Below are 288358 nucleotides of genomic sequence, written 5' to 3'. Positions count from 1 at the left end.
CACCATAGTACCCTCCAAGCTCGTCATCAAGCTCGAGACCCTGGGTCTCGACCCCGCCCTGTGCAACTGGGTACTGGACTTCCTGACGGGCCGCCCCCAGGTGGTGAGGGTAGGCAACAACATCTCCTCCCCGCTGATCCTCAACACTGGGGCCCCACAAGGGTGCGTTCTGAGCCCTCTCCTGTACTCCCTGTTCACCCACGACTGCGTGGCCATGCACGCCTCCAACTCAATCATCAAGTTTGCGGACGACACAACAGTGGTAGGCTTGATTACCAACAACGACGAGACGGCCTACAGGGAGGAGGTGAGGGCCCTCGGAGTGTGGTGTCAGGAAAATAACCTCACACTCAACGTCAACAAAACTAAGGAGATGATTGTGGACTTCAGGAAACAGCAGAGGGAACACCCCCATCCACATCGATGGAACAGTAGTGGAGAGGGTAGCAAGTTTTAAGTTCCTCGGCATACACATCACAGACAAACTGAATTGGTCCACTCACACAGACAGCATCGTGAGGAAGGCGCAGCAGCGCCTCTTCAACCTCAGGAGGCTGAAGAAATTCGGCTTGTCACCAAAAGCACTCACAAACTTCTACAGATGCACAATCGAGAGCATCCTGGCGGGCTGTATCACCGCCTGGTATGGCAACTGCACCGCCCTCAACCGTAAGGCTCTCCAGAGGGTAGTGAGGTCTGCACAACGCATCACCGGGGCAAACTACCTGCCCTCCAGGACACCTACACCACCCGATGCTACAGGAAGGCCATAAAGATCATCAAGGACATCAACCACCCGAGCCACTGCCTGTTCACCCCGCTGCCATCCAGAAGGCGAGGTCAGTACAGGTGCATCAAAGCTGGGACCGAGAGACTGAAAAACAGCTTCTATCTCAAGGCCATCAGACTGTTAAACAGCCACCACTAACATTGAGTGGCTACTGCCAACACACTGTCAATGACACTGACTCTACTCCAGCCACTTTAATCATGGGAATCGATGGGAAATGATGTAAATATATCACTAGCCACTTTAAACAATGCTACCTTATATAATGTTACTTACCCTACATTGTTCATCTCATATGCATACGTTGATACTGTACTCTATATCATCGACTGCATCCTTATGTAATACATGTATCACTAGCCACTTTAACTATGCCACTTGGTTTACATACTTATCTCATATGTATATACTGTACTCGATATCATCTACTGTATCTTGCCTATGCTGCTCTGTACCATCACTCATTCATATATCCTTATGTACATATTCTTTATCCCCTTACACTGTGTATGACAGTAGTTTTTTTTGGAATTGTTAGTTAGATTACTTGCTCGTTATTACTGCATTGTCGGAACTAGAAGCACAAGCATTTCGCTACACTCGCATTAACATCTGCTAACCATGTGTATGTGACAAATAAAATTTGATTTTGATTTTGATTTTGATTAGCAAGTAGGGATAAACCTTACTTATCACAATTATATAATCTGATTGGTCTGTAGAGTTCTTTTAATGACTAGTCAGATTCAAAATCTCAGAGACAATGATAAAATTTTATAAAACAAAGATTAATTATAAAAACATGGTGTCGTGACTTGACTTTAACATTCATCTGAAGACTGTTATTTATCTAATTACCTAACTATGTTACTCAATTCAATTAATAAATTAATCAACAACTAACTCTTTAGTATCTGGGGCACCACAAGAGCGGTTCTTTAATTAAACTATTAAAGGTCTTTACCTATCACATCTATAAACAGTCAACTTATTAATCATAACCTCATATCATGTCATCATTCTGAACAGTCGTTCATGCAAAAACTTGAGCCTTACTTATGATTCAGTATTACTCAAATTGTTTAATTATTTATTTACTAGCTAATTAAATGGGAACACAGGATAAACATACACACTTTGCATCGGTTATCAACTGGAAATCTAATATGCTGAAAACAGTCCCCTAGTGGAATGACAACAACATTAAGGCTTGTAAAAGAAGAGATGGAGAAAGGGACAGAGACAATTAACAATGGTACATTTAGAAACTACTCTCACTTACAGTAACCATATACGTTGCACACGAACCACTACCCTCTTTGAGCAAAAAAAATCATGAATGTATTTACATGAAATGCCTGGGTTCGCCGTTTATCTCTCTCGGAAGGGGGCTTGGGCATTTTCGTGGCACACTTGTAAGGCTCTGATTGTCCAAAATAGTTCCAACAAGTCTTATACTGTTGTCCTTCTTTATAGTTGTCCGGTATCTGGTGACTTGTCGTGTAGTCCTGAATAGAACTACAGAGTTTATTTCCCTTTCATTCGCTCTTGAAGATGCTTCTTTGGAGATAGGCTAGCTGTCCCGATCTGACCATAGTTCTTGTGTGTTTTCCTTGTTTTAGTGTTGGTCAGGACGTGAGCTGGGTGGGCATTCTATGTTGTGTGTCTAGTTTGTCTGTTTCTGTGTTTGGCCTGATATGGTTCTCAATCAGAGGCAGGTGTTAGTCATTGTCTCTGATTGGGAACCATATTTAGGTAGCCTGTTTTGTGTTGGGTTTTTGTGGGTGATTATTTCCGTGTCTGTGTTTGTTTCACCACACAGGACTGTTTTCGGTTTTCACATTTATTGTTTTGTATATTTGTAGTGTTTTCTCGGTATTCGTCTTTATTGAAGATGTTTAACCCTAACCACGCTGCGTTTTGGTCCGTCTCTCCTTCCCAGGAGGAAAGCCGTTACATTAGCCAGCCATATCGATGGTTTGAGCAGAGTAACAGAATGGTCTTACTTAAATTTGCTTTCGAAGATGCTATACTTAGGACAGCTAATATTTTTTTGTTATTTTTATTTAAATGTATTACTTATTTTTTACTTAACACTTATTTTTCTTAACTGGTTGGTTAAGGGCTTATAAACAATTCACTGTAAAGTCTAAACCTGTTTTATTCAGCGCATGTGACAAATAAAATTTGATTTGATTTTTAACCAGCCATACCAGTGATTGTCCGGGAGGTGAGTTTATCGTCTCTACCTTGTGTTGAGATTCAAAGTTCAAACCACTAACTGTGCAGCTGCAACTTCACGCTTTTCTGATCTGGTATGTTAATTTCTTAACTCATCATTTGATAAGGTTGTTTTTTATTTATTTTTAATTATTTTTATCAGGGGAGAGTGCGAACAGTTTGTTCGAAATGTGCAGTTCTGTCAGGCTGTCACGCCCTCTGACCTCACTCTGGGGCGTGACTTGTCATTGTGCAAAGTTTATGTAAAACATCCCTCTTTTTAACAAAAACAGTTTCATCATTTTTCATGTTACAATTACAACACATAGTATGGAAACTTTTTATGCGTAGTGGGTATACATTCCAAGTTACAGTATTTCCTTAGTGTTCTATAGATTGCCTCTGACCATTCCTCACGTTCTATGATAGAAATATTGTTCCAGGGTCTCCCAAGTGGTGCAACGGTCTAAGGCACTGCATCGCAGTGCTAGCTGTGTCACTACAGATCCTTGTTCAATTCCAGGCTGTGTCGCAGCCGGCCGCAACCGGGAGCGTCGCACAATTGGGTTGGGTGAGGGTTTGTTTGGCCGGGATGTCGTTATCCCGTCACGCTCTCTGTGGCGGGCCGGGCGCATGCATGCTGACACAGTCGACAGGTGTACGGTGTTTCCTCCCCTGAGTCTGTACGAGAGTTGCAGCGATGGGACAAGACTGTAACTACCAACTGGATACCACGAAATTGGGGAGAAATATATATATATATATATTTTTTTTTTATAGTAAAAAACAAATGTATAAAATTGTTCCGTTTTTCACTTTTGAACGTGCTAGAGTTTCAGCGGGAAAAGTCTATTGAAACAAAGGACACTCCTTTGGTGAATCTGGGAGAGGGAGACCTGAATCTTCTTCCATTGATTTACAACAGGACGTGAGTTGTTAATCCCCACTAGTTCTTTCCTCCCACCCCTCTGTGGGTGAGAGCGGGTCTGAATAAAGTTATTCATTGCAAACCTGATCTGATCTATTTGGATTCTTGTGGACAGTCATGACATTCCCTTTCTGGTGGGTTCAATCTTTGAAGGATTCTGCAAGTTGCAACCCATCACAAGAATGACCACGGTATGTCCTGGTTTGTGGATTATTCTGACAGTCCTCTTCTGATAGTTTAACCTGGTAGGATTTCTGCAAGCTGCAGATCCCCACAAGAATGGCCATGGGATGTCCTGTTTGTGGATTGTTGTTCCGTACCCGTCGTTCGGTTGTTCAGGCTGGTGGATTTAGACAGACGTTAATAGCGCATCACACTCACGCAATACATCATTACATTTCTTCCCCAATGAGCAGCATTGTTGCCCTAACTGATTGTATGGCAGTATATCTTCCTTAGTGTCAAAGAAAATGAAATAAAAATTAAGAATAAAAACAAACAAAAATATACACAAAATATATATGTCCACAATCTTGGCTAAGTGACTATCATGGCATTTTGTCTAATGTCATATCTAGGGCGATCCTACGTAGCAGTGTGTTGGTTAGGGCACTATCCTACATTGATAACTACATGATAAAGCTACAGCTGTAAGACACTAGCTTCAGACAGTCGACAGGGATGACCTATGGACCTCTGTGGAGAAACTGGTGACTATAGTAATTGATTTTGCACACATACAATTTGTCACATTTTCATATATTCACAGAATCCATATAGAACATTAGAGATTTTAGGTGCTCACATCCAACACTCCATGTGCGTTTTGTCCCATGATATTCTATGATGGGCAGTGATGGACGGAACCCCAAGACAAGGTTATATCAACACTTATTATCCAAATTTAAGACTAATACTTATTTCTACCCTCACACAATACCGCATCACATTCACAGAAACATATATAAGGAACACACAGGGGAATGAGACAAACGAGGAAAACCAGTTGGCACTGTTTTTAGATTTCAAACCCCTGTCTATATAAACAGGGAAACCCATAACATTGTCAAAATATTACCTAATTAGTTTTCCCAAAACAAAACACACACAGAGTCACACAGGGCATACCTGGCTAGCACATTTAAAGTAATTGGATTTCACCACTTCTGAGGGTCACATAGACAGTTTTCAGAATGAGGTCATTCTTCCAATAGGGCTTCACCAGATTCTGTGATTTACACAGAACCCACAGTCACCCTGACCCCTCGCCCCTACAGACCGCACAAATCCCCACTGATCAATTCAGTGTCAGAACGGCTCTAAGTCGCCAGCAACCGACCAGTGGCAGAGTATCTTTGAGTTTACAAATTCTCAGATTACTCTCCTCTGACTCGGCCCTGCTTACGTCTCTACGGTGTCGCCTCACACAGGACCACACTCAGAGCCTACATAACTGAGTCTTTTCTTAAAAACCCTACTTCGTGTGGTTCGCACACATCTTTCTTTTTTAAACTATGTGAGGGATGTGGTAACCAATCGGCCTTCTTCCTCTCAGATCTTTGGCGGGTCCATCTGATCTGTTCCTGAAGTGTGGTCTCCCTGAGATCACAAGTTTGAGGAATCCCTCGTGCACGATTTACCCAGGTCATCAGGAGAGGTCACCAAGTGAAGACTCACATTCCGTCCTCGTCACCAAATGTGGTGGTTCATTTCTGTATTATCAAATTAGGAAAGACAAAGTCAGAGTTATACTTAAACTGAATCTTTATTTGTGAGAGCTCTACAATTACAATGGCTGGTCGACAATCCAACCTCAGATGATTCGTTGAGAGCTCCGACACAAAGGATACAAAGATCTTTTATAGCAAAGATACACCCCCTTAGTCTACATGACAAACAATAGATGTGTGGAATGGGTCACAATGTGAGACTTGATAAATGAGAAAGGAGTATCACCCAGCCAGATAGCATTTGCTAGGAAGACTGTTAATATTGTACAGTTTGGCCCCTAAAACAAGGCTCTGATCTCGTCCCTGATTCTTCATAGTATAGAAACACCAACTCATTCTATGGCATAAATCAATTGTCAACTCCAGATACCCCTATCTCAAGTAAAACCCATGTCCTTGACCACACGCCTAGACGTGCTCACTGAGGGGAGTGATGGACATCTGTGGATTAGGCGAAGGAGGGGTTGAGGTCAGGAGGTCAGGTCAGTTCCCCTGAAGAAAGAAATAATGGTTTATTATTCTGTTACCCTCTTCCTGTGGAACCATAAGATGTAAGGATTGGAGAGAAGGAGGAGTAGCTAAAGTGGAGTATATATACAGTGCCGTGCGAAAGTATTCGGCCCCCTTGAACTTTGCGACCTTTTGTCACATTTCAGGCTTCAAACATAAAGATATAAAACTGTATTTTTTTGTGAAGAATCAACAACAAGTGGGAAACAATCATGAAGTGGAACGACATTTATTGGATATTTCAAACTTTTTTAACAAATCAAAAACTGAAAAATTGGGCGTGCAAAATTATTCAGCCCCCTTAAGTTAATACTTTGTAGCGCCACCTTTTGCTGCGATTACAGCTGTAAGTCGCTTGGGGTATGTCTCTATCAGTTTTGCACATCGAGAGACTGACATTTTTTCCCATTCCTCCTTGCAAAACAGCTCGAGCTCAGTGAGGTTGGATGGAGAGGAACAGTTGATGTTGAGATGTGTCTGTTACTTGAACTCTGTGAAGCATTTATTTGGTGTGCAAGCTGGTAACTCTAATGAACTTATCCTCTGCAGCAGAGGTAACTCTGGGTCTTCCATTCCTGTGGCGGTCCTCATGAGAGCCAGTTTCATCATAGCGCTTGATGGTTTTTTTTGCGACTGCACTTGAAGAAACTTTAAAAGTTCTTGACATTTTCCCGGTTGACCCATCAACTCACCACCGCTGCCCGCTACGCCACCTGGATATATCTACCCATTCACATTCACTTGTAAATAAATACTCACCTTCTTCCTACTCTCCTTGTCCTGGTCTGCTTCTGGGTTCGATTTTGAAAGAAAGTGACACATGAAGCTCGTTGAGAGAATGCCAATAGTGTGCAAAGCTGTAAAGGCAAAGGGTGGCTACTTTGAAGAATCTCAAATATAAAATATATTTTGATTTGTTTAACACTTTTTGGTTACTACATGATTCCATATGTATTATTTCAGATTTTTGATGTCGTCACTATTGTTCTACAATGAAACATTTTTAAAAATAAAGAATAACCCTTTTATTTATTTTTTTATTTGTATTTTACCTTTAACTAGGCAAGTCAGTTAAGAACAAATTCTTATTTACAATGATGGCCTACCAAAAGGCCTCCTGTGGGGACGGGGGTTTGGATTAAAAAAAAACAATAATAATACAGGACAAAACATACATCACGACAAGAGATACAACACAACACTACATGAAGAGAGACCTAAGACAACATCATAACATAGCATCAACACATGACAACACAGCATGGTAGCAACTCAACAGGACCACAACATGGTTGCAACACAACATGGCAGCAGCACAACACGGTAGCAGCATAAAATATGGTAGAAACATTATTGGGCACAGACAACAGCACAAAGGGCATGAAGGTAGAGACAACAATACATCACGCAAAGCAGCCACAACTGTCAGTAAGAGTGTCCATGATCGAATCTTTGAATGAAGATATTAAGATAAAACTGTCCAGTTTGACAGTTTGCTGCAGCTCGTTCCAGTCGCGAACTGAAAAGACGAGCGACCCAGGGATGTGTGTGCTTTGGGGACCTTTAACAGAATGTGACTGGCAGAACGGGTGTTGTATGTGGAGGATGAGGGCTGCAGTAAATATCTCAGATAGGGGGGAGTGAGGCCTAACAGGGTTTTATAAATAAGCATCAACCAGTGGGTCTTGCGACTGGTATACAGAGATGACCAGTTTACAGAGGAGTATAGAGTGCAGTGATGTGTCCTATAAGGAGCATTGGTGGCAATTTTGATGGCCGAATGATAAAGAACATCTAGTCGCTTGAGAGCACCCTTACCTGCTGATCTATAAATGATGTCTCCGTAATCTAGCATGGGTAGGATGGTCATCTGAATCAGGGTTAGTTTGGCAGCTGGGGTGAAAAACTAGCAATTACAATAGAGGAAACCAAATCTAGATTTAACTTTAGTCTGCAGCTTTGATATGTGCTGAGAGGACAGTGTACCGTCTATCTATACTCCCAAGTACTTGTATGAGGTGACTACCTCAAGCTCTAAACCCTCAGAGGTCGTAATCACACCTGTGGGGTGAGGGGGCATTCTTCTTACCAAAACACATGACCTTTGCTTTGGAGGTGTTCAGAACAAGGTTAAGGGCAGAGAAAGCTTGTTGGACACTAATAAGACTCTGCATATAAATGGATGAGAGCACTTCCTACTGCCTGAGCTATGTTGTTGATATAAATTGTGGGGCCTACGATTGAGTCTTGGGGTACTCCTTTCGTGACAGGAAGTGGCTGAGACAGCAGATGTTCTGACTTTATACACTGCACTCTTTGAGAGAGGTAGTTAGCAAACCAGGCCAAGGACCCCTCAGAGACACCAATACTCCTTACCCGACTCACAATAATGGAATGGTCTACCTTAACAAAAGCTTTGGCCAAGTCAATAAAAACAGCAGCACAACATTGCTTAGACTCAAGGGCAAGTCCCTTGAATGAGTACGTGTGTCCAAACTTTTAAATGGTACTATATGTCTAATATAAAAAACGTACTGCATTTAAGTTGATTGACCACTCTTTTTAAGGGCAGCAAAATGAGCAGGGTTGCACCTCTGGGTGTCTCTGTGGATTTCCTCCTGAGTAGAATGGAACCCCCTTTTACTGTGACACAACGTACATTCAATTATGTATTGTGCAATATGTGAAGAAAAGAAAACAATTGGATTTAAGCTGATTGGACAATCCATAATGGCCGCCAAACAAGGAGCTACGCTCCTCTGGGTGTAAACTGTGGATTTGGAAACTAGAAGTGGTCCTGTGACATAACATACAGCCAATGATGTAAGGTTCATTAAATGATACGAGTACACATACACAAAACATGTTGACCATGTAGGCTGAAAATAAATACATACACTACCGTTCAAAAGTTTGGGGTCATGTAGAAATGTCCTTGTTTTTTAAAGAAAAGCACATTTCCTGTCAATTAAAATAACATAAAATTAATCAGAAATACAGTGTAGACACTGTTAATGCCGTAAATTACTATTGTAGCTGGAAACGGCTGATGTTTAATGGAATATCTACATAGGCGTACAGAGGCCCATTATCAGCAACCATCACTCCTGTGTTCCAATGGCACATTGTGTTAGCTAATCCAAGTTTATAATTTTAAAAGGCTATAGTGAAGAGACAATTCCGGGATGCTGGCCTTCTAGGCAGAGTTGCAAAGAAAAAGTAATATCTCGTACTGACCAATAAAAATAAAAGATTAAGATGGGCAAAAGAACACAGACAGAGGAACTCTGCCTAGAAGGCCAGCATCCCGGAGTTGCCTCTTCACTGTTAATGTTGTTTTGCGGGTACTATTTAATGAAGCTGCCAGTTGAGGACTTGTGAGGCGTCTGTTTTTCAAACTAGACACTCTAATGTACTTGTCTTCTTGCTCAGTTGTGCACCGGGGCCTCTCACTCCTCTTTCTATTCTGGTTAGAGCCAGTTTGCGCTGTTCTGTGAAGGGAGTAGTACACAGCGGTGTACATGATCTACAGTTTCTTGGCAATTTCTCGCATGAAATATCCTTCATTTCTCAGAACAAGAATAGACTGATGAGTTTCAGAATAAATGCTTTTGTTTCTGGTCATTATGAGCCTGTAATCGAACCCACAAATGCTGATGCTCCAGATACTCAACTAGTCTAAAGAAGGCCAGTTTTATTGCTTCTTTAATCAGAACAAATCAAATCAAATCAAATGTATTTATATAGCCCTTCGTACATCAGCTGATATCTCAAAGTGCTGTACAGAAACCCAGACTAAAACCTCAAACAGCAAGCAATGCAAGTGTAGAAGCACGGTGGCTAGAAAAAACTCCCTAGAAAGGCCAAAACCTAGGAAGAAACCTAGAGAGGAACCAGGCTAAAGTAGAGCATTGCAGTAGTCTAACCTAGAAGTGACAACAGTTTTCAGCTGGGCACACATAATTGCAAAAGGGGTTTCTAATGATCAATAAGCCTTTTAAAACGATAAACTTGGATTAGCTAACACAACGTGCCATTGGAACACAGGAGTGATGGTTGTTGATAATGGGCCTCTGTACACCTATGTAGATATTCCATTAAAAATCAGCCGTTTCCAGCTACAATAGTCATTTACGACATTAACAATATCTACACTGTATTGCTGATCAATTTGATGTTATTTAAATTGACTTTTTTTTTGCCTTTCTTTCAAAAACAAGGACATTTCTACGTGACCCCACATTATTGAATGGTAGTGTTTATATATAATAATATCTTAACTAAATACTTTGAACGTATTTGTATTCTAAGTAATTTCGCCAAAATTATACATTTACAAAAATGTACAGGACAGGATTTATTCTAAAGCATCACAAAAATATGCAACCCGGAAGTAATTAGTTATTCTTGCCTGTTACACGTTGGTCTACGTAATTAAAATAATCTGTGCTACAATAGCAGCACGAAAATAGACACTTGTTGTCTTTTCTCGTTTTATCTCTGTTCGTTTTACTTTATTTTCCCTCGCCGTAATTAGTATTTAGTTGTTATCAATTTACTTTAGTGTTTGTAGTTCACATTTGAAATTGATTAGAACGACGTAATCACAGTGAGGGTTTACGTGGCTAGCTAGGCTAACAAGTGAGGCTAGCTAAACTAGAAACGCCAGGTGCCTTGTTTAGCAGGTTGAGATAGGTACTTAGTTTTGCTAAATTCAAATTAGCAAGTGAGTCAACTACATTTTGAACCGTCGTATTTTATGAAGACATGTAACGCCTGGTTATGGTTGACGTTTCTGGAAACAGCTAGCTAGTAGCTAGGTAGCCTGTCATACTTTTCATTCTGGCTGGGAATATTGAGCTATCCACCCAACCTTAGCTAACCATTCACCACCTGGCAAAAAATCACCATGGACTTCGAAAATGTCTTGTCGATCGCCTCCCAAAACCAGGGCCTCAGTAGTGTACCGGTGAGAATAAAGCTTTTGTTAAAATATTTCTAAAAAATACAACGGTATGTTTACAACCATTAGCTAACTAGTCTGGTCAATGTCTCCATAGCTTTTACTAACTCTGCTAAGTGACATCCACGTTGGCTGTCATTCGTCGAGATTGCTGGCCAGAATAGGTGCTAGCTACCCATTCGTTTGGAATGTTTTCTAGATTGTTAACCATGTTGGTAGTGCCTAGTGGTGGGCCCGGTCTTATAACTTTGGACTTAGCCTTATGACATAAGTTATGTTCCCTATACATACATCTTTTAAAACTTGGTGGTATGTATTCACATAGGTATCTAGTGACATATTTATGGACATAATAGCAGCTATTGTAGCCTTGTTTGAGAATATCATGTTTTCCCATGTATAGGCTGTGAAAAACAAAAAAAGCATTATTGCCTGCCTTGTGTATCCCAACTCGTTTTTTAAATGAGTAATTTCCCAAACGACTAGTAGGTTGCACAACTAACCATCCCATGTTAATCTATATTTATCAATCTTTTCATTTCACATTTCTTTGCAGAAGCGGTACAGTTTACAAACTGGACCACCCAAAAAGGACCCTAAAGTGAAAGGTGTCAACTCAGCAGCTGTGCAGGCTTTCCTAAAGAAACAAGAGATGGAGAGTAAAAAGAAAGGTTTGTTTTTAAATCAATGTATCTGTATTTAGTAAAGTAGTGTGAAATTATGTTGCTTGTTAATGCCGATGCATATAATATTCTAATGTTGGGTTAATTGAAATGTGTTGTAATGTTTCCACAGAGGCCATGAGTATGAAAAAGAAAGAGGGGCTTCTCGCCAAAAGGGTGGAGCTAAAGTCTGACCGCAAGGCTCGAGCGATGGCATCCCGAACCAAGGACAACTTCAGGGGCTACAACGGCATCCCTGTGGTGGAGGAACCCAAGAAGAGGAGATCAAAGGGGGAGAGGGGCGAAGAGCAGCAGAGGAGTGACACTTACGACGAAGATGATGAGGACACGTATGAATATGCGCAGACTGACTCTGAGCCCGAGTCAGAACCGGACCCGGAACCCCAGATACCCAGACAGGCTGTTCCCAACTCCAAGCCCTCAAAGAGACCCAGCGGACCATCTAAACCCGCCCCTCTACCCATGAACTTTGCCGAGCTGCTCAAACTGGCCCAGAAGAAGCAGTTTGAGCCAGTGGAGGTGAAAGCCAAGCCGAGCAAGAAGGGAGAGCCGGAGAGGCTGCGGACGGCCGATGAGATACGTGAGCTGGACCTGGAACGCAAGGCTAAGCGGCTTGATAAAGGTAGCAGAGACTCCAGACCCCAGGAGAGAGAACGAGATAGAGATGGGGACATAGATAGGAACAGAGATAGAAGAGACAAATCCCAGGCCAGCTCAAGCTCCTCAAGGAAAAGCACTTCTGACAGAGATGTAAGGAACGGGAAGCAGCCACACAAGAGCTTGTCGGAGAGGCCCGTCCCCAGTGGGTCGGGGAGGAAGCCAAAGCCCCTGCTGCCATCTTGCTCGTCGAGCGAAAGAAGCCACCATGGTTCTGCCAAGCCGTCTCAGGACAGAGACAGAGACCGAGATAGAGAAAGGTCCAAAGCAAAACCTTCTCAGAGCTCCTCTTCCAGCTTGTCAGGTGCCTTAAGCAGAAAAGCCCCCACCAAAGGAGCCTCCTCTCAGGTCTCAGCCAAAACCCCCACACCCAGGCCCACTTCAGCAGGCCACAAACCCACTGCCACAAGTGACCTTAACACCCCCAGGAAGGGAAACGCCTCACTAACTCCAGGGCGACCCGGCAGCTCCGGGATGAGACCCAGCACAGCTCTGAGTTCCGTCCAGGCTAGACCACAGGGTTTGGGCCAAAGCAGGCCACAGCAAGGGGGCTCTTTGGGGCAGGCTCGAGCCAGCCAGGGCAGCTCAGTGAGGGGAGGACCCACCGGAGGACCCTCCAGGCCCGGAAAGGGAGTACCGGCACGACCTGGTGGTAGCTCCACGGCAAGACCAGCGAGTAACGAACAGATGAGACCCACTGCAGTCGGTCCTCTCAGGCCAGGAGGGCCACCTCAGGCCAAGCCGGGTGGAGGTGGTGTCCAAGGTCGCCCTGGTGGCGGAGGGGTCAGACCTCCAGGGAACGCACCCAGTCGGCCTGGGGGTGGGGGACCCGTGCCCAGGCGGCCAGCCAGCAGTATGGGCTCCGGGCCTGGGAGACCCAAATGCACTTTGGTGGCCGAGACCATCTCATCCAAGACCTTTGGTGGAGGCAGGGGAGCGCCACCTAGTAGGCCAGGCATGCCACCTAGTAGGCCAGGCATGCCACCTAGTAGGCCAGGCATGCCACCTAGTAGGCCAGGCATGCCACCTAGTAGGCCAGGCATGCCACCTAGTAGGCCAGGCATGCATCCCAGCTCAATGATGAGACCTCAAGGTAAGGACCAGAAGGAGAAAATATTAGACTTGACATCAAGCTAATCTAAAATATTTATTAAAGGATGTCACTCCATGACAATACAGAATAAACAAGTACTAATATAAAACGCATTTGGGGGATAAAAACACGATAATAAATAATAATAATAAAGCTAGGGTCTTGGCGTGCAGTGCTGTGTGGAAGACATGAGCACTGCAAATCTGGGGAATAATGAAGAGACAAAAACAGGCAAATCCTTGCTGAGGACCTGATTCAGTGCAAACAGCCATAGGTGCTTCTACAAAGTATTGACTTAAGGGTGTGAATAATGTAAATGAGATTTCTGTATTTCATTTTTAATACACTTGCTAAAATTTCTAAAAACATGTTTTCACTTTGTCATTATGGGATATTGTGTGCAGATGGGTGAGAAAATATATTTAAACAATTTTAATTCAGGCAGTATCACAACAAAATGTGGAATAAGTCAACAGGTATGAAGACTTTCAGAAGGCACTGTATCGAAATATACTTCACTTGGGGCTGGTTTCCCGAACAGATCAAGCCTAGTCTTGGACTAAAAGGCACTTTCAATTGAGAATCTTCATTGAGCATGCTTTTTAGTCCAGGACTAGGCTTAATCTGTGTCTGGGAAACCAGCCCATTGGATGAGAAATACTTCAAGAATGATGTGCAACATACTATTCTATATGTAGTCAATTACAATGATCATCTAGAATGGTCAGTAGAGCTTGGATGATCAACTGAAAATGATCAACACTGACTAAACCGACCATTTATCGAGGCCATTTTACTGAAGTCGTAAAAAAAAGTAGCTTTTACTTGAATGTGAGGTTTTAGAAGGAAAGAGGACAACGTCTTCTAATATGGGCTGGGCTATTGCTAACAGGACAATTGATTACATTTTAAAATAGTAGGAGTAGTTTTAATGGTAATTTAAACTCTATGGTAATTTTCCATGAAAGATTGTGGGACTTAAGTGTTTTTTTGGTAGTAGAATAATTTGAAAAGGTTTTACTTAAGCGAAGCAGTTAAACATAGTCAGTAACATTTAGTAAAGTAATTGGTCTGATTACTTTGATAGACTACTATGTCAACCTTATTACTTTTGATGAATGGGCAGTTAGATCACACATTTCATCAGAAATAATCACTGACTACTACACTTTTATACACTCTCCTACTAGAATATGACAGTATATGAACTAATAATGGAGTACACAAGTGAAGTTGTAAATTAAAATGTTTTAAAGTATTTTATCACTATGGTTTGAACAATAGCAGGATGTTCTTGAAGTCCTCTCTGATCCTCCTCCAGCCCAGTGGGAAGAAAGACCCACTGGCAGGAGAGGGGCACCCCTTCCCTCGGAGCACCTCTGCCCCCAGGGGGACACAAGTCGAGTTGAATTTGAATCAACTTTAAGTTATAAACAAAGAAAATTGAAAGAATTTGCAGGAAATGTTCATGGCATGATTTTTGTCTGATTTATGTAGTTGGATAGGGATTATTCTTTGGACCTGTTAGGGTCTGACACACACACTTTTCTTTCCTATGTTCAAATACTATAATTGTGTGTGAGGGTACATGTAGTGGTATTCCGTAAGAAAAGGGGAGATTTTTCACACATTGGAATACAATAGACAAACAATCAAAACAATGCCTCAAACATTCATATCCTCAAACATTCATATTCGTAATGTGATTTTTGGATACTTGCCTTTAACCAATAGATTTGTGGACAAAATGGAGCTGCAAATGAGACAAAAGTACGTTTCTCATGCACAAAACATAAATATTTTAGCTACAGCAGGTTAATTAGCCTAAATGCTATTATTTAGCCCTCATTAGCCCTACCCTTTTGTCCTATAATCAACTACTTTAGATTTAGTGTTCATCAGTATCTTTTAGTATCTGTAATGATCCTAGTGTATTTAAAAAAAAATACAAATAAATCTATAAGCTAACTTGGCAAACCATGTCTATGATAGCTAGCTAGCTAACTTGCAAATAAACATTTTTCTACATGCGCAACACACACACACACACATCAATATTATGGTCCCTAAACATGTCCACATAACGTTTGTCCACATAACGTTTATCAACAAAGTCAGATGACTGTTTGTGGCTAAAAAGCAAACCACCCTCTGCTGGACAGATGTCCCTAACACATTTATACATTTTCTGTGGGGTGCATATGAAAACCTGGTAATTTGTGTGAACCACAGGAACTGATTTGTCATTGAAATAAAATTGTACAAAAAGGCTCTTCCTGACTTTCTCTGGTCAAACTGGAAGTTGTTTAAAAAAGCTGAGAGGAAAAGTTGTTGTTATTACTAAAACGGCTGTATTGTTTGATTGGCCGAAGATATTTATGTTCAGATCTGAGTGGCAGAGAAGTAGAGGAAGATTTCATGTTTTGTCTAAGTTGTTGGGAAAGTGGTCAAAATGACAGTAGGCTGCTTTGTAGTTTACATTTAATTGAGAAGCCTTTCCATCTTTACCATTAAAAGGTTATCAGCATCATCACTAAAGATGTCTGCACTTTGTGTTATATGTGGGCACCGCACACACACAGACAGGGTCTTGTGTGTGCCATTTCAGAAGGTTGCAGGAAAATATGAATCACTGATACATTTTGTTCATGTCTTATGATTAACATGGGCAAATTTAATACATTTTCTAAATAAAATATATTTAGGGGGGTTTACTAAGCTATATGAAATTGTTATAAAATGGTCATGCCAAGGATCATTTAGCTTTTTTGATTTTGAATTTTAACAGCACTTAAGGTATAATGAAAATGTGTATGTGTGTGTGTAATATATATGTGTGTGTATATATTTTTTTTAAGAAACATTGAATTTGACGTTACTGCTATTATCCCATAGAAACGCATTGAATAACAGATTCACAACATGGAATAACAGTCTCCAAAAAAGCTTTATAGTTTAAAAAGTATAAAATATATCAAAGTTGTATGATAGCACAGTATTCCAGGCCGGTCTACACGTTTGGAAGTTTGAATGCCTTTCTAGCTTAAACGGCATAAGAAGAGTAGCATTTCAAAGAATAACTATGTCAGAAGTATGAAAGATTTAGAGTGGGGACGTTTGCTGTCGCAAGTCCCACTAAAAAGTAACTGGTGCTTATACATTTTTAAAATGTATCGTTAAATTTACCAGTATGATAATTCAGTAAATGGATTTTGATATGTACTTTTGTACATATTGCCCAGCTCCAATAGACAGCCTCCCTTCCCCGTCCTAGACCTCTCTTACACGGGCACATTTTCCAGGGTGTGTTCACTAGGAAGTAAGCGGACCGAAACGGGAAGAGAGTACCTGGATTTGTCCAATAAACACTTGTTTTTGTTTTCCGTTGCAAAAGGTGTTGCTAGTGTGCAAAATGTTTTACCACTGTGTGCACTAATGAATACACCCCTGTTTTCCCCAGGCATGATTCGTTCACCAATCACCTCGGCCTACAAGAGGAAGTATGAGGACGAGGAGGACGAGGAGTATGACTCTGAGATGGAGGACTTCATCGACGATGAAGGGGAGGACCAAGACACAGTCTCCAAACACATCAAGGAAATCTTTGGCTACGACCGGACCAAGTAAGGCTCTCACACAGTCTGGTTGTACTAACCTTGTGGGGACACAATTGATTCCCATTAAAAATACTATTTTCCATAACCCTAACCCCAAAACCTTAACCTTTAACACCAGTTCTAACCCTAAACCACCTAGAAGCACACACACCCACACACTGTCAAGGTTTTCTCCAAATAACCCTAGAAATGTAATGGCTGTTTTTGAGGTTGTCTATAGTTATGTCCTCTTGTTTGAAATTCCCAGTTAACTGCATTTCACCAGTGTTTAAGCTTTTTGAAGTCACACAAAACCACTTGGTGTAGCTTGTGGTTTGTTCCATTCCACAAAATGTGTTTTGTGTGCTTTTCTGCCCTAGATACAAAGAGGAGAGTGACTATGCATTAAAATTCATGGAAAGCAGTTGGAGAGACCAGCAAAAAGAGGAGGCTAGGAGGTAAGCCATTGGTGAGGGGAGATGAGACCACTGGGGTGTTCTAGGACTGGTCCAAAAACAACCCCTAGTCCCTATCCCTTTGGTGTACCCATCAACCTATTGTTTAAATTGATTATGCCCTTTCAAATCTGCTAATATCCCAGGAGAAGGGGCTATGGGTTTGGATCCGGCACTGGAATGTTGTTCTCTTTATGACAATTGACAAACCCAAAGGGTTTGTGTCCACCTTACTTGAGTATATATTACACACAGTTTCGTCAGCCTGTGATTGTCAAACAAATAACTGTCGGTCTCACGGTAATTGACCGTTAATTAACATCAACACATTTAGCATCTCCTGGCTTCCACAAGCCATTTTAAAACGTTGAATAAATCCATGTAATATAGCCTACACCTTCACAATAAATCCATTATTTTAGACGGGTCTAAAGAAGCATGATATGAAGAAAATGTAGTCTATTTCAGAAGCAAAGCATAACATACTCTGAGTTGTCCTTATGTTAGGTCCTGATCTGGCTATGCCAAATGGCTGTGGGCTATACTAGTTCATTTAGCAGACAGGTTTTGCTTAGAATTCTGTGGCATTATTTGATATTGTTCTGTAGTATTAAGAATTCAATTGAACTAAGCTGAATAAAATAGAAAGGATATTTTCTCCAAACGATTTGAGGGAGTGCGCACATGCAGCTATTCTGTGTTGAGCGCCGGTTAACAAAGAAATAGGTACCCCGATATGCTTAATTTAGATATAAATTAATGTAACTTTCGTTATTTTACAAACATTGGGCTATATGTTTAGATTTTTCATACATTGTAAGGTTGCATGATGAGGCTCTAATGATGATTTGAAAAAAGTTGCTTGAAAGGCATGAGCTTTGCTTTTTTTTGCACAGGCTGTACACACTAGAGGTTGACCGATTTATGATTTTTCAACGCCGATACCGATTATTGGAGGACCAAAGAGCCGATACCGCTTCAATCGGCTGATTAAAATATATATATAAAAAAAAAAATTTTGTTGTAATAATGACAAGTACAACAATACTGAATGAACACTTATTTTAACTTAATATAATACATCAATAAAATCAATTTAGCCTCAAATAAATAATGAAACATGTTCAATTTGGTTTAAATAATGCAAAAACAAAGTGTTGGAGAAGAAAGTAAAAGTGCAATATGTGCCATGTAAGAAAGCTAACGCTTAAGTCCCTTGCTCAGAACATGAGAACATATGAAAGCTGGTGGTTCCTTTTAAATACCGATTTCCGATCGGCCATTCCGATTAATTGGTCGACCTCTAGTACACACTCCAATAGTCTCTCATTCATGTGGTAGTAGGCTATAGGCGCAAATGTTCTATTAGCGGAAAACACCATTATCAAAAGTGACCTCTTGTAATGCTTTTATTATAAATGTGCATTTTTATGGTGACATAGTCATCCGGGTTAGGGGATGGTTTGGCCGGGGTGGGTCGTCATTGTAAATAAGAATTTGTTCTTAACTGACTTGCCTAGTTAAATAATAAATGCACTTAATAGTGAATGGAGGATGCTTTTCCCCGTGTTTTATTTTCATGCCAGCCAGGTAGGCTACACACCTGTTGTAAATATAAGCAATGTGCTTAATTTGAGGAATAAAAATAGAAATAAATATACTTGGTCTAGCTGATGGGATCCTCCTCTTTATTAGTGGCCATCACTCTGTTATCTCCCGCAATTGCAAAGCATAGAAATGTTGCGCAACATGAGCTCATGAAGTGTTTATTAGATTTTCGAATGCATTTGCATTGATGCCAGAGTGATTAGAGGGACAATATAATGCTGAGTACCAGGCAGTTAGCAAGTTTGGTAGGCTACTAATGACCATCGTCAGCATCAGAGCTTGGAGAAGACTAATTACCATGACTAAACAGTCACATGGAATTTGACTGCCTTCATGACTCATGACCGCTGGTGTGGTGGTAAAGTGGTCACTACAACAGCCCGATTCCCATCCTCTAGATGGTACTGTTATGCTCCTGAAATTGCCGGTAATAGGTTACATCAATTTATATGACCATTTCTACTGATCTGCGTGCCCATTCTTTTCATATAGAATAAGCCAGTATGAGTCATAATGCCCATAAAACCTAGCGGTCAGACAAGGAAATGGTTCCATTCATTTTCCCCATAGGGAATTATAGAAACACTTAAAATAAGTGCCGTGTTTCGTTTAGGCGTGACGTTTTGATAACTGTGTCAATCTCTCAAGGACAAGGTGACTTTTATCAATATATTAGTCACCTTGTCCGAGAGAGATTTACATGGTAATCAAAACGTCACGCCAGGGTAAGCCTACACAAAACACAGCCCTTTATTTGAAGTTTTTCAAAAATTCCCTAGGGGAAAACTGAATGGTGGAAAAAACGATTGGAACCATTTCCTTGTTTGACTACTAGGTATTATGGCACCTCCACTGTGGGGCTCTATGCACATTTTCATGGAACTGTTTCATTTCAATTATAGTAATGTTTTTGCCATGTGGTTAATCTAAAATCTATCTAAATCTAAATGAAATTCATACAAATCTAAAAGTTAAAATGAATCATAAGCATTTACCTGTACCTGCGATAACATCTTCAAAATGTGTACACAACCAAAACAATTTTATTTAGATTTTAATGCAAGAGCGCCCGCCTCTGCACAATAGATATATTGTATAATACACCGTGAGCCATGAGAAGCTAAAGAACTTAGTGCAGAACACAGAGATATAGTGTATTCAGACCTCTTGACTTATTCCACATTTTGTTACGTTACAGCCTTATTCTAAAATATATATTTTTAAATTCCCCTCATCAATCTTCACACTATACCCCATAATGAGAAAGCAAAACAGGTTTTTAGACATTTTCGCAAATGTATTAAAATTTAAAACTGTAATATCACATTTACACAAGTATTCAGACCCTTTACTCGGTACTTTGTTGAAGCACCTTTGGCAGCGATCACAGCCTCAAGTCGTCTTGGGTATGACGCTACAAGCTCAGCACACCTGTATTTGGGGTTTCATTGTTCTCTGCAGATCCTCTCAAGATCTGTCAGGTTGATCGTCTCTGCACAGTTATTTTCAGGTCTCTCCAGAGATGTTCAATCAGGTTCAAGTCCAGGCTCTGGCTGAGCCACTTAAGGACATTGAGACTTGTCCCGAAGCCCTCAGTTGTCTTGGCTGTGTGCTTAGGGTCATTATCTTGTTGGAAGGGGAACCTTCACCTCAGTCTGAGGTTCTGAGTGCTCTGGAGCAGGTTTTCATCAAGGATTTCTCTGTACTTTGCCCTGTTTATCTTTCCCTGAACCCTGACTAGTATCCCAGTCCATGCCGCTGAAAAACATCACCACATCATGATGTAAATCTCAGAGTAGGCTCTTCTGTTCCTCTGAAATAAACTACATTTTCTTCATATCATGCTTGTTTAGACTGGTCTAAAATATATAATAGATTTATTGTGAAGGTATAGGCTATATTATATGGATTTCAGACTTTTTAAAATGTAGATGTTCCTAAGTCAGTGGCTTGTATGTAATGGAAGCCAGGAGATGCTAAATGTGTTTGTTAATTAAGTAATTTACTTTGAGACTGACAGTTACTTGCTTGACAATCGCTGACTGATGAAACGACGTGACTGCCACAGCCCTAATCTAGACAGGTGTGTGCCTTTCCAAATCATGTCCAATAATTGAATTTACCACAGGTGGACTCCAAGTTGTGGAAACATCTCAAGAATGATCAATGGAAACAGGATGCACCTGAGCTCAGTTTTGAGTCTCATAACAAAGGGTCTGAATACTTATGCAAATGTAATTTTTTTTTTCTTTTCTTTTTGATCAATTTTCCAAAACTTTTTTCGCTTTGTCATTGAGGTACTGTGTGTAGATTGAGGATTTTTTGGGTGTTTTATACATTTTAGAAAAAGGCTGTAACGTAACAAAATGTTAAAATGTCAAGGGGTCTGAATACTTTCCGAATGCGCTGTAGGCTTATATACCGATGCAAGTAACTTCCCTTGCTAACTAGGTACAAATATCCTACATAAAGCCTACAAACCAAAACATTACAAATATCTTCTTTTTTTTTAAATCATAGAAATGATGTTGCTTACGGATGGCAGTTCATGTTCTTTCAATCGCATCTCTCTACTCCGCTTATCTGAAACGAACTTGAAACGTATCAATGAAGCTCTTGTTAGTAGATGGGGCAAACCCGATTTTGGTGATTTCTGATATCATCAAAATAAAACAATCACAGCATTTTTTTGGACTCATTCAGCAGTTTTTAGCTGATTACAAAACTATTGGAAATTATTTTTGAAAGTCAAATTTTATATTCCTAAAACTTAAGTTGAAAAGCATGCTGTCACTGCTTCCAAAAGATATATTGATCAATAGCCCTATGCCAAAACACAGCTTTAACGTGTCCAAATCGATAACCAATATGCAGAAACAGTTTGATATATTGAAAACCTATGATCAAATGTGCAATTATAATATTACTTGTATTTTTTTAATCAAGCACCTTATAAACTGTCACAAGCACATAAATCCTGGTTGTTTTGACAAGTGTCAATGAATCACTTATATTGATTTAAATCTGGTTGTACACAACTAAAAAGACATGAAGTGGGAGATATGTTTTACCTCACTGGTTAGAGGAGAAGCTGCAGAAGACCGTTAGCTACATTTCATAGTATTGTATTTTGATACGGGGGTCGCCGAAAGAGAAACACAACACTGTTTTGTCAATTACTCATATCCTGTTGAAATCAATAGAACAAGAGGGGGAAAATCCATTTGCGCGTCCTGATAAAACTAGCACAGTTCAAAAACGACACAATCTGGGAATAATTTATATATCACTCGTAGAGGACAGCCAGCTACATTTTGAAGTGTTGCATTTTGATTGAAGTGGATCACCAACGCAGTAAGTTTAACAATACTTTTTTGTTAATCAGTCATCATTACATATTGAAATCAATAGAACTGGGACAAAACGTTTGGGTTGAATGCACTGTTTAAACATACATTATACGAAGGTCACACGGAAACGGAATAACCTATACATGGTTGATTAAATGAGAATTTGTAGAACGCTTCAATCTATATTTTGGAATGGCGGATGTTGATTTTGGAAGCTGCCATCATGGAAAGGGTTACAAACCACAACGAATCACAACCCACCATAGGATATCAACAGTGACAACGATTGGCTGCTATTTAAGTGATAGTTGACAGTCAAATATGTGTATTGGTGTGTGGCCAGAGACTTACAGAGAGACCGCCCCAAATGATTTGTGCCATTTGAGAAAATAAATTATAGCTGCGTTCTAACATGCTGACCAAACCGGACACGCGCGCCAACGCCTGCATGTTATTTTGTTCATCCACACCAGAAGCGATCAGGACATGCAGGTTGAAATATCAAAATAAACTCAAACCAATTATATTAATTTGGGGCCCGGTCAAAACATTAAACATTTGTCAATTTAGCTAGCTTTCTGTTGTTAGCTAATTTTTCCTGGTACATTAACATTGGGTTATTATTTCACCTGAAATGCACAAGGTCCTCTACTCCGACAATTAATACACAGATAAAACGGTAAACCGAATTTGTTTCTCGTCATCTCTCCTCCTTCCTTAAGGCTTTTTCTTCTTTGGACTTTATATGATGGTTAGCAACCACATTTTTCAGTGCATTACTACAACTGACTGGAGTGTGGACGTCAGTTCATCTTACAATCACCCACGTGGGTATACGATCCTAAAAACCAATTTAGAAGATAGCACGTGGGTATATGCTCCTAAAAACCAATGAGGAGATTTGAGAGGCAGGACTTGCAGAGCATTGAGCGACACAAATTGAACCAACTTTTATTTGAGCACCTGGCCACGCAGATGCTCGCTGTGACGCGTGAGCAGTGTGGTTGCAATTGTTGAATAACATACATTCATTTTGCAATGCAAGTGGTGTGGTCAGCATGTAAGTTCTGTGACCCCCAGCGTGTATGACAAAATCAAGAGTAGAAAACAAAAGATATTGATCTGTTTTATGTAATTAATCTTGTCATCATGTTGACTATAAACTTTTATACTAACATCATCAATCTGAGGTAAAAAAGGTTGTGTAATTCCAAGGGATGTAACTATTCACCGATAGGCATCGGTCCCCAGTTCAAATGTTTAAGATATGAGTAGTACCTCAAACCGATCTTAATTTGCAACATTCTATCACTATTCTGGGCCCTCAGAGTTTCCTGCCCCAGTGAGCTCCAGACACATAACCTTATTTGCGCAAGGGATAAAATACCCGATTACTTCTTATGACGTGTGTCCACTGGATCGGATCACGTCATTTTCCCTTTCACACCAAGGCTCAGTGGTTAACTCTTTCCAGCTCTCTCCCTTTCGTGTTCAAATACAGTGAGAAACTATTGTCATTTTCAGTAGATGTAAAAACACACTTTGTTTACTTGCTGTTTGAGGTGAAGAAAAAATTACTTTGAGAAGCTCCACAGTTTAGTGGTGGTGGGTTAAGACAATCAGAAATACTATCAGAAATCCATCCCCAAAGGACTTGCCTAGTTAAAGGTTAAATAAAATTTAAAAAAGACATCTCTACATTTGCCCAAAGGCCTGCTTCTATGCGTAATCAGGTGCTCACCCTCAACATTGACAGGAGCGGTCCAAACAAAACACAATGAATAAATTGACAAAACTCATAAATGGAATGAAATAAACCCAGACTTGTTTCTCACAAGTGTAGTATAGGTTGTGAGCTCTGCAAACAACATGTCCACTCTGACAATCGAAATGGTTACCAACTGCAATAATATATTAAATGCATTAACAGAAATTACCATAACCAAACAAAGAAATGGTGATTAATGGTAAATGTACTACTGGTAATGGGGAGTTGATAGACACTAACAATCAAAAGGCAAACAATTCAAAAAATAAAGTTATGAAACAATGAATTGGCGGGAGAGAGCGCATTCTGGAGAGAGAAACACCTTGTGCATTTTAGCCACACTCCCCTTGTTGCAACATTTAAAATTATACCCAATACAAGTTGTCTTCACGCATACTGTAGGCCTAAGGAATACTTCACAAATGGTGTCAGGTCCAAAGCAGTAGCCATTATGGAAAACCAATGTAACTTATTTTCTCATTCTCCATTTTATCAAATTGCTTGGCGTGCCAAGGCGAATCTGGCAGGCGTGCCTTACATTACCGATGGAGTTTGCCGCCTCTGCAGTGTATTAGTCCACTGAGACAGGCGGGAATCAGACAGGCTTCTCATGTGCCATAAAATAAACAATTTGCAACTGCTCCATTAAAAAAATCTGTTGACCATTCAATTAAATGGGGTCAGCCCTATTGTCATTACTACAGTCGTGGTAGAGGGTTCCATAGAGAAATGCCTGCAGGTGGAAGTGTTTGTCTATTGCAGGGGTGGCCAACCCAGGTCCTGGAGGGCTGCAAGTGTTTTTAGCCTGATTCAAATAATCCACTAACTGTAGTGTTCCTTTTAGATGTCCACACGTTTTATCAGGTATGTTACAGCTGGGCTGGTTCGAAACCAAAGCCTGCACACACTGCAGCCTTCCAGAACCAAAACTTGCCTCAGTCCATTGCTTTTTTGCCAGATCATGGATTCAACTCACTCACTCCTGTGTTCTGCCTCTCTGTGTGTGCGCTGTCTCTGCTCTCCTGTGCTATGCCCCCTGAGCCTCACCCTGTCCTGTTAGCCTGAAAATGGCCGTCTTCGAAGATCAGGAAGAGGAGAGACTAGAGGGGGAGGATCTCAAACAGAATATGGCCAAGAGGAAGAAAACAAATTGAAGCCTTAGAAACAAAATCCCTTGTTCCATCTTTGACTAGAAAACAAAGGGAAGCCCACTTAAGCTAGACAGTGGTTGTCTGCATGTGTTAACACATCTTCTCTGTTTTGTTTTTCTCTCCACTTCTCCCAGTTTACGCCTGGGTATCAAGGAGGATGAGGAAGAGTTGCGCTTGGAGGAGGAAGAGATGAAAAAGAAAATGTCAATGAATGCGAAACGGAAAAAAGTTTGAGGACACTAAGTTTAACACAAACACACTGCAGCCATTTCCTGGGGGGGGAATTTGCCCCTAGATGTCAGTTTAGCATTTTCCCCGCTAGTGGTAAGGATTGGGGAGGGGAAGATGACCCTAAATCTGCACCTAGGGAAAACTTCACCCTGGAGTGGAATGGGGTGGTCAGACCAGTAGCCACTTGCTTCTGTTACATTATTTATTTTTCCCGTTGGAAAGGGGTAGGGTTGCACTATCAAGTCTTTCAGTCTTTTCCTAGCTGAGCCGCAGAGAGACGATTTAATATAATACCGATCATGACCTATTTTTGAAACCCATAGAAAATGACAGAGCTATCATGTAAAGTGTGATTGCCTTGCCAAGTTGTGAGTGGCAATCATGTTGTATTTTTCCCCATACAGAACCAAAAACCCACTGGTCCATTTTTTAAATGTATTCTTCTTTAATGTAAAGGGGCAGTCAGCAGTTGAAACAATAAAGCAGTGTCCCCGCCTCTTGTTTCAGTAATGCTGTGGGATGGGGCTGGAGAAATGTAACCACTCTCAAATTCATAGGCTATGGATGCAAGGGCTGGCCATCCATGATATCAAAATTATAGTTTTAACCATGTTTTGATTCTATATAGTGTTTGTTTACATTTACTTTGTTTCCAAACATTGGAGTAAAACAAGCTTATATTTTGTGTTCTGTGTGGATATGACAGTTGAACTAAACTCATGAGGCATATTCCTCAAGAATCAGTGGGTACATATCATTAATTTATAAATCAGAAAATGTATGTAGCAACTGCAGATTGCCCCTTTAATGATGGAGAAAAAGAGACATTGCCAGAGACATTTCATGAAACATGTTGCTATTTTCTTGTTAAAAATATTTGACATAACTTGTTGGCTGATGGTTTTCATTTGCTTGTGTGGTGTGCCTTTGCTGTTTTTCCCCCAGTGTTATATTTTAATCCCTAGAACAATGTGATCCTATTTGTTAATTTATCAGCCTGACTCTGCTAATTTAAATAGAAATGTATCTATAATTTCTCGTCCTTTTATAGGACAAAATAGCATTCATTTCATACTGAAGCAAATAAAATCTCTCAATGTGGTGGAAAACACGATTGAAAGGAATAGTGAATATTGTATGAATGTTCACCAATTTGACAATGTTATAGGCAAAATGAGTGTTGTCCATGACCATGCAGATATTATTTATATTCAAACACGAGATATTTCTCATTCTGATGATATGAAGATGTAGGTGAGCTGCTCGGGATTATCACATCGATTACAAAAAAATATTGTCACTTTTGAACATATGCTTCCTCTAATAATAGGTTAACTGAAACGAAGGTATTCATCTTTAATTATTCACACAGACTGGTTGTAGATTTAAATTACAATGTTGAAAGCTTTGCTTCAGATTACTGTTTTGAAAAATTTAATTGAGGTGCTGAGATAAGAACTTCCCTTCGGCTTTCCGTACCTGGTAATGACGCCCTTTTTTACATTGCGGAAGTTTGTGTTTTGCTGTCAAGTGCTTTAAAGCTAGTTTGGGCTGCTTCAGATCACAGAACCTTATTCCTTCACTACACATTATTAATCAACAGATGGTAAACCATGGATCTCAGCCCGGAAGCAATACAGAAGATACTGTCAAGGGTTTGTGTCAAAGTTCTATCCTTCTTTCTATCTTAGTTCGTTTTGTGTGACTAGCTGGCTAGTGTTTGTTTAAATACCCCCTAACGTTACTCATACTATTGTCAATTTGATCAGCTAACCACCGGTTAAACCAGCTTTATTGCAGGCTGCTCAGGCCCCTAAAGGAAGTCTGAAGTAAATAGACCACAAGTGACGTTTCCATGAAATTCAGTTGTCTCCATTTCTTTGTCATTACTTAACATTGTTCTGTATCTAGCTAGCTAACTAGGCAACTAAATCGCATCATGTCATATTTTTTATTATTATATCAGTACAAGTTTCGTGATGTTGCTATTGAGGAGCTGCAGAAAGTTCACCGGATTCATCCCACGATGAAACCAGTAGCTGGCACATACAGTACGTTGGCTTCATCAGAATGATCACATAATGGCCCTGTGAAGAGTTTGATTGGACAGACTGTTCCTGTATCTGTCCATTTAAAAAAATCACCCGTTTCTTCTAAGCTTTCAGTGACGGCACCCAAAAAGATCTGCTGAAGTTGATTGGCAACATACCGGTGAAATATGAAGGTGAGTCTTATCTATCATGTTAAAGTTTATGGTTAAAGGCCTAATGAATGCCGTGGGTAAATCGTTAAACCCTAATGCAAAACATGTATCTAGCGTGAACTGAGTTTATTGAGTTTCTCCATCCACTACCCAGGTTCAACACTGTCACTGTTATTGTCAACCCAAGTATTGACTGATTGTAGCTGAACAATGCTCAATGCTTATCAAAGTTAGATGGCTTTACTGTTAATGTACAGTAAGTTCTGTATTCCATGCTGTATAATTCCCAGGCCGTTCATACAACCTGCCCATCCTGCTGTGGCTGATGGACTCCTTCCCCTTCACCCCCCCTATCTGCTTGCTGAGGCCTACCACCAACATGGTCATCAGGGAGGGGAAGCACGTGGATGCCAGAGGACGCATCTACCTCCCCAGCCTCCACAATTGGGACCATGTAAGAGGAGGCTCTACTACACAGATACATCTGTGAGAGTTGATCACTGTTGTTTCTCTTGACGGAAAGACAATCCATGCTGACCAAGGCCTGGGCCTGTATCCACCAAGCATCTCTGAAAAGATCATAGGAATTCTGTTTTAAAACTTGTTCTAAGACAAACTCCCAGCTCAGAGTAGGTTTTAGGATGATAAGACACTGCCCATACAAACTCTGAGCCAGGAGTAAAATCAACTCATAAAAGTTTCTCAGCTGGTAATCACAACAGTTTGAGGGACCGCAAGATAGTGATGACACTAATCGCGGTGAGGCATTGGCAGCTATGAATACCATAGCAGGTGTTGCTTCAGACAACCACGGTAAATTACTGTACATCAAATGTTGCAATAAAAATTTGATATAATTTTCGCGTGACTATCACGATCATATCGCCTACTCTTAATTATATAGTATGTTATGTGTTGGCATGCATAACCTTTAACCAATTCTGATGGATGTTAAAATAATTTTTACAATAATTGCCATTATTATCAACACACTCTTCACTCCCGTTTTAACAATTCTAAATCGCTTTACAACTGTAGGCATCAAGTCACTTGCCGATAACGTTGCATACAACGTTTGGAAGGTCTAATTTTCATCGAACACAATCTGTACTGAACCCAAATATAAATGCAACATATAAAATTTGTCCCATGTTTCATGAGCTAAAATAAAATATTGCAGAAATGTTCCGTATGCACAAAAAGCTTTTTTAGCTCAAATTTTGTGTGCAAATTTGTTTACATCCCTGTTAGTGAGCACCTGACAGGGGTGGCATATCAAGAAACTGATTAAACAGCATGATCATTACAAAGGTGCACCTTGTGCTGGTGACACTAAAAAGGCCACTCTAAAATGTGCAATTGTGTCGCACAACACAATGCCACAGATGTTAAGTTACGAGGAATGTCCAACAAAGCTGTTGCCAGAGAATTGAATGTTAATTTCTCTACCATAAGCTGCCTCTAATGCTGTTTTAGAGAATTTGGCAGTATGTCCAACCGGCCTCACAACCGCAGACCATGTGTAACCACGCCAGCCCTGGACCTCCACATCCGGCTTCTTCACCTGCAGGATTGTCTGAGACCAGCCAACCGGACAGCTGATGAAACTGAGGACTATTTTGGTCTGTAATAAAGCCCTTTTGTGAGGAAAAACTCATTCTCATTGGCTGGGCCTGGCGCCCAAATGGATGGTCATCGCTGCGCCCCTGCCCAGTCATGAAAAATCCATACATTAGGGCCTAATAAATTCCATTTCAATTGACTGATTTCCTTATATGAACAGAAACAGTAAACATTTTAATTGTTTCGTTTTTATATTTTTGTTCAGTATAAGTTAACATAAGCCCTAGATGCCTTCAATTGGCCAATTTAGACACATTTGTACAATGTGCTGTTGCGCTCCAAATGCCTTACTTTAAATAGCATGATGTAGGTATTTAGGCATATCATGTGCATATCATGTGAAATAGGCCTTGTGAAATCATTATCAAAAGCGCAAGAGATACTATTGCATGTACGGTGCATTCGGAAAGTATTCAGACCCCTTCACTTTTGTTACGTTAGCCTTATTCTAAAATTGATTAAATAGTTTCCCCCCCTCATCAATCTACACACAATAACCCATAACGACAAAGCAAAAACAGGTTAAAATGTTTGGCAAATTGATAACAAAATAAAAACACATTTACATATGTATTAAGACCCTTTACTCAGTACTTTGTTGAAGCACCTTTTGCAACGATTACAGCCTGGAGTCTTCTTGGGTATGACGCGACAAAGCTTGGCATACCTGTATTTGGGGAGTTTCACCGATTTTATTCACTGCAGATCCTCTCAAGCTCTGTAAGGTTGGATGGGGAGCGTCGCTGCACAGCTATTTTCAGGTCTCCAGAGATGTTGGACCGGGTTCAAGTCCGGCGCTGGCTGGGCCGCTCGAGGACATTCGGAGACTTGTCCCAAAGCCACTCCTGCGTTGTCTTGGCTGTCTCGTTCATCTTTCCCTCAGTCCTGGCTAGTCTCTCAGTCCTTGCCACTGAAAAATATCCCCACATCATGATGCTGGCACCACCATGCTTCACCGTAGGGATGGTATTGGCCAGGTGAGGAGAGGTGCCTGGTTTCCTCTAGACGTGACGCTTGGCATTCAGGACAAAAGTTCAATCTTGGTATCATCAGACTAGAGCATATTGTTTCTCATGGTCAGTCCTTTAGGTGCCTTTTGGCAAACTCCAAGCGGGCTGTCATGTGCCTTTTTACTGAGGAGTGGCTTCCGTTTGGCCCCTTTACCATTAAGGCCTGATTGTTGGAGTGCTGCAGAGATGGTTGTCCTTCTGGAAGGTTATCCCATCTCCACAGAGGAACTCTGGAGCTCTGTCAGCGTGACCATCGGGTTCTTGGACCAAGGCCCTTCTTTCCCGATTGCTCAGTTTGGCCGGGCGGAAAACACTAGGAAGAGTCTTGTTGGTTCAAAACTTCCATTTAAGAATGATGGAGGCCACTGTGTTCTTGGGGACCTCAAATGTTGCAGAAATGTTTTGGTACCCTTCCCCAGATCTGTGCCTCGACACAATCCTGTCTCGGAGCTCTACATTTCTCTGACATGCACTGTCAACTGTGGGGACCTTATATAGACAAGTGTGTGCCTTTCCAAATCATGTCCAATCAATTGAATTTACCACAGGTGGATTCCAATCAAGTTGTAGAAACATCTCAAGGATGATCAATGGAAACAGGATGCACCGGAGCTCAATTTCGAGTCTCATTCATAGCAAAGGGTCTGACTACTATATAAATAAGGTATTTCTGTTTTTTATTTGTAATACATTTGCAAAAATGTCTAAACCTGTTTTCACTTCATCATTCTGGGGTTTTGTGTGTAGATTAAGAAAAAAATAATTTAATCAATTTTAGAGTAAGGCTGTAATGTAACAAAATCCTTCTCTACCTTACTGGAGGATAATGTCAAAAGTCTCTGCCCTCTGGGCTTCTTCTCCAATGTGTTTTGAGAAAAGAGAAGATGTGAGGAATCAAGAAAAGATGTAGCATGTACAATACATATGGAAGTCACGTCGAGTGTGACTTTCATTTTTCAGCTCCACCTCAAATGTAGCAAATTTGTGCGAGTGTCATGTTATTCATTCTTTGATGAAGCATTTTTGACGGAGTAAATTCTCATGTCATTGACGCATCCTCGCTCTCCCATTGTTAAGCTGTGTGTCTTCCTCTTCAGCCCAAGTCGTCTGTAGTAGGTCTGCTGGCTGAGATGATCTCCCAGTTTGAGGAGGATCCTCCGCTGGGCACCAAGTCCACAGGAGACAACAGCGACCCCAATGTGCTGCTGGCCTTCGTTTCCAACCTGAAGATCAATGAAGGTGGGTATATAGACTAGATTTAATTGCCTGGTTTGCAGGACACAGATTAAATGGTTTAAGAGCAGTGGCGAATCCAGCATTTCCAAAAAGGGCTAATTCTTCACATATGGTTGGTTTGATGTTGGTATCTTAAGCCTAGTTTTTACGACACCTCATGAGCTGTCCTAACCAGTACCTGTTAAACTCTGAGTGGTTGTTTTTGGACCCGGTACCGGGAACTCAAATCTTACTGCTGGCAATGTCAAAAGAAAATTAAGCGTATTAAGCCACTTTACAAGGGGTGTAGAGCCTAACTGGCATAATTTTCACTCTTAATCTTTATAATAAAATCATTACATGCATAATCACATTTGCGGTCACTTTTGATGGTGTTTTCCCGCTAATGGAACATTCGCGTATATATCCTACTGCCTTGTACACTTATAATGTGAAGAAATAGCCAAATTGTTTATCAATTTTAAACTAAAAATTTTGCTCTGCAGCGGGGGGGGGTTTTATGCTCGTGGTTGTATTAATTTGGATCCTATCACATCCCACAACTGACCCAGACTATGTTTGGAATATTTATTTCTTGCACAGAATAGAATAGGTCAACTTTTGTACTATGGGGGATAGTAGATTGACATAGGCTAGTGCTTTTGCAGTTCATTAGGCCTACTCATCTTGTTGGCTGACAAAGTAAATGTTATTCGAATATCTTCAATAATCACATCGGAATTGGATAAGGATGTGTGCAGTTGGGTCCCTGATGTGTCTGTCTTTGCTTGTAGCCTGTGAGAAAGCCTTGATCACGTGATGGAGAGCCATGTGAGTGAGAGGTGCTTCGGAGCAAGCAGCACTCAGAGACAACACAGCACTTTGGGCACAATGGCCCCTGGCAGCAAAAGCATGGATTTTTTTTTAGAGTGCATTATGGCCACAAAGGGGATGCTACCGTGAAATTTGAGACTGATGAAGTGTATAGCCTGCGCAAAAAACAAAGCAGAACTCTCTTTTCAAATCATCATTAGTCGCATCATCAATGTATTAAAAATCAAAACATGTAGCCCAACGTTTGTAGAATAACTAAAGTTACATTTAACTCTTAAGTATCCCCTGTAACTATTCCCCAGGTCGTTGCTGCAAATGAGAATGTGTTCTCAGTCAACTTACCTGGTAAAATAACGGATAAAAATAAAAAAATATATAGGAGTACCTATTTCTTTGTTAACCGCTCGTCACCGCATGTGCACACTTTTTCAAATCGTTTGGAGAAAATATTCTTTCTATTTTATTCAGCTTTGTTCAATTGTATTCTTAATACTTTAAAATAATGCCATGCAATTCTTAGCTAATCTTGTCTGCTACATGAAAACTAGTGTAGCCCACAGCCAGATCAGGACCTAACATAAGGACAACTCAGAGTATGCTATTCTTTGCTTCTGAAATAGACTACATTTCTTCATACCATGCTTCTTTAGACCTGTCTAATATAAATAATGGATTTATTGTGAAGGTGTAGGCTATATTATATGGATTTATTAGACTTTTTAAAATGTAGGTGTTCCAAATGTCTGCATCAGTGGCTATGTTTGGAAGCCAGGAAATGCTAAATATGTTTGCTAATTAACAGTCAATTACAGTGAGACCAACAGTTATTTGCTTGACAATCACCTGCCGACAAATGTCGTGACCTCCACAGCCCTAGGCGTGGACTCTACAAGGTGTCGAAAGCATTCCAAAGGGATGCTGATCCATGTTGACTCAATTGTGTCCCACAGTTGTGTCAAGTTGGCTGGATGTCCTTTGGGTGGTGGAGCATTCTTGATTCACGCTTAACAATTTCCCATGTGTAAAACACAGCGCTAAAGCAGCTGAATGGTTGAGGGAGGTGAAAGCCGAAAGTCAGTTTTCATTGTTTAAAAAAAAAAGTTTTCTTTATGATGTTGAAATAAACATTCTCCCCATATCACACATTGTACGGAACTCATAATATAATATGTGCATTGTACAGTCAAGAAGTGAGAGCCTCATAACACATTTATTTGTATATATCCATTACACAAATTTTGGCAAATAAAAATGTCTTTGGTCACATTCGCGTGGGTTAAACAAAAACGTCCCTCATGATTGGTTCACAATAGAGCTTCCCATAATGCGGGGGATGGCTGCAGGATGAACTTTATAAAAAAATATTAACCCCTCCCCTCTTCGGGGACAAATATCTTTTAGTTTTTTTACAACTTTTTTTGTTACAAAAATTAACATTTTACAAACATGGTACTTTTATATAAAGCAGTCACATAACAATAATACATTAACAAACATAAGCTCTTTAATCCCGCCTCTCAGCCCATCCCACCGATCATCATAGACCACCCTCGTTTGGTTTCCATATGCCATATTTTTCAAATGTGATGTTTTATATACTTTTTAAAAACATTTCTAATTGTATAGTTTCCACAGATTGTGAGCTAAAGATGAAAACCTTATTGACTGACAATGGCTTTCCAAATTGCCCAACACTGCTATTTGTAAGGTTAATTTTAAGTGGTACTTTTATTTTATTTTTTTAAACCTTTCCTGAACCTGTGACCAGAATCAAGCTAGATAGGGGCAATACCAGAATAAATGATCTATTGATTCTGTCTCATCACAGCAAAATCTACAGAGCTGAGATGGTTGTAAGCCCTATATATAGCATTCTGTTGGTGGCAAGAATTGTATATAATAATTTAAATTGAACAACTAAGTGTTGAATCAAGTGTAGTTTTTTTGTACCCGTTCATAAACCATATGCCATGGAATTGGTACATTGCAAATCTCTTCCCATTTATTTTGCAACCTGTATGGCGCAGCCGTCAACATTTTTGTCCTCAAATGGAACTGGTATATTTTTCTATTTATGCCAGTTCCTGTCAGCCAATTTGTATCTTTAATATATGGCAGGCAAACAAGTTGCCTACCTTTTCCACTTGCCGCCTCCATTTTTGTGGTAGTGCTGCGATCAATTGGTTGTAAGTTTGAATTGAGCAGATATTCCCATATATTTTCGATAACTGCGTATGTGACATACAGTTGAAGTTGAAGTTTACATACACTTAGGTTGGAGTCATTAAAACTCATTTTTCAATCACTCCACACGTCTTGTTAAACTGTGGGTTAGGACATCTACTTTGTGCATGACATGTAATTTTTCCAACAATTGTTTACAGACAGATTATTTCACTGTATCACAATTCCAGTGGGTCAGAAGTTTACATACACTAAGTTGACTGTGCCTTTAAACAGCTTGGAAAATTCCAGAAAATGTCATGGCTTTAGAAGCTTCTGATAGGCTGATTGACATCATTTGAGTCAATTGGAGGTGTACCTGTGGATGTATTTCAAGGCCTACCTTCAAAGTCAGTGCCTCTTTGCTTGACATCATGGGAAAATCAAAAGAAATCAGCCAAGACCTCAGAAAAAAATTGTAGACCTCCACAAGTCATCCTTGGGAGCAATTTCCAAACACCCGAAGGTACCACATCTGTACAAACAATAGTATGCAAGTATAAACACCATGAGACCACGCAGCCGTCGTACCGCTCAGGAAGGAGATGCGTTCTCTATCCTAGAGATGAACGTACTTTGGTGCGAAAAGTGCAAATCAATCCCAGAACAACAGCAAAGGACCTTGTGAAGATGTTGGAGGAAACGGGTACAAAAGTATCTATATCCACAGTAAAACTACTCCTGTATCGATATAACCTGAAAGGCAGCACAGCAAGGAAGAAGCCACTGGTCCAAAACCGCCATAAAAAAGCCAGACAACGGTTTGCAACTGCACATAGTAACAAAAATCGTACTTTTTGGAGTATTGTCCTCTGGTCTGATGAAACAAATATAGAACTGTTTGGCCATAATGACCATTGTTATGTTTGGAGGAAAAGGGGGGAGGCTTGCAAGCCGAAGAACCCCATCCCAACCATGAAGCATGTGGGTGGCAGCATCATGTTGTGGGGGTGCTTTGCTGCAGGAGGGACTGGTGCACTTCACAAAATGGATGGCATCATGAGGAATGAAAATTGTGTGAATATCTCTAGACATCAAGTTAAAGCTTGGTCACAAATGGATCTTCCAAATGGACAATGACCCCCAAGCATACTTCCAAAGTTGTGGCAAAATGGCTTAAGGACAACAAAGTCAAGGTATTGGAGTGGCCATCACAAAGCCCTGACCTCAATCCCATAGAAAATTTGTGGGCAGAACTGAAAAAGCATGTGTGAGCAAGGAGGCCTACAAACCTGACTCAGTTACACCAGCTCTGTCAGGAGGAATGGGCCAACATTCACCCACGTTATTATGGAAGGCTACCCAAAACGTTTAACCCAAGTTAAACAATTAAAGGCAACGCAACCAAATACTAATTGAGTCTATGTAAACTTCTGACCCACTGGGAATGTGATGAAAGAAATAAAAGCTGAAATAAATCATTCTCTCTACTATTATTCAGACATTTCACATTATTAAAATAAAGTGGTGATCCTAACTGACCTAAAACAGGGAAATTCTACTAGGATTAAATGTCAGGAATTGTGAAAAACAGACTTTAAATGTATTTGGCTAAGGTGTATGTAAACTTCCGACTTCAACTGTAAACGCCTCCGTTTCAATTCATAGTATCATTAATAAATATAATACCATTTTTAAAAAACAACATTTTAATATTTGTTCTCTCTTTTCTGGAGGATAAAACTGAAATTGTAACCAGCTTTGTATGGCTTGTTTTAAGAAAGGGTGACACTTTAAACAAAATGCCATTTTCAATTTGTCTGAAATGTGAAGTTGTAATCCTTATAAAGGCCATTTTTTTAACAGAGGATATGCTGTTCTTAAACCCAAAATGGTTCTTCAGTAGATTATTACATATAACTTATGTATGAGTTTTTAGTGAGAGGATTTAAAGCTTTAATATTAAAAAATTGTTGCCCCCCCCCAAACTCATATTCATTATATAAATAGGCACATTTAATTTTGTCTGGCTTTGCATGATTTAAAAAACGAGTCATCTGGAGTAGGCAGTGCCATTAGTAAGTAAGTAAACTGATAGGACCAAAGAGTTAATCAATGTGATTTTTACTTAAATAGACAACTTTTTTTACCTCTCCATGGTTGCAGAATCTTATCTATTTTTGCTAACTTTCTATTGAAATTAATTGTGGTAAGTTCATTTATATATATTTTTTAGATGTTATACCAAGTATGTCTACTTCACCATCCGCCCATTTTATTGGTAAACACTATTTTTTTTACGGTAATAACACCAATTATTTTAGGATCGTATAGGCCTATTCCAATAGAGAACCTAGGCAGGTTTTTAATTATATAAATCTATTCATATTTATTAAGTTTTCTTAAGCTAATCATTCAGATTCACATCGGCGAAACAAGGGCCGCACTATTTAACAGCTTTTAAGTCATAATATACCCGACCTCTACAATTAGGCCATAACAAACAAAAAACAGCATTGGTATTTCTAATGTACAATCATCAAATTAAATAAAGAAAAAAATCATGAAGAAAAAAGGTCAGCCTTACCCATCTTCGCCTTCCCCTAAATCAAAACCTGATATTACGTCCATATAGTCCACAGTTCCATATTGCCTGAATAGAAAAATGTTAAGTTCATCATACCCATTCTGCATTACCATAAATCCAACCTTAGTTTATTTTTTAAAAAGTTGTTTGTGCAAAAAAATATAATTTTGTGAAAAACAAATGAATCCATATTTGCATATTTGTACTGTAATGCGGTGCAAATATGTATCGGGGACTACTTCAACAGGAAGTAGCTATCACTCACAACCACATTGTAATCTTCGAGTCCTTGAACATTTGGTTGTTTCCATATAAATAAATGTTCTGCTTCTCTGCTCGGAGCCTTTTGAAAGTGGGGTACAGGGCACGTCTTCGCTCCACTATTTCATGGGGAAATTGTTCATGAGTAGAGAATGGGGTGTTCTTCAAATCCCTACCATGTTGTAAAAAGGCAATTTTTATTTTTTAGTGGGTTGGCATAGTTCTGATCGGACAGGGCCTTCCCTCTGCTCTGCCATCGAAATGGTGAGCCCTTTGAAAATCAATTGTTCGTCCGTCATCTTGAGACTACGTTTCATGAACACCTTGATATTTTTTTCCTCCGTTGACTGAGTTTGTTTTCATCTTCCTTTTATTCCCATTATAACAATATTATTTTTCATACTTCTGCACTTTAGATCACGTAATTCCACTTTCATTGTTTTATCAAAACCGCAGCCTCTCTGTAGTGTCTTGTAGGGAGTCCACGGTAGTTTTCAATGTCTTATTTCCGCTCGTATTTCTTCCATTTAATTACTGTAATCCATTCCTGTTTTTAAGGCCTCAACCTCCCCCAGTAGCCCAGGCGATAGATCCAGTTTTTTTACCTGCTCGCTCATGCTCTATCTTCTGGAGACATAGTTATAAAAACGTCACCCTCCAATGTTGAATTTAGACGGCGGCTTCCCTTCAGTTTTGCTCGCAGAACTCGAGGACAGGTCTTCTCTTGTTCACTTCGACGTATCTGTTTCTTTTTCGAGCATATCAAAATGCTGATCAATAAATAGTTCCAGATTCTCTATATTATCTAAAATGTTTGTTTTGTAGTCGGCTAATCCTACATTTTTGCGATTGATTAATGGGACAAGCTGTGCCTACCATGTCATCACAGGATGAAGAACAACTGCAGTAACTTGCAGTGGACTGCAGTCAAAATGTCATGACCTTTTGATCACATGATTTTTGTAAAGTTCATGCAGTCGACATGTAGGTGCAAGTCTGACAATTTTTATCCCCAGAATGCAACACAGTTTGAAAGGCGACTTGACAAAACAATCCGCTCGAATAAGCCCATTGAGATTAGCACAATACAAGACTTTGTTCTCACACAGTTAGACAGAGTATCTGTGCATGTGCTCTTCACACAGCTACAATATAATAGCTAGGGGACCAAAACAGATTAAATGTTGCAAAGGTAAAAAGTTTTGATATAGGGATGGTGTCCTGGACACAGATTAAGCCTAGTCTTGGACTAAAAAGCATGCTCAACGGAGAATCTTGATTGAAAGACTACACGGCTGTGTCCGTAACACCAGCCCCTGAGGTTTAGCCTTGCGCTTCAACACTCCTGGTTGTTGCCGAAATTGACCCACTATTACTGTTTACTTTGTGCATATACACCATCTCCCCGAGTCTACCTTTTTAAACCTAACCTATGACCAGGCCAATCACCTTTTGCCTGCTGCCCACAGTGTCAAGAAGTGACATCCCAAAAAACACTAACTATACAGCAACTAAATGGCTCCTAACCTTCCACGCATTGGCAACTTTTAGTCCAACACCAAAACTAAAGCAAAATAATATAGACATGTTTTTATAAAACCTTTAACTAAATAAACTATTGTAAAGTGGATCTGAAAACTGAAACGAAACTGAATAAAATCTTTAAATAATTCAAATGAAAACTAATAAAAACACAACTATTTTAACGTTGCGTTGCACAAGGCCTGCGCTTTTAAAACGGCTTTCTATGGAAAATATATATTTGAAATAATTTTGGAACAGTAATTGGAGACATATTTTATTTCAAACCTAGACTTAAAAATATCTTATTCCCCAACATGGGGAAAATTAGTGGGACCCCTCCTGGAAAAAAACCCCCTACATTTCAGGGTTTTTTGGCATGCTCTGTAGTAGTCGCATTGTTTCTGAAAGGTAGTATACAATATTATGCGTAGTTTACAAAATGCCACCAGAGGGCGTCAGAGTTTAAGCGGTGTCTTTTATAATAAAAATGCTAGCGAGTCAGTGGTTCCTGTTACACATGCAATTGCTTTGGAGTTGTTTTGATATTTCCACACTACCGGTCAGAATTTTTAGAACACCTACTCATTTCAAGGGTTTTTCTTTTCTTTTGACTATTTTCTACAATGTAGAATAATAATGAAGACAAACTATGAAGTAACCAAAAAAGTGTTAAACTAATCAAAATATATTTTATATTTGAGATTCTTCAAAGTAGCCACCCTTTGTCTTGATGACAGCTTTGCACACTCTTGGTATTCTCTCAACCAGCTTCATGAGGTAGCCACCTGGAATGCATTTCAATTAACAGATGTGCCTTGTTAACTTCTTATGGCCAGGTGGGACAATAGCCATTGAAAATAGTGGTAGGCTGACTATTTTTTTTTGGGGGGGGTTGTCATCGGGGTTTTGCCTGCCATATCAGTTCTGTTATACTCACAGACATAATTGTAATAGTAAGTTTTAGAACCGTTAGAGTGATTTCTATCCAAAACTACCAATTATATGCATATCCTAGCTTCTGGGCCTGAGTAACAGGCAGTTTACTTTGGGCACGCTTTTCATTCGGACGTCGGTTGTTTTGTGACAAGGTAGGGGGGTATACAGAAGAAAATCCTATTTGGTAAAAGACCAAGTCCATATTATGGCAAGAACGTCTCAAATAAGCGAAGAGAAATGACAGCCAATCTGGATAATGTCAAGAACTTTGAAAGATTCTTGAAACGCTCCCTAAAACACTGTTGCGAGCGGGCCTGGCCCTGGTATCTTGGAAGGATATTGACCTCATCCTGTCAGTTGAGGATGCCCGTTTGTTCTTTTAAAGTACTTTCCTCACCATCTTAAATAAGCATGCCCCTTTCAAAAAATGTAGAACTGAGAACAGATATAGTCCTTGGTTCATTCCAGGCCTGACTGCCCTCAACCAGCACAAAAACAACCTGTGGCGTATTGCACTAGCATCGAATAGTCCCCGCGATATGCAACTTTTCAGGGAAGTCAGGATCCAATACACACAAGTCAGTTAGGAAAGCAAAGGCCAGCTTTTTCAAACAGAAATTTGCATCCTGTAGCTCTAACTCCAAAAAGCCTCCAACACTCTACTCAGCTAATTGGATGCAGTCTATCACAGTGCCATCCATTTTGTCACCCTATATACCACCCACCACTGCGACCTGATCGCTGCAGCTGTACATAGCCCATCTGTAAAGAGCCCACCCAACTAACTACCTCATCCCCATTTTGTTTTTGTTTACTTTTTTGCTCTTTTGCACACCAGTTTTTCTACTTGCACATCTTCATCTGCACATCTATCACTCCAGTGTTAATTTGCTAAATTGTAATTACTTCGTTACTATGGCCTATTTATTGCCTTACCTTCTTACTCCATTTGCACACACTGTATATAGATTTTTCTATTGTGTTATTGACTGTACTTTTGTTTATCCTATGTGTAACTCTGTTGTTTTTTGTCACGCTGCTTTACTTTATCTTGGCCAGGTCGCAGTTGTAAATGAGAACTTGTTCGCAACTGGCCTACCTGGTTAAATAAAGGTGAAATACATTTTTTAAGTGCAGTTGCAAAAACCATCAAGCGCTATGATGGAACTAGCTCTCATGAGGACTGCCACAGGAATGGAAGACCCTCTGCTGCAGAGGATAAGTTCATTAGAGTTACCAGGCTCAGAAATTGCAGCCCAAATAAATGCTTCACAGAGTTCAAGTAACAGACACATCTCAACATCAACTGTTCAGAGGAGACTGTGAATCAGACCTTCATGTTCAAATTGCTGCAAAGAAACCACTACTAAAGGACACCAATAATAATAAGAGACTTGCTTGTGCCAAGAAACACGAGCAATGGACATTAGACTGGTAGAAATGTGTCCTTTGGTCTGGAGTCCAACGATTTTGTCCAACGATTTTTGGTTCCAACCGCCGTGTCTTTGTGAGACGCGGTGTGGGAGAACGGTTGATCTCCGCATGTGTATTTCCAACCGTAAAGCATGGGTGAGAAGTTATGGTGTGGGGGTGCTTTGCTGGTGACACTGTCTGATTTATTTAGAATTCAAGGCACACTTAACCAGCATATCTACCACAGCATTCTGCAGCGAAATGCCATCCCATCTGGTTTGCGCTTAGTGGGACTATCATTTGTTTTTCAACAGGACAATTACCCAACACACCTCCAGGCTGTGAAGGGCTATTTTACCAAGAATGAGAGTGATGGAGTGCTGCGTCAGATGACCTGGCCTCCACAATCCCCCGACCTCAACCAAATTGAGATGGTTTGGGATGTCGGACCGCAGAGTGAAGGAAAAGCAGCCAACAAGTGCTCAACATATGTGGGAAGTCCTTCAAGACTGTTGGAAAAGCATTCCAGGTGAAGCTGGTTGAGAGAATGTTAAGAGTGTGCAAAGGGTGGCTACTTAGAAGAATCTAAAATATAAAAAAATATACATTATTATTATTATTTAACACTTTTTTGCTTACTACATGATTCCATGTGTGTTATTTCGTAGTTTTGATGTCTTCACTATTAGAACAATGTAGTACTAGTATTAGTACAATGTAGAAAATAGTAAAAATAAAGGTGTTCTAAAACTTTTGACCGGTATTTATGGGTTGATCATATACACTAATCTACCTACATGCAACAGTATCTCTTGTGCTTTTGACAATGATTTCACATGAGGCCTACTTCACATGATATGCCTAAATAATTATAACCACTAAGGTAATAAATAAACACATTTTTCTTTAGATTATTTAATTAACCGACATGTTATCCCTTTTGGAGCGCAATATCACGTAATAAAATGATCCCTTATTGGGTATGCCTATAAGAATTGGGCCATTTAAGGCATCTAGAGCTTCATGTTAGATTAAAATGATCGACCTTTCAAACGTTTTATGCAACATTATCGGGAAGTGACTTGATCGATTTGAGTTGTTAAAGTGACGAGTGTGTCTGCTATAACAGTTATATGATCAAAAATCCACATCCCAATTGGTTAAAAAAAGGTTTTGCATGACAACATTAGGCAGAAATTCAGACTTGTCAAAGTGATCATGTCGTGAAAATTCTATCAAACCTTTTGTCTAAAGCGTGTTGCCTCTTATTATTGTTATTATTATTATTATTATTATTATTATTCTCCATTTGCAACAATGTCAACGAGCAGCTTCACTATCTTTTGCTGTACCTCAAACTGTCATGATTACGAGCTGAGAAACTTTTTATGAATTGATTTTACTCTCTGTCTGAACAGTGTCTTAACCTCCTCTGAGCTGCGAGAAAAAACATTGTTGTTTTTTAACAGGATTCCTAGAACCTTTTTCTGAGAACCTTTGTGGATATGGGCCCTGGGTTTAAAACAACTTTCAATCGAGATTCTCCATTGAGCATGCTTTTCAGACCAGAATTAGGTTTAATCTGTCTGGGAAACCAGACTTTCTGGACATATACTGCCAGAATGCCACTTGCTGAATGGTTCATTGGGTTTAAAAAGGTAAGGCTATATTTGGGCCCAGAGGATAACACATGACTGCTTTATATTACAATTATTTCCAAAGTGTATTTCTTCATTCAATGAATCCTGTCACCTACAAATTAGCGTTTTGATATTCACCAGAAACCGACAACGCAAACTCCAGATTAAGCTGTGGCTGGGTCTGATAGTTTGCCATCAATAGCCAAGCCAGCTTTCTCTAGTGATGATGTGGTAAATTGCAGAATGTTTAGATTGAAATGTATAATTTAGAACATATCTGATTGTCTGTCATGTAGAACTAGGAAAAGTGTAATCTCTGTTTAGTAACTTTCTGTTTGCAGCATTCTGAAGCTAAACATTTCACCTGACGTTAACACCCCTGGCTCTAACTCTAACCATGTCGTCCTATCACAGGTGGAGGACAGCATCACGATCATTTAATCAACAAAGTCACAGTCATTGGGGGCGGAGACTTGGGAATGGCATCAGTGATGAGCATTTTGGCAAAAGTATGACTGCCTTTTTTGACACTCAAATGTTAAAACCGGGTCGTGTTCATTAGGACATGCAACAGGAAACCTTTTGTGACGAGAAATTGAAATTTGTGTTTCTTATTGGACAAGTCCATGTAGTACTTATCAGTCTGCACTTTGCCCTCCCTCCAAAAGATTGCACATTTTGTCACAAAGCAGAATCAAAGGCTGATTTTTGAAGTGAAATGTATTTAAACCTACTTGACAAACAATTATAGGTCGCCCTGTTTGTCTGTTTTCTTGCTTTTGGTGCCATATTAACACGACCCAGGTACATTGATGTGACAAGCCTTTCTTAATCACTATTGTGTCTAAAGGATGTGTTTTGAGTATTGATCACCATTTCTATCCCATGTATCTTTCATAACAGTGAAGAGTTCACATTATGTTCTCTCTCTCTCTTTGCTTTATAGGGTAAAGTGGATAGACTAGTCTTCATTGACGTAGCTGAGAGCTCCACCAAAGGTGGTAGCATGGATCTAGAGATTTTCAACTTACCGAAGGTGGAGGTATCTAAAGGTACATCTCCTATAAACTTATTAGACACTACTTTTACCCAGTAAAGCAGCAGTGAACTGTAAACTAAGCCTGACCTATTCATCTAAACCTCAGCCTATGTATATAGTCACTAGTTTGGACCACTGATTTACATCTAACGTTCCCTCCCAAAAAATTGGCACTGAGCAAATTTCAGGTCTTGTGAGCAGGAACTTAAATATTGCGAGCATTCTGTGCAACTTCCAGCACGCATTAATTGTGAACACAGGCTACACCTGCTTTAAATTAGTTTCACAGTGATCAATAGGCTATTGTTGTTATTTGAGCATAATGTAGTCCTATCAACAAAACCAATTGAGAAAATGCCATAACATTTCCACATGGATATAGGTGTTGACTTCTATGATTTCCCCTACAATAGCCAATGTGTGGTGTTCATTGTAGGCTTGATATAAACCATTTTAGGGCTGTTTTTAATTTTAAAGCTCAAATCACTTTATAAAAATAAGAAATGATTTATAACACAGTTTGTCAAATATGTGACTGAAAATTGTATTGTGTTAAAAAAAAAAAAAAAAAAAAAAAAGTGCTGCGTGCATATGTATTCACCCCCTTTGCTATAATTAAGATCTGGTGCAACCAATTACCTTCAGAAGTCACATAATTATTTAAATAAAGTCCACCTGTGTGCAATCTAAGTGTCACATGATCTGTCACATGATCTCAGTATGTATAAACCTGTTCGGAAAGGCCCCAGAGTCTACAACACCACTAAGCAATGGGCTCCATGAAGACCAAGGAGCTCTCCAAACAGGTCAGGAACAAAGTTGTTGACAGATCAGGATTGGGTTATAAAAATATCTGAAACATCCCACAGAGCACCATTAAATCCACTATTAAAAAATGGAAAGAATATGGCACCACGACAAATCTGCCAAGAGAGGCCTGCCCACCAAAACTCACGGACCAGGCAAGGAGGGAATTAATCAGAGAGGCAACAAAGAAACCAAAGATAACCCTGAAGGAGCTGCAAAGCTCCACAGCAGAGATTGGAGTATCTGTCCATAGGACCACTTTAAGCCGTACACTCCACAGAGCTTTACGGAAGAGTGGCCAGAAAAAAGCCATTGCTTAAAGAAAAAAATGCCAAAAGGCATGTGGGAGATTCCCCAAACATATGGAAGAAGGTACTCTGGTCAGATGAGACTAAAATGGAACTTTTTGGCCATCAAGGAAAATGCTATGTCTGGTGCAAACCCAACACCTCTCATCACCCTGTGAACACCATCATGGTGGTGGCAGCATCATGCTGTGGGGATGTTTTTCATCAGCAGGGGCTGGGAAACTGGTCAGAATTGAAGGAATGATGGATGGCACTTAAGTACAGAGAAATTATTGAGGGAAACCTGTTTCAGTCTTCCAGAGATTTGAGACTGGGACGGGGGTTCACCTTCCAGCAGGACAATGACCCTAAGCATACTGCTAAAGCAACATTCAAGTGGTTTAAGGAGAAACATGTAGATGTCTTGGAATGGCCTAGTCAAAGCCCAGATGTCAATCCAATTGAGAATCTATGGTATGACGTAAAGATATCTATACACCAACGGAACCCATCCAACTTGTAGGAGCTGGAGCAGTTTTGCCTTTGATAATGGGCAAAACTCCCAGTGGCTAGATGTGCCAAGCTTATAGAGACATACCCCAAGAGACTTGTAGCTGTAACTGCTGCAAAAGGTGGCTGCACAAAGTATTGACTTTGGCACTGAGCAAATTTCAGGTCTTGTGAGCGGGAACTTAAATATTGCGAGTATTCTGTGAATAGTTATGCACGCTCAGGTGTTCTGTTTTTTTATTGTCTTATTTCTGTTTTCTTTTTCTTATTTTGCATCTTTAAAATGGTAGGTTGTGTAAATCAAATGATAAAACCCCCCCAAAAAAATCTATTTTAATTCCAGGTTGTAAGGCAACAAAATAGGAAAAATGCCAAGGGGGGTGAATACTTTCACAAGCCACTGTATGTTGGAGCGTGCAGGTCCTTCTTCAAAAGGGATGTTTATTAAATGGATGACTATCAACGCTGGGGCTACCACTGTCCCAAAAAACGTGTGTTACAATGGGGCCTTAAGATACTCCACTTTTGTTGAAGAACCGTTTGTTTTTCAATGATAGACCTGTCGGCGTCTGCCGACTCCAGTGTGATCGTGGTGACGGCGAACGCGTGGAGCAACGAGCAGTCGTACGTGAGCGTGGTCCAGACCAACGTGGACATGTACCGGGGCATTATCCCAGGCCTGGTCCGCCTTAGCCCCAACGCTGTGCTGCTCATCGCCTCGCAGCCAGGTCCACACACACACACACACACACACACACACACACACACACACACACCTACCAGTCAAAAGCAGCAGAAGGCACTGAACTAGAAGTGTCATAGGAAATACAGAAAAATTGTGATCAAATCTCATATTGGCATTGGTGTATGATTTACTGTCCACAAAAAATATCTGTGAAAATTTCATAAACCCTCTGTTCTAATATCTCTGACAGTGGACATCATGGCCCATGTGGCGTGGAGACAGAGCGGCCTGCCACCATCCAGGGTGATCGGGGCGGGGTGTAACCTGGACTCTGAACGTCTCTGTCACGTCCTGGACATCAGTCTCAACACACACAAACAGGCCTGGGTCATAGGAGAACTCTCAGACAACAAGGGTAAGATGGAGACAGGTCTGAGGATTTCTTTCAGTAGTGGTGGCAAAGTTAACGTGGGGGGGGGGTGGCAAGGCATGGCCAGAAGGCATGGTTTCCGACCAAATGTTAGAGGCCCTACTCTTGGCCGCAGTGACAACAGTTTGCGTTTTTTAAAGCTAATTTGTCCACATTTTGCAAGGCTTATGCTGTATTCTTATGCTAGATTCTCCGTGACTGTCTAGTTTTATTTTGGTCATTGTTAGTGCTCAAAATGATCTTATAAAAATATAGATATTTAGCTACATTATCATTTCTACATACTTTGTGGTTTTAGTCATTTATAGCTGCATTGTCACTTTTTGGACAACCTGACCAAATTCAAACATTTTAGGTGTAGGTCTGTCACTCTCATTTAAAGCAAGTCTAAGAAACTGTAAATCTGTTCTATGTGCGCTATTTCTATGTTTCGTTTTTGCATCTTTTACTTTCGGTTTTGTACGCCAACTATAAACAACTGAAAATATATTTCAGTGGTTTAGATGGTAAAATGATTCTCTACACATTGCTTGAATTGTCACAAACTGAAATTAGGCGAACTATTGGAATTTTAGCTACCAGGAAATTGCTCCTCCATTTCTGCATATTACACTGAAAACATTTTACCACCCTGGATCTCCCCCAATTATATATTTTTTTGTAATCCTTTTTTTGGGATTGGTGGAAACTATTTAGAAGCAGTGGCCTACTGCCGCAAAATGAATATAGGGGAAACATTGCATACCAAACTACCAAGGCAGTATCTACTTGCAGTATCTGATGTTGTGGGTGAAGTGAATGTTTGTTATTACTCTCTGTGGAGCACAGGAGCCATTTAATGCAATATCTCTGGATATTAATGGGATTTCTTTAACACTCACAATTTGTTTTTGTGTTGCAGTCCCTGTGTTGAGTAACATTTTGATGGGGGCTAGCCACCAACATCCAGAGATCGCACCCAGATCCAAAGCTACCAAACCTCTGTTAGACAGGTAAGTAACAAAAACAACAACGAGGTCTTTATCCCTCAGAACACTGCCAAGAACTTTTCCCGGAGACTGGCGTGACTATGACCCAAAATGGCATCACACTGACTGAAGGTGTTCTGGATACATGTTGCCCGCAGGCACAGATCTAGGATCAGCTCACCCAATCTTAATATAAAAAAGAAGACTGAACAATGATATAGCGGACCTCATATCAGTGTCTAGGGCAGAGTGCAACTGTATTCTAATACTGCACATTGTTCCCCTATACAGTACATTTGTAAACTATTCAGACCCCTTGACTTTTTCCACATTTTGTTACGTTACAGCCTTATTATAAAATGGATGAAATATGTTTTTCCCCTCAATCTACACACACTACCCCATAATGACAAAGCAAAAACAGGTTTTTACATAAGTATTCAGACCCTTTGCTATGAGACTCAAAATTGAGCTCAGTTGCATCCTGTTTCCATTGATCATCCTTGAGATGTTTCTACAACTTGATTGGAGTCCACCTGTAGTAAATTAAATTGATTGGACATGATTTGGAAAGGCACACACCTGTCTATATAAGGTCCCATAGTTGACAGTGCATGTTAGAGCAAAAACCAAGCCACGAGGTTGAAGGAATTGTCCGTAGAGCTCCGAGACAGGATTGTGTCGAGGCAGACATCTGGGAAAGGGTACCAAAACAAGAACCCGATGGTAACTCTGATAGATCTCCAGTGTTCCTCTGTGGAGATGGGAGAACCTTCCAGAAGGACAACCATCTCTGCAGCACTCCACAAATCAGGACTGTATGGTAGTGGCCAGAAGGAAGCCACTCCTCAGTCAACGGCACATGACAGCCCGCTTGGAGTTTGGCAAAAGGCACCTAAAGGACTCAGACCAGGAGAAACAAGATTCTCTGGTCTGATGAAACCAAGATTTTAAAAAACGGGCATTAACTATCACTATCACCCAGTCATTACAAGATACAGGCGTTCTTCCTAACTCAGTTGCCAGAGAGGAACGAAACCGCTCAGGGATTTCACCATGAGTCCAATGGTGACTTTAAAACCGTTAGAGTTGAATGGCTGTGATTGGCGAAAACAACTGATGGATCAACAACATTGTAGTTACTCCACAATACTATCATAATTGATAGGGTGAAAAGAAGGAAGCCTGTACCGAATACAATTTTCCAAAACATGCACCCTGTTTGCAAAAAGGCACTAAAGTAATACTTCAAAAAAATTAGGTAACGCAATTCACTTTTTGTCCAGAATACAAAGTGGTATGTTTGAGTCAAATCCAAAAAACACACAAATCCAATAAAACACATTACTGAGTACCACTCCATATTTTCAAGCATAGTGGTGGATGCATCATGTTATGGGTATGCTTGTAATCGTTAAGGACTGGGCAGTTTCAGGATAAAAATAAACGTAATAGAGCTAAGGACAGGCAAAATCCTAGAGAAGAACCTGGTTCAGTCTCCTTTCCACCAGACGTTTTTTCGGGCGGTAGGCGAGTGGTTAGAGCATTGGACTAGTAACCGAAAGGTTGCAAGTTCAAATCCCCGAGCTGACAAGGTACACATCTGTCGTTCTGCCCCTGAACAGGCAGTTAACCCACTGTTCCTAGGCCGTCATTTAAAATAAGAATTTGACTTGCCTAGTTAAATAAAGGTACAATAAATAAACATTGGGAGATTAATTCACCTTTCAGCAGGACAATAACCTAAAACACAAGGCCATTGGAGTTGCTTAGCAAAAGTGTTGAATGTTCCTCAGTGGCAGAGTTAGTTTTGACTTATATTGGCTTAAATCTATGGCAAGACTTAAATGGCTGTTTTGCAATGATCAACAACCAATTTGAAAATAATGGGCAAATGTTGCACTATCCAGGTGTGGAAAGCTCTTAAAGACTTACAGCTGTAATCGCTACCAAAGGTGATTCTAACATGTATTGAATCGGGGGGTTGAATACGTATCTAATCGAGATCATTTAAATCATGAAAAATAAAACACTTATTTTAGAATTTCTCTTTCACTTTGACAGAGTATTTTGTGTAGATCGTTGAAAAGAAATGAAATCTATTTTAATCCCACTGTGTATCAACAAAGTGGAAAAAGTCAAGGGGTGTGAATACTTTCCTACTCTAACCGAATGGGCCAACATGGCGTTGACCAGTTTCCTGTTTTGTGCAGGGCATTTGAGATGCTGAAGGGCCGTGGCCAACGATCCTGGTCCGTGGGTCTGTCTATCGCTGACATCACCCACAGTATCCTGGTGGACCAGAGGAAGACTCACTCTGTCTCCACACTGGCACAGGTAACACAGCTGCACATGTAGCAGTATTGCTTCCGTCCCTCTCCCCGCTCCGAACCAGGGACCCTCTGCACATACAGACAACAGCCACCCTCGAAGCATCGTTATCCATCGCTTCCCAAATGCCGCGGCCCTTGCAGTGCAAGGGGAACAACTACTTCAAGGTCTCAGAGTGATTGACGTCACCGATTGAAACGCTATTAGCTCGCACCCCGCTAACTAGCTAGCCATTTCACATCAGTTACACACAGACTGACTGAAACGGGGAGGGACTACCTGCGCTTGTCCAATGAGAAAAGCTTATTTTTGCTTTCCATTGCAAAATGTATAAAAAGCGTTTTTTGTTGCATACAATCTAGATCCCTCGAGAAACCACACTTTACTATATACACCTCAGCTCAAGTAGATGTGTATATAGAGGGTTTTCTGACCAAAATGCACTGCTGTCATGTTTCTCATCTTGTGCTCTGTGCCGCATCCTGTACCTGTGTTAAGTTTTGTGTCCCTATCCGTTTTCCTGGGAAGATCTCAATTGCCTACTACTCCCATCCTTCTTGTCTTCTTCTCAAAACCCATTGGATATGAGAGCCAGAAGTTCGTCCTCGCTGACCTTATCCCCCAATTGGTTTTGAGAAGGAGGTAAAGAAAGAGAGCAAGAGGAGTATGCTATTGAGTTTCTTCCCGTGTGTGTTTCAGGGCTGGGGCGGTATCGGTGCGGAGGTGTTCCTTAGCCTACCCTGTGTCCTGGGGGTGTCGGGCTCAACCCGTCTAGCCGGTGTGTCCCTGGGACAGGAAGAGGACGCCAGACTGAGGGAGAGCGTCACGTCGCTCTGTGCCCTCCTCTCACAGCTCAGGATATGATGCCCTTGCCCCGGGCAGCACAACACAGCCAATCAATCTGACTGAGGCCATCAGCCGATCAGCGTTCTTCAGTCCTGGGCCCTGTTTCCTAAAAACATCTTAAGGTTAGGTTAATCTTAGAACAATAGGATCCTATGGTTCTAAGCCTTAAGATGCTTTTGGGAAACCAGGTCTTAGACCTGGGAGGCAGGTTTTTGCACCAGCCCTGTACCAATTCATCGGATTCAGCTAATCTACTAATTGTCAAGCTTTTGTTTAGTGGAATCTGTTGTTAGTGCTGGGTTGGAACCAAAGCCTGCACACACTGGCATAGATGACGAGAAAGGGTCAAGTTCAAGTGATGAAAGATTTAACTTTTTCGTAGTTTTCCAAAATAAAATGTAATCTGGTTGAATGGTGAAGGTAACTGTTCATTATTTATGAAGAAAATTGTATGCAAAGGAATCCGAAAGATGCCTTTATTATATATTTAACATCTTATTTACAGCACTCTAATTCTATATTTCTGTATGCCTATCATTCCTGGACTTTTTAGAGAAGGAAATAAAAATTAACATCTTAATTGACCAAATATTGACTTGTCATTACTATTACGTTGTTATGCATATTTGTACAGTGCTCTTCTTTGCACTCCACATCCCCTAACCACAGTAAAGGTGTGGCTTGTTGTTGAAATGTATGTGTTTTGGTAGAGGGATAAACCTGGGTCGTGTTCTTTAGGCACCAAACGGAACATGGAGGGACTACCTGGACTTGTCCAATAAGAAATGCTTGACTTTTCCGATGCAAAACCTTTTTTCGATTGTGTGCCATAATGAACATGACCTAAGCTTAATGGCCTTACTTTACTGTCTTATGCTGTTTTTCACTGTGTTAAATGGCTTTATAAAGTGCCTCCTGTTTACTATGCCTTGCTGAACTACTTTCCTTTAACTATGTGCTAAACGTTGAAACCTGGTGTTGTACATACACTAACTGCTGGAGATGAAATGCTATTAAATACTAAAGTAAAGATTTGTATGTTTATTAACCCTTTAACTGTCTCTTTTGGATGTAAAAAATATATATATTCACCTTAAATGTCATTAATAACAACTCATAAGAACTTCCTATCTTTTTTTTTTTTACTTGGTTTAATTTGGAAATTACAGGGATTTGAGAAGTCAATGCCACAACAGAATGACAATTTGCATAGCATTTTAGTAATCTAAAACATACTACAAATTACTTTAGGTCTACTTCAAATGGCTTTCATAGGTAGGTAAGCATTGTTAAATGAGGACTGATGTCAAATTTCAGCTAATTATGGTAATTGTATCAACATTGTGTTTTCAGGTAGTGTATAGTGCAATCTCCCCTAAAATAGTTTTCTTCAATTTCAAATGTTTTAGGTTCTTACATAATGTTTCTCACATTCAGACTACATTTAAGGGATAATCAACGAGGAGCTATGAGTTCTCTGAAAAATAATGAAATATGTGGAAGGAGTTACATTTTCCATAGAACGCATAAAGCCCGGAGATGATTATCCCTTTTATACCATGGCTATAACTTAACACATTTACCTCTAGAAATGTTCAACATCCACTGCATACATACATATAATGAACAAAACTAAATGCAACATGTAAAGTGTTCCCTTGTTTCATGAGATGAAATAAGATCCCAGAAACGTTCCACATGCACAAAAATATTATTTATCTTAAAATCTGTGCACAAATTTGTTTATATAATGCAAAGGAGCATTTCTCCTTTGCCAAGATAATTCATATACCTGACAGGTGTGGCATATAAAGAAGCTGATTACACAGCATGATCATTACACAGGTGCACCTTGTGCTGTAGACAGAAGGCTACTAAAATGTCCAGTTTTGTCACAACACAATGCCACAGATGTCTGACGTTTTGAGGGAGCGTGTAATTGGCATGCTGACTGCAGGAATGTACACCAGATCTGTTGCCTGAGAATGTAATGTTAATTTCTCTCATGTGCACGCTCTCTTTCTAAATCCCCATCTGATGTTGGGCCAATTGTGCGCTGCCCTATGAGACTCCCCAATCATGGCCGGATGTGATTCAGCCTGGATTCTAACCAGGCACTGTAGTGTCGCCTCTTGCACTGAGATGCAGTGCCTTAGACCGCTGAACCACTCAGGAACCCAAACGATGCAGCACTCCATCAATCTCCTTCTAGGTCAAATAGCCCTTACGCAGCTTGTAGGTGTTGGGTCATCGTCCTGTTGAAAAACAAATGATAGTCCCACTAATCGCAAACCAGATGGGATGGCGTATCGCTGCAGAATGCTGTGGTAGCCATGCTGGTTAAGCGTGCCTTGAATTCAAAATAAATCATTGACAACAGCAAAGCACAGCCACAACATCACACCTACTCCTCCATGCTTCAAGGTGGGAACCACACATGCGGAGATCATCCGTTCACCTACTAACTCTCACAAAGACACTGCGGTTGGAACCAAAAACCTCAAATTTGGACTCATCAGACCAAAGGACACATTTCCACTGGTCTAATGTCCATTGCTCATGGTTCTTGAACCAAGCAAGTCTCTTATTATTATTATTGGTGTCCTTTAGTAGTGGTTTCTTTGCAGCAATTCGACCATGAAGGCCTAATTCACAGTCTCTTCTGAACAGTTTATGTTGAGATGTGTCTGTTACTTTAACTCTGAAGCGTTTATTTGGGCTGCAATTTCTGAGGTTGGTAACGCTAATGAACTTCATCGTAGTTCTTGATGATTTTTGCACTTGAAGAACCTTAAATTCCTGAAATGTTGCATATTGTCTGTCCTTCGTGCCTTAAAGTAATGATGGACTGTACTTTCTCTTTGCTTATTTGAGCTGATCTTGCCCTAATATGGACTTGGCTTTTACCAAATAGGGCTATTTTCTGTATACCACCCCTACTCTGTCAGAACACAACTGATTGGCTCAAACGCATTAAGGAAATAAATTCCATAAATTAACTTTTAACAAGGCAGACCTGTTATTTGAAATGCATTCCAGGTGACTACCTCATGAAGCTGGTTGAGAGAAAGCCAAGAGTGTGCAAAGCTGTCATCAAGGCAACGGGTGGCTACTTTGAAGAATCTCAATTTGTTTAACACTTTTTTGGTTACTATAGGATTTCTTCACGTTATTTCATAGTTTTGTTGTCTTCACTATTATTTTACAATGTAGAAAATAGTACAAATAAATACCTTTCAATGACTTAATGATTTTATTTTTAATACATTTGCTAAAATTTCCCCAAAAACTTTTTGCCTTGTCATTGTGGGATATTGTGTTGTTGATTGCGGAGGGATTTTAATTTAATTTAATCCATTTTAGAAAAAGGCTGTTACGTAACAAAATATGGGAAAAATCAATGGGTCTGATGACTTTCCGAAGGCACTGTATTTGGCCAATGTACTACAGCTTAAGGCTGTTCTTATGTATAAAGCGGAGTGCCTGGATACAGCCCTTAGCTGTGCAGTGGGGTCTCCTCAGTGAATTTCATATATTTTTTTTTTTTTTTAAACCTTGAAAAAGTTATCCTTTTTAGATAAAACTATACTAAATATATTCACGTCACCAAATAATTGACTAAAACACTGTTTTGCAGTGAAGGTCTAGAGTAGCCTCAACAGCACTCTGTAGGGTAGCACCATGGTGTAGCTAGCAAATGGAGCTGGCTAGTTTAGTAACAAACACCTGGCTCAAACAGAGGGATACTATGTTAGTTAGCTGGCTATGACTATCCAACACAACACTGGAAGTCAAGATAAGCATTTATTGTGACTAATTTATTGCCACCAGGCCCACCGGGATAACTGCTTACTGACTGTACACTAACGTTACTGCATGATTGTAGCGGGTTTACCAACACATTAATTCTATTAGCTATGTTGACTAGGACGTTACTTTAGCTAATATGGGGACAACGATGTAGGCTGTGTAGCAGTTATATGGTTTGGCTTGGAAAGATTTTCTCGCCTGGTCACATAGCTGATGTGTTGTTCATTGAAGTCCACAAACGGAGGGAAAAGGTGAGAGGAGAGTGCAAAGAGGCGAGAAGGAATATAATGTGGCTGCTATGAAACTGAACTGTTTATGCATGTTCAGGGGTGTATTCATTCCACTGATTCTGTTGAAAAACATTTCTTAAAACGAAATAAGGATAAAAATACCTGAATTTGTCCAATTGAAACTCTCGTTTGCAACTGTTGGACTAATGATTACACCCTAGATAAGCTAGATGCAGGCAAGAGTGTGCAAAGCGGTATAGAATGTGTCACTGTCTTATCTCAAATGTTTCTCTTGACCTGTGTGCGCCTAGGTTGTAAACTTCCATTCATAGCAACCTCATGATGGGTATATGGAAAATATGAGTAACATGTAGTAGTCGAAATCTATCGATGTTACATTGAACTGGGTGAATGGAATATGAATGACAGTCATCCAACATGCTGTAATAGAAAAGGACATGCTCATGAAAAAAAAGTGTCCTCCCTCATGATGAATGGCACTGACCGCCACTGTAGCCGTGGTATATACCACAACCCCTCCGAGGTGCCTTATTGCCATTCTATACTTATCAACGTTAGAAGAGTAAAAATAAATATTTGTTCATACCCAATCAGCATTCTGGGATCGAACCACACATTTTATACATGAGAAATTAAAGTGCAGTTTTTATTACTATTATAGCCATTATTTGATGTGACTTTTAGACAGAATGGGAATGAAATGTGGTTTAACCCATTTATGTTGCATAATAGTGTCTCAACATTTCTAATCATATTTTTCCTCAAAATAAGTATTTTACAAAAGAAATGTGTATACCCTATACTTAGTCCACCATAATTTGTACTGACATACAGTGCAGGCTGTAGGTTCTATCACCAAGCCACCATAAATCAATTGCCAGCGCCAAGCCCCAAATGCCCAACTCAGTCCCACAGGCACAGATGAGAGAGTACTCAAAGCTAGCCGATGCATAAACAGTATTATAACATCATCTTGTAATTTTTCTACCATTATCTCCCATTTTGAGACTTGTCTCAACTTTAAAGCAAATATTTATTTTTTAAATACATTAATACAAATGTAGAAAAACACGAGGCATCAATTTCTAACTTAAGCATAAACAAACTTCCTTGTACTAGTATATTACCATTGCAAATGACCACACGTTGGTTCATTGTGTTTTCAACCTAAACATAAATTATCGGTACATTTTTCATCAGTACAAAACACAATCATGTTGACACCGAGCAAACTCCCATTGGTCACCATCTGTAGAAGAATATCTTAGAATACCTTGTTGGACAAACCCAGGTAGTGACTCCCGGTTTAAGTAAAATGTATTCAGTTTGGTGCCTAATGAACATGATCCAGGACAAGCATCATGATCCCATTATTTATAAGGGCATCGCCCTATGGACTCTATGTGCCATTAGCACAAACCTGCTATAATTCCTGAGTATTATCATTATCAAAATGTAAATTGGTAATGGATATAGGTCAAACAGATTAGGATCAAATCAAAATCAAATCAAATCAAATCTTATTTGTAAAATACACATGGTTAGCAGATGTTAATTCGAGTGTAGCGAAATGCTTGTGCTTCTAGTTCCGACAATGCAGTAATAACGAACAAGTAATCTAACTAACAATTCCAAAAAACTACTGTCTTATACACAGTGTAAGGGGATAAAGAATATGTACATAAGGATATATGAATGAGTGATGGTACAGAGCAGCATAGGCAAGATACAGTAGATGATATCGAGTACAGTATATACATATGAGATAAGTATGTAAACCAAGTGGCATAGTTAAAGTGGCTAGTGATACATGTATTACATAAGGATGCAGTCGATGATATAGAGTACAGTATCTACGTATGCATATGAGATGAATAATGTAGGGTAAGTAACATTATATAAGGTAGCATTGTTTAAAGTGGCTAGTGATATATTTACATCATTTCCCATCAATTCCCATTATTAATGTGGCTGGAGTTGAGTCAGTGTCATTGACAGTGTGTTGGCAGCAGCCACTCAATGTTAGTGGTGGCTGTTTAACAGTCTGATGGCCTTGAGATAGAAGCTGTTTTTCAGTCTCTCGGTCCCAGCTTTGATGCACCTGTACTGACCTCGCCTTCTGGATGACAGCGGGGTGAACAGGCAGTGGCTCGGGTGGTTGTTGTCCTTGATGATCTTTATGGCCTTCCTGTGACATCGGGTGGTGTAGGTGTCCTGGAGGGCAGGTAGTTTGCCCCCGGTGATGCTTTGTGCAGACCTCACTACCCTCTGGAGAGCCTTACGGTTGAGGGCGGTGCAGTTGCCATACCAGGCGGTGATACAGCCCACCAGGATGCTCTCGATTGTGCATCTGTAGAAGTTTGTGAGTGCTTTTGGTGACAAGCCGAATTTCTTCAGCCTCCTGAGGTTGAAGAGGCGCTGCTGCGCCTTCTTCACGATGCTGTCTGTGTGAGTGGACCAATTCAGTTTGTCTGTGATGTATATGCCGAGGAACTTAAAACTTGCTACCCTCTCCACTACTGTTCCATCGATGTGGATGGGGGGGTGTTCCCTCTGCTGTTTCCTGAAGTCCACAATCATCTCCTTAGTTTTGTTGACGTTGAGTGTGAGGTTATTTTCCTGACACCACACTCCGAGGGCCCTCACCTCCTCCCTGTAGGCCGTCTCGTCGTTGTTGGTAATCAAGCCTACCACTGTTGTGTCGTCCTCAAACTTGATGATTGAGTTGGAGGCGTGCGTGGCCACGCAGTCGTGGGTGAACAGGGAGTACAGGAGAGGGCTCAGAACGCACCCTTGTGGGGCCCCAGTGTTGAGGATTAGCGGGGAGGAGATGTTGTTGCCTACCCTCACCACCTGGGGGCGGCCCGTCAGGAAGTCCAGTACCCAGTTGCACAGGGCGGGGTCGAGACCCAGGGTCTCGAGCTTGATGACGAGCTTGGAGGGTACTATGGTGTTGAATGCCGAGCTGTAGTCGATGAACAGCATTCTCACATAGGTATTCCTCTTGTCCAGATGGGTTAGGGCAGTGTGGTTGAGATTGCATCGTCTGTGGACCTATTTGGGCCGTAAGCAAATTGGAGTGGGTCTAGGGTGTCAGGTAGGGTGGAGGTGATATGGTCCTTGACTAGTCTCTCAAAGCACTTCATGATGACGGATGTGAGTGCTACGGGGCGGTAGTCGTTTAGCTCAGTTACCTTAGCTTTCTTGGGAACAGGAACAATGGTGGCCCTCTTGAAGCACGTGGGAACAGCAGACTGGTATAGGGATTGATTGAATATGTCCGTAAACACACCGGCCAGCTGGTATGCGCATGCTCTGAGGGCGCGGCTGGGGATGTCGTCTGGGCCTGCAGCCTTGCGAGGGTTAACACGTTTAAATGTCTTACTCACATCAGCTGCAGTGAAGGAGAGACCGCATGTTTTCGTTGCAGGCCGTGTCAGTGGCACTGTATTGTCCTCAAAGCGGGCAAAAAAGTTATTTAGTCTGCCTGGGAGCAAGACATCCTGGTCCGTGACTGGGCTGGATTTCTTCCTGTAGTCCGTGATTGACTGTAGACCCTGCCACATGCCTCTTGTGTCTGAGCCGTTGAATTGAGATTCTACTTTGTCTCTGTACTGGCGCTTAGCTTGTTTGATAGCCTTGCGGAGGGAATAGCTGCACTGTTTGTATTCAGTCATGTTACCAGACACCTTGCCCTGATTAAAAGCAGTGGTTCGCGCTTTCAGTTTCACACGAATGCTGCCATCAATCCACGGTTTCTGGTTAGGGAATGTTTTAATCGTTGCTATGGGAACGACATCTTCAACGCACGTTCTAATGAACTCGCACACCGAATCAGCGTATTCGTCAATGTTGTTGTCTGACACAATACGAAACATCTCCCAGTCCACGTGATGGAAGCAGTCTTGGAGTGTGGAGTCAGCTTGGTCGGACCAGCGTTGGACAGACCTCAGCGTGGGAGCCTCTTGTTTTAGTTTCTGTCTGTAGGCAGGGATCAACAAAATGGAGTCGTGGTCAGCTTTTCCGAAAGGGGGGGCGGGGCCTTATATGCGTCGCGGAAGTTAGAGTAACAATGATCCAGGGTCTTTCCACCCCTGGTTGCGCAATCGATATGCTGATAAAATTTAGGGAGTCTTGTTTTCAGATTAGCCTTGTTAAAATCCCCAGCTACAATGAATGCAGCCTCCGGATAAATCGTTTCCAGTTTGCAGAGAGTTAAATAAAGTTCGTTCAGAGCCATCGATGTGTCTGCTTGGGGGATATATACGGCTGTGATTATAATCGAAGAGAATTCTCTTGGTAGATAATGCGGTCTACATTTGATTGTGAGGAATTCTAAATCAGGTGAACAGAAGGATTTGAGTTCCTGTATGTTTCTTTCATCACACCATGTCACGTTGGCCATAAGGCATACGCCCCCGCCCCTCTTCTTACCAGAAAGATGTTTGTTTCTGTCGGCGCGATGCGTGGAGAAACCCGCTGGCTGCACCGCTTCGGATAGCGTCTTTCCAGTGAGCCATGTTTCCGTGAAGCAAAGAACGTTACAGTCTCTGATGTCCCTCTGGAATGCTACCCTTGCTCGGATTTCATCAACCTTGTTGTCAAGAGACTGGACATTGGCAAGAAGAATGCTAGGGAGTGGTGCACGGTGTGCCCGGCTCCGGAGTCTGACCAGAAGACCGCTTCGTTTCCCTCTTTTTCTGAGTCGTTTTTTTGGGTCGCTGCATGTAATCCACTCCGTTGTCCTGGTTGTAAGGCAGAACACAGGATCCGCGTCGCGAAAAACATATTCTTGGTCGTACTGATGGTGAGTTGACGCTGATCTTATATTCAGTAGTTCTTCTCGACTGTATGTAATGAAACCTAAGATGACCTGGGGTACTAATGTAAGAAATAACACGTAAAAAAACAAAAAACTGCATAGTTTCCTAGGAACGCGAAGCGAGGCGGCCATCTCTGTCGGCGCCGGAAGTACATCAGATTCACTGTCAGGATCAAAGGGTTCCCCCCTCTCCGTTCAGCCGGGGCACGGTGAGAATAGTGTCAACATCTTTAGTACACAACTTCTTTACACATGTCATAATCAGCATAAAAATCAATTCAAAATACATTAATTGCTTCACTCATATAGTTATTAACATACTACTAACTTCCTCAAATCAGTCAGTTTACAAAAATCTTTGATTCCAAATTATAATTAAAACCCAATTAATTAAACAACCCAAATTTAGAATTACAATGCTTAGTGATTCACGTTAGTTCTATTACTCAAAAAAAAAAAAAAAACTCAACTTGGCACACGTCGATCCTGACAGAATGTACATTTATATTAATATAAAGTATATTAACCTTAATTCTAGTATTAACTTTTCTCATCAGGGTTATAATTACAGATCAATATCACAATGCATTCTTAGTCAAAATTACTATACATTTTGCAGTGTGTAGACCTCCACAATCAACCTGATAACCCAAATAAACAATTTTGGACAAGTCTAAATCAATTAGGGTCCCATTGACCAACCCCCTCTCCTTCACGACACTCACTGTCTTCTTCAGAAATCTTCACAGTTCAAAGTGGATGGCCCATGATAATGTCCAGATTTCAATGTCTCACCTGGGCCCCCACCACCTTTACCACCCATTATGTCTTGTCCATTTGCCAACCAGTATACCAGCAACATGAGAGAAGTTTGGAACGGATCTCTCTCCATGCTCCCTCCACGTGGACTCATGTAGCACTCCTGAGTGTAAAGGCATGACAGAAAAGACAGTTGATAGCTTAGACTGGATACTGTGTACAGGTTGCTGGCTCGGACTCAGGTAGAAGTGGTGAAGGACCATGATGAAACACCATTTTCACCATTACAGCCAGTAAGAGGGGGTTTGAGGTTCACACCATTCCTTGGTCAAATTGTCCCTCTCTCATGCATCTAGATACCATCTGTGTTCACCTTTGCCATAATCTCGAAAAAGAACAGATCAGAACAGTTTAGTTAAGAGCATTCCTGATTCAGGAAATCCAGACAAACTATTCACTTTAAGACAAATGATTAAATTTACCAATATTTTTAATATAAAGTTCTAAGACAAATGTCAAATTGCCTTACACTCCCCTATCACACTGTCGACCTCATCGCAGAGTCACAGCGTCAGGGAGTTAGAGGGCTAATCCTTAGGGAGAAATCCAGATAATCCAGCAAACCCAATCTGGTGAGATTTGTATCGAAACAAAACGGAAACAGAACAAACACCACAACAATACACTCCTTCATATCACATATCACTATTATATCCCAAAAACCTCAGTGGACTGGTAATTCCACCATTTTGACACGACACAACGTGATTAATGTTTAAAAAAACAACACTGCTAGTTAAATAAAAATAAAATGTCCCTTAATAACTACATAAGAAAATAATTGTATCACAAAATATATAGGTCATAGTAAAATAGACCAGAGACAGGTATGTCCTTCTTGTGGTCCGATATCACACATATAACTATTAATTATAATTAATTATAACTTCTCCGTAATTATGAGTTTACATATAAATCTTACCCAAATGTTTCTGGGCTCTCTAGTGAAGGTGATCAGGCCTCACCAGAAAGTCAGAACAGAGGTCAGAGGTCATTCAACCCCTTCAAGTGAGTGTTTCTCTCCTTGTCCTTTCCCTGTAACTCAGACTAATTATTTCAAAACATGTTAAACATTTCATACATTTTGTGTACCAGGTTTACATTGGGTTTTGTCAGTACATTCCTTATCAAAATAATTTACATGTGTTCAACCAAAACTCTGACAATAGAAACTTCAGAAAAATTCATTTGTGTGCCCTTTAAGGAGCAACCCGTGAAAAATCCACTAAAACCAAATAAGACACCCCACACAATATATCAAATACAGTAATAACGCTACTAACAAATATTCATAATGTATGGTAAAAACAAACAAAATTGGTCTTATCTAATTCGGGAGCTCCCTTTACGGCCGAATCCGGATACCTTTATACTTATAAAACTGCAGAATTTCACTAACTGCTCTATCAAGACCACAGTCTCGGGAACATTCCAAAGAGAGAGATAATGAGACTGTGTACATTCTTTTTAGCATTCACTATGTTACATCTTAAATCAGCAAACTAAACATGATGATGATAATTCCACTGTCCTCCATCCAATCATTAATCGTTTGTTTTAATCCACCCCAATGTTTATGTACTCTTATTTAGACACAGCAACATTTATCTCGCCACTGAGTAATGATTTACTCCCGTATAAGACTGGTCTCTCTTTTCCCCAAGATTTTCCATATCCACCTCACGACAATGCCCTTCATGGTCATGAACAAACATTTTTAAAAGGTAATTCTAGGTTTGGTAACCCCAACATTTTAAAAAGGTAATTTTAGGTTTGGTAACCCCAACATTTTAAAAAGGTAATTTTAGGTTTGGTAACCCCAACATTTTAAAAAGGTAATTTTAGGTTTGGTAACCCCAATTGCTTCTTTAAAACTAACAATTACTCACAATATTAACGCCAATGTAATTCCTCGTGACTCCTCCTCCCCTTTTCCATTCTAGAAATCTATTTCAGAATAAGATGGCATAAAATGTGTAAACCAATTTCATAATGAGACAAATTTCAATTTCTCACGGGATTACCCCCAAGGTTTTCTGAGTTTGCAAAGAGTATTTGGCCGTTCCAATTCTAACTTGTTACCTTTTAGACTACATTGTCTGATTCTCACAAGTATTATCCAACCCCAAAATCATCTCCACTTCCATCCATGTAAATTATCCGGGTATTGTTACTGATCCTATGTTTAAAGACTGGTAGTAATTGTATGGCTTTCGATGCTGCCCCTGTTACCTTGCTGAATGTAACACTTTTCCCTGTTGTAAATTTAACCTATTTCTCATTTAAAGGAATCAGCGATATTTGATCCCAGGCATCTATTAAAAAGTCCTATATAAACTGTCATATCTGTTAACCACTATCAATCGAACCAAGACCATACGCCGCTATGTGAGAGTTTCCGGCTGGTTCGTTTGTAAAAAATGCTAAACATTCCCTCTGAATGCAGCAGGTGCAGTAGGCTCCATTACCACTCTACACTCATTCTTCCAACGGCCCCACGTCTAAAACGGGATCTATCGCCCTATGCTTATATTTTTTCCCACTACGTTTCCCTCCTTATCATTGTCTTCATCACTGTTACCAATCATACGTTTTAGAAAACAAAAACATGATTATTCTCTCTTTATTAGAAGGCAATGTTTTCATTGTAGTCTACCCTAACAATGTTACTCTATATTATATTACCAACCTCTGTTGGATATTCACTTTCTGTTTCACACTTATTAAATGTCTATTTTAAGAATAACATGTAATGTTAATCTATCGCAATTGCTAATCAGCTGTTATTAGGAATGCATTAGATTTAGGTAACAGTCCGTAAAATTAGGCTACAGGTCATAAAACAAACGCTTGCAATTGTTGACAAGCATATATTCAGTTCATATTATTAATATTTAATTCAGTGATTGAAATTACGACACCATTCTCAGTGGCCTATTCTAGCAGGCTATTAGGCAGCACAAAAATGTATTACCTCGAAACCGCCTCGCTATTCACGTTGAATAAATTAGCCTTTCAATTTGAACTAAGCAAGCTGCTAAATCATTCAGTTTACATCTTAAAACAAACACTGGCTGCTGTATCTAGCTATGCAAACCATACAATCAGAAACCCAGATTTTAGTCAGTAACATAGACCCAATACTATTGAAATAACAAGGAAATAAGCTGTCATGACTCTCCTGTGAGGATCCAAAGGATTGGGTTGCGTGGGTCCACTCTACAATGCCCTCTACCGCAGAGGGTTGAAGTTGGTCGTTTTATGACGGTCGTAAATACCTTGTAGAAACTCTGCCTTCGGGCTCTGCAGGATTGAGGGGAAAGAACCCTCTTTGTTACAAGGAGATTCCTCCCACCAAAACGGTAACATCAAAAGGTTGAATAAGGAAACAATATTTCTGTAATCCACTGAAAGCACTGAAAGAAGAATGTCAGATCAGTTATTTTGGGGTATCATTAAGGATGGTATAACATAACTATCTCTGAATGTGTATATTTCCCAGTTATCAGATATACATCTACATGTTGTGGAATTTAAGATTAAATATGAAACTATTTTTGAGAAGATGAAATGTGATGTTACCCTTCTAAATGAGAATTGTTTTTCATATAAAAGTTTCAACCAGTCAGTTACCACACCCACGTGAGCACAGAATATTGCCGGAGTCATGGAACGCCCCTTTTGTCAGAGTTTATAAAAGGACTCGCTAACAAAATTTACATTAGCCCAGAGAACGTGAGGATGCAGTCCACACACTGAAATGGTTGCCATTTAAATGGAGACCAGTACATTGCCGGGTTGCTACGGGCGTGTAGAATGGTTCTAGCTGTACCCAAAATAATCGACTAGAGGTCGACCGATTATGATTTTTCAACGCTGATACCGATTATTGGAGGACCCCCCCCGATGGCCGATTTATTACATTTATTTGTAATAATGATAATTACAACAATACTGTATGAACACTTATTTTAACTTAATATAATACATCAATAAAATCAATTTAGCCTCAAATAAATAATGAAACATGTTCAATTTGGTTTAAATAATGCAAAAACAAAGTTTTGGATTAGAATGTAAAAGTGCAATATGTGACATGTAAGAAAGCTAAAGTTCCTTGCTCAGAACATATGAAAGATGGTGGTTCCTTTTAACATGAGTCTTCAATATTCCCAGGTAATACGTTTTAGGTTGTAGTTATTATAGGAAAAACAGGATTATCTCTCTCTATACAATTTGTATTTCATATATCTTTGACTATTGGATGTTCTTATAGGTACTTTAGTATTGCCAGTATAACAGTATAGCTTCCGTCACTCTCCTCGCTCCTACCTGGGCTCGAACCAGGAACACATCGACAACAGCCACCCTCGAAGCAGCATTACACATCGCTCCACAAAAGCCGTGGCCTTTGCAGAGCAAGGGGAACAACTACTCCAAGTCTCAGAGCGAGTGATGTTTGAAGCGCTATTAGCGCGCACCCTACTAACGAGCTAGCCATTTCACATCGGTTACACCAGCCTAATCTCGGGAGTTGATAGGCTTAAGTCATAAACAGAGCAATGCTTGAATCATTGCGAAGAGCTGCTGGCAAAATGCACGAAAGTGCTGTTTGAATTAATGCTTACGAGCCTGCTGGTGCTTACGAGCCTGCTGGTGCCTACCATCGCTCAGTCAGACTGCTCTATCCAATCATAACATAATAACACACAGAAATGCGAGCCTTAGGTCATTAATATGGTCAAATCCGGAAATGATCATCTCGAAAACAAAACGTTTATTCTTTCAGTGAAATACGGAACTGTTCCGTATTTTATCTAACGGGTGGCATCCATAAGTCTAAATATTCCTGTTATGTCACAATTACGTACAATTCTGGCAAATTAGTTCGCAACGAGCCAGGCGGCCCAAATGGTTGCATATACCCTGACTCTGCGTGCAATGAACGCAAGAGAAGTGACAATTTCACCTGGTTAATATTGCCTGCTAACCTGGATTTCTTTTAGCTAAATATGCAGGTTTAAAAATGTATACTTCTGGGTATCAATTTTAAGAAAGGCATTGATGTTTATGGTTAGGTACAGTCAGTCGTGCAACGATTGTGCTTTTTCGCAAATGCGCTTTTGTTAAATCATCCCTCGTTTGACGAAGTTGGCTGTCTTTGTTAGGATGAAATAGTCTTCACACAGTTCGCAACGAGCCAGGCAGCCCAAACTGCTGCATATACCCCGACTCTGTTGCAAGAGAAGTGACACATTTTTCCTAGTTAAAATAAATTCATGTTAGCAGGCAATATTAACTAAATAAGCAGGTTTAAAAATATATACTTGTGTATTGGTTTTAAGAAAGGCATAGATTTTTATGATTAGGTACACGGAGCAACGACAGTCCTTTTCCGCATATGCGCACCGCATCGATTATATGCAACGCAAGACACGCTAGATAAACTAGTAATATCATCAACCATGCGTAGTTAACTGGTGATTATGATTGATTGTTTTTTATAAGATAAGTTTAATGCTAGCTAGCAGCTTACCATGGCTTCTTACTGCATTCGCGTAACAGGCAGGCTCCTCGTGGAGTGCAATGTAAAGCAGGTGGTTAGAGTGTTGGACAGTAAGGTTGCAAGTTTGAATCCTTGAGCTGACAAGGTAAAAATGTGTTGTTCTGCCCAAAGGCGGTTAAACCCACCGTTCCTAGGCCTTCATTGAAAATAGGAATGTGTTCTTTACTGACTTGCCTAGTTAAATAAAGGTGTAAAAAAATATATATATATAATGTACTGCTTAAGCCAGTACATGTCCAGGCCCGTCTGAAGTTTGCTAGAGAGCATTTGGATGATCCAGAAGAAGATTGGGAGAATGTCATATGGTGGGGTTTTGATTGTGGAGGCCAGGTCATCTGATGCAGCACTCCATCACTCTCCTTCTTGGTAAAATATCCATTACACAGCCTGGAGGTGTAATTGTCCTGTTGAAAAACAAATGATAGCCCCACTAAGCGCAAACCAGATGGGATGGCGTATCGCTGCAGGATGCTGTGGTAGCCATGCTGGTTAAGTGTGCCTTGAATTCTAAATAAATTAGACAGTGTCACTGGGCAAAGCACCCCCACACCATCACACCACCTCCTCCATGCTTTACGGTGAGAAATGCAGAGATCATCAGTTCACCCACACCGTGTCTCACAAAAACATGGCGGTTGGAACCAAAAAGCTCCAACGATCTAATGTCCATTGCTCGTGTTTTTTGGCACAAGCAAGTCTCTTCTTCTCATTGGTGTCCTTTAGTAGTGGTTTCTTTGCAGCAATTCAACCATGAAGGCCTGATTCACACAGTCTTCTCTGAACAGTTGATGTTGGGATGTGTCTGTTACTTTAACTCTGTGAAGCGTTTATTTGGGCTGCTATTTCTGAGGCTGATAACACTAATGAGCTTAATCCTCTAGAGCAGAGGTAACTTTGGGTCTTCCACTCCCGTGGCGGTCCTCATGAGAGCCAGTTTCATCACAGCGCTTGGTTTTTGTGACTGCACTTGAAGAAACTTTCAAAGTTCTTGAAATGTTCCGTATTGACTGACCTTCGTGTCAGCAATGATGGACTGTTGTTTCTCTTTGCTTATTTGAGCTGTTCTTGCCATAATATGGTATTTTACCAAATAGGGCTATCTTCTGTATACCACCCCTTCCTTGTCACAACACAACTGGTGGGCTCAAACACCTAGGAAAATGAAAGAAATTCCACAAATTAATTTTTAAAAAGGCACACCTGTTAATTGAAATGCATTCCAGGTGACTACCCCATGAAGCTGGTTGAGAGAATACCAAGAGTGTGTAAAGCTGTCATCAAAGCAAAGGTTGGCTACTCTGAAGAATCTCAAATATAAATTATATTTAGATTAGTTTAACACTTTTTTGGTTACTACATGATTCCATATTTCATAGTTTTGATGTCTTCACTACTTTCTACAATGTAGAAAATAGTCAAAATAAAGAAAAACCCTTGAATGAGTAGGTGTTCTAAAACTTTTGACTGGTAGCGTATACGGGTAAGATAGTCTTGCTAGCTACATTTTCAGATATTACACGTTTCTAATTTTGACAGAAAGTGGTTACATTTCAAGCTAAATTGTACTGTTAGCTAGCAATAGTTGACTGGCCCCCTAGCTAACGTTGTGATGTGTGATCTTCCATGTTGTTTACCTAGCTAGGTTAATTGTTTACCTAGGTAGCTAGCTACATGTCTTAGGGTAAAGTGTACAACACCTGTTGAATATTGTTAGGGTTGCGTAAATTCGAATCTGGTATCAGAATAAATATAACAATGAGTCACCGATTTTATACTATGTATTTTTTATTAGCTAAGTAATAAATGGCAAATGCAACTTTCGTATATACGGGCTCACTGTAATACCACGCAGGGCAGAACAGAGAACTGACTTGTTCCTGACAAAGATATTATAATATACCCTGGTGACAGTAGTAGTTCCGGCTTCCGAGCCGGCCTGTCAGAGTAGAGACCTGGCGTAGTTTAAACTTGCTCAGCCTATTGCAGGCGCTCAGGCGGGTACCCGCCTCTTGGCGCTTCTGTTGATAGATGTAACTGTTGCTGTGAAGAACATCCATGCGCTCATGCTCCATACCGTTATCTCGCACCTGGCTCCTGTTATCTAACAAAAGACCGCTTGTTCTGCAACACCCCATGCTACTCTGTATTTTTCCATCATGAGAAAGGCCCATGGCCCTGAAGCTTTTAACAATGTTTCAAGTCAGCTATGTTGCATAACACATACATACATCCACACAAGCCAACAGCAGATAATATTAAATCATATATATGGTAATGGCTATAATGTAAAACACAGGATCCAACAATATGGCCGGTGTCAGTAAACATTGTTAAAAAATTTCAGCCAACTTGGTTAGGCTGTTTTCATGTTATCCAGAGATAAACAAATCATCGGCCAGCGCGCTCTGAACGCAAGGAGATAGGTGGGTGTGAACGATGCTGAATGGGTGTAGACATAAAGCTCGCACCGAAACACTAAAATGCTATTTTCTCAAAAGTAAGGTTACAAGTTTATCAACTTTCAAAGCAGAATTACTTTCCAATTGTTCCTCAACTGTAGTGTATGATATACCATTTTGTAGCAATGAGTGTCTACGTTTATATAATGTAAAAAACAGAAATTCAAATTTTGCTACATAAGACCGAATCCAGGTGGTAAGTCTCAAAATCGAATTAAACTTCGTCACATGCGCCGAAAACAACTGTAGACCTTACCGTGAAATGCTTACTTACAAGCCCTTAACCAACTGTGCAGTTCAAGGAGAGTTAAGAAAATATTTACCAAATAAACTAAAGTAAAAAATACGAAAAAGTAACACAATAACATAACGAGGCTATATACAGGGGGTACCGGTACCGAGTCAGTGTGCAGGGGCACAGGTTAGCGGTAATTTGTATATGTATAGTAGGTAGGGGTGAAGTGACTATGCATAGATAAAAAACGGTGAGTAGCAGCAGTGTACAAAACAAATGGAGGAGAGGGGGTGTCAATGTAATAGTCCAATGGCCATTTGATTAATTGTTCAGCACTCTTATAGCTTGGGGGGGTAGAAGCGGTTAAGGAGCCTTTTGGTCCTAGACTTGGCGCTCCAGTAGTGCTTGCCGTGCAGTAGCAGAGAGAACAGTCTATGACGGGTGACTGGAGTCTCTGACAATTTTATGGGCTTTCCTCTGACACAACCTATTATATAGATCCTCGATTGCAGGAAGCTTAGCCCCAGTGATGTACTGGGCCGTACGCACTACCCTCTGTAGCGCCTTACGGTTGCTCTCGATGATGCAGCTGTATAACTTTGAGGATCTGGGGACCCATGCCAAAATATTTTCAGTCTCCTGAGGGGGAAAAGGTTATGTCGTGCCCTCTTCACGACTGTCTTGATGCGTTTGGACCATGACAGATCGTTGGTGATGTGAACACCAAGGAACTTGAAACTCTCGACCCGCTCCACTACAGCCTGGTTGATGATAATGGGGGCCTGTTCCGTCCGCCTTTTCCTGCAGCCCGCTTTGTCTTACTCACATTGAGGGAGAGGTTGTTGTCCTGGCACCACTGCCAGTTCTCTGACCTCCTCCTCACTACTCTATTCTAACAAACAGAGCCCGTTGGACAAGCTACAACTACGAAAGACTGATTTCTGGTGGTCAAACCAGAGACTTCTGTCGAATTTCTCCCCAGACGGACCGGCGATTTCAACAGAGCCATACAAGCGTAAATATGTGTTGCATTTCTAAATCCGAAAGAGGTTGTTAGGGTGCTAAAAATCCATGTTTACAATATGCATATTTTCCACATTAATGTACAATAAGCCCACTCTGTCTTTCCCGGTCTTTATCTGTCCCCACCCCTTTCCATTGTCTACCAAGTCATCATATTGGGTTAGTCCACTCGGGACTTTTCATTGCATTGTGTAGTAATCAATGTGTAAGCTATCCTGATTGTGTGTTTCTGTAATTGTGTGTGATTATTTAGTTAGTTAGTAAATAAATATTTAAGCCAATTTGTATATCGCCGATTCATCAGTTATGATAAGGTTCGTGCAGATACCCAAGAGTTTTGCGACAATCAGAATGAGACAAGGTAAATAAGAATTAATGAATTCACTATGACTGATGTACGAGATATAAATATCTTTAGAGTTTAGTTGGGAGATAATAACTCGTTAAATAACTTTTCCCGTGGTGCCCTGGGTTACTACTTAATTGTTATATGATTAATTTCAATCGCATAATTGAACGTGGTATGAGATTATTTTATAAAATAACAGTCAAACACATTAATGATAGTCAAGACACGCCAACCCAATTATAATGGTTTGTATTCTTAACATCTGGCACATAATAACACAATTACCAGAAAATAGCTCTAAAGTTCAGCCAAGTGCTTCTTTGCAAAGATTTCACATGCGCAAAGGGGATTTAGCAGTCAGCAAGTTGAGTCAACATTCATTGTTTTGGAAACAGATCTGACGAGTTTAGTAAAAGCAGATTACCTTTTCTTGTGCGACATAATTCATATTTTTTTTATTTTTACGTTGTTACAGGTTACGCCTACATTCCGTGTTAATTGTCCCTAGCTTTATGGAAAAATTGTTTATTCGATAAATATAGCAATTCCTCTTTTTTTATGTTTTACCTGGATGGAGAAAATCTAAATGATCCATAAAGGGACCAACTCAGAACAAAAATGTCTCCCCTTACGTACGTCTACGTGTGGGTGTGCAAGTTTGTATATTATTATTTCATCAAATCTCCAGTAATCAATTATACACACATACAATTTCTCCTTTTTTCCGTTCGAAATCTTTGGTACTCACATCAACCACTGTGCGTTTCCAACGGCTCTCCATCGCCATACTCAAGCGGAACCCAAAATCCGGCTGGTCTTCAGGGACTCTCTAGCCTCCCAGAAAAGCCTATAGAAATCCCACTACCTTCTAAAATAGCATCCCGCGCACAATAACACTGTGATATTCTATGATAGGCAGTGATGGACAGAACCCCAAGATAAATATTGAAATGCATTATCCATATTTAAAATCAGCTTATTATACACATTTCTATATCTTATTATCCAAGCCTCAGATTAACAGTTCCACTCATATCACAATTCACACAGTTCCCAAAACACACTTAAATCAAATTAGTTGTTTTTTTACAATATTTTTACAGGAATAATAGGGTTTTTTTATAATTTCCATCTAAGGTCTAACCCTGAACCCACACTGGGAATAATTTTTGCTTTTAAAGTCTTAACAATTGTAACCTTAAAAACACAGGTTCTAGTTTCCATCCGGTCCATTCTCTAATACAGGTTTGAGAAGCTAACTTTAAATTAAAATGTTTCCATCAGGTTTTAACAAGATCTTCACACAGATTGGGATGTTAACGCTTGATTGCAGATCCCTCGGAACTCCATTTTCTCAACTCAAAAATGAATTGGTTTCCAAGAAATGTCAGTGTCACCCTATTTATCTGTCTCTGTTCAAAGCTATCCATTCTGCTGACGCTCCCACCCAGGCGGGGATCCGATCTGCTCCGTCTAGTGGAGTATGGCTATCCCAGCTGCATCAAATGCAACTCCTGTGCACGGTTAACCTTGATTTCCCCGGAAACAATCAGCAAAATTAAGATTATTATTCCCTCCTCGTCACCAAGTATTGTGGTGGAAATTATAACTAAGTGAGAGAGACTTATTTCTTCAAACAATCATCCTTTAATATCGATTAATTATTGTAATAGTGAAGCTGGTCGATCCCACACTCTAAAGTATGATGCCGAGAGCTCAACGAGCAGATTTGAACCACAGCATTTTACAACAAAGTACATCCTCTTGAATGTTCATGACAAACAGATGAATAGAATTATACAAAGGTACATTGCGCTATCAAGCAACATACAGCAAGATTTACATTGCGCCAGGTTTCGGTCTCTAGGTCATTTACTGCTTGTTTTACAGGGTTATCTTGTCAGTTTCGCACCCCTTAACACACAGATACTAGTCATTCAACAGAATGCAGGCTTTAGGTTCTATCACCAAGCCATCATAAATCAATTACTAGCGCCAAGCCTCAGAGGCCCAACTCAGTCCCACAGACACAGATGAGAGTACTCAAAGCTATTCGATGCATAAACAGTATTACAACAATCTTGTCATTTTTCTACCATACCTCCATCATTCTTAAATGGAAGAAGTTTGGAACCACCAAGATTCTTCCTAGAGTCTGAGCATCGGGGGAGAACGGCCTCGGTAGTCACTCTGACAACCCGATGGTCACTCTGACAGAACTCCAGTTCCTCTGTGGATATGGGAAAACCTTCCAGAAGGAAAACCATTCCTGCAGCACTCCACCGATCAGGCCTTTATGGTAGAGTGGCCAGATGGAAGCCACTCCTCAGTAAAAGGCACATGAAAGCCCACTTGGAGTTTGCCAAAAGGCACCTGAAGACTCTCAGATCATGAGAAAGAAGATTCTCTGGTCTGATGAAACCAAGATTGAACTCTTTGGCCTGAATGCCAAGTGTCACGTTTGGAGGAAACCTGGCACCATCCCTACGGTGAAGCAAGGTGGTAGCAACATCATGCTGTGGGGGGATGTTTTTCAGCGGCAGGGACTGGGAGACCAGTCAGGATCGAGGGAAAGATGAACGGAGCAAAGTACAGAGAGATCTTTGTCCATGAGTGACCCAGCTAGAGGACTTGAACCTGCTCGAACATCTCTGGAGAGACCTGAAAATAGCTGTGCAGTGATACTCTCCATCCAACCTGACAGACCTTGAGAGGATCTGCAGAGAAGAATGGGAGAAACTCCCCAAATACAGGTTTGACTAGCTTGTAGCGTCATACCAAAGAAGAATTGAGCAGTAATTGCTGCCAGAGGTCTGAACACTTTTGTAAATGCGTTTTATTTTTTAAAACATTTGCAAAAATGTAAAACCTGTTTTTGCTTTGTCATTATGGGGTATTGTGTGTAGATTGATGAGGGAAAAAACCCCAATTTAATCAATTTTAGAATAAGGCCGTAACATAACAAAAAGTGGAAAAAGTCAAGGGGTCTGAAAACTTTCCGAATGCACTGTATCAACTGCCTGGCTGAGTGCATTCTTACATTTTTTTTTAAATTTTTTTTTTTACAATTTATTTACATATTTCTATTCTTCAAGGTCTCTAACAAAAATGGTGCAATATTCATCCCTCACCAAATTCCTGTCTTTATCCAATATCTTTGGTACTAGATCATGCATTTTCTTACAGCCCTCAGTGGCAAACACTGAACTGCAAGCACTCAAAAGGATACAAATTGATGTGGGAGGGCTAAGAGAGTTGACCAATCAAGTTCAAGTTGAGATTTTTTTTCCATACCCAGTTCTAAATTCACTGTCAAAATATCCTCTACCAGCCTGTTGAGAATAGGGTTAAAGGGTTAATTGTGGATAAAATATACCATACTCCCCCGATTTTACTCTAACTGGTCTGTTCTGTGGGAGGAAAGAAAGAAAACGCAAACATTTTTCTTTTTTTATACAACATTTGTCAAAGTATGTTCTTGTTCACGAGGTTGGTCTGAGCTCAAGGCACTACCCAGATTAAGATATTGATAAGCTATACTTCGAAACTGGACACCAACAGATCCTTATGATGAAAAAGATCTGTGTTAGTTCAAACCAACCCCTGTGAACAAGCCGAATGACCTAGCTCTTTTCAGAACATTGTACAGGCCGGAGCCTTTCAAAAGAATGCACAGTAACCAAGGACAAAACACACTCCAAACAGACTGGAGAAAATACAAGTAGAAGTGCGAGCACAAAAACTTCAAACAGATATCCATAACACTCAAATAATTTAATAAAATCAGTAACAACAGATAAAATGTAGACTAGGACTGCGTCCCACATGGCATCCTAATTCCCTACATAATTTTGTCAAAAGTAGTAAACTATACAAAGAATAGGGTGCCATTTGGGACGGATCCCATATTTCCTTGTTATGTTATGGCTCAAACTTCCATTCCTCCAAGAATACCTCTCTTCTGAATGCTGGTTTCTTTTGTCAACCAATCAACACTGACCTCACTTCTAGACGGGCTGTGGCTCTTCAACTACGGTTGTGTCCTGATTCTCGACACTTCTCCTGAAGCACGCACTTGCACCCTTTCTCTTGGGTTTAAAAATTGTCGAAACACCCTCCAGCCAATATTTTTGTTCCATTGTTCCATTGTTCCATTGTTGATAGGGTCCCACAACAAATGCATGTCAACCCTGTTAAAGGTCCAATGCAGGGATTATTTAAATCTCAATATCATATTTCTGGGTAACAAATTAAGTAACTTACTGAGATAGTTTTTCAAAAATTAAAATGGTATAAAAGAAACAAAAATAGCTTCTTAGCAAAGTGTTAGGACTGTGTGGGAGTGATCTGATTTATGGAGGGGAAAACTGAAAACTGTTTTTGGCAGAAAGGTTTGGCTAAAACTCCACTCCACCAAAAACAGGCTGAAATTTCAGGCGGCCTTTTCAAACAGCATACACACTAAAAGGGCATTTTTAAAAAATGTAATTTTCCCAATTTCAGAGTATTATTCCAACCTCATAGTGTGGAAATGTATATAAGGAACACAGGTCAATCAAGTTGACTGCTCTGGGCCTTTAAGGTTTCTATTTCTCCAATAGGTGAAACCAGTCTTTCATAAATGGTATTGGGTAGGCTAAAGAATTATTGGATTCCCTAATAACACCATCTTGTGTTCCCATTTGTTTTTGTGTTAAATGGTTTGTTTATGAAGTAAACATGTTGCACATTCAGCAGGATACAACATCACACAATGTTCAGGTAGCAATATGTTATGTAGAGCAAATATGTCATGTAGAATAACTAATCACGTCAGCTGTATTCAAGACATTCCTATCTGCAACTTTCTGAACCGTTTGCCTACTGAACATGGCTCTGCTTCACCCACAACACTTCTGTCTTCTTTGTAAATATAGTACCAGTCAAAAGTTTGGACACACCTACTCATTCAAGGGTTTTGGGGCTCTGGGTTTTTGGTAACTCTGGGTCTTCCTTTCTGCCACAGGAAAGGAAGACCCAGAGTTACCTCTGCTGCAGAGGATACGTTCATTAGAGTTACCAGCCTCAGAAATTGCAGCCCAAATAAATGCTTCAGCGTTCTCTGAACAGTTTATGTTGAGATGTGTCTGTTTCTTGGAGACTGTATGAATCAGGGCTTCATGGTTGAATTGCTGCACAGGAAACACTACTAAAGGACACCAATAAGAAGAAGAGACTTGCTTGGGCCAAGAAACCCGAGCAATGGACATTAGACCGGTGGAAATCTGTCCTTTGGTCTGATGAGTCCAGATTTGAGATTTTTGGACTGCATGTGTGGTTCCCACCTTGCAGCATGAAGGAGTGTGGTGTGATGGTGACACAGATTTATTTAGAATTCAAGGCACTCTTAACCAGCATGGCTACCACAGCATTCTGCAGCGATACGCCATCCCATCTGGTTTGCGCTTAGTGGGACTATCATTTGATTTTCAACAGGACAATGACCCAAAACACACCTACACCTAAGGGCTATTTGACCAAGAAGGAGAGTGATGGAGTGCTGCATCAGATGACCTGGCCTCCACAATCACCCGACCTCAACCCAATTGAGATGGGTTGGGATGAGTTGGACCGCAGAGTGAAAGAAAAGCAGCCAACTAGTGCTAAGCATATGTGGGAAATCCTTCAAGACTGTTGGAAAAGCATTTCCCATGAAAGTGGGAAATATGCAAAGAGTATGCAAAGCTGTCATCAAGGCAAAGGGTGGCTACTCTTAAGAATCTAAATGATTTGTTTAACACTTTTTTTTGGTTATTAAATGATACCATGTGTTATTTCATAGATTTGATGTCTTCACTATTATTCTACAATGTAGAAAAAAGTACAAATAAAGAAAAACACTTGAAAGAGTTGGTGCGTCCTAACTTTTGACTGGTACTGTGCATAACCCTTCTCCATAAAATATGTACAGTACGTTATTGCTGTGATGTCACAGAAAGGTATCAAAACAAATTGGAATAATAGTAACACAATAAAATGCCTTCGAAAATGGAAACGACATCCACAAGATGAAACAAAGAAAACCAGCAAAATCCAAACCAACACAGTACTGCTTCTAACATAAAAGAAAAAGGACTCGACTATAAGTCCTTGATGCTCAATGAAACATGCGTCAGTATGTACAGTAGTGACTATTGCACCATGGCTCTATCAACGAGAGAGAGTTAAATAGTGAGAGCACCTAATTTGAAGGTCTGCTTAAACATTTTGCTTATACAAAATCTTTAAATAGATTGGTAACCAACAAATGGCGTGTAAATCATCATATGTAATTTCCCCACGTTCAGTATGTAACATACGTTTAAGTATAAACTGCCAACTATTCATCATTACAAAATCATGAATAACAGGCTATATAAATGTTATTTAAATAGTTTACAAATAATGTTTTTAAGCAGTGTATAAGCAAATTCAAATAAGTTCAATAACCATATGGTCTAACTATATTTGATTGAGTTCTGTGAGCCTGCTCAAATAAATTAAGTACTGGTATGGGATATAGGCCTTTGGTGCTTCACAATGACTGTATGCCAACTTGGAAAGCCTTTGAGTTAAGTTCTTGAACAGAAATTCCTGTTTTCATTGGATGTTAAACTGCTCAATGCTTAAGACACTGCTGTTACAGGAAAAATTAACTGAAAGAAACAGATTCCTACATGATGAAAAGACCAACTGGTCATATTGCCAGACACATGCACACACACCTTAAAACTACCTCCAAAATGTGAGGCAAGACTACGGTTTCAAATTTAGGTGAACATTTAGAAAACTACTTGTTGCCCTTCATAAAAAGGTGCAAACACCACAAAATATCTATACATAACTATGAAAAAAGTGATTTGCTCTCTCCAACAACAGCAACTGACCACACTAAGGGTTTTTCCCTCTCCCTCCTACAAAATGGCTTTGTATGTTAGATGAGCACAGTAGGTAATTGCAGCAGTCTCTTCAGTCCATTGTCTCGTTCCCACACAGCCACGTGTCTCAAATTCTTTACCTTTCAAACTCTTTCAAACTATAGAAACCCTAAAAGGTGACCGATTTGGGCAGCTGGTGGCTTCCAGCATGCATTCTATAAAAGTCTGGGTTGGATCGTACTGAGGTGACCTCTCCTGCCGACTGTCCAGATGAGGGCCCCGGAAGCAGCATCTAGGCCGTGAAGGCAGGCAGGGCAGGGAGGGGCCTGTGGGCCGTGGGCAGTTTTTGTAACTGGGAGGAGACCTGGTTCTGGTTTGAGCTTTGGCTCTGGTCGGCAGTGGTGGCTCTGTGTGTGTCCATTAGGCTGTGGAGCCCAGTGTGGTGGTTAGGAGGAGGGCTACACTGGAAAGGAGCCAGTCTATCGGCGAAGCAGGGCGGCGGCGGAGGGATGACGATGGAGTCTACCACCCAGCTCTCCTCCTGTCCTTCATAGTCCGGCTCCTGTGGAAGAGAGGGAAGGGCTGAGAAGGTGGTAGGAAGAGGAGAGGGGGAGGGAGAGGCAGAGATAAGGGTGGGAGAGGAGGTGTCGGGCAGGGAAAGGAGGAACACTGGAGGAGGCGGCGGTAGGGGATGGAAAAGAGAGGAGGATGAGAGGTCATCATCTAGCTCAGGTATGCGCGGCGGTGGTGGTAGGCCGAACATCCCCAGTGTTTCCTGAGGGCTGGTGCCTGGCAAGGGGCTCTGCGGCAGGGTAGTGGCCACCTCCAGCAGCCGGTCCATGAAGCAGTCCTCGCCGTCAGCCTCAGAGAGGTTGTCGTACTGGGAGGTGTTTGAGGGCCGGCGGTCTCCTGCCGTCTGGGGCACGCAGAGTGACACGGGGAACATAGTGGGCTTGAAGGTGATTCGGGGGGGCGGCTTGGCAAAGGCGAGGGAAAAAGAGGGCCGCGAGGACGGGGATTCCTCCAGGATGAGGTCCAGGGACGTGGGTGGAGGTGGACGCGGACTCTTAGGCTTCGGTAGGGGTTCTACCCCTAGTGAAAGAGCCGAGCAGGGGGGCACAGAGTCCGACTTCAGCCCTACCTTGGTCCCGTCTCGCAAGCATAGAGGTTCGGGGCCCAGGGGTGTGTGGGCGCTCTCTTCCATAGAGTAAAAGGGTGGAGGGGGTAGATCCGGGAACTCCAGTGTCTTGGACCCTGATCCAGACTGTGTGATGGAAACATCCCCAACAGGGGGCTCGTAGGGCGGAGGCCAGTAACCGGGCTCTTCCTGGGTCTCTGGACCTGCAGATCGGGCCTCCATCCCCACTCTACCACCCCTACCCTCAGACAGAGTCCTTTCTCCTCCTTTCTCCACCTCTGAGACATGGTCACTCGGACACTCCTCCACCCTATCCCTGACACCCCGCACCCCGGGAGTGGAACAAACCTTATGTGGCTTCGGCGGAGGCTTGGGTGGGGTGACTGGACACATTTTAGGCCCTTCTGGCATCAGAGCCTGATTGTGGACTACTACTGGTTCCTGAGAGGGCATGGGGCGCAGGGGGTCGTGGGCCCCAGGGATGCTGCTGGTGTCCTGGGTGTCCCCGGGACAGAAGGAGCGGTCAAGGGTGATGGTGTCCGGCCTGTGGGCCTCCATGTGGGGCTGGAGCGGGGGCTGGAGACTTGTCTTGGGCTGGTCCAGAGGGAGGGCTAGATCACGCTGGAAGGGCATCAGGAGAACAGGCCGCTCCTCACCGAGGGGCTTCTTAGGCAGCTCCTCTGACTTGGCTACAGTAGGGGAAGATAACATAGCAATTAAAAACAGAATAACTATTATAATATTAACACATGGTTGTAGTTCACTTGGCTTTTTATGTTTTAAACACTGACCATGTTCAAATACTTAGTGGCAATATGTAACTTTTTGGATGACCTGATCTGTTCTGTGTGCGCTATTTCAAGGTAACCCATTCTTAGCTTTTGTTTTTTGATCTTTTACTTTCGGTTCTGTACACCAGCTTCAAACAGCAGAAACAACAATATTTTTGGATATGAAAAATGTATTTCACAGTGGTTTTGATGGTACTATGACTCTCTACACACTATACTAGCTTATTTTAGAAAACTGATAGCAACCAGGAAATGGTGGAGCGATTTCTGCATAGTGCAACTAAGAAATGCATCCTTGAATATGTTGGATTGGTGAAAGTATAAAGGGTGGTAACCTTGTTCTCATCTATCCAATCACTTATAGATCTGTGCTTATCCCAAGGAAATGACAAAGAGGGGATGCATTTCTGAAGTAATTGAAAAGGGCCACTATCCCAGTGTGAAAGTTAGCTTTAGGCAATTGACTGACTGACAGATTAACTGACTGATTGACCAACCGACCACCTGTCTGTCTGGGGACTGATAGACTAGGCAGAAAGCCCCACCTGATGGTGGGAGGTCCAGCTTCATCTTACGGAGCTCGGCCATGGACGCCTGCAGCTGCTCCACCACCACGTCGTCGGGTAGGAAGAATGAGCTGGACAGGTGCTCCTGGAGGAACTCCCTCAGGTCCTCCAGAGGAAGCTTCAGCAAGCGCTCTGATTAAACAGACACAGGATGGACACAGGAGAGCGCAAATTAGGATTGTTTTTACTAATTAATATGCAGACCAAATCAATCGACATTCTGACTCAGATAACAATGGCAGCTACGTTGAGTGTGACACTGCCATGTTGATATGATCATTTCTGATAGAAAACCACTGAAAGAGTACAACTTTGTTGTCACTGATACACCTCTTCTGCTTGCCCGGAAGTCTTTCAGTATTTGATCTGAAACATTCAACTAGCTAATCAATCCCCTTACAGGTTAAATAATAAAATAGTAGCCAATCATAAATAATCAAACAACAGCAAACATCAAGTGACGTGTGATGAAACCAATCCGACAATCAGCTGAATTACTCAACAATCACACTACATCCAATGAAAAGACGGCATTCCTCTCTTCTCCACAGTAACCAGTGACCATCTGCATTATGTAAGCGAAGCAGCCAACCAACTGAGGCAACATGTGTACAGATGTCATTCACGTGGAAATACCCTATAGATGGCGCCGACAGACATGGCAGCTCTGGTTCTCGTTCCTGGTTCTAGTTGTGTGTTATTTCTTACATTAGCCCAGAAAGTTTGTGTTATTACATACAGCCCAAAATAACTTTTGGATATCAGAGCAGCGGCAACTCACAAGGAATACAACATTCCCAAATTGGATCCTTTGTTCGTACCCCCCAGGGCAACTGAACTTATCCCAGAGGCTGCTCCAAGACACCGCCGGTGGAGAAGAGGTATTTGGAGTGGACTTCTAGTCCGACTCAGGAGGCGTGCACACCATCCACCGCTTCAGAGTATATTACTTGCTAATGTCCAGTCTCTGGACAATAAAGTAGATGAGCTCAGGGCGAGGATCTCTTTCCATAGAGACATCAGGTACTGTAACATACTCTCGTTTGACGGAAACATGGCTCTCTCGGGATATACTGTCCGTGTCCACACAGCCAGCTGGGTTCTCAGGATATCGCACAGACAGGAATAAAGAACTCCCCGGGGAAGAAGGTGGGGGTGTATGCTTCATGATTAACTTCTCATCGTGTGATTGTAACAACGTACAGAAACTCAAGTCCTTTTGTTCACCTGACCTAGAATACCTCAAATGCCGACCATATTACCTCCCAAGAGAATTCTCTTCGGTTATAGTCACAGCCGTGCATATTCCCCCTCCAGCCGATACCACAACGGCCCTCAAGGAACTACACTGGACTTTGTGCAAACTGGAAACCACATATTCTGAGGCAGCATTTATTGTAGCTGGGGATTTTAACAAAGCAAATTTGAGGAAAACGCTACTGAAGCTCTAACAACACATTGACTGTAGTGCTCGCACTGCTAAATCACTCGACCACTGCTACTCCAACTTCCGGGATGCCTACAAGGCCTTACCCCGCCCTCCCTTCGGCAAATCAGATCATGACTCCATTTTGCTCATCCCTTCCTATAGGCAGAAACTAAAACAGGAAGTATCTGTGCGAAGGTTTATTCAACGCTGGTCTGACCAAACGAAACCATGCTTCAAGATTGTTTTGATCACATGGACTGGGATAAATTCCTGGGTAGCCTCAGAATAACATTGATGTATACACTGACACGGTGACTGAGTTCATCAGGAAGTGTATAGCGAATGTTGTTCCCACTGTAACTATTGAAACCTACCCAAACCGTGGACAGATGGCAGCTTCCTCGCAAAACTGAAAACGTGAACCACCGCATTTAACCATGGCAAGGTGACTGGGAATATGGTTGAATATAAAACTGTGTAGTTATTCCCTCCGTAAGGTAAACAGGCAAAACGTGAGTACAGACACAAAATGGAGTCGCAATTCAACGGCTCAGACACGAGACATACAGTGGGGCAAAAAAGTATTCAGTCAGCCACCAATTGTTCTCCCACTTAAAAAGATGAGAGAGGCCTACAATTTTCATCATAGGTACACTTCAACTATGACAGACAAAATTAGAAAACAAATCCAGAAAATCACATTGTAGGATTTTTAATGAATTTATTTGCAAATTTATGGTGGAAAATAAGTATTTGGTCAATAACAAAAGTTTATCTCAATACTTTGTTATATACCCTGTGTTGACAATGACAGAGGTCAAAGGTTTTCTGTAAGTCTTCACAAGGTTTTCACACACTGTTGCTGGTATTTTGGCCCATTCCTCCATGCAGATCTCCTCTAGAGCAGTGATGTTTTGGGGCTGTTGCTGGGCAACACAGACTTTCAACTCCCTCCAAAGATTTTCTATGGGGTTGAGATCTGGAGACTGGCTAGGCCACTCCAGGACCTTGAAATGCTTCTTACGAAGCCACTCCTTCGTTGCCCGGGTGGTGTGTTTGGGATCATTGTCATGCTGAAAGACCCAGCCACGTTTCATCTTCAATGCTCTTGCTGATAGGTTTTCACTCAAAATCACACGATACATGGCCCCATTCATTCTTTCCTTTACACGGATCAGTTGTCCTGGTCCCTTTGCAGACAAACAGCCCCAAAGCATGATGTTTCCACCCCCATGCTTCACAGTAGGTATGGTGTTCTTTGGATGCAACTCAGCATTCTTGAAACTCCCCAAATACAGATGTGCCAAGCTTGTAGCGTCATATTCAAGACTTCAGGCTGTAATCGCTGCCAAAAGTGCTTCAACAAAATACTGAGATAAGGGTCTGAATACTTATGTTAATGTGATATTCCTGCAAACATTTCTAAAAACCTGTTTTTGCTTTGTCATTATGGGGTATTGTGTGTCGATTGACGAGAGGAAAAAACAATTTAATCAATTTCAGAAAAAGGCTGTACGTAACAAAATGTGGCAAAAGTGAAGGGGTCTGAAAACTTTGAATGCACTCTAAGTCAAGGGGTATGAAAACTTTCTGAAGGCACTGTAGTATGAACACCTCAACACATGACATATGACAAAATGTAATATGACCTCCAGTGTGTCGATTCTATCCTTCCCTGATGATGTCATACTCACTCTTGTGTATTTTGAGGGTGGTGTAGGCCATGGCTGTGAGTATCCTCTCTCCCTCTAGGATGTAGATGTCCCACAAGCGCAGGGTCAGGGTGAACGGGGTCTGTCGCAGAGACACACGTCAGAGGAGACATTTTGAAACTCTTGTAAATAACCATTAAAATATGTTTGGATATAGTATTTCGGGTCATTGGACATCAGGTGGTTAAATTTACAATAGGGGGGTTCAAATGTATGACTCTCACCCTATCTATGAAGCACTGCAGGAACCATTTAGTGGTGTATATTCCATTGGACATCTGCTCTCTGTCCTACAGGCAATAGAAGAGTGAAACAGAGTAATTATTTTAGTATACTTACAGCCCTGGCTTTCCAGAGAAAAAGGATATCTAACACAGAATAAGTACCGCCTTTCTGAAAAGAGTTGAATTTAGTGACAAACGCTAGGGAAATGCGTTTCTCACCAGGTGTTTCTTTAGCTTGGGGAGGAGCTTGGACAGGATCTGCTCGTGGTGGGCCTGGTAGCGCTGCAGCTTGGGGAACCCAGGGATGAAGAATCCTACCACACACATACAGGTACAAAAAGAGAGAGGATGCATAGTTAGGAGCCATGTCAAGAATGTAAAACAAAAATGTAAACAAGGTCTATGACAGTAGTTCAGTAGCAACCTAACTAACTCCTCCTACATCCCTCGCTCTCCCTCTCCTCCCCTGCTCACCATGCATGGTGTGGTTGTTGTTTGTGAGGAGCTGGGACAAGGCCCAGAAGGCGTCCTCCTCGTTCAGGTACATGAGCAGGATGGCGGCGATCTGACTCATCCCCTGGCAGTAGCTCACCTCCTGGGGACAGGACAATAGATCTTTAAAAAATAGATCTTGGAAAGTGGATAGATCTTGGAAAGTGGAGGCGTCATAGAACGTCAAAAAGTTAAATTGCTATAGACACCTTGCTGTTTTTGAGACAGCGTTGTATTTGCTAACAAAGAGATTTGGTTAATTAAGGCCAGCACCACAGGCAGTAAAGATATTTGTGACTCGATTTAGGAAACTAGGCGCATGTCGCAAGCCATGACTTCACAGGAGAGCCGTTTGAATGGTAATTTTTATTTCCTACATTTTTAAAATCAAAAATGTATATTTTGGCCTTCTTGGACATTCCATGTGCCTTAATAACAAACTTGTATGCCACCTGTAAATATGAATAAAATGGTTAAATTACGAGTCGTGTTGGTTAAGCCACACAAAAAGTTAGCAACCTTCCCACTAGCCATGATTGGCTGAGATGAGTGGGCTGGACATGCCGAGAGAGGAGTTTGGATTGGTCGGCCATAGAAGCTCATCAGTCTGTGTTGGTAATCCTGTCGAACGTGGCTTTAAAAAAAATCTATTGTGTCGTGGAGCTGCATAAGTGTGGCTCTCGACTTTCTGGAGGATCAAGTTATGAAATCAGTGGAACTAGAGTATGATAGCTAAAGAGATGGAGAAAACACCTGTCTCTGGATTACATCTTCAAACTAAGGGAAACCGTGGCATAGTATTCCTGACTACGAGACGCGTCCATGCACAATGATGTATATAGGTAAGATAGCTAGCTACATTTTCAGATATTACACTTTTTCAAATTTTGACAGAAAGTGGTTTCATCTCAAGCTAAAGTGTACAGTTAGCTAGCTAGCTAACGTTAGCTGGCTGGCTCCCTAGCTGATGTTATTATTAGTTTCCCAGAGCCGTTTGCTGTTCTAGTTAGAGCCTAATGTTAGCTAGCTAACATTGAACATCAGTGGTTAGCTCCCAACACTGTGGCATTTTTGGCACAGTTCATTGTGGTTTAACTAGCTAACGTTAGCTGGCTGACGCTGTTTATTGTTTAACTGGCTAATGTTGGCTGGCTGACTTGTTAGATAACATTACATGACGTGTGTACAACACCCGTTGAATATGGCCGGTGTCAGTAAACATCTGCAAAAAAGCGTAATGAAATTGTTGCCTGCAGAGCTGGTTAGGCTCTTTTCATGTTATCCAGAGGTAAACAAATCATTGGCCAGAGCGGAAAGTGTGTGCTTCGATAGCAAAACGAGATGGTGGAGCTAAAGCTTAGCTTAGTGTGAACAATGCTGAATGGTTGTAGACAAAGAAGAGCTCTTCACTAGATAGCAAAACAATCACAGGCGATTTTCTCAAAAGTGAGTTTACAAGTTGATCAACTTTCAAAGCAGAATTACTTTCCCATTGTTCCTCAAATGCAGCGTATGATATACCATTTTGTAGCTTGAGCCTCTACTTTTAAATAATGTAAAAAACACCATTTCAAATTTTGCTACCTAAGACCGAATCCAGGTGTTGAGTCACATTTTTGCATAAAAAAAACACCCTTGATTTTTCCCACATTTTGTTACTTTACAGCCTTATTTTAAAATGTATGTTTTCCCCTCATCTACACACAATAGCCTACAATTGTATTAGCCTACTTTTGTATTTTGCAATTGTATTAGCCTATTCCAATATATCTGTCATTCAGTGACATTTATTCCCATAGTAATTCTTTATGGATCCATCCAGATGTGGTTAGAAAACAGCGCATGTGGTGGGCTATGCAAAGAGATTGGTGAAGTGACATGCCCTGCAAACACACATTAATACATTTAAAGTCCCTAAACTCGGCTGAGCAGTAGGGTTGATCCGAGCGTTCTGATCTAACAACAGTAGTCAAGCACCCAAACTAACTGGCTAACGTTGGCTAGCTACTTCCAGAAACAAATGAGAGAACCGCGTACTTTGACCAATTTACTCGCCATAGCTGGTTAGGCTGTTTTTAAGTTAGTTGGTGACTGCAACTGTGCTTCTGGCAATCATTTTATTCTGATTTTCTGCCAACGTTTACTGACACTGGACATATTCAACGGGTGTTTAGAGTTGGTAAATTTGTCAGTGAATCTGCACACTGGCACACAGACGAGAGTGCTCTAAAATCGGAGTAGATAGCCAGAGCAAATATATTTGAGCAAATAAATATACTGTCTATTGACAGTTGTCGCAGTGACATCAAACATTATTTAGAAATAGTTACTTGCATAGTGGAGTCTTTTGTTTAGACATGTAGCTAGCCAGCTAAACAATGAATCCCAACTCATATTATTACTACCCTGCATGAATATACAGGTAGCTAACTAACCAGCTTCAACATTAGCTAGCTAACATTAGGCTATAACTAGTAATGCAAATGGCTCTGAGATACAAATAATATTACTACACAGATCATACATGTAACGCTAGCTAGCTAACAGTACACTTTAGCTTGAAATGAAAACAACTTTAACAAAATTAGAAACTTGTAATATCTGAAAATGTAGCTAGCTAGCTTCTCCCTCTCTGTCACGGATGCCACAGTTGCCCTTAGTTTGAAGGTGTAATCCGGAGACAAGTGTTTTATACAACAACCTTCTGTGTGTTTTCTTTTCATATTTGCAATCAAATGCCGAAATGTACTCCATCTTCTTAGCTATCATAGTCTAATTCCACTGATTTCAAACCTCGGTCCTCCAGAAAGCGGAGAGCAACACTTATGCAGTTCTACTTCATAATATCTTTCAAAAGAGCTGCGTTACCTACACATACTGACCAGTTCATATTATAGACAGAAGCGTGCTACATGGCAGACCAATCCGAACTCATCTCTCAGCATGTCATGTCCACTCATTATACAGATGGCATACATGTTTGTTATTAAGGAACATGAAAGTTCACATATTCCAGAAGGCATTTCTGCCAAACATGATAAAATAAAGGTTTACGTTCAAATGGCGCTCCTGTGAAGTAGACGCGCGACATACACAGTTTCCTGAAACGATTCACATTTTTGTTACACTAAGTTTTTCATAAGAGAAACAACAGTTTTAGTAAGTAATAAGCTACAGTCCAGTTACAACTACTTTTTTTGTGGGTGTAGGAAGAGCAATTCTTACACTATTGTTCTAAATTCAATCACTCTTCTTCTTCATTCTCATCATTCAGTTCATTCAAATTCAATTGTAATACATTTTGTCCTAGTTTTGCATGTGCTCCAAAGGGATAACTTGAAATAACATTATATACAGTTGGTTAAGAAAATAATCTAAATAAAAATGTGATTATTTATTAGCCTATTGGATATCAGTATTTTAGGCACATGTGAATTAGGCCTCATGTAAATCAGTCAAAAGCTCAAGAGATACTGTTTGCATGACAACAGGTGCTGTTAGATTACAATATAATTTATCTGCCAGTTTGGAACAACATTTCCTTTATGAGTAGTGAGTGATCCTAGGGTGGCAACACACAAATTCTAAGTGATTTCAATGAGTCTTTCTCCATTCTGATTGTTTAAACTATTCAAAATTAAACTTCAACCATACAAATTTCATCATTTCCTGCACTCAAATGCAGTGATGGAAAAAGTACACAATTGTCAATTATTCAAGTAAAAGTCATCCAGTAAAATACTACATGAGTAAAAGTTTGCTGAAAGTATTTGGTTTTAAATATACTTAAGTATCAAAAGTAAATGTAATTGATAAAATGTACTTAAGCATCAAAAGTATAAATCATTTAATATTCCTCAAACCAGATCAAACCAGATGGCACCATTTTTTTTTACGGATACCCAGGGGCACACACCAACACTCAGACATAATTTACAAACAAAGCACGTGTTTAGTGAGTCCTCCAGATCAGAGGCAGTAGACGACCAGAGATGTTCTCTTGACAAGTGCGGGAATTTGACTATTTTCTTGTCCTGCTAAACATTCAAAATGTAACAAGTACTTTTAGGTGTCAGGGAAAAATGTATGGAGTAAAAAGTACAGTATTTTCTTTAGGAATGTAGTGAAGTAAAAGTTGTCAAATAAAAATAAAGTAAAGCACAGATGCCCCAAAAATATATACTTTACACCACTGCTCAATTGAGATAATTTCCATACTGCCACGTAGGACTGCACGATATGGGCAAATAATCTAGGACTTATTTTTAACCAAATGTTGCAATTGCGATTTGACTTGCGAATTAGAGCAAATAGAATGACTATTCTAATTCTATAGTTAGAATATAATAGTAGGCACTTTGAATACAGTGTTGTTTGACATGACAACAAATGAAAATGCTTGGGTGTCACGCCCTGGTCGAAGTATTTTGTGTTTATCTTCATGTATTGGGTCAGGCCAGGGTGTGGCATGGGTTTTTGTATGTGGTGTGTATATATTGGGATTGTAGCTAGTGGGGTGATCTAGCAAAGTCTATGGCTGTCTGGAGTGGTTCTCAATCAGAGGCAGGTGTTTATCGTTGTCTCTGATTGGGAACCATATTTAGGCAGCCATATTCTTTGAGTTTGTCGTGGGTGATTGTCCTTAGTGTCCTTGTTCCTGTCTTTGTTAGTTTTCACAAGTATAGACTGTTTCGGTTTTCGTTTCGTTCATTTACGTTCTTTGTTTTGTAGTGTTTGTATTTATTCGTGTTAACGTTCGTTCATTAAACATGGATCGCAATCTACACGCTGCATTTTGGTCCGACTCTCCTTCACACCTAGAAAACCCGTTGCAGAATCACCCACCACAAACGGACCAAGCAGCGTGTCAACAGGCAGGAGCAGCCCAAAGAGGAGATGCGCAATAAGGATTTCTGGACATGGGAGGAAATCCTCGACGGGAGAGGACCCTGGGCTAAACCAGGGGAGTGTAGCCGCCCAAAGGTGCAGCAGGTTAAGAGGCAACAGGAGCAGCCCAAAGAGGAAGACAGTATGGACTATACTTCTTGGGAGGAGATAGACAGGTGGGCGGTCGACCCAGGGAGAGTGCCGGTGCCCGCCTGGGATTCGATGGAGCAGTGCGCAGAAGGTTATCGGAGAATGGAGTTGGCGAAGCAAGCACGGCGGCGCGGACGGAAGCCCGAGAGTCAGCCCCAAAAATTTCTTGGGGGGGGGCTCACAGGGAGTATGGCTACGCCAGGTAGGAGACCTGCGCAAACTCCCTGTGCTTACCGGGGGGCTAGAGAGACCGGGCAGGCACCGTGTTATGCAGTGGTGCGCACGGTGTCCCCAGTGCGGGTGCATAGCCCGGTGCGGTATATTCCAGCTCCGCGTATCGGCCGGGCTAGAGTGGGCATCGAGCCAGGTAAGGTTGGGCAGGCTCGGTGCTCAAGAGCTCCAGTGCGCCTGCACGGTCCGGTATATCCAGTACCACCTCCACACCCCAGCCCTCCGGTAGCAGCCAGTCAGCGTGGAGCAGCCAGAGCTGTCGGTCTGCACGGAGCAGCCAGAGCTGTCGGTCTGCACGGAGCAGCCAGAGCTGTCGGTCTGCACGGAGCAGCCAGAGCTGTCGGTCTGCACGGAGCAGCCAGAGCTGTCGGTCTGCACGGAGCAGCCAGAGCTGTCGGTCTGCACGGAGCAGCCAGAGCTGTCGGTCTGCACGGAGCAGCCAGAGCTGTCGGTCTGCACAGAGCTGCCGGTCTGCAAGGAGCTGCCAGTCTGCAAGGAGCTGCCAGTCTGCACGGAGCCACCAGAGCTGTCAGTCAGCGTGGAGCAGCCAGAGCCGTCAGTCAGCGTGGAGCAGCCAGAGCCGCCAGTCAGCGTGGAGCAGCCAGAGCCGCCAGTCAGCGTGGAGCAGCCAGAGCCGCCAGTCAGCGTGGAGCAGCCAGAGCCGCCAGTCAGCGTGGAGCAGCCAGAGCCGCCAGTCAGCGTGGAGCAGCCAGAGCCGCCAGTCAGCGTGGAGCAGCCAGAGCCGCCAGTCAGCGTGGAGCAGCCAGAGCCGCCAGTCAGCGTGGAGCAGCCAGAGCCGCCAGTCAGCGTGGAGCAGCCAGAGCCGCCAGTCAGCGTGGAGCAGCCAGAGCCGCCAGTCAGCGTGGAGCAGCCAGATCTTTCAGTCTGCCAGGATCCGCCAGTCGGCCAGACTCTTCCAGGATCCGCCAGTCGGCCGGACTCTTCCAGATCCGCCAGTCGGCCGGGATCCTCCAGATCCGCCAGTCGGCCGGGATCCTCCAGATCCGCCAGTCGGCCGGGATCCTCCAGATCCGCCAGTCGGCCGGGATCCTCCAGATCCGCCAGTCGGCCGGGATCCTCCAGATCCGCCAGTCGGCCGGGATCCTCCAGATCCGCCAGTCGGCCGGGATCCTCCAGATCCGCCAGTCGGCCGGGATCCTCCAGATCCGCCGGGATCCTCCAGATCCGCCGGGATCCTCCAGATCCGCCGGGATCCTCCAGATCCGCCGGGATCCTCCAGATCCGCCGGGATCCTCCAGATCCGCCGGGATCCTCCAGATCCGCCAGTCGGCCGGGAGTCGGCCGGGATCCGCCAGTCGGCCGGGATCCGCCAGATCCGCCAGCCGGCCGGGGTCCGCCAGACTCTTCCAGATCCGCCAGACTCTTCCAGATCCGCCAGACTCTTCCAGATCCGCCGGGATCCGCCAGTCGGCCGGGATCCGCCAGTCGGCCGGGATCCGCCAGTCGGCCGGGATCCGCCAGTCGGCCGGGATCCTCCAGTCGGCCGGGATCCTCCAGTCGGCCGGGATCCGCCAGTCGGCCGGGATCCGCCAGTCGGCCTGTATCCGCCAGTCGGCCTGTATCCGCCAGTCGGCCGGGATCCTCCAGTCGGCCGGGATCCTCCAGTCGGCCGGGATCCTCCAGTCGGCCGGGATCCGCCAGTCGGCCGGGATCCGCCAGTCGGCCGGGATCCGCCAGTCGGCCGGGATCCGCCAGTCGGCCTGTATCCGCCAGTCGGCCGGGATCCGCCAGTCGGCCGGGATCCTCCAGTCGGCCGGGATCCTCCAGTCGGCCGGGATCCTCCAGTCGGCCGGGATCCTCCAGTCGGCCGGGATCCGCCAGTCGGCCGGGATCCGCCAGTCGGCCGGGATCCGCCAGTCGGCCGGGATCCGCCAGTCGGCCGACGGGATCCGCCAGTCGGCCGGGATCCGCCAGTCGGGGTGATCTAGCAAAGTCGATGGCTGTCTGGAGTTGTTCTCAATCAGAGGCAGGTGTTTATCGTTGTCTCTGATTGGGAACCATATTTAGGCAGCCATATTCTTTGAGTTTGTCGTGGGTGATTGTCCTTAGTGTCCTTGTTCCTGTCTTTGTTAGTTTTCACAAGTATAGGCTGTTTCGGTTTTCGTTTCGTTCATTTACGTTCTTTGTTTTGTAATGTTTGTATTTATTCGTGTTTACGTTCGTTCATTAAACATGGATCGCAATCTACACGCTGCATTTTGGTCCGACTCTCCTTCACACCTAGAAAACCCGTTGCAGAATCACCCACCACAAACGGACCAAGCAGCGTGTCAACAGGCAGGAGCAGCCCAAAGAGGAGATGCGCAATAAGGATTTCTGGACATGGGAGGAAATCCTCGACGGGAGAGGACCCTGGGCTAAACCAGGGGAGTGTAGCCGCCCAAAGGTGCAGCAGGTTAAGAGGCAACAGGAGCAGCCCAAAGAGGAAGACAGTATGGACTATACTTCTTGGGAGGAGATAGACAGGTGGGCGGTCGACCCAGGGAGAGTGCCGGTGCCCGCCTGGGATTCGATGGAGCAGTGCGCAGAAGGTTATCGGAGAATGGAGTTGGCGAAGCAAGCACGGCGGCGCGGACGGAAGCCCGAGAGTCAGCCCCAAAAATTTCTTGGGGGCTCACAGGGAGTATGGCTACGCCAGGTAGGAGACCTGCGCAAACTCCCTGTGCTTACCGGGGGGCTAGAGAGACCGGGCAGGCACCGTGTTATGCAGTGCTGCGCACGGTGTCCCCAGTGCGGGTGCATAGCCCTGTGCGGTATATTCCAGCTCCGCGTATCGGCCGGGCTAGAGTGGGCATCGAGCCAGGTAAGGTTGGGCAGGCTCGGTGATCAAGAGCTCCAGTGCGCCTGCACGGTCCGGTATATCCAGTACCACCTCCACACCCCAGCCCTCCGGTAGCAGCCAGTCAGCGTGGAGCAGCCAGAGCTGTCGGTCTGCACGGAGCAGCCAGAGCTGTCGGTCTGCACGGAGCAGCCAGAGCTGTCGGTCTGCACGGAGCAGCCAGAGCTGTCGGTCTGCACGGAGCAGCCAGAGCTGTCGGTCTGCACGGAGCAGCCAGAGCTGTCGGTCTGCACGGAGCAGCCAGAGCTGTCGGTCTGCACGGAGCAGCCAGAGCTGTCGGTCTGCACAGAGCTGCCGGTCTGCAAGGAGCTGCCAGTCTGCAAGGAGCTGCCAGTCTGCACGGAGCCACCAGAGCTGTCAGTCAGCGTGGAGCAGCCAGAGCCGCCAGTCAGCGTGGAGCAGCCAGAGCCGCCAGTCAGCGTGGAGCAGCCAGAGCCGCCAGTCAGCGTGGAGCAGCCAGAGCCGCCAGTCAGCGTGGAGCAGCCAGAGCCGCCAGTCAGCGTGGAGCAGCCAGAGCCGCCAGTCAGCGTGGAGCAGCCAGAGCCGCCAGTCAGCGTGGAGCAGCCAGAGCCGCCAGTCAGCGTGGAGCAGCCAGAGCCGCCAGTCAGCGTGGAGCAGCCAGAGCCGCCAGTCAGCGTGGAGCAGCCAGAGCCGCCAGTCAGCGTGGAGCAGCCAGAGCCGCCAGTCAGCGTGGAGCAGCCAGAGCCGCCAGTCAGCGTGGAGCAGCCAGATCTTTCAGTCTGCCAGGATCCGCCAGTCAGCCAGACTCTTCCAGGATCCGCCAGTCAGCCAGACTCTTCCAGATCCGCCAGTCGGCCAGACTCTTCCAGATCCGCCAGTCGGCCGGGATCCTCCAGATCCGCCAGTCGGCCGGGATCCTCCAGATCCGCCAGTCGGCCGGGATCCTCCAGATCCGCCAGTCGGCCGGGATCCTCCAGATCCGCCAGTCGGCCGGGATCCTCCAGATCCGCCAGTCGGCCGGGATCCTCCAGATCCGCCAGTCGGCCGGGATCCTCCAGATCCGCCAGTCGGCCGGGATCCTCCAGATCCGCCAGTCGGCCGGGATCCTCCAGATCCGCCAGTCGGCCGGGATCCTCCAGATCCGCCAGTCGGCCGGGATCCTCCAGATCCGCCAGTCGGCCGGGATCCTCCAGATCCGCCGGATCCTCCAGATCCGCCGGGATCCTCCAGATCCGCCGGGATCCTCCAGATCCGCCAGTCGGCCGGGAGTCGGCCGGGATCCGCCAGTCGGCCGGGATCCGCCAGTCGGCCGGGATCCGCCAGATCCGCCAGCCGGCCGGGGTCCGCCAGACTCTTCCAGATCCGCCAGACTCTTCCAGATCCGCCAGACTCTTCCAGATCCGCCGGGATCCGCCAGTCGGCCGGGATCCGCCAGTCGGCGGGATCCGCCAGTCGGCGGGATCCCAGTCGGCCGGGATCCTCCAGTCGGCCGGGATCCTCCAGTCGGCCGGGATCCGCCAGTCGGCCGGGATCCGCCAGTCGGCCGGCCTGATCCGCCAGTCGGCCTGTATCCGCCAGTCGGGGTATCTCGGGGTCCGCCAGGCCGGGATCCGCCAGTCGGCCGGGATCCTCCAGTCGGCCGGGATCCTCCAGTCGGCCGGGATCCTCCAGTCGGCCGGATCCTCCAGTCGGCCGGGATCCTCCAGTCGGCCGGGATCCTCCAGTCGGCCGGGATCCTCCAGTCGGCCGGGATCCTCCAGTCGGGGGGGATCCTCCAGTCGGTCGGGATTTTCCGCCAGTCTTCATGTATTGGGATCAGGCCAGTCGGTGTGGCATGGGATCCGCCAGTCGGCCGGTGTATATCCGCCAGTCGGCCGGGATCCGCCAGTCGGGGTGATCTAGCAAAGTCGATGGCTGTCTGGAGTTGTTCTCAATCAGAGGCAGGTGTTTATCGTTGTCTCTGATTGGGAACCATATTTAGGCAGCCATATTCTTTGAGTTTGTCGTGGGTGATTGTCCTTAGTGTCCTTGTTCCTGTCTTTGTTAGTTTTCACAAGTATAGGCTGTTTCGGTTTTCGTTTCGTTCATTTACGTTCTTTGTTTTGTAATGTTTGTATTTATTCGTGTTTACGTTCGTTCATTAAACATGGATCGCAATCTACACGCTGCATTTTGGTCCGACTCTCCTTCACCACATGAAAACCGTTACACTGGGAGGAATATTGTGACAGGGTAGGAACTAAAGTGTTCATAAGTGTTTCCTAGGGGACCCTATAAGCATGTTGAACGTTTTCGCTTAGCTACTTCATGTAGCTAACATTCTTGCTTCATGTAGCTAACATACATCAATAAGGGATCATAGATTTCACCTGGTCAGTATATAGTACGTCATGGAAAGAGCAGGTGTTGCTAATATTTTGTACATTCAATGTATTGGGTCTAAAAGAGGCATTTGATAGTCTACATTTAGTGTTTTCTTTAACTGCCATTTCCAGAAAGTCAGACACTTCTGACACGCCAACACATTTTCTTCAGCTTCAGAAGCTTCTGCATTCACCTAATTTTGTGTAGTTATCCTTAGATATACAGTGGGGGAAAAAGGTATTTAGTCAGCCACCAATTGTGCAAGTTCTCCCACTTAAAAAGATGAGGCCTGTAATTTTCATCATAGGTACACTTCAAATATGACAGACAAAATGAGAAAAAAAATCCAGAAAATCACATTGTAGGATTTTTAATAAATTTATTTGCAAATTATGGTGGAAAATAAGGCAATGAGCTCTGTCGGGTCTTTAAAAAAAATGGCAGGTGGGGAAACTAAACCGATTGCGTGATATTGAGAGATGTCGTGTGGGAAAATGGCTTTTTTCCACTCGATCCGTCCAACTGATCACCTTACCACCTCTAAAATGTAAATTAAACACTATAAAGAGTTTATATAATGTGTCATTACATTCCTATTTGAAGGTTTGTGTCGATTTTGAAATTGGGTTTTTAGGGCAGTGCTAAAGTGTTCTTCAGAAGTAAACAGCGGCTTTTGAGAGCCATGATCGCTTGCAGTGATGACGCAAAAAATGACTAGGTATCACCCCCCTTACCCTGTCCCTTACTTGTTTTTAAATGGTGAGAGAAGTGCTACACCTGGTGGAGAGACTGTAAGACAGAATTAGTTGCTTTATGCGAGCTGTACGTTACACCATGACACGTCACGATATAACGTACAGCGTCGGAGGGGTCCGTTTTTTCAACTTTTCTCCAATAGTATAGCGCCATTACCATGTCGATCAACGCTTGAATAGAAACGTAGTTCACACCCCAGATTTTGATGTCAACACAGTCGCTACAGTCCCATTAGTTTTTGCAGCCTCGTTTGAATGTCGCGGTTGCGCACAATTGTACGGAATGGGGTTAGCGTAAGTTAATGTGTTATAACTTGAGGAATGGTAAGGAGTCGTAACGTTATACCAGTTAATACTATAGCGAATTGGTTAGGTTACTAATGTTAGCTCATCTGATGATGTAACTTTAGCTAGCTACAGTTAGCTGTATGACTTTATTAGCCAGCTAATTCCACACCATAAACTCAATTATTTGATCAGTTAAGTTGGCTAATGTTGCTCAACATTTCTCTGGCTAGCTAATGGAGAAGTCGATCCAGCTCGCAAGATAACGTTACTTAACAATGCTAACACCACTTCCACCACACTTTTCCCCTTACCTCAAACTTTCCTAATGCCAGTTGTTTTTTGGTTACAGCTCATGAAGTATGCTTCACCACCTTCTCAGCCCCGTCTCCGTGGTCAGGCTTCTCACCTACAGTACCTCTTCGTTATCTTTCAGGGGACGCGCTGCTGTAAATAGCAAACTGCCTTCCTACTCTCTGCAGTCTTTCCAGAGCATGCACTGATGCTGTAACCAGCAAATTGGTTGTCTCTTCTCTCTTCAGCCGTGTGCTGCATTCTGCTGTTATGTGAACGATTGATTGAGTGTTGGATACAGCCAGTATTGCTCCAAATGCGCATCACTCGTATGCTTACAACCACTGTGATCCAAGCCCCCCCCCCAAACTCTGGATTCCAAACGGTGAATTTTGCTGAAAGGTGACTAGTTTGCATCCCCGATGTCTGTACCAATCAGAAAATAACCAAGTAACCATAATACTCCGATCCTCTCCATTCAGTTCTTTCTCTATCCGTGTGGACCACTGCCTGTCTCCATCCCAGGGAAATGTTGTGATTTGGCAGAAGCATGGCTAGCACCATTCTGCTCTTGTAAATATGGTTGTAAAGAAGTGAACGCTCCCTGATAAAGCCTTCTAAGATACAGTCACCTAAAGTTAAAACTACGGCGATCAATAGAGCATTCTAATAGGAAATACAGTACAAGTACTAAATGCTAAGATGCAATTCACATTATAAAACCAAGATTACAGAGAGAGAGAGACATTATTACAAGATATGTAGCATCGCCGCTATTTGCTAAGTCACTCAGACCTCAATTGCAAGGTAGCCAAGTGGCTTGGCTATTGGGTTGTGCGTGGTTTTGGACTAGGGATAATACTCTCACATTGACTTTGTACTGCATTCCCTATCCAGGCATCTGTTGAGCTTGGATGTGATGGATTCTGGGTTCTGATGCCTAAACTTGGATTAGTGTTAATTATCAGGTATTGTAGTGGTATGCTCTACAGCAGATATTCGCAAACAGGGGTACGCGCAATGCCGTCGAGGGTACGCCAAATAAAAATGTGATTCACTTAAAAATAGAATAATATATTTTTTACACTTTTCCCCCCCTTCACATTTTCAAACAGTCCATTTATATTTTCCAACGGGGCTATACACTTGGGTGAGTATTTTCTCTCACCTCTAGCCTCATTTCACTGCCCAAAATTTAATTAAACCATCTAGTGTTCAGCAAAATAACAACAATGTCAAATACAGGTAGCCTAGTCAAATAATGAACATCCAAATATTGACACGTTTTTTTATTTTATTGAGACGAGCTTAAAGTTTTCTTTACTGACCATAATTTTCACTTTTCTGACCGCTTGTATGATGGCGAGTTTCTCACACGACTGGCCTTTCTGGGTGATATTTCTTCTCACCTGAATGATCTGAATCTAGGATTATAGGGACTCTCCACAACTACATTCAATGTGCGGGACAACATTGAGGTTATGACTAAAAAGTTGGAACTCTTCTCTGTCAGCATTAACAAGGACAACACACAGGTCTTTCTGTCAGTGTATGATTTTTGTGTGTGCAAATGAACTCAAGCTTACAGACAATGTCAAATGTGACATAGTGAAGCACTTGAGTGAGTTGGGTGCACAATTACGCAGTTACTTTCCAGAAAAGGATGACACAAACAACTGTATTCATTATTCCTTTCATGCCCTGCCTCCAGTCCACTTAACGATATCTGAACATGAGAGCCTCATCGAAATTTCAACAAGCGGCTCTGTGAAAATTGAGTTTAATCAGAAGCCACTGCCAGATTTCTGGATTGGTCTGCACACTGAGTATCCTGCCTTGGCAAATCACTGTTAATATGCTGATGCCCTTTGCAACCACATATTTATGTGAGTGGATTCTCGGCCCTCACTAGCATGAAAACTAAATAAATACAGTCACAGACTGTGTGTGGAAAATGATTTAAGACAGACTTTCCAAATCAACCCAACATTGCAGAGCTCAGCTTCCCATGAGCTGGGTTGTGACAAAACTCACACTCATTCTTATGTTTAATAAAAATATATTGTATAGTGTGTGTGTGGCAGGCTTACAATGATGGCAAAAAACAACATTTGAGAGCGCACTGACCCTAGTGCTAGAGGGAGTACGCAGCTAGAGGTTGAACATTGCAAGGGGTACGGGACTATAAAAAGTTTGGGAACCACTGGTCTAGATGGTCTACACCAGAAAGTTAATGGTTATCTTTACGATGAATGTATATGGTGGAAGCAATTAACATTGGAATGTACTGAGTGAAGGAAAGATAAATCACATGCTGGCAGGCACTGATAAGGGTGAAGAGCTGTGGATTAGTGAGGAAGGGGGTTGAGGTCAGGTTAGATCACCTTAAGGGAGAAGGAACCGTTTGTGGCCCATATCTATTAACTTCCTGCATAGTAATATGTTTAGAGAGGAGGAGACGACTCCACCCAAATTGGGGTATATATACTACCACTACTGTGAATGTCTTTTGTCTTATGCAGCTTTATCTATTCAAAAGGTGAAAAAACTTGGTTTGAGCTTTATTAAGCTTCCTTGAGTTTTAATAGGTTCACTTAGAACCTAACAGTAGGCGCTGCGAGCATGGTTCACTACGATTTGCAGTCGAACTAGAGATTCTGAATCAGTGAAACAGGAGCCGGGACCAGAAACAAGGTAGGCACAGTTTCTACACCTGTTATCACTAATTCTGACATTTTTATTTATTTCACCTTTATTTAACCAGGTAGGCAAGTTGAGAACAAGTTCTCATTTACAATTGCGACCTGGCCAAGATAAAGCAAAGCAGTTCGACACGTACAACGACACAGAGTTACACATGGAGTAAAACAAACATACAGTCAATAATACAGTAGAAACAAGTCTATATACGATGTGAGCAAATTAGGTGAGATAACGGAGGTAAAGGCAAAAAAAAAGGCCATGGTGGCAAAGTAAATACAATACAGCAAGTAAAACACTGGAATGGTAGAATTGCAGTGGAAGAATGTGCAAAGTAGAAATAAAAATAATGGGGTGTAAAGGAGCAAAATAAATAAATAAATACAATAAATACAGTAGAGAAAGAGGTAGTTGTTTGGGCTAAATTATAGGTGGGCTATGTACAGGTGCAGTAATCTGTGAGCTGCTCTGACAGCTGGTGCTTAAAGCTAGTGAGGGAGATAAGTGTTTCCAGTTTCAGAGATTTTTGTAGTTCGTTCCAGTCATTGGCAGCAGAGAACTGGAAGGAGAGGCGGCCAAAGAAAGAATTGGTTTTGGGCGTGACCAGAGCGATATACCTGCTGGAGCACGTGCTACAGGTGGGTGATGCCATGGTGACCAGCGAGTTGAGATAAGGGGGGACTTTAACTAGCAGGGTCTTGTAGATGACATGGAGCCAGTGGGTTTGGCGACGAGTATGAAGCGAGGGCCAGCCAACGAGAGCGTACAGGTCGCAATGGTGGGTAGTATATGGGGCTTTGGTGACAAAACGGATGGCACTGTGATAGACTGCATCCAATTTGTTGAGTAGGGTATTGGAGGCTAGTTAGTAAATGACATCGCCGAAGTCAAGGATTGGTAGGATGGTCAGTTTTACAAGGGTATGTTTGGCAGCATGAGTGAAGGATGCTTTGTTGCGAAATAAGAAGCCAATTCTAGATTTAGCTTTGGATTGGAGATGTTTGATGTGGATCTGGAAGGAGAGTTTACAGCCTAACCAGACACCTAGGTATTTGTAGTTGTCCATGTATTCTAAGTCAGAGCTGTCCAGAGTAGTGATGTTGGACATCTTGGGGAGATGAGTCATAGGCTGAACCAATTATAGGATACTTTCTGGTGAGGCCTGATCAATCTCACTAGAAATGATTGAGACAGGATTTAATTATAATATGAATGAGAGACACCAATCTCTAGTCTATTTTACCATTACCTTATGCAATACCATTAACTACTCTAGTAGTTATCAAGAGTTGTAATTCTAAGTTAGTGAATTCAAATTTGTATATTTTTTAGTTAACATGCAGTGTTAATCACAATGTGAGTCATGTGTTCGAAGGGTAAATTACCAGTTCCCTGGGGCCCTGGCGTATATACACAAATGTATTTTGTTCAGTCTGCATATAAAAGGGAAATATATGTTAATAAGGGATGAGTTACTCGAAATGGATTGTGATATGTGTATCGCTTATTTAATTTTTGTTTTGATAAAAATTTCACCAGATTGGGGTCTCCTGGATTGTTGGGTTTTTCCTCGATGGGTTAGAGTTCTAACTCCCTGATCTTGTAACTCTTTGGAGAGGTCGCCAGTAAAATGGTGGGAAAAATGGACCAGACAGACTGCTGGTGGTGCCTCAGGTGAGAGACTTGTGTACGTGGGAAAAATTGATTAATTTATTTGGATATTGAAATAGGGACATTAAATGTGACAGGCAAGAGTTACATATTTGCCGTTATCTGAAGAACCAATGAAGACACGCTAGAAGGATAGGTGCCAGGAGGAGGAGGGGTGGTCAACTGTGCCCGTAACTGTTTGGGGTGACAGGTTTATTGAGGAAGGTCTACACACTACGAAATGTATTGCAATTCTGACTAAGAATGCATGGGACAAATGCGGGTTGTAATGAGCAGAGTTATTACCAGCAATAAAAGTTTCCATTTGTAAGTGTACATTCTAACCATGATAATTTCACGGTCGAATTGTACGAAGATAGAATCATACTACACCGGTTCCGATGCTCATCAGATGTGGCAGGGCTTGCAAACTATTACAGAGGGAAGCACAGCCGAGAGCTGCCCAGTGACACGAACCTACCAAACGAGCTACATAACTTCTATGCTCACTTCGATGTAAGTAATACTGAAACATGCATGAGAGCATCAGCTGTTCCCGGACGACTGTGTGATCACGCTCTCCGCAGCAGATGTGAGTAAGACCTTTAAGCCGATGACTCCAACAACGAGACAGCCTATAGGGAGGTCAGAGACCTGACCGTGTGGTGCAAGGATAACAACCTCTCCCTCAATGTGATCAAGACAAAGGAGATGATTGTGGACTACAGGAAAAGGAGGACCGAGAGCGTGCCCATTCTCATAGACGGGGCTGTATTGGAGCAGGTTGAGAGCTTCAAGTTCCTTGTCGTCCACATCACCAACAAACTAACATGGTTCAAGCACACCAAGACAGTCGTGAAGAGGGCACGACAAAACCTATTTTTCCTAAGGGGACTGAAAAGATTTGGCATGGGTCCTCAGATCCTCAAAAGGTTCTACAGCTGCACCACCGAGAGCATCCTGACGGGTTGCATCACTGCCTGGTATGGCAACTGCTCAGCCTCCGACCGCAAGGCACTACAGAGGGTAGTGTGTACGGCCCAGTACATCACTGGGGCCAAGCTTTCTGCCATCCAGGACCTCTATACCAGGCGGTGTCAGAAGGCCCTAAAAGTTGTCAAAGACTCTAGCCACCCTAGTCACACTGTTCTCTCTGCTACCACACAGCAAGCGGTCCCAGACCGCCAAGTCTAGGTCCAAGAGGCTTCTAAACAGCTTCTACTCCCCAAGCCATAAGACAGTGAGGACAATTTTGCTGTTTTGGCTCTTTACCCCATCCAGCACTTTGGAATTCAAATTATACAATTACTGTGTACATAGTCCCCCCATTTTAGGGAACCAAAAGTATTTGGACAAATTCACTTGTAGTCAAAAGTTCAGTATTTGGTTCCATATTTCTAGCACACAATGACTACATCAAGCTTGTGATTCTACAAACTTGTTAAGTGCATGAGGTAGTCACCTGGAATGCATTTCAATTAACAGGTGTGCCTTGTTAAAAACGTATTTGTGGAATTTCTTTCCTACTTAATGCGTTTGAGCTAATCAGTTGTGTTGTGACAAGGTAGCGGTGGTATACAGAAGATAGTAAAAGACCAAGTCCATATTACGGCAAGAACATCTCAAATAAGCAGAGATACAGTGCCTTGCGAAAGTATTCGCCCCCCTTGAACTTTGCGACCTTTTGCCACATTTCAGGCTTCAAACATAAAGATATAAAACTGTATTTTTTTGTGAAGAATCAACAACAAGTGGGACACAATCATGAAGTGGAACGACATTTATTGGATATTTCAAACTTTTTTAACAAATCAAAAACTGAAAAATTGGGCGTGCAAAATTATTCAGCCCCCTTAAGTTAATACTTTGTAGCGCCACCTTTTGCTGCGATTACAGCTGTAAGTCGCTTGGGGTATGTCTCTATCAGTTTTGCACATCGAGAGACTGACATTTTTTCCCATTCCTCCTTGCAAAACAGCTCGAGCTCAGTGAGGTTGGATGGAGAGCATTTGTGAACAGCAGTTTTCAGTTCTTTCCACAGATTCTCGATTGGATTCAGGTCTGGACTTTGACTTGGCCATTCTAACACCTGGATATGTTTATTTTTGAACCATTCCATTGTAGATTTTGCTTTATGTTTTGGATCATTGTCTTGTTGGAAGACAAATCTCCGTCCCAGTCTCAGGTCTTTTGCAGACTCCATCAGGTTCTCTTCCAGAACGGTCCTGTATTTGGTTCCATCCATCTTCCAATCAATTTTAACCATCTTCCCTGTCCCTGCTGAAGAAAAGCAGGCCCAAACCATGATGCTGCCACCACCATGTTTGACAGTGGGGATGGTGTGTTCAGGGTGATGAGCTGTGTTGCTTTTACGCCAAACATAACGTTTTGCATTGTTGCCAAAAAGTTCCATTTTGGTTTCATCTGACCAGAGCACCTCCTTCCACATGTTTGGTGTGTCTCCCAGGTGGCTTGTGGCAAACTTTAAACAACACTTTTTATGGATATCTTTAAGAAATGGCTTTCTTCTTGCCACTCTTCCATAAAGGCCAGATTTGTGCAATATACGACTGATTGTTGTCCTATGGACAGAGTCTCCCACCTCAGCTGTAGATCTCTGCAGTTCATCCAGAGTGATCATGGGCCTCTTGGCTGCATCTCTGATCAGTCTTCTCCTTGTATGAGCTGAAAGTTTAGAGGGACGGCCAGGTCTTGGTAGATTTGCAGTGGTCTGGTACTCCTTCCATTTCAATATTATCGCTTGCACAGTGCTCCTTGGGATGTTTAAAGCTTGGGAAATCTTTTTGTATCCAAATCCGGCTTTAAATCTCGGACCTGCCTGGTGTGTTCCTTGTTCTTCATGATGCTCTCTGCGCTTTTAACGGACCTCTGAGACTATCACAGTGCAGGTGCATTTATACGGAGACTTGATTACACACAGGTGGATTGTATTTATCATCATTAGTCATTTAGGTCAACATTGGATCATTCAGAGATCCTCACTGAACTTCTGGAGAGAGTTTGCTGCACTGAAAGTAAAAGGGCTGAATAATTTTGCACGCCCAATTTTTCCGTTTTTGATTTGTTAAAAAAGTTTGAAATATCCAATAAATGTCGTTCCACTTCATGATTGTGTCCCACTTGTTGTTGATTCTTCACAAAAAATACAGTTTTATATATTTATGTTTGAAGCCTGAAATGTCGCAAAGTTCAAGGGGGCCGAATACTTTCGCAAGGCACTGTAAATGACATTCCATCATTGTTTAAAAAAAAGCAGGTCAGTTCGCACGAAACATTAAGAACTTTTGAAGTTTCTTCAAGTGCAAAGATGAAACTGGCTCTCATGAGGACTGCCACAGGAATGGAAGACCCAGAGTTACCTCTGCTGATACCAGCCTCAGAAATGGCAGCCCAAATAAATGCTTCAGAGTTCAAGTAACAGACACATCAACATCAACTGTTCTGTGGAGACTGTGTTAATCAGACCGCCATGGTTGAATTGTTGCAAAGAAACCACGACTAAAGGACACCAATAAGAAAAAGAGACTTACTTGGGCCAAGAACCATGAGCAATGGACATTAGACCGGTGGAAATTGGTCCGAGTCCAAATTAGATTTTTTGTTCCAACCGCCGTGTCTTTATGAGATGCGGTGTGGGTGAACGGATGATCTCCGGATGTGTATTCCCCACCGCAAAGCATAGAGGAGGTGTTTTGGTGTGTGGGTGCTTTGCTGGTGACACTGTCTGTGATGCATTTATAATTCAAGGCAAACTTAACCAGCATGGCTACCACAGCATTCTGCCGCGATACACCATCCCATTTGGTTTGGGCTTACTGGGACTATCATTTGTTTTTCAACAGGACAATGACCCAACACACCTCCAGGCTGTGTAAGGGCTATTTTACCAATAAGGAGAGTGATGGATTATCTCAACCAAATTGAGATGGTTGGGGATGAGTCAGACCGCAGAGTGAAGGAAAAGCAGCCAGCATATGCGGAAACTCCTTCAAGACTGTTGGAAAAGCATTCCAGGTGAAGCTGGTTGAGAGAATGCCAAGATTGTGCAAAGCAGTCATCAAGGCAAAGAGTGGCTATTTGAAGAATCTCAAATATGAAATATATTTTTATTTGTTTAACACTTTTTTGGTAACTACATGTTTCCATGTGTTATTTTGTAGTTTTGATGTCTTCACTATTATTTTACAATGTAGAAAACAGTAAAAAATAAAGAAAAACCCTTGAATGAGTAGGTGCTCTAAAACTTTTGACCGGTAGTGTATATTATGATCAAATAGCCTCAGTGTTCACAGTAAACGTGTGCTGGAAATTGCACAGAATTTTCACAACATTCAAGTTTGCGCTCAGCCGGCCTGAAGTTTGTTCTGTTCCGAAAAAACAGAGGGAACATTGCTTGGGGGTATGATCTTTGTGCCTAACTTCCTCACTCATTGGTTACCCAATATGGATCGAATTACCCCAAAATGAAAGCTGACAGTCTGCACTTTAATCCAAAGCGCTGAAGATCAGAGCTAAAACAACAAAACATGGGTCACTGTCCAAATACTTTTGGACCTCACTATACAGTGCCTTCGGAAAGTATTCAGACACCTTGACTTTGTCCACATTTTGTTAAGTTACAGCATTATTCTAAAATGGATTAAATAAAAAAATCCTTGGCCAATCGACACACAATACCCCATATTGACAAAGCGAACACAGGTTTTTATTTTTTTATTTTACAAATGCATTAAATATAAAACACAAACACCTTATCTACGTAAGTATTCAGACCCTTTGCTATGAGAGACGAAATTGTGGGGTGTTACCACAAATGTTTCTACAACTTGATTGGAGTCCACCGTGGTAAATTCCATTGATTGGAAATCATTTGTAAAGGCATACACCAGGCTATATAAGATCCCACAGTTGACAGTGCATGTCAGAGCAAAAACCAAGACATGAGGTCAAATTAATTGTCCATAGAGCTCCGAGACAGGATTGTGTCGAGGCACAGATCTGGGGAAGGTACCAAAACATTTCTGCAACATTGAAGGTCTCTAAGAAAACAGTGACCTCCACCATCATTCTTAAAAGGAAGACCCTTCCTAGAGCTGTCCGCCCGGCCAAACTGAGCAATCGGGGAAGAAGGGCCTTGGCAAGGGAGGTGACCAAGAACCTGATGTTCACGCTGACAGAGCTCCAGAGTTCCTCTGTGGAGATGGGAGAACCTTCCAGAAGGACAACCATCTCTGCAGCACTCCACCAATCAGGCCTTTATGGTCAGACAGAAGCCACTCTTCATTAAAAGGCACGATAGCCCGCTTGTTGTTTTCCAAAGGGCACCTAAAACCCTCTCAGACCATGAGAAACAAGATTCTCTGGTCTGACCAAGCCAAGATTGAACTCTTTGGCCTGAATGCAAAGCATCATGTCTGGACGAAACCTGCTACCATCCCTACGGTGAAGCATGGTGGTTGCAACATCATGTTGTGCAGATGTTTTTCAGCGGCAGCGACTGGGAGAATAGTCAGGATCGAGGCAAAGATGAACAGAGCAAAATACAGAAAGATCCTTGACAAAATCCTGCTCCTCAGACTGGGGGGAACATTCACCTTCCAACAGGAACAGCAACCCTAAGCACACAGCAAAGACAACGCAGTAGTGGCTTCCCGACAAGTCTCTGTATGTCCTAGAGTGGCTCAGGCAGAGGCTGGACTTAAACCTGATCAAACATCTCTGGAAAGACCTGAAAATAGCTGTGCAGCAATGCTCCCCATCCAACCTGACAGAGCTTGAGAGGATCTGCAGAGAATGGGAGAAACAGGTATGCCAAGCTTGTACCGTCCTACCCAAGAAGACTCAAAGACTGTAATCGCTGCCAAATGTGCTGCAACAAACGGAGTAAAGGGTCTGAATACTTATGTAAATGTGATGTTTATTTTTTATTACTTTTCAAACATTTCTAAAAACCTGTTTTAGCTTTGTCATTATGGTGTATTTTGTGTAGATTGATGATAGATTGAAAAAAACAACAATTTAATCAATTTTAGAATAAGGCTGTAACATAACAAAATGTGGAAAAAGTCAAGGGGTTTGAATATTTTCCGTTGACACTGTATGAGTACACGCAGACATGACATAGGTACCACACACACTCACCGTATTGTATACGGAGTAGGCCGCTAGCACATGGAACAGGGCCTGCTGCCTGTGAAGAGAGAAAGAACACTTACTACCAGCTCATTGACACCTTTCTCACACAGTATCATTGCCAGTTGTCAGAATGGTAACATAACACTCAAAAAAGGATGAATGAAGGCTCAAGTACAATGGCAATTGTACTGTGTGTGAAATATGACGTTCTTTGGAACTAAGCTTGTCTTTAACTATAATAGAAATCATAACCAAAGCAACTGAAGTGGAGAGATGGCGTCTCTTATTCAAAACGTGCATTCTCTCAAGACCGACCACACCAGGAACGATTACTCATGCATAAACCATCTACCCCTCCCACCCACATCCTCTTCCCCCAAATGATCTCCATTAATGAGGATGCATCCCAAATGGCACCCTATTCCCCATTTATAGTACACTATATAGGGAAGAGGGTGCCATTTGGGAATAAGCTTTAGCCCCTCACAGGCAGATTTATAATGAAAACATCCATAAACTAAACTAGAGTGAAAAGACTTTGGCAGCGACCGCCAGTCTCTGAAACACAGGGATGTAGACGAACTGTGTACTGTACTTTGTATCCATGTGGATGTCAAGGACATCCCTCTCTTTTCCTCTAAGTACTAAACTCCTGCTGGTATCTACTACTGCCCTGACCCTATGCATCAAATCAATGATAAAGTGTTAAAGGTCAACTGCCCTTGAAAACGGCCCATGTGGCATTGATATGAGTCAGAAACATTTATTCTCGTGTCAAAATTGGGTAACTAGGATAATTTTGCTCATTAATTCCGTCTCATCCAAAACACAGTTTTGTAAGTTAGTTCGTCATGACTTACAGGAAGTTTGGTTTGGTTATGGCTTACTTACATGCCCACCTTTGCCAATGATACCCAATTGCCCAGAGACAAAAATCATTGTGATCCGCCCCCAGCTGCTATGTGGATATTTGTAGTCAAGTCTGTATAGGGGAGCAACACATGTTAAGTTCATGTTTTAAGTATCCCTATATTTCTGTTATTATGGTGCTATCAGTCTGTTATTAGTACACCTGCGCGGTAGTCTCCATGGAGATGGACCAGGCCTGAGTGTGATGTCAACTATGTACTGTGGAAATACGGTGAAGTAAACTATGTTAAACTGGAACCTAGTCGATGTGTCATTTTGAGGTATCATTGGCAGCAGAGGAGGGCTAATATCTACAATGAAGAGGTCATTTAATCTGGGCTGGGTTACTTATCTGGATGAGAAAAAGCTAGCACTTGCGGTGGTATTATCGCTGGAAGGAAGAGCGAGAGAGACAGCACTAGAAATATCCCTGGAGGATTTGAAGGATGACAGTATGGGAGCTTATCAGAGCACTGGATTCTGTGTTTCGTAAAGAAGAGAAAGACCATGCCTACGAGGCATATTCAAACTTTGACAGTGTTACTAGAGACATTTTGATTGCAATGACGGACTACATAATTGATTTCAAAATGAGGTACAATAGGATGCGCAAGTACAACATGGTTCTCAAGTTGCTAGATACTGCCTGTCTGGATGGTAGGGAGAAACAGTCGGCTTTGACTGCTTGTACTGTGCTGACTTTTTGCGTCAATGGAAGTCGGCACAAAAAAGTACTTTTGGTGAAAATACGTCTGTCGCACCCATAACAAATGGAATGCAAGTGAGTGACTCGGCATATTACAATGAGCAGCAGAGAAAAGGTGCCAACAAGTCACGTTCTCAGGACAACCAGATGAGGGCGGCATTGCCCTGCACAAATCCACTGGACAGGTATGGAAGGATATCAAAAAGTGCTATTTGTCAAAGCACTTACCATGTGTTAAAGACTGTCCTCATAAAAATTAACAAGTTAAACTAACAGAGGAAAATGTAAACACAGACATGGAGCAGCGTAACATTACACTTTTTTCAAACAAATCTGCATCTGATACTGAAGCCTTATGATCAGCTGTGATTGATAATGCATGTACATGCGTATTATATATGAACTAAATATGAAAGTACAAAATATGATTGACATACCAATCAACAGTCGTCAATTCTACCAAGAGAGTCAAGATACCAGAAAAAATTTGTCAGACTAAGTGTCACATTGAAACAGAGGTGGTCCCTGTAGATATCCCTTTACTATTAAGCAAAGCTTTCCTCAAGAAGCAGGGGCTGTACTAGACATAAAAAAATGTCAAGGCAGTGATGTTTAAACAACCATTTACCCTTGAACTTAATACCTCAGGCCACTATTGTGTAAACATTTTAGACAAAGACATTACACAGGGTCCATGTAAAAATGAGATTCTGATGGACACAGAGCACATGGAGATTCTGACAGTCGAAGAGAACATGACCACAGAGAAAAAAACACAAATTATTGTTAACAGTTTGGACATGCTACAGTTGACAGACGTCAGAAATTACTCAGCAGTTCTGGAAATAATGAGTATTTCCATTCTACGGCAGATAGTTAACCGTTGAGACATGCCAGAAATACAGCAAACCTAAGCCCAGACCAGCTGTTGGTTTACCACTGGCGTCCAAGTACAATGAAACTGTGGCTGTAGAGCTACATGAGTTGAGACGAAGTGTGTGGTACCTTCACATAATCGACCACTTCACACGCTTCAGCGCTGGAAGCATTGTGAATACAAAGAAACCCAGTGAAATCGTCAAGCACTTCATTCTTTCCTGGATAAGTGTGCATGGCCCGCCCCAGAAATTGTACAGTGACAATGGTGGGTTCTGATTTCTTGTCTCCTTTCATTGAGGGAGATAGGGTAATTTATAACGTTTACATTATGTCAGGAGACGTTACTGTTAGCAACCTGGGATCCAATGGGAGGAGGAAATACACCGTCTGGTACGAGTCAACATGACAGCTGTGAGTTGTGGAGGAGTGAGCACTTTGGAGCAGAGGTCAGGTCAGATGAAGTGAGGAAGAACAGGTATCACTAAGGTTCTGTCTAGCAACAAAGATGCACTGGCTGTTCAGATGTGTAAGAGAAAATGTTAAATATCAGTGCTTGTGTGAATATGTCTTTTGAATATGTCCTTTTGTCTTATGCAGCTGTATTGACCCAATGGGAGAATAAACTTGGTTTAAGCTTTACTAATCGTCCGGTTTACTAGGTTAATTAAGAACCTAACAGAGGAAAATTCTATAATAATGAAATAAGAGAAATGGCTGAGAAATTCAACAGCCCTAGATTGGCTTTGATGGCAAAAAACTCAATGCACAATGTACATGGCTACAGCCCATACCAACTAGTGTTCAAGCAGAACCCTAATACTGCTCTATTTCGGGTCAGTTTCAGTGTCCATATCATTGGATGTGACATCTGGTAGGTTTTGTCTGTTAATGTGTCCTTTTGTCATTTTCTGTAGGAGGCCATAGACATGAATTATCATCGCAATATTAGGTTAAAAGGTCTGCGAAACGTCGTGTACAATGTCAACCATTACTCAACCACATCATAGATTGACTAATTTACTTGTGGAAAGGCGCATACAGTGCAACATGAAATAGATGCATAACACACGATATCAAGTCACAAGGCCGACTTCAAATGCCAACATCCATACGCAGTGCGTGAGTTTCATGTTTGGGAAAGCTTTTCTTTTTCGAAATAAAACTGCACCTTTATAATAAAGGATTGCATGCATCTATCATCGCATTTGCAGACTAATGTAATATAGGATACTATGCCTAATATGATGAGTAGGCTAATAATATTACTCAATCACTGCAAGAGAAACACAGTTCTGAACAACGCATGTCTGAGCATGTAATGAGTAGGTCTAATCAGAGACGTTTCATCTCCATTCTTTGCACAGGAAAAATGTGGCATTTTATAAACACATTTCATGCAATTCTACCACACTTTATATGACTGGAGACATAAGCAATCAGTAAAAACAACCTTGTCTTTTAACCATCTAATCTAGGCCTACGAAAAGGGGAGACACAAATTGTACAATATGATGGCCAACAAGCCTGGAGGGAATTATTGTCCGCCAAAAACTTTCCAGTGGTACTGATCCAATGATAAAGACAGTGAATATCCACACACTCACAGGGGATATGGCCGATGCGCTCCGCTAGTGCCAATAAGATACTGTTCAATCAATTGGGATAACTATAGACAGATTAGTCATTTCTTTGTCTTCTATTTTCAGCGACAGACATTTGCTTTCTAAACTATGCTTTTCCTACGATTGTATTTTGAAAAATTACAATAGGCCTAGGCTTATTTACCTGCTTTTCACTGAGCGCTGCAACTCAACAGTCAGCTATTTGGTAGGCTATTTGCCACACACGCTGCCCAAATTGTGTGCTTAAAACAATCCACAGCTCATTTTTAAAAGAAGCCTCTGCGGCCAAATCATGCTCTCTGTTGTAATATTTTCAAAGATTTTAATGATTTCTGTATAGGCACGAGTAATTACAGTTGAAGTCGCAAGCTTACATACACTAAGGTTGGGGACATTAAAACTTGTTTTTCTCCTCCCGGGTGGCGCAGTGGTCTAGGGCACTGCATCACAGTGCTAGCTGTGCCACCAGAGACTCTGGGTTCGCGCCCAGGCTCTGTCGCAGCCGGCCGCGACCGGGAGATCCGTGGGGCGACGCACAATTGGCCTAGCGTCGTCCGGGTTAGGGAGTGTTTGGCCGGTAGGGATATCCTTGTCTCATCGCGCACCAGCGACTCATGTGGCGGGCCGGGCGCAGTGCGCACTAACCAAGGTAGCCAGGTGGACGGTGTTTCCTCTGACACATTGGTGCGGCTGGCTTCCGGGTTGCAGGCGCGCTGTGTTAAGAAGCAGTGTGGCTTGGTTGGGTTGTATTATGGAGAACGCGTAGATTTCGACCTTCGTCTCTCCCGAGCCCGTACGGGAGATGTAACGATGAGACAACATAGTAATTACTAACAACTGGATACCACGAAAGGGGGGTAAAATTTATTATAAAAATAATTATAAAAAAATATAGTTTTTCAACCACTCCACAAATTTCTTGTTAACAAACTATAGTTTTGGCAAGTCGGTTAGGACATCTACTTTGTGCATGACACAATTTTTACAACAATTGTTCACACAGATGAATTCACTGTATCACAATTCCAGTGGGTCAGAGGTTTACATACACTAAGTTGACTGTGCCTGTAAACAGCTTGGAAAATTCCAGAAAATGATGTCATGGCTTTAGAAGCTTCTGATAGGCTAATTAACATAATTTGAGTCAATTGGAGGTGTACCTGTGGATGTATTTCAAGGCCTACCTTCAAACTCAGCGCCTCTTTGCTTGACATCATGGAAAAATCAAAAGAAATCAGACAAAACCTCAGAAAAAAATTGTAGACCTCCATAGGTCTGGTTCATCCTTACGAGAAATTTCCAAACGCCTGAAGGTACCACATTCATCTGTACAAACAATTGAATGCAAGTATAAACACCATGGGACCATGCAGCCGTCATACCGCCCAAAAAGGAGACGCATTCTATCTCTTAGAGATGAACGTACTTTGGTGTAAAAAGTGCAACTCAATCCATGAACGACAGCAAGGACCTTGTGATGATGCTGGAGGAAACCTGTACAAAAGTATCTATATCCACAGTAAAAACGAGTCCTATATCGACGTAACCTGAAAGGCCGCTCAGCAAGGAAGGAGCCACTGGTCCAAAACCATCATATAAAAGCCAGACTACGATTTGCAACTGTACATGGGGACAAAGATAATGACCATCGTTATGTTTTGGAGGAAAAAGGGGAGGCTTGCAAGCCGAAGAACACCATCCCAACCGTGGAACATGGGGGTGGCAGCATCATGTTGTGGAGGTGCTTTGCTACAGGAGGGACTGGTGCACTTCACAAAATAGATGGCTTCATGAGGGAGGTAAATTATGTGGATATATTGAAGCAACATCTCAAGACGTCAGTCAGGAAGGTAAGGCTTGGTCGCAAATGGGTCTTCCAAATGGACAATGACCCCAAGCATACTTCCAAAGTTGTGGCAAAATGGCTTAAGGACAACAAAGTCAAGGTATTGGAGTGGCCATCACAAAGCCCTGACCTCAATTCCATAGAAAATCTGGTAGCAAAATTGAAAAAGTGTGTGTGCGCAAGGAGGCCTACAAACCTGACACCAGCTCTGTCAGAAGAAATAGGCCAAAATTCAGTCAACTTACTGTGGGAAGCTTGTGGAAGGCTACCCGAAACAATTGACCCAAGTTAAACAATTTAAGAGCAATGTTACCAAATACTAATTGAGTGAATGTAAACTTCTGACCCAGTGGGAATGTGATGAAAGAAATCAAAGCTGTAATAAATCACTCTACTATTATTCTGACATTTCACATTCTTAAAATAAAGTGGTGATCCTAACTGACCTAAGACAGGGAATTTAAATGTCAGGAATTGTGAAAAGCTGAGTTTAAATGTATTTGTCTAAGGTGTACGTAAACTTCCGACTTCAACTGTATATAGGTAATTTTAGCACATTTAATTCAATTAACTTTAGGGGAAGCTTATCTTCCCCTAGCTTATTGGAGACGCCGCCTATGCCGACATAAATCTGAAAGTAATCGGTGCAAAAAACAGCTGGCCGCGAGGCTCACAAGGCCGAGTTCAAATGCCAACTTCAAATTCAAAGCATCGGTGCACTGCCTAAATGGCAAAGTAATCTATCTGGCACTGTCTCTGCTCTATGCAGAGAGAAAGGTGTACAACCTGGCAGCTTCTCTCTGAGCGATGTTCTGCATGGTCCTCAATCCAGCCAACCAATTCATTAAACAGCCGTTACATTTGAATTGTGATTGGAATGATTTGTCTACTTTTTGTAGCCTACTTTTACATTTCTGGTCTTGAGCTAGGGTATGGCGACTGCCAGCAGCATCGTGGGAACCCCACTACCATATGGGGAGCTGTTAAAGAAGGCTGAGGCAGTGGCCAGACGCCATTCCTGCTTCAGAATAATGGAAAGCACTTGATAGTTGTCACATTTGACCTGGTCTGGTCAATTATCAAAATAGTATTGGTCCTGGAATTCATCGAACAACCATTTATAATGTAAATCAGTGCTGTGTATATATGAGTGTCTTGTGTGTTGTAAGGAAGTGCTCCCTTGCACTGTGCCAATGGACTACTCCTGGGCCTGAGTGAGTAATGCCAACAAATAAGTGCATGCTGGCATGCACCCCTTGTGACTTAGATTGGCTTTGTTCAAACGCAGACCTGCCAACTTTGACAAATTTCTATGATTACCCCTTCAGTGCGGCGAAGGCGACCCCGGTCACCACCACGGCGTGACACCCTACACTGCTCAAATTATAGGTAAATTAACCTAAAATTAACCAACCTTTTTAACCTAAAATAATGATGTTGGCCGCCTCAGTAGGAATGGTAGGCTATAGACTGTTATGGGTACTTGTAAAGGGCAGCTCTTCAGTAGCTAACTAGAAATATGTTGAAATGTAGAATCAGGGCTCTCCATAGGATTTTCTGACAAGGGGGTGCTTATGTAGGCCTAAGGTTGGGTATGGGGAAAGGTCCGGAGGTGGGCAACTTCCCACTCAAAAAGTTGGAATTTTTACATTAAAAAAAACAACCTGTAACTGCCTCAATGACCTATTACCTTGGTACAGGTAACAGGTAACACGTGTACAGTGGGGCAAAAAAGTATTTAGTCAGCCACCAATTGTGCAAGTTCTCCCACTTAAAAAGATGAGGCCTGTAATTTTCATCAGATACCACTTCAACTTTGACAGAAAGAATTAGAAAAAAAAAATCCAGAAAAACACACTAGGATTTTTAATGAATTTATTTGCAAATTTTGGTGGAAAATAAGTATTTGGTCTAACAAAAGTTTCTCAATACTTTGTTATATACCCGTTATATACGTTTTCTGTAAGTCTTCACAAGGTTTTGTTGCTGGTAATTTGGCCCATTCCTCCATGCAGATCTCCTCTAGAGCAGTGATGTTTTGGGGCTGTTGTTGGGCAACTCCCTCCAAAGATTTTCTATGGGGTTGAGATCTGGAGACTGGCTAGGCCACTCCAGGACCTTGAAATGCTTCTTACGAAGCCACTCCTTCATTGCCCAGGCGGTGTGTTTGGGATCATTGTCATGCTGAAAGACCCAGCCACGTTTCATCTTCAATGCCCTTGCTGATGGAAGGAGGTTTTCACTCAAAATCTCACGATACATGGCCCCATTCATTCTTTCCTTTACACGGATCAGTCGTCCTGGTCCCTTTGCAGAAAAACAGCCCCAAAGCATAATGTTTCCACCCCCATGCTTCACAGTAGGTATGGTGTTCTTTGGATGCAACTCAGCATTCTTTGTCCTCCAAACAAAACGAGATGAGTTTTTACCAAAAAGTTATATTTTGATTTCATCTGACCATATGACATTCTCCCAATCTTCTTCTGGATCATCCAAATGCTCTCTAGCAAACTTCAGACGGGCCTGAAGCAGGGGGACACGTCTGGCACTGCAGGATTTGAGTCCCTGGCGGCGTAGTGTGTTACTGATGGTAGGCTTTGTTACTTTGGTCCCAGCTCTCTGCAGGTCATTCACTAGGTCCTCCTGTGTGGTTCTGGGATTTTTGCTCACCGTTCTTGTGATCATTTTGACCGCACGGGGTGAGATCTTGTGTGGAGCAGCAGATCGAGGGAGATTATCAGTGGTCTTGTATGTCTTCCATTTCCTAATAATTGCTCCCACAGTTGATTTCTTCAAAGCAAGCTGCTTACCTATTGCATATTCAGTCTTCCCAGCCTGGTGCAGGTCTACAATTTTGTTTCTGGTGTCCTTTGACAGCTCTTTGGTCTTGGCCATAGTGGAGTTTGGAGTGTGACTGTTTGAGGTTGTGGACAGGTGTCTTTTATACTGATAACAAGTTCAAACAGGTGCCATTAATACAGGTAACGAGTGGAGGACAGAGGAGCTTCTTTAAGAAGAAGTTACAGGTCCTTGAGAGCCAGAAATTTTTCTTGTTTGTAGGTGACCAAATACTTATTTTCCACCATAATTTGTAAAAAAATTCATAAAAAAATCCTACAATGTGATTTTCTGGATTTTTTTTCTTATTTTGTCTGTCATAGTTGAAGTGTACCTATGATGAAAATGATAGGCCTCTCATCTTTTTAAGTGGGAAAACTTGCACAATTGGTGGCTGACTAAATACTTTTTTTGCCCCACTGTATGTAGCCAAGTTATTGTTACTCATTGAGTATTTATTCTTTTTTCTCTTTGCATTGTTGTGAAGGGCCCGTAAATAAGAATTTCAATGTCTACACCGGTTGTTGTTTCGCGAAGCATGTGACAAATAACATTTGATTTGATTTTGATTTGATATTTGGTGCTTCCCAGACCAGTGTTGAGGCAGGGATAGACTACCGTGTTTGTCTAATCTTGACCCTCTACTCTTCACTCAGTGATGTCCAGTCCCCATACACACTCATTGACTCGGTTAGTTCCCACACCGAGACACAATTGAGACTTTTGCGGGAAGCATACATTGATTTCACCTGCATAAAAACTCAAGCTACAAGGATATTAAGTTGGGGTTCAGTCTTCCCATGCCATACAAAATCTAACTACATCTTCTGTAACTTTCTATAGATTGTGATGCCACACTAAGAACCTGGACATATTCACTGGTTCTGAGGGAGGTGGCGTGGCCACCAACAGTGCCTGGGACATGTTCCAGCTTTACCGCTGCCTGGAGAACAGTCAGAGCGTGGTCAAGGCCCCATTCACAGACATCTGCTGCAACTTAATCAAAATATATTAAATATTTGAGATTCTTCAAAGTAGCCACCCTTTGCACACTCTTGGCATTCTCTCAACCAGCTTCATGAGGTAGTCACCTGGAATGCATTTCAATTAACAGGTGTGCCTTGTTAAAAGTGAATTTGTGGAATTTCTTTCCTTGATAATGCACTTGAGCCAATCAGCTGTGTTGTGACAAGGTAGGAGTGGTATACAGAAGATAGGCCTATTTGGTAAAAGCTAAGTCCATATTATGGCAAGAACAGTTCAAATAAGCAAAGAGAAATGACAGTCCATCATTCCTTTAAGACATGAAGGTCAGTCAACGTGGAACATTTCAAGAACTTTGAAAGTTTCTTCAAGTACATTCGCAAAAACCATCAAGCGCTATGACGAAACTGGCTCTCATGATGACTACCACAGGAAAGACCCAGAGGTACCTCTGCTACAGAGGATAAGTTCATTAGTTACCAGCCTCAAAAATTGCAGCCCAAATAAATGCTTCAGAGTTCAAGTAACAGACAAATCTCAACATCAACTGTTCAGAGGAGACTGTGTGAATCAGGCCTTCAAGGTCAAATTGCTGAAAAGAAAAGACTGCTATAGGACACCAATAATAAGAAGAGACTTGCCTGGGCCAAGAAACACACAAGCAATGGACATCATACCAGTGAAAATCTGTCCTTTGGTCTGATGAGTCCAAATTTGAGATGTGTCGTTCCAACCGGTGTGTCTTTGTGAGACGCAGAGTAGATGAACGGATGATCTCCGCATGTGTAGTTCCACCGTGAAGCACAGAGGTGGTGGTGTGATGGTGCTTGCTGGTAACACTGTCCGATTTATTTAGAACAAGGTACACTTAACCAGCATGGCTACCACAGCATTCTGCAGCGATATGCCATTCCACCTGGTTTGCACTGAGTGGGACTATCAATTGTTTTTCAATTGGACAATGACCCAAAACCTCCAGGCTGTGTAAGGGCTATTTGACCAAGAAGGAGAGTGATAGAGTGCTGCATCAGATGACCTGGCCTTCACAATCCCCCAACCTCAACCCAATTTAAATGTTTTTGGATGAGTTGGACCGCAGAGTGAAGGAAAAGCAGCCAACAAGTGCTCAGCATATGTGGGAACTCCTTCAAGATTGTTGGAAAAGCCTTCCAGGTGAAGCTGGTTGAGGGAATGCCAAGAGTGTGCAAAGCTGTCATCAGGGCAAAGGGAAGCTACTTTGAAGAAACTAAAATATATTTTTTATTTGTTTAACACTTTAATACAACATGATTCCATATGTGTTATTTCATAGTTTTGATGTCTTTATTATTCTACTATGTGGATTTTTATTTTTTAATAAAGAAAAACCCTTCTATGTGTAGAAGTGGGGATGGCAGAATGTGTACGTGCCTGGTATGAATGCAAGCCTGTGTGTGTGTTTATTTATTTTTTATTTTACCTTCATTTAACTAGGCAAGTCAGTTAAGAACAAATTCTTATTTTCAATGACGGCCTAGGAACAGTGTGTTAACTGCCTGTTGTTCAGGGGCAGAACGACAGATTTGTATCCTGTCAGCTCGGGGGTTTGAACTTGCAATCTTCCGGTTACTAGTCCAGCGCTCTAACCACTAGGCTACCCTGCCACCCCGGGGTAGCCTGTGTGTGTGCGCCCGCGTGGGTGTATTAGTGTAAGGTTTAATCTGTGTATGTGTGCAGGCATGTATTTTATGCCTGTGTGTGTGTGTGTGTGTGTTAGCACGTTTTTGTGCTTGTGTGCCTATGCCTGTGTTTGTGTGGTGTATTTGTGTGTGTTTTAGCACGTGTATGTGCCTGTGTTTTTCGTTTTACTATCCTTGTGGGGACCAGGGTGTGAGCATGCTCAATTTGACTGGAGTGAGGAGCGAGTTTCCCAAAGGCTGGTCCGGCCTTCTTGCACGCTCCAATTTTGCCCCAGTACCGCTCACTTCACAAGCTCAGGGCATGTCCGGACCAGCATGTATTTATTAGGCTAGTTGTGTGCTGCTATAGCCCCTTGCATTAGCTACTGTCATGGAGTTCACGCAATATTTTCATAAAGATAGCTAAGTGTGTCATTGTAGCAAAGTATTTATAAACCAAAAATCTGCTCTCTTAAAAGTTTAGTTCATTTTTGTTTCTCTTATCTATACAATAGGCTATCATTGATTTTGGCCCAATAGGCCTGACATATTACCACTTCAAATCAAATCAAATCAAATTTTATTTGTCACATACACATGGTTAGCAGATGTTAATGCGAGTGTAGCGAAATGCTTGTGCTTCTAGTTCCGACAATGCAGTAATAACGAGCAAGTAATCTAACTAACAATTCCAAAAAAAAAACTACTGTCTTATACACAGTGTAAGGGGATAAAGAATATGTACATAAGGATATATGAATGAGTGATGGTACAGAGCAGCATAGGCAAGATACAGTAGATGATATCGAGTACAGTATATACATATGAGATAAGTATGTAAACCAAGTGGCATAGTTAAAGTGGCTAGTGATACATGTATTACATAAGGATGCAGTCGATGATATAGAGTACAGTATCAACGTATGCATATGAGATGAACAATGTAGGGTAAGTAACATTATATAAGGTAGCATTGTTTAAAGTGGCTAGTGATATATTTACATCATTTCCCATCAATTCCCATGATTAAAGTGGCTGGAGTAGAGTCAGTGTCATTGACAGTGTGTTGGCAGTAGCCACTCAATGTTAGTGGTGGCTGTTTAACAGTCTGATGGCCTTGAGATAGAAGCTGTTTTTCAGTCTCTCGGTCCCAGCTTTGATGCACCTGTACTGACCTCGCCTTCTGGATGGCAGCGGGGTGAACAGGCAGTGGCTCGGGTGGTTGATGTCCTTGATGATCTTTATGGCCTTCCTGTAGCATCGGGTGGTGTAGGTGTCCTGGAGGGCAGGTAGTTTGCCCCGGTGATGCGTTGTGCAGACCTCACTACCCTCTGGAGAGCCTTACGGTTGAGGGCGGTGCAGTTGCCATACCAGGCGGTGATACAGCCCGCCAGGATGCTCTCGATTGTGCATCTGTAGAAGTTTGTGAGTGCTTTTGGTGACAAGCCGAATTTCTTCAGCCTCCTGAGGTTGAAGAGGCGCTGCTGCGCCTTCCTCACGATGCTGTCTGTGTGAGTGGACCAATTCAGTTTGTCTGTGATGTGTATGCCGAGGAACTTAAAACTTGCTACCCTCTCCACTACTGTTCCATCGATGTGGATGGGGGTGTTCCCTCTGCTGTTTCCTGAAGTCCACAATCATCTCCTTAGTTTTGTTGACGTTGAGTGTGAGGTTATTTTCCTGACACCACACTCCGAGGGCCCTCACCTCCTCCCTGTAGGCCGTCTCGTCGTTGTTGGTAATCAAGCCTACCACTGTTGTGTCGTCCGCAAACTTGATGATTGAGTTGGAGGCGTGCATGGCCACGCAGTCGTGGGTGAACAGGGAGTACAGGAGGGGGCTCAGAACGCACCCTTGTGGGGCCCCAGTGTTGAGGATCAGCGGGGAGGAGATGTTGTTGCCTACCCTCACCACCTGGGGGCGGCCCGTCAGGAAGTCCAGTACCCAGTTGCACAGGGCGGGGTCGAGACCCAGGGTCTCGAGCTTGATGACGAGCTTGGAGGGTACTATGGTGTTGAATGCCGAGCTGTAGGCGATGAACAGCATTCTCACATAGGTATTCCTCTTGTCCAGATGGGTTAGGGCAGTGTGCAGTGTGGTTGAGATTGCATCGTCTGTGGACCTATTTGGGCGGTAAGCAAATTGGAGTGGGTCAAGGGTGTCAGGTAGGGTGGAGGTGATATGGTCCTTGACTAGTCTCTCAAAGCACTTCATGATGACGGATGTGAGTGCTACGGGGCGGTAGTCGTTTAGCTCAGTTACCTTAGCTTTCTTGGGAACAGGAACAATGGTGGCCCTCTTGAAGCATGTGGGAACAGCAGACTGGTATAGGGATTGGTTGAATATGTCCGTAAACACACCGGCCAGCTGGTCTGCGCATGCTCTGAGGGCGCGGCTGGGGATGCCGTCTGGGCCTGCAGCCTTGCGAGGGTTAACACGTTTAAATGTCTTACTCACTTCGGCTGCAGTGAAGGAGAGACCGCATGATTCCGTTGCAGGCCGTGTCAGTGGCACTGTATTGTCCTCAAAGCGGGCAAAAAAGTTATTTAGTCTGCCTGGGAGCAAGACATCCTGGTCTGTGACTGGGCTGGGTTTCTTCCTGTAGTCCGTGATTGACTGTAGACCCTGCCACATACCTCTTGTGTCTGAGCCGTTGAATTGAGATTCTACTTTGTCTCTGTACTGGCGCTTAGCTTGTTTGATAGCCTTGCGGAGGAATAGCTGCACTGTTTGTATTCAGTCATGTTACCAGACACCTTGCCCTGATTAAAAGCAGTGGTTCGTGCCTTCAGTTTCACACGAATGCTGCCATCAATCCACGGTTTCTGGTTAGGGAATGTTTTAATCGTTGCTATGGGAACGACATCTTCAACGCACGTTCTAATGAACTCGCACACCGTATCAGCGTATTCGTCAATGTTGTTGTCTGACGCAATCTGAAACATCACTTTCAAGGAGCTTTCTGTTTTCAAAGGGTTATTTTGCCTAAAATCCTTTAGGCCTACCTATAGTACAAAAAAAAAAAAAAAAAACTCAGCATCCCTGCCCAGACTGACAAGAGTGATCCGAAGAGTGTTTAGCATCCCCAGTGGCTCTGCAGGCGAGGAGAGGGTATTCTCTGCTGCTGGCCTGCTCTCCAGGCACCATCACATGAGTCTGAAGCCACAGACTGGCCAAACTCGTGTTTCCAAAAGTGAATTAAAAAAAGGCACTGAGCCTAACAAGACAATTTTTGTTTCATTTTGATTGAAGTCACAGCCTATATACGCAATTTAGACTATAATGATTTAATACAACGATATGTTGTTTAAAGGCTAAGTGCTTAATATTTATGCCAGCCTAGTGTCGCACTCGCAAATGGTTCACAATTATTTTCTTTGTAGGCTATATATAGCCTTAAAGTAATGGAAATAATAAGCAAATAATATAGCCTAAATAATACATTTCCGTTCCTTCTTAGGCTACCTGTCTGGCTCCTGACCTATTTAGTGTTCATATGCTGTTTAATTTGACCTATAGCCTATTTGAAATGGTGAGTGCTTCTTACAGTCACCTTTTCATGTTATTTATTAAAATACTTTTCATTCAAATCATATGGTTTGGTTTCAATACTTCACAACCAAATGACAGGTCCAGGTAGTCACACAAATAGATGAGTGTTGATTAAATGGTGGTTTTAATGAATGGAGCGAATTTGGAGTCACATTTGTATTTTTCGGTGAATTTCTTAGCAGACCACTCACATACTCAAGTCCTCACAAGGATAGTGAAACAAGGGGGAATTTTTGCCAGTCTCCACAATGAAAAAGGCTATTTTAGGCTTACGCCTCGATCACACCGACAGCGTCATTGCATTTTGGTAGACCGAAATACATTAATTTCCCATGGAACTCTGCGTTTGCCTTGCAGCATTGCATTGCAGAGGCAGTTGCAGTGTGTCCTGTGTGGTGCACACGTTGGATTTATCGAACGTATGCGTCAAACTGAATGGGCAGACGGATTAACACAAATGGTAGCAGAAGGTGAATGTTGAACTTTTGTTGCACACATATCCAGATTCTATGTACAAATTTGTGAAATACGCCGTCGGTGTGATCGAGGCAATCGGGATTGGGTTTAGGGTTACAATTAGGGGCTTAAGGTTATGGTTTAGGGAAAATAGGATTTTGATTGGGACCAAACAATTGATTCCCAACAAGGAGAGTAAAACAAACATGTGAGTGCGTATGAGTATGCGCACGTGTGTGTCAAGGTTAGGTGTCTGAGTTCAGGCCTGTAAATCAAATCAAAATCAAATCAAATTTTATTTGTCACATACACATGGTTAGCAGATGTTAGTGCGAGTGTAGCGAAATGCTTGTGCTTCTAGTTCCGACAATGCAGTAATAACCAACAAGTAATCTAGCTAACAATTCCAAAACTACTACCTTATAGACACAAGTGTAAGGGGATAAAGAATATGTACATAAAGATATATGAATGAGTGATGGTACAGAGCGGCATAGGCAAGATACAGTAGATGGTATTGAGTGCAGTATATACATATGAGATGAGTATGTAAACAAAGTGGCATAGTTAAAGTGGCTAGTGATACATGTATTACATAAGGATGCAGTAGATGATATAGAGTACAGTATATACGTATACATATGAGATGAATAATGTAGGGTATGTAAACATTATATTAGGTAGCATTGTTTAAAGTGGCTAGTGATATGTTTTACATCATTTCCCATCAATTCCCATTATTAAAGTGGCTGGAGTTGAGTCAGTGTGTTGGCAGCAGCCACTCAATGTTAGTGGTGGCTGTTTAACAGTCTGATGGCCTTGAGATAGAAGCTGATTTTCAGTCTCTCGGTCCCAGCTTTGATGCACCTGTACTGACCTCGCCTTCTGGATGATAGCGGGGTGAACAGGCAGTGGCTCGGGTGGTTGTTGTCCTTGATGATCTTTATGGCCTTCCTGTGACATCGGGTGGTGTAGGTGTCCTGGAGGGCAGGTAGTTTGCCCCCGGTGATGCGTTGTGCAGACCTCACTACCCTCTGGAGAGCCTTACGGTTGTGGGCGGAGCAGTTGCCGTACCAGGCGGTGATACAGCCCGACAGGATGCTCTCGATTGTGCATCTGTAGAAGTTTGTGAGTGCTTTTGGTGACAAGCCGAATTTCTTCAGCCTCCTGAGGTTGAAGAGGCGCTGCTGCGCCTTCTTCACGATGCTGTCTGTGTGGGTGGACCAATTCAGTTTGTCTGTGATGTGTACGCCGAGGAACTTAAAACTTACTACCCTCTCCACTACTGTTCCATCGATGTGGATAGGGGGGTGTTCCCTCTGCTGTTTCCTGAAGTCCACAATCATCTCCTTAGTTTTGTTGACGTTGAGTGTGAGGTTATTTTCCTGACACCACACTCCGAGGGCCCTCACCTCCTCCCTGTAGGCCGTCTCGTCGTTGTTGGTAATCAAGCCTACCACTGTTGTGTCGTCCGCAAACTTGATGATTGAGTTGGAGGCGTGCGTGGCCACGCAGTCGTGGGTGAACAGGGAGTACAGGAGAGGGCTCAGAACACACCCTTGTGGTGCCCCAGTGTTGAGGATCAGCGGGGTGGAGATGTTGTTGCCAACCCTCACCACCTGGGGGCGGCCTGTCAGGAAGTCCAGTACCCAGTTGCACAGGGCGGGGTCGAGACCCAGGGTCTCGAGCTTGATGACGAGCTTGGGGGGCACTATGGTGTTAAATGCCGAGCTGTAGTCGATGAACAGCATTCTCACATAGGTATTCCTCTTGTCCAGATGGGCTAGGGCAGTGTGCAGTGTGGTTGAGATTGCATCATCTGTGGACCTATTTGGGCGGTAAGCAAATTGGAGTGGGTCTAGGGTGTCAGGTAGGGTGGAGGTGATATGGTCCTTGACTAGTCTCTCAAAGCACTTCATGATGACGGAAGTGAGTGCTACGGGGCGGTAGTCGTTTAGCTCAGTTACCTTAGCTTTCTTGGGAACAGGAACAATGGTGGCCCTCTTTAAGCATGTGGGAACAACAGACTGGGATAGGGAATGATTGAATATGTCCGTAAACACACCAGCCAGCTTACTGTAGGAGACTTAGCGAAGTCAGACATGGACACGAGAGGCAGGGGAACCAAAACAGTTGGGGTTTCAGAACCAAAACACAGGCCGGAGCCAGTGAGACAAAATATGAAAGCTAAGCAAACCTTGATCACTTACATAATGGTGTCAAAGGTTGGGGAAAAAGTTATGCAACAAGGCTCTAGGGATGGATCACTGGCTAGGGATGTTATTGCGATTGATCTGAATCTCAGAGATTCATTAAAGAATGTTTAATTGACTCTGCAGCAATACTTTGCCCCGACAAGAAAGAGACGTTTGAAAATGTTTCCCTGGCAAGATGAACAGTGACATGCCGTGTTGAGGACATCGCAGAGAATATGGAACAACAGTTGAAAGACAAGGTAAATGATTTCACCCATTTCTCCTTGGCCCTGGATGAGAGCAGTGATGCACGTGAGGAGCTTGCTTCAGTGCAGTCAATGAAGAGCACAACCACAGGGAAAGATTTATTGGAGGTTAATAAGTGTGTGGCAAAGCTGGGACTGAGTTTTGAAAAGTAATCCAGTGTGACCACTAATGGGTGCCCAAACTTGACGGAAAAAACATTGGCGTTTTGAAAAGGACACAAGATCAAGTAGCTGAGCTGAACCCAGATCAGAAAAGTATTTTCCTGCATTGCATTATTCATCAGGAGGTGCTCTGTCAATGTGTTCTGAAAATGAGCCATGTTGTGGATACAGTCACTAAAGTAGTAAACTTCATAAGAGCAAAATCTCTAAACTCACAGTTGGAAAAGACAGAGTCGGGTCATGCAGATCTCCCCTACCACACAAACATGAGATGGCTGAGTTTGGGGAAGGTACTTAAAAGGGTGTGGGACCTGAAGTCAGAGATTGCTGAGTTTTTGCAAATGAAACGAAAATATGTGGATTTCCCTCAACTGCAACATAAAGAATGATTGGCTGATTTTGCCTTCACCGTGGACATCATGGCCCACAGGAATACATTCCAAACTACAAGGGAAGGGCCTTTATGCACATCAGATGTACAGCATTGATGTACAGCTTTCAATTACTGCTCCTGACCCAACAAGTAGAAGCCAACCATCTCACCCACCTTGACACTACTAGTCTGTTCCCTATCAGATGACCAGTGGGATTATACATTGCTGCTGCGTGCTTTGAACGGTGAGTTTTCTCATCGTTTTGAGGATTTCAAAGTGTTGGAAAATGAAATGCTGTTGGTTTCCTCTCCTTTCACTATCAATGTGGATAACGTCCCACTGGGCATAGCGACATCAGAAACTATACCTGACTTCACTGCTCTAGTCAATGCCCATCAGAGACTTCACTTCTCACACTGATTGAGTATTTTAAACGTAATGTTGAGCTTTCTCTCTTTCTTGTGTTTTTGTGCATACCCGTTACCAAAAGTTCTGTCCGTGGTGCTGAATGCACAGTGTACTTTTCCCTCCATGTAGTTCATTGCATGTTTAATAATGAAAATACCTACCAAAAGGAGAACATGGATGTGGATTATTTCTGTGCATGTTAAAAAAGTAAAATAAGTAGAATACCTGGACGTGATTTACAGTAGATATATCTGTCAACAGTCATATATATTATGTATAATCCTGCAATTGCAATCACACTGCTCTAACCAATCTGGACAATAGGAATACCTATGTAAGAATGCTGTTCATCGACTACAGCGCAGCATTTAGCACCATAGTACCCTCCAAACTCGTCATCAAGCTCGAGACCCTGGGTCCAGACCCCGCCCTGTGCAACTGGGTCCTGGACTTCCTGACGGGCCACCCCCAGGTGATGAGGGTAGGAAATAGCATCTCCACCCCGCTGATCCTCAACACTGGGGTCCCACAAGGGTGCGTTCTCAGCCCTCTCCTGTACTCCCTGTTCACCCATGACTGTGTGGCCACGCACGCCTCCAACTCAATCATCAAGTTTGCAAACACGACAGTGGTAGGCTTGATTACCAACAACGACGAGACGGCCCATGGGGATGAGGTGAGGGCCCTCGAAGTGTGGTGTCAGGGAAATAACCTCACACTCAATGTCAACAAAACAAAGGAGATGATCAACGGACTTCAGGAAACAGCAGAGGGAGCAGCCCCCTATCCACATCGACGGGACAGTAGTGGAGAAGGTGGAAAGTTTTAAGTTCCTTGGCGTACACATCACGGACAAACAGAAATGGTCTAACCACACAGACAGCTTGGTGAAGAAGACGTAGCAGCGCCTCTTCAACCTTAGGAGGCTGAAGAAATTTGGCGTGTCACCAAAAGCACCCAATCTTTTAGATGCACAATCGAGAGCATCCTGTCGGGCTGTATCACCGCCTGGTACGGCAACTGCTCCGCCCATAACCGTAAGGCTCTCCAGAGGGCAAACTACCTGCCCTCCAGGACACCTACACCACCCGATGTCACAGGAAGGCCATAAAGATCATCAAGGACAACAACCACCAGAGCCACTGCCTGTTCACCCCGCTATCATCCAGAAGGCGAGGTCAGTACAGGTGCATCAAAGCAGGGACCGAGAGACTGAAAATCAGCTTCTATCTCAAAGGCCATCAGACTGTTAAACAGCCACCACTAACATTGAGTGGCTGCTGCCAACATACTGACTCATCTCTCGCCACTTTAATAATAAAAAATTGGATGGAATAAATGTATCACTAGCCACTTTAAATAATGTTTACATACCCTACATTACTCATATGTATATACTGTACTCTATACCATCTACTGCATCTTGCCTATGCCGTTCGGTCATCGCTCATTCATATATTTTTATGTACATATTCTTATTAATTCCTTTACACTTGTGTGTATAAGGTAGTTGTTGTGAAATTGTTATTACTTGTTAGATACTACTGCATGGTCGGAACTAGAAGCACAAGCATTCCGCTACACTCGCATTAACATCTGCTAACCATGTGTATGTGACAAATCAAATTTGATATGATTCTGGCCCGCAATGGCACAATTATATTCTTATGTGGCCCTCCATGGAAAGTAATTGCCCAGGCCTGATGTGCCTGATGGTGTAGCAGTAGCAGGTGTCTCACTTGACTCCGAAGCAGCCCATGAACATGATGTGCATAATAAGGAGTGCAAAATTCCAAGGAATTTCCCAGGTTTTTCCCAAAATTCTGGTTGAAGGGTTTTCCCTGCTTATTCCCTCCTGGTTCAGGTAATCCTCCAAGCAGAATTTCTGAAAAACCTGGAAACTTCCTGTGAAAGTTTCCGGAATCGTACAAACCTATTCATAATATACCAATAGCATGCATTGCTACGGCCCTGGTTAGTGGCTTTAGGGTGATAACTATGAGTATGACGTACTTGACTCCAAAGCGTTCCATGAACATGATGTTGTTCCGGAAGGTTCTGTTGACATCCAGATCAATCTGTTTGATCTCTGTAGAGAAACTTCTGGCCTGCTCCTTCATAGTCTGGCCATAAAGGAACCAAGCAGAATAACATCAGTTAGTGTATATCAGACCTGGGTTCAAATACATGTGTATTTGAGTATTTACAAATAATGTGGCCCAAATCAACTACTCCTATTGGAACTTTCTTAAAAATACCCTACTATTTGAAAGTATTTTCAAATACATTATTTCAAATACTAAACCAATACCAAACTGACCTGGGTTAAAAGCAAGGGAGTGTACTTGAGTCAATTTATACTTTAAGTGTATTTCCAAATACATTCCAAAATCCAATTACTTCTCTTTTCAAATAACTTACTTCCAAATGTCTTTCAAAGTAATTGAAACAAATTATTTAAACTCAGGTCTGCTGTATACAGGGGGTAGCCAACTCTCCTCCAGGAGAGCTACCCTTCTGCAGAATCCCAAATCAACCCCTAGCCCCTACCCTTAGGCTATTCTGTAGATCTGAAAGGATGTGGATAGGTGTGCAATATAGCAATATAAAAAACATTCCACCAATTTATAAGATGGGAAATGGAGGGAGAAAGGGTTTAATTCTATAGTGTGCTTACCTCATACTTTCCAGAGTTCTCCTGCTTCACCTTCTCTATGTCCAGTAGCAGAGCCCAGGCTTGGCCTCTCAACTGGAGGGGGATTCCCTTGTACACACGCTTCACCATCTAGAGATGGGGAGAGAGAGACCAAAGAAACAGAGAGACCAGAGAAAGAGAGAGGAAGAGCTATATTAACACTGCCTTAAAAACGCTTCACCTTCTAAAGAGACAAGACTGAAAGACTAGAAAGAGAAAGACCAGAGAGAGTAGATATCAGTAGAGATGGGGTGATCATTAAAGAGGAGGTTCCCCTAGTACACTATCTTTACCATCTAAAGAAAGACGCAAGGGCTAAAAGAGGAAAAAGGAAAACTACAACTAACGATTCCCCCTCCGTCCCAAAAATGATAAGACTGGAGATTGAAAAAGGGAAGCAATGAACAAATGAGAGAGAGGAGGGCTGAGGTGTTGTTTGTGGTGCCTATAGTCACTCAGCACTGGGTCGGTCACCTTGTCGCTGTTCCTGTACTTGTCCCACTTCTTGACCATCTTCAGCCATTTCTCCACCCGCTCTATCTCGTGATGCTTTTGCTGAAGGTAAGACAGAAGAAATAAACAAATCAATCAATCAATCAACCCAAAGGTGATCATCAGTACATACCTTCTCTTCAATTGCACTCGGAGTGGGCAGCTCCTCTTCGCTGAGGAGAAAGACAAACAAAAGGTGAGTCAGTGGATAATGGTTCGTTCATTACAACGGTTTAAGGCTTCCCTTCTCTTCTCCTTCCATTTGCATGTTGTGTGTGTGTACTCTAAACCCAGTACTCTGCTAAGGTTGAAGCCCTAAACCTAGGCACATGGTTGGGGTGAACCCCTGGCTCCAGAAGAGCGGTGAACAGTCGGAGCTATCATGGAGCTGTCAACTTACTGCAGGAAGCCGTGGCGGTCTGTGACCTTATAGATGCTGTAGTCATTATCCTCCCAGGGGTCGATGTGGACACCCTCCTGCCTGCCCTGAAAACACACAAAAATGTTTTAAAATTATTTTTTTTTAAGCCTCAAATCACACAGACTAAAAGGACAATACAGCAGGATCAGTTAGATTCAACGTGTATTTAATTATAGTACCCATACAGCAGTACAAACGCATGCACGCATACAGTCCAATTTTGGATTTTTGTATCATATTGTACAACTGCTGATTAAACTAACACTGTAAAAGTGTGACAAAATAGTTGGGGAAGCGTGCCCTGCTCAAATCGAATCGCAATCTGCACCGCTCATTCATATTGCATTGTTCAGAAACATACATCTCTTTTCCATTAAATATACAGTTGAAGTCAGAAGTGTACATACACTTAGGTTGGAGTCATTAAAACTTGTTTTTCAATCACTCCACAAATTTCTTGTTAACAAACTATAGATTTGGAAAGTCGGTTAGAACATCTAGTAAATTTTCCTAAAATTATTTACAGACCGATTATTTCACTGGATCCCAATTCCACTGGGTCAGAAGTTTACATACAGTAAGTTGACTGTGCCTGTAAACAGCTTGAAAAATTCCAGAAAATGATGTCATGGCTGTAGAAGCTTCTGATAGGCTAATTGACATCATTTGAGTCAATTGGAGGTGTACTTGTGGATGTATTTCAAGGCCTACCTTCAAAGTCAGTGCCTCTGCTTGACATCATGGGGAAATCAAAAGAAATCAGCAAAGACATCAGAAAAAAAATTGTAGACCTCCACAAGTCTGGTTCATCCTTGGGAGCAATTTCCAAACGCCTGAAGGTACCACGTTCATCTGTACAAACAATAGTACGCAAGTATAAACACCATAGGACCACGCAGCCGTCATACCACGTTCTGTCTCCTAGAGATGAACGTACTTGTGCGAAAAGTGCAAATCAATCCCAGAACAACAGCAAAGGACCTTGTGAACATGCTGGAGGAAACAGGTACAAAAGTATCCATATCCACAGTAAAACGAGTCCTATATTGACATAACCTGAAAGGCTGCTCAGCAAGGAAGAAGCCACGGCTCCAAAACCACCATAAAAAAGCCAGACTACAGTTTGCAACTGCACATGGAGACAAAGATCATACTTTTTGGTCTGATGGTCTGATGAAACAAAAGTAGAACCGTTTGGCCATAATGACCATCCTTATGTTTGGAGGAAAAAGGGGGAGGCTTGCAAGCCGAAGAACATCATCCCAACCGTGAAGCACGGGGGTGGCAGCATCATGTTGTGGGGGTACATTGCTGCAGGAGGGACTGGTGCACTTCACAAAATAGATGGCATCATGAGGAGGAAAAATTTGGATATCTCAAGACATCAGTCAGGAAGTTAATGCTTGGTCGCAAATGGGTCTTCCAAATGGACAATGACCCCAAGCAATCTTCCAATGTTGTGGCAAAATGGCTTAAGGACAACAAAGTCAAGGTATTGGAGTGGCCATCACAAAGCCCTGAACTCAATCCTATAGAAAATTTGTCTGCAGATCTAAAAAAGTGTGTGTAAGCAAGGAGACCTACAAATCTGACTCAGTTACACCAGCTCTGTCAGGAGGAATGGGCCAAAATTCAGCCAACTTATTGTGAGAAGCTTGTGGAAGGCTACCCGAAACATTTGACCCAAGTTAAACAATTTAAAGGCAATGCTACCAAATACTAATTGAGTGTATGTAAACTTCTGACCCACTGGGAATGTGATGAAAGAATTAAAAGCTGAAATAATTCTCTACTATTATTCTGACATTTCACATTCCTAAAATAAAGTTGCGATCCTAATGGACCTAAAACAGGTTATTGTTACTAGGATGTCAGGAATTGTGAAAAACTGAGTTTAAATGCATTTGGCTAAGGTGTATGTAATCTTCCGACTTCAACTGTATATCTTATCTCAGACTAATATATCAGTGCAATGTATTTATAAAGCTATCATTTATCACATCATGCAAGCAATATTATATAATAGAGCTAAAACTGAATTAGCTAGCTAGGCTGTCAATTGACTTAGCTAGCTAGACAGAAAACTTGTGGCAGACAATTTTAGGCACAACATTTTAGGCTGACAACTTGGTATGCAATGAATGAAATTTACCAAATTTGGCAGACAATTTTTGGCAGATCATTTCTGGTATACAATGACAAACAGGACCATCGGCAAAAATAACTTTAGCTGACGTTAGCTAGCTATCCAAGTAGGAGAGGTGGCTGGCTGACTGGCTCCCATTTCTCAATCTCAGCAATGTGTTGACATGTTTTTGGAACACAGTCACAAGTTGACAAACTGGATAAACTTGCTAGCTAGCAGAGAGAGAGAGGCTATGACACTAGCTAAGTTAGCTGGTCAAAAACATTGCAGGCAGTGTAGGCTTACAGTGGTTGCTGCAGGATTTAGAGGTAATTTGTGGTTTAGTACGGTACCTTGCATCACCACTTCATTGTTCCAGACCAGGGGGAGTTAGAGCACTGATTTTGCCTTTCGGTCTTACTGTGTCTAACTGACAATGAATGGGCGACATAAACCTAAATAGAAACTGATAATTGTGCATGACTTACTAAAACTGTTACAATAAGTTTTTTATTAATTTATTTTGTTACGATTATTTTGCTCTTACTGTAGTATTGTAGACCACTCCTGACCGATCACGTTGTACAGCGCCTGAGTGGCGCACCGGTTTAAGACACTGCATAGCAGTGCAAGCTGTGTTGCTAGAGATGCTGGTTCAATACCCATGAGATGATTGTAGGTATTTTGGTTTCTCTCCCTCTAAAAACAGATATAAATTATACTAAATAACAGGCTGGCTTTATTTATTTACAAATTAGTAACAATGTCTCACCCCATGTTCAAGAACGGCCTTTTTACTCGCTCATTTTACGTTATTTGAAAACTTTTTTTTATTTTATAAATAAAGCGATTATTATTAATTTTGAATTATATAAAAAGCCACTTGGATATTCTCAGACACAGTGGGGGAAAAAAGTATTTAGTCAGCCACCAATTGTGCAAGTTCTCCCACTTAAAACGATGAGAGGCCTGTAATTTTCATCATAGTTACACTTCAACTGTGACAGACAAAATGAGAAGAAAAGAAATCCAGAAAATCACATTGTAGGATTTTTTATGAATTTATTTTCAAATTATGGTGGAAAATAAGTATTTGGTCAATAACAAAAGTTTCTCAATACTTTGTTATATACCTTTTGTTGGCAATGACAGAGGTCAAACGTTTTCTGTAAGTCCTCACACACTGTTGCTGGTATTTTGGCCCATTCCTCCATGCAGATCTCCTCTAGAGCAGTGATGTTTTGGGGCTGTTGTTGGGCAACTCCCTCCAAAGATTTTCTATGGGGTTGAGATCTGGAGACTGGCTAGGCCACTCCAGGACCTTGAAATGCTTCTTACGAAGCCACTCCTTCATTGCTCGGGCGGTGTGTTTGGGATCATTTTCATGCTGAAAGACCCAGCCACGTTTCATCTTCAATGCCCTTGCTGATGGAAGGAGGTTTTCACTCAAAATCTCACAATACATGGCCCCATTCATTCTTTCCTTTACACAGATCAGTCGTCCTGGTCCCTTTGCAGAAAAACAGCCCCAAAGCATAATGTTTCCACCCCCATGCTTCACAGTAGGTATGGTGTTCTTTGGATGCAACTCAGCATTCTTTGTCCTCCAAACACGACGAGTTGAGTTTTTACCAAAAAGTTCTATTTTGGTTTCATCTGACCATATGACATTCTCCCAATCATCTTCTGGATCATCCAAATGCTCTCTAGCAAACTTCAGACGGGCCTGGACATGTACTGGCTTAAGCAGGGGGACACGTCTGGCACTGCAGGATTTGAGTCCCTGGCGGAGTAGTGTGTTACTGATGGTAGGCTTTGTTACTTTGGTCCCAGCTCTCTGCAGGTCATTCACTAAGTCCCCCCTTGTGGTTCTGGGATTTTTGCTCACTGTTCTTGTGATCATTTTGACCCCACGGGGTGAGATCTTGCATGGAGCCCCAGATCGAGGGAGATTATCAGTGGTCTTGTATGTCTTCCATTTCCTAATAATTTATACTGATAACAAGTTCAAACAGGTGCCATTAATACATGTAACGAGTGGAGGACAGAGGAGCCTCTTAAAGAAGAAGTTACAGGTCTGTGAGAGCCTCTCTCATCTTTTTAAGTGGGAATACTTTCACAATTGGTGGCTGACTAAATACTTTTTTGCCCCACTGTATATTATTAACCCTGTTATTAGCAGGACGTCATATTGGTCATGGCTCCCGAGTGGCTCACAATGGTATTGCCTTGCAGCTCTCCAGCTGTATCCACTGAAAGCGTGCGAGGTTCAAGGCACGAGAGCAGAGGGAACGAGATGGGCCGCAGAGCCATGCACACAAGAATGACCTAGACCATGGGGAAGGGAGGACGCGAAGTGGGGTGGGGGTTGACTTTAAAGGGCATTGCACTAATAATGGCGCTGACAAGGGAAACGTTCCCACTGTTCTTAGTGCCAGTCTGTACGGTCAAACGAAAACTGTGTAACTAGTAATGTTATCCTTTCGTTAATAAAATAATGATAAAAATACTCTTTCGAAATGCCGATGTTTATTTAATTATAGATCCCTACCGAATTACTATGGGAATGAATATCACTGAATTACAGAAATATCCTCCAATCCTCTATATTTAATTATTGGCGGAGAGTCATGTCATATTTTTCGATATACTGTAGGCCTACCGTAGGCGACATGAGTCTCACTAGCGTTGAGTAATGTGCTGTTAAAAGTGGTGTAGATCTGACTTATTTATAGAGTATATTGAAGTTCCATTCTAACGGAAACCCAGAGAGGTTTCGTGGAATAGAAACACCATAATATCAAATTAAGCAAGACTTCTTAAAAAAAGTCTTAATAAATCCATGTAATACAGCCTACACCTTCACAATAAATCCATTATTTACTTTCGACAGGTCTAAAGAAACATGATATGAAGAACAGAATAGCATACTCTGAGTTGTCCTTATGTTAGGTCCTGATCTGGCTATGCTAAATGGCTGTGGGCTACACTAGATCATTTTGCAGACAAGTTGTGCTTACAATTCCATGGCATCATTTTATAGCATGAAGAATACAATTGAACCAAGCGGAATAAAATAGAAAGAATATTGTGTGCACATTTGGCTATTCAGCATTGAGCGGTTAACAAAGAAATAGGTACTCCAATATGTTTAATTTAGTTATTAATATAAATGTAATTCTACAAACATTGGACTATATGTTTTGATTTGTAATAATTGCAAGGCTGCATGATGATTTGAAAAAAGTGGCTTGAAAGGCATGAGCTCTGCTTTGTTTGTTGCGCAAGCAAAAACTGCAAAAATCACTGAAGCTGGAGACTCATATCTCCCGCACTAGCTTTAAGCACCAGCCGTCAGAGCAGCTCACAGATCACTGCACCAGTACATAGCCAATCTGTAAATAGCCCATCCAACTACCTCATCACCATATTGTTATTTATTTTGCACCTTTGCACCCCAGCACTGCTACTTGCACACATCTTCTGCACATCTATCACTCCAGTGTTTAATTTGCCATACTGTAATAATTTTGCCACTATGCCTATTCATTGCCTCACCCCTTATCCTACCTTATTTGCATACACTGTATATAGACTTTCTCTGTTGTATTATTTACTGTATATTTGTTTATGCCATGTGTAACTGTTGTTGTTTGTGTCACACTGCTTTGCTTTATCTTAGCCAAGTCGCAGTTGTAAATGAGAACTTGTTCTCAAATAGCCTACCTGGTTAAATAAAGGTGAAATAAATCAAATTTTAAAAAGCTGTACAGACTTCATAAGTCTCTCATTCACAATTTGAGAAACATTTACTAAATGTCTCAATTTCCGGCGGCCTCCCCTTTGTGTGGCCGTATAATGCACCCTAAAAATAAATCATGCCTTGTGCGGACAGTGTCCTAACAAACAGCAAAAGCACTAGAGCCTATGTAAATCGACTATCCCCCATAGTACGAAAGTTGACCTATTTTTTTGTGAGAATTCCAAACATAGTCTGGGACAGTTGTGGGATGCGATAGATCCCAAATTAATAAAACCACTGGCATAACAATTTAAAAAATGCGCAATGTGGCTGACACAACAGATTACAATGTTTAGCTTAAAATGTTTATCAACTATTAGGCTGTCTTCATATTACAAGCGCAGCAATGCGCACATGGCAGTAGGCTATAAGCGCAAATGTTCCATTAGCAGGAAAACCCCATTATAAAAAGTGAAAGCAAATGCGATTATCCATGCAATACTTTCATTATAAAAGTACATTTTTATGGTGAAAATTATCTTCCCCAAACTTGAATCTCACTCGCTGCTTATGTATGCCAGTTAGGCTCCAAACCCCTTGTATAGCGGATTAAATGTGCTTCATTTTAAGAAGTTATTTGGCCACCTTAGTTGTGATACAAATATCAAAACACAGGCCTGTGGGCTAGACTACATGAGGTGTGCGAAATGGTTTCAAAAAAGTCCCCCCAAAAAAGGCATTGTTTCTTGCCTGACGCTGGTCATCATTCACAAGTGATAATATATAACTCAAGTGACAGACTAATATCGTCACCCATCAGACTATTCTTGATTAATCTGGTTTTTACATACAGTTCCTTCGGGAAAGTATTCAGACCCATTGACTTTTTTCACATTTTGTTACAGCCTTATTCTAAAATTTATTAAATAGTTTTTTACTCCTCAATCTACACATTTACCCATAATGACGAAGCAAAAACAGGTCTTTAGATCCTTTTTTAAACACATTTGCAAAAATAATAGAAAAATCACATTTACATAAGTATTCAGATCATTTACTGAGTACTTTGTTGAAGCACCTTTGGCAGAGATTGCAGCCTTGAGTCTTCTTGAGAATGACGCTACAAGCTTGGCACACTGCATTTGGAGCATTTCTCCCATTCTTCTCTACAGATCCTCTCAAGCTCTGTCAGGATGGATCGGGAGAGTCGCTGCACAGCTATTTGCAGTTCTCCCCAGAGATGTTCTCCAGAGGTTCAATCTGGTTCAAGTCCGGGCTCTGGCTGGGCCACTCAAGGACATTCAGAAACTTGCCCCGAAGCCACCCATGCGTTGTATTGGCTGTTGTCCTGTTGGAAGGTGAACCTTCGCCCCAGTCTGAGGTCCTGAGCGCTCTGGAGCAGGTTTTCATCAAGGATCTCTGCACTTTGCGCCGTTCATCTTTCCCTCAATCCTGACTAATCTCCCAGTCCCTGCCGCTGAAACGCATCCCCACACTATGATGCTGCCACCAACATGCTTCACCGTAGGGATTTATTTTTTATTTTATTTAACATTTATTTAACTAGGCAAGTCAGAACCAAATCTTATTTACAATGACGGCCTACACCGGCCAAACCTGCACGAAGCTGGGCCAATTGTGCGCCGCCCTATGGGACTTCCAAAGACGGCAGGTTGTGATACAGCCTGGATTCAAACCAGGGTGTCTGTAGTGACGCCTGTAGCACAGATTCAGTGCCTTAGACTGCGCCACTCTGGATGGTGGCAGGTTTCCTCCAGATGTGACACTTGGCATTTAGGCCAAAGAGTCCAATCTTCATTTCATCAGAGCATAGAATCTTGTTTCTCATGGTCTGCGAGTCCTTTAGGCAAACTCCAAGTGGGCTGTTATGTGCCTTTTACTGAGGAGTGGCTTCCGTTTGGCCACTCTACCATAAAGGACTGATTGGTGGAGTGCTGTAGAGATGGTTGTCCTTCTGGATGTTTCACCCATCTCTACAGAGGAACTCTATAGCTCTGTCACCTCCCTGACCAAGGTCCTTCTCCCCCGATTGCTCAGTTTGGCCGGGCGGCCAGCTCTAGGGATAGTCTTCATTGTTACAAACTACTTCCATTTAAGAATGATGGGGGCCACTGTGCTCTCGGGGACCTTCAAGATTGCAGGCATTTTTTTGGTACCCTTCCCCAGATCTGTGCCTCAACACAATTCTGTCTCTGAGCTCTACGGACAATTCCTTCGACCTCATGGCTTGGTTTTTTCTCTGACATGCACTATCAACTGTGGGATCTTATATAGACAGGTGTGTGCCTTTCCAAATCATGTCCAATCAATTGAATTTACCACAGGTGTACTCCAATCAAGTTGTAAAAACATCTCAAGGATGATCAATGGAAACAGGATGCAGCGGAGCTCAATTTCGAGTCTCGTAGGAAATGGTCTGAATAGTCAAATTTGCAAAAATGTCAAAACTTTTTGCTTTGTCATTATGGGATGGTATTGTGTGTAGATTGATGAGGAACATTTGTATTTAATGAGTTTTAGATTAAGGTTGTAACGTAAAAAAAGTGGAAAAAAGTCAAAACATATAGGCCTGTGGGCTAGGCTACATGAGGTGTGCGACTATGATTAGAAAAAGTCGCAAAAAAGAGAGCATTGTTTCTTGCATTCATATGTGATATGTGACCCGCTTCAGGAAATGAGGCGTATGTAGTGGGTCACTACTTCACAGGAGAGACAATAGGAACTTACTTTTTTTAATCAAAATGCGTTTTCTTTGTGGCAGAAATGCCTTCTCGAACATGTGAACTTTCATGTGCCTTAAACTTGTATACCGACTGTAAATATGAATAAAATTACTAAAATATTAGCCTAGTTGGTTTAGCCAAAGAAAATTTAGGTAACCTTCCCGCTAGCCCTGATTGGCTGAGATCATGAAATGCTGAGAGATGAGTTTGGATTGGTCTGCGAAATAGCACGCATTAAAAAAATAAAAATGTGTTGTGTATTAAAACTGCATAAGTGTTGCTCTCCATTTCTGGAGGACATTAATGAAATCCACTGGAATTTGAGTAAGATAGCTAAGGAGATGGAGAAAACCTGTCTCCATATTACATAACTAAGGGCATCCATGGCATCTGACAGGAGATGCGTCTAACCATGAATAATGCATAAGGGTAAGATAGTCTAGCTATTTTAGTCTAGCTATTTTGTCAGAAAGAGCCATTTGCTTGGCTAGCTACAGCCTAATGTTGGTTAGCTACCTACAGATTCATGCAGGGTAGTAACATCATGAGTTGTGATTATGGTTCATTGTTTACCTAGCTAGCTAGCTAACATTAGCTGGCTGGCTCGCTAGCTAACGTTACGTGTATGACATTCGTATCTCAGAGCCATTTGCTTAGCTAGCTATAGCCTAATGTTAGTTAGCTAACATTGAACCTGGTTGGTTAGCTATCTGCAGATTCATGCAGGGTAGTAACGTCATGAGTTGTGATTATGGTTCAATGTTTACCTAGCTAGCTAATGTTACATGTATGACATTCGTATCTCAGAGCCATTTTCTTAGCTAGCTATAGCCTAATGTAAGCTAGCTAACATTGAACCTGGTTGGTTAGCTACAGTAGTAAACGTCATGAATTGTGATTATGGTTAATTGTTTACCTAGCTAGCTACATGTCTTAACAAAAGACTCTACTATGCAAGTAAACTTTTCGGGTGCGTTCTTAAATTCAGTCTGGCCATTTACTCCGATTTCAGAGCACTTTTGTCTGAGTGTGCCAGAGGGCAGCAAAACTGATGAATTTACAAACTCTCAACACCTGTTGAATACGGCCGGTGTCAGTAAACATCAGCAAAAAAGCGGAATTAAATTGTTGCCAGCAGCACAGTTACAGTCACCAACACTCAGGATAACATGAAAACAGCGTAAGCTGTTCTGCTAGGATGCGTAAAATGGTCAGAGTGGGATGTTCTCTCATTCTGTGTCTGGAAGTAGCTAGCAAGCTAGCCAATGTTAGCCAGTTCGCTTGGGTGCTTGATTGCCGATGTGAGGTCAGAAGGTTCGGTTCAACCCTACTCATCGACGAGTGTGCGCTCAATGCGAAACGCTCTGAAATTACAAACGGACAATCTGACAGCACAGTTGCAACCACCAATGCTCTGGATAACATAATAGCCTAACCAGCTCTGCTAGGGCGAGTAATGATCAGCTGTTCTCTCTCACTTAGTATCTACCAAGTTCCTTTGGGTGCTTGCCTGCTGTTAGTACATTCGTATCAAGCCTTAAATGAGATGGGTGGGGCTAAAGCTTAAGAGGGTTTGAACGATGCTGAATGGGTATAGTAGTACCAAAACATTCAAAGGCGATTTTCTCAAAAGTGAGTTGCCAGGTTTATCAACTTTCAAAGAAAAGTTTAATAAAGCCATCTCGAATATGGATGAAATAGAGCAGGATGCTTTCAGAGTGAAATCTAACGCCGCTCACTTCGCAGTTGTACGAGTGGTTTCAATGGCCAAGGTAAGAAAAAAACAGTAAAGTTAAAGCAGCAAACCCTCGTCGGCAGCGCGGCAGGAAACGTTCAAATAGTGGTGTATGGCCTTGGTTTTGATCAATAGTGAAGACAGTTTCTATGTGAAGGGAGACGTAGGAGGCCACGTCTCACAACTTTTTAAAAGATGCCTGGAATCAAATATCGCTGATTCCTTACGATGAGAAATATGCAAAATTAACAAAAGGGTAAAGTGTTGTATTCAGAAAGGTAACAGGGGCAGCATCGAAAGTGATATGATTACTACCTGTCTTTAAAACATAGGACCAGTAACAATACCGGGTAATTTTACATGGGAGGAGGTGGAATCAATTTTTGGGGTTGGAGAATCTATGTGAAATGACAGGGAAAGGGATTCTAAAAAGGTAACAAATGAAAATGACCAGGCCAAACAGTATTTTGCAAACTCAGAAACCTTGGGGGGGGGTTTAATCTCGTGAGACATTATATTTAGTCTGAAATGAAATAGACTTAGAAGGGAGTAGAATTGACGAGAGGGAGGAGGGGCCACAAGAAATTGTGGTGCGGTGGATACGGAAAATCATGGGGAAAAGAGAAACGGGAGTAAATCCACTTGGTGGTGAGATAAATGTTGCCATGTCTAAGGGTAGTACTTGCTAAATAAGAGTACACATTTTGGGGTGGATTAAAACAAACGATTAACAATTGGATGGAGGACAGTTTTGTTTAAAATTCAACATTTTGGGTTGCTGATTAAGATGTAGCATAGTGAATGCTAACGAAATGTACACTTTCTCTTCCAGGAGAAGATGGGGTGTCATCTCTCTATAAATGTTTTCCGAGACTGTTGTCTTGGAAGAGCAGTTATTGAAATGCTTAAGTTTTCTAAGTATAAAGGTATCCGGATTCAGCCGTAAAGTTAGCTCAAAGATAAGTATGGCCTGGCCATTTGTGTGTTTTTGCCCTAGGGTTTACCACACACACACACCAGCATGCACACACAACTCACCGGTTATGAATATGGGTTAGAAGTGTTAATACCGTGTTTGATTTATTGTGTGGGGTCTTCTTAATTTGGTTTTAAATTGGGTACGCAGAATGATGGAAATGTTTGAATTGTTGTTAAATGGTTTCTGAAGTACAGGGAAAGAAAAGGGAAAGAAAATATTTAATGGTGTTGAATGACCTGTGTCTTGACTTTCTGGTGAGGCCTTTTCAACTTCACTAGAATTGATCTGAGACATTAGGTGAGATTTACGTAAAATACACTGCTCAAAAAAATAAAGGGAACACTAAAATAACACATCATAGATCTGAATGAATGAAATATTATTTTTAAATACTTTTTTCTTTACATAGTTGAATGCGCTGACAACAAAATCACACAAAAATGATCAATGGAAATCAAATTTATCAACCCATGGAGGTCTGGATTTGGAGTCACTCAAAATTCAAGTGGAAAACCACACTACAGGCTGATCCAACTTTGATGTAATGTTCTTAAAACAAGTCAAAATGAGGCTCAGTAGTGTGTGTGACCTCCACGTGCCTGTATGACCTCACTACAACGCCTTGGTTGCTCCTGATGAGGTGGCGGATGGTCTCCTGAGGGATCTCCTCCCAGACCTGGACTAAAGCATCCGCCAACTCCTGGACAGTCTGTTGGTGGATGGAGCGAGACATGATGTCCCAGATGTGCTCAATTGGATTCAGGTCTGGGGAACGGGCGGGCCAGTCCATAGCATCAATGCCTTCCTCTTGCAGGAAATGCTGACACTCCAGCCACATGAGGTCTAGCATTGTCTTGCATTAGGAGGAACCCAGGGCCAACCGCACCAGCATATGGTCTCACAAGGGGTGAGGATCTCATCTCGGTACCTAATGGCAGTCAGGCTACCTCTGGCGAGCACATGGAGGTGTGCGGCCCCCCAAAGAAATGCCACCCCACACCATGACTGACTCACCGCCAAACCGGTCATGCTGGAGGATGTTGCAGGCAGCAGAACGTTCTCCATACTCAGTCACGTGCTCAGTGTGAACCTGCTTTCATCTTTGAAGAGCACAGGGCACCAGTGGCAAATTTGCCAATCTTGGTGTTCTCTGGCAAATGCCAAACGTCCTGCACGGTGTTGGGCTGTAAGCACAACCCCCACCTGTGGACGTCGGGCCCTCATATCACCCTCATGGAGTCTGTTTCTGACCGTTTGAGCAGACACATGCAACATTTGTGGCCTGCCGGAGGTCATTTTGCAGGGCTCTGGCAGTGCTCCTCCTGCTCCTCCTTACACAAAGGCGGAGGTAGCGGTCCTGCTGCTGGGTTGTTACCCTCCTACGGCCTCCTCCACGTCTCCTGATGTACTGGCCTGTCTCCTGGTAGCGCCTCCATGCTCTGGACACTACACTGACAGACACAGCAAACCTTCTTGCCACAGCTCGCATTGATGTGCCATCCTGGAAGAGCTGCACTACCTGAGCCACTTGTGTGGGTTGAAGACTCCGTCTCATGCTACCACTAGAGTGAAAGCACCGCCAGCATTCAAAAGTGACCAAAACATCAGCCAGGAAGCATAGGAACTGAGAAGTGTTCTGTGGTCACCACCTGCAGAACCACTCCTTAATTGGGGGTGTCTTGATAATTGCCTATAATTGCCACCTGTTGTCTATTCCATTTGCACAACAGCATGTGAAATTTATTGTCAATCAGTGTTGCTTCCTAAGTGGACAGTTTCATTTCACAGAAGTGTGATTGACTTGGAGTTACATTGTGTTTTTTAAGTGTTCCCTTTATTTTTTAGAGCAGTGTATGAATGAGGGACACCTGTCTCTAGTCTATTTTACCATCACCTTATGGGATACAATTATTTGCTTACGGAGTCATCAAAAGTTGCAATTCTAATATGATTTGTTCTTCTAATTTGTTTATTTTTGATTTAACAGGAAGTGTTGTTTGTTTTTGAATCACGATGTGAGTCGTGTTCAAAGGGGAAAGTACCAGTTCCCTGGGGCCCTGGCCCTTTGGTAAATATGCAAATGTTATGTTAAGTCTGCATTTAAAAAGGAAAATATAGGTTGATAGTGACTCTGAATAGATTGTGATATGTGTATTGCTGTTGTTTTCGCTCTTGTTTATGACTTTGCTTCGATACCAGATTGGGTCTGCTGCATTATCAGGATTTCTCCCTAAGGGTTAGTGCTCTAACTCCCTGACCCAGTAACTCTGCGGTGAGGTCGCCAATATGATAAGGGAGTATGAGCGAATTTGGAAAACGGTTTCAACAGTGTGTTATAATGCTCTGACATTTGTCTGAGAGATTTTGGTATTAAGAAAATTGGGAATGTAATAACTTGTCATACGGTGAATAGATGGTCTGGATTTCCAGAATCAGAAATGTCTTAAATTGTTGTTCTGCTCTGTCCTCTATCAAGTTATGGTGAAGGTGAACACAGATGGTGTCTTAATGCATGGAGAGATCATTTGACCAAGAACAGTGTGAACCTCAACCCATCCCCAACCAGCTGAAGAAATAGCGACAAAGGCGTTCACTACGACCTTGTCTTCCACCATTCCTACCTGTGATCTGAGTCCGAGCCATCAACTTGTGTATGAGCGGCAGGAGTGCGGCATGAGGCCTGAGACTGTGCATGTGGAGTGAACATGGCGAGATATCACGTCCAATATTCTCTCATGCTACGGGGGTACTGGTGGGAAAATGGACCTGACAGAATGAACGGTACATAATGGTGGTGGCAGCTCAGGTGAGAGACTCATGTGCTTGGGAAAAACTAATTTATTTCCTCAGAAATCGGGGGGGAGGGGTCAACCGTGCTCATAATTGTTTATTTGGGGTATCAGGTTGACTGTGGAGGTCTGCACACTGCAAAATTTATAGTAATTTAGATTAAGAATGCATCGCGATACCGATCTGTCATTAACTTGCCACTCGCGACAGTAAAACAAGGACAAACGGGGGTTGTAACGAGAAAAGTTTATACCAGTTATATATGGTCCCGTTTATAAATGTACATTCTAACCGTGATGATGTGTGCTAGGTTGAGGGGCATGAATTCGAGTGATAGACTCAACGTAAAGCGCTGAGGACTGTCATTCTAAATTTGGGTTGGATAATTTATCAAATGTTTTAATTATGATTAGGAAAGGAGAGAAAGAGAGACAGAGAGTGCTGCTCCTAAGCTGTGAGGAGAGGAGAGGGGAGGGTGAGCTGCTCGATTTTATTGGGTCTAGAGAGGGTTTTTCTCCCTAGAAACATTATCTTTTAATGACCTCTGAGAAAATTTGTGAACCCACTAGATGATAGCTTGGGTCAACCATGAAGGCGTTTTGTTTTACCATGTCATCATAATCCTAATGTTAAAGCACATCAATACATATGGCTTGCTGGATGATACAGTACAAGTAATTACGTACAAGGCTCATAGTCTGTCTTGCCTTGACACCCGAGGATGAAGACGACTAGCATCCCATGGGCATAAAACAGAACAGATGGACAGTTCTTTCCCCAGTCTAAGTCGCATCAAGTGTGTTGTGAAATCATTATGGGTCAAAAGTTTTAGAACACCTCATTCAAGGGTTTTTCTTTATTTTTCCTATTTCCTATATTATTTCATAGTTCTGATGTCTTCACTATTATTCTACAATGTAGAAAATAGTAAAAATAAAGAAAATCCCTTGAATGAGTAGGTGTTCTAAAACTTTTGACCGGTAGTGTATTTAGTCTTTTCCCTGTTCAGTCAATATGTTTTTAGGTGTGATGGAACAAAAGAGTGATCATTGTTCAAGAGGAGGGATTGTTGGAAATGGACTAATTGACTTGAGACTGTTTTAGTATGTAGATAACTATCGAAGCGGATTAGTAGTGATTGTGTTATGGTTTTGATGGAATGATTTATGTGCAAATTTATTTGTAGCAGGAGACGAGGTACGTACGTGGCCTGTGTTTGAGACAGAATGTTTTTCATAAAGCTGTTAATTGCAGAGACTGGCAGGACCGACATCAGTGTATTCTGTGGAGTCCCAAAAATCAATGCATTAACGTTATAGGGAATTGGGAGAGCGGAATGTGACTGGGGCGGAGATCGTGGGGCTCATAAATTAAGGAAGTGGGTAATAGAGTCTCTGGGGAATGATACCACTCCTCTATGTATATTGTTACAGGGGATTGCTCGTAGGAGAGGGAGTACAGCTAACTGTACCATATAGAGACCCCTATGAAGTTATATTGAACGTTACACATATCCATATCAAGGTGAGAGTAGCAGATAGTGTTGTCAGACACTATTGTCAACTTTTAGTGATGGGTTTGTCAAAGTTACAACACTTGAAAGGGAAGCCACAGAGCCCTGTATACAGGAGGACATCACCGAAAGTGGAGTTAGCTGTAATAGCATCACATCTCCTGCAGTGTGATTAAGAAACATGTGACGCGGCCTTTTGTTAAGTTGGATACTCTTCCAACATCACTAATCTCTCCTCCATTTCTAACAGCCAGCAAACACTTGACACATCTCCCAGAAGATTGGGACCGAGTGACGGTAAATGAAAAGTATCAGGTGGCTGCTAATCAACCATTAGGACCCAAAGTTTACACTATAACGAGGGTGTTCACAAAGGGGTGGGGTGTAGATCGGCCTTGGGATGAACGATGTGTACCTAACCTGAGCAAAGGCAAGTATTATCCACAGGTACCGACTGTAGCAGAGCACAGGAGGTCATTGGAGATGGTGGTGGCTTGGGAACCGGGTATGAATTGGGAGTCCGGTAGGGAGTATATTAAAAGGTTCAGTCCTAGACCTATCAGTGAACCACGAAAACAATAGGAGAGCAGGGGACAGATTCCATGCAGTAGCTATTCTCATGGCAGTCAATGTAGGGACATTAATTGAAGGATGCTATAGTAACAATATGGAACTGGACTACGGTGCAAATGAGGGGTATTGTGAAGTATGCATCATGGGCAGTGTTAGTAGTAGCACGGGTTACCTTGGAAGCATTGTTGGGATATCATCTTCTGAGGGCATTGATGTTGAAATGGATATACAGTGCTGATGTAAAGTATCCTGAAGGCATAGTCATGAGAAGAGAGTGGGAATCGTCATGTAATCAAACTTGTTTTTGTTTGCATATATAATTATGGATATTAATATTTGTAATGCTTTGTGTTTCAAGTTTTGTGCCACCAGAAGGAGGAAATGGAGAAAGTCAAAAGCCCCAGCTGAAATGTCATTCTCAGTTGTCTGACGATGTTCAAAAGGAGGGATTGATGGGTTCTGACTTTTAAATGTCCTTATTCATGTCACTTATTGTAGACATCAGGGATCCTATGGAAAGGAGAAGGGCCACAGTCTGGTACAAGTCAACAGGACAGCTGTGAGTTGGGAGGAATTTGGGCTGAGGTCAGGTCAGATGAAGTGAGGAAGAACAGATATCACTAAAATTCTGTCTAGCAACAGAGGTGTATTGGCTGTTCAGATGTGTAAGGAGGAGACTCAGCATAGGAGGAAGGGTTAAATACCAGAGCTTGTGTGAATATGTCCATCTGTTCAGCTGTCTGACGCTTTGGGTGAATAAACTTGGTTTGAGCTCTTCATTAGTTTGTCCGTCAGATTTTACCCTGTTATTTAGAACCTAACAATATACATGAAAGCCATGGCAATATTTAGCCTAATAATCTTGCAATTATATCATTCAGTTCTCAGTTTATATTAAAAAAATGTTTTTAAGTATCCTAGTGTAATGGCTAGCTAGTTAGCGGGGAGCGCGCTAATAGTGTTTCAATCGGTGACGTCACTCGCTCTGAGACCTTGAAGTAGTTGTTCCCCTTGCCGCTGCTTTTGTGGAGCGATGGGTACCGGTGCTTTGTGGGAGGCAGTTGTTGATGTGTGCAGAGGGTCCCTGGTTCAAGCCCAGGTAGGGGCGGAGGAAAGAGACGGAAGCTATACTGTTACACTTGTTTTGCTTGTTTATAACATTGCAAACGTTTTAGGATACTTATATTCAACTATAAAGTTTTCGGGGGTCACAGAGAGACAGATAAACATCTTCGTTCCATGTTTAGCTGAGATTTTCTGTGTGTAAAGTGACACGGGAGGGCAGACAGGTATCTACCAATTCCTTTAGCTGTTGTATGAGTGCGCTGATACAGTGATTTCAAGTGCAGCGTTAATAAAGACGGTTTTGGGTCACAGCTTGGACATTTTAAAATGCTCTTACGAAGGTTCTCACAATGAACTTTGCCTTAAGATGCTTTTGGGAAACTGGGCCCAAAGCTGATAAGGGAGTGAGGGAGACGAAGTAGAGAGAGGTGACGCTCTAGCAGGGGCCGTTCTGTGCGTGTTGGCTACTGTGAGTGTGACCAAGTGACACACGGAGCAGTGAGGGAGGGAGAGACGAGACAGCAACCAACCAAGCCTACTCATGCTATAATAGACTACTAGCTGCCATAGGTAACGTTAGGTTATCCGGTATGATTATGTACTGTCTGTCTTGACTGCATCAAACCGGAAGAAGCTAGTTAAGCTAGCTAGCTTGGCTAATTGAGGCTGCATGCACTCTTATTCTACACAGTTACAAATATGTTGGCTGTTGTAGCATATCCTTCGCCTTTAACTTTTAATCCCGTAATTTTAACACCACCTTCCATTTTATTTTATTTTTTTACCTTTATTTAACTAAGCAAGCCAGTTAAGAACAAATTCTTATTTTCAATGACGGCCTAGGAACAGTGGGTTATCTGACTGTTCAGGGGCAGAACGACAGATTTGTACCTTGTCAGCTCGGGGGTTTGAACTTGCAACCTTCCTGTTACTAGTCCAACGCTCTAACCACTAGGCTACCCTGCCCATTGATTAGTATCTTGATTAGTATCTCCTAACTTTTGTCACACACAGAGGCTCTATCACTATAGCCTATTACAACTTTGATGACTTATGATTGGACAACAAGCTACACAAGCCACTCTCGTGAAAAGCAAGAGTCAGCAGCATAATGATACAATGTCTCTCCCTCTTTCTACTGCAGCAGTCGCATTCGGATCTGTATGGGTCCTTCTGGACAAATCAGTTAAAATTACACATACCCAATACCTGTGACAATCGTGTCAGATCCGACCCAAACCAGTGACAATATTTAGAGTTGTGAATCCAGGTACAGGTGGATTCGTGAAGACCTCTACTCTGTGGCTTCGCTTCACCAAAAAGCTGCTCTATTTACCACACAAACTTTGCCAAAAGTAGACTGGAATAAAAGAAGAAGCTTCCCCTACCCTTCATTAGAGTTTTACATTTACTAGACTGTTTATCAAAGGTTTCAGCTAGGCTGTTCTGAGTGTCTGCCAGTCTAATGTCATCAGTTGCATGGAGGCTAGGCAGGGGACAGGGACGGCACAATCTGTCCCTACAGTCAGCCGTCAGTACTGGGCACAGCTATCCGTCTGTGGTCCTTCATTTGAGCAGTCCCTTCAACTAATCTTCCACAAGTGCACAGCAAGAGTGGCTGAAGACTGAAGACATTTCTAATAAAGGGACAGTCTGGGATTCGAAAACAACAAAGCGCTCCACTTGTTTCGGGAAACAGCTGAGGGATGGGGTTGGAGAAATGTAATCACACTCAAATTCATAGACCATCTATTAGATCAAAATGTTTGGAAGGTAGACAGTGTTTGTTTACGATTACATTGTTTACAAACAATGGAGTAAAACAAAATAATATTTTGGGTTCTGATCGAGTACATGCAATCGTAAGTTATATTCTTTAAGACCAAATGGCCTATATATCATTAATTCAAAAGTTTAAAAAAAATGGTGTACCAATCCCAGATTGCTCGTTTCGTTGTGTGTAAATCAATTTGAGTTAGTTGACAGTCTCGGCATCTAGGCTACAAATCATCTGAACAACAATCCAAATATAAAATGGGGCAAACAGCCCTTGTCATACTTGATGGCGCGCATGCGCACACACACAGTTGTCACACTCACCTTGGGAAAATCTGAAATGGCACCATATGTGATTTTAAAAACTCAGCCCTCTTTTGGACAAAACCCTAGTTTTAGGCGACTTACAGAACCAATGATGTCACACACAAACTCACCTTGTCATACTTGGAGATGATGTCAGCCCGTTCCTCTGCTATCAGCGTCTCAATATCCTTCTTCATGTCAAAGTCTGAAGGGAGAGGGGGAAGAGATGAGTTTTAACACAAGTCAACATTGATCATCCATAATAGGCATGATATAACATAACGCAATACAAAAACACCCGAATCACAAAGAGAGTATTCTATTCTTAGTTCCCATTAGCCTAATAAGACATCTAAAGTGGTTCTCTGAGCCACTCATCCTAATCACTAGCACAAAGCCAAACTGAGCCAATATTTTTTCCACGGCAAACATGAAACACGAAGCAGACCAAACTCTTCGGTCCTATAAAAACCTGTTGTATGTAAAATAGTGTGGTATAGCTTGGAAAATAAACACATGGGACAGGATGACAACGATGTTTGTTTACAACATTAGGGCTGTTTTCCTAAAGAAGTTAAATCCATTTCATGTTTTGTTTCCTTGCCACGATACTAACAAGTATCGCAATACTGGTATTGTCACTACCCTACCAAACAATAGCATAGTAAGAGGTTCAAAGGTCATGGATCAGATCAACCAATCAATCAACTGCTCGATCAAGGTCGTCTACAGGCTATATCGTAATCATCAGTCACTATCCTAAATACTCGTAGACACCTAATTGCCAAAAGAAAGTACAAGATAGTGGCATGTGGCACATCCTATGAGCAAGAAAAGTAACAATCCATATAGGGCCTAGTTCACAACTATGTACTAACGAGACCACCTGTTATTTTTGGTATTTCTCACTGCCTACTATCCTACGATGTTCAGTTTAAGATTAGTACCAGCAAATAGATGGTCCACCACATGCAAATCCAGTACTCATAGCTTAAGTTCACACATCAACTAGGCTAGGTCTGGAGAAGTGATCTGGAGCAGGCATTTAGTATACTGGCTAGCAGTTGCATGTGATGACAGGACAAACCCCAAACTGTAGGCAACATTCCTATGCACAACAGTTAGCAATATCAATAACTTTTACTACTAGCCTTGCTTCGTGCCACAAAGACACAAGGATGGTGAAAGAAACAATAGTCGGTCTACATCATCTCCAGTCTTCACCTGATCTGATTATGTACAAGGTCTGCATAGCACAGTGAGAGCAGACAGTGGTCAAAATAACTTTGGCCTGTTTAGGGAAAGATGTTTCCCACAACATGTTGTTAGTAACAATAGAATAGCACATTATGTGAAGCCCTTATCAAAGTCTCTTTGGTACCACACCGTTAAGCCGGCGAGAGATATAGGTCGGAAAACGTAATACAGGGATGGTATATGCCACTGCACTTCAAATTTGACCGTAATACACACTGCTCCATTGAGAAGATTGAAATACTGCTCGTTTTCCTGGAAATCTGCTACTTTCGTCCTCATGCTAGCTAGCAGTAACCATTTGCATAAATTAACATGGGTTAAATGAGGACCATAGGAATACAGAAGTAGCTTTTGTGAATGGTCCTGCTTTCAAGACCAACTTTAAAACATTCAGGCTATTCTAACGTCAAATTATTTAAAATCGAACTATTAACTATAGACATATGCATAAAATAACCCTCCAACAGTAACTCTTGAACCGTTCAAGCAAGAGACACCGAACCAACTTTCTCATGTTCAGGCTTATCCAATCAATCATTCAATCTATCTACTTTTTCAAACTATAACCAGTCAATCCCACTACTATATCACAACCATAAATACGTTAACAGCTAGCAAGAACACCACATTTTCAAGTTGTGATGATTTTTTTGTTAGGAATGAAAAGCTGACTGAAGACTGGACGGTCAGGTATTCGTGTAGTTTAGTCAATTTCTGTGGTAACATGGACTCTTAACGTGATGAAACTGTTGCCTCTTGCTAAAACAAGCAAGGTGTTGTAGCAAACGAGACTTCATTTGCCTACAGGCAATGCTCCCCTTCCCTGCAGCAGCACGTAGAACTACAGTGCCTTGCGAAAGTATTCGGCCCCCTTGAACTTTGCGACCTTTTGCCACATTTCAGGCTTCAAACATAAAGATATAAAACTGTATTTTTTTGTGAAGAATCAACAACAAGTGGGACACAATCATGAAGTGGAACGACATTTATTGGATATTTCAAACTTTTTTAACAAATCAAAAACTGAAAAATTGGGCGTGCAAAATTATTCAGCCCCCTTAAGTTAATACTTTGTAGCGCCACCTTTTGCTGCGATTACAGCTGTAAGTCGCTTGGGGTATGTCTCTATCAGGTTTGCACATCGAGAGACTGAATTTTTTTCCCATTCCTCCTTGCAAAACAGCTAGAGCTCAGTGAGGTTGGATGGAGAGCATTTGTGAACAGCAGTTTTCAGTTCTTTCCACATATTCTCGATTGGATTCAGGTCTGGACTTTGACTTGGCCATTCTAACACCTGGATATGTTTATTTTTGAACCATTCCATTGTAGATTTTGCTTTATGTTTTGGGTCATTGTCTTGTTGGAAGACAAATCTCCGTCCCAGTCTCAGGTCTTTTGCAGACTCCATCAGGTTTTCTTCCAGAATGGTCCTGTATTTGGCTCCATCCATCTTCCAATCAATTTTAACCATCTTCCCTGTCCCTGCTGAAGAAAAGCAGGCCCAAACCATGATGCTGCCACCACCATGTTTGACAGTGGGGATGCTGTGTTCAGGGTGATGAGCTGTGTTGCTTTTACGCCAAACATAACGTTTTGCATTGTTTCCAAAAAGTTCAATTTTGGTTTCATCTGACCAGAGCACCTTCTTCCACATGTTTGGTGTGTCTCCCAGGTGGCTTGTGGCAAACTTTAAATTACACTTTTTATGGATATCTTTAAGAAATGGCTTTCTTCTTGCCACTCTTCCATAAAGGCCAGATTTGTGCAATATACGACTGATTGTTGTCCTATGGGCAGAGTCTCCCACCTCAGCTGTAGATCTCTGCAATTCATCCAGAGTGATCATGGGCCTCTTGGCTGCATCTCTGATCAGTCTTCTCCTTGTATGAGCTGAAAGTTTAGAGGGACGGACAGGTCTTGGTAGATTTGCAGTGGTCTGATACTCCTTCCATTTCAATATTATCGCTTGCACAGTGCTCCTTGGGATGTTTAAAGCTTGGGAAATCTTTTTGTATCCAAATCCGGCTTTAAACTTCTTCACAACAGTATCTCGGACCTGCCTGGTGTGTTCCTTGTTCTTCATGATGCTCTCTGCGCTTTTAACAGACCTCTGAGACTATCACAGTGCAGGTGCATTTATACAGAGACTTGATTACACACAGGTGGATTGTATTTATCATCATTAGTCATTTAGGTCAACATTGGATCATTCAGAGATCCTCACTGAACTTCTGGAGAGAGTTTGCTGCACTGAAAGTAAAGGGGCTGAATAATTTTGCACGCCCAATTTTTCAGTTTTTGATTTGTTAAAAAAGTTTGAAATATCCAATAAATGTCGTTCCACTTCATGATTGTGTCCCACTGGTTGATTCTTCACAAAAAAATACAGTTTTATGTCTTTATGTTTGAAGCCTGAAATGTGGCAAAAGGTCGCAAAGTTCAAGGGGGCCGAATACTTTCGCAAGGCACTGTATAATGAATACTCTATTTCTATGGCAGCAAGAAATCAGGAGAGGAGAAACTGTCTTTAAAACATTTGTATATATTTTGCTATAACGGTGACCGCAGTCATTTGGCTCACCAATAACCATCATCTAAAATGACATGACAATCACAGCTCTAACAAATGAGCTAGGCTCCGACAGCCTGGGCTATGATTAGCCTACACAAAAACTGTTGATAATAGTGAAGTCTCTTCTCCTTATCTGGAGCAATATCAAGTGTCACAGAGTAGGAGTGCTGATTTAGGATCAGGACCCTGCTGTCAATGTAATCTTGTTCATTGTAATCTAAAAGGCAAAACTGGTTCTAAAATCTGACACGCTTGTTCACTTACATACAGCCCCTGGCCATCAATCTCAACTTTGTTTATACAACAGTTTGCCTAAGCAATGACGAGAGTTAGGCTGAAAATCATGAAGACAAGTGAATAACCAGGTCCCAAAGCACAAAGTGACACAGCCAATTTCTCATCTAAGCTCGTGTTCATTAGGACAAAACAACTGAAAACTTAAAAAAATGTTTTGCAACAGAAAGCAAAAATGAGCATTTCTTATTGGACAAGTCTAGGTAGGTCCCAAACTATTATGGTCTGTTTTCTTCTGTTAGATGTCTAATGATCACGACCCAGCCAAATTCTTATCTAAGCTCCAGAACCTTTCTCGGTCTGAGCTGTTTTTATCATCTTGAGGTGGCTAGGTTGTAAAGGCTCAATGCAGCCATTATCTCAATATCAAATCATTTCAGGGTGACAATTGTTTTATTATTAAAATGGTCAAAAAGAAACAAAAAAAGAGCTTCTTAGCAGGGAGCAATTTCACAAGCAAGATGTTCGCTAGGACTGCCTGGGAGTGGTCTGAGTGTCTAATTAGATGAGCCTAATGGGAGGGATATGTAACCTTAAAACTAGCTGTTATTGGCAGAAAGATTTGAAACTCTGTTATTGATTTATTAACTTATATCGCCTGGTAATGTCACCAGGGAGGCCAAAACTCCCACTAAAATAGGCTGAAATTTCAGGCAGTCTTTTCAAACAGCTTACACTAAAACGGCATTATCATCATTTTCACAGTATCATTGCAACCTCAGTTAGGAAATATATACTGAACAAAAATATGAACACAACATGTAGTGTATGTCCCATGTTTCATGAGCTGAAATAAAGATCCAATAAATTTTCCAAATGCACAAAAAACATCTCAAATTTGTTTACATCCCTATTAGTGAGCATGTCTCCTTTGCCAAGAAAATCCATCCACCTGACAGAAGCTGACTAAACAGTATGCCTATTACACAGGTGCACCTTGTACTGGGGACAATAAAAGGCCACTCAAATCTGCAGTAGTGTCACAACACCATGCCACAGATGTCTCAAGTTTTGAGGGAGCGTTCAATTGGCATGCTGACTGCAGGAATGTCCGACAGCGCTGTTGCCAGAGAATTGAATGTTAAATTATCTACCATAAGCCACCTTCAATGTCATTTTAGAGAATTAGGTAGTATATCCAACTGACCTCACAACCGCAGACCATGTGTAACCACAGGACCTCCACATCTGGCTTCCTCACCTTCGGGATCGTCAGACCAGCCACGGACAGCTGATGAAACTGAGGATTATTTTGGTCTGTAATAAAGCCCTTTTGTGGGGAAAAAAATATTCTGATTGGCTAGGTTGACTGCTCCCCAGTGGGTGGCCTTGCCCAATTATGTGATATCCATAGATTAGGGCCTAATGAATTCATTTCAATTGACATATTTCTTAAATGAAGTAACTCCGCCAAATCGTTGAAATTGTTGGATGTTGCGTTTTGATTTTTGTTCAGTATATACATTAAAACACAGGTAAATCAGGTTTTTGACTGCACTGGGCCTTTAAAAGGCTGCTCTTAAGGTTTCCAGTCGGTTTCCTGTGTTATGGACCCTCAGACTGCTGATAATATTGTGTTTGGTCAGGAAGAGAAGGAAACACCGCCACCACTCCTTCAATACAAGGGATGATGGTGTTGTTGGTGACTTGGACTAGTATTTACGTGAGGCTATTGGGGAGAAAAAATGAAGTGAGTGTCCCCTACTGAACAGGATCTCAGGTCACAAAGTGCACTGCTCTGTGGGCTCGTTCTTGCATGTGTGTTTGCATGTAGTCAGCACGGCCACTGAGCAGCCAGGTCAAATTAAGTCCAACTGTCCTTATTTTGTCTGTGAATCACACGCAACAGCTGAGTTCCACCCTCTTTGTCGGTTGAGTCAAAGCATGATGGCTTATGATCAATTCAAAGCGCCTTGCTTTATTAGGGGTTTCTTTTCAAGTGGTGACTAGCCATGATCAGCAGAGTATGAAACAGAAGACAGACTAACCGGGAAGAACAAGTGAATAAGCAGAAGCGGAGGTAGAGATGAGTGAGCGAGATGACACTACTTAACTACTGTACACCATCCATGCACTTGGAAAACTGTTAGAGGGAGGGAGTGTGTGAAATAATGTTTTTAAATTCTTTGGCAATATTTGCAGACTGTACTACATGCAAATCAAGCACTAATAAAACAGAACATTTGAAAGATTGCGAGGGCGAGAGAGGTGAGAAAAAGAAAGGGTGAATGGGAAAGTGAAAAGGAGATATTTTGATGTAGAGTGCGAGCAAAAGGCCTATTCAAATCAGTGGCATGTGTAGTAGTCACATTACACAAAATAGGTAGGGAGACAGTAAACATTTATAGTAGCCTTAGTATATAGGTGATTGTGTAAAAGTCAACCTGACGATGCACAAATAAAGTTAGTAATTTTAAAATTAAAGCATGTTCCAAAGTATCCTTAAGATCTATAGTACCAGTCAAAAGTTTGGACACCTATTCATTAAAGAGTTTCTTTATTTTTCTATATTGTAGAATAATAAAGACATCAAAACTATGAAATAATACATATGGAATCATGTAGTAACCAAAAAGTGTTAAACTCAAAATATTTACATTTAAGATTCTTCAAAGTAGCCACCCTTTGCCTTGATGACAGCTTTGCACACTATTGGAATTTATTTGTTTACTACATGATTCCATGTGTTATTTCTACCCCCAGTATTATTTATGAAGATGAGATGTTAATTAATGGAGCAATACAGACCAAATTGAAGTGTCTTGAGTTTTTTTTGCATGTTCTACAGTCTTTTAAAGATGTGGGGGGGTTACATGGTTAGGACAGGCAATGTAACATCCATAATGTTGTTGTTTTTGTTGACATTTCTGTAACTGTAAAGGTTTTATATGGTCTAGAAATGGCTCTCTTCGTCAGTATACTTTTTCAGCATTATTATACCTGTAACTTCCATAATGGTTGTGGTTGTGATGGATATTGAGGTATTATATATTGTGCATTCAATACATTGTGTACTTGTTCTGTGATTTCTTCTTCTTCTGAAATGCAGGCTACCTGCAATTATGCAAGCCTGTGGTACTACGCCTTCTGCTGACGTTTTAAAAACATTCCAAATGACAACAAATGTGTTATATATATTGATCAAGAAACCTTTAAGATTTGAATTTCTATTTCAGACTAACATCCATAACTGTTGTTTTTCCTCTCTAAAGCAATAGAAAATAAAAATTACAATGTGTTCAGCCAAACCTTTCCTTCGAAATGTCAATCATGTTTTGACCTAAGACTTACAAGCGCAAACTTTTGCAAACATGTTCCGTCTCCCCAAAAAAGCTTGTCCATTTCATGTAACATCCACAATGCTTCTTAAAAACCACTTAAGATTACAGTGCCAACATTCGGGCACTAGATTTACTGGTAATTACTTCTGTTTTATATGCCTTATTCATTTTCCAACATGTTATGTCAGCATACAAAAACAAAACAAAAAAGCCTCAGGCTTCTCTGTCGAATAACCGTGAATCTGTCTCCATCCAGTGGTCGGCTGGGTCGTTACAATCCATTTCATCAGCCGATTGCCAAGTCAAGGGGAGTCCTTAGAAAAGCTGCTCTCTTGTTCAACTTGCTCATGACACAGACGTCACTGGATTCCTATCAAGCAGGACTTTCTTAATATATATACCGTTGAATTTGGAAGTTTACATACACTTACGTTGGAGTCATTAAAACTTGTTTTTCAACCACTCCACAAATGTCTTGTTAACAAACTATAGTTTTTGCAAGTTGGTTAGGACATCAACTTTGTGCATGACAAGTAATTTTTCAAACAACTGTTTAGAGAGATTCTTTCACTGTATCACAATTCCAGTGGGTCAGAAGTTTACATACAAAGTTGACTTTGCCTTTAAAAAGCTTTGAAAATGACATGGCTTTAGAAGCTTCTGATAGGCTAATTAACATCATTTGAGCCAATTGGAGATGTACCTGTATTTCAAGGCCTACCTTCAAACTCAGTGCCTCTTTACTTGACATCATGGGAAAATCAAAAGAAATCAGCCAAGACCTCAAAAAAATTGTAGATCTCCACAAGTCTGGCTCATCCTTGGGAGCAATTTCCAAACGCCTGAAGATATCACGTTCATCTGACAAACAATAGTACGCAAGTATAAACACCATGGGACCACACAGCCGTCATACCGCTCAAGAAGGAGATGCGTTCTGTCTCCTAGAGATGAACGTACTTTGCGAGAAGTGCAAATCCATCCCAGAACAACAGCAAAGTACCTTGTGAAGATGCTGGAGGAAACAGGTACAAAAGTATCTATATCCACAGTAAAAACGAGTCCGATATCAACATAACCTGAAAGGCCACTCAGCAAGGAAACCACTGCTCCAAAACCGCCATAAAAAAGCCAGACTACGGGTTGCAACTGCACATGGAGACAAAGATGGTATTTTTGGAAAAATTACCTCTGGTCTGACAAAACAAAAATAGAACTGTTTGGGTATAATTACCATCATTATGTTTGGAGGGAGGCTTGCAATCCGAAGCACACCATCCCAACCGTGAAGCACGGGGGTGGCAGCATCATGTTGTGGGGGGTGCTTTGCTACAGGAGGGACTTGTGTACTTCACAAAATAGATGGCATCATGAGAACGGAAAATTACGTGGATATATTGAAGCAACATCTCAATACATCAGTCAGGAAGATATAGCCTGGTCGCAAATGGGTCTTCCAAATGGACAATGACCCCCAAGCATACTTCCAAAGTCGTGGGAAAATGGCTATAGGACAACAAAGTTAAGGTATTGGAGTGGCCATCACAACGCACTGACTTCAATTCTATAGAATATTTTGGGGCAGAACTGAAAAGGTGTGCGCGAGCAAGGAGGCCAACAAACCTGACACAGTTACACCAGCTCTGTTAGGAGGAATGGGACAAAATTAACCCAAGTGGGAAGCTTGTGGATGGCTACCCGAAACATTTAACCCAAGTTAAACAATTTAAAGGCAATGCTACCAAATACTAATATAGTGTATGTACACGTCTGACCCACTGGGAATGTGATGAAAGAAATTAAAGCTGAAATAAATCGCTACTATTATTCTGACTTTTCACATTGTTAAAATAAAGTGGTGATCCTAACTGACCTAAGACAGGGATTTTTTACTCTGATTAAATGTCAAAAATTGTGAAAAACAGTTTAAATGTATTTGGCTAAGGTGTATGTAAACTTACGACTTCAACTGTATATCTTTTTTATTTAACTAGGCAAGCCCGTTAAGAACAAATTCTTATTTACAATGACGGCCTACCCCGGCCAACCCCTAACCCGGACGGACGCTGGGCCAAATGTGCGCTGCCCTATGGGACTCCCAATCACGGCCGGTTATGATACAGCCTGGAATCAAACCAGGGTCTGTAGTGACGCCTGTAACACTGAGATGCATTGCCTTGTGCCACTGGGGAGTCACATTTATCACAGCAGTATGATGAAGTTTGCAACCTACACACGCCGTTTTAATTCTCCCAAAAAGTTGATTTAGACATTCACAATTTTGTCACATTTTGACTCACTAATGTCATGACAGGTGGAAAAATTTAGGTAGATGGTCCTAAAATTTATTCTAACTATACATTACCGGTCAAAAGTTTTAGAACACCTACTCATTCAAGGGTTTCTTTATTTTTTAAAACTATTTTCTACATTGCAGACGTATAGTGAAGACATCAAAACTATGAACACATGAATCATGTAGTAACCAAAAAAAGTGTTAAACAAATCAAAATATATGTTAAATTTGAGAATCTTCAAATGCCCACCCTTTGCCTTGATGACAGCTTTGCACACTCTTGGCATTCTCTCAACCAGCTTCTCCTGGAATGCTTTTCCAACAGTCTTGAAGGAGTTCCCAGATATGCTGAGCAATTGTTGGCTGCTTTTCTTTCACTCTGCGGTCCGACTCATCCCAAACCATCTCAATTGGGTTGAGTTCGGGTGATTGTGGAGGCCAGGTCATCTGATGCAGCACTCCACCAATCTCCTTCTTGGTCAAATAGCCCTTACACAGCCTGCAAGGTGTGTGTTGGTCATGGTCCTGTTGAAAAACAAATTATCGTGGGACTAAGTCCAAACCAGATGGGATGGTGTATTGCTGCAGAATGCTGTGGTTGCCATGCTGGTTAAGTGTGCCTTGAAATCTAAATAAATCACAGACAGTGCCGCCAGCAAAGCACCCCCACATCATAACACCTCCTCCTCTATGCTTTACGGTGGGAAATACACATGCGGAGATCATCCGTTCACCCACACCACATCTCACAAAGAGAAGGCGGTTCGAACCAAAAATCTCAAATATATTTAGATTTTTTAAACACTTTTTTGGTAACTACTTGATTCCATATTTGTTATTTCAGTTTGTCTTTATTCTACAACGTAGAAAATAGTAAAACAAATAAAGAAAAACCCTTGAATGAGTAGGTGTTCTAAAACTTTTGACTGGTAGTGTATTTAAAAACAAAGTATGAAAAGGCTATGATATCATGATATTTGTATTAGGTTAATTATACCTTTATTTATTTAATAGATCATATGGATTGAAAAGTATTGTTTTTTTCTCAGACAAACAATTCCAGGTGAAAGCCAACAATACATTATTCAAAATATTGCCTTCTTATAAAACAGTTTAAAACACCTGTCAGCTCAAGAGGTTTTATTTGCTTTATTTCTCCAACATGTCATTATTTACAAGTCCACTTTTTGGGGGTATACACCTCCCCCAAGGTGCACTATAGACACTTCAAAAGTTTATTTCATATTTTGTTTGTCATGAAAGTTGTGATTTTGTGTGCAAATGCCATGTCCATAATGCTGGACATGTAAGAGTGAAAGACATGGGTAAAAGAGAGAGAGAGAGGTGGAGTGATATTCTGAACTGCGGCCAAAACAATGATGACATTAAGGAAGCTCGTCTTTCTGCAGGGCAGGGGCCCGAATTACATAATTTCCTGTTGGTGACCGCAGGCTCTAACTCTGGAATACAAATGTCCTGTGATGGAATGTTAGCCAATATGACATTTGTTGAGCAGCTCATCAAACTCATGCACATGTTTTTCAGCATATGTATTTGTATGTGTAAATAAAACCAGTCTAGGCCTATACCAAGATGCAATGGTTTGAAACTATGATTAATGCCCCTAGCATTACATCTTTAAAGTAAATTGATCAAATCTTTAATCAGACTGTTCAGACTGCTTCCATGCTTTTGGCCTACTCACTAACGGTTATGGATGAAGACCGTCATGAAAATAAAATAACCGTCATAACCGCAAAAACCATGGGCTCTTAGCGTGATAAAACTTTGTTGCTCTTTGCTGAAACAAGCAAGGTTTTGTCGCAAAGAGTCTTTGGCTGTCTAGGCAACACCCCCTCCCTGCAGCAGCAACACACCTATAAATAGAATGAATAGAAGGGGCTTAGAACCTCTAACCCTGGGTATTTGACTGGGTAACTCATGTACACTCTCAATGGCTGCCTGGTATTATGATGCAATCTATTCCATAGTAATGTAGAATGATTATTAAAATGTTAACTGATGTGGTTCATGCAATGGAATGTATTTTTTGTAATGTCAGTTGAATCAAGAAATATTGATGGGTACGCTTACTTCCGGCCACCAGTCCACCCATTACGCCATAATTTACTTGAATAGGGACGCCCTTCTATTGCAGCACATGCAGTTGGGAGCAGAGGAGAAAATGTGCAGTGACCGATCATTTGGCTGCCAATTACGGTCATCCAAAATTCCATGACTGTTACAGCCCTACCTCCTATCCACTACAATTGAATCATGGGGGCCAAAACCTTCTGTTGGTATATCATTACAGTCTACTGGAGATGTGTGACAAGTGGGGAAGGAAGTTTCTCTCTTCTGCAAGGCTACCCAGAATTTCATGTTCCCCTGGACGAGGCCTTACAGGAAGTAAACATTTCAGCAGACCAAGTGCGGAGACAAAAACAGCCAAGCAGCCAGACATTCAAAGGCCTGTTTTAGGGGCAATTCCTGGATTATGGAAATGACATTTGCACACAAAATTAAATGTCTCAGAATGAAGAAACAAAACACAAATTATACTTTTGTGTATAATGTGTATACAATAGCCCTTGGGGGGAGTGGGCTGTTGCGGTGACCGTATTAATACAACACTGGCAGCCATGAGTCATGACCGCAGTAAAATTCCACTTGATCGGTGAGTCACGGTAATCTCCCTTTATGCACTCTGGACATGCATTGGTAGTACCCAACTCTGGTACTCAGAACTCTATTGTCCTTCTAACAACTGACATCAATGCAAATGAAATCGAAAATCACATCAAACACTTATCAACAAAGTACTGTGCTTTTAAAACTCACCTCACTGTGAGCCTCAGAGAAGAATATTGATTGATACGCTGGGTCGGCGAGTGAGTTTATAAGGAAGTGTATTGGGGATGTTGTACCCACTGTGACTATTAAAACCTGCTCTAACCAGAAGCCGTGGATAGATAGCGGCAATTCGCACAAAACTGAAAGCGAAGGCAATCAAACATACCAAATGTCGGTATAGGGACAAAGGAGTCGCAATTCAACGGCTCAGACACGAGACGTATGTGGCAGGGTCTGTAATAGTTTGCAAGCTCTGCCACATCCGACAAGCGTCGGAGCCGGCGTAGTACGATTCGATCTTAGTCCTGTATTGATGCTTAGCCTGTTTGATGGTTCGTCGGAGGGCAAAGCTTCCGGGTTAGAGTCACGTTCCTTGAAAGCGGCAGCTCTAGCTTTCAGCTCAGTGCGAATGTTGTCTATACTCCATGGCTTCTGGTTGGGGTATGTACATACAGTCACTGTGGGGACGACGTCCTCGATTAACATATTGTTAAAGCCATTCACTGATGTGGTGTACTCAACACCATCGGAAGAATCTCGGAACATATTCCGGTCTGTACTAGCAAAACAGTCCTGTAGTTTATTATCTGCTTCATCTGACCACTTTTTATTTAATTTTTATAGGCCGAGTCACTGGTGATTCCTGCTTTAATTTTTGCTTGTAAGCAGGAATCAGGAGGATAGAGTAATGGTCAGATTTGCCAAATGGAGGACAAGGGAGAGCTTTGAATGAGTGTGTGGAGTAAAAGTGGTCTAGAATTTTTGCCCATCTGGTTGCACATTTAAAACATGCTGATAGAAATTAGGTAAAACTGATTTAAGTTTACCTGCATTAAAGTCCCCGGCCACTAGGAGCACCACCTCTGGATGAGTGTTTTCCTGTTAAGTTTTCAGAATACAGCTTATTGAGTGCGGTTTTAGTGCAGCCTCGGTCTGTGGTGGAATGTAGACAGCAACAAAAAATACAGATGAAAACTCTCGAGGTAGATAGAGTATCTCATGATAAGCTGTAGACCACACTACCCCAGGTGAGCAAAACCCTGAGACTTCCTTAGATATCGTGCACCAGCTATTGTTTACAAATATGCATAGGCCCCCGCCCTGTGTCTTACCAGAAGCTGCTGTTCTGTCCTGCCAATAGTGTATAACCCGCCAGCTGTATGTTCTTAATGTTGTCGTTCAGCCACGACTCGTTGAAATATAAGATATAACAGTTAATGTCCCGTTGGTAGGATATACATGTTCATCCCATTTACTTTTTAGCCTGATCCTCACAAGGCATCCTGATCTCTTTCCGCAAAACAATGTTTCCTTTTCCAGCAAATCGCGGGGATCTGGGCCTGGTCGGGTGTCCATAGTATATCCCTCGTGTCCCACTCATTGAAGAACTCATTGTCCAATTTGAGGTGTGTAATCCCAGTCCTGATGTCCAGAAGCTTTTTTCAGTCATAAGAAACAGCAGCAGCAACATTATGTACAAAACAAGTTAGCTATGAACTAACAAAATAGCATGATTGGTTAAGAGCTGCAAAGAAACCACTACTAAAGGACATGAATTAGAAGAGACTTGCTTGGGCCAAGAAACACGATCAATGGACAATTGACCGGTGGAAATTGGTCCTTTAGTCGGAGTGCAAATTTGAGATTTTTGGTTTCAACCGCAGCCATTCTGAGAGACAGAATAGGTGAACGGATGATTTAAGCATGTGTATTTCCCACCGTGCAGCATGGAGGAGGAGGTGTGATGGTGTGGTGGGGCTTTACTGGTGACATTTATTTAGAATTCAAGGCACACTTAACTAGCATGGCTACCACAGCATTCTGCAGCGATATGCCATCCCATCTGATTTGCACTTAGTGGGACAATCATTTGTTTTTCAACAGGACAATGACCCAACACACCTCCAGGCTGTGTAAGGGCTATTTGAACAAGAAGGAGAGTGATGGAGGTCTGCATCAGAAGACCTGGCCACAATCACCCGACCTCAACCCAATTGAGATGATTTGGGATCAGTTGGACCACAGAGTGAAGGAAAAGCAGCCAACAAGTGTTCAGCATATGTGGGAACTCCTTCCAGAACTTAAACTGTTGGAAAAGCATTCCAGGTTAAGCTGGTTGAGAGAATGCCAAGAGTGTGCAAAGCTGTCAAGACAAAAGGTTGCTACTTTGAAGAATCTCAAATATATTTTGATTTGTTTCACACTTTTTTGGTTACTACATGATTCCATGTGCTATTTCATAGATTTGATGTCTTCACTATTATTCTAAAATTTAGCAAATAGTTCAAATAAAGAAAAACCCTTGAATGAGTAAGTGTGTCCAATCTTTTGACTAGTACTGTATGTGCACAAACTGGCGGAAGAGTACGCATTCTGCAGCCACACTCCCCTTCTTGGAATGTGTCATCCCCGCGTCCTCCACAATGGATTAGTTGACTGAGATGGGTGCAAATCAGACCGTCTCGTGTGCCATAAAACAATATACAGTGGCAAGAAACAATGTGTCAACCTTTTGGAATTACCTCAATTTCTCGATAAATTGATTATAACATTTGATAGGATCTTCGTTTAAGTCACAACAATAGACAAACACAGTGTGCTTATTGGAGTGCGCCAACATGGAGCCCAATCAATGAGATGAGATTAGAGATGTTGGTTAGAGCTGCCTTGCTCTATAAAAAAACTCACAAAATGTGAGTTTGCTATTCACAAGAAGCATTGCCTGATGTGAGCATTGAACAAAAGAGATCTCAGAAGACCGACAGTGGTTCCTCCTTTAAAAGTTGTGAGCTTACGTCGCGGAACTTAGAGGTACCCAGCGTCACGGCTTCATTGCTCCAGACCACCGCAGGGGGAGTTAGAGCACTCATTATGCATTTGGATCCCAAGGTATTTATATGACCAATCAATCATAGCGAGTGGTTCCAAATACAAATTTGACATTATGCGACCTGTCGCTTGTGTCTTTTTTCAGCAAAGATGTCTGACAAAAACGTTACGGTGGAAGCAAATGTAAGTAATTATAACATCATAACGAGTCAAGCAAAAAACGCACAATTGAGAGGAATATGTTAGTTAATGTAGAGACAAACGATTGTGCATATTTTTGTCATAAACTTAATTTATGAAAATCTCTTTTGAGCAAGATTTTTTTCAGTCATATGCAATACCAGGTGTATCAAACTCCATTCTTTGAATGATGCAGTGTCTGCATGCATGCATTATAATTATACACTTCAACAGTTTTTACACCACTCCTCCTGGGACATCAAATCATTACACATTGTAACTATGCAAATAGACTAGAAACATGATTTAAAGGCTGATTTAAATTAAAGGCTGATTTGTATTTCATATATATATATATATATGAAAAAAATGTAAACTACACTTCCAATGCATCTAACTCCTTTCATCTGCATTAACTTCTTTGGGACTGGGGGGCAGTATTGAGTAGCTTGGATGAATAAGGTGCCCAGAGTAAACTGACTGCTACTCAGGCCCAGAAGCTAGAATATGCATATAATTAGTAGATTTGGATAGAAAACACTGACTGTTTGAATGATGTCTGTGAGTATAACAGAACTCATATGGCAGACAAAAGCCTGAGAAAAAAATCCAACACGGAAGTGGGAAATCTGAGGTTTGTAGGTTTTCAAGTCTTTGCCTATCCAATATACAGTGTAAATGGGGTCAGATTGCACTTCCTAAGGCTTCCACTAGATGTCAACAGTCTTTAAAACCTTATTTCAGGCTTCACTATGAAAGGGGAGCGAATAAGAGCTGTTTGAACCAGGTGTCTGGCAGAATGCCATGAGCTAAATCACGCGCGTGGCCGTGAGAGCGAGCTGCGTTCCCTTTCATTTCTAAAGACAAAGGAATTGTCCGGTTGGAATATTATTGAAGATTTATGATAAAAACATCCTAAAGATGTATAGAATCTATCATTTGACATGTTTCTACAAACTGTAATGTAACTTTCTGGACTTAATGCTCGCGCATTGTGCATTTGGATTACTGGACTAAACGCGCAAACAAAAAGGAGGTATTTGGACATGAATGTTGGAATTTATCAAACAAACATTTATTGTGGAACTGGGATTTCTGGGCGTGCATTCCGATGAAGATCATCAAAGGTAAGTGAATATTTATAACGCTCTCTCTACTCGGTTGGAAAATGGCTGTATGTTTTTCTGTGGCTAGGCGCTGACCTAACATAATTGCATGGTGTGCTTTTACCGTAAAGTTTTTTTAAAATCTGACACAGCGGTTGCATTAAGGAGAAGTTTATCTATAATCGTATGTATAACACTTGTATCTTAGATCAATGTTTATGATGAGTATATCTGTAATTTGATGTGGCTCTCTGCACTTTCACCTGATGTTTGTTTGAGACAATGCATTTCTGAACATAACGCACCAATTTCAAATTAGGTTTTTGGACATAAAGATGAACTTTATTGAACAAAACACACATTTATTGTCTAACAAGGAGTCCTGGGAGTGCCATCCGGTGAAGATCAAAGGTTAGAGATTAATTGTAACGCTATTTCTGTCTTCTCCTTCTGACACCTCTCCTTTTTTGGAAAATGGCTGTATGGTTTTCTATGAATAGGCGCTGACCTAACATAATCGCAAGGTGTGCTTTCGCCGTAAAGCCTTTCAGAAATCAGAAACTGTGGCTGGATTAACAAGAAGTTCATCTTTAAAATGGTGTGTAATACTTGTAAGTTGGAGGAATTTTAATTATGAGATTTCTGTTTGAATTTGGCGCCCTGCAATTTCACTGGCTGTTCGCTAGCGTCCCACATATCCCAGAGAGGTTCATCTGAGGAGGTTCTCCCGACCATGTGGACGATTGAAAACAGGGCAGCAAAGTTTGTCACCAGAGCGGTTTAGAGCATATTACTATTTGCCTGTGAATTACAAGACCTTCATACAAACTTCCTATGCTGAACCGAAGGTGCTGCCATGTCCTGCCAGCACGCCCACAAAAAGAGAATGACGCGTGGAAAAGGAACGAGATGGGAGTAACAATCCAGGCTATTTGCTCTGAGACCGGCATAATAATGTAATGAAACAAGAAGGGAGCAGGTTTCGAACCCTCAACATTCTAGCCAGAAGTCCAGCACGCAATTGACTGTGCACAAATGTATTAATTGGGGATGGAGCCGATTGTGGATAAAAACACTATCAATTCTAAACTTTAACAAGTGGGAAGGGCAAAAAGTATTTAGTTTTCACAAGCGGAGCAGGCTGTGAATTCTGCTAATAATGTTTCAATGATGGGCTATTAGCTGAACAATAGACTATTCAACCTTTACTAAAGAATTGTCTAATAGCCAAGCTAGGTGTGAACCGCCCCAACTTGCAACAAATCATTTCTATCTACCTACACACGTACAGTTGAAGTCGGAAGTTCACATACACATAGCTTGGAGTCATTAAAACATGTTTTTCAACCACTCCACAATTTCTTGTAAACTAAAGTCTTGGCAAGTCGGTTAGGACATTATTTTGTCCATGACAAGTCATTTTTCCAACAATTGTTTACAGACAGATTATTTCCCTTATAATTCACTGTATTACAATTACAGTGGGTCAGAACAGAAGTTTACATACACTAAGTTGACTGTGCCTTTAAAAATGCGGTCATGGCTTTAGAAGCTTCTGATAGGGTAATTGACATCATTTGAGTCAATCGGATGTGTACCTGTGGATGTATTTCAAGGCCTACCTTCAAACTCAGTGCCTCTTGTCATCATGGGAAAATCAAAAGAAATCAGCCAAGATCTAAGAAAAAGAATTGTAGACCTCCACAAGTCTGGTTCATCCTTGCGAAAAGTGCAAATCAGTCCCAGAACAACAGCAAAGGACCATGTGAAGATGCTGGAGGAAACAGGTACAAAAGTCCTAAATCGTACAAAAATAGAACTGTTTGGTCATAACTATCGTTATGTTTGGAGGAAAAAGGGGGAGGATTACAAGCCAAAGAACACCATCCCAGCTGTGAAGCACGGGGGTGGCAGCATCATGTTGTGGGGGTTCTTTGCTGCAGGAGGGACTGGTGCATTTCACAAAATAGATGGCATCACGAGGCAGGAAAACTATGTGGATATAATGGAGCAACATCAAGACATCAGTCAGGAAGTTAAAGCTTGGTCGCAAATGTGTCTTCCAAATGGACAATGACCCCAAGCATACTTCCAAAGTTGGGGAAAAATGGCTTAAGGACAACAAAGTCAAGGTATTGGAGTGGCCATCACAACACCCTGACTTCAATCCAATAGAACATTTGTGGGCAGAACTGAAAAAGCATATGTGAGCAAGGAGGCCTACAAACCTGACTCAGTTACACCAGCTCTGTCAGGAAGAATGGGCCAAAATTCACCCAACTTATTGTGGGAAGCTTGTAGAAGGCTACCCAAAACTTTTTACAAAAGTTAAACAATTTAAAAGGCAATGCTACCAAATACTAATTGAGTGTATGTATACTTCTGGGGAAAGCTGAAATAAAATCATTCTCTAGTATTTTTCAGACATTTCACATGATTAAAATAAAGTGGTGATCCTAACTGACCTAAGATAGGGCATTTTTACTAGGATAAAATGTCAGGAATTATGAAAAACTGGAGTTTAAATGTATTTGGTTTAGGTGTATGTAAACCTCCGACTTCAACTGTATATGTGTACATATGTGTGTGTGTGTGTGTGTATATATATATATAGATGACAATTACAACAATACTGAATGAACACTTGTTTTAACTTAATATAATACATAAATAAAATCTATTTAGTCTCAAATAAATAATTTAACATGTTCAATTTGGTTTCAATAACGTAAAAATACAGTGTTGGAGAAGAAAGTAAAAGTGCAATATGTGGCATGTAAAAAAAGCTACCATTTAAGTTCCTTGCTCAGAACATATGAAAGCTGGTGGTTCAAAATTCCCAGTTCTTCAATATTCCCAGTTAAGAAGTTTTAGATTGTAGCTATTATAGGAATTATGACGCGTCGACTATTTCTCTCTATACCATTTGTATTTCATATACCTTTGACAATTGGATGTTCTTATAGGCACTCTAGTTTTGCCAGCCTAATCTCAGGAGTTGATAGGCTTGAAGTCAGCGCTGTGCTTCTAGAATTGCTGAGAGCTGCTGGCAAAGGCAGTAAAGTTTGAATGAATGCTTACGAGACTGCTGCTGCCTACCTCCGCTCAGTCAGACTGCTCAATCAAATATCAAATCATAGACTTATTTATAATATAATGAACAGAGAAATACGAGCCTTAGATCATTAATATGGTCAAATCCGGAAACTATCATTTCGAAAACAAAATGTTTATTCTTTCAGTGTAATACGGAGCCGTTGCGTATTGAACGGGTGGCAACCCTAAGTCTAAATATTGCTGTTTACATTGCACAACCTTCAATGTTATTTCATAATTATGTAAAATTCTGGCAAATTAGTTTGCAACGAGCCAGGCGGCCCAAACTGTTGCATATACCCTGATTATGTGAAGACTGATTTTTTTATTTTATTAGATAAGTTTAATGCTAGCTAGCAACTTACCTTGGCTCCTTGCTGGACTCACGTAACAGGTGGTCAGCCTGCCATGCAGTTTCCTCATGGAATGCAATGTAAATCGGCATCCAAAAATGCTGATTACCGATTGTTATGAAAACTTGAAATCAGCCCTAATTAATCGACCATGCCGATCAATCAGTCGACCTCTAGTTTTAATGGGCTTTCTCCATTCTGACTTTTAAACCATTCAGCCAAAGTTTCATAAAAAACAATGGGTCAAAACTGAGCGATTTCTGGGGGTCTGTACTCCCAAAGTTGTTTTCAAAGAATTGTTGTGCTTGCAAGTTAACTAAGCAGTTCTCCTCTCAGCTGTTAGCAGTTTTATACTGGTGATAAAAATGTATGATTGCCATGGTTTTTTCAGAATCTTTACATAATTATAATGTAGCAAATCAAACATTAAAATACCGTTATAGAAGGTAAAGTAAAAATCACACATACCCGACTCAGTCGCTCATATTGCTAATGGAGTGATGAGGGGCGAGAGGACAGACTCTCTCTACTTCCATCTCTCTTGGTGCTGAATGATGAGTTAATACCTCACTGGCATTGGCCAACAACTTGCCCTACCTAATCAATCTGGCAAAGACCAGTACAAGTCCCAGACCAAACTAGCACAGTGACTTTCAGCCCTCTTCCGTCTCGCAGCTTTAAACCGAGAACACAAAAGTAGGCTACATCACCTTAAAGTGATAGTTTACCTAAATTACAAAATGACAGATCTACTAGTTTACTTACCCTGCTGTCTCACCATGTCCATAAACTGCTTACACTAAGGAAACCAATATGTAATTTGGCTGGACTATCCCTTTAAGACATTGCTATAGCTAAGAGCTGTGCTTTGGTGTGTCAGAAGAGAGGAGCTTACAGGGATGTTCTACATATGGCCTGATCATCGGCAGTGCTGCAGCAGCTTTGTTATTGCAAGGCTACATTCCACAGTTACTTGTGTAGAGAACAACCTACAAACTGTAGCCTGGGCTAAGTTACATCTTTTAAAGAAGGTTTTAGCATTTTGAGTAGCTTGTAGTTAACTCCACCAGTATCATGCTGGTTAGTACGTGATTACAAACATCACAGACACTGCCAAACAACATGAACTAGGCCCGGGCCTAGCATGGACTCAAATCCTGACTCAGGTGGGGAGAGGTGCATTCTTCTTACCAAACCACATGACCTTTGTATTACTAAAGTAAGCATATAGGAAGACCTGTTTCTTTGTTAACAGCTTAACACCAAATAGCCACGTGCGCACTCCCATAAATCTATATACCTTTGTATTTTATTCAGTTGTATTCTTCATACTATAAAATATTGCCACGGAATTCTAAGCAAATCGTGTCTGCTACATGAACTACTGTAGCCCACAGCAATCAGGCATAGCCAAATCAGGGCCTAACATAAGAGGATGCTATTCTGTTCATGTCATGTTTATTTAGACCAGTCTAAAATAAATAATCAAATAACATTTTATTTGTCACATACACGTTTAGCAGATGTTATTGCGGATGTAGCGAAAAGTTTACATTTACTAAATAATGTGTGTGAATTTTGGGGGGGATTTAGAATGGCCATTATAATAATGGATTTATTGTGATGGTGTAGGCTGTTACATGGATTTATTAGACATTTTAAAATGTAGATGTTCCCAAAGTCTGCATAAGTGGCTTGTAGGCTATGCAATGGAAGTCTGAAGATGCCAAATGTGTTCATGTTAATTAACGGTCAATTACCGTGACACCGTCAGTTACTTCCTTGATAATCACCGGCTGACAAAATTTCGTGATCCCCACAATCCTACCACTGCCTGCCAAGAAAAGGAATTTAGGGGCTCTCCTCCAGAAGCGTAGGGCCCAAACCACTGCCCCTGTAACCCCTCAGAGTCCGTGCAGACTCCGAAGGGACTCGCTACCTGCAGGAACAGCCTGATCCAACGGATAATCATCCGACCTGGCGGCGAGACAACCAGACTCGCTATCCATTAATGTCAAAGCTGGCATGCAGATGCATGTCTATTTGAGCCACGAGCACCGCTTCAGAGCTAATGTTCAGCACGGCAGGAACATTATTACCCATGTCCGCTCGTGCCTCAAGCCGGACAAAGTTAATATGCTCCTGTTCCTGCCACGGAAGCTGGGAGGTAGAAGACGTTGCGTAGTTGGCATATTACCAGTCGTTGCAGTTTGCTATAAAATAGCACAAAAAAATAAAAATAAAATATATATATATTGGGCCTATAGAGCTGTAGTTAATATTTGTTCTTACCTATTTATGTTGCTGCCATTAGTGGTAATGTATTGTAGAAGCTCTAGCCTATGGCACTTTAGTAGCCTAACATCATACAGTAAGAACAAGGCATGTTTTGATTGCTTTATGTTAAATAAATAAATGGGTTTTCTGTAAAAAGTTTGGGTGTGTGTGTGTGTCTGACAATTTATTACTCAACAGCAAGAGTCCCATATGCGGCACGTCCATAAGTAAATTGAATTAAAGCATGATTTGAAGGATCAGAGACTCATGAGCTTCTTAAAAGGAAAGCTGTGGATTGTCTAATTGTCAGTTGGATGCGCCCACAATTTGGTCAGCGCACGCTGCAAATACCAAATAGATTAATTGAGGCACATCGCAATATTTCTAAATACAATCACAGGGAAACAGTTTAGAAAGCAAATGGCTATTGTTGAAAAGAGAAGAAAAAGACCAATCTGTCTTTTAGTTAACAAAATTATCAACTTAATTGAGCGAACATAGCCTATCTTACTGGCACCAGCGGAGCATCAGCATTATCCCTGGTGAGTTCCCCTATTCACTGTTTTTATCATTTGGTCAATGCCACTTGACAGTTTGTCTTTGGAAAATAATTTCCTCCTCCGGGTTAGTTTCTATATTGTTTTCTCCCATTTTCGTAGGCCTATTAGATAACTTAGAGCAATAAAAACTGTCTGCAACTGTCAGTGTAGAGTATTTTTACGTATTAAAGATTCTGCTAGTGTCTGCAGTCATAGTTTAGTAGAAAAGCATGAAATGTGTTTATAAAAAAAATACATTTTTCCCGTGCAAAGAAAGGAAAAGAAACATCTGATACAGCCTAGGCTAGGGCTCCACTTACTCATCACATTAAAAATAGTAGGCGATCTTACAAGTGCAAATGCGATGATGCATGGACGTCATTATATTATATATGCATTTTCATGGTGAAAATTTGACTAGCTTCCCCAAACTTGAAACTCACCCGTCACATATGAGCAAGACAGTTAGGCCTATATGAGCTCTATATGAGCTAATGTTTCCCCATCGGCTGTCGGTTATGTCGATGACCACGTACATATGACACACCAATCACCTACACCTGAAATTCCATGACCGTCACAGCCCTACAGAGCTGAGCTCTACAATCAAGTCACTCGCATAGAAAATAATAATTATGACCAGCATCAGAGAAATGATGACCAGCATCAGAGAAATAGGTACCTATGGGTACCTATTAGGGAGGTCAAGTGAGAGCACATCCAAAGTAGTCCTAGTAGACTAATATTTTCTAAACATTCAGTTTGCAGCAATCAAACAATTACACTCCAAGCAGCAAAACAGACCTGCTTATCTAATTTGCTACAAAAGAGGCTATATCTGTGGATGCTGTTAGGTTCACTGTAGAGGCAGTTTGAAACATTAAGTATATGTGAAAATACAGCAGGGATTTCTAAGCCACTGTATGTGAACACCACTGTGCAGGCAGACAGGCAAGCCTTTCTCAATCAGGGATGCAAACTGGTGAGGGCAAAAAAAGTTGACACTTTGATTTTGCACTGAAACATGCAAAAAAAAATCCCTGCTCGGGGGAAATGCATGTTAACTAATTAAACAACAAATAATATGATCCACATGATCAGTCACTGTGTGTAAAATAAAAATTGGTTAATGTGAACCTAAATAAAGCAATCCAATGTTATTAGTTGCCTAGACTTTACTGCAAATGGCAAGTCTTGAGAAAAAAAACGATGCACTAATATTGCAGTTAGCCTTGACAGCCTTTATAACAGAACGCTTGTGACCACACACATCTAAATATTGCACTTGGGGAAAAAAACATATTAAAGTAGAAATAGAAGGAAACAAACAGGCATTCTATTTTTGATCTATTATAGTGGCCACGATAGTCGACATCGATCAAGTGCACGTGTGCAAAAAAAAATGTTCACTGAGTAAAAAAAATGTATAATCCCCCTCACTGACATCCAGCTTAAGCCAGCTCCAGCTACACTTGATCCCTGAATCCACTTGTTTAACAAGCAACACCTCATTTTCACCTAATTCTCTCATTTTGAAAATTAACCACAAACTTTATAGGAAAAACATCAGTTCACAAATAGTTCGTTTGTTAGCTATTTAACATTTCACACAGATTGCCAGGGTCCAGTAAGCAAATAACGCGTTATAACTTGAGGAACGGCAAGGAGTCGTATACTAGTTACTATAGCAAATTGTTTAGGTTACTAAAGTTAGCTCATCTGACGTTGTAACGTTTGCTAGCTAACGTTAGCTGTGACTTTATAAGCCAGCTAATTATCACACCATAAACTCAATGCCAGTTGTTTTTCGGTTACAGCTCATAAAGTACGCTTCATCAACTTCTCCGTGGTCAGGCTTCTCACCTACAGTACCGCTTCGTTGTCGTTCAGGGGACGCGCTGCTTTTCGCCGAAAGGTGACTAGTTTGCATCCCTGCTCAATGCCAACTCTGTACTCACACTCTTTGAGGCGAAGAGAGGTTATTAGTATGGGGACGTATGGAGTCAACCTGAACCTCAACAGATTTTTCCTGTATTTCTTCTCAGTAGAATAAAAGTTTTTAAGCAAAGCTAGCTAAGTTGACTGGGGGAACCCCCAGATAATATATGTGTGCTACTAGGGCTGGAAATTGCCAGAGACCTCGCAATACTTCGGTGCCGATACAATATGTATTACGACCAGGGCCTGTGGCAGATATCTTTAAAATGTTACCAACCACTCCCGATTTTTTAACAGACAAAATATGTTTGCAATAATTACACACAAAAAAAGAAAAAAAGATGAGTAAGAATATGTTTTTTAAGACTCATTTTCCCATCTGTGTGAACAGAAATCAAAGCCATTGCTTATTCCTAACATTTAGGATGGAAAATGGTTTAAAAACAGATCAAAGCCTTCAATTCCAAAAATATAGACTCATAACATAATTTGAAACGCTCCTATGAACTTCACGTTGGTGCTCATGGGTCATCTTTACATGACAATAATCATATCGTATCGGCACTTAAGTATCGTGATATCGTATCTCGAGGTCCCTGGCAATTCCCAGCCGTAGCCAGGACAATGGCTAAAATCACTGTATGTGGGTCAAGGCACAAAGAAGGTTGATATATTGTTAATATAGCAGTGAATACTGGCTATCAAACATAAGAAAACCACAGAATTCAAATTAGGCCTAACCATAAAATGTAAGTGAATAGTCCCTGGCTGCCCTTTGAAAATAGTGAAATACAATGACATTCAAATGCAAAAGACATGACTAGTCTACCAGATACGCATTGATTCTGCAGGTGTGCCACAAAATGGACAATAGTCAATTGTTTATGCTTGACCATGTTGCTTCCTCTCAAGAGTCACTGTTCAATGGAACTGCACTAGCTAGGGGGGTGTGTGTGTGTGTGAGATAGATATGTGCACCCATTGAGACCTATTGAGGATTGATATTATCTAAAGTACAAGGGGCTATAATGCTGAAGTACTAAAGCTGAGCATGATTACTTGCTATTACTGTACTAGTACTTGGCCTACATCCTTGTTTCCAGTGCCATGTCAAGACAAAGTCTCAGTGAGATTTAACATGGAACATGGACTGAGAAGAACACATTCCCTTTGACAGCAAAAGACTGTTAGGGACTACCGGTCTCCTTCAAGGTCTCTTTTTCCAGCTCACTCCTATAATCTGTTCCTCTCCCCCTTTCTCTCCCCTCATTCACTCGCGCTTTCCAGATCACAGCAGAGGCCCCCAGAATAGACCCTCTGTCCATAAGGACTCATCTAAACAGCCAGTAGGCAGGTTTCCATTGACCAAGGTTTATTCAACAAAAGCAATATCGCAAAAAAAAAAAAAACACTGCAACATACAGTTGAAGTCGGAAGTTTACATACACTTAGGTTGGAGTCATTAAAACGTTTTTCAAACACTGCACAAATGTATTGTTAAAAAACTATAGTTTTGGCAAGTCTGTTAGGATATCTACTTTATGCATGACAAGTACTTCTTCCAACAATTGTTTACAGACAGATTATTTAACTTATCATTCACTGTATCACGAATCGAGTGGGTCAGAAGTTTACATACACTAAGTTGACTGTCTTTAAACAGCTTGGAAAATTTCAGAAAATGACAATGGCTTTAGAAGCTTCTGAAAGGCTAAATTACATAATTTGAGTCAATTGGAGATGTACCTTTATTTATTTATTTATTTATTTTACCTTTATTTAACCAGGTAGGCAAGTTGAGAACAAGTTCTCATTTACAATTGCGACCTGGCCAAGATAAAGCAAAGCAGTTCGACACGTACAACGACAGAGTTACACATGGAGTAAAACAAACATACAGTCAATAATACAGTATAAACAAGTCTATATACAATGTGAGCAAATGAGGTGAGAAGGGAGGTAAAGGCAAAAAATGGTGGCAAAGTAAATACAATATAGCAAGTAAAACACTGGAATGGTAGTTTTGCAATGGAAGAATGTGCAAAGTAGAAATAAAAATAATGGGGTGCAAAGGAGCAAAATAAATAAATAAATAAATAAAAATTAAATACAGTTGGGAAAGAGGTAGTTGTTTGGGCTAAATTATTAGGTGGGCTATGTACAGGTGCAGTAATCTGTGAGCTGCTCTGACAGTTGGTGCTTAAAGCTAGTGAGGGAGATAAGTGTTTCCAGTTTCAGAGATTTTTGTAGTTCGTTCCAGTCATTGGCAGCAGAGAACTGGAAGGAGAGGCGGCCAAAGAAAGAATTGGTTTTGGGGGTGACTAGAGAGATATACCTGCTGGAGCGTGTGCTACAGGTGGGAGATGCTATGGTGACCAGCGAGCTGAGATAAGGGGGGACTTTACCTAGCAGGGTCTTGTAGATGACATGGAGCCAGTGGGTTTGGCGACGAGTATGAAACGAGGGCCAGCCAACGAGAGCGTACAGGTCGCAATGGTGGGTAGTATATGGGGCTTTGGTGACAAAACTGATTGCACTGTGATAGACTGCATCCAATTTGTTGAGTAGGGTATTGGAGGCTATTTTGTAAATGACATCGCCAAAGTTGAGGATTGGTAGGATGGTCAGTTTTACAAGGGTATGTTTGGCAGCATGAGTGAAGGATGCTTTGTTGCGAAATAGGAAGCCAATTCTAGATTTAACTTTGGATTGGAGATGTTTGATATGGGTCTGGAAGGAGAGTTTACAGTCTAACCAGACACCTAAGTATTTGTAGTTGTCCACGTATTCTAAGTCAGAGCCGTCCAGAGTAGTGATGTTGGACAGGCGGGTAGGTGCAGGTAGCGATCGGTTGAAGAGCATGCATTTAGTTTTACTTGTATTTAAGAGCAATTGGAGGCCACGGAAGGAGAGTTGTATGGCATTGAAGCTTGCCTGGAGGGTTGTTAACACAGTGTCCAAAGAAGGGCCGGAAGTATACAGAATGGTGTCGTCTGCGTAGAGGTGGATCAGAGACTCACCAGCAGCAAGAGCGACCTCATTGATGTATACAGAGAAGAGAGTCGGTCCAAGAATTGAACCCTGTGGCACCCCCATAGAGACTGCCAGAGGTCCGGACAGCAGACCCTCCGATTTGACACACTGAACTCTATCAGAGAAGTAGTTGGTGAACCAGGCGAGGCAATCATTTGAGAAACCAAGGCTGTCGAGTCTGCCGATGAGGATGTGGTGATTGACAGAGTCGAAAGCCTTGGCCAGATCAATGAATACGGCTGCACAGTAATGTTTCTTATCGATGGCGGTTACGATATCGTTTAGGACCTTGAGCGTGGCTGAGGTGCACCCATGACCAGCTCTGAAACCAGATTGCATAGCAGAGAAGGTATGGTGAGATTCGAAATGGTCGGTAATCTGTTTGTTGACTTGGCTTTCGAAGACCTTAGAAAGGCACGGTAGGATAGATATAGGTCTGTAGCAGTTTGGGTCAAGAGTGTCCCCCTTTGAAGAGGGGGATGACCGCAGCTGCTTTCCAATCTTTGGGAATCTCAGACGACACAAAAGAGAGGTTGAACAGGCTAGTAATAGGGGTGGCAACAATTTCGGCAGATAATTTTAGAAAGAAAGGGTCCAGATTGTCTAGCCCGGCTGATTTGTAGGGGTCCAGATTTTGCAGCTCTTTCAGAACATCAGCTGAATGGATTTGGGAGAAGGAGAAATGGGGAAGGCTTGGGCGAGTTGCTGGTGGGGGTGCAGTGCTGTTGACCGGGGTAGGAGTAGCCAGGTGGAAAGCATGGCCAGCCGTAGAAAAATGCTTATTGAAATTCTCAATTATGGTGGATTTATCAGTGGTGACAGTGTTTCCTATCTTCAGTGCAGTGGGCAGCACTTTTTTCACCAGAACTTTTTTGAGTTAGTGTTGCAGGAAGCAAATTTCTGCTTGAAAAACCTAGCCTTGGCTTTTCTAACTGCCTGTGTATAATGGTTTCTAGCTTCCCTGAACAGCTGCATATCACGGGGGCTGTTCGATGCTAATGCAGAACGCCATAGGATGTTTTTGTGTTGGTTAAGGGCAGTCAGGTCTGGGGAGAACCAAGGGCTATATCTGTTCCTGGTTCTAAATTTCTTGAATGGGGCATGTTTATTTAAGATGGTTAGGAAGGCATTTAAAAAAATATCCAGGCATCCTCTACTGACGGGATGAGATCAATATCCTTCCAGGATACCCCGGCCAGGTCGATTAGAAAGGCCTGCTCGCAGAAGTGTTTCAGGGAGCGTTTTACAGTGATGAGTGGAGGTCGTTTGACCGCTGACCCATTACAGATGCAGGCAATGAGGCAGTGATCGCTGAGATCTTGGTTGAAGACAGCAGAGGTGTATTTAGAGGGGAAGTTGGTTAGGATGATATCTATGAGGGTGCCCGTGTTTAAGGCTTTGGGGAGGTACCTGGTAGTTTCGTTGATAATTTGTGTGAGATTGAGGGCATCAAGTTTAGATTGTAGGATGGCTGGGGTGTTAAGCATGTTCCAGTTTAGGTCGCCTAGCAGCACGAACTCTAAAGATAGATGGGGGGCAATCAGTTCACATATGGTGTCCAGAGCACAGCTGGGGGCAGAGGGTGGTCTATAGCAGGTGGCAACGGTGAGAGACTTGTTTTTAGAGAGGTGGATTTTTAAAAGTAGAAGTTCAAATTGTTTGGGTTACAGACCTGGATAGTAGGACAGAACTCTGCAGGCTATCTTTGCAGTAGATTGCAACACCGCCCCCTTTGGCAGTTCTATCTTGTCTGAAAATGTTGTAGTTTGGAATTAACATTTCTGAATTTTTGGTGGTCTTCCTAAGCCAGGATTCAGACACAGCTAGAACATCCGGGTTGGCAGAGTGTGCTAAAGCAGTGAATAGAACAAACTTAGGGAGGAGGCTTCTAATGTTAACATGCATGAAACCAAGGCTATTACGGTTACAGAAGTCATCAAAAGAGAGCGCCTGGGGAATAGGAGTGGAGCTAGGCACTGCAGGGCCTGGATTCACCTCTACATCGCCAGAGGAACATAGGAGGAGTAGAATAAGGGTACGGCTAAAAGCTATGAGAATTGGTCGTCTAGAACGTCTGGAACATAGAGTAAAAGGAGGTTTCTGGGGGCGGTAAAATAGCATCAAGGTATAATGTACAGACAAAGGTATGGTAGTATGTGAATACAGTGGAGGTAAACCTAGGTATTGAGGGATGAAGAGAGATATTGTCTCTAGAAACATAATTGAAACCAGGAGATGTCATTGCATGTGTGGGTGGTGGAACTAATAGGTTGGATAAGGTATAGTGAGCAGGACTAGAGGCTCTACAGTGAAATAAGCCAATAAACACTAACCAGAACAGCAATGGACAAGACATATTGACATTAAGGAGAGGCATGCTTAGTCGAGTGATCAAAAGGGTCCAGTGAGTGGAGAGGTTGGTTGGGGGTCACGGCGATTTAGACAGCTAACCAGGCCATCGGTAGCAAGCTAGCATAGGATGGAGGTCTGTTGTTAGCCACCTCTTGCGTTCCGTCAGTAGATTAGTGGGGTTCCGTGTGGTAGAGGGGATTAATCCAAATCACACAACAACAAAAATAAAAACAATAGATATAGTTATAGAGGCCCAAGAAGAAAACATAATAATAATAAAAAATAAATAAAATTGTCCGATTGTCTATTCAGATAGCAGCCGGTAAGACAGCTAACGGTTAGCAGGCCGCAGATGGGCGTTCAGGTAACGTCGCTACGGAGGAGCCAGCCGGATCTCCTTCGGGTAGATAACGTCGGCAGTCCAGTTGTGAAGGCCCTGTGGGGCTCCGCGTAGGCAGTAAAACGGGTCCGGATAGGTGATTGCAGCCCAGGAGTGATTGATGGAACTCAGGAGTGATTGACGGAGCTGGCTAGCTCCGGAATAATTGATGTTTGCTCCGGAATCGACGAAGGCCGATAGTCACACGGATAGCAGCTAGCTAGCTGTGAGATCCGGGTATGAATGTCCAGAGAGCAGTTGAAATCCAGGGACATGGTGAGAAAAATTGGTCCAGTATGTTCCGTTCCGAGCTGCGCCGTACAGAACTGGCGATAGATTTTCGAGCTAAAGGATAGCTGATGACCACAAGCCGTGGTTAGCTGAATACTAACGATTTGCCAGTAAAGAAGCTAACTAGCTTCGGAACTAGCTTCTGATTAGCTTCTGGATTAGCTTCTGGGCTAGCTCCTGGCTAGCTTCTGGCTAGTTTCAGGCTAGCTTCTTGGAGTTTCTGGCTAGCTTCTTGGAGGATTACAGATTTGAGGTAAATAATACTTTTTATAAATATAAATTGGTGAGGCGGGTTGCAGGTGAGTGTTTTGAAGATGAGTTGATGGAAAATAAAAATAAAATGTATGTGAAAAAAGTTGTAAATATATATATATATATATATATATATATATATGTGGATGTATTTCAAGGCCTACCTTCAAACTCAGTGCCTCTTTGCTTGACATCATGGAAAAATCTAAAGAAATCAGCCAAAACCTCAGAAAAATAATTAAAGACCTCCACAAGTCTGGTTCATCCTTGGGAGTAATTTCCAAACATCTGAAGGTACCACGTTCATCTGTACAAACAATAGGACGAAAGTATAAACCCCATGGGACGACGCAGCCGTCATACAGCTCAGAAAGGAGATGCGTTCTGTCTCCTAGAGATGAACGTACTTTGGTGTGAAAGGTGCAACTCAATCCATGAACAACAGGACCTTGTGAAGATGCTGGAGGAAACGGGTACAAAAGTATCTATAACCACAGTAAAACAAGTCCTACATCGACATAACCTGAAAGGCAGCTCAGCAAGGAAGAAGCCACTGCTCCAAAACCACCATAAAAAAGCCAAACCTGAAAGGCAGCTCAGCAAGGAAGAAGCCACTGCTCCAAAACCACCATAAAAAAGCCAGACAACGGTTTGCAACTGCACATGGGGACAAAGATCGCACCTTTTGGAGAAAAGTCCTCTGGTCTGATGAAACAAATATAGAACTGTTTGGCCATAATGACCATCATTATGTTTGGAGGAAAAAGGGGGAAGCTTACAAGACGAAGAACACCTTCCCAATCGTGAAGCACGGGGGTGGCAGAATCATGTTGTGGGAGTGCTTTGCTTCAGAATGGACAGTTGCACTTCACAACATAGATGGCATCATGAGGTAGGAAAATGATGTGGATATATTGAAGCAATATCTCAAGACATCAGGCAGGAAGTTAATGCCTGGTCACAAATGGGTCTTCCAAATGGACAATGACCCCCAAGCATACTTCCAAAGTTGTGGGAAAATGGCTTAAGGACAACAAAGTCAAGGTATTGGAGTGGCCATCACAAAGCCCTGACCTCAATCCTATAGAAAATTTGTGGGCAACACTGAAAAAGTGTGTGCGAGCAAGGGGGCCTACAAACCTGACTCAGTTACACCAGCTCTGTCAGGAGGAATGGGTCAAAATTCACCCAACTTATTGTGGGAAGCTTGTGGAAGGCTACCTACAACATTTGACCCAAGTTAAACAATTTAAAAGCAATGCTACCAACTACTAATTGAGTGTATGTAAACTACTGACCCACTGGGAATGTGATGAAAGAAATTAAAGCTGAAATAAAATCACTCCACTATTATTCTGACATTTCACATTCTTAAAATAAAGTGGTGATCCTAACTGACCTAAGACAGGGAATTTTTACTCTGATTAAATGTCACGAATTGTTTAAATTCGTTTAAATGTATTTGGCTATGGTGTATGTAAACTTCTCACTTCAACTGTATTAATTGGAAATGGCAGCTATTGGAAATTAACTAAAGATCAACCATTCTTTGTGGACGGGTTGATTTTTCTTTTGTCGAACTTCCTATATTGCAACAATTAATGATGGAGACGGTGTTTTTCAAACGTAGCAAAAATTATAATGATACACACAGTCAAAAGTTTGGACACCTACTCATTCAAGGGTTTTTCTTTATTTTTACTATTTTCTACATTGTAAAATAATGTAGAAAAGCCATCAAAACTATTTAATAACATATGGAATCATGAAGTAACCAAGAAAGGTTTGAACAAATGTAAATATATTTTATATTTGAGATTCTTCAAAGTAGCCACCCTTTGCCTTGATGACAGCATTGCACACTTGGCATTCTCTCAACCATGTTCATGAGGTAGTCACAGCTGGAATGCATTTCAATTAACAGGTGTGCTTTGTTAAAAGTTAATTTGTGGAATTTCTTTCCTTTCTTAATGCGTTTGAGCCAATCAATGTTGTGACAAGGTAGGGGTGGTATTAGTGCTGGGTGTTAAGTTAATAATTAGAGGTAATTACTTCCCTCAATAACTATATAAAAAGTTTAGATTCATTTTCGATAATGTTGATCTAGAATAATTAGGTACAGCAGCCCATATCACCTCTGTGACACAGCAGGAACGTGCGGAGAAGTGACAATATGCACGTGGAGAGGTATACGCCCACTAAAAACCACTTAGCACCTCAAGTGATGGAGTAGCCACTATTAACCACGAAATAATGAGTGATGTAGGCGAAAACATAGCCATGAAGAAGGAGCAGCTTCCAACTAAGAAATTGATAAAAATTGTTCAACTGTTTCAGTTATTTGGAAGTGGTTTGGCTTTTTGAAGTCCGACAAAGAGCAGAGTAATATTCGGTGCAAATTGTGCTGTAGACTGGTAATACGACCAACCTTTTTCACCATCTGAAGCAAAATCACTCTTTGGAACATGCAGAAAGTTTGAGTTTGCACCATGGTATTGATAAACGCCCCTCAAGCACCAGCCAATCTAGGGATGTTCGTCCGAAGCAGTCAACACTGACAGCGTTTATGCCCTACGAGCAAACATTGAAAAGACACAGACATCAAATGCTATTATGCATTGCTAAGAACATGCTACCAATTAGCACAACTGAAAAGGTTTCAAGAGGGTTGTCAATTTAATTGACCCCAGGTACGTGCTCCCTGGCCGCAAACATCTCTCACACCGCACTAACTAAACTCTACGCCGAGTGTAGGGAAAAAGTTAAACAGCTCAATACAGATTTTACATATTTTGCTACTACTACCGATCTGTGGTATAGTCGAACGTCAGAGCCTTATATTATTCTCACTATCCACTATATTGACAAACAATGGAATCTTCTAGATAAATGCTTCAAACATCATAATTTCCCGACGACCACACGGGTGAAGCTATAGAAGAGGGGCTCATTGACACTCGCTTCCTGGGGACTCAGTCAAGACAAACAGGTCTGCAATCTTCTTCCAAGATGGCGTAGCAGTCGGACGTCTGTCTGTCTTGTCCCGTCCCATGTATACATCTTTTTCCTCTTATATTTTTTTTTATCTCAATTTCCATCTACGGACTGGACATACTCTCCTGCAATCCGCCTCACCCAATGTGGTACGGATCTGCTTTTTTTTTACACTTTAGAACCAGGCCCCCATCAGAAGCTAGCCAGCTAACTAGCTACTAACTAGTAGTCAGTTAGCCACTGCTAGCAGTCATCACCGTTAACTCGGACATCAGCACGGTCAATTCCTACAGCACGATATCAACCCAGAGCATATCGGACTGCTTTTTCTCTACCACATCTCCGGATTCCTACAGCAAGCTCTGAACCTTTACACAGGATCATCGCAGCTAGATAGCTGCTATCTGCCGAAATGGTGCCCCGCCGATCCAACACGACTGGTCTGCCGACTTAACCGCCCGAGGAGGTTTCAACAGGCTCTTCCTTTGCAACGTCCCCCGAAGGCCCATCTGCTAGCTCCGGCCCGCTAGCTGTCTGAATCGCCATGTCTCCAGCTCGCATAGCTACTCACTGGACCCTATGATGGGGCGGCAGGGTAGCCTAGTGGTTAGAGTGTTGCACTAGTAACCGAAAGGTTGCAAGTTCGAATCCCTGAGCTGACATGGTACAAATCTGTCGTTCTGCCCCTGAACAGGCAGTTCCTAGGCCATCATTGAAAATAAGAATTTGTTCTTAACTGACTTGCCTAGTAAAATAAAAGGTAAAACATTTTTTTTTTTTAAAGATCACTCAGCAACACATGTCTCTCCCTAATGTCAATATGCCTAGTCTATTGCTGTTTTGGTTAGTGATTGTCTTATTTCACTGTTGAGTCTCCAGCCCTGCTCAATATGACTTAGCTAGCTCCTTTGTTCTACCCCCCACACATGCGGTGACCTCACCTGGCGTAAATGGTGCCTCGAGAGACAAAACTTCTCATCGTCACTCAATGCCTAGGTTTACCTCCACCGCATTCAAATCCTACCATACCCTTGTCTGTACATTATGCCTTGAATCTATTCTTCCATGACCAGAAATCTGCTCCTTTCACTCTCTGTTCCGAAAGCACTAGACGACAAGTTCTTATAGCCTTTAGCCGTACCCTTATACTTCTCCTCCTCTGGTGATGTAGAGGTTTACCCAGGCCCTGTAGCCCCTAACTCCACTCCCATTCCCCAGGCGCTCTCATTTGTTGACTTCTGTAACTGTAAAAAAGCCTTGGTTTCATGCATGTTAACATTAGAACCCTCCTCCCTATAAGTTTGTTTTATTCACTGCTTTAGCACAATCCTGGCTTAGGAAGGTCACCAAAAATCCTGAAATTTCCATCCCTAACAATAACATTTTCCAACAAGATAGAACTGCCAAAGGGGGCAGAGACGCAAACTACTGCAGAGATAGCCTGCAGATACTATCCAGGTCTGTGCTCAAACAATTCAAGCTTCTACTTTTAAAAATCCACCTTTCCAGAAACAAGTCTCTCACTGTCGCCACTTGTTATAGACCCCCTTCAGCCCCCATCTATCTTCAGAGTTCATACTGATAGGTGATCTAAACTGGGACATGCTTAACACTCTGGCCGTCCTACAATCTAAGCTTGATGCCAAATTATCAAGGAACCAGGTACAACCCTAAATCCGTAACCATTGGCAACCCCTTAGATATCATCCTGACCAACTTGCCCTCTAAATACACCTCTGAGGTCTTCAACCAGGATCTCAGCGAACACTGCCTCAATGCCTGCGTGCGTGATGGGTCAGCAGTCAAACCACCCCTCATCACTGTCAAACGCTCCCTAAAACACTTCAGCGAGCAGGCCTTTCTAAATCGACCTGGACCGGGTATCCTGGAAGGATATTGCCATCAGTAGAGGATTCCTGGATGCTCTTTAAAAGTGCTTTCCTCGCCATCTTAAAAAAGCATTCCCTATTCAAAAAGTGTAGCACTAAGAGCAGATATAGCCATTGGTTCACCCCAGACCTGACCGCCCTTGACCAGTACAAAAACATCCTGTGGTGTCCTGCATTAGCATCGAATTGCCTCCGCGATACGCAACTTTTCAGGGAAAACAGGAACCAGAATACTGTCAGTTAGGAAAGCTACGGCTAGCTTCTTCAAACAGAAATTTGCATCCTGTAGCACTAATTCCAAAAAGTTTTGGGACACTAAAGTCCATGGAGAATAAGAGCACCTCCTGCCAGCTGCTCAATGCACTGATGATAGGAAACATTGTCACTCCAATAAATCTGAGATAATTGATCATTTCAATAAGCATTTTTCTACAGCTGGCCATGCTTTCCACCTGGCCAACCCTACCCAGCCAACATCTCAGCAACCCCTGCAACAAGTTGCCGAAGCCCCCCCCCTCACCCAAATCCAGACAGCTGGTGTTCTGAGCTGTAAAAATCTGGATCCCTACAAATCAGCTGGGCTAGACAATCTGGAACCTCTTTCAAAAATTATCCCCCAAAATTGTTGCAACCCCTATTACTTGCCTATTCAGCCTCTCTTTCGTAACGTCTGAGATCCCCAAAGATTGGAAAGCTGCCGTGGTCAACCCCCTCTTCAAAGGGGGAGACACTAGACTCAAACTGTTATAGACCTACATCCATCTGCCCTGCCTTTCTAGCTAGCTGACCCTATGCAGCCAGGACCCATCTACTTTTTAACTCATCGCAAGTGTAGCTTGTTTAGTGTCAGCTGTGATGGATACCACAACAAGTCAACTACTTGACTGATGAAAGTATGTTTTCAAGCAAAGGCAGTGCCACAGTCGTCAACTACATGCAACATTTCTTAAACAACTACAGAGTTGGGGAAACAAGTGTGAAAATGAATTGTGAGAACTGCAGTGGCCAAAACAAGAACGTGCTCTGGTATTGTGCCTGGTGGACCATGCACAAGCACCGCCACAGTCAGGACCTTCATTTCCTAATTAAAGGCCACACAGAGTTTGCCCCCGACTGACTGGTGCTTCAGCTTCATCAAGCAGCGCTTCAAAAAGACCAGAGTGAACACTGAGATTGCTGGCGTTGTGAAGGACAGCACTGTGACAGGGGTCAACATCCCACAGCTGGTTGGACTGGAAGATGGTACAGTGCTGGTGGAAAGCCATGGCTGGCGGTAACACCTGACTCCTTACTTCAGGCCGCTGCCGCAGTACCAGCACGTCAGGCGAATATCATTTTCATTGCATGAGGTTATTCTTCTTATCTAAACTTGGGAGGTGAATTGATGTTGATCAAGGTTGTAATGTCTTAATTGTTTTGTTATTTCCTGTTTTACAGCATTGATGCTCTGGAGCCTAGTGTTGTCACCAAGGAGCATTCAGACTGTCGGGACCAGGATTCAGTTGCTGCGCAACGCTGACATCCTTCCTGCCACAGTCTGTCTGCCTATACAAGCACCACCTTGACATGACAATTTACGTTTTTGAGAAGATCTGGGTGTTTCGCGACAGGCTATGGACATCACATGCCCTGCACCAAAGTCAAGGGCAGGACAGAAACAGGCTCTCCGAAAATAGATTCCCTTGTTCATGTGTGGTTTGGACAGACCAGTCATCAGCACTATCTGTAGTGCCTCTATTCAAATGACGGTCTCCTACGTTTCTATTTGAAGAAAACAATTGAGGCTGCTCAGCTACAGTTGAAGTCAGAAATGTACATACAACTTAGCCAAATACATTTACTCAGTTTTTTACAATTCCTGACATTTAATCCTAGTAAAAATTCCCTGTCTTAGGTCAGTTAGGATAACCACTTTTTATTGAGAATGTGAAATGTCAGAATAATAGTAGAGTGATTAATTTCAGCTTTTATTTCTTTCATCACATTCCCAGTGGGTCAGAAGTTTACAAACGCTCAATTAGTATTTCGTAGCATTGCATTTAAATTGTTTAACTTGGGTCAAAAGTTTTGGGTAGCCTTCCACAAGCTTCCCACAATAAGTTGGGTGAATTTTGGCCCATTAATCCTGACAGAGCTGGTGTAACTGAGTCAGGTGTGTAGGCCTCCTTGCACATACATGCTTTTTCAGTTCTGCCCACAAATTTTCTATAGGATTGACGTCAGCCATAAAGGTCAGCCATTTTGCCACAACTTTGGAAGTATGCTTGGGGTCATTGTCCATTTGCAACCAAGCTTTACCTTCCTGACTGATGTCTTGAGATGTTGCTTCAACATATCCACGTAATTTTCCGTCCTCATGCTGCCATCTATTTTGTGATGTGCACCAGTCCGTCCTGCAGCAAAGCACCCTCACAAAATAACATGATGCTGCCACCCCCATACTTCACGGTTGAGATGGTGTTCTTCGGCTTGCAAACATCCCCCTTCTTCCTCAAAACATAATGATGGTCATTATGGCCAAACAGTTCTATTTTTGTTTCATCAGACCAGAGGACATTTTTCCAAAAAGTACGATCTTTGTCCCCATGTGCAGTTGCAAACCGTAGTCTGGCCTTTTTATGGTGGTTTTGGAGCAGTGGCTTCTTCCTTGCTGAGCCGATATAGGACTCGTTTTACTGTGGATATAGATACTTTTGTACCGGTTTCCTCCAGCATCGTCACAAGGTCCTTTGCTGTTGTTCTGGGATTGATTTGCACTTCTCGCAAAGTACGTTCATCTCTAGGAGACAGAACGCGTCTCCTTCCTGAGCAGTATGACGGCTGTGTGGTCCCATGGTGTTTATACTTGCGTACTATTGTTTGTACAGATGAACGTGTTACATTCAGGCATTTGGAAATTGCTCCCAAGGATGAACCAGACTTGTGCAGGGCTACAATTTTTTTTCTGAGGTGTTGGCTGATTTCTTTTGATTTTTCCATGTCGTCAAACAAAGAGGCACTGAGTTTGAAGGTAGGCCTTGAAATACATCCACTGGTACACCTCCAATTGACTCAAATTAAATCAATTAGCCTATCAGAAGCTTCTAAAGCCATGACATAATTTTCTGGAATTTTCCAAGCTGTTTAAAGGCACAGTCAACTTACTGTATGTAAACTTCTGACCCACTAGAATTGTGATACAGTGAATTATAAGTGAAATAATCTGTCTGTAAACAATTGTTGCAAAAATGACTTGTGTAATGCACAAAGTAGATGTCCTAACAGACTTGCCAAAACTAAAAGTTTGTTAACAAGAAATTTGTGGAGTGGTAGAAAAACTGGTTTTAATGACTCCAACCTAAGTGAATGTAAACTTCCGACTTCAACTCTACATACATATATATTTTACTCCTGAAATAATGGTCAGAAAACATTTTTTATTTATGGTCGCACTGAATGACTTCTTTTAGGTCAATTTAACAAATCGCATGAAAAAAAATGTTTTTTTTGTGACACCCTGAAACATAAAAAGTATTAAGTTAATTTGTTTTCCCTTTTCTAATTTCTTTCACTTTTGAAATCATAAACACAGCAAAAAAGAAAACGTCCCTTTTTCAGTACCGATTTTCAAAGATAATTCGTAAAAATCCAAATAACTTCACAGATATTCATTGTAAAGGGTTTAAACACTGTTCCTATGCTTGTTCAATGAATCATAGCATATTAATGAACAATTACCTGTGGAACGGTCGTTATGACACTAACAGCTTACAGACGGTAGGCAATGAAGGTCACAGTTATGAAAAACTCAGGAAACTAAAGAGGTCTTTCTACTGACTCTGAAAAACACCAAAAGAAAGCTGCCCAGGGTCCCTGCTCATCTGCGTGAACGTGCCTTAGGCATGCTGCAAGGAGGTATGAGGACTGCAGATGTGGCCAGGGCAATAAATTGCTATGTCTGTACTGTGAGATGCCTAAGGCAGCGCTACAGGGAGACAGGACGGACAAGTGATCGTCCTCGCAGTGGCAGACAACGTGTAACAACACCTGCACAGGGAGACAGGACGGACAGGTGATCGTCCTCGCAGTGGTAGACAACGTGTAACAACACCTGCACAGGATCGGTACATCCGACCATCACACCTGCGGGACAGGTACAGGATGGCAACAACAACTGCCCGAGTTACACCAGGAACGCACAATCCCTCCATCAGTGATCAGACTGTCCTCAATAGGCTGGACTGAGGGCTTGTAGGCCTTTTGTAAGGCACGTCCTCACCAGACATCACCGGCAACAATGTCGCCTATGGGCACAAGCCCACAGACACTGGAATAGTCAGGAGTGTTGTGTCTCACTAGGGGTGATGGTCAGATTTGCGTTTATCGTCGAAGGAATGAGCGTTACACTGAGTTTACGTTATTGACCCTAATAATAGGCATGTCAATCTCTCCTGTGTCAAAGTGGAGGAAAGATTAACTTCATCACACTTGTATTTGTGAGAGGTATTTACATGTTGAATGCACTGAGCTGTCTGAACTACTGGCACAGCTTGGACACTAGAGGACGACCAATTATGATTTTTCAACGCCAATACTGATAATTGGAGGTCCAAAAAAAGCCGATACCGATTAGTGGGACGATTTTTTAAAATGTATTTATTGGTAATAATGACAATTACAACAATACTGAATGAACACTTATTTTAACTTAATATAATACATCAATAAAATCAATTTAGCCTAAAAAAATAATTAAACGTGTTAAATTTGGTTTAAATAATGCAAAAATAAAAAGTGTTGGAGAAGAAAGTAAAAGTGCAAAATGTGCCATGTAAAAAAGCTAACGTTTAATTTCCTTGCTCAGAACATATGAAAGCTTGTGGTTCCTTTTAACATGAGTGTTCAATATTCCCAGGTAAGACATTTTGGGTTGTAGTTATAGGAATTATAGAACTATTTCTCTCTATACCATTTGTATTTCATATATCTTTGACTATTGGATGTTCTTATAGGCACTATAGTATTGCAAGTGTAACAGTATAGCTTCCATCCCTCTCCTCGGCCCTACCTTGGCTCGAACCAGGAACACATCAACAGCTACCCTCGAAGCATCGTTACCCATCGCTCCACAAAAGCCGCAGCCCTTGCAGAGCAAGGGGAATAACTACTTCAAGGTCTCAGAGCGAGTGACGTCACCGACTGAAATGCGCACCCCGCTAACTAGCTAGCCACTTCACATCAGTTACACCAGCCTAATCTCGGGAGTTGATAGGCTTGAAGTCAAACAGCTCAATGCTTGAAGCACAACGAAGAGCTACTGGCAAACGCACGAAAGTGCTGTTTGAATGAATGCTTACGAGCCTGCTGCTGCCTACCACCGCTCAGTCAGACTGCTCTATCAAATATCAAATCAGACTTAATTGTAACATAATAACACACAGAAATACAGGCCTTAGGTCATTAATACGGTCAAATCCGGAATTTCGAAAACAAAACGTTTATTCTTTCAGTGAAATACGAAACCGTTCTGTATTTTATCTAACGGGTGGCATCCCTAAGTCTAAATATTGCTGTTACATTGCACAACCTTCAAAGTTATGTCATAATTCTGTACAATTCTGGCAAATTATAATTACAGTCTTTGTTAGGAATAAATTGACAATTTCCCTAGTTAAAAGAAATTCATGTTAGCAGGCAGTATTAACTAAACATGCAGGTTTAAAAAAATATACTTGTGTATTGATTTTAAAGAAAGGCAGTGATGTTTATGGTTAGGTACACATTGGTGCAACAACAGTGCTTTTTTCACGAGTGCGCTTGTTAAATCACCACCTGTTTGGCGAAGTAGGCTGTGATTCGATGAGAAATTAACAGGCACCGCATCGATTATATGCAAGGAGGACAAGCTAGATAAACTCGTAATATAATCAACCATGTGTAGTTAATCACTAGTTATGTTAAGATTGATTGTTTTTTTTACAAGATAAGTTTAATGCTAGCTAGCTAGCTACTTTTTGCTACACTCGTGTAACAGGTAGTCAGCCTGCCACGCAGGCTCCTCGTGGAGTGCAATGTAATCGGCCACAATCAGTGTCCAAAAATGCTGATTATCGATTGTTATGAAAACTTGAAGTCAGCCCTAATTAAACAGCCATTCCGATTAATCGGTCGACCTCTATTGGACACCCATGCATACACCACAAGACATGCCACCAGAGGCCTCTTCACAGTCCAGAACAGACTATGGGGGGCGCACAGTACTACAGAGCCATGACTACATGGAACTCTATTCCACATCAAGTAACTCAAGCAAGCAGTAAAATAAAAAATAAAGATAAAAATACACCTTATGGAACAGTGGGGTCTGTGAAGCAACAAACATAGGCACAGACATGCATACACACACATGGATGTTGTGTTGTAGATATGTGGAAGTGTTGTGAAATCTGTTGTGATTGTAATGTTTTTTTTGTTTTTATGGTATAACTGCCTTAATTTTGCTGGACCCCAGGAAGAGTAGCTGATGCCTTGTCATGTTGCAGCACGAGGCGGGATAGGCTATATTGGATTCGTAGTTTAGACTGAATTTACTAGCTATGAAACAAACGGCAGAAATGCTTTTGAAAATAGCTACTGCAGCATTTATTTTACTATAAATGTGTTCATACTCAATATTAATTCACAAATGTGAGTGAAATGCTCGCACTGTGGAGCCCTGACCCTCCACCAACATGGCTAGTGAAACAAACATCTTACCATGTCACTTACCCAATGCCAAAATCTACCCGCTTTTGGCAGGTGTTAATTTTAGGCCCTGCTCACATCTGTGGTGAATAATAACACTGTGGTAGTAATTGACAAACAGAGATCCTCTGACTGGTGTCCATTATTTATTTATTTTCTCTCACACACACACACACAACTGCCCCAGACAGGAGACAGCTCATATTAGCCCAGGTCTGAAGGCCCTCCCTTTTCCATAAATATGAATAAGGGTACTCCAGTGAGATGCCTCTAGTGTAGTAGAAGCGCCACAGGCAAGACATGACATACAGGCCGGTTAGTGGCCTACTTCTCGAGACGGAAGCATCTACGGTGAGTGTGTGATGTGTGTACATGTGTTAAGAGGAGGCTGGTATGAGCAGGATGCTGGCTTACACCCGTACAATCCCGCTTATTTAATTAACAAGGCAGATGCACTTGCTCAATTACACCCATCACAACAAAACAAATGTATATTAAAAAAAAAGGCAAGTAACCCAATAATTTTAAGTTTATGATAGAATGTAGGATGACAAAATGGTTAATTTTTTGGTACGTCTAGGGCTGCTATTCCACTTGATTCAGCCCTCCCCACCACCTTTGTCAAATGCTAAAGGAAGTAAGCCCATTCACCAACCACTCAAAAAAACACATCCGTTTCCTGTGCTGGTCTTCAGCTCAGGTTCAACAGAATGAAAACAAGCAGAGTATGGCTAATAATAGCAGAGATACTCTTGACTCACAGTCACACACAATGACAAGAACCAAGGCCATTTATAGACAACCGAAGATCACTCACAAAGTTTGGCTTTCAGTTTATTTTTACCAATATCTTTGTTATGAGCACTAGTCTTGCTAGCTGTAGCCTACAGTACAGTCCATTGATGGATTGGAATCGTTGACGTTGGTAGGGTAAAGAGCTCATTTCAAACCAGTGTGTTGTAAACAACGTTTACCGATTCCACTATTGTTGCTCAGGCTGTTTGCCTTCAAAATAAAAGTCACTCAATTGAAACTGATGAATGGATAAAAGTAGTGGAATCATGCCACAATTGGACCAGATAATGATAAACAAAGTTGAAATGTTATATAATTTCAACAAAAATTTGACCTCACCCCCAAAAATATGCATTGGGGGCATAGCCTACTTATTTATATGCACTGTAAAGCCTAACCTAGCCTACTCAGTGACATCCACAAAGCACAACTATGTAGAGTTTAATATATTAGAGTCTTATTGCAGGACTTTGATGGTGGAACTCACCTCCCTACTTTTGAGTTTTCTATATCAGAAACACTGCCTAAGCCTGATGGGTTAAACCGGTGTATTACCTTCACTTGGACTGGTGGTGTGTGTTTCTATGTGTAAAGCCTTCCTTACAAAGTTATTGGCGCCGAAACCGCCACAGTATGTACAATGCGGTAACAATCAGGGCAGTTGCCTTGGGCCGTTACTCTTCTCTATTTTTACAAGTGATTTGCCAAGTCTTACAAAAAGTTCAAATGCCTACATATGCTGTAGGTCTGTCCCCTACAAAAAAAATTATCTTGGTCGACCGAAAGTCTGTTCTTCTCTCTTCTTTCTCATATATAGACAAACACACACCACATGTTTTAATAAAATAAACTATATGCATTGAGCTTGTCTGATGCTTTAAGCTTACGGTTTAATCAAATAAGACATGCCTCAAGAGGGAGCAAGAGATCTAGATAACCAGAGGGGAAAACAACATAACCGGATGCAGCTATTCTCCTGCTCCTGCTGGCTTTTGCAGTTTCTGCCATTACTCTGCTGAAGTTGGCTACACGAGGAGTCAGCATCCTTTCTAGTGTGGAATGCCAATTTATCTTAATTTCTACCGATCTGCGTGCCAGTTATGGTTTTCATAAGCAAATTAATTTAGAATGTCTATCAATCACCGACTAAGTATTATATTACCATTGCCAACTATGTAAAAATAGCCCACGAAGCCAACAAATAAAAACATTGCAGCCGGCAGATACAGAATATCCTGCATAATTTTTTTTTAAATGATATATATATATATATATATATATATATCATATGAATTACATTGGCTACGCATGGCCTGTCTGCAACGAACTTGAAACATTGTATCACCTATTAACTTGGGTTTAGCCTGAAGTGTGTGTTGGCAAACTTGCAACATTGTATAAAATATTAAGGGTCCTCAGTTTCCCGTGCCAGTGAGCTCAGGACAGACACTGCTGTAGGCTATATGAGTAAGGGATAAGAAGCAGTGTTGGACTTGGGCAAGAGTTCAGCACCTCAAATGTTCTACTGCTTGAGCTCCTGTTCTGCTTATAGAATATTAGCTCAAAAGTATTGTGGAACTCCTGCACCTAAATATAAAACAGTACCAGCACCCAAAATGATAAAAAAGTAAATCAGTTAGGCCTATTTTATGACATTTCCACTTGATCAGAGCATGACATTTTTCCCTTTCACACAGAGGTTATCGAAAGTGAGAGAGCTGAAAAAACGTTTCAAATACATTGAGCAACTATTAAAATTCTCAATGGGTGTAAAAACAGACTTAGTTTGCTTGCTGACAATGAGAACGAGAAGACTGGAATAATAATATTGAATGCATTAAAATAAGTTACCATAACCTGAGTAACGAACATTGTAGATTAGAAATTATAGTAATTAACTGTAAATGTCCTACTTGTGATATATAATGGGGTATTGATATACAGTGCCTTTGGAAAATATTCAGACCCCTTGACATTTTCCACATTGTTACATTAGCATTATTCTAAAATGGATTAACTAAAAAATCCTCAGCAATGTACACACAATACCCAATAATGACAAAGTGAAAAAACAGGTTACCATTTTTTTGCAAATATATTAAAAACAAAGAAATACCTTAATTCAGACCCTTTGTATTCAGTATTCAGAACCTTTGGTATGAGACTCGAAATTGAGCTCAGGTGCATCCTGTTTCCATGCTTGAGACGTTTCTGCAACTTGATTGGAGTCCACCTGTGGTAAATTCAATTGATTGGACATGATTTGGAAAAGTACACACACTTGTCTATATAAAGGTCACACAATTGACAGAGCAGGTCGGAGCAAAAACCAAACCATGAGGTTGAAGGAATTGTCCGTAGTGCTCAGAGACAGCATTAAAGATCCCCAACAATACAGTGGCCTCCATCATTCTTAAATAGATGGAAGTTTGGAACTACCAAAGACTATTCCTAGAGCTGGCCGCCCGGCCAAACTGAGCAATCGGGGGAGAAGGGCCTTGGTCAGGGAGGTGACCAAGAACCCGATGGTCATTCTGACAGAGCTCTAGAGTTCCTCTGTGGAGATGGGAGAACATTCCAGAAGGACACTCATCTTCTTCAGCACTCCATCAATCGGGCCTTTATTCTAGAGTGACCAGACGGGAAAAGCCTGCTTGGAGTTTGCCAAAAGGCACCTAAAGACTCAGACCATGAGAAACAAACTCTGATCTGATGAAACCAAGATTGAACTCTTTGGCCAGAATGCCAAGTTTGGAGGAAACCTGGCACCATCCCTACAGTGAAGCATGGTGGTGGCAGCATCATGCTGTGGGGATGTTTTTCAGCAGCAGGGACTGGGATAATTTGTCAGGATCAAGGGAAGGATGAACAGAGCAAAGAGCCTTGATGAAAACCTGCTCCAGAGCGCTCAGAACCTCAGACTGGGGTGAAGGTTCACCTTCCAACAGGACAACGACCCTAAGCACAGCCAAGAAAATGCAGGAGTGGCTTCGGGACAAGTCTCTAATTGTCCTCGAGTTTCCCAACCAGAGCCCGGACTTGAACCCGATCGAACATCTCTGGAGAGACCTGAAAATAGCTGTGCAATAAACACTACCCATCCAACCTGACAGAGCTTGAGAGGATCTGCAGAGAAGAATGGGAGAAGCTTGCCAAGCTTGTAGCGTCATACCCAAAAAGACTTGATGCAGTAATCACTGCCAAAGGTGCTTCAACCAAGTACTGAGAAAAGGGTCTGAATACTTATGTAAATGTGATATTTCAATTATTATTTTGTTAACCCTGTTTTTGCGATGTCATTGTGGGGTAGTGTGTGTCGATTGATGAGGGGAAAAACAAATCTAATAAATTTTAGAATAAGGCTGTAACGTAACAAAATGTGGAAAAGGGCAAGGGTTCTGAATACTTTCCCAGAGACACTGAACACTAACAATCAAACAAAATATTCACACAATGAAGTCACGAAACAATGAATGTGCACCAATTGGCGTGAGAGAGCGCATTCTGGAGAGAGAAGTGCATGGTCAATCCGACGTCTGCATTGGCCAAGCAGCATTTATGGTAACATGGGCTCAGTAGAAGTCAGGGCATTCATACCTCTTGGCTTCACAGAGAAGTGCAGAGCTGTCAAGGAAGTGAGTTTGTATTGATACAGGATGTACCGCCCCCACCTACCGTCAACAAATCATGTCAATGTGGAGGTATACAGAGCCCCCCGCATTGTTACAACTGTTGGGAGGCGCATGGCGATACGGTATGGAGCTCGAATTAGTTTCTGCATGCCTCTAGAGGCTCCACAATCTCCATATGGCGCCTTCGAACACATTTTCTGATTAAGCATAAATTGGCTTTTAGTCTAGGCCTCCGCAATGGATTAGTTCACTGAGATGGGCGCAAATATATATGCTACTGCTCGACTAAAACAATCTCGGTCGACCAACAGTCCAACGACCAAACAATCGATCAGTCGACTAACTGGGGTCAGCCCAAGCATGCTGATGATTGCACACTACACACTAGCATCTAGCCAATGAGCTCACTGAGACTCATAGAAAGGAATTAGTCAGTGTCCGAATGGGTAAATAACAATAAACTGGTCTTAAATATATCTAAAACCAAAAGCACTGTAATTGGTTCAAAGCATTCTTTGACCTAGACCTCACCTGGAGTTGGGCATAAAGGGTATTACCATTGAACAAGTTGACCTCCTAGGAGTAACAGATTGTCAATATGGCTTGACTATAACTGACTAAGTTCTTGTTTAGATGGGGAGAGGCATGTCTTATACAAATATGTTCTGCATTTGACACAAAGACCAACTGTACTAGTTGTTCAGGCTCTGATCTTGTTCCATCTTGATTACTGTCCGGTTAAATGTCAATTGCAGCAAAGAAAGACCTAGCAAAGCTGCAGCTGGCTCAAAACAAAGAAGCACGCATTGCCCTTAACAGCACACACAAAACATCAACAAATGTACTACTTCTAGTCTTTTTAAGAGACATTTGCGAGTTGAAAATGCCTAACCACTTGTATATTTAATTTACATATGTCAGACAAACAGTTGAAGTTGAAAGTTTAGATACACTTAGGTTGGAGTCATTCATTCAAACTCGTTTTTCAACCACTCCACAAATTTCTTGTTAACAAACTATAGTTTTGGCACGTCGGTTAAGACATTATTTTGTGCGTGACAAGCAATTTTTCCAACAATTGTTTACAGACAGATTACTTCACTTATAATTCACTGTATCACAATTCCAGTGGGTCAGAAGTGTACAAACACTAAGTTGACTGTGCCTTTAAACAGCTTGGAAAATTCCAGAAAATGTCATGGCTTTAGAAGCTTCTGATAAGCTAATTAACATAATTTGAGTCAATTGGAGGTGTACCTGTGGATGTATTTCAAGGCCTACTTTCAAAGTGCCTCTTTGCCTTGACAGCATTGGAAAATCAAAAGAAATCAGCCAAGACCTCAGAAAAACAATTGTAGACCTCCACAAGTCTGGTTCATCCTTGGGAGCAATTTCCAAATGCCTGAAGGTACCACGTTCATCTGTGCAAATAGTACGCAAGTATAAACACCATGGGACCACGCAGCCAACATACCGCTCAGGAAGGAGACGCATTCTGTCTCCTAGAGATGAATGTACTTTGGTGCAAAAAGTGCAAATCAATCCCAGAACAACAGCAAAGGACCTTGTGAAGATGCTGGAGGATACAGGTACAAACGTATCTATATCCAGTAAAACTTGTCCTATATCAACATAACCTGAAAGGCCGCTCAGCAAGGAAAAAGCCACTGCTCAAAAACCGCCATAAAAAAGCCAGACTACTGCACATGGGGACAAAGACAGTACTTTTTGGAGAAATGTCCTCTGATCTGACAAAACAAAAATAGTAGTTTGGCCATAACAACCATTGTTATATTTGGAGGAAAAAGGGTGAGGTTTGCAAGCCAAAGAACACCATCCCAACTGTGAAGCACGGGGGTGGCATCATCATGTTGTGGGGGTGCTTTGCTGCAGGAGGGACTGGTGCATTTCAGAAAATACATGGCATCATAAGGAAATAAAATGATGTGGATATATTGAAGTGCAACAGTTTAACTTTAGTCCGTCCCCTCGGCCCTACCCGGGCTCAAACCAGGGACCCTCTGCACACATCAACAACTGACACCCAAGAAGCATCGTTACCCATCGCTTCACAAAAGTCGCGGCCCTTGCAGAGCAAGGGGAACCACTACTTCAAGGTCTCAAAGCGAGTGACGTCACCGATTGAAACGCTATTAGCGTGCACCACCGCTAACTAGCTAGCCATTTCATATCGGTTACAGAAGCAACATCAAGACATCAGTCAAGAAGTTAAAACTTTGTCGCAAATGGGTCTTCCAAATGGACAATGACCCTAAACACACTTCCAAAGTTGTGGCAAAATGGCTTAAGGACAACAAAGTCCAGGTATTGGAGTGGCCATCACGAAGCCCTCACCTCAAATCCTATAGAAAATGTGCGGGCAGAACTGAAAAAGTGTGTGCGAGCAAGTAGGCCTACAAATCAGACTCAGTTACATCAGTTCTGTCAGGAGGAATGGGCGAAAATTCACCCAACTTATTTTGGGAAGCTTGTGGAAGGCTGCCCGAAACGTTTGACCCAAGTTAAACAATTTAAAGGCAATGCTACCAAATACTAATTGAGTGTATGTAAACTTCTGACCCACTGGGAATATGCTTAAAGAAATAAAAGATGATATAAATCACTTGCTCTATTATTATTCTGACATTTCACATTCTTAAAATAGAGTGGTGATCCTAACTGACCTAAAACAGGGGATTTTTATTCGGATTAAATGCCAGGAATAGTTTTTTTAAAAACAGAGTTTAAATGTATTTGGCTATGGTGTATCTAAACATCCGACTTCAACTGTATATACCCCACCAGACATGCCAAGATGGGTTTCTTCACTGTACCCAAACCAAAAAACTGATTTCATGCGTTGCTCAGTTACATATAGAGCCATGTCATCGTGATGTTACTCAGGTAAAAAGCAAGTATAGCTTTATAAAACATATTGTATCACAAGCGCCTCCTCTTTCTAAAGTTAAAATGTTACTGTATAAGAATCTGTTCATATGAAGTGTAAATAGTATGTTGTCTCTTGGTGTCTTTCCAATAACTTATCGGCAATTTAAAATGATGCATTTTCTAAGATGTTAATTTTGTTGATGTCCTTGTCTATAACTGTTCTGTACTTTATCATGTACAGTATTTGTACTATGTGGACCCAAGGAAAAGTAACTACATTAAACCAACTTCGTGGAGCCGAGAACGGGCATTGCGGAATCTAGCTACATTGGTTCGCCCAAGGTCAATACTAAAAAAAAGATTACTTAACGCCCACCTTGTAGCTATGTTTGTCCTTTGTAGTTGCATGCCTTTTGTTTGCTCAAATCCGTACTTTTTCAATAAACGTTAATCAAATACAACCACGACTGCATGCGCATTGCTGTAGCACTAAAATGGCAACTCAGCGCAAATACGCATGTGGCAATGTAATCTCGAAAAGGAAACAGGAGGTGGTAGTACTTGATTAACGTTTATTGAAAAATTATGATTTTCAAGCAAACAAAAAAAGGTTCGCAAATACAGAGGACAAACATAGGTACAAGGTGGGCGTATCATAATTTAAATGTTTTTAAGTATAGTCCTTGACGGAGTTTATCCTAGTCGGAGCTAGATTCCACAAAGCCTGGTAACGTTATCGGCTCCACGTAGTTGGTAAAGTTCATCAGAAACTTCCTTCACTCCATCCAGTCCGATAACTAGCAACGTGTTGTGTCATCAAGACAAGACAATCAAGAGAGCTTAGATGGAGGAGAAACCACAACTAGCATGTTCTGCTCCAAAAAGAAAACACTTCCTCAGTGACAAACAACGCGTTTGTTCTTTACATATCAACTCTAGCGCGACATAAACTAGATTGCTAGTTAGCCTCAGTACATTAGCTATGTCATTTTACTATCCACAATGCGAACACTCATAGCATCATTGTCACAAAGGCAGGACACAAAGCCTCCCGACTGGCGGTCGCTCGCGCTACACGGCAGCGAGCTAACGTTAGCTAGCTAACAAACTCGATCAAACACAAATACCGTACTTTTTTAGGGTGAGTCTCCTTGCGCTGTCCAGTCGGTAAGAGAATCCTCTCTTCTCATGCTTTACTCGCTCATAAACTGTCGAGCCGAGGTAGCTGTCACCCAGACAACTGCGATAGTTTGCTGAGTGCCCAGACGACTGCTGCTGTTCTCCCTCCCTCTCGTTCGAAAGATGCATTGCCACGAGCTTGCAGCTGTCTGGGTGCCAGCAGTGACAGAATGGAGCACGCGCAGCAGCGGCAGGAGGCGCGCACACGAAAAGGTGTTTTAGGAAAGATAAAATAGGTGAAATGTGTTGTCATCCAGGTTACTTCCAACGGTATCATAATTACTGAGGTGGATAAAATAGTACATGGTTAATGGTATTCACAAAATGCGCACGATAGAGCAATGATACATGTGACGAGCGCGGGGTGGTATAGCTCCAAAATATGAATTCCAATATGTCTTAATTCAATTCAAATGAGAACGTCCTTAAATCCGTAGAAATTGAAGGTAAGACATGTGTATCCATATAGACTATACAGCAATCACAATCTTTGAAATCTGAATACGTCTGAAAAGCTTGTGCAACAATTTCTGGTATTGTTACGTCCTCTACCGGGCGATTGGGTGCATGGTCACTTCTAAAACATTAAATCCTCTAATATTTCGTCAAGACCTGCATCCACCACTAGAGGAAGATGAGTGACAAGCCCAACCTTGTACAAACGAAAGAGAAAGAGGCTACTACTTTACAATACAAGCGTTTTGACACACACAGCTGGGGAAAATATTACCCTACCAAATAATCATACTAAGTTAACCCATGTAGCAGATACAACCAGAGTCTTCTCTTCTCTGTAACTGATGGTGGTGAAGGTAACCCTTTGTCCCCCAGACAGGAACCGTTACTCGTTACTCCCGACCATGTGACCTGTCTAGGACATTCTACTGTTTTCTCAGGGGACCTAAAATCATTCAGCTTTATTTCTGGGCTAGTGATAAAAGTGAAAGTGAGAATCAGTGTGTATAAAATACAACAATTTCTAGTTATGGGTGAGACTAGATAGAGACTAGATATAAACTGTTATATGTTATTATAGTAACGTGTCGCATCTTGCATTGTCAGCCAAATTAACTTGAACGAATGACGCCAATTCACCATCTGTGATTGCAGTCATAAACCTAAAAGCTTTAACAAGAGCAAGGTATTGTTTTTCATTTGAAAACAGCATAACATTTAGTAAATGCAGAATATTTCAGTCACAGTCATGGATGTTGAGTTAAGGTCGCTACATTACCCCCTTCCTTCGGTAGAACGTGTCCCCAAACTGGTCTATACCACGTCCTCACACCTCTCAGATGGCCTCACAGACACCATCCCACTTCTGACACCAATGAAGTGAATTCAGGGGTAGCCTGACCGAGACTCAAACCCAGGTCCAGCAGTTGTCAAGCCAACACCTTAGCCGTTACGCCAAGGTCACTGGGTGTTCAGTTAAGGTTGCTACACTATTATCAATCCAGCCTCAACTGCACCATCACTCGATACCTTTCTATCCCACTTCACTTACTCTACTACGCACACACTTCATTACCTCACCCCCATTTTTCTGTTGACAATGACTCCACAGATGCTGGACAGTTGAAAACACATCTCTACTGTAGTCTTCATGGGAAAAGGCCACATCATTTATAACTGTAACTAGGTCACTCAGGAACATTCAACGTTGTCTTGGTAACCAACTCCAGTGTATATTTGGCCTTGTGTTTTAGGTTATTGTCCTGCTGAAAGGTGAATTTGTCTCCCAGTGTCTGTTGGAAAGCAGACTGAACCAGGCTTTCCTCTAGGATTTTATCTGTGCTTAGCTCTATTCCATTTATTTTTATACCACTGGGCCTCATGGTGAAATCCCTGATCAGTTTCTTTCCTCTCCGGCAACCGGGTTAGGAAGGGTGCCTGTATCTTTGTAGTAACTGGGTGTATTGATACAACATCCAAAGTGCAATTAACACTCGGAGCGCCAGAATTCCATGGCTACTAGAATGGCCATGACGGTCAGTCTGACTGTTTATATTTCAATTGTAAATATTCCATAATATATAATAAAATAGTAAATTAATGCATTTGTTATGTTAAAATATGTGATAAGAAACCTTAGGACACAAAATGTAAATTGTAATCAGTCAGACATTTTATTGATTGATTCAAATGCACATAGACTGTAAATAATAAAATAAGACAATTTTGTATTTTCTGACCGTAAGATTTTTTAACATTTTTAATTCAGATTATTTTGTTTTGTTGTTTTAATGGTTTAAAAATACAAAAATGAAACATGGAACAAAACCGTTTCATGTCATTGTAACAACAGGTGTCAAATGTAAAATGAAATACAAAGACAACAACCCACCAGGCCTACAGGTGTTGGCGGTCTGGGCGCTGTGGGGGTGGCACAGGCGCAGATGGCAATGGTTGTGGATTCGGCACTGTTGAAATGATAATAGCCAAAATAGTTTTTTCATTTAATGAAATACAATGTGAAGCAGGGCTAATCTTCCGTTCATACACAACAATAGCAATATTGCAAAACATCATAATTGGCTTGCATACACGATACGTGCCCAAACACATTATTTTGCACAAGAGCATCTCTGTATCACTGTCAGAGTCAGGGTCATCGGAAGAGCTCTCGCACACCCATAAGACATCCCTCCCTGCATCAGATGCAATGCCTCCACCAGAGATTCAAATCAAATCAAAACGTATTTGTCACATGCGCCAAATACAACAGGTGTAGACCTTACAGTGAAATGCTTACTTACAAGCCCTTAATCAAAAATGCAGTTTAAAAAAATACACACAAAAAAATAAAACTAACAAATAATTAGGAGCAGTAGTAAAATATCAACAGAGGCTATATACAGGGGGTACCGGTACAGAGTCAATGTGCGGGGCACCGGTTAGTCGAGGTAATTGAGGTAATATGTACATGTAGATAGAGTTATTAAAGTGACTATACATAGATGATAACAACAGAGAGTAGCAGCAGTGTAAAATAGGGGGGGGTGAGTCAATGCAAATAGTCTGTGTAGCCATTTGATTAGATGTTCAGTAGTCTTATGGCTTAGGGGGTAGAAGCTGTTTAGAAGCCTCTTGGACCTAGACTTGGCGCTCCGGTACCGCTTGCCATGCGAAGCAGAGAGAACAGTCTATGACTAGAGTGGCTGGAGTCTTTGACAATTTTTAGGACCTTCCTCTGACACCGCCTGGTATAGAGGTCCTGGATGGCCGGAAGCTTGGCTCCAGTGATGTACTAGGCCATATGTACTACCCTCTGTTTGCCATACCAGGCAGTGATGCAACCATGCTCTTGATGGTGTAGCTGTAGAACCTTTTGAGGATCTGTGGACTCATGCCAAATATTTTCAGTCTCCTGAGGGGAATAGGTTTTGTGGTGTCTTCTTCAAGACTCTCTTGGAGCAACCTGGTGACCTAGAGGTCGGATTGGGATTATACGTGACAATCATGGAAAAGAAAAGACCTGTCTACTTGTGAAGAAAATTTACTCATAGGCCTAGAAACATATTTTTTTAATTATATGAGCAAAAAATATTCAATTTTATTTGGAATGGCAAGCCAAATTAAACAGGCCTATTAATATAATGAATATTAATTCGGAGGGCAGAAATATTCAATATTAAAGCATTAGACATCTCACTAACGGCTTTAGTCATACAAAAGTTCATTTAAATCTGAGCTGGTTCTTTAGCAGATTAGTAAAAATGTCTCACCCCATGGTCAATAATGGCCCTTTTCCCTTTATTCAGATTACAAGCTCTCACTTTCAGTTATTTCGTTATCCAAAATATAATTTCTTTTTTAAACAAGCCATAGAAAGTTGGTTGAAATTTCAGTTTAATCCACCAGAAAAGACCGAACAAATATTACAACAAACAGTATGGTTAAACTCAAATATACTAATTGATCAAAAATAAATAAAAAAGGTACTATCTTTGTAAATATTTTAATAAATAGGACCGGTGGAGTTATGTCACACATGCAGCTAACAAAAATATATGGAAATGTCTGCTCTGCCCAAAATGGCAACAAACTAATTGCAGCATTACCGCAAAAATAGAAGAGGAAAGTGGAAGGGGGAGAAGTAAGGAACTTGTCTGTCGGCCCTGTATTAAAGAAAATTGTGGTGAGTAAAATAGTATACTAGTTTCATGTAAGGATCAGAAAATCCCAGCTGTGCCAAATAGATAGCCAAATAGTTGGGAAGAGATTTTCGATGTACCGATTCCATGGCACATGTTTATGAACTCAACTGACCGCTGCGCCACTCGGGAGCCCTTGATGACAGCTTTGATGCCTAGCAATCAACAAATGTACATTGTTTAAAGCACACTTATGCCTCAGTCACAAATGACAGCTCCAATAAGCACTTCGTGGTAAACGACGTGAACTAAAGGCTTGTAGAATCATGACTCTTTCGAGTTTTCAGTTAATCGTTCGCTGATAAGGGGTCCTGCGTGCTCTGGACATTACTGACTCAAATGAACGAAATTAGTCGAAACATTCGTTCTCTTGACTGAACGAGTCGAAAAGATCCGAGTCAGTAAAAAGAGCCGAACGTCCCATCAATTGTGTCCGTTTGACCTCTCCAAAGAAGAAGAAAAAGAAGAGCTAATGTGACGTTTCAAACTGGGCGGTCTCTGCAAGTCCTCACTTTCCATTCATACGGCGCCTTGCAACTGTCAACGCCGAGGGAGGTCTAACCAAGCCTCACAACCTTGGACACGTTCAAAGAAAGTCCTCTTTTACATTTTGCGTTGCTAATATACACGTTTGGAGAAAGGGCTGGTGAGTAAAATCATACTTTGTTTGAGTCTGTTTCGATTATATAGCAGTTTTCGAAGTGTGGCGGCAGTCAAACAATAAAGTAAAAATGGGCTATATCGTTAAAACACAAAAAAATGCTTTTTGGTTTAATGTAAGGTTGGGGTTAGGCATAACTTTAGCAGTGTGGTTAAGAGAAACTGTAGAAATAGGCGGGGTTTAGTCATTATTATGACTTTGTGGCTGTGGTAACTAGTGACGACCCCGGTACGGGGGAATCTCTGACGTTACATTTTGTATTCAGTCTTCAGCGTAGTGAAATGGTCATACAAAAATATTTTACTACTATGATGCGTTTGTAAAGAAGACAATCGCCTATAGACCTAAATTCGCAATGAGCCATATGTGTTTATGAAACGGAAGTGTTTATAAACCAAGTTTAAGTTAAATACTTAGATCTAGTATTTTGACCTTTGTTTGCACTTACTCCTGGGTCATAAATACCATATATGACACTTGAATAAAACCATGTTGTTTGTGGATGTGTTCAAGCAGGGCTCATCTGCGAAAGAGACCATGGTCTCATCATGACTCCCTAGAAATGTTAAACAAATAAATATATATATTTGTTTGACTATCTCTCCAATGTAAGGAATCTGTGTTGAAAAGACACTATTTGGATGTAAATACAGTAGGCCTACCATTCATGTAATGGCATTTTGACAGCAAGAGGACACAATCTTGTTTCACAACAAAACCAGCAGGTTTCCTATCAATGAATCGCTGAACTGTTGTTGGGATCATTACACTGCTATTGGGCAGGAGTCCAAATAAGAGGTCATTCATTCTCTAACAGTCTCATTGGCAAATACTTTATTATTCCCCAAGTTTGTTTACATTTTTAGCTGCAAAGCTATTGTCTAAACATTGCTACAATGTCAAAGGGGACACCTGCCCTCTGTACACATGTAACCTCCAAATAGAGCAGAGGAAGGTCAGAGAGAGTACAGTACAGGTGTGTGTCCCTTGAGGGCCTTATGCAAGGCATTGATCAATCATTAGGCACTTTATTAGATTATCTAGCTTTATACCTTCTTACATTGACTAAAGTGAATTTAGGTTGACTCAGAAACACTGAATTATAGCCTATTCCAATCATAGGGAAATGCTGACCCCATTTTACTCCAAGTGGCCTGTAATTCAACCCCAGAGAAACATATCCAATAATATTTCCCGTGTAAGGTATTTTAAGATACAAATGTGTATTATGTGCGTGAATGAGTAAAAGAAGAAACCTACAGCTCATGAAGAGAACATATTTTTCTTTCGTTTCAGTTTAAACAAACAAGATTGCGATTACATTTGAATGGATCCCGTTGTTATGCAGTTATTCAGTCACATAATAGTATTTACTTTATTATCGTGGCTTATTACACGTTCACCCAAGTATAATAATAAACAACGTAGCCTATTATCGCAGAGTATGATGGCTATAATGTTGCGAGTTATTCGTTGCTCGTTTGCCTAGAATTCGAGCGCTACAGCTCTACGACCTTTCCCCCAGTTTCCAGTAGCACAGTCATGTGATCACGGGAACCCATCTGGGGGAAGGGAAAGTGGCTGGTGAAACACAAGCTGAATGGAAACACAACTGCGTCGTTGCTGGCTGCCTTAGGTACCCAGAAATATGTCCTTCATAAGCTGACTACACCGTCAATGCGCGCATGATGATTTTGTCCATCCACACCAGAGGCGATCATGACACGCAGGTTAAAATACCGAAACCAACTGTGAACCAACGATACTAATTTGGGGGCATACCGAAACACACATTTAACATTAATGGCCATTAAGATAGCTTGCTTTTTCTAGCCACTTTGTCCTGGGAGATGAACTGAGCTGACACGGTAAAAAATCTGTCGTTCTGCCCATGAACAAGGCAGTTAACCCACTGTTCCCCGGTAGGCCGTCATTGTAAATAAGAATTTGTTCTTAACTGACTTGCCTAGTTAAATAAAGCTTGAATAAAAAAATAATAATAATGAAAAATAAAAAATGAACACAGTCAACATTTGGACACACCTACTCATTCCAGGGTTTTAATTGATTTGTATTATTTGCTACATTGTAGAATAATAATGAAGACATCTAAACAATGAAATAACACATGGAATCATGTAGTAACCAAAAAAGTGTTAAACAAATCAAAATATATTTTATATTTGAGATTCTTCAATGTAGCCAACCTTTGTCTTGATTGACAGCTTTGCACACTCTTGGCATTTTCTCAACCAGCTGTGTGAGATAGTCACCTGGAATGCATTTCAATTAACAGGCGTGCCTTGTTAAAAGTTAATTTGTGGAATTTATTTCCTTCTTAATGTGTTTGAGCCAATCAGTTGTGTTGTGACAAGGAAGGGGTGGTATACAGAAGATAGCCCGATTTGTTGAAAGGCCAAGTCCACATAATGGCAAGAACAGCTCAAATAAGCATGACAGTCCATTATTACTTTACGGCATGAAGGTTACTCAATCCGTAAAATTTCAAGAACTTTGAATACTTCTTCAAGTGCAGTCGAAAAAACCATCAAGCACTATGATGAAACTGGCTCTCATGAGGATCGCCACAGGAAAGGAAGACACAGAGTTACCTCTGCTGTAGAGGACAAGTTCATTAGAGTTACCAGCCTCAGAAATTGCAGCCCAAATAAATGCTTCACAGAGTTCAAGTAACAGACACATTGCAACATCAACTGTTCAGAGGAGACTGCGAGAATCAGGCCTTCATGGTCGAATTGTTGCAAAGAAACCACTACTAAAGGACACCAATAATAAGAAGAGACTTGCTTGTGCCAATAAATATGAGCAATGGACATTAGACCAGTGGAAATCTGTCCTTTGGACTGATGAGTCCAAATGTGAGATTTTTGGTTCCATCTGCCTTGTCTTTGTGAGACACAGAGTAGGTGAGTGGATGATCTCCGCATGTGTATTTCCCACTGTGAAGCATGGAAGAGGAGGTTTGATGGTGTGAGGGTGCTTTGCTGGTGACACTGTCTGTAATTTATTTAGAATTCAAGGCGTACCACAGCATTCTGCAGCAATACGCCCATCCCATCTGGTTTGCGCTTAGTGGGACTATCATTTGTTTTTCAACAGGACAATGACCTAACACACCTCCAGGCTGTGTAAGGGCTATTTGAGCAAGAACGAGAGATGGATTGATGGAGTGCTGCATTAGATGGCCTGGCCTCCACAATCACCTGACCTCAACCCAATTGAGATGGTTTGGGATGAGTTGGACCGCAGAGTGAAGGAAAAGCAGCCAACGTGCTCAGCATATGTGGGAACTCCTTCAAGACTTTTGGAAAAGCATTCCAGGTGAAGCTGGTTGAGAAAATGCCAAGAGGGCTGTCATCAAGGCAAAGGGTGGCTACTTTGATGAATCTAAAATCTAAAATATATTTTGATTTGTTTAACACTTTCTTGGTTATTATATGATTCCATATGTGTTATTTCAGAGTTTTGATGTCTTCACTATTAATTTACAATGTAGAAAATTGTAAAAATAAAGAAAAGCCTTGGATGAGTACTTTTTTTTAGCTGGATCTTTGTATAATTTTTACACAGTCTTACAAAATCGTGTACCTCTACGCCGGCGATTAATCCACAGATAAAAAGAAAAACCTACTTAGGTTTTTAGTTAGTTATCTTAATTGAATCTTTCTTAATTGATCTTTTAAGCCTCCAGTGGGTTTGTATCTTCCTGACATCCAATTAGGAGGGAACTTGAAGCGGACCGAGCTGCTCAAATAAAACCAACCAAGTTCTATTTTAACGCCTGGCTACGCAGACGCTCGTTCAAGCGTATGGGTGAAATGATTGAATAACATGTATGTTTACATTTATTTTGCAACCTGACCGGGGAGGTTTGCATGTCATGCCCATACGCATCGTGATATATTTCACTGTATGAAAAGAGGAGCGCCTGTCTCTTATTTTTGGAGATTGGAAAATATGACATTTTCATTAAAGACATGATAAGTAAATTGTTTCAAGTGATAATAGAACATGTTTTTTTAAGTTACTTTTTCCTCAACTTGTTTCTCTAACTTTAAATTAGGTTAAACTAGCTTGCACTGCAGAGCAGCTATATCTATCTAGCAAAAAAAAACTAGGCTAGGTTGAAGATACCAATGTAGCTAGCAACCTCCACCTAAAAATTATTATTAAAAACATTTCATTACCATCACAATAAACTTAACGGGAGGCAACAGTCATATAATATAATTGGCTTAGCAGCCAATGTGTATTATTTAACATTACTATTAAAATAGTACTCACTTATATGAATGGGTAATGGTTTACAAGTTGCTAGCTATTCCATAAAGCCATCACCGAAAGCCACATATTTTCATCTTCTGTGGTTTGGCAACTTCCTGTTCTTCGATGGACTCTGGCTGGACAGAAGACGACGCAAAGTTTGAACAATTTCAAAGTATGCAGTATACGTCTAGCAATGGAGCCTTTAACCGCAAGGAGGCGTTGCTATTACAATTATGGGTAATGTGAACAAGGCTTCAGGCGATTTCAACTAGAGAGGAAGAGGCGACGTGAAAGGTTTTACTCCACCCAAATCTGTCCACGAAAATAAGCCCAGGCAGTGAGGAATTTTTGTATGGAGGTCAATGAGAGTGTGTCAAATTTGGTAAACAGAAAATAGCTAATTTGCTATGTGAGGCTTATTTGATTTAATAGAAGTTTCATAATTGATGGGTTGTTACGAATGCACTGATATAAGTGGACATTTAGGCTATTTTGAAAAAAACAACTTCATATCGGAGTTGTCATAAATATAGATAGAGGACTCATTATGGCTTTAACCCGTTATAGCATGGACATTGCCATTGAAGGCTTCCACCATTTTAAAGTCGTCAGCTGGATGGGGATTGCTATGAGTTGAGAGCAATCAGCCAATGAAGAAGCAAATGGACTACTTTAAAATGGAGATATACTCAATGGCCTTGCCCATGCTGTCACAGACGCAAGAACGGCACAGATACAAAGAGGAGTCCTCTTTCGATCACGAAGGCCTGTTGTTCACACAAGTATCTGCCCTCTCATTAGCTAGAATGGTCCCACCTGATCTCGTCTCCTCCTGCCTGCTTTCCATCTTTGAGGACATGTATTTCCATTGTTAGAGCGGTCACTTGACTATCTTGTCAATATAATAGACAATCTTTGCTTCAATACTGGATTGCTTTAATGGTTGTTTAGCAACAAAACTAATCTGTGCACAACTACAGTATGGGGCAAAACAGACGGGTTGGGCTTAGAATGTTCACATGTACACTATATTTTGTTTCCAATGTTTATTGAAAACATAAATAAAGTTGCACAATGAGCACTTGTTGTCTCTGAAATACATCTAGCTAGAGGATTTTAGCCATGTTAATATAGATGTGTCATCAGTCAAAACAACTCAAAACAAGACATGTTATCAAGATCAACATTTTTAAATGTAACCTTTTATTTAACTAGGCAAGTCAGTTAAGAACAAATTCTTATTTACAATGACGGCCTACTCTGGCCAAATCCGGACGACGCTGGGCCAATTGTGGCCGCCCTATGGGACTCCCAATCCCAGCCAGATGTGATACAGCCTGGATTCGTACCAGGCATTATAGTGACACCTCTCGCACTGAGATGCAGTGCCTTAGACCGTTGGCCACTCGGGAGCCCAGATAACACGATAAGATAAAACGAGCCACTTACAATTCCCCACATGGCAGTTTCTAGTCATCACAATAACAACAGAATCACAACAACACACATCCTCCTGCCCCATTGAAGCGTGCACATCGTTTTAATCAAAATGCAGACATATTGTCTCGAACATGTGAATTTTCATGTGCCTTAACAACAAACTTGTATGCTATCTGTAAATACAAATACAATTATTAAATTACGAGCTTTGTTGGTTAAGCCACAGAAAAAGTTAGCAGCCTTTCAACTAGCCATGATTGTCTGAGATAATGAGTGGGCTGGACATGCCGAGAGAAGATTGGTCAACTATATTGAATGTCGTTTGTCTATTTGAGCTTGTCAGACTGTGTTGTGAATCCTGTCGAATGCGGCTTTAACCTTTTTGGGATAGGGGGCAGCATTTTCACTTTTGGATGAATAGCGTGCCCAGAGTGAACTGCCTCCTACTCTGTCCCAGATGGTAATATATGCATGTTATTATTAGTATTGGATAGAAAACACTCTGAAGTTTCTAAAACTGTTTGAATGATGTCTGTTAGTATAACAGAACTCATATGGCAGGCGAAAACCTGAGAAAGAATCCAACCAGGAAGTGGGGTTTGTAGTTTTTCAAAGCTTGGCCTACCGAATACTCAGTGTCTATGGAGTCAAGTTGCACTTCCTACGGCTTCCACTAGATGTCAACAATCTTTAGAAACTTGTTTCAGGCTTCTGCTATAAAGGAGGGGGGAATGGGAGCTGAATGAGTCATGGGTCTAGCTGAGTGTCTCAAGCTCGTGACGTACGCTCCCGACAGAGTTAGCACTCGTTCCAGTGCTTTTCTTCAGACAATGAAATTCTCTGGTTGGAACCTTATTGATGATTTATGTTAACATCCTAAAGATTGATTCCATACATCGTTTGACTTGTTTTTACGACCTGTAATGGCACTTTTAGAGTTTTTGTCTGGACGAAGTGCCCGCGCCTCATGAAGATGGATTACTGGGCTGAACACGCTAACAACAAGTGGCTAAATGATGGACTTTATGGAACAAATCAGTAATTTATTGTCGAACTGTGATTCCTGAGAGTGCCTTCTGATGAAGATCATCAAAGGTAAGTGAATATTTATAGTGTTATTTATAACTTCTGTTGACTCCAACATGGCGGATATTTCTTTGTCTGGATTGGGCTCTGAGCGCCGTTCTCAGATTACGTTTTTTCCGTAAGGTTTTTTTGAAATCTGACACAACGGTTGCATTAAAACCTCTTGGTGTTAGGAGGCAGTATTTTCATTTTTGGAAAAAAAAACGTTCCCGTTTTAAATGGGATATTTTGTCAGGAAAAGATGCTAGAATATGCATATAATTGACAGCTTTGGATAGAAAACACTCTAACGTTTCCAAAACTGTAAAGATATTGTCTGTGAGTATAACAGAACTGATGTTGCAGGCGAAAGCCTGAGAAAAATCCAATCTGGAAGTGCCCCAGGTTTTGAAAGCGCTGTGTTCCAATGACTCCCTATTCAGCTGTGAATGTACCATCAACAAGCTTACGCTTTCTACGTATTCCCCAAGGTGTCTACAGCATTGTGACGTAGTTTTACGTATTTCTGTTGAAGAATAGCCATAGGCAGCCACATTGCGTAAGTGGTCACATGGTGGCTCCGAGAGAGATTCTCGCGTAAAATACAGAGGTAGCCATTACTCCAATCGGTCAGAGTGAAAAACTAATTGTCCCGACTGATATATTATCGAATAGATATTAGAAAAACACCTTGAGGATGGATTCTAAACAACGTTTGCCATGTTTCTGTCGATATTATGGAGCTAATTTGGAATATTTTTCGGCGTTGTGGTGACTGCAATTTCCGGGCGATTTCTCAGCCAAACGTGAAGAACAAATGGAGCTATTTCGCCTACAAAAATAATCTTTTGGGAAAAAATTAACTTTGGCTGTCTACCCGGGAGTCTCGTGAGTGAAAACATCCGAAGTTCATCAATGGTAAACGATTTAATTTGATTGCTTTTCTGATTTCCGTGATAAGTTTGCCTGCTAAGCAAGGCATAATGCTATGCTAGGCTATGATAAACGTACACAAATGCTTGTCTAGCGTTGGCTGTAAAGCATATTTTGAAAATCTGAGATGACAGGGTGATTAACAAAAGGCTAAGCTGTGTTCCAATATATTTCACTTGTGATTTTCATGAATAGGAAGATTTTCTAGGAAGATTCATGTCCGTTGCGTTATGCTAATTAGTGTCAGATGACGATAACGGTCCCGTTCATGGGCTGGGCGTCACTACAGGTTAAGGATAAGTCTATCTTTAATTCTGTGAATAACACTTGTATTTTTATCAATGCTTATTATGAATATTTCTGCAAAATCTGCAAATTTTGGAATCAAAATATTACTGCACGTAACGCACCAATGTAAACTGAGATTTTTGGATATAAATATGCACATTATCGAACAAAACATACATGTATTGTGTAACTTGATGTCCTATGAGTGTCATCTGATGAAGATCATCAAATGTTAGTGATTCATTTTATCTCTATTTCTGCTTTTTGTGACTCCTATCTTTGGCTGGAAAATGGCTGTGTGTTTTTTTTAACTTGGCTATGACCTAACATAATCATATGTTGTGCTTTCGCTGTAAAGCATTTTTGAAATCGGACACGATAGGTAGATTAACAAGATGTTTATTTTTCATTTGCTCTATTGGACTTTGTGAAAGTTACATATTTGTAAAAAAAGATATTTTAGAATTTCGCGCGCTGCCTTTTCAGCGGAATGTTGTCGAGGGGTTCCGCTAGCGGAACGCCTGCCCTAGAAAGGTTTTAAAACATGTATTGTGTAGTGCAGCTGCATAAGTGTTGCTCTCCACTTTTTGGAGGATCAAGTTTTGAAATCTGTGGAATTAGAGTATGATAGCTAAAGAAATGGAGAAAACAGCTGTCTCCGGATTACGTCTTCAAACTAAGTTCAACCGTGGTATGGCATTCCTGACAGGGAGACACGTCCATAATGCATGTTGATGTATACAGGTAAGGTAGTCTAGCATTAGCTAGCTTCCTTTTCAGATATTACACCTTTCTAGTTTTGAAATAAAGTGGTTTCATTTCAAGCTAAAGTGTACTGTTAGCTAGCTAGCTATCGTTAGCTGGCTGGCTCCCTAGCTGACATTATTATTTGTTTCCCAGAGCCGTTTGCTTTTCTAGTTAGAGCCTAGTGTTAGCTAGCTAACATTGGACCTGGTTGGTTAGCTCCCAGCACTCTTGTTGTTTAACTAGCTAATGTTAGCTGGCTGGCACGTTAGCTAACGTTACGTGATGTGTGTGATCTTAAATGTTGTTTACCTAGCTAGGTTCCTTGTTTAGTTATATGTCTTAAGCTAAAGTGTACTGTTAGCTAGCTAGCTAACGTTAGCTGGCTGGCTCCCTAGCAGACGTTATTATTCATTACCCAGAGCTGTTAGAGCCTAATGTTAGGAAGTGTTGCACTTAGGCATTGTTGGCACTTTGTTCATTGTTGTTTAACTATCTAACGTTAGCAGGCTGGCTCGTTAGCTAATGTTACGTGACGTGTGTACAACACCCATTGAATATGGCCGGTGTCAGTAAACGTCTGCAAAAGGTCATAATGAAATTGTTGCCAGCAGAGCTGGTTAGGCGTGTTTTCATGTTATCCAGAAGTAAAGAAATTATCGCCCAGAGCATCAAGTGTGCGCTCTGAGCAAAATGAGATGGGTGGGGCTAAAGCTTAAGAGGGTGTGAACGATGCTGAATGGTTGTAGACAAAGAAAAGCTCTTCACTAGATACCAAAACATTCAAAGGCGATATTCTGAAAAGTGAGTTTACAAGTTGATCAACTTTCAAAGCAGAATGACTTTCCCATTGTTCCTCAAATGCAGTGTACGATATACCATTTTGTAGCTCTGTGTCTCTACTTTTATCCAATGTAAAAAAATATATTAAAAAATCACATTTTATCCAGGTGGTAAGTCACATAGTGGCAGTTAATTTGAAAAATTAATGGAATCATTACGCCTGGCTAGCCAGCTAACACACATACAGTGCAGATAAATTCTTAAAATGTCTTATTCTACACTTTTATCACAGCACTTCAAACCATGGTTGACCAACTCCCTGACCAAAATGGCTGACCTATAGAGGTCAGTGGGGTGGGCCATGTTCTAACATATAATAGTGTCATATTCAGTCACATGCAATGCCACTTTGTAAAGATATGGAAAATTATTTTTCTCTGAATCCCAGACACACTAACATGCCTACACGGCAATGGTATGTGTAACATGTCATACCAGTACAAATGGATGTCTGTAGCATGCTTGCTCCACATCAATTGAAGTTCTCTCTCAATTATTAGCTAGTTGTATTGTAAGATGTGGCATACACTTCTCAAATCAATTCAGATAGTTTAGGCTAATAGTAGCAGTGTGCATCTTATTTCAACCCTTTGTTGTTAGCTTTTCCCAACTGTCAGGTTTCAGGAACGAGACAAGTTGTTATAGTAATGTGGGACTGTAATTGAAGGACTTTTATTATGATAGTGGATGCTGTGGCTCTGTCTATAAAGAGCAGGGGTTTCTGGGATAGCTTCAGTTTAGAGTTTGGTGTCGTAGCATGTGCCAGCGCTCTGATCATGTGATTTATCCTTATTTTATTTGTCCCCTGAAGATGTGTGGTTGCTCTTATTGAACCTTCGAGTCTATATCTGAAGTCGCAGTGTCCATGGATTGTCATTCTTTACCCCGGGCCTTACAGTAGCTGAACGGTCTGTCTCATGCGCTATGAGACATGAATATCAAGTACTGTAAATAGAAAATAAAACAGAGATTCCAATGTGTATGGTTATAGCCTAGGCCTGTAGGCCTAGTGTTTCCCCAAATGCATTTAGCAATGGCGAGCCACTGCTTTGGTCCAGGGTAGGCCATTGGTCCAGGGTAGGCCATCATTGTAAAGATGAGTTTGTTCTTAACTGACTTGCCTAGTTAAATAAAGGTTCAATAAAACATTTATTTGTCTCACTCCCTCCTACAAAAACAAACAGCTAACTATACCCACCGAAACAGATGAAGAATTATTTGAAACCTGTTTGACTAAATTGCATATAGTGTCATCTTTGCAATCTTTTACTTTCAACATCCTAAATAAATAAACAATAGTTTATGATGCATTGAATCTGTAAACTGTTGTGCCACATACAGTACTTAGACTTCTTACCATCTATAATAAAGTAATCTGAATATGGGTCTTGAAGTGTGTGTAACCTATATAGTCTTTATGGTTATAATCTGACCCATCTATGATCATATTCATGAATATCTTTTATGCACTCTATCCTGTCTGATTATCCATCAGTCTGACCAAGAGTGCATTCGAAAAGTATTTAGACCCCTTGACTTTTTCCATATTTTGTTATGTTACAGCCATATTGTAAAATAGATGACATTGTTTCCCACCTCATCTACACACAATACCCCATAATGAAAAGCAAAAACAGGTTTTTAGAAACATTTGCTAATTTATAAACAAACAACAAGTGAAATCACATTTACCTAAGATCCTATCAAGCTCTGTCAGGTTGGATGGAGAGCGTTGCAGCACAGCTATTTTCAGGTCTCCAGAGATGTTCGATGAGGTTCAAGTCTGGGCTTTGACTGGGCCACTCAAGGACATTCAGAGACTTGTTCCGAAGCCACTCCTGCATTGTCTTGGCTTAGTGCTTAGGGTCGTTGTCCTGTTAGAAGGTGAACCTTTGCCCCAGTCTGAGGTCCTGAGCGCTCTGGAGTGGACAGGTTTTCATCAAGGATCTCCCAGTCCCTGCCGCTGAAAAACATCCCCACAGCATGATGCTGCCACCAACATGCTTCACCATAGGGATGGTGCCAGGTTTCCTCCAGACGTGGCGCATGGCTTTCAGGCCAAAGAGTTCAATCAATCTTGGTTTCATCAGACCAGAGAATATAGTTTCTCATGGTCTGAGTCCTTCAGGTGCCTTTTGGAAAACTCCAAGCGGGCTGTCATGTGCCTTTTTTCCGAAGAGTGGCATCCATCTGGCCTCTCTACCATAAAGAGCTGATTGGTGGATTGCTGCAGAGATATTTGTCCTTCTGGATGGTTCTCCCATCTCCACAGAGGAACTCTAGAGCTCTGTCAGAATGACCATCAGGTTCTTGGTCACCTCCCTGACCAAGGCCCTTCTCCCCCGATTGCTCAGTTTGTCGGGGCGGCCAATTCTAGGAAGAGTCTTGGTGTTTCCAAACCTCTTCCATTTAAGAATGATACTGTGTTTTTGGGAACCTTCAATACTGCAGAAATGTTTTGGTACCCTTCCCCAGATCTGTGCCTAAACACAATCCTGTCTCAGAGCTCTGCGGACAAGTCCTTCGACCTCATGGCTTGGTTTTTGCTCTGACATGCACTGTCAACTTTGGGACCTTATATAGACAGGTGTGTGCCTTTCTAAATCATGTCCAATCAATTGAATTTTCCACAGGTGGACTCCAACCAAGTTGTAGAAACATCTCAAGAATAATAAATGGAAACAGGATGCATGTGAACTCAATTTTGAGTCTCAAAGCAAATGGTCTGAATGCTTATGTAAATAAAGTATTTATGTTTTTATTTGTAATAGATTAGGCAAAAATGTATAAAATCAGTTTTTGCTTTGTCATTATGGGGTATTGTGTGTAGATTGAAGATTGATGAGGATTTTTTAAATATATGTTTTAGAATAAGGCTGTAACGTTACAAAATGTGGAAAAGTCAAGGGGTCTGAATACTTTATGAATGCACTGTACATATGCACTGTACAAATGCACACCATGAACTGTATGTGTGTGTGTGTGTGTGTGTGTGTGTGTGTGTGTGTGTGTGTGTGTGTGTGTGTGTGTGTGTGTGTGTGTGTGTGTGTAATGGGAGGCCTGCAACTGTGTCACACAATTCATTATGGAAACTCCCAAGAGGTGATTATTAGGTAGACCGTATGTGTGTGTTTGAGAAAAAGAGAGTAATGAAGACAGAGACTGAGCGGGAGAGAGAGATGATGTTCCGGACCAATTGTATCCTATTTGTTGCCCTGCTCCTCTCTCTCTCTCTCTCTCTCTCTCTCTCTCTCTCTCTCTCTCTTTCTCTGAATCTTTCTCGATCTAATACTTGCTGCATTTACTAAATCTTATAGGGAAATTGTTTTATTTGTTGTTTTTGTCTCTGAACAGTTGTTGTGTTTTGTATGTTTTCTCTTTATCTGTCTATCTGATATGTCACTGAAGTATCAGGAGTTTTGTCAAAATAAGCTACTCCTACTACCTCTATTTTGTGCACCAGGTGGGAGCCTCCACCACCGAGATGTCCAAGGTTGATACAGTTATTTCTCTGCTGACTGGGCGGGCGTTGGAATGGGCTACGGCCATCTGGCAGAGGAGGAGCTGGATTCGTATCAGGAGTTCATGGCTCTGTTCAGAAGTATCTTCGATCATCCATCGGAGGGCAGAGAGAGGGGTGAGCGCCTACTCCAATTACGGCAAGAGGAACAGACTGCTGTTGAGTACGCACTCACCTTCCGGACAGTAGCAGCATCCAGCAGATGGAATGAGCCGGCGCTTTGTACGCTCTTCCAAAGAGGTCTGCGTGAGGAGGTTCAGACGGAACTGGTCTGTTGAGACGACAACCTCTCCTTGGACACACTCATCGCGATGGCCATTAATCTGGATAAACTACTTCGGGAGCGTCCCTCTGTGAACACTTTGGATCAGAGCCTGAACCCATGGAGGTAGGGGTCACACGTCTCCCCAAGGCGGAATGACGCAGATGGAGACAGCTGGGGCTCTGTCTCTATTGTGGTCAAGGAGGGCACTAGCTCCAGCAGTGTCCGGTACATCCCAACTCAGGATTCGACAAGCGCATAGGAAGGTCACGTGATCTTCCACATGCAGGGGCAGGCGTGAGTATCCCCTCTTTATCACTTTCTGCCAAACCCTTTTTGGTGTCGATCACACTAGTTGACTGTCCCTCATGTACTGTTTCTACAGCATTAGTGGATTCCGGTTCCGCGGGGAACTGTATTGACCAGACCCTTGCCTCCTCTCTTAACATCACCTCATACTGGCTCTCCTCTCCTTTCCCGGTTCAAGCCCTCGACAATTGGGCATTAGGATCCGGGACCATCATACACATCACCAGACCACTCACCCTCACCATGGAGTCCATCCATCAGGAGAACATTCCCTTCATCACCAGTGCACCAGCTCACAAGATCATTTCCGGCCTCCCTTAGCTTCAACGCCATAACTCCACCATCTCATGGTCAAGGATGGAAATCACGGGCTAGGCACCCGAATGCTGGAGGACCTGCTTTCCCGTTGCCTGTGGTTCCACGTCGGAGTCCTGTGGTTGCCCTTCAGCCCAACATCCTGGAGGTATACCAGGACCTGCGGGAGGTATTTTCTGAAACCTGCGCCACCTCTCTCACTCCACATGGCCCCTGGGACTGTGCCATCGACCTGCCCCAGTGCAGACGCATCTACCCTCTGTCGGTGGCTGGAACAAAAGCCATGGAGGAGTACATCCATGAGGCGCTCCAACGAGGTTTCATCTGCATGTCCACTTCTCCTGCGTCTGCAGCCTTCTGCTTCGTGGCCAGGAAGGATGGAGGGTTACGCCCGTGTATTGTTTTTGCCCATGTATTGACTACAGAGGACAATGTGATCACCACCAAGTACCGCTACCCTCTGCCGGCAGCTATCGAACAGCTCTGCAGGGCCCGGTTCTTTACCAAATTGGACATGCGGAGTGCATACAATCTCATCTGCATCCGGGAGGGGGATGAATGGAAGACAGCTTTTAGCACAATGTCTGGTCACTAGGAGTACTTGGTGATGCCATTTGGCTTAGCCAATGCTCCGTCAGTGTTCCAGGCATTCCTCAACAAGGTGTTCAGGGACATGCTCGGACTCCAGGTTGTTGTGTATATCGACAACCTCCTGGTCTACATGACTACCTTGGAGGATCACATCACTCACGTCCGAGTAGTCCTGGAATGCCTCCTGGCTAACCAACTATTTGTCAAGGCTGAGAAGTGCCAGTTTCATCAGGAGGTTGTCTCCTTCCGAGGCTACCAAATCAGCCTGCAAGGAGTGAAGATGGACATCAAGAAGGTAGATGAGGTCAGGTCATGGCCAGTCCCAACCACCATAAAGGGGTACAACGGTTTTTGGGGTTTCATCAGGAACTTCAGCTCCATCTCCGCTCCTCTCACATCTGATGAGGCCTTCGGTATCCTTAAGGGATGTTTGACCATTTCACACCCAGATCCCACAATATCCTTTGTGGTGGAGGTGGATGCTTCAGAGGTGGGCGTGGAGGCAGTTTTGTCTCAACGACAAGGTAATCCACAAAAATTGTATCCGTGCATATTACTTTAAGAAGCTGTCCCCTACAGAGAGGAATTATGACATCGGCGATTGAGGGCACCAAGGACTTATTCGTCATCCTCAACGACCATCGGAACCTGTACATGCAGACAGCGAGGAGGCTGAATCTGCGCCAAGCAAGGTGGGGCCTATTATTTACAAGATTTGACTTCACGCTGACCTATCGCCCAGGCTCAAAGAACACCAAAGCCGTTGTCCCATCTCTGCAATTCGGGAGAGATGGGATCCTGTCCAGAGTTCACCCATAATCCCTACCTCTCAAGTTGTAGCCTCTGTGGTCTGGGACGTAGATGTTGACATTAGCCAGGCTCTGGAGAGGGAGCCTGCACCCACTACCTGTCCTCCTGAGCACATCTACATTCCCACGGGGATAAGGGATCGGCTGCTGACCTGGGCACACACAGCTGTCGTTGCTGGACATCCAGGTATTTCTCGTACTACTCAATCTATCTCTGAGAAGTAATCGTGGCCTACCTTGGCGCAGGACGTTATTCGCTACGTCAACTCCTGTTCCGTGTATGCTCAAACCAAATCTCCCCCTGCACGCTCCAGCATGGCCACTTCTTCCCCTTCCCATGCTTCAGTATCCCTGGACTCATCTATGCATTGACTTTGTCACTAATCTTGCCTCTGACGGTTTAACCACCATTTTGGTGGTTGTGGATAGATTTTCCAAATCCTGTTTCATCCCTCTCTCTGTTCTTCCTTCTGCTCTTCATGTTGCTGAGGCACTATTTCAGCAGGTCTTCTGACATTAAGGACTACCGGAGGACATCGTCTCTGAACGTGGCCCCCAATTCACATTACGGGTATGGAGAGCCTTGGTGGAGAAGCTCGGGGTCACTGTCAGCCTCACTTCCAGGTATAGGCCTCAGTCTAATGGGCAGGTGGAGGGGATGAACCAGGAGCTGGGGAGGTTCCTGAAGAGTCACTGCCAGGACCGGCAGGGAGAGTGGGCCTGATTTCTTCCATGGGCGGAGTATGCCCAAAATTCGTTAATTCACTCCTCCACCGGGCTGGGATCTTTTATTTGATTTAATCTCATGAAACATGGGACCAACATTTGATCTTGCGTTTATATTTTTGTGTAGCATATATTTTTAAGTGTAGCTTAAAAAAAATGGACTAGAATTGCAGTAGTGCTGGGTAGTATACCATATTTTACGATATACCGGTATTGATGCATGGACCGGTTAGGGTTTTTACATGACCTATTTACATTTTTTTTTACCCCTCTTCTCCCCAATTTCTTGATATCCTATTGGTAGTTACGCCCATCACAGTTTTCAGCTGTGCTAACATATAATTGCAAAAGGGTTTTATAATAATCCATTTTTCTTTTAAAATTATAAACTTGGATTAGCTAACACAATGTGCCATTGGAACACAGGAGTGATAATTGCTGATAATGGGCCTCTGTACTCCTATGTAGATATTCCATTACAAATCTGCAGTTTCCAGCTACAATAGTCATTTACAACATTAACAATGTCTATACTGTATTGCTGATCAATTAGATTTTCTTGAAAAACAAGGACATTTCTAAGTGACCCCAAACTGTATGCATGTGCCCATCTCAGTGAACTAGTCCATTGTGGAGGGCGACATCAATTTATGCTTGATCCAAACATGTGTTTGGAGGCTCCATATGGAGGGGTGAAGCAATTGCAGAGGCCAAATTGAACTACGTGCCATAAACCTCCCAATTTTTGTAACAATGCAGAGGGCTCTGTATATCTCCGCATTGACATGATTGGTTGACGGTAGTTGGGGGCGGTACATCCTGTAGAACACAAACTCACTTCCTTGACAACAACTCTGCACTGCTCCGTGAAGCGCAAGAAGTGTGAATGCCCTGACTTCTGCAGAGGCCATATCACCGTAAATGCTGCATGGCCAATGCAGACGTCAGATTGACCATGCGCCGAGATGCACAATGCACTTCTCTCTCCAGAATGCCTCTCCCGCCAATTTGTGCACATTCATTGTTTCATAACTTACTTGTGTGATTTGTTTGCATTTGATTGTTAGTGTATATCAATTCCCCATCACATATATCACCTGTAGTACATTTACCATGAATTCCTATAATTTCTCATCTACAATGTTTGTTACTTTGGTTATGGTAATTTATGTTAATTCATTCATTATTATTATTCCAGTCTTCCTGTTGTCATTGTCAGAGTGGACACGTTGTTTGCAGAGTGCACAACCTATGCTACACTTGTGAGAAACAAGGTTTGGTTTATTTCATTCCATTTACAAGTTTTGTCAATTTAGTCATTGTCTTTTGTTTGGAGCGCTTCCTGCCAATGTTGAATAAGGACGCGCACGCATAGAAGTAGGCCTATAGGCTACCCGGCCTGCGTAAATGTAGGCACATAAATGTGCCCATTTGGGGACCTGATAGTATTTCTGATTGGCTTAACTCACCACAGCAAGAAGTCTGCTTTTCCAGATCTCTCCCTTTCGATAACCATTCAGCATGAAAGGGAAAAAATGTAATGCTCTGATCCAGTGGAAACATCATAAAATAGGCCTACCTGATTACTTCTTATCAGTGCTGGACTTGGACTGAAATAGGTTCTGGTACTAATTTTGGGTGCTGTTAATGTTTTATACAGTGCCTTGCGAAAGTATTCGGCCCCCTTGAACTTTGCGACCTTTTGCCACATTTCAGGCTTCAAACATAAAGATATAAAACTGTATTTTTTTGTGAAGAATCAGCAACAAGTGGGACACAATCATGAAGTGGAACGACATTTATTGGATATTTCAAACTTTTTTAACAAATCAAAAACTGAAAAATTGGGTGTGCAAAATTATTCAGCCCCTTTACTTTCAGTGCAGCAAATTTCTCTCCAGAAGTTCAGTGAGGATCTCTGAATGATCCAATGTTGACCTAAATGACTAATGATGATAAATACAATCCACCTGTGTGTAATCAAGTCTCCGTATAAATGCACCTGCACTGTGATAGTCTCAGAGGTCCGTTAAAAGCGCAGAGAGCATCATGAAGAACAAGGAACACACCAGGCAGGTCCGAGATACTGTTGTGAAGAAGTTTAAAGCCGGATTTGGATACAAAAAGATTTCCCAAGCTTTAAACATCCCAAGGAGCACTGTGCAAGCGATAATATTGAAATGGAAGGAGTATCAGACCACTGCAAATCTACCAAGACCTGGCCGTCCCTCTAAACTTTCAGCTCATACAAGGAGAAGACTGATCAGAGATGCAGCCAAGAGGCCCATGATCACTCTGGATGAACTGCAGAGATCTACAGCTGGGGTGGGAGACTCTGTCCATAGGACAACAATCAGTCGTATATTGCACAAATCTGGCCTTTATGGAAGAGTGGCAAGAAGAAAGCCATTTCTTAAAGATATCCATAAAAAGTGTCGTTTAAAGTTTGCCACAAGCCACCTGGGAGACACACCAAACATGTGGAAGAAGGTGCTCTGGTCAGATGAAACCAAAATTGAACTTTTTGGCAACAATGCAAAACGTTATGTTTGGCGTAAAAGCAACACAGCTCATCACCCTGAACACACCATCCCCACTGTCAAACATGGTGGTGGCAGCATCATGGTTTGGGCCTGCTTTTCTTCAGCAGGGACAGGGAAGATGGTTAAAATTGATGGGAAGATGGATGGAGCCAAATACAGGACCATTCTGGAAGAAAACCTGATGGAGTCTGCAAAAGACCTGAGACTGGGACGGAGATTTGTCTTCCAACAAGACAATGATCCAAAACATAAAGCAAAATCTACAATGGAATGGTTCAAAATAAACATATCCAGGTGTTAGAATGGCCAAGTCAAAGTCCAGACCTGAATCCAATCGAGAATCTGTGGAAAGAACTGAAAACTGCTGTTCACAAATGCTCTCCATCCAACCTCACTGAGCTCGAGCTGTTTTGCAAGGAGGAATGGGAAAAAATGTCAGTCTCTCGATGTGCAAAACTGATAGAGACATACCCCAAGCGACTTACAGCTGTAATCGCAGCAAAAGGTGGCGCTACAAAGTATTAACTTAAGGGGGCTGAATAATTTTGTCGCTGGGCAATACGGACTTTCAGCTCCCTCCAAAGATTTTCTATTGGGTTCAGGTCTGGAGACTGGCTAGGCCACTGCAGGACCTTGAGATGCTTCTTACGGAGCCACTCCTTAGTTGCCCTGGCTGTGCGTTTCGGGTTGTTGTCATGCTGGAAGACCCAGTCACGACCCATCTTCAATGCTCTTACTGAGGGAAGGAGGTTGTTGGCCATGATCTCGCGATACATGGCCCCATCCATCCTCCCCTCAATATGGTGCAGTCGTCCTGTCCCCTTTGCAGAAAAGCATCCCCAAAGAATGATGTTTCCACCTCCATGCTTCACGGTTGGGATGGTGTTCTTGGGGTTGTACTCATCCTTCTTCTTCCTCCAAGCACGGCGAGTGGAGTTTAGACCAAAAAGCTCTATTTTTGACTCATCAGACCACATGACCTTCTCCGATTCCTCCTCTGGATCATCCAGATGGTCATTGGCAAACTTCAGACGGGCCTGGACATGCGCTGGCTTGAGCAGGGGGACCTTGCCTGCGCTGCAGGATTTTAATCCATGAAGGCGTAGTGTGTTACTAATGGTTTTCTTTGAGACTGTGGTCTCAGCTCTCTTCAGGTCATTGACCAGGTCCTTCCGTGTAGTTCTGGGCTGATCCCATGATCCTCATGATCATTGATGCCCCACGAGGTGAGATCTTGCATGGAGCCCCAGACCGAGGGTGACTGACTGTCATCTTGAACCTCTTCCATTTTCTAATAATTGTGCCAACAGTTGTTGCCTTCACCAAGCTGCTTGCCTATTGTCCTGTAGCCCATCCCATCCTTGTGCAGGTCTACAATTTTATCCCTGATGTCCTTACACAGCTCTCTGGTCTTGGCCATTGTGGAGAGGTTGGAGTCTGTTTGATTGAGTGTGTGGACAGGTGTCTTTGATACAGATAACGAGTTCAAACAGGTGCAGTTAATACAGGTAATGAGTGGAGAACAGGAGGGCTTCTTAAAGAAAAACTAAGAGGTCTGTGAGAGCCGGAATTCTTACTGGTTGGTAGGTGATCAAATACTTATGTCATGCAATAAAATGCAAATTAATTACTTAAAAATCATACAATGTGATTTTCTGGATTTTTGTTTTAGATTCCGTCTCTCACAGTTAAAGTGTACCTATGATTAAAAACAAATCTGCAGTGTATCATATACTTGTTCTCCCCACTGTATATATGTCTATATATGGAAAATATGCATTTTTAAAAAAAAACAATCGATGGGTCGAACGAACAGACGACTTTCGGTCGATGGGGCCGACACAGAATATGCAAAGAAGTAATATGTTAGCTACATGAGAAAACAGTTAATGTAACAGTTAATGTAGCCAAAGATTATAGGGTCCCCCAAAACACTTATTAACACTTTGGTTCCTACCCTGTCACAATAAATCTTCCTTATATTTTCATGATATTTTCAACACTGTATTCAGAGTGCCCACTATTATATTCCTTTAGAGTATAGAATTAAAATAATCATTCTATTTCCATGATTCCAACAGTTCACCCAAGTGTTTTGCTATAAATCGCAAGTCACATCGCAATTGCAACATTTTAGTTAAAAATAAGGCTTAGATTGTTTGCCCATATCGTGCAGCCCTACATGGCAGTGTGGAAATGACCTGAAATGATTGCAGGAAATGCAGACATTTATGAAAAAGCAGGAAATTATTTGGGGTTGAATTGAACAGCATAAAGCAATCAGAATGGAGAAAGACCCATTGAAATCATTTAGAATGTATTTGTTACCACCATAGGGTTACGCACTGTGTGGCCAAGAGGAGGGTCTCTAAAATGTTTGGTCGAAGACCGCTTCAATGGCCATGCCCGCTACCAGCCACCCTCCCACCTTGCTTAAAGTTGCTTATCGCTGATCTGACATGTCTTGGCCGGTCTAAGCTTTGAAGTTTTATCCTTGCTTAGACATATCCAAACATGTTAAATCAGTGCATACTCCAAGGGCAGGAGGACATAAGGAAGCATTTTGACCATTTTCAAACTTATACTATCGCCTAGAGATGTTGTTCCAGCACCACTCCTCACCTAGTCATGTTGTTAAAAAAAGGTATTAGGGTCTACCTTCAATTGGTTTTGTTGAGTGTTTTAGGGGTGACAGTCCAGGCAGCCATGGATGCTGGATGAGGTTTGCCTATCTGTCTTAGAAAATAGACTACAGTGGCAAGAAAAAGTATTTGAACCCTTTGGAATTACCTGGACTTCTGCATAAATTGGTTACAAAAATAGACGAACACAGTCTGCTTAAACTAATAACAAACAAATAATGATATGTTTTTATGTCTTATTGAACACAACGTGTAAACATTCACAGTGCAAGGTGGAAAAAGTATATGAACCCTTGCATTTAATGACTAGTTGACCCTCCTCTGGCAGCAATAACCTCAACCAAATGTTTTCTGGAGTTGCGAATCAGACCTGCACAATGGTCATGAGGAATTTTGGACCATTCCTCTTTACAAAACTGTTTCAGTTCATCAATATTCTTGGGACGTCTGGTGTGAACCACTCTCTTGAGGTCATGCCACAGCATCTCAATCGGGATAAGTCAGAACTCTGACTGGGCCACTCCAGAAGGTCTATTTTCTTCTGTTGAAGCCATTCTGTTGTTGATTTACTTCTGTGTTTTGGGTCGTTGTCCTGTTGCATCACCCAACTTCTGTTGAGATTCAATTCGCGGACAAATAGCCTGTATTGATAAACTTGGGAATTCATTTTCCCGTCGATAATAGCAAGCTGTCCAGGCCCTGATGATGCTCCCTTTACCATACTTTACAGTTGGAATGAGGTTTTGATGTTGGTGTGCTGTGCCTTTTTCTTTCTCCACATAGTGTTGTGTTCCTTCCAAACAACTAAACTTTAGTTTCATCTGTCCACGGAATATTTTGCCAGTAGTGCTGTGTAACATCCAGATGCTCTTTTGCGAACTTCAGATGTGCAGCAGTTTTTTTTGGACAGCAGTGGCTTCTTCCATGTCCTCCCATGAACACCATTCTTGTTTAGAGTTGTATGTGTCCTAGACTCGTCAACAGAGATGTTAGCATATTCCAGAGATTTCTGTAAGTCTTTAGCTGACACTAGGATTCTTCTTAACCTCGTTGATCATTATTGGCTGTGCTCTTGCAGGACGGCCACTCCTAGGGAGAATAGCAACAGTGCTGAACTTTCTCCATTTATAGACAATTTGTCTTACCGTGGACTGATGAACATTAAGGCTTTTAGAGATAGTTTTGTAACCCTTTCCAACTTTATGCATGTCAACAATTCTTAATCTTGTGTCTTCTGAGATCTCTTTTGTTCAAGGTTCACATCAGGCAATGCTTCTTGTAAATAGCAAACTCAAATTTTGTGAGTTTTTTTATAGGGCAGCTTAAAACAACATCTCCAATCTCGTCTCATTGATTGTACTCCAGGTTAGCTGGCCCCAGACTCTAATGAGCTTTTGGAGAAGTCATTAGCCACGGCGTTCGCATACTTTTTCCAACCTACACTGTGAATGTTTAAATTATGTATTCAATACAGACAAGAAAAATACAATAATTTGTGTGTTATTAGTTTAAGCAGACTGTGTTTGTCTGTTGTTGTGACTTAGATGAAGATCTGATCTAATTTTATGACCAATTTATGCAGAAATCCAGGTAATTCCAAAGGGTTCACATAATTTTTCTTGCCACTGTATATACGACAAACCCAGAGATCTGTGATAGTAGATAATATTGTAAAACATACTCCACCAATACGTTTTTGGATAAAAGTTTCATGGCCATGTTAACTGAAATATAATGCATAGCATAGTACCTCTGTAGAACCTTAGACCTTACCTGGGTAATGATCTATGCGATTTACAGGTAATAATTAAATGCCCTGGGCCTTGAGTGAACCTGTAAGGAAATGTGATGGTAAAACTTTACATTGTAAAACTACTCAATCATTTACCAACCAGACTGCAAATGAACTGGCATGCCTAGCTTTATTAGGCCTGCTTCTCCTCGTTCTCCTTGTACCACTGAGTAGCTAGTAGTAGGTTTAAACTGCTTCAGGTTAAGGCTTAACTATTCTATAAAATGAGATGGAGTTCTATCTAGTGAAATGAGATGTGCCTTCACAGTGCATTTGGAAAGTATTCAGACCCATTGACTTTTTCCACATTGTTTTATGTTACAGCCTCTTTCTAAATTGATTACCTAGATTTTTTTAATCATCAATCGACACACAATACCCCCTAATAACAAAAAAACGTTGTTTTTTTGTGCAGATTTATAAAAAAAAAAAAAATTAAACTGTACCATCTACATAAATATTCAGATCCTTTACTCAGTACTTTGTTGAAGCAGATTTGGCAGCAGTTATAGCCTCGAGTCTGGGTATGACGCTACAAGCTTGGCACACCGGTATTTGGGGAGTTTCTCCCATTCCTCTCTGCAGATCCTCTCAAGCTCTGTCAGGTTGGATGGGGAACGTTGCTGCACAGCTATTTCAGGTCTCTCCAGAGATGTTTGATCGGGTTCAAGTCCGGGCTCTGGCTGGGCAACTCAAGGACGTTCAGAGACTTGTCCCAAAGCCACTCCTGCGTTGTCTTGGCTGTGTGCTTAGGGTCATTGTCCTGATGGAAGGTGAACCTTCGCCCCAGTCTGAGGTCTTGAGCGCTCTGGAGCAGGATTTCAACAAGGATCTCTCTGTACTTTGCTCTGTTCATCTTTCCCTCCATCCCGACTAGTCTCCCAGTCCATGCTGCTGAAAAACACCCCCACAGCATGATGCTGCTACGACCATGCTTCACCATAGGGATGGTGCCAGGTTTCACCCATACATGACACTTGGCATTTAGGCCAATCTTGGTTTCATTAGACCAGAGAATCTCTCATGGTCTGAGAGTCTTTATTAAGTGCCTTTTGGCAAACTCCAAGTGGGCTGTCATGTGCCTTTTACTGAGGAATGGCTTCCGTCTGGCCACTCTACCATAAAGGCCTGATTGGTGGAGTGCTGCAGAGATGGTTGTCCTTCAGGAAGTCTCACCCCATCTCCACAGAGGAACCCTAGAGCTTTTTCAGTGCCCTGATCAAGGCCATTCTCCCCGATTGCTCAGTTTGGCCAGGTGGCCAGTTCTAGGAAGAGTCTTTGTGGTTCCAAACTTCTTCCATTTAAGATTGATGGGGGCCACTGTTATTTTTTAAATTTAACTAGACAAGTCAGTTAATAATAATTCTTATTTACCGCCCTATGGGACTCCCAATCACGGCCTGTTGTGAAACAGCCTGGATTCGAACCGGGGTATCTGTAGTGCAGTGCCTTAGACCGTTGCGCCACTTGGGACCTTCAATGCTGCAGAATTGTTTTGGTACCCTTCCCCAGCTCTGTGCCTCGACACAATCCTGTCTCGGAGCTCTATGGACAATTCCTTCAACCTCATGGCTTGGTGTTTGCTCTGACATGCACTGTCAAATGTGGGACCTTATATAGACAGGTGTGTGCCTTTCTGAATCATGTCCCATCAATTGAATTTACCACAAGTGGACTCCTTTCAAGTTGTAGAAACATCTCAAGGATGATCAATGGAAACAGGATACACATGAGCTAAGTTTCAAATCTCACAGCAAAGGGTCTGAATACTTATGTAAATAAGGTATTTCTTTCTTCTATTTCTAGTATATTTGCAAAATATTCTAAACCTGATCGCATTGTCATTATGGGGTATTGTGTGTAGATTGCTGAGGAATTTGTATGTATTTAATCCATTTTAGAATAAGGCTGTAATGTAACAAAATGTGGAAAAAGTCAAGGGGTCTGAATACTTTCCAAAGGCACTGTAGTCTTCTAGACTGAGATTCCACCTCTTGTTGGGGATTAAAAAGAGTGAGGCTGTGTCTCAAATGGCACCCGATTCCCTATTGGGCACCTACAGGGGTCTGGTCAAAAGTAGGTCATCAGGGTTCCCCAACTGACTGAGACTGAGATTCCACCCATGGGCAAATCAACTCCAAGTGATTTACGTTTTGGGTGGACCGTTTAGACATTACAGCACTTTTACATAAAGCTTGTGATTCTACAAACTTGTTGGATGCATTTGCTGTTTGTTTTAAGTGTGCTTCAGATTATTTTGTGCTCAATTGAAATTAATGGTAAATAATGTATTGTGCTATTTTGGAGTCACTTTTATTGTAAATAAGAATAGGACATGTTGCTAAACACTTCTATATTGTGAATGCTACCATGATTATGGACAGTCCTGAATTAATCATGAATAATGATGAATGAGAAGGTTAGACACAGAAATATCATACCCCTAAGACATTCTAAGCTCTCATCATTGCGATAGCAGGGGAGGTTAGCATTTGTTTGGGGGGGACTATGTACACAAAGTGCTCCCAAACCATCTCAATTAGGCTGAGGTTGGGTGATTGTGGAGGCCAGGTCATCTGATGCAGCACTCCATCACTCTCCTTCTTGGTTAAATAGCCCTTACACAGCCTGGAGAGCAGCTCACAGATCACTGCACCTGTACATACTGTAGCTCATCTGTAAATATCCCATCCAATCTACCTCATCCCCATACTGTATTTATTTATTTATCTTGCTCCTTTGCACATTCATCTTCTGCACACCCTACCATTCCAGTGTTGAATTACTATATTGTAATTACTTCGCCACCATGGCCTATTTATTGCCTTACCTCCCTTACCTTACCTCATTTGCACATGCTGTTTATAGATTTTTCTGTATTATTGATTGTATGTTTGTTTTACTCCATGTGTAACTCTGTGTTGTTGTATGTGTCGAACTGCTTTGCTTTATCTTGGCCAGGTCGCAGTTGTAAATGAGAACTTGTTCTCAACTAGCCTACCTGATTAAATAAAGGTGAAATACAAATAAAATAAATAAAAGAGGTCTTCTAACCTCAATGGTATTTCCAGGTTAAATAAAAGGGAAAAATAACTAATCCTATCAATGTGTCATGTCCCCTCCTCCCTTTCTCCTCAGTGACCCTGTACAGCAGCAGTCACCATGGCAGAAGCTCACCAGGCCGTGGCCTTTCAGTTCACTGTCGGGCCTGATGGCATTGACATGCAGCTGTGCCATGAGGCCCTGCGCCAGATATACCTCTCAGGCAAGCACTCCTGGAAGAAGAGGTTCATACGCTTCAAGGTGAGAGTGCACAATTAACTAATTAGCCAATTCAGGCTAATCAGGGCTCAAGACTAACTTTTTCCCCAGGTGGGGAATGCCGCTAACATTTTCTAAAAAATGTAGTCACTCCGTCACGTGATAAGAGAACATTCATTTGTAATAATCGTAACTCATTACAGTGTTACTGAGTTTGTGTGATTCTATAAAAATAAAAATAAAATGTTTCATCAAATATGTCCAAGCAGGAATGCATGACACAATATATTTTGATGTGCAACCTAAACCAGATTGTCATGAATTGCGGGTTGACAATTATTATTTTGTTGGTATATTTTACTCTCAAAATAGGGCCCATGAATTTATGAGATATTTTGTAGATAGATAGATAGATAGATAGATATATTCAGTAGAGATTGATATCTTTTTTGTGTATTAATATCACAAAGGCTAATTTGAGGCTAATTCACCATCTGAGGAAGTGGAAACTTAAAACGCATTAGCTAGATCACTAAATATAATATTCTGCTGGTTAGCAATGTAATTGATTCATTTAACAGTAAATTTAAGGTCCTAAAAAAACTTGGCAGCACACTACCCAATGATGCAATCACCACGAATGGCAGATGCGCGCTTCTGCGTTCCGTATACAGTATATCAATGCCATATGCTACCACTTCGGTAAAAAATGGTGCTATAACACTCAATATTGAGAGATGAGAAGAAAATGGAATCTATGGGAACTTTGGTATTTGATACTTGAATAACTTAAAAATATATATATTCATCTATAGTATAAAAATGTGATATCTGTGTCTATATTGACCTTGAGTTTCTAGTGGATAGACCATATGGTTTAAGAGAAAATACACAAATTACTGAAAAAAGCATCTAATCAACAATGGCATTATTTGAAATTAACTCTGCAACTCTTCCAACTATTGACTTTTTTCACAACTGCCACTAGTTTGGCGCTAAAACAAAGAAATAGTAAAATAAATAAAAGTGTGTAAAAAATAAATAATATAAAGGATATTTCATGCAGAAACCCTCATACTGCATTAAACGCCAATGGTAATTCTCTAAGTTGATGGTTTATAATTAGAATCATTTTTTACAGCTTTGTCATTAGAGTTTTTATTTTAAAATCATATTAGATTATTTTATATATTTTACATGTGATAAGGCCACACAGAGGGCAAGCAATAATTACAGACACCTCTGATAATCTGAAGTACCCCTGAAGGGCCACCAGACGTCTTCTGATAAATTACATAAAATACTTGAAAGTTACCAAAATTCTGGTAGTTTACTGGTAAAATGCAGAAGTTTCCAGTAATATACCCTCCCTTTGCAACCCTATGCTTACCTGTTCCCGAAAAAACAGGAAACAGGTAAGCCTAAGGACTTTTTGCCGTAAGTCCGCATTCTAGGAGGCCATTGCAATCAATATTGGGGAAAGAGGATACCTAGTCAATTGCACAACTGAATGCATTCAAACAAAATGTATCTTCCGCATTTAACCCAACCCCTCTGAATCTGGGAGGTCTGGAGGGCTGCCTTAATCGCTAGGCTAACTGCGAGAGGACGTGAGAGTGGCTCGCTTGCCAGTGAAACAGGCAAAGAGACAGGGCAGACACTTCCATTGCAAGAATCAGGATATTGCACTTCACTGTTTGCTCAAGTCACGGTTTTACCCGCTCAAAAATATTTACGTTTTGAGTCAAGTGATTAGCTAGAATTTGCAGCCTTCACTGATGCCACCATGTAACTCATACATCCTAGTCAAAGGGATGTAAAATGCGACTAAATGGTCACACCCTGGAGCCCCGGGCCTAATTAATCACTCACTCACTCACTCACTAACTGCTTGATGATTGATTGTGAGTGTCACTGACTGTAATGGGAGAAATTCAGCCTCATGACAAATGGAAAGGAATAAGTGACAGGCCTAGTATGAAAAAAATAATAATTAAGAGGCTGTAAATTGACTGTTTGCTGACCCTTAGTTTAATCTTTATTAGTTTGAGATACAGCAATAGTTATCTTTGTCAACTTACTACTGAACCGTAATGGCCCACACATAAGTACACGTCAGTGTTAGTGGATGTTTCCATTCTTTACAGTATGCGGGCGTTTCACCTTATCAGTTTGCAAAGCACACTCTTGAGTCATTAAAAACCCACTCTCTACATAGCAGCCTACAAAGTTTGCCGTGTAATGTTGAATGTGATAATGCTGAATTGTATTTACAGTTGAAGTCGGAAGTTTACATACACTTACGTTGGAATCATTAATACTTTTCAACCACTCCACAAATTTCTTGTTAACAAACTATAGTTTTGGCAAGCCAGTTAGGACATCAACTTTGTGCTTGACACAAGTCATTTTTCCAACAATTGTTTACAGACAGATTATTTAACTTATAATTCACTGTATCACAGTTCCAGTGGGTCAGAAGTATACATACACTAAGTTGAATGTGGTGCGGCAGGTTAGCCTAGTGGTTAGAGCGTTGGACTAGTAACCGGAAGGTTGCAAGTTCAAATCCCCGAGCTGAAAAGGTACAAATCTGTTGTTCTGCCCCTGAACAGGCAGTTTCTAGGCCGTCATTGAAAAGAAGTATTTGTTCTTAACTGACTTGCCTAGTTAAATAAAATAAAAAACAGCTTGGAAAATGCCAGAAAATTGTCAAGCTTCTGGGTTGACATAATTTTAGTCAATTGGAGGTGTACTTGTGGATGTATTTTAAGGCCTACCTTCAAACTCAGTGCCTCTTTGCTTGACCATGAGAAAATCAAAAGAAATCAGCCAAGACCTCAGAAAAACATTTGTAGACCTCCACAAGTCTGGTTCATCCTTGGGAGCAATTTCCAAACGCCTGTAGGTACCACGTTCATCTGTACAAACAATAGTATGCAAGTATAAACATCATGGGACCACGCAGCCGTCACACCGCTCAGGAAGGAGACGCGTTCTGTCTCCTAGAGATCAATGTACTTTGGTGCAAAAAGTACAAATCAATCCCAGAACTACAGCAAAGGTCCTTGTGAAGATGCTGGAGGAAACAGTTATAAAAGTATCTTTATCCACGGTAAAATGAGTCCTATATCGACATAACCTGATAGGCAGCTCAGCAAAGAAGAAGCCAATGCTCCAAAACCACCATAAAAAAGCCAGAATACAGTTTGCAACTGCACATAGGGACAAAGATCATACTTTTTGGAGAAATGTCCTCTGGTCTGATGAAACAAATATAGAACTGTTTGGCAATAATGACCATCGTTATGTTTGGAGGAAAAGGGGGGGCTTGCAAGCCGAAGAACACCATCCCAACCGTGAAGCACGCGGGTGGCAGCATCATGTTGTGGGGGTGCTTTGCTGCAGGAGGGACTGGTGCACTTCACAATATAGATGGCTTCATGAGGTAGGAAAATGATGTGGATATATTGAAGCAACATCTCAAGACATCAGTCAGGAAGTTAAATCTTGGTCGCAAATGGGTCTTCCAAATGGACAATGACTCCAAGCATACTTCCAACGCTGTGGCAAAATGGCTTAAGGAAAACAAAGTCAAGGTATTGGAGTGGCCATCACAATTCACCCAACTTATTGTGGGAAGCTTGTGGAAGGCTACCTGAAATGTTTGACCCAAGTTAAACAATTAAAGGCAATGCTTCCAAATCCTAATTGACTGTATGTAAACTTCTGACCTACTGAGAATGTGATGGAAGAAGTAAAAGCTGAAATAAATCATTCTCTCTACTATTATTCAGACATTTCACATTCTTAAAATAAAGTGGTGATCCTTACTGAACTAAGACAGGGAATTTCTACTGGGATTAAATGTCAGGAATTGTGAAAAACTGTATTTGTTTTTGGTTAAGGTGTATATAAACTTCTGACTTCAATGCTATGTTGCCCATTTTTACTTGATTCGAGATCTGTTTGCCAAACCTCATGCCAACAACAACCATAGTTGAATATATATAGCACAAACAGATCTGGGACCAGGCTTCTTTTAACCAGGATATGCTTATACAGTAGTTCCCTTCGGCCCCAATGTAAATGTGATTTTATGCCAATGAAATGCTCTTTGTTCTCCTCTACCCTACCGCCCTTTTAATCGTGCCTATATTCCTTCCCTCCATAGAACGGGGTCATGACAGGCGTGTACCCAGGCAGCCCGTCTGGGTTTTTGGTGGTGGTGGTGAGTTACATGTCGGGCACTAAATATGCCCAACTAGACCCCTCCCTGGGACTCATCACCAAACTGGGCACCCACATACCCATCAGGTAATGGTAGTAGTAGGGCACTACCATCTAATAATAACCCTGTCCATCATCCAAATCACTGTGTCTGTTTTCAAGGACAGATGTCTCTGCGTAACACTTTCTCAATCACCCCACCTGTCAAAACTGGGTGAAATGATGTTGTTACAACCGGAAACTAGTTCAAATGACGTTATTATGATGTAATTTCAACCATTTTTTGCCTGCTGGGACTATGAACTCTATGAACCACCTATGTGTTATTATGCATTATGTATACATTAATAAATATGTTTATTCATTTTTATGCACTGTTCAAGAAACATTAGTATAACTGCAACCAGGTGAACGGGGTTCCTTACTAATTAGTGTTTTTATTTCATCAATCAAGTACAAGGGAGGAGCGAAAATCCCCGCAGACACTCGGCCTTCCATGGAATGAGTTTGACACGTTATGTACAGTAACTTTGTTACAAGCAGCAGAGTTAAACCAGAGAGGGAGGTCACTCAGGCCTCACTCCACCTGCTCTTCATGCATTACATAAACTGACATGGATTAACAGACCCATTAATTCTGGAATGGTTCTCTGGAAAGCTTTGGAATGGGTTGGGAGTCATTTCCGACCAACCCTGGTTCGGAAGAGCTATTTGGAGTGCAGGTTTTTACATTTGAATCCAGCATTATGGCTCTGATGGCTCAGTTGGTTGAAACATGGTGCTTAGAACCCTAGATTTGTGTGTTTGATTCCCACATGGTCCACACACTGAATATATTCTAACACACACACACACAATTTAACAAATTCATTCATCATCAAGAGACATGTGTGTTAGTCAGTGCTGAGCTAGCCAAAACGCTCTCTAGGAGTAGTGCTGGGGACCACTGTGTCAGAGAGATATTCACCTGTCTCACCATTTTCACAACCAAGAGTGCATGTACTCACCCAGTTCCCATGTTGGTGACATCTCCCTCGTGTCAGAGTTGTGTCCAGTGGTCCAAAAATATTGTAAAACCCCCGATATGGTTCACCTATAGATCTGACATCCATAGTCACACACTGAACATTTATTCCTTCAGGCCCTAATATTTGTGTTTGCATAACATTGTGCTAGTGTTGTCACAGTACAGTACAGTATCACAATACTTGATTTTCCATGACAAAAAATAAAGCAAGAAGCAGATTTAACTATGGTCCTTTTGAAAACCTGTTTTATACCAAATATTTTGTGCTATAGCTTAGAAAGTAAACAAATACATTTGGGTGACAGCATAAGAGTGTTAGTTTTCAACATTAGGACTGTTTTACTTCAATCCGCTTCATTTTTTGTTTCCTTGCCGTGAAATAACTTTCGTGATACTCAGTGTCATCTATTTTGACAACATTACATTATGTATTTTTTTTTCAACACTTGCATGTATGTGTCTTGCTGTTCTTGTTCTGATCAATAGTATAATAAATAATCTATAAGATGCTTAGCCTCCTTAAAGATAGGCCTACAGGGCAGTATTGAGATAAGGTGTACATAGCGCAAGCATTTGTTGAGACAAAATTCCATTTACAAATTGTCTTGTTATAATGCATATAAAAACAATTCACGTTGTACATGGGCCCATGGTGCGCCCATTGTGATAGATTCCTTGGAAATGTTATGTTACCTGGTTTAGCGGTATTTTGATTGATTTCAGTGAATTTCATTTTATTGTGTATGACCCACCGCCTATTGTAAAACTTTAAAGGATTTAGCAGGTAATCTAGATATTCTGTGTGCCAAAATCTCCTTCCAACTCCTTATCAACAACAGTTACCCCATGAAACACCTAGCTGTTATAGGGAAGCAAGATCTCAAGCCTAATTTATTCCACTACAGATAAAATGTATCATCTTCATCAATCATATTATTGAAATTAGATTTTCACTCTGGCCAGATTTGAAACATGGTAATTTTTAGGCGGTTTCATAGCCTAAATATTGCCTGATGTTGTCATGTCTGCAGGTGCATGTTTATTTTGACCATCAATTAGACTATTCACTTAGCAATGCCCTCCAACCAATGGATGTTAAGGGTTCCACACCCAGGGCTCCGTGACCCCTCCTCTTTAATCCCTGTGTCCTTGTCACGTGCAGAGGACAATTTATCACATGCATTAGTGCTTTGATATTTGACCTTCTCTCTTTCTCTATTTTTCTCTCTCTATTTCTCTCCATTTCTCTCTCTCTATTTCTCTTTCTCTCTTTTACTCTCTTTCTCTCTCTCTCTCTAGTGGGTATGTAAGGTTGTGTTCATTAGAATTCACGTAACAAAAATGAATATTTCTTGTTGGACAACTCTTATTGGAGTGCCTCCCTGTTTCACTATGTTTCTGACCATTTCCTTCCGTTTCATGCCAACTGAACACGGATACTGGTTGTACAGAACCAGTATCCATGTCAGGCAGCTTCTGACCCTGTCTCAATTCAATATAATTCAATTCAAAGGCTTTATTGTTGTGGAAAATGTTAGCACATATATTGCAAAAGAAAGCTTATAGAAACATTAAATCTTTGTTGACGGAAATACATAATAAGAAACATATAATACTCAATGAACAATAGTGATTAACAGGACAACACTGTAATGATATCTCTCTCTCTCTCTCTCTCTCTACCTGTGCAGTCCGTACATGTCGGAGGACAGCCAGCGGGTGGTGGGTGGGGTGCTGGTGGGCACAGGCCTGTGGGTCACCATCATCTTCATCATGAGGAATGTCCTCAAGTGCCTGCTGTCGTGGCACGGCTGGATGTACAACCGCCACGGATCTGTCTCCTGGGGCACTCGACTCTGGATAGTGAGTTACAGTTACTATGTCACGAATGCACACATGGGCCCTCTGGAACTGTTGTTTGTCTGAAATGTTCAGAACTATACTAGGCACATAATTGTTACTTGTTGAGGTGTTTCATCACAAATAGTCTAGTTACGTTTGAGTCAGGTGTAGGTACCTTAGATACCAAATAAATACCTTCACTATGTTCCATTTTAACCCATCTAGGCCTAAGCTTTGATTCTCTGTGCAGTAAACCTTTATTAAAACGTTGACATTCCTTCTAAGTCTTACTTGTTTTGATTCTTGAGAACTAGGAAGGTTTGCTGTTAGAATAGATCACATCAAGAACCCAACTAGCTTCTGCTTTTAAAAAATATATATATTTTCATTTTACCCACTTTTTTGATCTTGTCTCATCGCTGCAACTCCCCAACGGACTCAGGAGAGGCGAAGATTGTGTCACGCGTCCGCCATACTGCGCTTCTTAACACCAGCCCGCTTAAACCGGAAGCCAGCTGTACCAATGTGGCAGAAGAAACACTGTTCAACTCACGACCGAGGTCAGCTTGCAGGCGGCCAACCTGCCACAAAGAGTCGCTAGAGCGCGATGAGCCAAGTAAAGGCCTCCCCTAACCCGGACGATGCTGGGCCAATTGTGCGCCGCCCAATGGGACTCGCGGCTACAGGCGGTTCTGACACAGCCTGGGATCAAACCCGGGACTGTAGTGACGCCTCAAGTACTGCGATGACGTGCAGTAGACCGCTGCGCCACTCGGGAGGCCGCTTTGCCACTTTTTGACCTCATACTTGTTATCTCGAGCACCATAAGTTTCTACATACAGCACTTGTCAAAATTTTTGACACACCTATTCATTCAAGTGTTTTTCTTTATTTGTTACTATTTTCTACATTATGGAATAATTGTGAAGACATCAACACAATGAAATAACACATATGGAATCATGTAGTAACAAAAAAGGGGTTAAACAAATCAACATTGATTTTATATTTGAGATTCTTCAAAGTAGCCACCCTTTGCCACAGTATGACAGCTTTGCACACTCTTGTCATTCTCTCAACCAGCTTCATGAGGTAGTCACCTGGAATGCATTTCAATTAACAGGTGTGACTTGTTAAAAGTTAATTTGTGGAATTTCTTTCCTTCTTAATGCGTTTGTGCCACTACTAAAGGACAACAGTAAGAAGAAGAGACTTGCTTGGGCCAAGAAACACGAGCAATGGACATTAGAATGGTGGAAATCAGTCCTTTGAGTCCAAATTTTTGATTTTTGGTTCTAACCGCAGTGTCTTTGTGAGATGCAGAGTAGGTGAACAGATGATCTCCGCATGTTTAGTTCCCAGCGTGAAGCATGGAGGAGGAGGAGGTGTGATGGTGTGGGGATGCTTTGCTGGTGACATTGTCTATGATTTATTTTGAATTCAAGGCACACTTAACCAGCATGGCTACCACAGCATTCTGCAGCGATACGCCATCCCATCTGGTTTGCGCTTAGTGGGACTATCATTTGTTTTTCAACAGGACAATGACCCAAAACACACCTACAGGCTGTGTAAGGGCTATTTGACCAAGAAGGAGAGTGATGGAGTGCTGCATCAGATGACCTGGCCTCCACAATCTTCCGACCTCAACCCAATTGAGATGGTTTGGGATGAGTTGGACCACAGAGTGAAGGAAAAGCAGCCAACAAGGCTGTTGGAAAATCATTCCAGGTGAAGCTGGTTGAGAGAATGCCAAGAGTGTGCAAACCTGTCATCAAGGCAAAGGGTGGCTACTTTAAAGAATATAAAATATATTATTGGTAACTACATGATTCTATATGTGTTATTTCATAGTTTTGAAGTCTTCACTATTATTCTACAATGTAGAAAATTGCAAAAATAAGGAAAAACCCTTGAATGAGAAGGTGTGTCCAACCTTTTGACATGTACTGTATGAATATGAGCTTAAAAAGTGGTGAAGTGCCCCTTTAATTGCTAGCGTGTCTTCACACACTTCTGAGTATGAATCATGTCATTTCTATGCTGTCCAAACACACCGCTGCGTATTAGTCATGCCTTTTAACCTTTGTTTCCTTCTCCTGTGGCTAAATGTGTTCTAACGTGCATTGGTCTCAACAGTCTATCATCAAACCACACATGCCTAGAGATGCATTGTAAAGTTTTCTGTTAGAGCAGTAGTAAAGAGTAGATCCATAATTTAAAAAAACACTTGATTTGCTATAAAACTAAAAGTCATGAGGCTGGAGGAACGTAACCAGTCTCAAATTCATTAGTATAACCTTTGAATTCATTAGTATATAGCCTCATCATTATTTATTGATAAAAATTGCTGTAAAGATCACAAATTATGCCTTTAAAACCACTATTTTCTTGTAGATTGTTCTCATGAACTTTGCCTTACATGTGGTATCCAGGTTGTGAGGTAAATCAGAAAGGCTAATTTTACTCTTTACCCCTCCACTCCTTTCACCCCTCCCCTCTTCTACTCTGCTGTCGTTCACAGTTATTTGTCAAGTTGTTCTCTGGCAGGAAGCCAATGCTGTACAGCTTCCAGAGTTCGCTGCCACGGCTGCCCGTCCCCCCGGTCAAGGACACTTGCAGGAGGGTGGGTTCATCCTCTGATGACTTCATATCCTCTGATATCATGTCCTGCGACGTCATATCAGTTGCTTAGATTACTGGCCTCTATGAGGACACCCCCACATTGCATTCAGAGGAGTTGCTGTTACTCTGAAGCTAAATTGATAGTCAGATATTTTGGGAAATTGTTAATCACAGATTCACATAAGTGTAAGGAATTTCCATCAAGTAATCTGTAACCATAGGCTGACAACTCAGATGACGCAATAAGACTGCTCTCTTTGCACCACAGTCAGTATGTCATTAAAGCTCCACTCTCCTTTCAAAGGATAGTTCACTCAAAAGCGATAATTTAGTATTTTCTTCATCAGTCCACTGTTAATACAATTCCTTTTTTTTTTTGCGTGTCAGCAGTCAAGTTTTCAAGCGAGGCCGCTTTCAGTATAGAGCAAAAACTGCGTTGATGTGTTTTGCATATGATGAAAATTTGATTTGGGGATTGTATTAACAGTGGACTAATGAACAGAATACAAAAATATTCTTATGGCTTTACAAGCAAAAGCAATGATTATGGCCCGTTATGGGGATGATACTTGACACTAGGGTTAGGTTACACAAAAAGGCAATTGTGGAAAGAGGAGAGGAAAAGAGGCTTTGCATCCAGCCATCGTTCCCTTCTCATCCTGGTTGAATGCATTCAGTTGTGCAACTGGCTAGGTGTCCTCTTTCCCTTCCCTTTCCTGAGACCGTGTTGCCAAAGGGAGTAACTGTTCAACGGCAACCATACCACCCTCCTCACAAAACAACAGAACACATGAAATAATGATGTGGTTGAATTTAAACATTGTACCCTTCCATTCTCTGTGTGTGTCCTCCAGTACTTGGAGTCAGCTCGTCCATTGATGGATGACGAACAGTATGTGAGGATGGAGGGGCTGGCAGGGGAATTTGAGAAGAACCTGGGCCCAAGACTACAGTGGTACCTCAAGCTCAAGTCCTGGTGGGCCTCCAACTATGTGAGTCTCTCTGTACCTCCTCCTTGATATATGGGTTATACACATTCTAATGCTGTTTAATGTAGGGTAATGACTCACTGAATAATCTATATATATATATATATATATATATATATATAGAATGTTATTTATCCTAGGGCAGACTGTGTTCATCATGACACAGGGCTTTATTTCTTTCTATACCTTTTTTTCATATATCTCTTTCGCTCTGTCTCTCTCTCTCTCGCTCTCTCACTCTTTCTCTGTCTGTCTTTGTCTCTCTCTCTCTTCATTCTCTCTCTCTTCCTCAGGTCAGTGATTGGTGGGAAGAGTACATCTACCTCCGAGGTCGTGGGCCCATCATGGTCAACAGTAACTACTACGCCATGGTAAGACATCACTCACCTAGCAGTGGGTTGTGTGAGATTCCCTTCTAAAAGTGTTTTTAATGGTGAATTTACCCAAGAAAATGTGTGTATTGACCATATTGAACCTGTCTGAATGTGAGTATGCTGTGACTCAGTATCCCAGTGCTGTAGTTGTGAGTATAGACAGACAGAATGTAGTAGACACGACAGAGCTGTAGTTATTTGTATGGAGCCTTGTCCACTGTTCTATATCTGTTGGGCAGGAGGTTTCACATGCTCATCACAAGGCAGTCTATGTCTTACGAAATGTAATGGATGAATGGTTTGTGCCTCTTGAGTTCCCGTCTCCAAATTGTTACCCTAAACTAACCTATTTCACAGGGCCGTGCCTATGTTCGTTCTTAGATCTGTTGTAAAACATTTTTTGTTATATTCTTTACATATTATTTTGCAATTTTTTGGTTATTCACTTGGTATTCTCCCCAAACGTAAGCTCTGTCGCTGAGCTAGGTGACATTTCCAATTTGTTTCTTGTTTTGATTAACGTGTCCGAGGAAGAGATTAACTGATGGACTGCGGCTAGGTTAGGGTGTTTAGACGTCTGTCTCTTATTTGATTAGTATGTCTCAACTCTATTCGAGTGGGCAACCATAAGCAAGATTATGTCCTGTAACTCTCCCATAAACTTTGACCCAATAACTGATCTACCACGTCTGCTTAAAGGGATTCCTCACCTAAATTACAATGTTTTATGTTATGGTTCCTTTCACTGAATGTGATTTCATGGGCTAGGAGAGATTGGGATCCATACTCCCCAGAGTTTGTAAAGATAGCGCCACAGCCACTATTCACTAACATTAGTGTTGATGACCAAAAAACTAACAGTTCAGTAAGCATGAAAATTAAGAAACAGGGAGGGACTACCTGGACTTGTTCAGTAAAAAATGCAAATGGTCTTTTTCCTTTATTTAACCAGAGAACTCACATTGAGGTTTACATATTTTTCAAGTGAGCCCTGGCCAAGAAAGCAGCATGCATGCATATAAATACAGTGGGGCAAAAAAGTATTTAGTCAGCCACCAATTGTGCATGTTCTCCCACTTAAAAAGATGAGAGAGGCCTGTAATTTTCATCATAGGTACACTTCAACTATGACAGACAAAATGAGAAAAAAAATCCAGAAAATTACATTGTAGGATTTTGAATGAATTTATTTGCAAATTATGGTGGAAAATAAGTACTTGGTCAATAACAAAAGTTTATCTCAATACTTTGTTTTATACCCTTTGTTGGCAATGACAGAGGTCAAATGTTTTCTGTAAGTCTTCACAAGGTTTTCACACACTGTTGCTGGTATTTTGGCCCATTCCTACATGCAGATCTCCTCTAGAGCAGTGATGTTTTGGGGCTGTTGCTGGGCAACACGGACTTTCAACTCCCTCCAAAGATTTTCTATGGGGTTGAGATCTGGAGACTGGCTAGGCCACTCCAGGACCTTGAAATGCTTCTTACGAAGCCAGTCCTTCGTTGCCCGGGCGGTGTGTTTGGGATCATTGTCATGCTGAAAGACCCAGCCACGTTTCATCTTCAATGCCCTTGCTGATGGAAGGAGGTTTTCACTCAAAATCTCACGATACATGGCCCCATTCATTCTTTCCTTTACACGGATCAGTCGTCCTGGTCCCTTTGCAGAAAAACAGCCCCAAAGCATGATGTTTCCACCCCCATGCTTCACAGTAGGTATGGTGTTCTTTGGATGTAACTCAGCATTCTTTGTCCTCCAAACACGACGAGTTGAGTTTTTACCAAAAAGTTATATTTTGGTTTCATCTGACCATATGACATTCTCCCAATCTTCTTCTGGATCATCCAAATGCTCTCTAGCAAACTTCAGATGGGCCTGGACATGTACTGGCTTAAGCAGGGGGACACGTTTGGCACTGCAGGATTTGAGTCCCTGGCGGCGTAGTGTGTTACTGATAGTAGGCTTTGTTACTTTGGTCCCAGCTCTCTGCAGGTCATTCACTAGGTCCCCCCGTGTGGTTCTGCGATTTTTGCTCACCGTTCTTGTGATCATTCTGACCCCACAGGGTGAGATCTTGCGTGGAGCCCCAGATCGAGGGAGATTATCAGTGGTCTTGTATGTCTTCCATTTCCTAATAATTGCTCCCACAGTTGATTTCTTCAAACCAAGCTACTTACCTATTGCAGATTCAGTCTTCCCAGCCTGGTGCAGGTCTACAATTTTGTTTCTGGTGTCCTTTGACAGCTCTTTGGTCTTGGCCATAGTGGAGTTTGGAGTGTGACTGTTGAGGTTGTGGACACGTGTCTTTTATACTGATAACAAGTTCAAACAGGTGCCATTAATACAGGTAACGAGTGGAGGACAGAGGAGCCTCTTAAAGAAGAAGTTACAGGTCTGTGAGAGCCAGAAATCTTGCTTGTTTGTAGATGACCAAATACTTATTTTCCAACATAATTTGCAAATAAATTCATTAAAAATCCTACAATGTGATTTTCTGGATTTTTTTTCTCATTTTGTCTGTCATAGTTGAAGTATACCTATGATGAAAATTACAGGCTCTCATCTTTTTAAGTGGGAGAACTTGCACAATTGGTGGCTGACTAAATACTTTTTTGCCCCACTGTATATACAGTATATATATATATATAATTTATTTAACTAGGCAAGTCAGTTAAGAACAAATTCTTATTTTCAATGATGGCCTAGGAACAGTGGGTTAACTGAAATATTCCCTTAACGCTGCTAAGCACTTTATGATGAGGGACTGTTTCAACATGTTTCTTCTGCACATCCTACAATTCCAGTGTTTAATTGTTATATTGTAATTACTTTACCACCATGGCCTATTTATTTCCTTACCTCTCTTATCATCTTTAGGGTAGGGGGCAGTATTGGGTAGCTTGGATGATAAACGTGCCCAAATTAAGCTGCCTGCTACTCAGCCGTAAAAGCTAGAATATGCATAGAATTAATAGATAGAAAACATTCTGAAGTTGAAAAACTGTTTGAATCATGTCTGTGAGTATAACAGAACTCACATGGCAGGCAAAAATCTGAGAAAAAAATCCAACCAGGAAGTGGGAAATCTGAGGTTTGTAGTTTTTCAACTCAGCCCCCATTGAAGATACAGGGTGATATTAGTTATGTTTCAATTCACTAGATGTCAAAAGTATTTAGAACCTGTTTTGAGGATTCTACTCTAAAGGAGGGGCTCATAAGGGCTCTTTGAGTGAGTGGTCTGGCAAAGTGCCACAGCATCAGTCTGGCGCGCTCACGTGAAAGGTAGCTACGTTCCACTTCATTTGTCCAGACAAAGGAATTGTCCGGTTGGAACATTAATGAAGTTTTATGTTAAAAACATCCTAAAGATTGATTCCATACTTAGTTTGGCATGTTTCTACGGACTGTAATGGAACTTTTTGATTATTTCGTCCAACGCTACCTGAACGCGCTTTTGGATTTGTTTACCAAACGCCCTAACAAAAGAAGATATTTGGATATAGCTGATAGACATTATCGAACAAATCAAACATTTATGGTGGAACTGGGAATCATGGGAGTGCATTCTGAGTGAGTGAATATTTAAAATGCTATTTCTGAGTAATGTTGACTACCCAATATGGCGGGTATCTTTTTGGCTGCTTTGTTGTCTAAAGGCTGTACTCAGATTATCGCATGGTTTGCTTTCGCCGTAAAGTTTAAAAAAAATCTGTCACAGCGGTTGCATTAAGGAGAAGTTTATCTAAAGTTCCATGTATAATAGTTGTATCTTTATCAATGTTTATTATGAGAATTTCTGTAATTTGATGTGGCTCTCTGCACAATCACCGCATGTTTTAGAACTACTGAACGTAAACGCGCCAATGTGAACTCAGATTTTTTTATATAAATATGAACTTTATCAAACAAAACATACATGTATTGTGTAACATGAAGTCCTATGAGTGTCATCTGATGAAGATCATCAAATGTTGGGGATTCATTTTTTCTCTATTTCTGATTTTTGTGACTCCTCCCTTTGGCTAGGAAACATGGCTGTGTTTTTCTGTGGCTTGGTGGTGACCTTTGTGGTGCTTTCGCTGTAAATCCTTTTTGAAATCAGACACTGTGGCTGGATTAACGAGAATATTATCTTTAAAATGGTGTAAAATACTTGTATGCTTGAGGAATTTTAATAATGAGATTTGTGTTGTTTTGAATTTGTTGCCCTGCACTTTCACTGGCTGTTGCGGGGGGAACCCCAGTCCTAGACAGGTTATCCTACCTCATTTGCACATGCTGTATATAGATTTTTCTACTGTATTATTGATTGTATGTTTGTTTATTCCATGTGTAACTCTGTGTTGTTGTATGTATCGAACTGCTTTGCTTTATCTTGGCCAGGTCGCAGTTGCAAATGAGAACTTGTTCTCAACTAGCATACCTGGTTAAATAAAGGTGAAATAAAATAAAGTAAAAATAAATATTTAGGTGTCTATAATTCAACAGCCAAGTTAGGCAAGATGGAAGTTTAGGAAATAGGGCCTTGTATACAAAAAGGGAGTAATGTAGATATCTACGGGTCTTTATCAAAGTCCAGCCAACATTTTTACACAGGATGCAGTGATGAGTATCAAACTGTCACCTGTAACAAAACAAAGGGCACTGTGGTAGATGGCATCCAAGGTTTAAGAGTAGTAGCAGCTGCACTTTGAAAAATCATTTCACCATAATCAAGAACAGGTTAAAACGGTTGACTGAATATTCTGCTTCCTACTGCTTAGAAAAAGGCGCAATCTGTTTCTGTAGAAAAAGACAACTTTAAATCTTAGTTGGTTAACCAGAGGGAGCCAAAGATCGAGACAGGAGAGAGGCAGGACACAGTAGTCACAGTGGGTAGGCCTGTTGTAGGGTTTAATGGTGCTGCATTCAGACATGTTTGAAATTGGGGTCACATTCTTATCCATTAGTACAGCGCCGGTCTAAATTAAGCAAGGGGACAGACGTCTTGTAACTGGCACAATTCACAACATACATGTTTACCAGCTACTCACACAAATGAACTAGCAAACATGAGCCTGTGGCAAGGTGGGCACGGGATATCCCACACAAAGCCCACACCAGCCCAACATGGGCTAGCCCACGCCAAGCCTACATTAGCCCAACACGGGCCAGCCTTCAACAGCCCAACACAGAATAGGCCACACTAAGCCCACATCAGCTCAACATGGGCCATCCTACACCAGCTAGCCCATAACAGGCTAGCCCCATCACAGGCTAGCCTGTGCAGAAATTGTTAGATTACTTGTTAGATATTACTGTACTGTCGGAACTAGAAGCACAAGCATTTCGCTACACTCGCAATAACATCTGCTAATCATGTGTATGTGACCAATAAATTGATTTGATTTGACCAAGCCCAAACCAAGCCCAGAACAGGCTAGACCACACTATTTGAATATTTGTGGGTGTGGTTTGAGCACAGTTCATTTTGTGCAACCATTACTGAGAGTGTCGTTCCAGTTTCTCCTATGTTGTGTCATGCCTAAAACAAGATCATCCTCTACACCGAACTCTTTTAAAATACTTAAATATGTCAACGTGTCGTGAGTTTCTCTTGAACAACAAGATGATCTTCTACACCGAAGCCTTTTAAAATACTTAAATTAGTCAACGTGTCATGAGTTTCTCTTGAACAACAAGATGATCTTCTACACCGAAGCCTTTCAAAATACTTAAATAAGTCAACGTGTCATGAGTTTCTCTTGAACAACAAGATGATCTTCTACACCGAAGCCTTTTAAAATACTTAAATAAGTCAACGTGTCATGAGTTTCTCTTGAACAATAAGATGATCTTCTACACTGAAGTCGTTTAAAATACCTAAATAAGTCAATGTGTCATGAGTTTCTCTTGAACAACAATTGCAACAATTCCAATGATTTTACTGAAATACAGTTCATATAATGAAATCAGTCAATTTAAATAAATTCATAGGGCCCTAATCTATGGATTATATCATGGGTGGGCATGGGAAGGCATAGGTTATCCTACTTGGGAGCCAGGCCCACCCACTGAGGAGCTAGGCCCAGCCAATCAGAATACGTTTTTCCCCACAAAAGGGCTTTATTACAGACAGAAATACTCCTCAGTTTCATCAGCTGTCCGGTTGGCTGGTCTCTGATGTTCCCACAAGTGAAGAGGCCAGATGTGGAGGTCCTGGGCTTGCATGGTTACATGTGGTCTGCGGTTGTGAGGCTGGTTGGATGTAATGCCAAATTCTCTAAAACGCCTCGGCTCATGGTAGAGAAATTAATGTTCAATTCTCTGGCAACAGCTCTGGTGGACATTCCTGCAGTCAGTATGCCAATTGCACACTCCCTCAAAACATCTGTGGCATTGTATTGTGTGACAAAACTGCACATTTTAGAGTGACCTGTAATTGTCCCCAGCACAAGGTGCAACCTTGTAATGATCATGCTGTTTAATCAGCATCTTGATATGCCACACCTGTCAAGTGGATGGATTATTTTGAAGAAGGATACATTCGCAATAACAGGGATGTAAACACATTTCTGCGCACAATTTCAGAGAAATAAGCCATTTTTTAGTTCAGCTCATGAAACACGGGACCAACACTTTACATGTTGCGTTTATATTTTTGTTCAGTACATGTATGGTAGTAACAACTTGTCTTTCTGATACAATGTAACACGTTCGCTTAATACCTTTAAGGCTACAAAATTATACAATTAATGCATTGAGTTAAATTGTAATAAATAAATAATAAATACATTCCTATGAAATAATAGATAAAATGAATAAATTGGCATAGGGTGGGCAATACACATAGGGCCAATACCATGAGCTAATTTTGGGACCCAAATGGGCCCAATAAGGGCAGCCGATCCATAGGGTGGTGTTTTTCAGGTGAAGTAAAGGCTACCATTTGGGCCACCTTCCTTGTGGCGAATTTGAAGCCAATGAGCAAAGTCGCATCAGCCCAATGTGGGCAGGTAATATTTTAGCCTGCATTGGGCCCATATCATGCCAATGTGGGAATGTTTGTAATGTAATGTAATGTTTGCTGGGTAGTTAGTAGGAGTCTAGGCTTGGGCCTTGAGTTAAGTAGCTACGTCAAGCGTTTTCTGACCATTTCGAATGACTGGAACTGAGTTGATTATATTGTGTTAAATTTGATTATATTCTTTCCTTCTCTCTCTCTCTCTAACACCCTCTTTCTTTCTCTCTCTCACAATTCAATTCAAAATGCTTTATGTTATTTGCATGACAAAAAATACATAACATTGGCATGCCAAAAAATACATTTGTATTACCAAAGCAGCAATACACAACAATTGAATAATCTAAATCTCTCTCCTCTCTTCCTCTCTGCAGGACTTCCTCTATGCGTTCCCCTCTCATATCCAGGCGGCGAGGGCGGGCAATGTCATCCATGCGATCATGCTTTACAGAAGGAAACTGGACCGAGCCCAGCTCAAACCAGTGAGTTACCCTCTCTCTCTTCCTTCTTTTCATCCCCTTTTCTGTGTGTGTGTGTGGGTGTGAGTGATTAGTTCTAAGATTGAGGACTTTTTATGTTTCCTCATTCTACTGATGTCAAGCATGTTTGTAATACATAATCTAGTTGATTATGTAGCCAAGCCAAAGCAATTGGTACTGGTGTGAGGTAAATGGCTTTCTGTGCAGCGTGTGACACTGTGCTTTATGCTCGTTCTACTGCACGAACAGCAGTGACAAGCACCCATTCCAACCTGAGATCAGTTTTTTAATGCAGGCCAACTGTATGATATGCTGAAAAATACTGTTTCACCTCTTGACTCTCTCTCCTCATCCCACTACCTGTCTGTCCCTCCCTCTTTCGTTACACCTGTGCATGATGCTTCAATGCACGTTCACTTTTCAACAACATACACACATATACATATAATATACAGTACATAGTACCAGTCAAAAGTTTGGACACACCTACTCATTCAAGGGTTTTTCTTATTTTTACTATTTTACTGCTAGCACTTCATCACTTTCCTTGGTCAAATAGCCCTTACACAGCCTTGAGGTGTCCTGTTGTCCTGTTGAAAAGCAAATGATGGTCCCACGAAGTGCAAACCAGATGGGATGGCTGCAGAATGCTGTGGTAGCCATGCTGCTTAAGTGTGCCTTGAATTATAAAAACATCACAGACAGTGTCACCAGCAAAGCACCATCACACCTCCTCCTCCATGCTTCATGGTGGGAACCACACATGCAGAGATCCTCCGTTCACCTACTCTGCGTCTCATAAAGACACGGAGGTTGTAACCAGAAATCTCAAATTTGGACTCATAAAACCAAAGGACAGATTTCCATCAGTCTAATGTCCTTTGCTCGTGTTTCTTGGCACAAGCAAGTCTCTTCTTCTTATTTGTGTCCTTTAGTAGTGGTTTCTTTGCAGCAATTCAACCATGAAGGCCTGATTCACACAGTCTCTTCTGAACAGTTGATGTTCAGATGTGTCTGTTACTTGAACACTATGAATAATTTATTTGAGCTGCAATTTCTGAGGCTGGTAACTCTAATGAACTTAACCTCTGCAGCAGAGGTAAGTCTGGGTCTTCCTTTCCTGTGGCGGTCCTCATGAGAGCCAGTTTCATCAGCTGTCAAGGCAAAGGGTGGCTACTTTGAAGAATCTCAAATATAAAACATACATACACACTTTTTTTGGTTACTACATGATTCCATATGTGTTATTTCATAGTTTTGATCTCCACTATAATTCTACAATGTAGAAAAAGCCTTGAATGAGTAGGTGTGTCCAAATGTTGACTGGTACTGTATGTGTGTGTAGTATGTTTAAATGTGTCAGTGTACATTTATATATATATATATATATATATATATATATATATATGTGTGTATGTATGTACAGTTGAAGTCGGAAGTTTACATACACTTAGGTTGGAGTCATTAAAACTAGTTTTTCAACCACTCAACAAGTTTCTTGTTATCAAACTATAGTTATGGCAAGTCGGTTAGGACATCTACCTCGTGCATTACACAAGTAATTTTTCCAAAAATTGTTTACAGACAGATTATTTCATTTATAATTCACTGTATCACAATTCCAGTGGGTCAGAAGTTTACAAACACTAAGTTGACTGTGCCTTTAAACAGCTTGGACAATTCCAGAAAATAATGTCATGGCTTTAGAAGCTTCTGATAGTCTAATTGACATCATTTGAGTCAATTGGAGGTGTACCTGTGGATATATTTCAAGGCCTACCTTCAAACTCAGTGCCTCTTTGCTTGACATCATTGGAAAATCAAAAGAAATCAGCCAAGACCTCAGAAAAGAAATTGTAGACCTCCATAATTCTGGTTCATCCTTGGGAGCAATTTCCAAGCGCCTGAATGTACCATGTGTATGTTTACAAACAATTGTATGCAGGTATAAACACCATGGGACCACGTAGCCTTCATACCGCTCAGAAAGGAGACGCCTTCTATCTCCTAGAGATGAACGTAAATCCCAGAACAACAACAAAGGACCTTGTGAAGATGTTGGAGGAAACAGATACAAAGTATCTATATCCACAGTAAAACGAGTCCTATGTCGACATAACCTGAAAGGCCGCACAGCAAGGAAGAAGCCACTGCTCCAAAACCGCCATAAAAAAGCCAAACTACAGTTTGCAACTGCACATGAGGACAAAGATTATACTTTTTGGAGAAATGTCCTCTGGTTTGATGAAACAAAAATAGAAATGTTTGGCCATAATGACCATTGTTATGTTTTGAGGAAAAAGGGGAGGCTTGCAAGCCGAAGAACACCATCCCAACGTGAAGCACGGGGCTGGCAGCATCATGTTGTGGGGTGCTTTGCTGCAGGAGGGACTGGTGCACTTTACAAAATAGATGGCATCATGAGCTGGGAAAATTATGTGGATATATTGAAGCAACATCTCTATCCATCAGTTAAAGTTAAAGCTTGGTCGCCAATGGGTCTTCCAAACAGACATTGACCCCAGGCATACTTCCAAAGTTGTGGCAAAATGGCTTAAGGACAACAAAGTCAAGGTACTGGAGTGGCCATCATAAGCCCTGACCTCAATCCTATAGAAAATTTGTGGGCAGAACTGAAGAAGTGTGTGTGAGCAAGGAGGCCTAAAAACCTGACTGTTACACCAGCTCTGTCTGGAGGAATGGGCTAAAATTCACCCAACTTATTGTGGGAAGCTTGTCTACCTGAAATGTTTGACCCAAGTTAAACAATTAAAGGCAATGCTTCCAAATCCTAATTGACTGTATGTAAACTTCTGACCTACTGAGAATGTCATGGAAGAAGTAAAAGCTGAAATAAATAATTCTCTCTACTATTTATTCAGACATTTCACATTCTTAAAATAAAGTGGTGATCCTTACTGACCTAAGACAGGGAATTTTTACTTGTAGAAAATGTCAGAAATGGTGAAAAACTGAGGTTAAATGTATTTGGCTAAGGTGTTTGTAACCTTCTGGCTTCAAATGTATATTTGTGTATATCTATGTATATATATGTAGGTATATGAATGCACACACACAAACCCACCGGGTAAATGTTTTGTTTCTGTTCTGCTGTTCTGTCCCTCCCTCCCACTGTTGGACACTGCCGCATTAGATTTACTTGCTGGCGAACAAGGTTCCTCTGTGCTCTGCCCAGTGGGAGCGCATGTTTAACACCACCCGCATTCCCGGCCAGGAGACAGGTAAGAGGAGGGCACTGACTGCAGCTCTGTCCTCTGCCATCCGACTCCTGTGGTGACCCACAGCCTGCTGTCACCATGGCAACAGGCGCAGGACACAAAACCCCTGACCCCTGTTCTCAGTGTTTACCCAGCACATCCTCCATGAGTAGAAGAAATACTTCTTATTGGCTCCTCTCAAAGATGATGATGAAGTGTCACTCATTAATTGGCTCTTATATTTGAAACTGTTTGACCTGAAGTCACTGTAGCAGACAGAAGGCCCATACACATTTGAGCGATGTGATGTCATAGTGCTTAATTTCTATACTGGTGAACTAAATTCTAAATTCAGCATTGGCAACAAATTAAGCCCACCCGCATGAACACTCCCGATTTGAAGTGGTACCAGGGAATATGTTAGGGTTGACAACAAACTCCTTTGGGTTGTGCTGGTGAAACAGATAGTGGGGCCGCTGATTTCTAAACTCCCCGTTCACGCCTTCAAGCCTAGCAGCCCTCCAAAACCCTTCCTGCTGCCACTTCTCGTCTGGCTCATCAGCCCAATCTTCATCCCTCCTTCTCATCATCCTCCTCTCATAGGTCCCTCTGTTATCTGTGGGGTTTTCGTTTAGTTTGGTAGTGCCATCTCTCTCTGTTTGTTGACTCTCCCCCTTTTGCTTTTCAGCTCATGCTCCTAAACACTATTCCCATGTGCTCATCCCAATACGAGCGTATGTTCAACACCAGTCGTGTCCCAGGTGTAGACACAGGTAGAGTCTTGTGTGTTGCTGCATCTCCCACTCCCAATACTACTCCTATTCTTACTTCTACTCCTCACATTTTTGCACCTTTTAATTTAGATTAATTGGATGTGTAATTAATAATAATGCTGCATGCTAGTTTTAATTTATATGGGGAAGTATTCTGTGCATGTGAATAGCCTCCTAGCAGTGTGTGAGTTATGGTGGTAAAATTGGCCCTGCACGTTGCACTCTGCTAGGACTGTGATTGGTAACTGTAGCCATCACTCATGAAAAGTTATCATTGATAGATAGCATGATAGTAATCAGTCAGTACAGGGGCTGTATCCACAAAGCGTCTGAGAAAAGGTCATAGGAATCCTGTTAAAACATGTTTTCAGAAGAAGAAGAAACTCCAAGCGCAGAGTAAGTTTTAGGATGTTGTTAAAGGAGAAGGGTCCAGACACCTTTTTTGGGATTTCACTTACCACAAATGGCAAATCACTTCCTCATTGAGTAGTAAGGGGCCCCTGAGAAAACATGAGCAAAGCATGAGCACATGAGCTCCAAAACATGAGCTCCAAAAACACCCACATTATACAAATTATATGGAAAAGCTCTCAGTACAGAGGTGCAGATCTTTAGATTTGTTGTACACATGAAATTGTGTCATTCCGAACTTTACCCGCTACGTTATTCTCTTTTGTGTGACTCTATCCAGCTGACTCTATACAAGTAACTGCCAAAATAAAGGAAACATCAACATAAAGTCTCGTAATAGCAGTGGCATGTGTTTAATTTTTTTGGGGGGTCTCTGTGTTTCATAAGACTGAATGTATCTCAATGGAGAAAAGCATCCGAGCAAACGAAACAGCGCCCCTCTGTCTCAGAATGTGTGGCCCATCTATCTGATGCTTTCTGGTCAAAAAGAGTATGACACTGTTGCTGCACATAGCATTGAATGCAAGGGAAGCCAGTGAGCATCTCCCTTGATTTGAAAAAAAAAAGTGTCAATGGAAGCCAGTTTGGATTTCACACCAATCACATCAGAAGCCAAACATCATTGACAGAAAACTTTAATTATTGCTTCTCGTTGTGTCGTTGTCTTCCTGTGGCTAGAAAGCTAACTAAAATTATCCCTTTCCTAAATTAGTCATGGATGGAGATCCAATTTTTTTTACTTCATTCTCCTTACTGGCCATCGATTATAACAGAGATTCTGATCCAACCATAAATGCATACGTTGTACACCTGGCCTGAAAGGATGGAAGTTCAAAATGTAGCTAGATGTAGTAGGCTAATGTTAATTTAACTAGCTGGCCTGGCCAGGTGTACAACGTACACTTCATGAATCGATCGTTGCCAATGAAAGGAAATTAGGCTAGCATTTTAGCCAAGTAGCCTAAGACAACAAACGGGCCTGCTTTAAATTATGTTCAGCTTATAAAAGCTTCATACAGTTTACAATATGTATTGACACTTTATGTCGTGTCCTGTAATACTTAGTGTGAAGTGAGACACCTTCAGTCAATCATAACACATCCATAAAGGCTCTAAATTAAGTACAGCGTCATGCGATATAAAGTCAGACCCCTTTGGTCATTTATAACACTTACATAAATGCCTTGTATCATATAACGCTGTACTTACTATAACGTCAGACACCTTTGGTCATTTATAACACATACATAAATGCCTTGTATCATATAACGCTGTACTTACTATAACGTCAGACACCTTTGGTCATTTATAACACATACATAAATGCCTTGTATCATATGACGCTGTACTTACTATAACATCAGACCCCTTTGGTCATTTATAACACATACATAAATGCCTTGTATCATATGACGCTGTACTTACTATAACGTCAGACACCTTTGGTCATTTATAACACATACATAAATGCCTTGTATCATTTGACGCTGTACTTACTATAACGTCAGACACCTTTGGTCATTTATAACACATACATAAATGCCTTGTATCATATGACGCTGTACTTACTATAACATCAGACCCCTTTGGTCATTTATAACACATACATAAATGCCTTGTATCATATGACGCTGTACTTACTATAACGTCAGACACCTTTGGTCATTTATAACACATACATAAATGCCTTGTATCATATGACGCTGTACTTACTATAACGTCAGACACCTTTGGTCATTTATAACACATACATAAATGCCTTGTATCATATGACGCTGTACTTACTATAACGTCAGACACCTTTGGTCATTTATAACACATACATAAATGCCTTGTATCATTTGACGCTGTACTTACTATAACGTCAGACACCTTTGGTCATTTATAACACATACATAAATGCCTTGTTTCATATGACGCTGTACTTACTATAACGTCAGACACCTTTGGTAATTTATAGCGCATACATTAAGGCTTAATGATGTAAATGTATTAACACTTAGGGATTTGCCACTTACATCTAAATTAAATGTTTAAACCATGCATTTCCTTTTATTTTTAAATGTTTTAAACAATACAAATACATGACGTTTCAAAAAGTCTAGCAATGCAATTACATTGAACATTACACAGGGCTGTGAATGGTGTAGATTGACCCTGAGCTGGCGGACGAATGGTTCTTGCCTCTCTTCCTGCTGGAGGTACTGCATGTTGGTTCCAACCTTAAAAGTAACAACAAAGAAAGTTAGCAGGTATGTTAGGAAATGCCTTTGTCACACCATCTGGATAAGGGTATTTCTGTGCTGCGCCAGAAACTCTAAATGGGAAGATGGAAACTCCATTCAATTTGTATTATTATATTCCTCTTTTATTTACAAATGTCTCAAGTCTCATGACGTGACTATGACAAGTGGCTGTATCTAGGCAAATTTGTATTTAGCTGAGCCTGCTAGCTAGCCAAATTTTGGCTATTGCTGTGAAGTCACTGAAATTATTTGAAATAATGATTGAGGTAGCTACAATATGTCATCTAACTCAACATTTGACTACTACAAACTCTTAAATTACTAAATTATTTGTTTTTTGCTGTCCAGTGGGAGCACAAGTGGACATTTGACTTGCGAACTCATTACATGACCAGCGTCTCGCCAACAACCCTAGAAAAGTCATTCTGGGTCACGGAATTTTGGAAATGTTCAAGATAAAAAATACTCCAGGTAATAGTAGAAAAGTGTCAATAAACAAGATATATTAAGTATAATTGTCGAAACATTAACAATGATCCATATGTATAACCATATTTAAGTGCCAATTTATGTTTAAAAACATGTCCCAATGTTAAATAAATGCCCCATAAGCGGTGCTTATGCCACACTTTATAAAGCAAAGGTTTATGTCACATTTGACATTGGTGGTTATGTCACACAGTTATGCCTCATTTATGAACATGAGCATGCCATATGGTTATAGATGATTTGTAACACTTATGTAGTCTTTATGAAGGCTTCATTAAGGCTTTATTATTGCCTTTATAAAATGCACGTTATTTAAAGTGGGACCCTTTAAACAGTAAAAGCGTGTACTGTATGACAAAGTAATAGACCGTTTAGGCAATATGAAAGAGGGTGACATTGGCGTGTCTCTTTTTTACTTGCCTGCTTGCTCGCACGCACACACACACACACACACACACACACACACACACACACACACACACACACACACACACACACACACACAAATCAGTACCATGGACATCCACATCATATTTAGCTTATGTTGATTGGACTAAATAGTTTTTGGTATATTTTATTTGTCACTGTATTAGACTATGCATAGGTGATTTAAATTATGTTGAAATATTTAAGTTGAAATGGTGTTGGAATATTGGAGGCAGCGCCTGTTTTCTTTGCGAATTTACGGTAACTCTGTAGTTCTAAATCAATAGTTGTTTAGTAGTTTGATAATGTCGGAAACATGAACTTACTTTACCACGCTGTAGGTCATGTTATTGTTTGTTACATGCAATATATTTTGTGGACTTCACCTGACAGATGTCGCTCTCTGGTTATGTGATGTAACAAAGGTGTGGTTGAATTTATTTTGCCACTGTGTCTTCTTGTTGTTTCGGTTTTAGGTCTATATATCATATATGTCAACGCATATGAACTAAGAGGTTATAGCGGAAACAACGTAATTATTACAACACATATGTTGTAATATGGCTTTTTTTTCCTGACTTGGCTTCCCTGGTGATTTTTACCCATGCACCGCTACTGTGTTATTGGGTGTTGGGCCATCACGAGCCGCGAGAACTGCTTTAACCTCTTGATGCTACCCATCCCGTGTCCGGGATCGTGACTACGGCTCAAGCTCATTAGCATAACGCAAAATGCGAAAAAATATTCTTAGAAATATTTAACCTCCACACCTACACAAGTCCAATAGCTCAAATGAAAGATAAACACCTTGTTCATCTACCCAGCAAGTCAGATTTCTAAAATGTTTTACGGCGAAAACATAGCACACATTTATATTAGACCACCACCGAAACAAAAGGCAAGCGGCGGCCATTTTGTCCCAGAAAATATAAAATTTAAAAGTAGGATTAAAAAATAAATAATTCACTAACCTTTTGAAAATCTTCATCAGATGACAGTAATATTACATGTTACACAGTACATTTTTTTCAATAATATGCCATTAATATCCATAAATCTCTGTTTACAATGACGACATTTCAAAAAATGCTACTCAAAATGTCCGGAGAAATTATGATAGCTCCGACAGATAACGTCAGATAACAAGCAATAAACATGACTAAATATACATGTTCTACATATAGTTACAAAGATACACTTCTTCTTAATACAACCGCTGTGTTACATTTATTTTTAACGTTACAGAATTCGTTCACTAGTCTATGCTATGAGTCGGCGCTCAGATATTAGCAGTGTCTCCTCTACGTTTGGAGTCCACAGAAACCCAAAATAACCACATAAATATTCCCTTACCTTTGATGTTCTTCGATCAGAAGACGTAGAAGGAGTCATACTTACCCAATACATCGTTTGGTTTCAAGTTGTGCGTCTTTGTATTAGCATATGCTAACAGCTTCAGCTGAAATGCACCCAAAATAACTTCTGCTCCTTCTGGTCCCGCACTCTTGCGCATCAAAACTTCAAAATTACATATTATATGTCGACTAAACTGGTCAAACTAAGTGCAGAATCGAGCAAAATGATGTTTTTATCATGTAAAACAATGATCATCACGAACAAACAAACCGGCTTCAACTGGTGTCTATTGGAAAAGAACGTTCCCCAAATCGGCCGCGCGCAATAGAGTGCATGTATTTGAGAGTGACCCGGGCATTTTCGCCCGCCAAAGGATGAGGGAGCGCGAAATTCAAACAATGAACGTGCCAATTGAAAGCAGACATCGCGCTGAACAAATACATACTGTTCCCAGATCGGTAGCTGCCTGGGAAGGGTGGGGGCGATGACGTCAAAGTTGACCCAACTTTTCTCTTGACAAGAGAGAGTTTGGGAGAAAGGCTGCCCTGAGAGTTCTGCTTTACATACAGACATAATTTAAACGGTTTTAGAAACTTTAGAGTGTTTTCTATTCAATAATTATTATTATATGCATATATTAGCAATTTTGGAAAAAAATATTTTCAGTTTACTATGGGCACGCACTTCCTCCAACGGGGGCAGTATTCAGCCATAAGCTCAAGAGGTTAATGCACCTTGGTATAGATTCTGTAAGTGTCTGGAACTTCCTGTGTGGAAGCACCCCATGCTTTCAATATACTCAGTATTCTTTATTTACTCAAGTGCTTCCATTATTTTGGTAGTTTCCTGTAGAATGGATGTAGAGGTATCGCTCGAGTTGCACCAAAATTGAATATAACGTTGTGCCCTACCTTTATTCTTCTATAAGCGGCGTTGGGTTTAGCGCTAACCGACCGTTATAGAACATCTAAAGACTTCCATCACTGTACTGCATCACTAGACATGCCGTTTCTAAAAGGACGTATTTGGGTGTTTTTGGAGCCGTTGTAAATGTTTTTCAGGGGCAAATGACACGCAATAACCAATCGCGATGAGGCATAGCCAGCTGTGAACTCTATTGCGTGCTTCCAACAACCACAGTGAATATGACTGTGCGTACTGTATAATGTTGCAATGGTAAATCTTTTGATCCGACACCATCATTTTGCCTAATGTGTTGGCATGCATAACACTTTTTTTTAAACCAATTATGAAGGTTGTTAAAAAGCGTGATTTTTATAATATAACGATATTATCAACACACTCGTCACTCCTGTTCAACAATTTAAAGTAGGCACTTGCCGGTAATGTTGCATAAAACGTTTGAAAGGTCTACAGTATAATTTTCTTTGAACACAATCAAAGTTAACATGAAAACATAGATGCCTTCAATTGCCTAGTTATTTTACAACGTGCTATTGAGCTCCAAATGGATAACTTGAAATAACATGATGTAGGTTATTTAAACGATCTAAATAAATGCAGGCAATTAACTCCAATTGCACCAAGAGAGCTGGAAAATGGTGACCCTGGCCTTGACCCCACTCCCTTTGGGTGTCTGGGATATGTAAGAGGTTGGGATATGCAAGGAACACATTTCCATTACACACTTGTACAAATGTGTAACAGGACAAATATAAGCACCCACCAATTTTATTTAAACTTTCTTAACGTTTAGACAGCAATTTTTTCATTGGTTTTCCTTTAAAATGATAAGAAAATAAAATGCATAAAATAACATTTACTTCAAATCCTATTGTGTGGTATGAGCGCTGGGGGGCAATGAAGTTCTACCGCAGTCATAAAGTAGGCGGCATCTGGAATCTGCTTTGGGTAGGTGACATTTTGTCTCGAAGACAACCGTTAATTCCTGTTGACTCTGGTGTTGCTTCCATTTTTTATGTGCATTATCGACTCGTAACAAAAAATGTACCTAGCCAAGTGATCAGTTCTTCTCCCTACATTCACTTTTCCCTCCGTTACACGTCTCTCACTCAATGTCGTTCTTTGTTATAAGTCTCTCACTCAATTTCGTTCCCGACCGCTCCCTACACACACTCCTGCTGAAATGATTGCCTATGAAAAAGTCTAAATGATAGAATACACAAACAAAACTGTAGACAAGCTACATTCCTTCGAAATTCAGGACAGCTTAATCAAAATGGTTGATTAAATTAGGGAAATATGTGTTCCCCATGCTACAGTTTTGGAATAATTAATGCCTCTTGTCTATTTTATGCTTTTTGCTAACTGCTATAGTGTGCCATTTAGAATAGGTCCCCCCCTAAACCTAGGCACATTCTAGAATGAAATCTGCAACAACAAAAAATTGGGGGGGATGAAGGCAAATTGCGTATTCATTAGTCTAGGGGCCTAGTTTGTTTCATGATTAACAAAAGCCTGCCCACCAAGTTTAAGCTCACAAATCAAACACAGGGCAAAGGAATACACACCATATGCTGGTATATGTTAACTACGATGAAGTGCGGAGCGCTTTATATCCATGGGAAATCATTTGAAAGAGTCATATCCCCTCTTACTAACATTACAGCATTGTTGCATCATTGTTGCATTTATGATGGGACCTGTTAATGCTAGTTTTGTGAGAACTGCATTGTGATTTTAATTTTGAAGAGGAAATAAAACAGTTAGGGATTTTTTGGTGAGGGATTTTTTTCTTAATGTTAAGGATTCAATTTCCTTTAACATTCACACCCCTAGCCTATATAAGTGCACATAAAGATGAAGGCAAATTCATCTCTATTGAACAACGAAAAATCGGTCAATTCTGAAGTCCTATCATGTCAGCAAAATACAACAAAAATGGTCTCATTGGCAACCCAAAATTCATGCCAATCACTGGATTAGGTTGCATATCAAAATATTTTCAATCATGTATTCCTGCTTGGACATGTTAGATGTAACAACTTTATTATTGAACACCATCTCAGTAGTCTGCTACACTTCTTAATAAAGTGTTGTGAATTACTTTAAAATAACATTTACATACAAATATACGTTTAATAAAGGCTTTAGATGTATGGCAGCATAATACAGCATATTATTATAGAATAATATGTGATCATTGCTACAATATCTTTATCATCACTATTATCCTGTATCTTATGGAATCATGGAAGGAGATGATGACTCAAATATTTTCTATTGGAGTGCCACCAAATCATGGGCAGAAAACATTTGTGGCACCAGTGGCACCTGGGGAAAATATCTGGAGCCCTGTATTAGCAGTTTTCGTGTTTCATGTCAGTTGTAATTTTGGGTGAACTATCTCTTTAAGTCTTTGCCATCTTGGAGATGAACAAATAATCAAAGGCTAAGGTCACATTGGACAGCTTTAAGGAAATGAGCTTCAAGTCATGTGCGATACACTGGGTTTTCCCCTAAATGTTCAGAGTCCAATAAGGAAAAAACACACTCACTGACCTAGTCTCTGTTTGGATCGTGCCCACAAAGGAAAACTTTTCAAAAAATGTTTCGCAACAGAAGATGAAAATGAGTCCAGGTAGTCGCTCCCTGTTTCAATTCCTTTTCCTCCATTTGGTGCCAAATGAACACGATGGACTTCTGTCACCCCATGAATCTCAGTAATGATTCACTTTCAATTGCAGTCAAATAGCAGTCACTCTTTTCCAGAGAAAATCACAGTGAGTGAATTCAGATACGAAGATTGTAAAAGAACATTTCAAACCCAGTTGTTAATGGGAGATACATTTATAAATTAGATATGACCCACCTTAAGAAACAAACCTAATATCCGGCATAAGTAATCTATCAATGTACTAACTTTCTGAGTTGTTTTAGTTGATGGACTGATGAAGATATCCCTCTAAGTCGTTTGGAGTGCTCAATTAACAAACCAATCATGCTTTAGAGGAAATCTGCATGCTCATAGTCTAGATGTTGCAATTATGTATAATATTTCATTAGTAAATATAGTGTAATATAATGTCATGTATGACTCAGTGAATGTGTGCGGCTCTGTTGAGATGAACAGAGGAAACTCCTGAAGAAATGAAATTCCCAAAATATGACAAAAATATGATAAAAGCAGAAATGTCACAAAATATTATTTGTAGTCAGTCGTGGATCACCATAATTGAAAACAATTTTTATTTTACTAGGCAAGTCAGTTAAGAACAAATTCTTATTTTTAATGACAGCCTAGGAACAGTGGGTTAACTGCCTGTTCAGGGGCAGAACGACAGATTTGTACCTTGTCAGCTCAGGGATATGAACTTGCAACCTTTTGGTTACTAGTCCAACTCTCTAACCACTAGGCTACCCGATGTCAATATGGATATTTTTTAAAACAGAGGTACATTTGCCATGGGTGCAAGTCTGTTACAGTCTCCATCTCCTTTTCCATTGTCTTCCAAAACAGTATTTAAGTAGTGTTTTAGTAACATTTTGTAGTATATTAGTACAGTAGTATTTTAGTAGTGTTTAGTAGTTTTTTTGTAGTTGTTTGGCTAAGCAATGAGATAATGTTGTATAATGCAGAAAGCCTAGCACTCAGCCTACATCCAATCCATGAACACCCAAGTAAAGATAAAATGACTCAAGGTGCAATTAAACTAAGCAGATAGCCTAGATTGTTACCTGGGTGCGAGGTTGTTGTTTTCGGGAACAAAGCTCCATGGAAAAGTGTCCCTGGCATCCCGTAGACCCCTTTGCCCTTTCTCCATTCCCCTAACTGGGCAAACACTTGTTTGAAAGCACTGAACACCGCCATGTCTTCACACCTTTCTTCAAAAGTAGAAGATGTATTATTTATGTGTGTTACTCCAAAAACAATCGTTTGGACTCGCACCCAAAACCATTACCCCCATTCCATCCCCACACGCCCTAGTTACACTGCTTTAGTTTGTGGTTTGAATAAACCAGTCCCCTTGACTTTTTCTTATTCAAGATGAATATCCTTTGAAAAGTGGATAGATGTTCACTTGAATAAGAAAAACTGTCTCTCACAATGTAGATGACTATGGTTATCGACCCTCCTGCATGATACTTATGGTGTTTTGGTATTTCACAGAATGGGACTACCACCAATATTGTTTTGCTTTTGTTGTGGATATTTTGACGCATACTTAAATTGGCTTATCAATATTGTCCAATTCCACAAAATTCACCACCTACAAACTCCCTATACATCTTTATTGGATTATTATAACTTTAAGTCTTAAGCAGATAAAGCTCTGTGAAATGCCTGTCTCTCTTTACCCTCCTCCCCCCTTCCCTCTGAGATCACAGAGCTATGCCAGCACAGCCATCCTAATCATCATTAAATTATCTCTGACTAGGACCAGCGTTTACAGTACATTGTTTACATACAAGGAACCCAAAAAATCATTACGTTATTACAACCAGATAACAACCAGTTACTTTGTTGTAAACTTGTTGTAATCACGTAATTTCAACCAGCTTTACCCGCTGGGAAGGGAATTTTGTTTCGGAAACTCATAAATGAGCTGTTCTGCCTATCCTTGCACCCTCTCCCACTTTCACCCTCTCCCACTTTCCTCTCTTCCCTCTTTCCCTCCTTCCTTTGAGTATGTCCAGACACTATTCAGCATGTGGACGAGAGCAAGCACATCGCCATTTTCAACAAGGGGCGCTTCTTCAAGGTGTGGGTGTTCTACGATGGGCGCCTGCTGTTGCCGCGGGAGATCGAGCAGCAGATGGAGAGGATCCTGGCTGATAAGAGCGAGCCCCAGGAAGGGGAGGAGTACCTGGCTGCGCTCACCGCAGGGGAGAGGTAGGTGGGGCTTCTGACAGGAAGCGATGTCATTACGGCACCTGGGTCATACTCACTGGCTTGCTACACTAGACACGTAACTTATGCCAGTGTAGCAGTTTTAAAAAACTACTGTTTTCCTGATACCCCAATGTAGCTCCTATGTTAAGGTACATTTATTTTGCCCTGACATGGGACTATTAAGTACTGTTGCTTGTTTGTGAATTCAAGTTCAGAGCAGTTTGACCACGAGCCGGATGCCTTTGTACCTAATTCCCCTGGTGAATATTGAACTGACCCGACCTGCTATCACACTACGTTTGTGTGCATGACAAGGGACCACTAATTGTACCAGTAGAAATTGCTGTCAGTATTAAGTTTCCATTTTACGGCATGCAAAGTAAAAGTCACAGTTGAAACGTTTACGTTTTGTTTGTTATTGGACTTGTTTAAGTAGTCCTTCTCTTTTTCAGTCCATTGTCTTTCGTTGGGTACCAAATTATCATGACCCTTGTCAGTAATGCACAATTATGTAATGTGTGGAGCATTTCATGGAAAATGTAACTGTGTGTAGGGCTAATATGTGACCCACCACCTCAATTCGGTCTAATGTAGCAACATGGTGTTTTTTTTACATTGGACAAAAGTACAGACTGAATGTTTTGCATTCCCAAACTGGGGTATGCGCAATACCATCGGGGGTACGCCAAATACAAATGTGATTCACATTTTTTTTACATTCATATACATTTTTTTCTTTGTTTTATTTTTTTTCACGTTTTCAAACAGTCCATTTATATTTTCCAATGGTGCCATACATTTAGGTGAGTTTTTTTTTCTCGTCTGAGTAACCTCATTTCACTGCCAAAAATAAAATGAAACTATCTAGTGTTCAGCGAAATAACAGAACAATATCAAATACAGGTAGCCTAGTCAAATAATTAACATCCAATCAAATGAACCGTTACTCTCTCGTGGGAATTCCACTAATGGTCCGTATGTAGCCTAACGTGTCTGCTGCTCATTCCGTTTGCTCGAAAATTGATAAATGGTTACAAAAAAGTAAGGCATGCGTCCAGCTCTACTGGTAGTACTGCTACAACCAGCAGTACTACACCTGCACCTGTCGACGACACAAGTTGTTCTGCTTCCAAGAGTACATCCAATGCTAGCATCAGTAATTCTACATTTGTTGTTAGCCCAGCTAGCATAGACACTGACAGTTGTGAATCTGATGCAGCCGAAGAGCTACTGCCCCCTTACCTGGGAAAGCACCAAACAACAGACAGGGACGTTGTTGGACCGTCGAAGAGGCGCAAATATGATGAGAACTACATTGATTTGGGGTTCACTTATATTGGGAGTAGTGCCTTTCCTCAGCCACAGTGTGTTATATGTGAAAAAACAACTTGATGAAACCTTCACTCTTGCGCGGACATTTAGAAACAAAGCATGCCAATTTCAAAAATAAGCCACGGGATTTTTTGAGCGAAAATTAAGACACCATTCAAGTAGTAAGACATGTATAAAAGCAACAGATACCATTTAATAAGAAGGGGCTAGAAGAGTCTTATATGGTGAGCGACCGAGTGGCTAGGACAGACAAGCCCAATACTATTGTGGAGGACTTCATTCTTCCTGGTGCGCGGATATGGCTGGGACAATGCTGAGGGAAAAGGCCAAAAAAACTATACAGACAATGACTTCATCAAACAACACTGTTTCACGACGCATCAGTGACATGGCAGGAGATGTTTTGAAACAATTACTGCTTCGCATACCAGCCAGTGAATTCTATGCTTTACAGCGGGATGAGTCAACAGACATGGCAGCTCCTGGTCTGTTACATTTATGGGGGGTCAATTAAGAAAGACATCCTCTTCTGGAAACCAGAACAACAGGAGAGGATATTTTTTAAGTATTGGACAGCTTTGTGACATCAAATGGACTTTGGTGGTCAAGATGTGTTGGTATCTGTACTGATGGCGCCAAAGCCATGACAGTGAGACATAGTAGAGTGGTAACGCGCGTGCAAGCAGTTGCTCCCAACGCCACTTGGGTACACTGCAGCATCCACCGAGAGGCTCTTGCTACCAAGGGAATGCCTGACAGCTTGAAAGACATTTTGGACAATACAGTGTAAATGGTTAACTTTGTTAAAGCAAGGCCCCTGAACTCTCGTGTATTTTCTGCACGATGTAACGCTTTTACAACATACAGAAGTGCGCTGGTTATCAAGGGGTAAAGTGTTGACACGTTTTTTAAAAAATTGATAGACAAGCTTAAAGTTTTCTTTACTGACCATAATTTTCACTTGTCTGACATCTTGCATAATGACGAGTTTCTCACATGACTGGCCTATCTGGGTGATGTTTCTTCTCACCAGAATTATCTGAATCTAGGATTACAGGGACTCTCCACAACTATATTCAATGTGCGGGACAACTTTGAGGTTATGACTAAGAAGTTGGAACTCTTCTCTGTCTGCATTAACAAGGACAACACACAGGTCTTTCTGTCAGTGTATGATTTGTGTGCAAATGAACTCAAGCTTACGGACAACGTCAAATGTGACATAGCGAAGCACCTGAGTGTGTTGGGTGCGCAATTCCGCAGGTACTTTCCCGAAACGGAAGACACAAACAAGTGGATTTGTTGTCCCTTTCATGCCCTGCCTCCAGTCCACTTACCGATATCTGAACAAGAGAGCCTCATCGAAATTGCAACAAGTGGTTCTGTGAGAATTGAATTTAATCAAGAAACCACTTCCAGATTTCTGGATTGGGCTGCACTCAGAGTATCCTGCCTTGGCAAATCGCGCTGTTAAGACACTGATGCCCTTTGCAACCACGTACCTATGTGAGAGTGGATTCTCAGCCCTCACTAGCATGAAAGCTAAATACAGGCACAGACTGTGTGTGGGAAATTATTTAAGACTAAGACTCTCTCCAGTACAACCCAGCATTGCAGAGTTATGTGCATCCTTTCAAGCACACCCTTCTCATTAACCTGTAGTGAGTTATTCACAATTTTCGATTAATAAATAAGGTTTTATATTTAAGATGGTTAAATGAAAAGCAAACATATTGATTATTATTATATTATTATTTGTGCCCTGGTCCTATAAGAGCTCTTTGTCACTTCCCACGAGCGGATTGTGACAAAATCTCACACTCATTCTTATGTTTAATATATGTTTTGTATATTGTGTGTGTGGCAGGCTTACAATGACTGCAAAAATCAACATTTGAGAGTGTGCTGACCCTGATGCTAGAGGGGGTACGCAGCTGGAGGTTGAATGTTTGAAGAAGTACGGGACTATAAAAAGTTTGGGAACCACTGGTCAATGCCCATTCAGCATTGTTCACACCCTCTTAAGCCATATCCCCACCCATCTCTTTAAAGATTCACATGTGAGGCCATGTGTGAGTAAGGTAGCGTAGTGAACAACCAAAGATTTCAAGACTAAAAGTGGTGAAAGTAGTAGAAAAAAGTTATTTATTTATTAGTCCTTGGCCTTCATCTGTCACGACTTCCGCCAAACTCGGTTCCTCTCCTTGTTCGGGCGGCTTTCGGTGGTCGGCGTCGCCGGTCTTCTAGCCATCATCGATCCACATTTCCTTTTGTTTTGTCTTGTCTTCCCACACACCTGGTCTAAATTCCCTCACTACATGTGGTGTATTTAACCCTCTGTTCCCCCCATGTCTTTGTGCGGAATTGTTTATTGTAAGTGCATGTGCACGTTTTCTCTGGTGCGCAACGGGTTTTGTACCCATTTGTTTGTTGTTCTGGTTTCCGGTGGTTTTATGAATAAAACTGCTCCGTTGATTACCCAGTTTTGCTCTCCTGCGCCAGACTTCCCTTCCGCTAGTTACGCACTCCCTTACAACATCCTAATCTGATGCAGGTCATGTTGTTCTTCACATTACCGTCTCTGTTAAACACATGCTATATCAAATAAATTCTATGTTTATTTTTCACATGCACAGGATATAGAAGGTGTAAACGGTAGAGTGAATTTGTTATCTGCATAGTAGCAATATCAAAAATAGAATGTGTCCAGAAAAAATATATATTGTATAAATCTTTTATAGTTATCAGATGATGCTTACCCAGACACACTTGTCTAAATTGATGGGTCATGTGAAAGAAATGCTGTAACCACCCCCCAGCCAAATCTACTGTAGCTAAGAGGATGGGTCACTATTGTCTAGGCATGCACATGTTCAAAAATAAAATAGATGGCCATAATCACATTAGCTAGCGAGACAGTAAGCTAACGTTCGCTAGCTAGCGAACAGTATGCTTTAACTTGCAATGAAAACAACTTTCTGACAAAATTTGAAACATGTCATATCTGAAAATGTAGCTTGACCCATATACAGTACCATTCAAAAGTTTGGACACACCTACTCATTCCAGGGTTTTTCTTTATTTTGACAATTTTCCACATTGTAGAATAATAGTGAAGACATCAAAACTATTTAATAAAACATATGTGATGCGATTCAGGAAACTAGGCATGTGTCGCAAGTAAGGACTTCACAGGAGAGCCATTTGAACATAAAAAATATTTTTTTATCAAAATGCGTTTTTTGGCAGAATTGCCTTTTTGAACATGTGAACTTTCATGTGCCTTAATAACAAACTTGTATGCCATCTGTAAATACAAATACAATTGTTAAATTACGAGCCTTGTTGGTTAAGCCTCAGAAAAAGTAGCAACCTTCCCACTAGCCATGATTGGCTGAGATATTGAGTGGGCTGGACATGCCAAGAGAGGAGTTTGGATTGGTCGGCCATAGAAGCTCGTCAGTCTGTGTTGGTAATCCTGCCGAACGCTGATTTTTTTTTAAATGTATGGTGTAGTTGAGCTGCATAAGTGAGTGTGCAAGGCTGTCATCAAGGCAAAGGGTGACTACTGAAGAATCTAAAATCTCAAATATATTTGGATTTGTTTAACACTTTTTTGGTTACTACATGATTCCATATTTGTTATTTCATAGTTTTGAGGTCTTCACTATTATTCTACAATGAAGAAAATTGTAAAAATAAAGGAAAACCATTGAATGAGTAGGTGTGTCCAAACTTCTGACTGGTCTGTAAATTGGCTTGAAATTCTACAGCAAGACTTGAAAATGGCTTTCTCGCAATGATCAACAACCATCTTGAGCCTGAAGAATTTTTTAATAATATTGTGCAAATATTGTACAATCCAGGTGTGCAAAGCTCTCAAAGCATTACCCAGAAAGACTGACAGCTGTGATCGCTGCCAAAGGTGATTCTAACATGTATTGACTCTGGGGGTTGAGTACTTATTTAATCAAGATATATTAGTGTTTTATTTATTATTATTTATTTATTTATTTTTTACAAATGTTAGAAATGTTCTTCCACTTTGACAAAAGAGTATTTTGTGTAGATCATTGACGAACTCAGTTAACACAACAAAGTGGAAAAGGTCAAGGGGTGTGAATCCTTTCTGAAGGCACTGTACATTATATACACTGAATAATGTGCATTTGGAAAGTATTCAGATCCCTTGACTGTTTCCACATTTAGTTATGTTACAGTCTTATTCTTAAATGTATTAAAAAAATCTTCAATCTGCACACAATACCCTATAATGACAAAGTGAAAACAGGTTTTTAGAAGTTTGCAAATAAAAACATAAATACATAAGAATTCACACCCTTTGCTATGAGACTCGAAATTGAGCTCGGTGCATCCTGTTTCCATTGATCATCTTTGAGACATTTCTACAACTTAACATTTTTTTTTTTTACGTTTCTACAACTTGATTGCAGTCCACCTGTGGTAAATTCATATTCAAGAATATGGTTGTAACGTAACAAAATTTGGAGAAAATGAAGGGGTCTAAATCCGTGTGACAAATTTGGGTAAGTAAGTCTCTTGACGGGGCAACAACATTTTGGAAAACAGTTTAATCTGTGTTTTTCAACAATAGGTGGCGATAGTGAGAACACTGGTAGAGTTTTCTTTGACAACAAAGGAACTGAGTACATGGCACCAACTGGAGAGAGGGACAAGCAGCTTGAAGTGGCATAGCTCTACTAACTACCTTATCGCTTATCGGTCAAGCCCAATTGTTCTCGTATTTAATAAAACCCATGCCATCTGAGTTGAAGAGTTAAGGATAGGTTCGCCAAAGACATCCGACCATTTAATCTTGTTGAGGGCCAAAATCTTGTATTATGGAAGTTATCAATTGTACGTGAGCTGCAGACAACTGCCAAACGGAGCAGTTGCTATGGCTACCATGTACTGTATATATTCTGGTATTGATGATGGCTACTCACGCAGAGCGGGGGACAGATAGATGAGCAGCTAATGGAGGAAGTTATTTCTGATCGTAAAAGTGAGCTTGGGATGGGCATGATTGTCATCAGGACGGGACAGGAAAGTTCCGGGTTTATAGAACTATTGTGGTATCAGGACAGTATAGGAAAAAAATTGACAGGACAAGACAGTACAGGAATCTTCACTTCTGAGTCAACCTCTAATGTCCACTCCGCTACTCCTTTTTAACCTCTAACCCTGCTCACCAGGACACCATGGGCCAAAGCACGTGAAACCTACTTCAGAAGCGGCAAGAACAAGCAGTCACTGGATGCCATTGAGAAGGCTGCCTTCTTCGTAACCCTCGACGACTCAGAACAGAAATACGAGACCGACAACCCGGTAAAATCATTAGACAGCTACGCCAAGTCCCTCCTCCACGGCAAATGCTACGACAGGTGAGTGGCTGAAACCAGTCAAAGGTTGTGCTTGAGCAATTTCCAACCAATGACAGCCAATGAGGACAGCTCAGGCTATCAATTCCACTGAGGAATTATAACAATTCCCACTGGGCACATACGTCAATTCAATATCTAGTCCACGTTGGCTCAATGTAATTTAGTTGAAATGATTCAACCAGTGTGTGCCCAGTGGGTTATGTCACATTGTGCTGTTTCTTCAGTATACCCTGGTCCAAAATCTGTTTGTGCAGTTTTGCCAACTGCTATGGTCATTTTCACGACAAACAATTAGCATGGGAGCAAGACAGCACAAACAGATCTGGCACTAAGCTACTGTTTCTGTAGGCCAGTTACCATAATCTCACTGCAGTTGCTACATCCATTTTTAGCCTTTTAAATTGATATCAAATAGCCTCCTCCATTGAATATTGAACAATATAACTTACAGATGACTCATGAGCTTAGTTCAGCAGTCATACCCTATTAAAAACCCAAATATAAGCTTGTTTTACTCCTTTCTTAGCTTGTAAACAAACAATGTATAGCCTCTAAACATGGTTAAAGCTATAATATTGATATCATAGCTCTGTCCATGAGTTTGAGAGTGGTTTCATTTCTCCAGTCCCATCACTCAGCGATTTAGTAAATCATTGGTGGGGTGTCTACTATGTTATTGTTCAAACTGCAGAATGCCCCTTTAAGGTACATTTTACATGGTGCTGTGCTTCCCCAGGTGGTTTGACAAGTCCTTCAACCTCATCGTCTTCAAGAACGGAACCATGGGCTTGAATGCCGAGCATGCCTGGGCCGACGCACCAATCATAGGCCATCTCTGGGAGGTATGTTCCATACAACAACCAGTCTGCTTATTTGTGAATTGAGCATTTGGCGGGCTGTCCTTTTAATATATTGTGAAAGATTTTCAATCCAAAGAGTTGAGCTCTGTCATTGTATTGTCAATTATGTTGCCTCTCACCTCTGTCTCTCAGCAAGTCTTGTGCATGGACCCTCTGGAGCTGGGCTACACTGAGGAGGGCCACTGTAACGGGGAGCCCCACCCCAACCTGCCCGGACCCCAGAGGCTGCAGTGGGACATCCCTGCAGAGGTTGTATTTAACTTTCGTCAGAACTACTGCTAACACTACTATTGGCTATGTCAGGGGCTAGCAACTACATTAAGCCTTAGGCCACATCTAATTGGCTTGTGGGGACTGATTTGGCCCATGGGCCACCAGTTTACAGACTTGTGTTCTATGTTAACTTCTGATCTTGTGATCCTCAGTGCCAGAGTACAATCCAGAGCTCTCTGAAGTTTGCCCAGGCACTGGCAGATGACGTGGACTCACACATCTACCCCTTTAAGGACTTTGGCAAGGGTCTGATCAAGAAGTGCCGCACAAGCCCGGATGCGTTCATCCAGATTGCTCTGCAGCTCGCACACTTCAGGGTGAAGGGCCTTCCAAATATATTTTAGGATTATTCTGGGTTCGACATTCACACAAATAGTCAGACAAGCAGAATATAGATTTAACTTGTCAAAGTGAACAAGTAAAATAAAACGAACACATATCATCCGGATAGGAAGTGATGTGTTGCGCTTGTAGACTCCAAGGTTTCCCTTGTATTTATTTATCAGCTCCGCTCCGCCACACCCCCAAAAATATTGAACATATCAAAAAATAATCTGTCAACATGGACTTTGAAGATGCTAGAACGGTTCACATGTACTTTTCCTCTACAACAGCTTTCCATTGCTACTACATTTCTTTCTCAACTCTTAAAAATGTATGTTTTATTGAATGTAAGCGCTGTGCTATTCACCGTGAGTGCGTAAAGGGCCAAGTGTAACACGGGGCAGTTGTAACAGGTAGTAGGCCTACATTACAGTTACTGTGTTTTTTGAGTCACTGTGTTTTTTGGGGGGATAGTAAAGTCATCAATATGTTGCTAACTTGTAACAAGACCATTTTTAGAGTTCGGGATCTAGCTAATGATTAGCCCAATGCGGGTATGGATATTGGCAACCCCATGCTTCAGCCTTTTTATTTAGCCTTTATGCAGCGTCAGTTGGACTACAGATGTTAACAAATGTATTTATAACTAGCCCAAGATAGTTCATCTGTTTTCTGGGCAGAACAAGCAAGGAGGTGGGCAAAGTCAAGCATGAGCTCGCGAGGTCTTATTGGTGCGTTTCGAAGCATGTGTTTGCATATTTCTATTAGGGAATGCCTCGTCTGTGAAGTGCGCGTGTGCGTGCACAACCTAAATTCAGCCTCTGCACTCCTTCTAAACAACAAAACATTTGAAAATGTCAAGTCTACAAAACGCGGTGTACTGTGTTCATAACATATTGTAGTTGTGTGAACGGGAAAAATGTATTGAGATCAGATGTGTCATCCATGAAAAAATGAGCAGCTTAGAGTCATTTTATTTTCATTCATTCTGCAAGTAGAATGTCCATGTTCTATACAGTTATTTCGTAATGTAACATGCATTCCAAAAGCAGAGCTTTTGAGCGGTTATTCCTAAAACATTCATTGTACTTTGCAGCTTAGACCCGAGGCTAGAACCAACGATAACAGTCCTTATTGTTTTTTTTTTGTAGTTATTGTTGTAGTGTGAACGCTGACGTTCACTTGAATTAGAACGATTTCTGATATTGTTATGGTTTTCGTTACAGTCATCGTCCTAGGTGTGGATGGCACTTTAAACTGTCAGGGAAACTGCCCCTAGGAGTACAAGGCAAAAATGAAGCCATGATGTGTAACAGCTGACGGCATGTTTATTATTACATACTGTATGTTCTCTGCAGGATAAGGGCAAGTTCTGTCTAACGTACGAGGCATCGATGACACGGTTGTTCAGAGAGGGCCGTACGGAGACGGTGCGCTCCTGCACCATGGAGACCTGCGCCTTCGTCCGCTCCATGATCAGAGACGAAACGGTAAGGGTCAGGGTTCACATCGACCCCTCACCTCACCACATCCGCCTATGTCGCACTTCCACATCTGCGGTGAAATGTGACAGAGCTAGAGCGGTGTTAGTCAGACCATGAGACATTCCGAAAATCAGTCTTTTCACAAAATCATCTGTAGCGTTCAAACGGTTTGGCCAACAAACTATTATGAAAGATGAGACTCACGAACACGATGGTGTTCTCCATTTTGCGCTACGGCCCCCACAGCTGGTGCTGCAGTACAGCGCCCTTAACCACTGCGCCACCCGGGATAATGTTTTTATATATTTTTTTGATACCTAAAAAAAAAAAAAATTACTATGGTATGACCTTCTTAAAATTCCATATACAGTTGCTTAGTAGAACCCCCCTCCACCTGCTTTATAAGGCTTAGACTCTTATGGGTTAATTTAATAATAAAATAACATGGTTAAACAAAGAGAAACAGAAGCCAATGCCCAACATTTTGGCTAGATTGTCAAGATGCCTTTGTACCTCCTTCTTTCCCTTCATCCTTATGGTTCTACCTCACCTCATCTCTCACTCTCTCTTTCCCCAGAGAGAGGAGCGTATGAGACTACTGAAGGAGGCGTCAGAGAAGCATCAGAACATGTATCGTGAGGCCATGGTAGGGAAGGGCATCGACCGTCACCTCTTCTGCCTTTACGTCATCTCCAAGTACCTGGGAGTGGACTCTCCCTTCCTCCATGAGGTGAGTGATGGTTGCTACGGACACACACACAAAAAAGATGAACCCGTCTCTGTCAATGTCTTGTCTTGACTTTATTAAACCCATAGCGCCGGTTTCCCGAACACAGATTAAGCCTAGTCCTGGACTAAAATAAATGTACATGGAGATTCTAATTGAGCTTGCTTTTCAGTTCAGGAAAACAAGGCAATGATACAAATGTGTAATTTGGTTGAACTGTCCCTTTAAACAGTCTGTTTCTGTGTACTGCAGGTTCTGTCAGAACCCTGGAGGCTGTCCACCAGTCAGACTCCAATGCAGCAGGTGGAACTTTTTGACCTGGCCAAACACCCTCATTATGTCACCTCCGGAGGAGGCTTTGGCCCGGTGAGTATTCTTTTCTCTCACTGCTGAATCCTTCTCAATGTCGTCCATGTTCAGCAAATAGCTCAGTCTTTCACCAAGCAGTGACCCAGCATTTGGGAGAAAAGATAGTGATCTGAACTGGTAGTTTGTGATGAAGTCATCAATTTATCTGGGACCAGTTAGGGAATGTTGAAGAGGATGATCTCTTACCTAGTGTGTGTTCATTAGAACACTCAAAATAATCATGTTTAAAAACATTTTGCAGCTACAATGAACATTTCCTATTGGACAAGTCCAGGTAGTTTGGTGCCTAATTAAAGAGACAGAGCTTATCTACGGTTGTGTCCTCCAGGTGGCTGATGACGGTTACGGAGTTTCCTACATCATTGTTGGAGAGGACCTCATCAACTTCCACATCTCCAGCAAACACTCTAGTCCAGAGACCGTATGTTTACATGTGTTACAATTCCATTTAGATATGCTATTATGCCATGTCTGCAATTTTGGTTTTACAGTTCTCTCTCTCTCTTTCTCTCCCTCTCTCTCTCTCTCTCTCTCTCTCTCTCTCTCTCTCTCTCTCTCTCTCTCTCTCTCTCTCTCTCTTCTCTCTCTCTCTCTTCCTCTCTCTCTCGCTCTCTCTCGCTTCCTCTCTCTCTCTTCCTCTCTCGCTTCCTCTCTCTCTCTCTCTCTCTCTCTCTCTCTCTCTCTCTCTCTATCTGCCCCCTCTCTCTCTCTCTCTCTCTCTCTAGGACTCCCACCGCTTCATGGGTAACATTAAACAGGCCATGCTGGAACTTAAGGGTCTGTTTGACCTCAACAAGAAAGCCATCAAGTGATTTTTTTCTCTCCTAATTTGAAGAAAATAAAACAAACAATTTAAATATTTGTTAACAAAAAGGCATGCTCTTCCCGAAGCTTTTACATTGAAATTGTTGCGTTTTTATTTCTAAGTTAATTTTACATTTTAAATCATGGATATTTATGTCACATTTCGCTTTGTTGCTTTTTCGTTTTGTTCTTGTGATGGGGTAGTTTTAACTGTATGTAGCGCACAGATAAAAAATGTTAGTTTCTCTGCTGGACTGTATACACCAGTGCCTTAGTGACCCACTAATGGAGAGAGAGGCAATGAGAGAGGACAGTGAGCGGGAGTACTTTCAAGTTGCCCCTAGACACTGATCTAAATTCAGTTTTTGCATTTTGTTCCTCTAATGATGAAGGTAATATTTGAGTAGGGTAAACTGATCCTAGATCTATATTGTGTTATTTATCGTGTGTACTGCCAGTTTTATCTTATTTTAGCTGCTATGTTTTTATGACTAGTGATAAAGTTGTTTATTTTGTTGTGTGGTCATTTTCATACTCAGGTTTTTGAACTTGGCGTAGTTTTAGGGTTCAGTTTGCCACAGCATTACAGGTTTGGCGTGTACAGTAAGGTTTCGGGATACACTACTACTGCTGAATTCCAAATGGAACTCTAGCCTCTAACTTCTATCTTCTGTAGATCTGAAAATATTTAAGACTATGGTGAAAATTCCACTTAGCCTCTCCAAGGGCTAGATGGCTTAATTACCATAATGATTGTCTAGGGGTTAAAAAGCAATTTAGAATACAGAATATTACGCCTCACAGCACATAGTCGTTCGAAGTAAACATGGATATTTGTGTTTCAGTAGAAGGAAGATATGGTATCGTTTGGGAGTAATCTCGCCTGGGCCAAGTTCAGCATGGCACAATGTTGTGGAACGTAGAACAAACATGCCTCTCTAACATGTAAAAAGAGGAATCACTTCAAATCATGACATTCCTAAATGTTTGCCTACTGAACATGGCCCTGCGTTGCATGTTAAATTTTGAATCCTCTCATTGCAGCTGTTGATGGGTTAGGGGTGGTCACTGCACTTTTTGTTTGTCAGCACTCTACAGGTCTGGCCCTTCAGATCACACTAGCCTAACTGCCTTTGTAGCCTTTAGCCATGGTTGTTTTCATTAGGGCACACCGTAGCAAAACATTTTTCAACAGAAAGCTAAAACAAGCATTTCTTGTTGGACTGTTTTTTTCTTCAGTTTTGTGTATAATGAACACGACCCAGGTCTCAGACCACAGACGATCTGAATATATCTGCTTATAAAGGGACTTTTCATCCAGGGGTGAACTGTCATGATGTATATCATAAGAATGTCAACCGACCGTGTTGTAGTTCCGTTTGTTGTAGATCATTTTTTCAAGTGAAGAGACTGTCGTATTTCACCAACATGAACACAGTGTCTCAAGAGACTTGCAGTGTGTTGAATGTGAACATTTTTGGAAACTATTGGGGCAGTACACAGATGCAGGATACATAGGATTAGACAATGGTGTATAGGACTATACTACATAGGAAAGAAATGTAGTAGGCTAACTTGTAACCAAGATCAATTCTTTGCTCATTTAGGTATTGAAAAGGACATTTTATTTTATGATTAAAAAACATTTTTGACATGACTTCGTTATTCCTGGCTTTGTTATTGCATACATGGAAAACAATCTATTGTAGTTGTAATACAACTTCTCACAGTAGACCCATTTACACGTCTGCCTGGTTTGGAGGAAGAAGCTAGCTAATTTAAAGATATGTGTAAAAAGACACGCAGCTGAAATACCAAAACTTTTTAAACCAATAAAAGCGAATGTCAACCAACTGAACTCTGACTCTTTGAATGTGAAGTTACATTTTTACATTGTACAGTCTATTGTGGGCTCATTGCAGTTTTACTTACTCAAGTGTTCCCAGGGCAGATCATTAATTTGATTGGCTTATGAAAGGTTGGGCGGAGCTAACTTTTTTCAACATACAGTGCATTCAGAAATTATTCAGACCCCTTGACTTTTACCACATTTTGTTACGGTACAGCCTTATTCTAAAATTGTTTAAATTAAAACATTTCCTCATCAATATACACACAATAGCCCATAATGACAAAGCAAAAACAGGTTTAGACAGTTTTGCAAATTTATGTGAAATGTAAAACAATTACCTTATTTACCTAAGTATTCAGTCCCTTTGCTATGAGACTTGAAATTGAGCTCAGGGGCATCCTGTTTCCATTGATCATCCTTAAATTGTTTCTACAACTTGATTGGAGTCCACCTGTGGTAAATTCAATTGATTGGACATGATTTGGAAAGGCACACACCTGTCTATATAATGTCACACAGTTGACAGTGCATGTCAGAGCAAAACCAAGCCATGAGGTCGAAGGAATTGTCCGTAGAGCTCAGAGACAGGACTATTTTGAGGCACAGATCTGGGGAAGGGTGCCAAAAATTGTCTGCAGCATTGAAAGTCCCCAAAAACACAGGGGCCTCCTTCAATCTTAAATGGAAGAGGTTTGGAACCACCAAGACTCTTCCTAGAGCTGGCTGCCCAGCCAAACTGAGCAATCGGGGGAAAGGGCCTTGGTCAGGGAGGTGACAGAGCTATAGAGTTCCTCTGTGGAGATGGGAGAACAGAGTTCCTCTGTGGAGATGGGAGAACCTTCCAGAAGGACAACCATCGCTGCAGCACCACCAATCAGGCCTTTATGGTAGAGTGGCCAGGGTGTGCCAAGGTGTGCCAAGCTTGTAGTGTCATACTCAAGAAGACTCAAGGCTGTAATCGCTGCCAAAGGTGCTTCAAGAAAGTATTGAGTAAAGGGTCTGGATACTTATCTGAATATATTATTATTTTTATTTTTTATTTCACCTTTATTTATCCAGGTAGGCTAGTTGAGACAAGTTCTCATTTACAACTGCGACCTAGCCAAGATAAAGCAAAGCATTTTGACATATACAACAACACAGAGTTACACATGGAATAAACAATACAGTAATAATAATATAGTAGAAAAAGTCTATATACAGTGTGTGCAAATGAGGTAGGAAAAGGGAGGTAAGGCAATAAATAGGTCATTCTGGTGAAATAATGGCAATATAGCAATTCAACACTGGAATGGTAGATGTGCAAGTAGAGATACTGGGGATGGGGATGAGGTAGTTGGATGGGCTATTTACAGATTGGCTATATACACTTGCAGTGATCTGTGAGCTGCTCTGACAGCTGGTGCTTAAAGCTAGTGAGGGAGATATGAGTCTCCAGCCTCAGTGTTTTTTGCAGTTCGTTCCAGTCATTGGCAGCAGAGAACTGGAAGGAGAGGCGGCCAAAGGAAGAATTGACTTTGGGGGTGACCAGTGAGATATACCTGCTGGAGCGCATGCTACGGATGGGTGCTGCTATGGTGACCAGTGAGCTGAGATAAGGTGGGGCTTTACCTAGCAGAGACTTGTAGATGACCTGGAGCCAGTGGGTTTGGCGACGAGTTTGAAGCGAGGGCCAGCCAACGAAAGCGTACAGGTTGCAGTGGTGGGTAGTATATGGGGCTTTGGTGACAAAACGGATGGCACTGTGATAGACTGCATCCAATTGATTGAGTGTTGGAGGCTATTTTGTAAATGACATCGCCGAATTCGAGGCTCGGTAGGATGGTCAGTTTTACGAGGGTATGTTCGGCAGCATGAGTGAAGGATGCTTTGTTGCGGAAGCCGATTCTAGATTTAATTTTGGATTGGAGATGCTTAATCTGAGTCTGGAAGGAGAGTTTACAGTCTAACCAGACACCTAGGTATTTGTAGTTGTCCACATATTCTAAGTCAGAACCGTCCAGAGTAGTGAAGCTGGACGGGCAGGCAGGTGCGGGCAGCGATCGGTTGAAGAGCATGCATTTAGTTTTACTTGCATTTAAGAGCAGTTGAATGCCACAGAAGGAGGGTTGTATGGCATTGAAGCTCATCTGGAGGTTAGTTAACACAGTGTCCAAAGAAGGGCCAGTATACAGAATGGTGTCGTCTGCGTAGAGGTGGATCAGAGAATCACCAGCAGCAAGAGCGACATCATTGATGTATACAGAGAAGAGAGTCGGCCTGAGGATTTAACCCTGTGGCACCCCCATAGAGACTGCCAGAGGTCCAGATAACAGGCCCAATAGATATCCTTTTTGCCCTTTCCTCACTCAATTCTAGCTCTGGTTTTAACCAAACGCACCAAGCCGTTCCTAGACACGGAGGTATTTAAACAGTGCATGCGACAGTATTGGAGTATTTGGCTACACTGACATCTATGGACACCATAATTGTGTCTGTCAAACAGGTAAGTTTACTACATATTTTTCTGGAATAGGGAGAAATAGGCTCCAATTATATATGTAATTCTATGATTATGCCCATAAAAAATTTTTGGTGCACACGTAGGAGGTCCCTTACCAGGCAGAAGGGAATTTTACTTTAACCCCTGCATCGGAGAGTTACAATGTTGCTATCACTATGCAGCCTATACTGTAGCAGGAAACAGAGTTTCTTACTAATAATATGACACCTGTTATCACACATGCCACGACCCCACAATTGTTACAATAAAATAACACTTTTATATAACAAATTTAACATATATTTTAATATTCCTGTAAAACTGTAAAAAAGAGTGAGATCATTTGAGCTTTAGAAACAAGGGCTTTCATAAATGCATGGCAGGCCTCGGTTCTCAGGAGCAGTGTGAAATAAACTTTATGTCAATGACCCAGCCTTAACCAATATCGTTTATTTACAGTACATATCCAATTTGATTGACCAACATCATTTTCAGCATTTATTTATTTTATGTCCTCCTAAAGTGGCCTCTTTCTTCATCTTTGGTGCAGCATTGCAGTCATCAATGTTTTCTCTCTGTAGCGGTCCATGGTCCTGAAATCAAATCATCAGAGAGATAGAGGGGAGAGAGAGAGAAAAATCGAGTGAGAGAGCAAGATTAGGATGTAGTCTGTTTAAATCTAAAGAAATACAAAGTAAACAGGTGATAGATAATTGAGTAATCTTACAAATGAATGCGAGTGTTTGATCAACTCTTACCTTTTATTCAGGCAGGTTGACTCACCTGGCATTCCTGGCAGCAAAAGCATGCACTGCTTCTTGGAGGTTCATATTGTAACATAACACGAGCTCAACTGATATAGTGGCAAGTCCATAGAGTCTCTCTTGACAAAAAGATACAAGGAAGCCATTGGGTGTCTGGATATGTACTCCAGTGCGTCGAGTGGTTTTGCCTGTCCAGTCTCCTACTCAAGACTTTGAGCTCATTACACAGATCTTTTGCATCAATGTCCCTGTAATCCCCGTATGTTAGGGCCCGCTCCAGTGTTGCGCAGTCCCTGGTGAGTGCTGCAGTGTCCATGTCCTTGATGGTGGGGATGTTGTACAGGATGTTGAAAACACTGTGGTGCTCTTCAAGCTACGTAACGTGCTTGTTGACGGACTGGATAGCAGAATCAAGAATCCGATTAAAGAAATGTACTTTGAATTTCTGCTGAGGTCTTCCTGGGACAGACTGTGGGATGCACTGGGAAACAGGGCTCAATACCCATCTCCTCTGCCAACTCTTTTGCGCTTGCTAATGCGCCAGCGAAAGCTGTATCGTTGCGGTAGTCTTGGAGGAATACCCTAGTTGAGTTCAATTGAGCCACTGCTGGTGAAAGGTTCAAACTCACCGCCTGCAAACACTTAATGGTCTAGGATCAAATCCATGTCTCACAGCCCTTTGTCTCCTGTTTCCTGTTGTAAGTTGCAACCCACCACAAGAATGACCAAGGGGTGTCCTGGTTTGTGGATCATCCTGACAGTCCCCCTCTGGTAGCTTAACCTGGTAGAATTTCTGCAAGCTGTAGACAACCATAAAAATGGCCATGGGATGTCCTGGTCGTGGATTGTCGTTCCGGACCCGTAGTCCGGTTGTCCAGGCTGGTTGATCTAGGCCGTAACTTAGACAGACGTTAATAATGCACAACAATCACGCAATTGAGCTCAGGGCCCTGGGTCTGAACCCCACCCTGTGTAACTGGGTCCTGGACTTCCTGACAGGCCACCGCATGTGGTGGAGGTAGGAAACAACACCTCCACTACGCTGATCCTCAACACTGGGGCCCCACAAGGGTGCGTGCTCAGCCCTCTGCTGTACTCCCTGTTCACCCATGGCTGCGTGGCCACGCACGCCTCCAACTCAATCATCAAGTTTGCAGACGACACAACAGTAGTAGGCCTGATTACAAACAGTGACGAGACAACCTACAGTGAGGTGAAAGCCCTGGCAGAGTGGTGCCAGGAAAATAACCTCTCCCTCAACGTCAACAAAATGAAGGAACTAATCGTGGACTTCAGGAGACAGCAAGAGGGAGCACGCCCCCATCTACATCGAAGGGGCCACAGTGGATAAGGTGAAAAGCTTGAAGTTCCTCGGTATACACATCACTGACACTCTGAAATCATCTAGGCCATCAGACTGTTGAACAGGTATCACTAGTCAGCCACCGCCCAGTACTCTGCCCGGCACCTTAGACACAGTCACTAGCCAGCTACCGTCCGGTATACTGTACTGCACCTTATAGGCTGCTCCATTTACTGTATATAGAGACATTGAACACTGGTAACGTTAACAATGTTTACCTACTGTCTGAGCCACTTCATAAGTATACTGTAGTCTAGTCATGGCTCATCTTATATACAGTAACTACTGCTGTGCACACCTTTTCTATTCATATATTGTCCATACTGCCTATTTACACCATTTATATATATTTATACATATATATATATTCCAGACTCTGACATTGTTCATATTGATATTGGTTGTTCTGATACATTTTTTGGAATTATGTGTGTATTGTCATTGTATTGCTAGATATTGTTGCACTATTGGAGCTAGAAACATAAGCATTTCGCTGCACCTGCGATTAGAAATGTATCTACCATGTTGTCTCAGTAGTGCCAACTACTATTATATGTAAGTATAAGCATACATATAATAGTATAAGCATATTATATTCAAATACGCTTTTATTATATCTACCATCTGTCTACTACCAGGCCTATACTGTGCTGCTTGTGGTCTTAGTCGTTTTACATTTCAAGTTGTATCAGTCATATGTACACGATACACATCGTATCCCATCCAATGAATGTACTTACTTATAGGTTCCTTCTCGACAATGCTACAACAATAAGTAAATACAACAAGTATTTAAATTGCGCAGTAATAGCAATAGTAAATAAAAGTCTGGAAGCAGCAATTGTGATGCATGTAGTGTGTGTGTGTGTGTTTGTGTGTGTGGGTGTCTGTGTGGGTGTGTGCGTGCATGCGTGAGTGAGTGAGTGTGGAGAGTCAGTGCAGGTGGTCAGTCCAGTAGTGTAGACTTCTGCTTTATTCCGTTTAACTTCCTCGGTTAGTAGGCCAGCAATGTCTACTGTATACTGTACTGCCTGTGGTCTCAGTAGCACTGTCTACTGATTTCATTGTAGCTGCCATTGTACAGTATGTAGGTCTATCAAATATTCTGAAGCCCACTGTACTACCTGTGGTATAGCTTTTATTGTATGTAGTCTACTATACTGTACTGCTTGTGGTCTCAATAGCGCCGTCTACTGCTTTCAGTGTGTATAGCTGTCTTTTCAGACAATATAGGCTACTATTTCCTCCGTTTTTTTTGTTCTGTAATATGGAAAGGGGATACCTAGTCAGTTGTACAACGGAATGCCTTCAACTGAAATGTGTCTTCCACATTTAACCCAACCCCTCTGAATCAGAGAGGTGCGGGGGGCTGCCTTAATCAACATTCATGTCTTCGGTGCCCAGGAAACAGTGGGTTAACTGCCTTGCTCAGGGACAGAACAACACATTTTCACCTTGTCAGCTCGGAAATTCGATCCATCAACTTTTCGGTTACTGGCCCTGCACTTTCACTGGCTGTTGGTGGGGTGGGACGCTATCATCCCGTATATCCCAGAGAATCATTGTGTTTTTTTGTAATTCTGATATTGAAACGGCAGAACATATTTTCAACTAATTTTCAACATGATGTCAACTCATTAAAACCTTTTTGGATGTATTTCAATACTGGATTACATATAATGATCTTATTATACTCAATTTAACTTATTATGATGGCATATTTGATTTCCTAATGGACGACCGAAATGTTGATTTTAGGTTATTATATTATAGTACAGTATTATATTATAGTTATTGCATGGAACTTCTTCCATCTCATATTGCTCAAATAAACAGCAAACCTGGTTTCAAAAAACAGATAAAGCAACACCTCATGGCACAATGCCGCTCCCCTATTTGACCTAGATAGTTTGTGTGTATGCATTGATATGTAACCTATGTGTGCCTTTAAAACAATGCATGTAGTTCTGTCCTTGAGCTGTTCTTGTCTATTGATGTTCTGTATTATGTAATTCTGTATTACGTTTCATGTTTTGTGTGGACCCAGGAAGAGTAGCTGCTGCTTTTACAACAGCCAATGGAGATCCTAATAAAATACCAAATACCAAAACAAAGGAGATGATAGTGGACTTCAGGAAACAGCATAGGGAGCACCACCCTATCCACATCAACGGGACAGCAGTGGAGAAGGTTGAACGTTTTAAGATCCTCGGCATACACATTACGGACAAACTGAAATGGTCCACCCACACAGACAATGTTGTGAAGAAGGCGCAACAGCCTCTTCAACCTCAGGAGGCTGAAGAAATTTGGCTTGTCACCTAAAACCCTCACAAACTTTTACAGATGCACAATTGAGAGCATCCTGTTGGGCTGTATCACCGCCTGGTACCTCAACTGCACCCCCCACAAGCGCAAGCTCTCAAGAGGGTAGTGAGGTCTGCACAACGCATCACCGGGGGCAAACTACCTGCCCTCCAGGACACCTACAGCACCCGATGTCACAGAAGGCCAAAAAGATCATCAAGGACAACAACCACCTGAGCCACTGCCTGTTCACACTGCTATCATCCAGAAGGCGAGGTCAGTACAGGTGCATCAAAGCTGGGACCGAGAGACTGAAAAACAGCTTCTATCTCAAGGCCATCAGACTGTTAAACAGCCATCACTAACACAGAGAGTCTGCTGCCTACATACAGACTTGAAATCATTGGCCAGTTTAATAAATGGATCAGTTGTCACTCTAACTAATGCCACTTTAATAATGTCTACATATCTTGCAGTACCCATCTCATATGTATATACTGTATTTTATGCCATCTATTGCATCTTGCCTATGCCGCTCTGTCATAGCTCATCCATTTATTTATATGTATATATTCTTATTCCATTCCTTTACTTAGATGTGTGTGTATTAGGAGGTTGTTGTGGAATTGTTAGATTACATGTTAGATATTGCTGCACTGTCGGAACTAGAAGCACAAGCATTTCGCTAGAATCGCAATAACATCTGCTGAGCACGTGTATGTGACCAATAACATCTGCTGAGCACGTGTATGTGACCAATAACATCTGCTGAGCACTTGTATGTGACCAATAACATCTGCTGAGCACGTGTATGTGACCAATAACATCTGCTGAGCACGTGTATGTGACCAATAACATCTGCTGAACACGTGTATGTGACCAATAACATCTGCTGAACACGTGTATGTGACCAATAACATCTGCTGAGCACGTGTATGTGACCAATAACATCTGCTGAGCACGTGTATGTGACCAATAACATCTGCTGAACACGTGTATGTGACCAATAACATCTGCTGAACACGTGTATGTGACCAATAACATCTGCTGAACACGTGTATGTGACCAATAACATCTGCTGAACATGTGTATGTGACCAATAACATCTGCTGAACACGTGTATGTGACCAATAACATCTGCTGAACACATGTATGTGACCAATAACATCTGCTGAACACGTGTATGTGACCAATAACATCTGCTGAGCACGTGTATGTGACCAATAACATCTGCTGAACACGTGTATGTGACCAATAACATCTGCTGAACACGTGTATGTGACCAATAACATCTGCTGAACACGTGTATGTGACCAATAACATTTGATTTGGTATGTTTGTTATAACAAGTGTTTTTTACATAAAATGTACCTATTTGACTGAGAAAAATATATATATTATGCTCATCAAATGAACATCTAGCCTATATCATGAGCGACCCCTTCATTTGATTTATAAATTCATGCGTAAAGTGTGAATACACTCAACCTTTGAATACACTCAGCTTTCCTGTTTATCCAATATAGGGTAAAACTTAATGAAGAAATTCACACACTCTATAATAAAACATTTTTTGGGAGCATCCACAAAACTTTTGCTACTTTCTACTTTATTTTTTTTTTTTACAAATGTTACGATTCCGTTAGTCAGCACGTCTTCCAAAATGTTTGGGTGTCAGCTCATTGTAGTGATGATTGTATCCCCTAGAGGGAGCTAGAAGATAGAGTATGATGTATGGTATGATGACTCCCCGTTTGAAGAATGTGCCATGACTGGGCCATGACATTCTATACTATTTAATAAATGCCATTTAGAAGACACATTTATCCAAAGCAACTTACAGTAGTGCATGCATTCATTTTTGTATGGGAGGCCCCAGCAGGAATGGGAACCCATAACACTGACATTGCAAGTGCCATGCTCGACCTACTGAACAAAACTGAACCACATCAGGGTTGCAGAACTCATACATCCGGGGTGCAGAACACTTTTATTCAATTCTTTAAATGTTTCATCACTTTGTCAATCAACATTTTCTGAACAAATCGAAGACATTGTTTAGTGTTTCGGTATCAATACGGACTTTGAAAATGTTCAAGTTCTTTGTGGTCATTTTGACCCCAGCCAAACACCTACAGAAATTCCGCCTATAGTAATTTGATAGATAGGACCTTTATTTGAATCTATTTTTATCTGGAAACATAATAACAAGTTAATCATCCCACCAGAGGGTGGAGGGGACCTGTATTAGTGATTTTGACCAGATAGACAACTGGTTATAACTGGGTAATTACCTTAGATATTATGCTTGAGGATGTCGGATCTTAACTTAATCATTCTTTTGTTGTGGAGAATTTTCGCTTTCACTCTCTCAAACGCTGGTCCTAGGTCCTATTACTGCGACATTTAAATGTACAAAAATGTATCTAAAATGCAGCAAATACACATTAACAACTGTCATTTTATGTAGATTAATAACACAAGGTAGTTTTTCCTCTCCAGTAGGCTATGACATACAAGGGTCAAATGTATCCTAAGGTCAAAATTCAGTTAAATTGTGGCCTGGGGTGGTCTAGTGGTTAGGGCTGCTGCCTTCAGATCGTAAATATACAGCAGACCTGTGTCGGTGTGGGTTTGATTCCGGCCCATGCCCTTCTGGCATAAAGAACTCAATCCCCTGATTGACTTGATATATTTACACATTTCAGACACGGACAGTCTGGGGATATTTTACCCTCGATCTTGACACTTTTGGATAACATAAATAGGAAACAATAGGCCAAACCAGGATTAGTTTCCATTCATACAGTGTTGGTATATTGCCATAGTAGATTTGCTGTGGTAAACAATTACATTTAAAGTCAGACGTTTACATACACCTTCGCCAAATACATTTAAACTCAGTTTTTCACAATTCCTGACATTTAATCCAAGTAAAAATTCCCTGTCTTAGGTCAGTTAGGATCACCACTTTATTTTAAGAATGTGAAATGTCAGAATAATAGTAGAGAGAATGATATATTTAAGCTTTGATTTCTTTCATCACATTCCCAGTGGGTCAGAAGTTTACATACACTCAATTAATATTTGGTTGCGTTGCCTTTAATTGTTTAACTTGGGTCAAAGTTTTGGGTAGCCATCCACATTCTTCCCACAATAAGTTGGGTGGATGTTGGCCCATTCCTCTTAACAGAGCTGATGTAACTGAGTCAGGTTTGTAGGCCTCCTTGCTTGCACACACTTCTTCAGTTCTGCCACAAATTGTCTATAGGATTGAGGTCAGGGCTTTGTGATGGCCACTCCAATACCTTGACTTTGTTGTCCTTAAGCCATTTTGCCACAACTTTGGAAGTATGCTTGGGGTCATTGTCCATTTGGAAGACCCATTTGCGACCAAGCTTTAACTTCCTTGAGATGTTGCTTTAATATATCCACATAATTTTCTTTCCTCATGATTCCTTCTAGTTTGTGAAATGCACCAGTTCCTCCTGCAGCAAAGCACCCCCACAACATGATGCTGCCACCCCTGTGCTTCAGGGTTGGGATGGTGTTCTTCAGCTTGCAAGCCTCCCCCTTTTTCCTCCAAACATAAGGATGGTCATTATGGCCAAACAGTTCTATTTTTGTTTCATCAGAGCAGAGGACATTTCTCCCAAAAGTACGATCTTTGTCCCCCTGTAAAGATGAACACCGTAGTCTGGCTTTTTTGTGGCAGTTTTGGAGCATTGGCTTCTTCCTTGCTGAGCGCCATTTCAGGTTATGTCGATATAGGACCCATTTTACTGTGGATATAGATACTTTTGTACCTGTTTCCTCCAGCATCTTCACAAGATCCTTTGCTGTTGTTCTGGAATTGATTTGCACTTTTTGCACCAAAGTACATTAATCTCTAGGAGACAGAACGCGTCTACTTCCTGAGTGGTATGATGCCTGCGTGGTCCCATGGTGTTTATACTTGCATACTTTTGTTTGTGCAGATGATCGTGGTACCTTCAGGCATTTGGAAATTGCTCCCAAGGATGAACCAGTCCTGTGGAGGTGTACACTTTTTTCTGAGGTCTTGGCTGATTTCTTTTGATTTTCCCATGATGTCAAGCAAAGAGGGACTGAGTTTGAAGGTAGGCCTTGAAGTACATCCACAGGTACACCCCAACTGACTCAAATTATGTCAATTAGCCTATCAGAAGCTTCTAAAGCCGTGACATAATTTTCTGGAATTTTCCAACCTGTTTAAAGGTACAGTCAACTTAGTGTATGTAAACATCTGACCCACTGGAATTGTGATACAGTGAATTATAAGTGAAATTATATGTCTGAGAACAATTGTTGGTAAATTTACTTGTGTCATGCACACAGTAGATATCCTAACCGACTTGCCAAAACTATAGTTTGTTAACAATAAAATCTTTGGAGTGGTTGAAAAACAAGTTTTAATGACTCCAACCTAAGTGTATGTAAAATTCCGACTTCACTCATATCAGTGTACCGTGGTTCCCTGCATACATTAACC

The 288358-nt window shown here is 41.6% G+C and overlaps 4 protein-coding genes across 9 annotated transcripts; 3 read left to right on the top strand and 1 right to left on the bottom strand.

The window, feature by feature from the left end:
* Positions 1-10583: 10583 nt before the first annotated feature.
* Positions 10584-26619, top strand: spty2d1 (SPT2 chromatin protein domain containing 1). 2 transcript variants are annotated; one of them, XM_024379155.2, is made up of 7 exons: positions 10584-11147; positions 11698-11812; positions 11937-13494; positions 13537-13574; positions 17035-17197; positions 17551-17628; positions 25637-26619. In XM_024379155.2, the coding sequence occupies exons 1-7, from the start codon at positions 11088-11090 to the stop codon at positions 25734-25736; spliced, it is 2112 nt and encodes a 703-aa protein (XP_024234923.1). In that variant the 5' UTR covers positions 10584-11087; the 3' UTR covers positions 25737-26619. The 2 variants fall into 2 exon arrangements, with proteins under 2 accessions (XP_024234923.1, XP_024234922.1); XM_024379154.2 differs by having other exon boundaries at positions 11937-13574.
* Positions 26620-27215: 596 nt separating this feature from the next.
* Positions 27216-51629, top strand: uevld (UEV and lactate/malate dehyrogenase domains). Of its 3 annotated transcripts, none has more exons than XM_042301369.1 (12): positions 27216-27388; positions 27700-27784; positions 27892-27957; positions 28227-28390; positions 31667-31808; positions 43557-43651; positions 44089-44194; positions 46343-46513; positions 46721-46885; positions 47802-47892; positions 50082-50205; positions 50728-50892. In XM_042301369.1, the coding sequence occupies exons 1-12, from the start codon at positions 27347-27349 to the stop codon at positions 50785-50787; spliced, it is 1311 nt and encodes a 436-aa protein (XP_042157303.1). In that variant the 5' UTR covers positions 27216-27346; the 3' UTR covers positions 50788-50892. The 3 variants fall into 3 exon arrangements, with proteins under 3 accessions (XP_042157303.1, XP_042157302.1, XP_024234924.2); XM_024379156.2 differs by lacking the exon at positions 50728-50892 and adding an exon at positions 50899-51629 and having other exon boundaries at positions 27218-27388; XM_042301368.1 differs by lacking the exons at positions 27700-27784; positions 50728-50892 and adding an exon at positions 50899-51629 and having other exon boundaries at positions 27217-27388.
* A 24317-nt stretch (positions 51630-75946) lies between these two features.
* si:dkeyp-19e1.3 lies at positions 75947-199164 on the bottom strand. Of its 2 annotated transcripts, none has more exons than XM_024379152.2 (14): positions 198964-199164; positions 147863-147936; positions 128363-128448; positions 128096-128135; positions 127945-128025; positions 127453-127560; positions 126789-126898; positions 105927-105975; positions 83610-83730; positions 83355-83449; positions 83136-83201; positions 82894-82993; positions 79750-79902; positions 75947-79102 (listed from the first exon to the last, which is right to left on the bottom strand). In XM_024379152.2, the coding sequence occupies exons 2-14, from the start codon at positions 147926-147928 to the stop codon at positions 77568-77570; spliced, it is 2610 nt and encodes an 869-aa protein (XP_024234920.1). In that variant the 5' UTR covers positions 147929-147936; positions 198964-199164; the 3' UTR covers positions 75947-77567. The 2 variants fall into 2 exon arrangements, with proteins under 2 accessions (XP_024234920.1, XP_024234921.1); XM_024379153.2 differs by lacking the exon at positions 198964-199164 and adding an exon at positions 198208-198317.
* Positions 199165-203671: 4507 nt separating this feature from the next.
* Positions 203672-276737, top strand: cpt1ab (carnitine palmitoyltransferase 1Ab (liver)). 2 transcript variants are annotated; one of them, XM_024379149.2, is made up of 19 exons: positions 203672-203813; positions 230076-230240; positions 234373-234515; positions 237147-237318; positions 239822-239923; positions 240777-240914; positions 241205-241282; positions 248664-248771; positions 252675-252759; positions 263307-263502; positions 270051-270239; positions 270976-271081; positions 271232-271348; positions 271525-271689; positions 273055-273186; positions 273758-273910; positions 274160-274273; positions 274605-274697; positions 275002-276737. In XM_024379149.2, exons 2-19 carry the CDS (start codon positions 230100-230102, stop codon positions 275086-275088), a joined length of 2319 nt encoding a protein of 772 aa, XP_024234917.2. In that variant the 5' UTR covers positions 203672-203813; positions 230076-230099; the 3' UTR covers positions 275089-276737. The 2 variants fall into 2 exon arrangements, with proteins under 2 accessions (XP_024234917.2, XP_024234916.2); XM_024379148.2 differs by lacking the exon at positions 252675-252759 and adding an exon at positions 251923-252010.
* The last annotated feature ends 11621 nt before the right edge of the window (positions 276738-288358 follow it).

This window comes from Oncorhynchus tshawytscha, linkage group LG19 (assembly GCF_018296145.1).
Source record: "Oncorhynchus tshawytscha isolate Ot180627B linkage group LG19, Otsh_v2.0, whole genome shotgun sequence".
NCBI lineage: Eukaryota > Metazoa > Chordata > Actinopteri > Salmoniformes > Salmonidae > Oncorhynchus > Oncorhynchus tshawytscha.
The sequence above is the reverse complement of the archived record's forward strand: the minus strand, read 5'-3'. Positions and strand labels throughout refer to the sequence as shown.

Bases quoted from the DNA above. Each gene is read 5' to 3' on its own strand.
- spty2d1 (XM_024379154.2), top strand. From the start codon at position 11,088: ATGGACTTCGAAAATGTCTTGTCGATCGCCTCCCAAAACCAGGGCCTC. The intron at 11,148-11,697 runs GTGAGAATAAAG...ATTTCTTTGCAG, and splicing joins AGGGCCTCAGTAGTGTACCG to AAGCGGTACAGTTTACAAAC. The intron at 11,813-11,936 runs GTTTGTTTTTAA...ATGTTTCCACAG, and splicing joins GATGGAGAGTAAAAAGAAAG to AGGCCATGAGTATGAAAAAG.
- cpt1ab (XM_024379148.2), top strand. From the start codon at position 230,100: ATGGCAGAAGCTCACCAGGCCGTGGCCTTTCAGTTCACTGTCGGGCCT. The intron at 273,911-274,159 runs GTGAGTGATGGT...TGTGTACTGCAG, and splicing joins ACTCTCCCTTCCTCCATGAG to GTTCTGTCAGAACCCTGGAG. The intron at 274,698-275,001 runs GTATGTTTACAT...CTCTCTCTCTAG, and splicing joins AACACTCTAGTCCAGAGACC to GACTCCCACCGCTTCATGGG.
- uevld (XM_024379156.2), top strand. From the start codon at position 27,347: ATGGATCTCAGCCCGGAAGCAATACAGAAGATACTGTCAAGG. The intron at 31,809-43,556 runs GTGGGTATATAG...GTCCTATCACAG, and splicing joins CAACCTGAAGATCAATGAAG to GTGGAGGACAGCATCACGAT. The intron at 44,195-46,342 runs GTACATCTCCTA...TTTCAATGATAG, and splicing joins GAAGGTGGAGGTATCTAAAG to ACCTGTCGGCGTCTGCCGAC.
- si:dkeyp-19e1.3 (XM_024379152.2), bottom strand. From the start codon at position 147,928: ATGAAGAAGGATATTGAGACGCTGATAGCAGAGGAACGGGCTGACATC. The intron at 128,136-128,362 runs GTAAGTTGACAG...CTTTCTCCTCAG, and splicing joins GACCGCCACGGCTTCCTGCA to CGAAGAGGAGCTGCCCACTC. The intron at 79,903-82,893 runs GTGAGTATGACA...CTGTTTAATCAG, and splicing joins CACCCTCAAAATACACAAGA to AGCGCTTGCTGAAGCTTCCT.